Below are 288,358 nucleotides of genomic sequence, written 5' to 3'. Positions count from 1 at the left end.
GGAAACAGTTTGGAAGTTCTCAAAATTTAAATATAGAGTTATCAGGACTTAGCAATTCCACTCTTAGGTGTATAACCAAGAGAATAAAAAATATATCTACACACAAAATTTGTATACAAATGTTTAGTAATGATATGTGTTACAACATGAACGAACCTTGAAAATATTATGGTAAGTGAAAGAAGCAAGACACAAGAGGCCACATATTGTACTATTCAATTAATATGAAATGTCCAGGATAGGCAAATCCATAGAGACAGAAAGGAGGTCAGTGCTTGCCAGATGCTAGGGGGACAGGGGAGTGGGCATGACATTATGTGCTAATGGATGTGAGATTTCTTCTTAAGGTGATGAAAATATCCTGGAACCACGTAGTGATAATGACTTCAGAAGTCTGCTAATATACTAAAAACCACTGAATTGTATACTGTAAAAGGGTGAATTTTATGGTACGCAAATTACCTTTTAATAAAGCAGTTAAAACGAGAAATAGCAGCATATACATCTTATTCAGAAATATGGAGGTAAATGCCAGAATAAAACAAGATGTTTGTGGTACTTGCCTATGGTAGTAGCCTCTGGGGAGTGGAAATGTGGAATGGCAAGGAGAACTGCAGTTTTTAACAACAACAACAACAACAACAAAAACTCGTACTATAGGATTTTAAAAATGTGTGTGTATATTCATTTGATAAAAATGAATATGAGATAAAAGTAAAAGACACATGCACACTGCCCCCCCACACACATTGTGGATCAAAAGAGATTCTGATGCATTGCGTCTTGAGGATGCTGCATTTTCAACATGATAGGTGATTTTCATGCAGGAGGTCTGCTAGTAAGTAGCAAACTTTGAAAAACACTCCTATATCCAATGTTAAAATCATTTAGCAATGAATTTTGATATAATCCATCTCCTGCTGTATTCCTTTTGAAGTGACAAGTTTCTGTTGCTAAAGAATAAAATTATAGTTTCAAGGCTATGTATTCAATCCGGGCAGAACTGGGCCAAGGACTGAGGCCTTCTGACTCAATAATTAACATAGTTACTTTTTAAGCTTCTATTATGTTCTATGGAGTAACAAAATGAGTAAGATAAACTCTTTGCATTAAAGGGTGAGTCTAGTGGGGTAATTATAATGCCTGACAAATATATTAGTTAAGATTTTATGAAGCATTTTCCCCCACATTTCATGTCAGTATTAATGTAATTGTAAAGAGAGAAGAGGGATATTCTCCACAATTCAGAAAGGAATCTATTGGGGATTCAATCCACCAGGGACTTCAGGTGAATCTAAAAGGCTTTGTTACCTTGAAGACTCTAGCCCACCAGCAACAATGGGGGCCTTAGAGGGTACAGGACCCTGGAGAGGGATCACAATACCCAACAGATGTGAAATTACCCAGGGGAAAGTGGCACCTCCCTCTCAGCTTCCTGTATCTATTTGTAGGCACAGGTGAGACCTCCCTCAGCAACACTCCCCACCCTCAACAACTGTCTGACCTGGTACTGCTAGTGCAGGGGAGCAGGCAGGAGCCAGCCTAACATAGGCCACAGACTCATGTCACATCTGATCTACTCCACAGCCCTGGGAGGTAAGTTTTAGCCCCATTTCACACAAGGCTGTCTCTTACAGCAATGAATCTATAGTAACTACCAGGTTGATTCGTCCAACTTCAAGTCCCAGGGGTAATGTGAGTTTTATCTATCATTTTGTGTTCTAACAGAAAGAATTGTTAAGTGTCTCCACTACCTTCATATGCTGAATGAATAGTTCTTTTGTTTGCCTAGTATTTATTGTTTTCCTATCTTGTTTACCTTCTATTACTTCCTTTATAACAAAAATAACCTGTGTTTTTAGATTTAAAAAAGTGCAGATGAGAAAAAGAATAATTTCCAGTCCCACCACACAAAGAAAATCATTATTTCTCTTTGGTCTACTCAATTGCATAGTGTCCCCCATGTATGGATGTATTATGTAAACATATATATTTTTTCAGAAATGGACTGATACTGTATACGTGGTTCTGAAAACTCTTTTTTATTGTTATTTTACAATGTACCATGAACATTTATTCCATGCACATGGGTGAAAATCCTCTACTAAAAGACAGAGCACTGTAGGTAGGTCAAAAGTCTGCTGGTAACAAGAGTGACACCTAAAGGAAAGTATCAGCTTAAGGTTAAAGCACATAGCCCGGCAAATGCCTGCCAGGGAAAGCAGGTCTGGCAATATTCCCATCAGAGAAATCAGAGTTAAAGGCCAAAGACATTAAACATATGGGACATCTTCGAAGTCTTTCTGGCCCCTACCTCCACCCCTCATTCCCCTGACACCCCGTTGGCCCCTTGGGGCGAATGGATCCTGTACATCTCTTTGCATCCAATGAAAACCACCCATTTTCTGTTTCTTCCTTAGCTCCTCCTGAGCCCTTGACACATCTCCACATTCTCTCATCATCTCCTCACTGCTCAGATGCCTTCCCTGAAAGTCCTCCTGAGAGTCCTTGGGGGAATCGTCCGTCCCCCTGTCCGTTTTTCTTTTTGCTTTCCGGGGCACATAATCTTCAGCCGGGCGCTTTTCGGCGGCCCGCGGCTGGCTCTCTGGCTTTGCCTGGGAGGCTGGTTTGCCCTCGCCTTGTGGCTTGCCCTCACCTTCGGACTTGCCCTGCTTTTCCTGGCTTCCCTCATCTTCCAGTTGTCCCTCATCACCTGGCTCTCCCTCATCCTCTCGCTTTCCCTCACATTCTGTCTTCCCCTCCACGTCCGGCTTTTCTTCCTCGTCTGACTTTCCTTCCTCTTCTGTACTTTCCTCATCTTCAGGCTTTCCCTCACTTTCTAGATTTCTTTCATTTTCTGGCTTTCCTTCATGTTCTTTGCAGAGCTTTTCCATGTTGAGATGTTCCCTTCTTTGCCTTTCCTAGGAGATAAAAAGAAGAACAGGATACTGAGGGCTTTGGAGGTTAAACACAAGTCCTGATAGTCCTTGCCGTTCTTGACTTAGGGTTTTCCTAACCCTATCCCATCTTCCAGGTGCACTCCCACCTTTACATTCCTTCCTTTCCTTTACACTTACACATGTTCCCTTACAGAAACCTACACAGATGCTTCTCCCTACATTTAAGGAGAGTGTGCTGAGAAATGTGTAGGAGCATATTGGTCCCTAAACTTTGCTCTGGCCTTGGCTGTGCCTGCTCATACCAATTTTAACTGTGTAGTTCCAATTTACACTGACCTGTGGGAATCCTAGGCAGTTTTCTTCTTTTTCTCCTTGCCTGCAATTGTAAGACTTATAAAACCGCAGACAGAACAGAACCATAGCCAGTTCTCAGATTTCAGGGCTACTTTTCTATCATCCAGGGGCATCACAGATGCTACACATCCATCCTCTTACTTTCTTATTCTCCCCTCTATTCTCACCAGCCATACATCACCATATTCCCTTAGGGTCTTGACAGCAGTCATGTATTCTGAAACTGCAAGAGGGAGGATTGGAGGAGGGGCGGTGGGCAGTGGACTCCCCAACTTCTGCTCTGGCTTAAGTCACTCCTACTCCCAAGCGTCCTCTCCCACTGACCTGCACTGATACTGCAGGTCTTTCCTTTTCTTGTCTGGGTTAGCGTCCACAACCACGGACCTGAAGACCTGCAGAGACAAAAAACGGGTGGTTGAATGAGAAACTGAGAAAGTGAATGACTGGTAAGTTGGACACTGGTTCTTTGGGACCCTATTTGTCAAAACTTTCCCAGCTTATCACTTCCTTGCCCTTTCCCTTGCTTTCTCTTATTCCCTCTCTGCAGCTCCTTCTTAAGAGCCTCCATTGTTCCACTTCTGGGACATAGGCAAGAAAGATTATTTCCAAAGCGTTTCTAGGTTTCTGAATCTTCCTCCCAAATTTTTATCTCACTTTTCTGGCACAAAAATGAGTGGGGTTTCAGATAAGGATGTTCCGAAGACAGAGTGTTCTGGTGCACTCACATCTCTACATTCCAAATCCCTCACCTAAGGGTATTCAAATCAGAGCCCACCACTTCTCTGAAAATGGTGATGACAGAGACAGGGGGCAGGGCAGAAATGTCCAAAACACTCCTGCCACCTCCTCCCTCCCCACATACACAGAAAGCCCACATTTTTCTGCAATGCAAAAGACAAATTATTTCAAAACTCAGTAACATTTTTGGTCTTGCTGCTACCTCATCTCAATCCTCCCTGGTTCAGAAGCCACTCCTCCTGGATAGGGAGCTGATCCCCAGATCAAACCTCTGTCTCCCTTTTTCTACAGCATCTTCTTCGCCTGACCCCCTTAGCCCACCATTTCCGGCTCCAAAATGGAGGGAGGATGGAGAAAAGACACCAGGAACTCAGGCTTGGACCCGTTGCAGGGTCCGCCCTCCGCAGCCCGGGGTCACTGACTGCGCCCGCCTCCCGCTGCCCTGCAGGGATCAGGCCGCTCTCTTGCCGTTTTGTCGCTGTCCTCTTCCCCGGTCCTCCTCCTCCTCCATCAGACGTCGCCAGGTCGCCCGCTTCCTAGGAGTTCCCAACTGGTACCCAATTCTCAACCCTTGACCTCTCTCGAGTTCCGCTCCCACCTCCCCGCCGCGCACCAAGCCCTCCATTTCTTGCACCAAATGGGTGAGCATCGGGAAAGGAGTAAGGAGGATCCAGTCCTGGACCCGCTCCGGTCTTTGCCCTCTGACATCCCGACCACAGGGATCCACACGCGGCAATGGGTTCGTAGCCATCTCTGGGAAATGACTCTTTCTCACATTTCCTTCTGACAGAAGCCTGCACTTCTCCAGGGAAATAAGAGCCGGTACCCATACCTCTTGCCCAACACAAAAAATTTTCTGCGCCAAAATGAATAGGGGTGGAATGGGGCGGTATCTAGAAAGCAGATCGATCCTCTGTAGCCTGTGACAATTACCATCCCTATCTCAGGGGTTCCCAGCTTGTACCGACCTGCAGGGTTGTAGGGCAGTTGCCTTCTCTGTCTCTCAGTCTGAAGTCTGTCTGCCTTCCTCCACGGAAACAGGGATCTGGTACCTGGAGGAGAGGGACTTCTGCACACGTCGGCTTCTGACCACGTGAGAGAAACGTCACCAGTGGGCTCGGGTCCCTAGTTCCCCTCCCACCCGCAGAAAGTGCGTCAAGAGCCAGCCCACTTCTTCCCTTCACTAGTCTCTCCGTCTGAGCTCCCCGCGCTCCCCCGCCCCCCACAACCCTCTTTCTCGCCCCACGGCATGGGGCCCTTTGGTCTTTGCTAATCCCAGAGGTCAAATGTGGACCTTTCTCTCTGTGGTGTGTATTTTTTCTTCTGTGGTTATCAGGGAGGGGCTGCACTTTCTTCTACAGCTATTGGCCACTGATACATCTAGGAGGATTTTTTTTTTCTTTCTCTCCTTTTATCCGAAGGTACCTATTTGATCTAATTCTACACGCAGCCACTGATGTTCATTCTGCCTGTGGACCAGATCTTCTCATAATGGGTATAAGGTGGATTGTCAAGTAGGGATACAAGTAGTTAAAACAGGGATTTTAGTTTTTTAAATATTTTTTTGGTCTTATTTAATTCACTCCCTTCAGCATGGGTTATTCTTACAAGCACAAAATTAAATAACGCTATTTCATTTAGGAGAAAGTGTTTAAGAGAGGAAAACGTTAAATATTTCAAAATTTTCTACTCAGAAGAGAGACCAAATTAAGTTCATAATATTAACTTTTGCCACATACACAAGGAATTCAATTGGCAGCAAGTAAAATGTACATTCAAAAAATTTTTATAAATAGCTGGTTCTCTCATGTTCTATTTAAAACACACACACACACACACACACACACACACACTTAATGTTCCCAAACAATTACCGAGGGATAAATAGACTTGCTGGAATCTGATGGTTGACAGAAAATTCAAAAACTTCACTTTAAAAAATTTGGCCCATGGCTATTTTCATTCAAAGGTTTAGCTCTAGGCAAAGGGAAGAGCTGTGAGACCAAGGCAGCAGATGTGACGGATGCAGAAATGGTCCTATCCTCCCTGCCCTGCCAATATCAGGGGAGGGTGTTGTCCTCCACCCCCTCTCATATTCCAGAATTTCTCATCCGCTGCATTCAGGCACATGACTCTGTTGCTCACTCCAAGAATATACCTGGACAGGTGACCAAGGTGGTGATATAAGTAAATGACTTTGGCTCCTTCCCTCCTCCCTCCCCCTAATTCCCACAGGGATAACCAAGCCCCAGCAGAGTGAAGCTCTGTTCATGCCACTAGAAAACCAGAACAAATCTATTCTAGACTCTTGCAGCTAAGAGTGTTCATGAGGCTTGAAGAAGTGATTGCTGGGGGAGAGTCCCCTGCACCCTGCCTGCTCTCTGCCCTTATTCACAGTGCCTATCACCCACACACTCTGTGTCTTCCAGGAACCCAGAGGCAGTCTGGCCTTGATGCAGGGTTGCTGCCTGCCAGTCCATACTAACCTATGACTGTCTCAGCAAATTTAGGCCAGTGTCTGCCATGCTGTCCATATTGACCTAGACCAAGTATTCCCAACTGATGAAGTCTGTGGGCCACCTGAAATGGTATGCAGAATTGCATATGTTTAGGAAGTAGTGGAGTATGTACACTCTTGTGAGAAGAAGCTCTGTACCCTAGGAACCTGAATAATATTTTGTTCTATGTGCACACCCCATTCTGTTTATCCATCATATGTTGATGGATATTTGAGTCGTTTTCACCTTTTAGTTGTTGTAAATAATGCTGCCATAAACAATCACTTACAAGTTTTTGTGTGGATGTATGTTTTTATTTTATATAAGCAAGTTGACATCATGAAAAAGAGGAAATCATAAGGTAAGGACAGAAAGAAGAAACTACTTGAGAAAGAGATGGGAAGGGAAAGAGACAAATAGCAGCTGAACCATGTTAAAGAGAGTTCATCTATTCCTTGGGTTCAGGCATTATTAACCTATGAATCCCCTAAAATTATGTTCAGAATTGTGTGTGTGTGTGTGTAGAGGTGGTGGTGGTTTCACTCTGTTGTCCGGGCTGGAGTTCAGTGGTGCAATTGTAGTTCACTGTACCCTTGAACTCCTGGGCTCAAGGGATCTTCTAACTTCAGCCTTTGGAGTAAATGAGACTACAGGTGCACGCCACCACTCCCAGCTAATTTCTTTAAATTTTTGTACAGACAGGATCTCCCTACATTGCCCAGGATGGTCTCTAACTCTTGACCTCAAATAAGCCCCCCGCCTCGCCTCCTGAAGCACTGGGATTACAGGCATGAGCCATCGCACCCAGACTGGATATATACATTTTTATTGTATGTGCACATTTGCTGAGAAAAGGGTCCATTGTTCTCATTAGATGTTCAAAGGGGTATGTAATATTAAAAAGATGAAGGCCATTGACCTAAAGAATATACTTCTGTATACATTTTTTCAAATCTTGCTATCTTTATTCTCTTTTTTAAAGAGAAATTCACAGAACATAGAATTAACCATTTTAAACAGTACAGTTCAGTGACATGTATAGTACACTCAAAATATTGTATAACCATCACCTCTATTTAGTTCCAAAACAGTTTCATAAATCTGAAAAGAGACCCCATATCCATTAAGCAGTCATTCTTAATTCCCCTTTTCCCCTAGTCCCTAGCAATGACTAATCTGCTTTCTGTCTTTATGAATTTACCTATTCTAGATATTTCCTATAAATGGAATTGTACAATATGTGATTTGTTGTGTCTGGCTTCTTTCACTTAGCATAATATTTTCAAGGTTCATCTACGTCGTAGCCTGTGCAATACTTCATTCTTTTTTGTGGATTAATATTATATGCATACCACATTGTTTATTCATTTATGTGTTGATGGATATTTGGATTGTTTTTGCCTTTTGGCTGTGGTGAATAATGCTGCCATAAACAATTATGTATAAGCTTTTGTGTGGGTGTATGTCTTTATTTCTCTTGCATATATAGCTAGGAGTGTAATCGTTGGTTCATATGGTAATTCTATGTTTACATTTTTGAGGAACCGCCAAACTGTTCCACAGTAGCTGTAATATTTTGCATTCCTACAAGCAAGGTTCCAGTTTTACCATATCTTTGCAAACAATTGTTAATTTCTGTTTATTTATATTTATCACCCTAGTGGGAGAGAAGTGGTTTTAATTTGCATTTTCTTAATGACCCATTATACTGAGTATCCTTTCTTGGGTTTGTTGAATATTCGTATATCTCCTTTGGAGAAATATCTATTCAAGTGCTTTGCCAATTTTTATTTTTTAACTTTTATGTTAGGTTTGGGGGCACATGTGCAGGTTTGTTTCATAGGTAAATTGCATGTCACAGGGGCTTGGTATACAGATTATTTCATCAGCCAAATAATAATCATAGTACCTAACATGTAGTTTTTTAATCCTCATCCTCCTCTCACCCTCCACCCTCAATAGGTCTCAGTGTCTGTTGTTCCCTTTTTTGTGTTCATGAGTTCTCATCATTTAGTTCCCACTTGTGAGAACATGTGGTATTTGGTTTTCTGTTCCTGCATTTGTTTGCTGAGGATGATAGCCCGCAGCTCCATCCATATTCCTGCAAAAGACATGATCTCATTCTTTTTTATGGTTGCATAGTATTCCAGGGGTATATGTACCACATTTTCTTTATCCAATATGTCACTGAAGGGCATCTAGGTTGATTCCATGTCTTTGCTGTTGTGAATAGTGCTCCAGCAAATATTAGTGTGCATGTGCCTTTGTGGTAGAATGATTTATATTCCTCTGGGTACATACCCAGTAATGGAATTGCTGGGTCAAATGGTAGTTCTGTTTTTAGTTCTTTGATGAATAGACACACTGCTTTCCACAATAGTTGAACTAACTTATACTCCCACCTACAGTGTCTAAATGTTTCCTTTTCTCCGTAACCTTGCCAGCATCTATTATTTTTGACTTTTTATTAATAGCCATTCTGACTAGTGTGAGATGGTATCTTATTGTGGTTTTGATTTGCATTTCTCTAATCAGTGATATTGAGCTTTTTTTTTCATATACTTATAGGCCATATGTATGTCTTCTTTTGAAAAATGTCTGTTCATGTCCTTTGCCTACTTTTTAATGGAGTTGTTTTTCTCCGGTAAATTTGTTTAAGTCCCTTATAGATGCTCAATATTGGATCTTTGTCAGATGCATAGTTTGCAAATATTTTCTCCCATTCTATAGGTTGTCACTTTACTCTGTTGATAGTTTCTTTTGCCATACACAAGCTCTCATGTTTAATCAAATTTCGTTTGTCAATTTTTGCTTTTGATGCAATTGCTTTTGGCATCTTTGTCATGAAACCTTTGCGCATTCCTATGTCCATGATGGTGTTGTCTAGGTTGTCTTCCAGGGTTTTTTAAGTTTTGGGTTTTACATTTAAGTCTTTAATCCATCTTGAGTTGATTTTTGTATATGGTGTAAGGAAGTGGAGATCCGGTCTCAACCTTCTACATATCCTTGCCCATTTTTAAATTAGGGTGTTTGGTTTTTTTGTCATTGAGTTGTAAGAGTTCTTTATATATTCTGGATATTAGTTCCTTATCAGATATATGGTTTGTAAATATTTCCTCCCATTCCATAGGTTCTCTTTCACTTTCTTAATAGTGTCCTTTTATGCACAAAAGTTTTTCATTTTGAAGAAGTCCAATGTATCTGTTTTTCTCCAGTTGTTCATAGTTTTGGTGTCATATCTAAAAATCCATTGCCAAATCCAAGGTCATGAAGATTTACCTGTTTGCTTTCTTCTAAGGGTTTCATAGTTTTTGCTCTTGCATTTAGGTCTTTGATTCATTTTGAGTTAATCATTGTATATGGTGTAATTTAGTGTTGTTTTATAAGATTTTAAGATTATTTTGATGGCAAGACACAACATACAGCCACTTGGAAAAATGGAGGCAGAACTTTTATTACTTACAGCTCCAAACTAGAGAAGGCTACCAGGCAAGGCCACATGGAGGTTGCATCTGGGTAACAGCAAATTGGAGCTGTAAGGAGTAGCTTACTTATGGCAAGTGGGTGGAATTAGTTAGGTTTTACTGCCTCCTTGGCTAATTTTAGTAATTTCTCAGGCTCCAGGGTATAAGGGCTGCCCCTAGCTGTCTATACCTGGCCCCTAAGTGGTTAGGGCTGGTTTGAAGTGGCCCAGAGCATGAACACCTGATAAAGGAAGTGGTTAGCGTATGGAGTTAATCAACAGCCCAAGAAGAGGAACTGATAGGCCTCTAACCAGGGCCTCAACAATGGGCCACGACAGCATTAATACAAAAAATACATTACAATTTATTCCTTGATGTCTTGCCATTCATTTTGAGTTCAATTATTTGGGACATTTGAGTGGCCTGAAGTGTAGATGAGATGTTCAGAGATTAGCACAAAAGTTGCCCTAAACAGCTTGTAAAACATTTTATTATGAGAGTAAAAAGGAGGAAAATATGTGGAAGTATACAAAGTTTTTGTCAGCCAGTTATAACCAAGTTCCCTATTTATATGGCATTAGGCAAGAAAATAGATCTGAAATTTTCAGGATCCCTAACAACATCTTCAGTGGTATTGTAAAGTGTGCTTTAAGCATAAATTACATATATTTTATTATAACAATATTTTGGTACATTAATTAGGTCAAGGTGACAGGGCCAGTAATATTTTTGCAGGTTATGAACTAATAGTTTAGAAAAATATATGTAAAGGTTAGTGGTATTTGTTTGTAACCAAATAAAAGGCATAAATGGTCATGGTTGAAGATGTAGAGCAGAAGGTAGTGATAGAAAGTTGGATGGTGGAGGCCCAGTGAGGCGACTCCTGTCATAATCTCAGCACTTTGGGGGGCTAAGGCAGGAGGATCACTTGAGGCCAGGAGTTCAAGACCAGCCTGGGCAACATAGCAAGACAACATCTCTACAAAATTTTTTAAAACTGTACTGAATTCATTTGTCAGTTCCAGAAGCCTTTTGGCAGAGTCTTTTGGGTTTTCTATGTATAGAATCACATCTATGGCAAAAAGAGATAGTATGACTTCTTGTTTTCCTATTTGGATACTGTTTATTTCTTTCTCCTGCCTGATTGCTCTGGCTAGGACTTCCAGTATTATGCTAAATAGGAGTGGTGAAAGTGAGCATACTTGTCTTGGTCCAGTTCTCAAAGGGAATAGTTCCAGCTTTTGCCCATTCAGTATGATTTTCTTTGCTTACTTTTAAATTAGATTGCTTGCTTTTTTTGTTGTTGTTTAGTTGTAGGAGTTCTTCATATATTCTGGATATTAACCCTTTATCAGATATAAGATTTGTAAATATCTTCTTATTTTGTGCATTGCCTTTATGCCATGTTGATAGTCTCCTTTAATGCACAAATGTTTTTAATTTTAGAGAAGTCAAATTTATCTATTTTTTGTTGTTACCTGCACTTTGGGTGGCATATCCAAGAAATCATTGCCAAATTTAATGCCATGAAGTTTTTCCCATGTATTTCCTTTTAAGAGTTCTACAGTTTTAGCTCTTACATTTAGGTCTTTGATTCATTTTGAGTTATTTTTATATATGGTATAAGGCAATGGTCCAACTTCATGTTTTCCCATGTGGATATTTAGAGGTTTTTTTTTTTTTTTTAAACCACATTTGTTGACGAGACTGACCTTTCCTCATTGAACGGTCTTAGCACCTTTGCCAAAAATCATTTGACCATATATGTGAGGGTGAATTTCGTGCTCTCAATTCTATTCCGTTGGTCTTTATGTTTGTCTTTCTTCCAGTACCACCCACACTGTTTTGATTACTGTGAGTCTTATGGACTGAATGTTTATGTTCACCCAAAATTCATATATTGATGCTCTAACCCCTAGTGTGGCTGTATTTGGAGTAAGAAAGAAGATAATTAATGATAAATTTGGTCATAAGGGTGGGGCCTTGATCCTATAGAATTAGTGCCCTTATAAGAAGAAACATGAAAGCATTCTCACATGACCTCTCTCCTCCCTCCACCCCACCCAGCACGCACATGAAGAAGAGGTCCTGTAAGTACACAGCAAGAAGGCAGCCATCTGCAACACAAAGCAAGAACCCTCACCAAACACCAAGCTTGTTTGCACCTTGATGTTGGACTTCCAGTCTTCAGAACTGTAAGAAAATAAATTTCTATTGTTTAGGCCACCCAGTCCATGGTATTTTGTTATAGTAGCCCAAGCAGACAAATACAGTAGCTTTGTAGTAAGTTTTGAAATCAGGAAGTGTAAGACTTCCAACTTTGTTCTTTTTCAAGATTATTTTGATTATTCAGATCCTTTTAGATTGATTCTATATTAATTTTAGGAAAGATGATTCTATTTCTTAAAAAAGTGTTTGATTTTTGGTGGGGATTGCACTGAATCTGTATATCATTTTGAGTAGTATTTACATCCTAACAGTATTAAAATATTAAGCCTTCCAATCCATTAGCATGAGACATCTCTCCATTTATTTATGTCTTTAATTTTAAAGCAATATTTTGTATTTTTCATTGTACAAGTCACCTCTTTGGTTAAGTTTATTCCTACATACTTTAATCTTTCTGATGCTATTGTAAGTGCAATTGTTTTTTTAAATTTCTTTTTAGACTTCTTTTTGTCATTATATAGAAATGTAACTGAATTTGGGGGATGTTGATTTTATAATCTGGAAATTTCCTGAATTTATTTATTAGTTATAACAGTTTTACATGAAATCTTTAGGGTTTTCTACATGTAAGATCATGTCATCTGTGAACAGAGAGAATTCTAGTTCCTTCTTTCCAATTTGGATGACTTTTACTTTTTTGTCTTGCCTAATTACTCAGGCTAGAACTTTCGTTATTATATTGAATAGAACTCACAAAATCAGTCATCCTTCTCTTTTTCCCCATCTTAGAAGAAAAGTTTTCAGTCTTTCATTATTGAGTATGATATTTACTGTGGGATTTTAATATATGGTCTTTATTTTGTTGAGGTAGTTTCCTTCTGTTCCTAGTGTCTTAGTCGTTTTGTGTTGCTGTAAAGGAATGCCTGATGCTGAGTAACTTATAAAGAAAAGAAGTTTATTTGACTCATAGTTCTGTAGTTTCCACAAGAAGAATGGTGCCAGCATTTGCTTCTGGTGAAAGGCCTCTGGCTGTTTCCACTCATGGTAGAAGGGGAAGGGAAGTCAATTATGTGCAGAGGTCACATGGTAAGAGAGAGAAAGTAGTAGAAAAGGGAGGATAGTGGTGCCAGACTTTTAAACAACTGGTTCTCATGGGAACTAATAGAGCAAGAACTCATTCATTACTGAGGACAGCACCAAGCCATTCATGAGGGATCTACCCCTGACTCAAACACTTCCTATTAGGTTCCACCTCCAACAACACTTGGAATCAAGTGAGATTTAATGGGGTCAAGCAAACCAAACTATATCACCTAGTATGTTAAATTTTTTAAAAAAATCATGAATGTGTGTTGGATTTTGTCAAATGCTTTTCCTGTATGTGTTTAGATGATTATGTGTTTTTTCCTCCATTCTATTAATATGATTTATTACATCAATTTGTTTTCATATGTTGAACAATCCTTGAACCACTGAATAAAGCCCATGTTGTTATAGTGTGTAATCCTTTTAATATGCTACTTAATTTGATTTGCTAGTATTTTGTTGAGTATTATTGCATCAATATTCATATGGGATATTGGTATGTATTTTTCTTTTCTTGTTTTGTCTTCACCTGGCTTTGATATCAGGGTAATGCTGGCCTGATAGAATGAGTTAGGAAATGTTCCTTCTTTAATTTTTTGGAAGAATTTGAGAAGGATTGGTGTTAATTATTCTTCAAATGTTTGGTAAAATTTACCAGTGACGCCTCTGGTCCTAATCTTCCTTGTTGGCAGATTTTTGATTATTGATTCAACGTCTCTACTAGTTATAGATCTATTCACATTTTCTATTTCTCATCATTCATTCTTGGTAGGCTTTGCATTTCTAGGAATTTTTTAATTTCATCTAGGTTATCAAATTTTTTGGTATACTAATTATTCATAGTACACTTATTATTCTTGTCATTTCTATAAATTCAACAGTAATGTTCTATGTTCATGTCTGATTTTATTAATTTGAGTCTTTTTTTTCTTAGTCAACCTATCTACATGTTGTCAATTTTCTTGATCCTTTCTAAGAAGTAACTCTTGGTTTGATTTATTTTCTCTCTTGTTTTTCTAATCTATTTTATTTATATCTGCTCTAATCTTTATGCTAACTTTGACTTTAGATTGTTCTTTTTTTTCTAGTTCCTTAAGTTGTAAGGTTAGTTTGCTAACTTGACATCTTGCAGATATTTTGTAAGTCAGGGGGCTTTGTGGATTCACAAGTAGCAGAAGTGATGTCAATATGCACAATACTGTTGTAATTGGACCAAAGTGCTAGAATTTGACTGACACAAATAAAGCCCTAATTGAGGATGGCTAAATCTCAAATCTCCCAACAGTCCAAGGTTTTGTCCAGATGGTTGAGGAGAGGGTTTCTGCTGTAAAAGGACTTTAAATCATATGGCTTGATTTGGGAGCATGTTGTTAGCATGGTGTCAGGTTGTTTGCCAATTAAAATATCTTTGGTCAAGGTTAGAATTTCAGTATTAGTCTGTGGTCAGTCCCTACCATTTAACCAATGACTGTGGAATCTTTGCCTCAGTTGTCAGCTCAGTTGGCGAAGGAAAAGCCAGTCAGGTGTTTGGGCTGTAGGGCTTGTATTAGCCAATCTTGACAGCATGTGGGTCTCAGCATTTGCCAGGTTTAGTTGAAACAATGAATTAATTATTTTAGGGTTTTGGCCTCTGGATTGCAAACCATCAGAAGCATCCAGACCAGTAGGGATAAGATCAATATCCAATAAAATGGTGTGTAGCTGTATATGACAGACTTTTGTTTCTTGATGTTGATTCTCTTCCCCTCATAAGTATTATTATCAAGGAGGGGTTGTCTGGATTTGACATTATGAGATATGGTGTTGGTTCCATTACCCTCTCCAAATGTGATTTTTATTTGCTAAGAGGAGTTTTCTATCTCCCTTTTTGATAGTTCACGCTGTCTGTGGCAATAGCTCTTGAGCACTAATTTTAATTTTCTGGAGGGGATCAGAGGTAGATCTCAGATTAATTATCCACTCCTTGTAACCCAAATGTTGAAAATGGTTTTTTGGGTGGTAGAAGTTTATTTTCAAAAGGGTCACGTATAAGATGGGCAGGTGCCTGACCCACAGGACAATCTATGGTTAACAGATGTTAGGAGAGCATGCACCCTTGACCTGGCCTCCAGCACTTATGGGATAGTGCAGGATTAAAAATTCACATAGATAGGAGGAGACAATATTAAGGGACTGCATATATATAATGAGTCTTCACAAGAATGGAGATGACATATATCCCTCTTTTAATATACAAAAAGGTGATGAAAAGGTTTTCTTTTTTTTAATGGTGTGAGGTGTGAGATGGTCAAAGGCCTTGAATTAAGAGAGATTAAGGCCTGGAGCAACAGCAAAACACACTTAGTGGTCCGTCTGCCAGACTGGAGTTTTAAAATGGGTTGTTTGAGGAAACCATTAGATCTCTTTTGATAAAACTGGCTAACTGGGACCCTTCAGGGAGTCAAAAGTCCTATTAAATGCCTTTTCCAGGAGCCCAGAATTATGTATTTTGAGATACAAAATATGTACTTTGGTTATTCTCAGTAATGTCTGAAACTCCAAAGAAGAAAAGGAGTGCCCTGGTGAGACCTCATATTGTGGCCTTAGTAAATGCAGAGACGTGGGATTTTGATTTGTATTTTTGGTGTCTGTGAGGCTAGAGATTTCCAAATTTCTTTACTCTTAAGGGAAAACCTCTTGGGCAATAGCCCAAGAGTTTGTAAAAATGTGCAGATCATTTGCTAACCAGGGCATCCAGTTCTAAGATGACTGCCTGTAGTTTGGCCAATTGTGCTGATCCTTGTTCACATTCTTTATCAGGAAATTCCTGGTTAAGGGATGAAAAGCAGACACATTCTACTGAGTTCCATAACTTGTGATAGTGGCAGCGCCTTCCCTACAGTCTATGAACTCTCTTTGTTTTTCATTCAGTTAATCCTAAGGGGATCGCCAGGTAGTTAAGCGTTTTGGAGAGGGGTGACCTCCATGAACATAGCATCTGGCAAGGGCCTGAGGACAGAGGATGCTATCCCCTTTTGCAGGTGGAATATGTCAGAGGAACCAGGTTTGGCTCCATCCTGTGTCAAGGAGGCCTCCCTCACTATGCCAAGCTTGTGATATGCTGTTTCCATTATCCAGGGCATATTGAGCAACTGGGTACAAAAGATCACAGGCTCCAGGTCTATGAGAGCCTCTGTTTTCAGGGAAGCCTTGTATATGCCCATCAATGTTTACTCTCATGGTGTCTAGCACAGTTTTGGAGGCTGAGAAAGGCAGTTTTCATATCAGAAGGCTATGGGAAATTTATGGCCATTATAGGTAGTTCAGAGATAACAGGAGGCATGAGAAGAAGTGGAAGTTGGTGAAGTCTCTCCAGTGAAAGAATCTCTGAGGGCTCTAATGGCAGTATCTCTTGATTTTAATCTGGACAGATTTTAGAGCCTTTTGTTAGAGAATACCTCATCTAGATTGGGCTGATTTGTAAGTGGCAGCATCAGTGAGATTAAGTAAAATTTGCAAATGAAGAATATGTTGTTTTCAGAACCCCAAAATAACTTAAGGATGTTGGACTTGTATGTCCTTAATGAGTATGTCAAATGAATCTCCTGGGAAGAAGATGTTATCAATGTAAGGACATAGCTGTATTCCTGGAGAAAGCTGGGTGCAGTTAAGATCTTGTTGGTAAAGATCCTGCACGATGACAAACCTATCGAGGTATCTCATGAGAAGCCTAATAAAGGTGTATCGTATCTCTTTGAAAGGGAAGGCAAACTGCAGGTGAGAGGCTGGTGAAACAGTCACTGAATACAATATACTAGTCAAGGCTATAATAGCAAAATATTTACCACCTGCTGATTAGATGGAGTTAGTAGTTTTAATAATATCGACTATGGGATATGGGGGCCTTAATGGATAGGATGACAGCGTTAGAGTTATAGTAATCACCATGAGGAACCATCTATTTTTCTTCAGGTTTAAGAACAGGCAAGATCAGGCTACAAATGGAGAAGTAGTGGAGATAATTACTCATTAATTAATTATGTCTTATACAATAAGTTTTAATCCTTGAAGGCCCTGTTTTAATTTGTATTAGACCATCTTAGCTATTTTGACTGAGGATGAAGTTGATTTGTAAAACCAAAGGATTTAATTTAAATCTCTTAATTATTCATTGTTTCAGAATTAGGACAATGGATTTTATTACTATGGGATTTTTTTTGAGGCAGAGTCTCAATCTGTCACCCAAGCTAAGTGCAGTGGCACAATCAAGGCTCACTGCAGCCTCAACCTCCTGGCCTCAAGCTCCTACCCAAGTCTTCTGAGTAGCTAGAAATACAAGCATGTGCCACTATGCCCAGCCAATTTCTTATTTTTTGTGAAGATGGAGTCTCATTATGTTGCCCAGGCTGGTCTTGAACTCCCAGACTCAGGTAATCCTCCCATTTCAGTTTCTCAAAGTGCTGGGATTACAGGTGTGAGCGACAGCACCTAATGCTGGCCTACTATGGAAAATTTTGACAAGGCTATGGTTAAAATGAGGCATATCTATTTTTCACTATCTTACATTTAGTTACTTTCATAAGATTTTAGGGAATATCATGTTTAAATTTAGTGGGATCCCCAGGAATAACTGTCTTTTGAACACCAGTACTAAGTCCATGAAGTTCTGTCAACTGATGCATTTTATCAAATGTTAAAGTTAATTCAGAATCTATGTTGTAAGTGCACACACACACACACACACAAATACTTGTGATTCCATATGAATTCTAGTACTGGCTCTTCCACTCTAGTTTTTATTTATTTTCTATTTCCATTTTTCTACCGTATATTTGGATTTTCTTTCTTTTCTGTTTCTGCAAAAAAGGGGGTGGGCATTGGGATTTTGATAGGAATTACATTGAATTTGTTGATTGATTTGGAGAGCATTACCATTTTAATGGTATTAGATCTACTAATCTGTAAATATGGAATGTCTTTCTATTTACTTAGGATCTTTTAAATATCTTTCAAGAATCTTTTACAGTTTACAGCATATAAGTCTTACACCTCCCTGGCTAAATTTATTGTTGAGTATTTTATTGTTTTTGATATTTTAATAAATGAAGGTGTTTTAAATTTCCTTTTTGGATTGTTCATTGCCGGTTTATAGAAACACAACTCACTTTTTGTATTTACATTTTATCCTGTAATTTTGCTGAATTTGTAATTACTGATTCAATCTCTAATTATTGCAGGTCTGTTCGGGTCTTCTATTTTTCTAATTATTGTTTTATACATTTATATTTTAAGTCATATAGAAAAAAGGAGCAATTCCATACCAAAATTACAGTAACACTGATTTTTGTATTTGTCCATGTCCTTTCATTTCAACCCAAAAGAACCCCTTTAGCATTTTCTGGTAGTGTTGATCTAGTGTTAATGAACTCCCTCAGATTTTGTTTCTTTGGAATGTCTTGATTTCTTTCTCATTTTTAAAGAATAATTTTGACCAATATAAAATTCTTGGTTCACAGGCTTGTTTTTCTTCTTTCCGCACTTCAAATATATTATCCTACTGCCTTCTGACGTCTAAGGTTTCTGCTATGGAATTGGCTGCTAATCTTGTTAAGGATCCTTGTACACGGTAAGTTGCTTCTCTCTTACAGCTTTCAAGATACTCTTTTTGTATCTTGACAGTTTAATTATAATATTCAAGAGTGTGTCTCTTTGTGTTTATCCTACTTGGAGTTTATTAAGTTTCTTGGATATGTAAATTTGTGTATTTTATCAAATTTGGGAAGTTCTCTGCCATCATTCTCAAATATTCTTTCTGTCTCTTTATTTCTCTTTTCTACTTCAAAAAGTCACATTATGAATATGTTGGTATGCTTGACAGTATCCCAGAGGTCACTGTGGCCCTTTTCATTCTTTTTTTCTTTCTGATGCCCAGATCGGATAATGTCAACTGACCTGTCTTCATGTCCACAGATTCTTCCCTAGGCCTGATCAAATTTGTGTTTGAAAACCTTGAGTGAAATTTTTATTGCAGTTATTGTACTTTTTGGATCCAAATTTCTATGTGATTTATTTTTGATAATTTATATATCTTTATTGATATTCTCTATTTGGTGAGATTTTTGTTGTCTTAGTCTCCTTTAGTTCTCTGTATGTGGTATTTTAGCTCTTTGAGCATCTTTAAGACAGTTGATTTAAAGTTTTTGACCAGTAAGTGCAATTTCTGGGCTTCCTCAAGAAGAGTTTATGTTAATTTCTATTTTATGCAGAATGAGCTATGCTTTTTTGTTTCTTTGCATGCTTTATAACTATGGAAATTTTAAAATGTAATTATAGATATTCAATTAATCCACTTCCTTAGAGTTTCTTGTCACTACTTACTGTGAGTTATGGTTTGTTGTTTGTTTAGTGATTGTTTGGAACTTTTCTCAAAGATGGTATTCTGTGGTCTCTGAAGTTTCTGTCAGAAAGAAAAAAAAAAGGAAGGAAGGAAAGAGGAAGGAAGGGAGGAAGGGAGGAAGGAAGGAAGGGAAGGAGGAAGGAAGGGGAAGGAAGGAAGAAAGGAAGGGAGGGAGGAAGGAAGGGGAAGGAAGGAAGGGAGGAAGGAAGGAAGGGAGGAAGGAATGGAGAGAGGGAGGGAGGAAGGAGTAAAGAAGGAAAGAAGGGAAGAAGGAAGGAAAGAAAAAATTATCTCCAATTTATGTAAATTCAACACTCATACAATACTCAACTGGTTTGTTTACAACTCTGCGTTAGCTGTCACTTCCTGCTTGCATTGGGAGTAAAGAAAAGTCAAAGATGAAAGTTTAGGATTATCTCAAGTCTTTTGTGAACACATATCCTTCCCTGGACACACATGTGATGTCTAGATTACTTATTATATACAGAGTATCTTCACAGCTCTTATTCACCAAAATAACTCTCTCTCCAGCTTTTCAAAAGGAAGGCAAGCACCTTATTTCAGTACTTCAGGTAACGCCCAAACAGGTCAAAACATTCAAACACAAATCCTTGGGAACAAAGTCTGCTCTGTTACCTCTAAATCCAGGTACCCACATTAGAAATGTAGGCTCCTATATTCAAGACCACCACTGCACCAGCAAGTGGGCTGAGGCAAGGCTAAGTTAAAATGCCACAAAGTTCTTCCATCATGGCTAAGTTGCAATATTCTTGATTCAACATTTGCTTGCTTGTGATAAACCTTTGACTGTTTTCCAGAAACCTGGTAAAGTTTATTCTTACTGCTTTTGTTCCAGTGTTTCTATGAAGGGACGGGCCCTTGGAGTTTTCTACTCTGACATTTTCACTGACATAATTCAGTTTATTTTCTTTTGACATTGAAGGTGGTACACAGTTATTGTGAAATATATCCATCAGTGCACAAATGTACTCTTTCATTATCTTAGAAAAATATGTGCTAGCCATCTTAAAAGTGTCAGTGTATACAACACAAGGGGAAATCCAGACAAATACAAACTTTATTAATAAAACATGCCAGGTTTTGTCTCAGAGTCCCTGTGGTTCCCTCTCCTTGGTGAGCTGAGTGAAACAGATACAAAGGAATAGCATCCAGTGTTCAACACGCTCTCATAAAAACTTAATGTTTTTATTGCTTAGTTATAGCAGTCTTCATGCTAACATAAGAAATGTTTATGGCTCACTAGAACTACAAGTTACAAAACCCTTCCTCTGTACTCTTTTCTATAAATAAATATTTTCATTGAATCCTGAAAAGTATCCTATAATGTATGGTCAATAACTCTTTTTGTGACAGATTAGAAAAATGAGGCACAAGTAGTTTGAAATATTTGCCTGGGATCATAGGGCTAGTAAAGTACAGAGAAGGAGTTTGGACCTAGCTACATCTGACAGATTGAACTCTTGCTCTTAGAACCTTAGCTATATTGTTTCCCTAAATGTCAGAATTCTCAGGCTCCATCTTCACTGACTGATCTCATCCACTTCCATAGTTTTTACTATCATTCTAGCAATGAGGACTTCCAACTCCTTATCTCCAGCCCAAACTTCTTTCTCCAGGCCCCTAGTTATCCAGTTCTCTATTGGACCTCTTGTGGCTGTCACAAGGGTACTTGAACATCAAGAGGTCCAAAATTGTTTTCGTCATATCCCTTAAAAAAAGCTCTTCTTTCCTAGCCTCCAGCATGTTCCCTCATCATACATTTGCTCTACCAGTGAATGGCACAATCATCTATTCTGCTGTCAAAATCCAGAAAACTGGGCATGTTCCCTTGCTCTATTTTACTCCCAACATCCAATCAATTGCAAAAGCAGCTCCTTCTTAATATCTCTTCAATACACTTTTCTCCATCCTCACTATGTCTCCTCAGGTTTAGGTCACCATCATATACCTATAAGAGCCTGCTTGCTGGTCATCCTGCCTAAAGCTTTGATTTTTTTTTTTTCACAGAGAGTGATCATTTCCTCATTACAAAACATAATTATGTAACCACTCTGCATTTTCTCATTTACTCCTCAAAATAGCCCCTATGTATTACGTACAGCTTGAAGAAAGTTTTTATTTTTCAGAAACCAACAACATTTCCAAAATAAAATGATCTTTGTCCTTAATGTGTAGTTGTAGGAAAATAGAGAAAATCAAATCATCAGGATAATATAGAGAGAACAGTGAAATGATGGGAAGGACTTGAGTTAGCCCACAGAATGGAGGGGTAATCTGAAGAACTAGACCCAGTAAGGCCAAGAATCCAAGTAGCAGGAACTAACAGAGAACATCTTCCAGCTATCACTCTTGATCTGCATCAGAACCAATTCTTGTGGTGTTCTTCACCAAGATTTTTAGTTCCCTTAATATTCAGGGAGTAGGATTGTTCTATCCTGGGTTCAGTTTGGGATGATGAAAAATTTCTGGAAATATATAGTGGTGATAATTGTGATGCAAGGCAGGCTAGCCCCAAACCGGGGATTAGAGCCAGAGGGTTCTTGGTTTTACCCAGGAAAAAATTCAAAGGTAAGGAGGTGGTATTAGCAACTTTCATTGAAGCAGCAATGTACAGTAGCAGAAGAGGTACTGCTTCTTGTGGAACAGCACTATCTGATAAGGCGGTGTGCCCAGAGTAGCTCAAAGGCAGTTCTATAGTCATATTTATAACCACTTTTAAATATATACAAATTACGGAGTGGATATGCAAAAGTTTCTAGAAAAAGGGTGGTAATATTCGGGCCATCAGGTTATTGGCATAAAAAGGTACAGCAACTTCTGATTGTTGCCATGGCAATGCTAAACTGGCATGGCACACTGGTGGGTATGTCTTATGGAAAACTGCTTCTACTGTCCCTGTTTTAACTACTCCTCAATTTGGTCTGGTATTTGAGCCCTACCTTTGGAGTTGAGTCTCGCCTTCTACCTCATTCTTCCCTCAGATATTAGATATTCCTTCTTAAATCTTAAGGGGGCTGCAGAAGGATAGAGGCCTATCTTCTGTAACTATTTCCTGCTGAGTTTATGGGCATATGCCCTGCCTAACACTGAAGGATTAAAAAATCTCTAGATATCTTATCCAAGGAGCATAGAGGCAGGACACTTTTATTCTCTAGGTCAGTAGATGGAATGAATTGGAAGCCTTGTGCCAGCATTGTTTTTACCTGGAACTGTTGTAATCTAGAAGACACAAACTTTACATACAGGTTAAACAAGAAAGAGCCAAAAATTGATAACAACATGATAGTATCAAAGGTCTTTGGAGAGGTAAAAACCACGTGAGACTTGGGAAGGCATTTTTGATAGTCTACCAAATATAGTCGGGGTCAGTGCCCTGGTTATATCTATATAACCAGGTAGTTTGCTCACATATCTTTTGAATGTTAATGTCAACTTGTCCAGAGTTGTTAATATATGTGCAGCAGGTTGTTAATAACTGCACAGACATCATCTTGTTCAACTAGTAAATAATCCAATGTTAGTCTCTTATTGAGAATTACATTTGCCAAAGGGTCTAGGGACTCCTGAATTCTGTTTAGTGCCTGATATCTGTTGGTGGCTGAGGATTCTAGGGCTTCAGTCAAGTTCTTTAGAGTTGACTTGTGGTAAGCAAAACTGCCCCACAGTGCTGCTAGTCCTACTGCTGCCCCAATTTCCACCAGAATTAATCCAATGGCTCATTTACTTCAGGTGTTCTTGAGTCTTATGGGGTTACAGACTGTGACCCCTGAAGGGACAAGGGTGGCCAAAGTATTTTTACCCCTGTTTTAAGTTGTTTATATATAAGGGAAAGCTATTCCTAAAAGAACAGATGACTCTCTGGAGAGTCAGGAGTAGTGATGAGGTGTGACTTTTCTCCATTTATGACTACAAACAATGAGTCCAGTTGGGACACAAACAGAGGCTCTATGGGGTGTGATGTTTATTCCTTGCTGCCAAGTTAGGTCTATGGAGATTTTTTTCCCCTGTTCTAATGTGGATGGTCGAACAATTTTTGATTTACAAAAGGGGGCAGTACTCCTACCTTCCCAGATTATGCAGTTCTGTATTTTCCCCATTTGTTCTGATTGGGAGAAGGCACCATATATGGTTCCCTTTCTCACAAGTGGAATCTCATTACCTTGATGCAGCCTTGAGAACATGGCAACCAAAGTTGGATCTGACCATTGTAGGGAGACTTCTGCTTTTTTGTCATTAACACAACAGTGAATGCAAAAGATAGAATCATTAGTGCACTGGAGATACAGATACTCAACTTCCCAGGCCCAGGTAATACTGGTGGGGGTAATTCAGGTGGAATCCATTAAGTTGGGGCAGAGTTCTATTTAACAAGTAGAGATTTGCGTACTTTGGGATCACTATGTTAGGAGGTCTGGGGACATGGCTGTGAGATTTTCTGGATAGGCCAGAAGATGGAATTCTTCATCCTGGGGATGTTGATGACAAATCTAGCAACTATGAAGATGATTCTCTGATGCTATACTTTTTGAAATATTTACTATAGATTTTTTTCCCACCCACACTGGATCAGGGTAACTGGAAAAGCAAACAGGATTAACAGTAGCAGCATGGTATCCGGTTGGACCCTAGAGTGGCTTCTAAACTCAACAAGGATAAAAGAGATGGTTCCCAGGAGAAGGCAACTGGCTAAAGTCATAGAAAAGAAGTATTATAGTCAAGGAGAGAAAAATTAATGCTCCTGTTCCCACCCACAGCATCATGTTACCACTTCTGGCTCACTGTTGATTCTTTTAAATTATTGGTGGAGGCCTTCCAAAGGCCTACAGATGCCATATATACCCCTATACATGTCCTATTAGTTCTGTCCCTCTAGAGATCCCTGACTAATACAGACAGAAACTTTTACTGAAGCAGCGGTGGAACTGCTCCTTGTGGGACAGGGCTACCCCATAGGCAGTGTGCCCAGAGTAGCAGCCCAAAAGCAGTTCTGCAGTCATATTTATATCCACTTTTACATATATACAAATTAAGGAGTGGATTGTATAGAAATTTCTAGAGAAATGGTGGTAACTTCTGGGTCATTGGGTCACTGCCATAGAAAGGGGTGGTAACTTCTAGGTGTTGCCATGGCAATGGCAAACTGACATGGCACACTGGTGAGTATGTCTTATTGAAAACTGCTTCCACCCTGTCTTTGTTTTAACTACTCTTCAATTTCATCCAGTGTCTGAGCCATGCTTCCAGAGTTGAGTCTCACCTCCTACCTCAGTTGCACAACAATATGAATATACTTAATGCCACTGAACTATATACTTAAAAATTGTTAAAATGGTAAAAATTGTGTTATGCATATTTTACTAAAATAAAAGCAAAACAAAACTAAAAATACCCAACAAAATACGTTGCAAAGGATCTGAATATTCAGCTCTAAAAAGAAGACATACCAATGACCAATAAGTCCATGAAAAATGGTCTTATTTTATGATTCCATGCATATGTAATGTCCAGAATTGACAAATTCATAAAGAAAGAAAGTAGATTAGTGGTCAGTTAGGACTTCAGGGTTGGAAGAGGTAAGGGTCATACCTAGAAAGCATGGGGTTTATATTCGATGTGATGAAAATGTTTTAAAACTGATTGTAATGTTGTTTGTAAGTATCTGTGAATAAACAATAAGTATTAAATTATACACCTTATATGGGTAAATATTATAATTTATGCACTGTATCTTAATAATGCTATTATTAAACAAAAAGTAATAATGTAGAGATAGCCACTGTACCATTTATCCAATTTCCCTCACATGTAACATTTGCATAGCTATAGTACAATATCACAATCAGAAAATTGACATAGCTACAATCCATTGACCTTATTCAGATTTCACCACTTTTACATGTACTCATTTGCATGTGTACATGTATATTTAATTTTAATTTTGTCATGTATTGATTTGTATGACCACCACCACAGGCAAGATACATCATAGACATTCCTGCTCATACCCTTTTATAACCAAAGCCACCTTTCATTCCTTCTCTCCTGCTAACTTCTGCCAACCACAAAACTGCTCCCCATCTCTATAATGGTGTCATTTCAAGAATGTCATATAAATGAAATCATACTGTGCCATTTGGGATTTTTCTTGACAGCATAAACATATCCAAAAATGTTTTCTGTTAAATAACCTTTTTCTCTGTACTTGGCTAGTGGAAACAGGTTTTTCTTGAAGCTTTTTGTGTTCATGACTGTTGGACGCTCCTGATAGGAGACTTTCTCAAAGTCCCGTTCATTATATATAGGAGATAATAAGGAAATCAAGGGAACTCACTGCTGTGTTAGGGAGGAGTCTTGGGATTCCTACCAATTGGTCTCTATCCTTCTGTGAGAATCAACAGTGTCTTTCAAAGAGAAAAAAATGTTAAGATTTGATAAAATCTAACATATTGATCTGATCTGTCGTTAGAGCCTGTGTTTTTGAGTTCTAATTTAAAATTTCTATCAATTAAAGGTCACTGAGAGTTTCTCCTTTGTTTTCTTCTAGAAGCTTTATGTTTTACTTCTTATATTTAGGTCTATTATACAGTTTGACTCAACTTTTCCATATGATGTGAGATAAAGTTCTTCTAAGTATCGCTATTATTGATAATGGCTATCCAATTGTTCCAACACCAATTGTTGAAAAGAGTGTCTGTTCCTCATGGAATTACCTTGGAATCTTTGTCAAAAATCGATTGGAGAGTCGGGCAAAGTAGCGCACGCTTGTAATTCCAGCACTTTGGGAGGCTGATCCAGAAGGATCACTTCAGGCTGGGAGTTTGAGATCAACCTGGACAACCCCATCTCTACAAAAATTTTAAAAATCAGTAGGCTGTGATGGCATGCACATATAATCCTAGCTACTTTGGAGGATGAAGCTGGAGGATAATTTGAGCTCAGAAGTTCGAGGTTACAGTGAGCTATGATTGCACCACTGTACTCCAGCCTGGGCAAGACAGTAAGATTCTGTGTCTATTTTTTTTAAAACAATTGGCATATATGTGTGAGTCTATTTCATCACTCTCTATCCTGTTCTACTGATCAAGTTGTCTATATTTATGCTGATAAATATTGTAGGATTGCAATGTTCTATGCAAAGTGTTTTGATTACTGTACCTTCATAATACATCTTGCAGTAAAATAGTGAAAGTCCTCCAAAATATTCTTTTCAAAGTTGTTTTGACTATTCTTAGTCTTTTAGACTTTTTAATATACATTTTAGAATCATCATCAATTTTTATAAAAAACTACTAGGATTTAATTAATTTCATCAATGTTTGGTAATTTTCAGTGTACAGGTCTTGTATATCTTTTGTCAATTTTATCCCAAAGTATTTTAAATTTTTAGTGCTATTGTAAATTATGTTTTTTTGAATTTTAGTCTAGTTATTCACTGTTTGTAATGGGTGGAATGTTCCCCCCCCCAAATCCATGTCCACCCAGAGCCTCAGAATGTGACCTTATTTGGAAATAGAGTCTTTGCAGATACAATTAATTAAGGATTGAAATGAGATCCTACTGGATTATGGTGGGTCCTAAATCCATTGGGTAGATCCTTATAAGAGACAGAAAGAATACACAGGGAGACACAGAGAGGAGAAGCAGAAATGAGAGTCTTCCTGCCACAAAGAAATGTCTGGGGCCACTAGAAGCTGGATGAGGTAAGGAAGAATTCTTTCCAAGAGCCATCAGAGAGAACATGGCCCTGCTGACACCTTGACTTTGGAGTTCTGGCCTATGAAACTGAGAGAATAAATTTCTAGGTTTCTCTGAAACCACCAAGTTTGTGGTAATTTGTTGAGGAAATCTCAGGAAACTTAATACATTGCTAGTATATAGAGGTACAACTAATTTGTATATTGTGTATTATATCCTGCAACCTCTCTAAATGCACATTACTAGCTCTAGTAGCTTTTTGTATACTATTTAGGAGTTTTTCCACAGGACATTATGCTTTCTATGAATAAAGATTGTTTTACTTCATCCTTTGCAATCGGTAATACTTTTATTTTTTCTTCTTGTCTTACTGCCCTGGCTAGAACTTCTAATGCAATGTTGAGTCAATTTTGTGAAAGTGTCCATTTTTCCCTTGTTTTCCATCTTGGGGGGGAAAGCATTTAGTCTTTATGTACACATCATTATGTATGTTTTTTGTAGATGCATTTTATTGGGTTGAGGTATTTTATCTATACCTGGCTACTGAGTATTTTAATCTGTAATGAATATTGCAATTCTGGCAACTGTTTTTTTCATTATCCATTGAGATGATCACATTACATTACATTTTTCTTTTTTCCTATGCTAATTTGGTAAATTATCATTTTTTTCTAATATTAACCCTACCTTGATTCCCTAGCATAAAACCTACTTTTGGTCATGGTGTATTGTGCTTTTTATATATCACTGGATTCAATTTTACTGATACTTTCTTGAGAATTTTTGTACATATGTTCATGAGGGATATTGGTTTATAGTTATATTTCCTTGTAATATAATTATCTGGCTTTGTTGTCTGGCCAATTCTAACCTTGTGGGGTAACTTGTAAAGTGTTTCCCCCTCTTCAATTTTCTGGAAGATTTTGCATAGAATTGGTGTTATGTCATCCTTAGATGTTTGATAGAATTACCAGAAAAGCCATCTCAACCTAGAGGTTTTTTTGGAAGGAGGATTTTAAATAAAACTTCCATTATTTAATGATTGTAGGGCTTTCTTTTATCCTAATATATGTGTTTAGTGCTATAAATTTCTCCCTATGTAATTCTTTTGCCACATCCCACAAATTATCATATGTTGGGTTTTTTCATTCCATTCAAAGTATCTTCTAATTTCCCTTTTGATTTCTTCTTTGGGCCTTGGGTTACATAGACATGTGTTATTTGGTGTTAATTTAAATATTTGAGGATTTTCCAGAGATCTTTCTGTTATGGGTTTCTCATTTAATTCCATTATACTTAGAGAACATAGGTTTTATTATTTGAATCCTGCTAACATTATTGAGATTCATTTTATGACTCTGAATATGGATTACCTTTATAAATGTTCCACATGTATGTGAAACAAATGTATATATTACTGTTATTGGTGGCAAGTTCTATGCAGTTGTTCAAGTCTTATATGTGGGAATTCACTGAAGGTGGTGGTGAAAAATATTCAGGGAAAAATAGTAGAGAAAGTTATAGAATATACCCTTTTAGAAGGCCCAAAAAGTTTTTCATAATTTCAGTAGAAGTTTCAGGTGAAGGCAGCCTAAATCCCCCTTACATTTACTTAATAAGTAAATAAAATAGCTAAAGTATGTGGAAAAGTTTACTAACTAACTCGTTTACTTATGTAGTCTTAAAACTAACCTTTGAGCTAGATGGTCCTCTCAGAAAGAGGTTGACCAAAGATATTATCCTCTAATAGTGTTTGCTTTAAGCATCAGAACTTGTGTTTTAATCTTCACTGTAGTGGTGTTGTCTCAAGTCTTTGTCAGTTAAACTTTACTAAATAAATGCAAGTCTCTCTGGCTTGTGGAGGCCGGCAGTTGCAACTGTTTACAGCACTCTCCAAAGTGCCTGTAAGCAGCCACAGACCCTCAGATGAACTAGCAAAACATAATATCTGTGTGTTAGTGTACTTTATTCATCTGTTGCCAAGTTAAAGTCTGCAAGACAGACACCCCGAAAGTAGGGACCCCAACACTTATAGATACTTGCTGATTTTCCATTTTATCAAATTTTTAGAGAAGGTTTGAAATCCCTGTAATTATGGATTTGTCTATTTCTTCTTGCAGTTCTATATTTTTGCTTCATGTATTTTGAAGTGCTGTAATGCAAGAATGCTTAGGATTGTCATGTCCTCTTGATAAATATACCACTTAAAATTATATAATGACCTCCTTTATTCCTTGTATTATTCTTCGCTCTAAAATGTATTGTATCTGATATCAATATAGTCACTCAAGCATTGTTTTGATTCATGATAAAATTATTCATCTTTTCCATCTTTTTACTTGTAAACAATTTGTATCTTTAAATTGAAAATAAGGTTCCTATAGGCAGCACATTTTTGTGAGTTTCTTTTCTATTCAAGCTGACCATCTCTGCTTTATGACTGAGGCATTTAAACCATTTACATTAGTGTGATTATTGACGTTTGAGTTTAAGTCAACCATCTTATTATTTGTTTTCATTTGTTCTGCCTGTTCTTCATTCTCCTTTTTTTATCTTTTGCGGATTATTTTGAGGATTCCATTTTACCTTATATATTAGCTTATTAGCTGTAACTTTTTTACTGGTTGATTTAAGATTTATAGTACACATCTGTAATGTATCAGAATCTACCTTTAAGTGATATTAATATATAGAGTAAGAACATTTAAATTGTGTACTTTCATTTCCCTTCTTCTGGCCTTTGTGCTATTATTTTCCCCTCTTCTGGCTTTTGTGCTAAAGTATATATTTTAATCCTAATATGCAGTAAGTCAGAGACAGTCATAAAGCTCATGTTATTTATTTAACCTCTCTCAGATAGCTTTGCCCTCCACTCTCTGATGGATGTTCAGTGACTGAAAAGTGTTATTTCATATATTCTTCCAGGTTTTAGCTGTTTCAGTTAGGGAGGTAAATCCAGTCCCTGTTACTCCATTTTCATTGAAAGCATAAATGTGGATTAGTGTTTTAAATGGTGGTTAATCATGAAGGCTTTGTTTTACTTCTAACCAAAGTGTATTTCCCATGCTATCTGGAATTCCTGGAAGAGTCTAGTGTCTGTGTCCCTTCTTGCTCTACCCTTGACTAGAATGTTCAAACTGCAGCACTTTCCTTGGTCATACAATAGACTTTGAGTTTATTTTCTACATTTCCTTCAATGGATTTGACTATTTTTTTTGAAAAATTTTCTAGGCAATTTTGTATTTATTTTATTTTTTAAATTTTATTTGTTATGCTTTCAGTTTTGGGGTAAAAGTGCAGGCGTGCAGGTTTATTACATAGATATACACATGCCATGGTGGTTTGCTGCATCCATCACCCTGTCATCTACATTAGGTATTTCTCCTAATGCTATCCTCCCACCCCCTGCTATCCCTCCCCTACCCCCCGACTCCCTGACAGGCCCTGGTGTGATGTGCCCCTCCCTGTGTCCATGTGTTCTCATTTTTCAACTCCCACTTATGAGTGAGAACACGCAGTGTTTGGTTTTCTGTTCTTGAATTAGTTTGCTGAGAATGATGGTTTCCAGCTTCATCCATGTCCCTGCAAAGGACATGAGCTCATCCTTTTTATGGCTGCATAGTATTCCATGGTGTATATGTGCCACATTTTCTTTTTTTTATTCCCCCACCCACCCCCGCCACATTTTCTTTATTGAGTCTATCATTGACGGGCATTTGGGTTGGTTCCAAGTCTTCAGTATTGTGAACAGTGCCACAATAAAAATATGTGTGCATGTGTCTTTACAATAGAATGATTTATAATCCTTTGAATATATACCCAGTAATGGGATTGCTGGGTCAAATGATATTTTTGTTTCTAGATCCTTAAGGCATGGACTTGAATTATTTACTAAAAAAATAACGGTAACTGTTTTATTAGGAAGTTATGAGATATTATCTACATTGTCTCAATTTTGTTAGAAATACATAAGGATCCAAAATGTATTACTCATTACTATTTGTTAAATAGCACTAAATCTATATTTCTCTTGTTCAGTTTTTCATTCATTCATTCAACAAGTATTTACTGGATGTACATGATATGCTAAACCCATATCTACATCTCAAACATTCTTTTTGAACATCCTTTTTCTTTGACAACCAAGGCACACTATCTAATATCCCTGTCTGCTCTTTGCCAGAATTTGTAGGCTTTTATGGGAAGAATTTATGTACACATTTTGTGAAGAAGGGCCACAGTAAAGGAAAAAATGATGCTCACCATATTACATATAGAAATGATATGTAGGCAAATGCATTGAGAACCTTAGATATAGCTGCTTCTCTTGAGGGAATGTTATGCTCTGCTCTCTACTGCCTTTTGCTCACTTTCTGCTGGTTGTTGGTAGTTGCTTGAGCATTTTATATGGAGCATGACTACTCACATGCTACTGTCTCAGCTGCCCCTTCAGACACAAACACTCTGTTAAGAGCCAAGAGAAACTGGTTAGCAGAAGACTCTCTCCATAGAGTAGAATCTTAAACCCAAATTTCTCTGAGAAACTGACAGGGAAACTTCAATCTGCCTGGACGTGGAAGAGATGTGCATTTTTCTGGGCATATGTGTGCCTCACCTTCTATCATGGATATGCCGTCAGTTTACACATGAACTTAATTTTTCCTCATGAACACTTCTTTTTTTTCCACTGAAGCTGGTGCTAACACTGACAATCAAGAATAAAAATCTGGTAGGACATAAGCCTCTTTGTTCATCAATTTTCCTGCCCTTTCAACTCTAGCCTCTCTATAATCTTCTGTTTTGTGCCTTAAGTGTCTGCAGGAGGAGAAAAAGCTTTGAAATTACTTAGGCATCTGATTCATGATGTCTGGGGTTTGTGATGTTATGTGACATTTTCACCTGCCTATCCACATTTCCCCTTTGGTTCCATAAGCTCTATTTCAGTGTTATATTCTAGAACAGGAGTGGCAAAGTTTTTCTGTTAGGACCAGATAAAAAATATGTAGTCACTGAAAGCAAGCTATACTATCTTTCACAACTACTCAACTCTGCCACTGTAGTACAAAAACAGCCATAGATAACATGTAAATTAATAAGCATGCCATTGTTCCAATAAAAATTTATGGACACCAAAACTTGAATTTCATGGTTTTAGTGTCATATTTTCATGTTTTTCAACCTTTGAAAAATGTAAAAATCATTCTTAGTTATAGGCCAAATAATAGGCAGTGGGCCAGATGGCCCATGCGTTGTTTGCCAATCCGTTCTAGAATCCTAACTTTAAGTTTGTAAGACTGTCTTCATACATAAAATGTGTATATTTCATCTGATTAGTACAAACTGCAGGGGATTTTATTTCCCTAGTTCTGCTGGGACACTTAACCCCAATTGTCTTCCCATAGACTTCTCATAAAGATCTCATTTGTGTATACGTTGATTCACTAACATGATATCCTGATGTCCAACTCCATATAGATAACAAAATTCTGTACATTTATGGATTTCAGATGAATGTGAGCTGCTATGAGGTGGGACTGTCTCAGATTAAAAGTGGGCTGTGTTTCCTCACACATCTTACATCGTCTGCTACACCAAGGAAGAGATTGCCTGGGAGAGAACTACCTGTAAGGAAAGAGCTAGATAGACAATGTTTTTCCATGAAACAGAACAGGGAGGGGGGATTTGTCCACACTTTTGTAAAGTAGAGCAAGGATTCAATCCACTGGAAATTCCAGAGAAATTGGTGGGACTTTCTCACTTTGAGGATTCCTGAACATCTGCAGTGGTAGGAGCCAGGGTAGGAGCAAAACCTAGCAGACAGAATAATACCCAGGGGAGATGAGAATAGAGCACAGCAGCAGAGGAATGAACGTACCTACTCCTTAGCCCACTGGACTTGTAAGCATAGGGAAGACCTCACCTTGGAAATTTCCTCTAATAACGGAAGGAAATATTTAAAGGGTTGGGTCATGCATGTCACTAAGAGCAAGAACTTGGGAGAAAGTTCACAACCTTATTCTCTCATCTGGTCCACACAGCAACCCTGGGAGGTTGCTTGTCTTCATCTTACTGATAAATAGTATGATCTTCAGAGAGATGTGTCTCTTACATTTCTAAAAAGAGATCCCAGAGGTAAGCTGAAAGTGAGATTCTGTCACAAATGTTTAATAAGTGTTCACATTGCTTTTATAAGGTGGTCATATATAAGTAATATGAGTTCCATTTTGAAAAATAAGAAATGATGGATAAGCAAGAATAAAACTCCCTCTTAATTCTACCACAAAGATAAACATTATTTACAAGTAAAAAAGAATGCAGAGAGTGCTTTTTAAAACTGCTTTATTAACTTCACAATATATAATGAGTATCTTTCCATGCAATAGGTAAAACTCCCCTGCTGACAGAAACTTACAAACTGGGTCAGAAACAACATTCAGTTAGAAGCTGGTATCAGGAGACCCACAAGAAATAAGTAACATCAAAAGGTTTGCAACAAAGGTACACCACAAATATGTAAGTTTAGGAAGCAGGGGTCTTCCTATTAATTTCAGGGAAATCATCAGAATTCAGGGCATAAGGCAAAACTCATCGTGATGGTCATGGTGAGGGGGGTCAGTGCTGACAGCCCGCAGACTATGACTCAACTGCTTTTCCCTCAACTTTTCCATCAGCTGTCTCACCTCCTCCCCAAGCCTTTCCATATTCTCCTCTCTCATCCTTGCCTGTGATTCTCCAAGCCTATGCATCATGTCCCATCTATACTGCAGGATGGGCTGCCTAACGCGGAACCGCCTACGATTTCCTCTAGGCACATAGTATTCACCAGCATCCAAAGGGAGGGCCAAGGGCTCCCCTTTATTAGTAACGTGCTTCTTTTCATCTTGTTCTTCATTTTCCTGGTTGACATTTTCCACGTTGAGATTGTTTAACGCTCGTTCCTCTTTGGACTCCATTACTCCTAGGAGACAAGAGAGAAAAAAGAGACTCAATTCTTGGTGAACTGATCAGCACCGAGGACAGAGACCCTACTACACACCTTTCAAAATTCAGAGCCCTGGACTTCAAAGGCCTTTTTTAAATTTCATTTTTTTTTCCACCAGAGAGGCCGAGTGTGCCCTCGCGAGGGGGCAGTCCAAGCCCCTCCCTCTTGCAAAGCCCACCATCTTCCCTGCAGATCCATCTCCAGGCCTCTGCAGGCACCAAAATGGAGGACGAGGATGGGGTGGGGGAGGGGGAGGATTGCGAACTGTGAGGTGAAGGCAAGGATTGGGGTCTCAGACTGGGCTTTCCTCACGTTCCGACCTCCGCCCCACCACCGTTCCTCGCACCGACCTGGGCCTATCCTTGCGATCTCCTCCTCCTCCCGATTCTTGACGCGAGGTGCACCACCGGACACTTAGTCCCGCAGATCTGCAGAAGGGCAGGGGGCGGGGAGTGGGGGCTGCTGCAGCGGAACGCTAGCGATGACAAGCTGTCACCCAGCCCCTTCCCCGTCCCAGGCCCGGGCCCTCCTCGCCGCCCTCGCCCCCCTGCCTCAGCCGCCCCGCCCTCCAAGCTGACCACCATTTTCTGCACCAAGAAGGGCGGGGCAGGGGTGTCGGAAAAGCTTGCGCAGGTGGCGGAGGCAGGTGTTTCCGAAGGGTCGTAGCCTCAGGACCGCCGGCCCCCGCGGGGCCGGGCACCTCTCGGCTCACGGAAGGCGGTGGGGCCCGGGGTCTGCTTCACGCTGGACCGGCTGCGTCGCCGCGCGGCTCCCCGGGAGTGGGTCATCCTCAGGCCGGGGCCGCTCCCCAACACCAACCCCATGGATCCCCTCCAGGTCCCTCACCTGCTTCCTCTCCGCTTCCTACTTTCGGGGCCGCCCCTGGCCCGCACGTCCTCAGGGCCACCTGGAGCAGGTACAGCTGCCAAGAAGAGAGCGAGCGACGGCGGCTCTGACGCCAGAGCGAGACCAGACTCACTTGGCAGGTCACGTGGGGCTGTTGTCGTCGCCAGCGGCTCCGCCCCCGTCCCACGCCCCCTCCTGCAGCTCCGAGTCAGGCGGCGCTTTCGGGCCAGCCCCCATCCACACCGGGAGTCCCTTTTAACATCCCCAGCCTGGGCTTTGCCACTCTCCTTTCTTTGTGTGTTCTTCGGACTTCCTCTGCCTGCCCAGGAAGGAACATATCATCTCAGGGAGCTGTTAGCCGTTCCCACTCTGGGGACTTGCCTTTCTCTGCCCTTGGCTCCCAGGATTCACCTCCTTCTGTCCTCTCTCCTACCAATACTCTGTTTTCCCTCCACTAAAACTAGTTGAAGGGGTATATCAGAAAAGGAGCCCAAGAGAGTAGACTTTTCTCATTCTTAATACCTTTCTGTATTTTTTCATATGAAACAAAAAATATATACGTCTTAAAAGAGGAAAAAATGTTATTTTTACTTGAAAAACGGGATTTAAGTTGGGAAAAACATCCTAACCACCTGTCCTGTTAAATCATTATATAAATATAGATTCTACAGGCAGCTGCTTTTTTAGAACTTGGAAAAGGACAGGGCAGCTGATGACTCTCCTTTTGAGGGGCCCCTGGACATATGAGGCCCTTCTATGAGATGAACTAGTGAGTTGTAGTGCTACAGAGCTTTGTTGGGTTTTCAGAACTAAAAGAAAAAAAAGACCTTTTTCACAAATTTCTGGTTCAAATGATAAGAAGTATGTCTTTATTTGCAGATCAAATAATCATGAATTCAGGAAATCCAAAGGGATCTACGGTTAATCTACTATAGGAGTAAGAATTGATTTTAAGAAGGTTGCAGATACAAGATAAATATTACAAACTTACTCATAAATTTTTTATTTGGAAATGCAAAGGACCTAAAATAGACAAATACTTTTTTAAAAATATCCTAGGCCAGGCGCGGTGGCTCACGCCTGTAATCCCAGCACTTTGGGAGGCCAAGACAGGCGGATCACGAGGTCAAGAGATCGAGACCATCCTGGCCAACATGGTGAAACCCCAGTCTCTATTAAAAATACAAAAATTAGCTGGGCCTAGTGGCCCGCGCCTGTAGTCCCAGCTACTCGGCAGGCTGAGGCAGGAGAATCGCTTCAACCCAGGAGGCGGAGGTTGTAGTGAGCTGCTGCACCCCAGCATGATGATAGAGGGAGACTCAGACTCAAAAAAAAAAAAAAAAGGAAAAGAAAAACAAAAATCCTACAAATCTTTAGATTTACATTATATTATTTCAAGACTTAAATTGTAATGATACAGTTAATGTAGTAGTAAACACAGACCTGTGGATCAATAGAACCAAATAGGGAGTCCAGAAATAAACTGATACATATGTTGTTAATTCATTTTTGACAATGATGTCGAGATAATTCAATATGGAAAGTATAGTGTTTTAACAAATGGTGCTGAAATAACAGAATTCTTTTTTTTAATTTATTATACTTTAAGTTTTGGGATACATGTGCAGTTCGTGCAGGTTTACTACATAGGTATATGTGTGCCATGGTAGTGGTTTGCTCCATCCATCACCCCATCATCTACATTAGGTGTTTCTCCTAATGCTATCCCTCCCTAATCCCCCCGCCCCCTGCTATTCCTCCCCTAGCCCCCCACCCCCCAGGCCCCAGTGTGTGATGTTCCCCTCCCTATGTCCGTGTGCTCTCATTGTTCAACTCCCACTTATGAGTGAGAGCATGTGGTGTTTTGTTTTCTGTTCTTGCATCAGTTTGCTAAAAATGGTTTCCAGTTTCATCCATGTCCCTGCAAAGGACATGAACTCATCCTTTTTTACAGCTGCATAGCATTCCATGGTGTATATGTGCCACATTTTCTTTATCCAGTCTTTCATTGATGGGCATTTGGATTGGTTCCAAGTTTTTGCTCTCGTGAACAGTGCCGCAATAAAATACATGTGCATGTGTCTTTATAATAGAATGATTTATAATCCTTTGGGTATATGCCCAGTAACGGGATTGCTGGGTCAAATGGAATTTCTATTTCTAGGTCCTTGAGGAATCACCACACTGTCTTCCACAATGGTTGAACTAATTTACACTCCCACCAACAGTGTAAAACTGTTCCTATTTCTCCATATCCTCTCCAGCATTTGTTGTTTGATTTTTTAATGATTGCCATTCTAACTGGTGTGATATGGTACCTCATTGTGCTTCTGATTTGCATTACTCTAATGACCAGTGATGATGAGCTTTTTTTCATATGTTTGTTGGCTGCATACATGTCTTCTTTTGAAAAGTGTCTGTTCATATCCTTTGTCCACTTTTTGATGGGGTTGTTTTTTCTTGTAAATTTGTTTAAGTTCTCTATAGATTTTGAATACAGCCCTTGGTCAGATGGGTAGATTGAAAAAAAAAATTTTTTTATTATACTTTAAGTTCTGGGATACATGTGCAGATCTCACAGGATTGTTGCATAGGTGCACACATGCCATAGTGGTTTGCTGTCTCCATCCTCACAGCTGTCACCTACATCAGGCATTTCTCCCACTGTTATCCCTCCCCAATCTCCCCACTCCCTGCTGTCCCTCCCCTTGACCCCCACCCCCAACACACCCCAGTGTGTGATGTTCTCCTCCCTGTGCCCATGTGTTCTCATTGTTCAACACCTGCCTATGAGAGAACATGCGGTGTCTGGTTTTCTGTTCTTGTGTCAGTTTGAATTGCAAAATTTTTTTCCCATTCTGTTGGTTGCTGGTTCACTCTATTGATAGTTTCTTTTGCTGTACAGAAGCTCTTAAGTTTAATTAGATCCCATTTGTCTATTTTGGCTTCTGTTGCCCTTGCTTTTAGTGTTTTAGTCATAAAGTCCTTGCCTGTGCCTATGTCCTGAATGGTATTGCCTGGGTTTTCTTCTAGAGCCTTTATGGCATTAGGCCTCATGTTTAAATCTGTAATCCATCTAGAGCTAATTTTTGTATAAGGTGTAAGGAAGGGATCCAGTTTCAGCTTTCTGCATATGGCTAGTCAGTTTTCCTAACACCGTTTATTAAATAGGGAATCCTTTCCCTATTGCTTGTTTTTGTCAGGTTTGTCAAAGATAAGATGGTTGTCATTGTGTGGCATTCTTTCTGAGGCCTCTCTTCTGTTCCGTTGGTCTATATCTCTGTTTTGGTACCAGTACCATGCTGTTTTGATTACTGTAGCCTTGTAATATAGTTTGAAGTCAGGTAGCGTGATGCCTTCAGCTTTGTTTTTTTTGTTGTTGTTGTTTTTTTTTTTTACTTAGGATTGTCTTGGCTATGCAAGCTCTTTTTTAGTTTCATATGAAGTTTAAGTGGTGCTTTTTCCAGTTCTGTGAAGAAAGTCATTAGTAGCTTGATGGGGATAACATTGACTCTACAAATTACTTTCAGCAGTATGGCCGTTTTCACAATATTGATTCTTCCTAACCATGAGCATGGAATGTTTTTCCATCTGTTTGTGTCCTCTCCTATTTCCTTGAGCAGTGATTTGTAGTTCTCCTTGAAGAGGTCCTTCACATCCCTTGTTAGTTGTATTTCTAGATATTTTATTCTCTTTGCAGCAATTGTGAATGGGAGTTCACTCATGATTTGGCTCTTTTTGTCTATCATTGGTGTATAGGAATGCTTGTGATTTTTGCACATTGATTTTGTGTCCTGGGACTTTGCTGAAGTTGTTTATCAACTTAAGGGGTTGAGACGATGGGGTTTTCTAAATATACAATCATGTCATCCACAAAAAGGGACAATTTGACATCCTCTCTTCCTATTGGAGTACACTTTCTTTCTCTTGCCTAATGGCCCTAGCCAGAAATTCCAATACTATGTGGAATAGGAGTGGTGAGAGAGGGCATCCTTGTCTTCTGCCAGTTTTCAAAGGGAATGCTTCCAGTTTTTGCCCATTCAGTATGACATTGGCTGTGGGTTTGTTATAAATAGCTCTTATTATTTTGAGGTATGATCCATCAATACCTAGTTTATTGAGAGTTTTAGCATAAAGCGCTGTTGAATTTTGTCTAAGGCCTTCACTGCATCTATTGAGATAATCATGTGGTTTTTGTCTTTGGTTCTGATTATGTGATGGATTACGTTTATAGATTTGCAGATGTTGAACCAGCCTTGCATCCCTGGGATGAAGCTGACTTAATCGTGGTGGATAAGCTTTTTGATGTGCTGTTGGATTTGGTTTGCCAGTATTTTATTGAAGATTTTTGCATCAATGTTCATCACGGATATTGGCCTGAAATTTTCTTTTTTTGGTTGCGTGTCTGCCAGGTTTTGGTACCAGGATGATGTTGGTCTCATTAAATGAGTTAGAGAGGATTCCCTCTTTTTGTATTGTTTGGAATAGTTTCAGAAGGAATGGTATCAGCTCCTCTTTGTACCTCTGGTAGCATTCAGCTGTGAACCCATCTGGTCCTGGACTTTTTTTGGTTGGTAGGCTATTAATTGCTGCCTCAACTTCAGACCTTGTTAGTGGTCTATTCAGGAATTCAACTTCTTCCTGGTTTAGTCTTGGGAGGGTGTAAGTGTTCACGAATTTGTCCATTTCTTCTAGATTTACAGGTTTATTTGCATAGAGGTGTTTTTAGTAATCTCTGATGGTAGTTTGTATTTCTGTGGGATTGATGGTGATATCCCCTTTCTCATTTTTTTATTGAGTCTATTTGAATCTTCTCTCTTTTCTTTTTTATTACTCTGACTAGCAGTCTATCTATTTTGTTGATTTTTTCAAAAAACCAGCTCCTGGATTTATTGATTTTTTGAAGGGTTTTTTGTGTCTCTATCTCCTTCAGTTCTGCTTTGATCTTAGTTATTTCTTGCCTTCTGCTAGCTTTTGAATTTGTTTGATATTGCTCCTCTAGTTCTTTTTTCTTTTTTTTTGAGATGGAGTTTCGCTCTTGTTACCCAGGCTGGAGTGCAATGGCGCGATCTCGGCTCACCGCAACCTCCGCCTCCTGGGTTCAGGCAATTCTCCTGCCTCAGCCTCCTGAGTAGCTGGGATTACAGGCACGCGCCACCGTGCCCAGCTAAATTTTTGTATTTTTAGTAGAGACGGGGTTTCACCATGTTGACCAGGATGGTCTCGATCTCATGACCTCGTGATCCACCCTCCTGGGCCTCCCAAAGTGCTGGTCCTCTAGTTCTTTTAATCGTGACGTTAGGGTGTTGATTTTATATCTTTCTTTGCTTCTGTAGTGGGCATTTAGTGCTATAAATTTCCCTCTGGACACTGCTTTAAATGTGTCCCAGAGATTCTGGTACATTGTGTCTTCATTCTCATTGGTTTTGAAGAACATCTTTATTTCTGCCTTCATTTCATTACTTATCCAGTAGTCATTCAGGAGCAGGTTGTTTAGTTTCCATGTAGTTGTGCAGTTTTAAGTGAGTTTCTTAATCCTGAGTTCTAATTTGATTGCACTATGATCTGAGAGGCTGTTTGTTATGATTTCCGTTCTTTTGCATTGAATGGAAATCATAACAAACAGTAAAACACTGAGAAGTGTTTTACTTCTAAATACGTGGTCAATTTTAGAATAAGTGCAGTGTGGTGCTGAGAAGAATGTATATTTTGTGGTTTTGGGGTGAAGAGTTTTATAGATGTCTATTACGTCCGCTTGGTCCAGATCTGAGTTCAAGTCCTGAATATCCTTGTTAATTTTCTGTCTCGTTGATCTGTCTACTACTGACAGTGGAGTGTTAAAGTCTCCCACTATTATTGTGTGGGAGTCCAAGTCTCTTTGGAGGTCATTAAGAACCTGCTTTATGTATCTGGGTGCTCCTGTATTGGGTGCATATATATTTAGGATAGTTAGCTCTTCTTGTTGCATGAATCCCTTTACCATTATGTAATGCCCTTCTTTGTCTCTTTGGATCTTTGTTGGTTTAAAGTCTGAATAACAGTATTCTTAAAGGAAAAATAGGAGCTTTGCCTTTTACCTATACACAAGTTAATTAAAAATGGATCATATGCCTAAATGTAAAAGCTCAAGTTAGAAAACTTCTAGAATAAAACATAGAGAAAAGCTTTGCAGTCTTTGAGAAAACAATTCCTTAGGAAACAAAAAGAACAGATCACAAAATTTAAAAATGAGAAATTGGACTTATCAAAATTTTAAACTTCTACCACTTAAAACACATGGTTACTAAAATGAAGTGAGAAGCTGGGAGTAAATATTCACGATATGTGTATCTGACAATGGGTTTGAATTCAGAGCATGTATAAAGAACTTCAAAAACTCAAAATAAGAAGGCAAATAATGCAATTAAAATGATCAAAAGATTTGAATAAACATTTCACAAAACTACATACACAAATCACCAATGAGCTCATGAAAAGATGTTCAACCTCATTAACTATCAGGGAAATGTAAAATAAATCCAGAATGAAAAACCTCTGCACACCCATTATAAATGCTAAACTTAAAAAGTCTGACAGTCCCAAGCACTTTTGAAAATACTAAACAACAGAAACCCTCATTGATTGTTGGTAAGAGGTTCAACTACTCTGAGACTTTGTGGCAGTTTTTTGAAAAGTTAAACTTAGACTTACAATATGTTCTAGAAATTCCACTCTTAGGAATTTTCCCAACAGAATTTAAAACATATTTTCTCAAAAATATTTGCATAGGAATGTTCATAGAAATTTCATTTATGATATTCCCAGAGTTGATAAAAATCTAAATGTCCAATAAGTGAATTGATGAATTGTAATGTAGTCATACATTTTAGTGCTGCTAAGCAATAATAAAGGGTCAAGTTATTGATATGAGCAATACCGTATATGAATCTCAAAAAAAATGAAAAAGTAAATCCTATCTGTAAAGATACCAGCCACAATTGAGTGTTTTCTGCATGATTGCATTTATATAAGTTCTAAAACAGGCAAAACTAATCTATATTGATACAAGTTGGATCAAATCAGTTTTTGCCTGGCTTGAAAGTTGGGATTTTTTTTATTGCAAAGAGGCATAATGGAACTCTCTCAGCTGAGGAAAACATTCTGTATCTGAGTAGGGTAGTGACTCCATTGACAAATACATTTGTTGAAGGCATTGAACTATACAGTTAAAAGGTGTGTATTTTATTGTACATAAATTATAGCCCAATAAGATTGGCTAAAAATAAAATATATAAGAATAAATCTAATTAAATACTTCCAAGACCTGTACACTGAAAATTATGAAATAGTTTCAAGAACATTAAAGAATAACTAAATAAGTGTAGGGATTACCATGATCATGGATTGAAATACTCAATATTTTAAGGATGTCAATTATACCCAAAGTCATCTATAAATTCAGGGCAATCCATATGAAAATTTCAACATATCACTTTTTGTTGATGATCAAATTCCAAATATGAGTACAAAAATACAAAGAGCCAAATATAGCCAAGGCAGTCTTTTAGATGAAGAAAGCTCCAAAATATCCACTACTAGATATCAAAATTGAATACAATTATATGAGTACAATATTATCTCAAAGATTAAAATGTGTCTGTGTCTGTATGTGTTTGTCTGTATTATATGGACCTGTGAAACATAAGCATTTACACATATATCTGTAATAGCACTTAAAAAATTGCCAACAATTATCAAATACCCAAATATTTTTTAGCAGGAAAATGTATAAATAAATTATATATTTACACAGTGGAATCTTATTCAACAATGAAAATGTACAAATTGCAACCACAAGCAATATGATTGGGCCTCATAAGCATAATGTTAATATCAAGAAGTCTGAGGGGAAAAAAAAGCATTTAATGTATAACTTCATTTATATGAGTTTAAACATAGGCAAAACTAATCTGTGATGTTCGAATTCTTGGTAGTAGCACTCTTTAGTAATCACTGGAATGAGGATTTTACAGTGTTGGTAATGTTCAGTTGCTCTTTGTTGTTTTGTTTTAAATGCTGGTTCAAAGGTTTTACTTTGTGAAACTTCATTGAGCTATAAACTTCTTATATTTTATTTTATTTGTTTATTTTGAGACAGAGCGTCATACCGTCCATTGTCCAGGCTAGACTGCAGTGGTGGGATCTCGGCTCACTGCAGCCTCTGCCTCACAGTTCAAGCGATTCTCCTCCCTCAGCCTCCCAAGTAGCTGGTACTACAGGTGTGTGCCACCACACTCGGCTAATTTTTTGTACTTTTTTTGTAGAGATGGGGTTTCACCATGTTGGCTAGGCTGGTCTCAAACGCCTGACCTCAGGTGGTCTGCCCACCTCAGTTTCCCAAAGTGCTGGGATTACAGGCGCGAACCACTGTGCCCAGCCGTTATAAACTTATAATTTGGGCACATTTACGTATGTATTTATACTTTATTCACTAAATGCAAAGAAAACAGATATCCTTCTTGTCATAGTAAATTGTTAAATCTAAAACAATTTTCACACTAGAGGTGGGAATGTAATTTGGTACATTTTTTATAGAGGGCAATTTAACAGTAATAATTAGAATTTTTGAAATAGTTGTACTATTTGATATAGTTATTTCACTATTTACATTCTGTTCCACAAAAATTATCTAAATGTGTGAAAAGGTTTATGCATGAAGATATTCATGGTAATAAACAAATACAACAGTAAAACAATGGGAAAAAACCAAAATAAGCCAATATCGATTATTTGGCTTAAAGAAGTTATTTCATATTCATATCATTGAGTTCCATAAAACAAATGGGTATTTAATGATAAAACTATTCATTATTTATACTTTAAATAATAGCAAATTAGATTAAAAACAGCATGCTCAATGGGATTCTAATATATATGCATATATATGTATAAACATGGAATGTAATAGATAAAATGTAATTATTCCTTATTTCTGAATATACTTATGTAAAAGGATATTAAAACAATTTCTACACATGAAACCACCAGAAACAAAAATATAAATAAATACAAACTAGGAAAAATGTGCAGAACACATATCATGAATTCATTTTAACCTCCTTTTTCCATCAGAAAAAAGTGATGATCAATTTCTATCACTTCTTTCACTAGTGTACTTACAATACAGGATAAGCTACTATAATATAGAGGCCCCAAACATACAATGGTTCACCATGAGATAATTTCTTCTCTCAGACAAAAATGTAGTTTTTTCACACAAAATAGACCAGAGATAGAAAGAGAGTTTGGGGCAAGTGGATTTGTCTACTATATGAGGTCAGGTGCCTTCTATTTTGTTGCTCTACCATTTCCTAGAGTGTTGATCTTGTATTTCTTCTGAGTTTTAATACAGGAGAGAGGAAGGAGGAAGTAGAAAACAAACAATTCTCTTTTGAAGAAATGATACAGAAGTTATACAATCCACATCTACTCACACTCTATTGCAAAGAATTTGGACAAGTAGACATGCTTGGTTTTGAAGGATGCTGGGGAATGTTAGTTTCTTGTTGAGTGATCAAGAGTTTTTCTAGGCAAGGTGGCTCAAGCCTATAATCCCAGCACTTTGGGAAGCTGAGGCCAGGAATTTGAGACTAGCCTAGGCAACGTAGCAGGACATTGTCTTTCAAAAAATTAGCCAAGTATGATGACACACACCTGTAGACCCAGCTATTAGGGCGACTGAGGTGGGAGGATCGCCTGAGCCTATGAGGTCGAGGCTGCAGTGAGCCATGAGCATATCACTGCACTCCAGCCTAGGTGACAGAGGGATATCCTCTCTCAAACAGAAACAAATGAAAGCAAGAGGTCTTCTAAAATTTTGGGGAGCAAAGTTCTATTACCTAAAGGAGGATGGAATAAATTGTCACTGGGGGCAATTAGTGCTCTTGGCTAAAATGAGTGATGCAATAAAGTTACAGTCAGCAACCAAACTTTGGCAAAGTTGATCATCTGGAATACATCCACACAAAACTCAACATGGTGTAAAACATAAGGTTTTCTCTATTTTTATCTAAGAATATTAGTATAGTATAAAGCAACTCTGATCAACCATATTCACTATAACTTTGTTGTACTTAAATTTTATAAGTATCATTGATTATGGATATCTAGGAATGGATTTGTGAGCTTAAGCTACATGTATATTTTTAATGCATGGGTCTAAGTTCTATACAGAAAGATTGAAGAATTCAGATTTCATGACTTGAAAATAAGTGAGAAAGGCCTTACGAGAGTGCAGAACACAGATTTTCTGACACATACCACAAACTGCTTGCAGTGAACCACTTTCAGACAATATACATCATCCATAGACATTTCTAAAGAAGGAGAAAGTAGACTTCTATCTACAAGCAGCATGAAATAGGACAAGGCAAGTAATGGGAGGGATGCTGGGCCCGGGTCCCTTCAGACAGGTCTCCTTCCTTCTTCCCATCCTAATTCTACATCCTGCCCATCCTCTGAGACTCAGATCAAATACTTTTCCTCCTTGAGGCTTTTTCTATTTGGGACCAATCTGGCATTGCCTTCCCCTAGAACCTGTTGGCCTGACAGTCAACCCCTCCCTTTAGCTCTTTCTCCATGTGAAGGGTATTCAGCCCACCCAGAGAGTAGAATTCTCAACAGTGTAGATCCTTCCTCTGAGATCCAGCACTTTACATCCAAAGTACACAGGGAAGTTCTAGGCATCTGGGGAGCCTCCACAATTATTATTGACTCATCAGTGAACAAAGGGAAGGAGGTTGAATGAAGATGGGAGAAAACATAGGGATGTATTGAGACAGTCCTCATTCTAAAACTGCATTAACTCCCAGGCTCAGCACTAATGAGTTATGTAACCTTGGACATCTTACTTAAACCTTTCTGAAGGAGAGGGGGCGAGAATGGAGGAACACCAGAGAATGGGCCACTCTAACAGTTCATATATAAGATGATAAGGGCCTAAAGGACTGATTCAGCTGTCACAGTGAAGAAGGACAGGGACTTGTTGCTTAGGGAAGGGGTAAAAATCAAACAAGACTCTGAGATTTCAAGACAGAGTGACCAGAAAAATTAATATGACAGGTAGGGTTAATTTATATTAAGAGTCCAGTACCTCAGTCAAAGATGACTGTGAATTAGCAACAAAGGACTGAAAAGTAAAGTTAGCACCGATAGACCTGTACTTACCAAATTGTGTCATCTGGACAAAGGTAAACTCTTTGTTGTGTCAATATTTAAAGCCCTGTCCCTTGATATCTCTCTGAGTGTGTGTGTCTTAGTTAAAAATCTATGTATGTACCTATGTATCCATGTGTGTATGTATAAATATGTATATGTATATACATATATAGTTTTAAAATTAAATCTTTGGTATTTGTAGAAACTGAATTGCAGGAAGTGTGAAAGGAGAACTCATTAGCTGGTTGCTGGAGGTCACCACACCACATTTTCTTAAGCACATTACAATTACAGGTTTTCCTTTGATCACATTAAACATCAATGGCTGATAGGAACCAAAAGGAGCATTTCTTCCTTCGTGAAAGAAAACTATACAGCTTGTTAATCCAAAGTGACCATATCCAAGTCTAATAAAACCCCTGAATATGGTTGCCAATTTTTACAAAATAGAGAAAAGAAGATCAGGTTGGACTACACCATTAGTAGAGTGCAAAATCCAGTCTTGTGGGAAACTGTACAAGTCAAATAGCCCAGGTTATTTCACACATAATTTATAAGGAAAGCAAGAGATGGACATAAAATCTGTAGATTAATACTTTAAATAACCATACAAAATTTAAAATGAGCAAGACTAAACTCTAAACTATAGTGTCCAGCGATGCAACGCACACTTTGGAGATAAAACCACTAAGAAGCCAAAGAAAGTGATTATTATAAACGTCAAAATAGCAGTTACTTTTGAGGAAAAGGGAAGGAGTACATGGAAGGGCTTCTGAGGTGGCTGGAAAAATTTCATCTTTTTATCTGGACGATTATAACAAGAGTGTTTCCCTTATACTATTTCACTAACTTACACATTTTTTTTTAACACAATTACTTCTTTGTTTTTTATTTTTCAATTTTGTGGGTACATAGTAGGCGTATATATTTATGAGTTACATGAGCTAATTTGATGAAGGCATGCAAAATGAAATAATCACATCAGGGAAAAATAGGGTGATAGGAAAATCACATCACCTCAATCATTTATCCTTTCTGTTTCAAACAACACAATTATATCTTTTAATTATTTTTAAATGAACAATCAAATAATTTTTTACTATAGTTTTAGTCTTTCTATTTTTCTGTACCCTTTATCCCCCTTTCTCACCCCTCACCCCTGAATACCCTTTCCAGCCTCTAGTAATCATCCTTCTACTCTCTTTCTCCATGAGTTCAATTGTTTTAATTTTTAGCTCCAACAAAAGAGTGAGAACATGCACTATTTAACTTTCTGTATTGGCTTATTTCACTTAACGTAATGACCTCCAGTTCCATCCATGTTGTTGCAAATGAAAGGATCTTATTCTTTTTGTGGCCGAATAGTACTCCATTGTATATAAGTACATTTTCTTTATCCACTCATCTGTTGATTAACACTTAGGTTATTTCCAAATCTTGACTATTGTGATCAGTGCTGCAATAAGCATGGGAGTGCAGATATCTCTTCAATATATTGATTTCCTTTCTTTTGGGTATATACCCAGCAGTGGAACTGTTGCATTATACAGGCGCTCAATTTTTAGTTTTTGAGGAACCTCCAAATTGTTCTCCATAGTGGTTGTGCTAATTTACATTCCTTTTAATGGTGGATGAGGGTTCCCCTTTCTCCACATTCTTGCTAGCATTTGGTATTGCCTGTCTTTTGGATGAAAACATTTTAACTGGGGTGAGACTATATCTCATTGTAGTTTTGATTTGCATTTCTCTAATGATCAATGATGTTGAGCACCTTTCAATATACCCGTTTGCCATTTGTATATCTTCTTCTGGGAAATGTCTATTTAAATCTTTTGCCCATTTTTAAATCAGATTATTAGATTTTTTTCCTATAGAGTTCTTTGAGCTCCTTATATAATCTGGTTAATAATACTTTGTCAGATGAGTAGTTTGCACATATTTTCTCCCATTCAGTGGGTTGTCTCTTCACTTTGTTGATTGTTTCCTTTGCTGTGCAGAAGCTTTTTAATTTGATGTGATCCTATCTGTCCATTTTTCTTTTGGTTGTCTGTGCTTGTGGGTTACTACTCAAGAAATCTTTGCAGAGACCAATGTCCCGGAGGGTTTTTCAGAGCTTTTCACATTGAAGTTTCATAGTTTGAGGTCTTAGATTAAAGTTTCTAATCCATTTTGATTTGATTTTTGTATATAGTGAGAGATAGGAGTCTCGTTTCATTCTTCTACAGATGGATATCCAGTTTTCCAGTACCATTTACTGAACAGACCATCTTTGCCCCAGTGTAAGCTCTTGGCACCTTTGTCAAAAATGAGTTCACTGTGGGTATGTGGATTTGTTTCTGGGTTCTCTCTTCTAGTCCATTGATCTATGTGTCTGTTTTTATGCCAGTACCATGCTGTTTTGGCTTGTATAGCTCTGTAGTAAAGTTTGAAGTCAGGTAATGTGATTCCTCATGTTTTGTTCTTTTTGCTTATGATAGGCTTGGCTATTCGGGGTCTTTTGTGGTTCCATATAAATTTTAGGATTGTTTTTTCTATTTATGTGAAGAATGTCATTGGTATTTTGGTAAGGATTGCATTGAATCTGTAGATTTCTTTGGGTAGTGTGGACATTTTAACAATATTGATTTTTTCCAATCCATGAACATAGAGTATTTTTAAATTTTTGGTGTCCTTTTCAATTCCTTTCATCGATGTTTTATAGTTTTCATTATAGAGATGTTTTACTCCTTTGGTTAAGTTTATTCCTAGGCATTTTATTTTATGTGTAGCTCTTGTAAATGGGATTACTTTTTTTGTATTTTTTTCAAATTGTTCTCTGTTGGAATACAGAAATGCTACTAATTTTTGTGTGTTGATTTTTAATCCTGCAACTTTACTGAGTTTATCAGCTCTAATAGTTTTCTTGTGGAGTCTTCAGGTTTTTCCAAATATAAGATTATATCATCTGCAAACAAGGATAATTTGACTTCTTCCTTTGCAATTTGGATGTCCTTTATTTGTTTCTCTTGTCTGATTGCTCTATCTAGGACTTCCAGTACTATGTTGAATAACAGTGGTGAAAATGGACCTGGCATCCTTGTCTTGTTCCAGTTCTTACAAGAAAGGCTTTCAGTTTTTCACCATTCAGTATGATACTAGCTATAGGGCTTTTATTATGTTGAGGTATGTTCCTTCTATATCCAGTTTACTGTAGTACTTTTAACATGAAGGGATGTTGAATTTTATCACATGCTTTTTCAGCATCAATTGAAATGATCACAAGGTTTTTGTGCTTCATTCTGTTAATACGACTTATCATAATGATCGATTTGTGTATGTTGAACCATCTTGCATCCCTGGAATAAATCCCACTTGGACATGATGAATGATCTTTTTAATGTATTCAATTTGGTTTGCTAGTATTTTGTTAAGGTTTTTTTGTATCAATATTCATCAGAGATATTGACTTGTAGTTTTCTTTTTTTGATTTGTCGTTTGTCTGGTTTTGGTATCAAGGTAATACTGGCTTTGTAGAATGAGTTTGGAAGTAGTTCCCCTTCTAGTTTTGGAATAGTTTCCATAGAATTTGCATGATGAAGTTTCACCATATTGGCCAGGCTGGTCTCGAACTCCTGATCTCAAGTGATCTGCTCGCCTCAGCCTCTCAAAGTGCTGGGATTACAGGCGTGAGCAGCCATGCCTGGCCCTCCTGCTCGGATTTCCATTGTGATTGCATTGACTCTGAAGATCACTTGGGAAACAAGAACTGACATCTTAACAATATTGAGTCTCCTCAAAAATATCCATAAATAATGATATATTTCTACATTTAGTTATTTGTTTTATTCTATTTACTTTGGGTTCAATATCCTTGTATTCTCTAGCTTTTGTGTATAAAAATTTAATCGATTTTAGACCTCTCTTCTTTTCTACTATAAGCATTTAAAACTACAGATTTATTCCTAAACACCGTTTTAACAGCATCTCCAAAATTTGATATGTTATCGTTGAGTTAGAAATATTTCTATTTTGTCTGTAATGTATTTATTTATTTATTTGACCTATGGGTTATTTACAACATTTGTGGCTTTTTCTAGATATTTAATGTTTCTGGTTTTTAATTAAGTACATTTTTGGTGTTCAGAGCACACACTCTGTAAGTCCTATTCAAGTGAATCCAGACAATATGAAAGTGCACTCTGGTTAGAGAGGAAAAAAGTTTTCATGATTAATTTGAATTTAAAGTTAAGCTAACAAAATAAGTTATCTTTTCCCATTTGTTCCTTTACAGTGGTAAGCCCTACTATTGGTTGAAATATTATTCTGGATGTTTCTGTGAGGGTGTTTTCTGGATGAGATTAACATTTACATTGGTGGACTTTGAGTAAAGCAGATTGTTGTCTATAATGTGAGTGAACCTCATCCAATCAGTTCAGAGCCTTAATAGAAATAAAGACTGATCTCCCCTGAGCAGAGGAGATTCTGCTGTTGAACAGCCTTCAGACTGGCACTGCAACATCAGCTCTCCTTGGGTCTGCAGCCTACATGCCTACCCTGCAGATTTTGGGCTTGCCAGTCTCCATAATTGCATGAATTTACTCCATGAACCTACATGCGTGCAAACACGTGTGCACACACACGTGCACACACACACTCTCTCTCACCCTATTGATTCTATTTCTCTGGAGAACCTTGACTAATTTAGACATCTAGCTGTGAAAACCATAGACAAGAGAGCCCCTTTGTCCCCTTCCCCTAATTCTCCAAATGACTTCAGTGGCCACCTTTAAAATATTTGTTTTTAATATTCATATTTTAATAATTTTAAACATTGTATTTCAAATTGTGCCAGTATCCTGTACACTTTGAGTTACCTGTGAGTACTGACTCACTCAGCATCTATATTCTTACATAGTTGATAACCACCAGGAGCTGCTAAGAAGCCGAGGTACAAATCCCACAGAAACTGGCTAATAACTGAGCCAAATGGACATGGAGGAGACAACACAGGCAGATGATCTGTTGTGTAACTATAGACAAGCATCAGATTTCTCACGTGTTAAATGTAGAAAAGAATCTTTGCCTTATAGGCTGATGAGGGGTTACACGGGATAGTGCACTGGCTTATGCACCTAGCCTATGCTTGGCGCATAGCAGAAAACCACCAAAGCTGAGGTTCTCAGAGGTCTCTAGAGGGCAAATATATGTCCTTATGGGTATCCTTCCCATCTACCCATCCACTCAAAATTGACACAGATCAGTGGATCTGTATATCAATTATTGTGACTGCCTTTCATTGAGTTCCACAGGTGTAAGGACCTATCATTTGTCTAATTCCATTACCAAACATGTTTAGGGATAAACATGTTTGACAGTGTGGTATATATTTTTATGTATTTGGTATTATTTTCATATTCTTTTATATTCTTTTTATCATGAACAATGTATCTTGGCAATATTTTACATTAGACATGTTAGATATACGTGATCTTTTTAAATGGCTACATAATCTATTATATGGATAACTTCATTTTATTGGCTACAGACGAACATTTTGATTGTTTTTAGTTTTTCTTTTTCCTTTTCTAAAATAAGCTTGCTTTTCACCAACAAAGCTCGTGCAAAGATCAGGTACTGAATATATCTTTGCCACCTTATACCATTGTTTTTTAGGATCTTCCCTATTAGTTCCTTAGGTAAATCCTTAGATGTGCTAGATTTGCCTTCAGAATTATAACACCATTTTCTACCCCCAATAACAGTATAGAGAACTTCCTATTCATCCACACCCACATAAAACTTGTATTTTCATATTCATATATTCTAATTTTTCAATATATTTTCTTACCTTATCAGTAAGTTAACCTTTCTTTTATTATTTATTTTTAGCTTGTTATTGTTTCTTTTTTTATGTCTAAATGTTTAATTCATTTGGATCCCTTTTTAGGATCAGAAAAATTTATGTTATTTTAATGCATTAACTAGTTATCTTGACATCATGTCTTTCTTTTACTGTTAAATTGTGAACTATAATACATCTATTAAAAAGTGCATTAATCATAAACAAATAATTATAAAATAAACATCCAGATAACATACAACCAAACTCAGGTCAAGAAATAGAACTTTGCAAGCACCTGTAACCCCCCAGGTGATTTTTTCACTAATTACAAAATACTACCTTCTTCCCAGAGGTAACCATTACAGTAATTATTTCCTTGTTGTTCTTTAGAGTTTTGCCACCTATGAATGCCCTTCCAACCATTTACTTTTGCTTGCAGTTTAACTTTATGTAAATTTAACCATACTGCCTTTATTTATTTGGTCTTTATACTACTCAAATTATGTCAGTTAAGCCCATCCATGTTTTTATGTATAGATCTATTTCATTCTCATTGCCATTCACTGTATCACTGCATGAATGTAACATATTTACTCATTCTCATCTTTATGGATATTATTTTCCAATTTTTGGTTATCTACAAATATTTCCATTAACATTCATATACATCTCTGATGGGTATTTATTAGAAGGTGGATTACTGGATTATAAGTATCCATATCTTCACCTTTAATAGATAATGCCAAAATGCTTTCAAAATGATTGCATCATTTACACTCCCATCAGAACATTTTTTTTTTGGATACTAGTTCTTTGTGAGTGATACCTGAAATATATTCAAAAGTAGTTTAGAAAAATAAAACAAAACCTGAGTGTATCCACCTTTATGCTATAACAATTTTCAATTTATGGTCAATCTGTTTTTATTCCCACCCACTCCTTTCCTACCATATTATTTCAAAGCAAATTCCAGACAGCATATATTTTCTAATTTTATTTATTTATTTTTTTTTTTTTTTTTTATTTTTATTTTATTGCATTTTAGGTTTTGGGGTACATGTGAAAAACATGCAAGGTTGTTGCATAGGTGCATACGTGGCAGTGTGATTTGCTGCCTTCCTCCCCTTCACCCATATCTGGCATTTCTCCCCATGCTCTCCCTCCCCAATTCCCCACCCCCCCGCTGTCCCCCCCACTCCCCCACAACAGACCCCCATGTATAGTGCTCCCCTCCCTGTGTCCATATGTCCTCCTTGTTCAACACCCGCCTATGAGTGAGAACATGTGGTGTTTGATTTTGTGTTCTTGTGTCAGTTTGCTGAGAATGATGGTTTCCAGGTTCATCCATGTCCCTACAAAGGACGCGAACTCCTCGTTTTTAATGGCTGCATAATATTCCATGGTGTATATGTGCCACATTTTTCCTGTCCATTCTATCATCGATGGGCATTTGGGTTGGTTCCAGGTCTTTGCTATTGTAAACTGTGCTGCTATGAACATTCGTGTGCATGTGTCCTTATAGTAGAATGATTTATAATCCTTTGGATATATGCCCAGTAATGGGATTGCTGGGTCAAATGGAATTTCTATTTCTAGGTCCTTTAGGAATCGCCACACTGTTTTCCACAATGGTTGAACTAATTTACACTCCCACCAACAGTGTAAAAGTGTTCCTATTTCTCCACATCCTCTCCAGCATCTGTTGTCTCCAGATTTTTTAATGATTGCCATTCTAACTGGTGTGAGATGGTATCTCAATGTAGTTTTGATTTGCATTTCTCTAATGGCCAGTGATGATGAGCATTTTTTCATATGCTTGTTGGCCTCATGTATGTCTTCTTTTGTAAAGTATCTGTTCATATCCTTCGCCCACTTTTGAATGGGCTTGTTTGTTTTTTTCTTGTAAATCTGTTTTAGTTCGTTGTAAATTTTGGATATCAGCCCTTTGTCAGATGGGTAGGCTGCAAAAATTTTTTCCCATTCTGTTGGTTGCCGATTCACTCTATTGACTGTTTCTTTTGCCGTGCAGAAGCTGTGGAGTTTGATTAGGTCCCATTTGTCTATTTTGGCTTTTGTTGCCAATGCTTTTGGTGTTTTGGTCATGAAGTCCTTGCCTACGCCTATGTCCTGAATGGTTTTGCCTAGGTTTCCTTCTAGTGATTTTATGGTGTTAGGTCTTATGTTTAAGTCTTTAATCCATCTGGAGTCAATTTTAGTGTAAGGTGTCAGGAAGGGGTCCAGTTTCTGCTTTCTGCATATGGCTAGCCAGTTTTCCCAACACCACTTATTGAACAGGGAATCCTTTCCCCATTGCTTGTTTTTATCAGGTTTGTCAAAGATCGGGTGGTTGTAGATATGTTGTGTTGCCTCCGACGCCTCTGTTCTGTTCCATTGGTCTATATCTCTGTTTTGGTACCAGTACCATGCTGTTTTGATTACTGTAGCCTTGTAGTAGAGTTTGATGTCTGGTAGTGTAATGCCTCCTGCTTTGTTCTTTTTGCTTAGAATTGACTTGGCTATGCGGGCTTTCTTTTGGTTCCATATGAAGTTTAAGGTGGTTTTTTCCAGTTCTGTGAAGAAGGTCATTGGTAGCTTGATGGGGATAGCATTGAATCTGTATATTACTTTGGGCAGTATGGCCATTTTCACGATATTAATTCTTCCTAACCATGAACATGGAATGTTTCTCCATCTGTTTGTGTCCTCTCTTATTTCGTTGAGCAGTGATTTGTAGTTCTCCTTGAAGAGGTCCTTTACATTCCTTGTTAGTTGTATTCCTAGGTATTTTATTCTCTTTGTAGCAATTGTGAATGGCAGTTCGTTCTTGATTTGGCTCTCTTTAAGTCTGTTATTGGTGTATAGGAATGCTTGTGATTTTTGCACATTGATTTTGTATCCTGAGACTTTGCTGAAGTTGCTTATCAGTTTCAGGAGCTTTTGGGCTGAGATGAGGGGGTCTTCTAGATATACAATCATGTCGTCTGCAAATAGAGACAATTTGACTTCCTCCTTTCCTAATTGAATACCCTTTATTTCTTTTTCTTGCCTGATTGCTCTGGCTAGAACTTCCAGTACTATATTGAATAGGAGTGGTGAGAGAGGGCATCCTTGTCTAGTGCCAGATTTCAAAGGGAATGCTTCCAGTTTTTGCCCATTCAGTATGATATTGGCTGTTGGTTTGTCGTAAATAGCTTTTATTATTTTGAGATACGTTCCATCGATACCTAGTTTATTGAGGGTTTTTAGCATAAAGGGCTGTTGAATTTTGTCGAAGGCCTTCTCTGCATCGATTGAGATAATCATGTGGTTTTTGTCTTTGGTTCTGTTTATGTGGTGAATTACATTTATAGACTTGCGTATATTGAACCAGCCTTGCATCCCCGGGATGAATCCTACTTGATCATGGTGGATAAGCTTTTTGATGTGCTGTTGTAATCGGCTTGCCAGTATTTTATTGAAGATTTTTGCATCTATGTTCATCATGGATATTGGCCTGTAGTTTTCTTTTCTTGTTGAGTCTCTGCCAGGTTTTGGTATTAGGATGATGTTGGTCTCATAAAATGATTTGGGAAGGATTCCCTCTTTTTGGATTATTTGGAATAGTTTCAGTATGAATGGTATCAGTTCCTCTTTGTATGTCTGGTAGAATTCGGCTGTGAACCCATCTGGACCTGGGCTTTTTTTGGGTGGTAGGCTCTTAATTGCTGCCTCGACTTCAGACCTTGTTATTGGTCTATTCAGGGTTTCGGCTTCTTCCTGGTTTAGGCTTGGGAGGAGGCAGCTGTCCAGGAATTTATCCATTTCCTCCAGGTTTTCTAATTTATGTGCATAGAGTTGTTTGTAATAATCTCTGATGATGGTTTGAATTTCTGTGGCATCTGTGGTGATATCCCCTTTATCATTTTTTATTGCATCTATTTGGTTATTCTCTCTTTTCTTTTTTATTAGTCTGGCTAGTGGTCTGTCTATTTTGTTGATCTTTTCAAAAAACCAGCTCCTGGATTTATTGATTTTTTGAAGGGTTTTTCGTGTCTCTATTTTCATCTGTTGATATATCAGTATGTATATCTAAAATATGAGATCTTTTTAAATTTAGCCACAATATCGTTATTACACCTAAAAATAACTCCTTAATATCAAATATCTATTCAGTGTTCAAATTTTCATTTGTCCCATATATTATCATGGTTTTTTTTGTTGCATTTGTTTCAGTGAGGATTCAACACACTTTACCTTGCTTGATATGTCTCTTAATTCTCTTTTAATCCAAAGGTTTCCCATTCATTTTTATAAAATATGCTTTTATTATGGTAAAACATGCATAACTTAAAATTTGCCATTTTAACCATTTTTAAGTGTATAGTTCAATGGACTAAGTGCATTCACATTGTTGTGCAACCATCACTACTATCCATCTCCGGAACTTTTTCATCTTCCCAAGCTGAAACTCTGTACCCATTAAATGATAACCCCCCACTTTCTGCTTCCCCCAGCTTCTGGCAACCACTGTTCTACTTTCTGTCTCTATGAATTTGACTACTCTAGGTACCTCATATAAGTGGAAACATAAAATATCAATCCTTTTCTGTCTGACTTATCTCGCTGAACATAATGCCTTCAAGATTTGTCCATGTTGTAGTATGTATCAGAATTTATTTTCTTTTTAAGTCTTCTAATATCATTCTAATAATAAATGAAGTGTATGTATATACCACACTTCATTTATTCATTCATCTGTCCATGGACATTTCTTGCTCTGAAATCTACTGTGCTCATATTAATCTAACCATTCCATCTTTCTTATGATTCATGTTTCCATACTATTTCATTTTTCATTCTTTTACTGTTAACCAATATATGTCTTTAAGTGTGTTTCTCCAGAAAACCAAATACCACACATTCTTGCTTATAAGTAGGAGTTAAACATTGAATACATATGAACACAAAGAAAGGAACAACAGACACTAGGGCCTACTTGAGGGTGGAGAATGGGAAGGGGGTGAGGATTGAAAAACTACCTATCAGGTACTATGCTTATTAACCTGGGTAACAAAACAATCTATACACCAAACTCCTGTGACATGCAATTTACCTATATAAAAAACCTACATGTGTACTGATGGGCCTAAAATAAAAGTTAAAAAAAAAAGAAAACATGTTTCTTATAAAAAGCAAAGAAGTGGTTTGGCATTTTTACTCAATCTGTCAATCTCTCTGTTTTAGTCAGTGTTCCTCAGAAAGACAGAACTGATAGAATATATAAAGAAATATATGAAAAGGGATGTATTAGGGGAATTGGCTCACTTGATTGTGGAGGCAGAGAAGTCCTACAATAAACTGTCTGCAAGCTGGAGAATGAGTAAAGCTGATAGTGTGGCTCAATCCAATTCTGAAGACCTCAGAACCAAGGAATCCAATGGTGTAATTATCAGTTTGAGGCCAAAGGCCTGAGAGCCCCAGGTGAGGTGTATGGTAAGGGTGGCAGGGGGTGGCTGCTGGTGTGGTTTCTGGAGTCGAAAGGCCACAGAACCTGGAGTTATGGTGTCCAAGGGCAGGAGAAGAAGATTGTCCTGGCTCCAGTAGAGAAATGGTGAAAATTCACCTTTCCTCTACCTTTTTGTTCCATTTGCTCCTTTAGCCAATTAGATGGTGCCAACCCACCTTGAAGGCAGATCTTCCCCCACTCAATGCACCAACTCGCATGTAAATCTCCTCTGGAAATACCCTCACAGACACACCTGAGGAGGCCCAATCATTTTAATAAAAAGCAAAATCACCTAGGTTTCCCTTTGAGCAGGAGAGAGACTGGCTCAGTGCCCACTGAAGCATTGAGAATAAATAATGCTTTATCAGCTATCTGAGTAACCCTTAATCTAGTCAAGCTGACACCCAAAATCAACCACTACACTCTCTTTTTTTAGGTGGCACGCTTTAGGAAATTAATATTTGATATAATGAGTAATACAGTTGGATTTAAAACTAGTATTTTGCTATTTGCTTGCAGATGTTCCGTCTTTTTATTGTTCCTTTTTACCCTTTTCTCCTGCCTTTTTAATAATTAATTGAGATGTGAGGAGCTAGATGTCAGCAAAATGGCAGAATAGGACTATCCTGCACTCAACCTCCCACAGAAACATCAATTTGAACAACTATCTGGGCACAAAAATACTTTCACAAGAGCTAAGGAAAACAGTTGACAGATTATAGCACCTGGGTATAGAATAGAAATAAGAAAAAATACATTGAAAAGGATAGGATGGATAGTTTTACATTACCCACATCACCCCTTCCCGAACCCCAGGCTGCACAGCTTGGAGCTACCATTCACTTGGGGAAGGAGAGGGAGGTGAACACCAGACTTTTTCTTGGATCCCAACACTAGGCCTATCCCAGTAATACCCAGCACTGGACAGGCCTTCATGGTCCCAGACTCTAGGTCAGTACATGCAGACTGAGCCTCCAGGTCTGTTTTAGCACTAGTCTGGATCCCACAACCCCAGGTTCCAGGCCTGCTCTAAAAACTCAATGACTAGGCCTGCCCCACTGTCAAATTGACCCCCTGGGCTGCAGGGCTTCAGCCTCACCCCCTTATCCCTGGTGCCAGACCTGCCCCCACATATTTAGGCTTTAAGCCTGCCCTTGGTACTTGTCAGTCATATATTAAATGTTTTACACATATTAACTATGTAATTTAGTCCTGAAAACTCTGTGAGATACTTGAAACTATTAGGCACATTTTATAGACAAAGTGCAGAGAAGTTTCAGTATCCAAGTTTTACATCCAAGTTTATACAAAAAGTAAGTACTATTAATTCAAACTAGGATCTGTCCAATGCCATTCTTATTACTAATATGCAAAGTCTTCAACACCTGGATCCTTCTACCAATTTTGTAACTCTGAGTCTAACCATCTGCATGAAAAGCTTTTCTCAGAGGATTCAGGAATTTTTCTCCCCACCAACGAATTTTTTTGCCTCTATCACAACTAATCATTACTTAATAACTGTGACAATAACACTGTACTCTTTTTACGACTTTTTTTCTGTCCACTTAACTTTTTTCTGGAGCCATTTATATCAAACTGATTAGTGGTAACTTTACATTCATAATGAGCTGCAATCTCCCTAAAAACAACTTATAAGAAGTTTACACATCCCCCTTTCTATTGCATATATTTCAAGTTAACAAATTAAGAGCAAATCTACTTAGACAAGTACCCAAATCCTTAGCAACAAAAAGTTTAGTGTGTTGGGTGACTAAATGTGGCTAATTTTTGTTAGTACTACCAGTAACTTTCAATACATCAGTATGGCTAAATAAGGTCATGGAAAACATAAATAGGATGAAGATGTCTGAGAAAAATGAAAAACTATTCTATTCTGAATGAAAGTGTTGAAAAAGTTGGGATATTTGAGGTACAGTATTGAAGAAAAAGGGTAATGGGCATGGTATAAACTGGGAGAAAGAGGGCATGATACTGAGCACAAATTCGTTAAAATTTGTGAGTTACTGTTGAGATCTGAAAATCTAAGGGCAAGATGCTGTGGATTTATGGTTTCAGTAACTCACCTAATGGAAGGACCTCACATGCCCAGGAGCCCCTCAAAAGGGTAGGTTCCAACTTCCCTGTACATTTTAAACTTCAAAAAATGTTTCTGCCTAGAGGGTCTATATTTATATTATGACTTCAGCAGCAGAAACAGGTGGCTGGCCTTTTTATCCTCCTATCTTGAATCTTTTTCCAAAGGTACATATCTTTATCATATTTCTGATTATTAAAAATATGTAAGTGTATGGAAAAATTGGAGAAGAATAAGAAATTATCAAAACAAAAGTAAGAGACACAATCCAAATCATTACCTCCTTTCCTAATTCACGCCATTCCCTCCAATCTGTTTTCAAGGATTGGACTGCAAGGGAAATGATGGTTATTAGTGGCTGAGGGGAGATTGGGTGGAGGAAAGACTGCCACTTTTCTTTTCTTATATCTTAGAAAAGGATAAGCAATCCTTTCAGCACAACCACAAAAAAACAACAATGGTTAATATAACTTTGGGAAAATGCAGTCTCTCCCTGGTAATCTGAGAAAAGCAAATTCTGACCACAGGGAGAAGGGGCCACTTTTGACCTCTGGAATTAGCAAAGACAAAAATGAGTGACAGGGCCTGGTGTGGTGGGGGGTGGGAGTTGGTAAGCCGGTCCACTTCTGCAGCGCTGCTGGTGGGAGGGGAAAGTGGGGACCAGAGATGGGGGATGACATAATCCTCACGTGATCACGAGCTGACGTGAACCGAAGTCCTTATATTCCCGGGCTTCTTTCTCCTCTGGGTACCAGCTCTTTACTGCCCTGCAAACGAGCGTGCGTGCTTGTTGCCAAGGGAAGGAAGAGGTAAATTCCTTAAATCCCAGCAGGTTGGACTGAAGGAACCCTGGGTCAGTAGTGGGTGGATATAATGACTGAAACAGGCCCAGGCTTGCTTTCGCCAAACCCCTGAAAAATCGTCGGAGATTGTATCTTTTGCAGGGGGGAACCGGGGGGGGGTAGGTCGAAATCTTTTGAGAGACACCCAGAGATTTAGTGATAGCTCCGAAGTAATCGGCTTCTCTCACCTTGGCATGCTTTCTTTTTATCCTTCTCCCGGTCTTTCTCCAATTTTGTTAGAGAAAATTTTAGTCCTGGGGTGTGGATTGGTGGGTGGAGAAAGGCTGAAATCCCGGGATGGAGACAAAAGAAATTTAGAGATCATTTGAAAATAGTTCGCCTCCCTCAATGCCAATGTCAGCCTGTGGTGGTGGGGTAGGTCTCGGGATGGGGAGAAGGAGGGAGACGCGGGCCTTGCAAGGCCCAGGCCTCAGGGTCAGGAGTGGGGAGTGGGAACAGAAATCCTGAAGGAAAGGACAGAGACAGGAAGGAGGGACCAGGAGGTAGAAATCTTGGGGCGATGACGGTGATGATGAGAATCCCAGGTTCAAAATAATAACATCTGTCTTGTCTCTGGGGCTGGTTGATCCACAGATAGCGCCTTCCTCCCCGCCCCTTCCTTTTTGTTTGCAGGTCCCAGAGTCTGCGTTCACAGACGTCAGGGGGAAAGAAAAAGAGCAGGAAACGATCCCGCACAGGTCAGTGTGAAAGAGGCACTTAGACTGAGATCTCTGAGGGCGGGAGTCCGGAAGGGCAAAAGCTAGGTGAAATTTGCGGCTTCACGGTCCATCTTAGTTTCTGCTTCCCCTCTCCCACCCATTGGAGAGGCCATTCGCCTTGTCTTCTGGGGAAATGGTGGGTTCCTGAGGTGGGAGGGGAGAAAAGAGGGAGATGAGAGGGTGGAGAGAGCTGCGGCAAACTTCTGAGGTCTGGACCTGTGGGGCAGGGATGGGAAATTAGGCAAGAATCTTGCCTCAGAAACTGACAACCCTGATTCAAAAGTAACGAAGCAATTCGTCTCTCCATTTTTCCCTGGAGTTAAGCAGGAAACAACAACATCATGCAAAAGCCCTGCAAAGAAAATGAAGGAAAGCCAAAGTGCAGCGTGCCAAAGAGGGAGGAAGAACGCCCCTATGGAGAATTTGAACGCCAGCAAACGGAAGGGAATTTTAGACAGAGGCTGCTTCAATCTCTTGAAGAATTTAAAGAGGACATAGACTATAGGCATTTTAAGGATGAAGAAATGACAAGGGAGGGAGATGAGATGGAAAGGTGTTTGGAAGAGATAAGGGGTCTGAGAAAGAAATTTAGGGCTCTGCATTCTAACCATAGGCATTCTCGGGACCGCCCTTATCCCATGTAATTCATTTCCCTGACAAGTCATTATTTTCTGTTATTAGTGTTGCCACTGCTTTCTGTTTGTCTTTATTTTCTTGTTAAATATTTGCTATCATTTTACTCCAATCCTTCGATGTTGCTGAGATTTACATATGACTCCTGTCAACACCTCATCTTTTGACCCAATCTTATTCATTTAAGAGGTCTCATTCATTTGCATGGGAAGATGTTTATTGTATATTGCAAAGTAAAAATAACGAGTCGCAAAACAGTGTATACATACAGTGTGTGTATATATATATATATACACTTTATTTGTACATTTCTATGTGACACAATACAAAGGAAAGTGTCTGATTTTATTATACACCAAAGGTTAACAGTGAATCTCTTTGTGATCTTTTTTCTTTTTTTTCTTTTTGCCTATCTGCATCTTCTCACTTCCCAAAAAAAGAATATATGTTTATGTGTGTATATTACTTGTGTCACAAAAAACCCTAAAGTAGACACAGTAAAATAACTTATCAATCACCTTTGGAAGGCAATGAAACACTTAATAAACTCTCAATAACAGAAGCATAAAAATGAAATGTAAACCTCCAATTACCTCTGGATCTCTTAGCCAGAGGAATAAACTGGCAATTGTTACAGATACACATGTTTAAGACTCAGTCTTTTCATGGGGAAAATATTTGCCTCACAGGGCTGCTGTGGGGAGGAAATGAGGCAGTAACAGCTGTGCTCAGTGGGAGCTCATTCCCCCTGTGTGTACAGAACCCCAACCCACTATAGAAGCACCAATCACTTGAGGGCAGACCTGGCATAATTCAACTTGTACTCAGGAACAAGTCCAGTAGCAGAAGTGGGGGCTTCCCTATCAGTCCTCTGCTGTTGAGCCCTGTCTCCTCCCCTGGGTCCTGCCACGCCTGCCCAACACTGCTGCCTCTTCCGCTGGACCCTGTGCTCCCTGCTGGCCCCACTCCTGCTGATGCACTGCAGTCCTTGAGGGCCAAAACCCCACTGAGTCCCCTGGAGTCCTCAGTGGGTTGAATTCTCACTCTTCTAAAGCTTCTCTCTGCTTTATAGTGACACTTAACACAAGTGGGACTTCTCTAGGGTTGCTTGGGCCACAATGTCTTTCAGAGCCCATAGCAAAACAGCCGCTTCTGTTTTCAATCACAAGACCCTCTCCATAGGAGTCAGATGTGATGAGTCCATTTGGGACTTGGACTGGGGTATAAATTTGAGTCAAAGGCATCATGCTGTAGTCAGAGTTGCTGCTCTAAGTCTAAGGAATGAGGTTTTTCCTCTTGTGAGATGATCTCTTCCCGAAGGCTCCTGGCAGGACTGACTTATTGTGTTCAGAATAGTCTTGGAAGACGTGTAAATTGCACAATGTGATACAGGAAACAAATCTAAAAACAAATCCCTGCTCTTCATTTTTCCTCCCCTGGAAACAAGCAAAAATGCTTCATGAGACTAAGATGTGTATGTGTGTGTGTGTGTGTGTGTGTAGACACACATAAGTGTATATGTGCATATACATATATAAATATATATGCTTTGTAAGACATATATACTAATACATATATAAAACTCAATATATATGCTTTGTAAGACTAATATATAAGCATATATAAATACAGTCTTTATATATATTAGTATATATAATATATAAAAGTCTGTATTATCTATTTTATATAAGTATATAGAAGTATATATAAATATATAGTCTTAATATAAATTAGTATATATACTACTCTTACAAAGCATATATATGTAAATATATAGAAATTCAAGCACTATTTCTAAACAGGATGTTTTACATTTTGCATCTCAAAGTAAAGACTACATCATATTTTTTCATCATATTTCTATTGATTAGTCATCATTAACATACAGTGGGCATTTAATAAATGTTTACTTAATTAGAATTATAGTGCCCAGTTTTACTTCTGATTACATTAAATTTGCAATAACTCCTCTAGAAACCGTAACTTATATATTTTTTGTATTAGTGCAGATCCTACACAATATTGCTTATATTTTTTAAAGGAGCCCAGTAAGAAAGGGATTATTCACCAAATTCAGTCTATAAAATTATTCTAATTCTAAACAGCTGGTCACTCTCAAAAAGTCATCTTCTTACATTATAATCATCTAGAGTGCTTCTAAAATGCAAAATTCTACCCAAGCTGGTGCATACCTGTAGTTCCAGCTACTGAGGAGGCTGAGGCAGAAGGATCACTTGAACCCAGGAGTTTGAGGCTGTAATGTGCAATGATCACTCCTGTGAATAGCCACTGCATTTCAGCCTGGGCAACATAGCGACACCACATCTCTTATAAAAATAAATGCGAAATTCTGACACACATCTCTCCATATACACACATCCTCCTGCAAACACACTGCGACAGAATCTCTGTGCATTTTGCCCTGGAATCTCCATTTTGGGGTTCCCATGAAATCATGGTCTCCACTACTTCCTGATGAACATCATAGACCTTGTTTCATCTGGACTGTACGGAGGGCGTCTTTTTATAACCAAAGACCATAGTGGCTAATAATTCATAATTAAGGGCTCCTAAAAAGTAAAATGGTGGTATTATACCCTAAAAATTCTGGAAAGGACATAAATAGGGTACCCATATAAATAGAGTACCCAAATAAATCTATTTGGAGAATAAACATTATTTAGCTTTACTAGGAGGCAATTTTAAAAAGAAACAATAAAAATGACAAGATATTGCTATAAAATAGGCAAACAAATATTTGCTTATGATAATGATAATTTTATCACAGATATAGAGAGTAAATAATGGCATCCACTTTTGTGCTTCTATTCACAATAAGTTCCAAATGCTGTCTATTTTTCATATTCCACCACCTAACTTCTTTCTATTGCTTTGAATTTGTCCTAAGAAAGTAATCATAGTTATGAGCAAATGTTTAGCTATATGCATATTTACTTAAGGCTTCTGCGTATTTGACAAAAAAAGTTAACCTAAGAATCAAGCATTATGGACTGTTCAATCAGAAGAAAAATGAACATACATTCCTACACCCCCACATACACTAAATGTATCCAAAGTGGATTAAATATAAAAATATGAAAAACAAAAACGAAATATCACAATAAAAATTAAGAAAAAAAATTTTACAATCTAGTGAGAGTGATTATCTTCCTAAGCAAGAAAGAAAACCAGAGTTTATAAAGGAAAAAATATAAAAGGTGCAAGGACAAGAAATTGCCTGAGAAAAAATATTTGTAATACCATGACAGATAATGGGAAAATATCCCTAATATCCCAATGGCTTTTAGAAATGGAAAAGAAAAAGATAAGCCAGTAAAAATATGTGCAGACTATACAACCCAGCACTTCCATTACACTGAATTACTGTACAGATATATTTACAGATGTGCACAGGAAAGATGATGTTTACTGAGGCATTGTTTTTAAGAGCTAAAATATTGAAAACAGACTAAGATATCAATAGGAAAATGCTAAAACAAACTGTGGTTCATCTATACAAAGAAAAACTACACAATAGTAAAAGAGAATGCCATTCTTGGCGATCATTAAAAAATCTGGAGACAACAGATGCTGGAGAGGATGTGGAGAAATAGGAACACTCCTACACAGTTGGTAGGAGTGTAAATTAGTTTAACCATTGTGGAAGACAGTGTGGCGATTTCTCAAGGATCTAGAAATAGAAATTCCACTTGACCCAGCAATCCCATACTGGGTATACACCCAAAGAACTATAAACCGTTCTACTATAAAGACACATGCACACGTTTGTTCATTGCAGTCCCGTGTACAATAGCAAAGACCTGGAACCAACCCAAATGCCCATCAGTGATAGACTGGACAAAGAAAATGTGGCACATATACACCATGGAATACTACGCAGCCATAAAAAACGATGAGTTTGTATCCTTTGTAGGGACTTGGATGAATCTGGAAGCCATCGTTCTCAGCAAACTGACACAAGAACAGAAAGTCAAATACCACATGTTCTCACTCATAGGTGGGTGTTGAACAATGAGAACATGTGGACTCAGGGAGAGGAGCATCACACACTGGGGGCAGTTGGGGGGATAGGGGAGGGACAACAGGGGTGGGGAGGGTGTGGAGGGTGGGGAAGGATAACATGGGGAGAAATGCTGGATATAGTATACACCTAATGTAAAATTTAAAGAAAAAGAAATAAAATGCAATTAAAAAAAGAGAATGCCATTCTTATATTAAAGCATCTCCAGGAATATTGTTGAATAAAGGCAATAAGACAGTTGATTCACTATAATAACCTTAAGTTAAAATGCTTAGAATGGAATAGACTATGCTTAGTTAATTTTTTTTAAATGCAAAATCCATATTTTAAAACCACTTGATTATTCTTTCATGTCATAATTTCAATGAGAGTTATTGGCTCTCTTGCATGGCTTTGCTCCATTGATTTTTTTGGGAATCTAGACTGCATTTGTCCTGTAGTCTGGTATTCCAGATGGCATACATGGTTTCCAAGGTTACCAAAAGGATAGCAGAAGGATCACCTGGGGTTGTTTATAAGCCTTAGAAGTGTCTTACATTCTATAGCTGCAACATATGTGCAAGGGAGTCTAGGAAATGTAAAAAAAAAAACACATTCTTTTTGACCAAGCAATCTTATTTTCAGGCATCTAATCTATAAAAATAAAAGCATGTATACAAGCATGTTCATTGCTGGCAGCATTGCTTTTAGTGGCAAAACATAGAAATAATTTCATGTTAATTAATGGGGAATTGGTTTAATAACTTAATGTACATTTATACTATAGAAGTATAGTATAGAAGTATAGTATAGAAGTAGATTCATTTGCATCTGTATTTACTGACCTCTGTCAAGTCTTACAAGACTTCCAAGCTGAAATAAAGGGAATGCAAGATATGTAAGTCAAAGTCATATGAGAAAATAAAGAACAACAGTATGGATAGCTACACAGGAAAATATAAAAGCAAGTAATATCGCATATATGGCTTGTAACTCCTCTTTTTTTCCCATACAACTTAAAAGACAAATGCATTAAAAAATTATAAAACTATGTTAATATGCACACTAGGTAAAAATATATTTATTTGTAACAATAACAACATAAGGGGGGATGGAGCTATAAAAAATAGAGTTCTTGTATTGAAAATAAATTGGTATTGTTATATAAAAGAAAAATGTGTTACAAAGTTAAGATGTTAATTGTGTTCCCCAGGGAAAGCACTAAAGAAAAAAACTTAAAAATATACAAAAAGGAAATAACAGAATCAAATGAGTACACAAGAAAAAAATTCGATTAACCACAGAAAAGTGCAGTAATGGGGAACTGAGGAACAAAAAAGGTACAGATACATAGAAAACAAATAGCAAAAAGGCAGAATTAAATCCTTCCCTATCAATAATTACTTTAAGTGTAAATGAATTGGTGTTCTTTTTCTTTTCTTTTCTTTTTTAATTAGTGTTTTAAAAGTACCCAGGATTTGTTTTTATCAAGTATGATAAGATATACCGACACAAAAATGACTGTCATGAAGAAATAAGTTTTTATAATCACAGATACCTAGAAACAGAAAGTACAGCATGACACACAGGGCCACATGAGGAAACACCAGGGTCAGTCATGGGCAGAGCAAGTGAAGAAAAAATGAGGGCAAGAGGCTTTATTGTGGTTTTTGTGAGAAGAAACAAGTGTAGTAGGATAAGTAGGTTTGGAATTGGCTAATTTGAACTATTTCAATGGCTCAGGGATAAAAGTCTGTTTCTAGATGTCTGCTACCTGGCCCTAGTGTGATTAGAGCTGGTGAATAGTGGTCCAGAATATGAAAGCCTGATAAAGGAAATATTTGGTGGTATGGGCTCTGGATTGGTTGGTCTGCAAATGAAAGGGGTACTCACAGCTGAGTTGTTTGCTATGTCTAGGAATTAGCTGACCTTGGGAGGAGCAGTCTCTTTAGGGTCAACAAGTCCCAGATGTCACAGTTATCAAATACAGAAACTAGAAAACATAGTTACTAGAACTAAACTCTCCAATTAGAAGGCAGATAGGCAGAATAGAGTTTGAAAAAGCACGATCCAACACTGTCTAAGGCTGACTCTTTTTAGATTCAAAGACCAAATTGTCTGAGAGTGAAAGAGTGAGAAAAGATATTCCATGTAAATAACAACCAAAAGAGAGCTGGAGTGGCTATGCTAATACCAGGCAAAATGGACTTTAAATAAAAATTGTTATAGAAATAAAGAACATTATACATTGATAAAGTGTCAATCCAACAAGAGGATATTATAATTTTAAGCATATATGCACCTAATAACAGAGACCCAAATTACATGAAGCAAAAACTGACAAACTGAAAGGACAAATAGATGGTTATACAATAACAGTTGAAAATTTCAGTATCTTATTCTCTTTTCTATATTTTTTCTTGCTTCAAATAGCGTTAGATTAGTACTCTATTCTCAAAAACAGAACAACTAGATAGATATTCAATAAGGAAAGAGAGGACGTGAACAACACTAAAAACCAACTAGTCCTAACATGCATATATAAAACATCCCACCTAATAACAGAAAAATACGCATTCTTTTTAGGAGCAGATGAAACTGCGTGTATTTTGTTTTGCGGCCTCAATATAGTCTTATCTAGCATATAGACTATCTTGAGGCCGCAAAACAAAATTCAATAAATTTAAACACAATAAAATCATACAAGGCATTTTCTCCAACCAAAATGGAATGAAATATGAAGTCAATAACATACAGAAAACTGGAAATTCCACATATGTGGAAATTAAACAACACACTTTTTAAAATCCAATGGCTCAAAGAAAAAATTTTAAGAGTAGAAAATACTCTGAGATGGCTTAAAATTGAAACACAACTTATCAAAACATATAGGATGCAGAAAAGGCAATGCTCAGAAGGAAAATTACAGCTTTAAACACTTATATTTAAAAAGCATAAAGATTCCAAGTCAGCAATCTGACATTATACCTGAATTAACTAGAAAAAAGGGGAAACTACATATCCAGCTATCAGAAGGAAAGAAATAGTAGAAATTAGAACAAAGATAAATAAAATAAAGGGAGTGACGTCAGCTAGATGGCATTATAGAAAGCTCTCCTTCCTTGCTAATAAATACGCTGTTTCAGCAACAATTAACAAATTTCCTTTGTGATAGATCAGAAGCTACTTGAAATGCCCCTGCACTCTGAGAGAATGCAAAACCAGACTCAAATAAGTTGATAGGGAGATTTGGGACACCCTCTCTTAGATACCCTGCCCCCAGCTCAGTGCCATATAGTCAGAAAGAAACACTCTAACTTCCAGCTTCATCCAGGGAACAGAAAGGATTGGTTCAAATGGCCAGCACCCCTACTTCTCCAAGGGGTTCCACAGAGGACTGGCTCCTGTCTTGCCAGTCTTGGAGCTCTGATTGCTTCAGCATAGTCTAGCCACCCAAAGAAGAGCAGAGGTGGTGGTTGGGGCTGGTGATTCCATTATTCTCACCCCTGCTAAGCACAAAACTAGCAGATGAAAAATTCCAGCTTTCAGCTTTCCCCTAGGGAGGGAAAGAGGTGATCAGCACCCCAATTTCTCTGAAGCTGACCAAAGAAATAGCATTGTATTGCTAGGCCTGGAGCTCCAGATGCCCAAAGGACAATGAAAATGGCAGCTTGGACTGAGAGACACCATTGATCCTCTCCCAATCCCACAGCTCAGCACAAAGTGAGAGTATTAAAAACTACAGTTGTCTGTTTCCCCATGGGGAGGGAAAGAGTTGTTAGAAGTCTCCAAAATCTCTGGCTGGGGAGATTGGTGGAGGTCTTCTCCTGAGTGAAATCAGTCTGTGAAGACTAGAGAGGTGCCTGCTTTGTCTAATGCTCAGACACCAATACAGTGAGTTGAAACAATTAAATTTTCCAGCGAAAATATATTAAGAAATCTTCATGACCTTGTATTTGGTAATGAATTCTTAGAAATGATACCAAAAGCATGATAAACAAAATGAAAAATAGATAAATTGAACTTTATCAGAATTTAAAACTTTAGTGCATCACAGGAAACCATCAAGAAAGTGAAAAGCCAACCTACAGGATGGAAGAAAACATTTACAAATCACGTATCTGATAAGGTAGGTATATTTACGTATTTATTTTATTTATAAATTTATATATTCAAGTGTCTGGTATACATAAAGAACTTCTACAACTCAACAGCAACATACAATTCAAATACAAATAATATAATTTAAAAATTGGTAAAGAATTTTTTTTCTATTTTTATTTTATTTTTTTAGAGGTGGGGTTTCACCATGTTGCCCAGGCTAGTCTTGAACTCCTGAGCTCAGGTGATCCTCCCACCTTGGCCTCTCAAAGTGCTGGGATTACAGGCATGAGTTATCACACCTGGACCTAAAAATTGGCAAAGGATTTTCATAGACAAGTGCGTGTGTGCACACACACAGACACACACAGGTAACTTTGATGCAATCTCAAGTGGTTCACAAACATCTCAGTTGAGAACACCTGATCTAGGTTAATCAATGTGATCAGCAGGTGAGAGCTTCTTAAACACTGACCTAAGCCTGGTTGAGGGGCCACCAGGGAGATAGACTGGCAGGCAGGAACACTGTAGCAAGGAAAGGCACCTCCTAGGGCTCTAGAGATGTGGAATTCAGGGGTGAAAGGCTCAGTAGACTGTGTTCCCCAAGTTAGGTGGGATAAAGTAGACAGGGTCCAGGACAGCTTCCACTTGAGCACTGTAAATAAGGGCAGAGAACAAGATTGCCTAGGGTTTGTGTGTTGGCTGTGGGGAGGTGGGGCAGAGAGTGCAGGAGACCTTCCCTGGTAATTAAAGAAGAGGCAAACACCAATCAGAGTGGAGATACCATTTGTGGCCCCCTGGATTGAAGGATGTTTAAAAGGCCCAGTGAACTACAGTAGGTTATATGTGAGTGGGATAGTATGATACATGTTCCAGGACAGGTGCATTCATTTTATTTTAAAAACCTGAAAACTTTTATTATGTATGTAGCCAATCAAACACATTTTGTACTTAGTGCAAATTTGGACAATGAAGGTAGCATCATCTCTCTACTGAAACAAATGATTTTCTTTAGAAAACATGCATTTTTTTCTTACCTTGAATGCTTTCTTTCACTAAATTAAAAAGAAAGCTTTGTTAATTTTTTTGTCAGAATAAGAGAAGCTGGCAAGAAAATACTCAAAAGAAAAATCTTACTTCAATTACACTCATCCCATCCACGCTGCTCTGTATTAATTTCATGCATTCTCAAAGCACAGATGAAATGAATATCAGTGACTATTTTAAAAAAGTGGACTTAGGAGGTAGATGCTTTGGGAGCATAAACAACAAAAAGAAAATTTGTCAGAGAAGATGTGCAAATGGCTACTAGCCCAAAGAAAACCTGTAGTATCTCTTTGGTAACCAAAGAAAGGGAAATGAATGCCCTGGGGTGAAGGTGCCACTTCTGACCTCTGAAACTGCCAAAGACAAAAATGTGTAATATGATGGGGAAGAATGAAATGAGAAGGTAGAGATGGTGCAAGTGGAAACTTGTGTCTAGAGACCACATACCCTGATATGATTTGGCTTTGTCCCCACCCAAATCCCATCTTGAATTCCCACATGTTGTGGGAGGAACCAATTTGCCAGTCTGTGTCTTTTGATTGGGGCATTTAGTCCATTTGCATTTAAGGTTAATATTGTTATGTGTGAGTTTGATCCTGCCGTTTTGATGCTAGCTGGATGTTTTGCCCGTTAGTTGACACATTTTCTTCATTGTGTCAGTGGTCTTTACCATTTGGTACATTTTTGGAGTGACTGGTACTGGTTGTTCCTTTCCTTGTTTAGTGCTTCTTTCAGGAGCTCTTGTAAGGCAGGTCTGGTGGTGATGAAACCTCTCAGCAATTGCTTGTCTATAAAGGATTTTCTTTCTCCTTCGCTTATGAAGCTTAGGTTGGCTGGATATGAAATTCTAGGTTGAAAGTTCTTTTCTTTAAGGATGTTGAATATCGGCCCCCACTCTATTCTGGCTTGTAGGGTTTCTGCTGAGAGATCTGCTGTGAGTCTTATGGTTTTCCCTTTGTGGGTAACCCAACCTTTCTCTCTTGGTACTCTTAGCATTTATTCCTTCATTTCAACCCTGGTGAATCTGAAGATTATGTGCCTTGGGGTTGCTCTTCTTGAGGAATATCTTTGTGGTGTTCTCTGTATTTCCTGGACTTGAATATTGGCCTGCCTTGCTAGGTTGGGGAAGTTCTCCTGGATAATATCCTGAAGAGTGTTTTCCAGCTTGGATTCATTCTCTCTGTCACATTCAGGTACACCTATCAAACATAGATTAGGTCTTTTCACATAATCCCATATTTCTTGGAGGCTTTGTTCATTTCTTTTCACTTTTTTCCTCTATTCTTGCCTTCTTGTTTTATTTCATTGAGTTGATCTTCAACCTCTGATACCCTTTCTTCTGATTGGTGGATTTGGCTATTGAAACTTGTGTATGCTTTGCCAAGTTCTCGTGCTGTTTTTCAACTACACCAAGTAGTTTATATTCTTCTCTATGCTGTTTATTCTAGTTAGCATCTCATCTAACCTTTTTTCTAGGTTCTTAGTTTCTTTGCATTGGGTTAGCACATGTTCTTTTAGCTCTGAGAAGTTTGTTATTACCCATCTTCCAAAGCCTGTTTCTGTCAATTCATCAGATTCATTCTCCATCCATCTTTGATCCCTAGCTGGTGAGGAGTTGTGATCCCTTGGAGGAGGAGAGGTGTTCTGGTTTTTGGTGTTTTCTTCCTTTTTGCACTGGTTTCTTCCCATCTTTGTGGCTTTATCCACCTGTGCTCTTTGTAGTTGGTGACTTTCAGATGGGGTCTCTGAGTGGGCATCCTTTTTGTTGATGTTGAAGCTATTTCTTTCTGCTTCTTAGTTTTCCTTCTAACAGTCAGGCCCCTCTGCTACAGGACTGCTGGATGTCCACTCCAGACCCTGCTCACCTGGAGATCACCCATGGGGGCTGCAGAACAGCAAGGGTTACTGCTGGTTTCTTCCTCTGCTATCCTCGTCCCAGAAGGGTACCCGCCAGATGTCAGCCTGAGCTCTCCTTTATGAGGTGTCTCTTTGGGTATACGGGGGTCAGGGAGTTGCTTGAGGAGAAAGTCTGTCCCTTATAGGAGCTCAAGTGCTGTCCTGGGAGCTCCGTTGTTCCATGTAGAGCTGCTGGGCAGGTACCTTTAAGTCTGCTGCAGCTGAACTCAGAACCACCTCTTTTCCCAGGTGCTCTGTCCTAGGAAGGTCAGCTTTATTTATAAGTTCCTGTTGTGCTGCTGCATTTTTTCATAGATGCCCTGCCCCACACGGAGTAGTCTAGTCACAGTCTGCCAGCAGAGGTGTTGCTGAGCTGCCGCAGGCTCTGCCCAGCTGCTGTGTGAACTGCCTTGGTAGTGGCGGACCACCTCAGTAGTGGGGGACACCCTTCCCTCCACTGAGCTGGACCATCCTGGGTCCAGCTGTGCTTGCTGCAAAACTCTCAATCTAGAGCATTTCAGATTGCTTGTTTTATGGGGGTGGTACCCGCCGAGCCAAATACCTGGCTCCCTGTCTCAGCCCTCTCCCTTTCAGTTGAATGGGCGACTCTGTCTCCCAGGCGTTCCAGGCACCAGCCGAAATGGCCACCCAGACTTGTGTGAATTTCTGTGCGCCAACCAGGCACTGGCTGAAACCACCACACTGAAAACTCATGGCGCTTTCGGCCGGGAATCTCCTGGTCTTGTGGGCAGTGAAAACTTGTTTGGAAATGCGGTGAGCACTCACCCTCTGTGCTGTTCTTGCTGAGAACTGCACTCCAGAGCTGTTCCTATTTGGCCATCTTGGATCCTCCATCTTTAGTTTTATTTTTTAAAGATGAGGTCTCACTATTTTTCCCAAACTAGAGTGCCATGGCTATTCACAGGTGCAATCATAGTGTGCTACAGCCTTGAGCTCCTGAGTTCAAGTGATCCTCCTGCCTCATCCTCCTGAGTGGCTGTGATTACAGGCACAAGCCACTGTGCCTGGCTATGACACCATTTCGAATGGAATTTTTTTCTTATTTTTATATTTGGTTCACTAATTGATACTGTATACAAATACAGTTTATTTTTGTTTCCTCATATAAAATCAAAACACAACCTTACTCTGTTTTTATTTTAAGTAAGCCACTGCTTACTCTAATTTTTGCAAATAAATAAACAAAGGAATACAACTAACAGTGAGATAACTGCCAAAAAGTAATACAAACAAGGCTTCAAATCACCAGGTTCAATACTGAAAGAAGTGACACAGAAATAACAGATTTTTAAATCTGTTGACCCCATATTTAAGCCATTTTAAAGTGTAGGAATCAATGGCATTAATTATGTTAACAATGTACCGTAACCATCATTACTATCTATTCCCAAACTTTTTCATCAACACAAACAGAAACTCTGTATCTATAAGCAATAAGTCTCCATAGCTTCCTTTTCCCAGTCCCTGATAACCTCCAATTTATGATCCGTCTCCATTAATTTGCATATTCTAGATATTTCATATAAGTGAAATCATACAATACTGTTCTTTTATGTTTCCCTTCATAATGTTTTGAAGGTCCATCCATGTTGTACCAGGTTTCAGAACCTCATTTATTTTAATGGATGAATAATATTCCATTTGGATTGTTTTCACCTTCTGACTATTGTAAATAATGTTTCAATGAATATTAATTTACAAGTATCTGCTTGAATTCTTGTTTTCAGTTTTTTTGGCATATATACATAGGAATGAAATTGCTGGGCCACATGGTAATTCTCCTCAAATTTTTCAGTAATAACTAAACTTTTCCACAGCAACTTTACCATTTTACCTTCCCACCAGCACAAGTTTCAATTTTCACATCCTCACTAACACTTGTTATTTTCCTTTATCATTATTTGTTGAGACAGATTTCTGCTATGTTGCCCAGGCTGATCTCAAACTCCTGGGCTCAAGTAAGTCTGACCACCTTGGCTTCCCAAGTAGCTGGGACAATAGGTTTCACCAGTGTACACAGCTATTTTTTATTTTTTGAGTATAGCTATCTTAGTGGGTGTAAAATGTTATCCCATTGTGCTTTTGATTTGTAATTTTCTAGTGACTAATGATGTTGAATACCTTTTGATGTGCCTATTGGCTATAAGTATGTCTTCTTTGGAGATTCAATTCCTTTTAGCATTTTAATTATGAAAGATATGTTTGTCCTCTTGTTAAGTTGTAGGAGTTCTTTATATATTCTGGATATTAAAGCATTTCATTATCATTAGAGAAGATACTTTATAAAATTTAGTCTTCTTGAATTTATTGAGACTTGCTCTCTGGCCTAAATTACGGTCTATCCTAGAGAATTTTCCACATGCACTTGAGAAGAATGTGTATTCTATTGTTATTATGTGGTGAGTTCTATATATGTCTTCTAGGTCTAGTTGATTTGTAGTGTTGTTTAAGTCCTCTATTATTATTAGACTTCTGGCTAGAAGGTCTATCCGTTATTACAGGTGGGGCATTGAAGTCCCCATCTATTATTTTTCCTTCAATTCTAGTATGTTTTTTTCACATATTCTGAGGCTCTGTTGTTTACTGCCTACATGTTTACAATTATGATATCTTATTGATAAATTGAACTTTTTATCAATATATAATATCCTTCCTTGTCTCTTGTAACACTTTTTAACTTAAAGTCTATTTTGTTTGAGAATTGTATAGACACTAGAGCTCTCTTTTGATTATTATTTGCATGGAGTATCTTTTATCATCTTTTCACTTTCAATATGTTTTTATCTTTACATCTAAAGTGAGTTTCTTGTTAACAGCTTATAGTTGGATCATAGCTTTTATACATTCTGCCAATCTCTTTTTGGATGGGAAGTTTCCCATCTATATTTCAAGTAATTACTTATAAGGAAAGGCTTACCATTTCATTGCTGTATGTCTTAGAAATTTTTTGGCTGTCATGTCCTCCACTACTTCCTTCCTGTTTACTTAATATTTTTGTAGTGAACTGTTTTGATTTTTTATTCATTTTCTTTTGTACATATTTTTAAGATATTTTCTTCATGATTATTCTGGATATTACATTTAGCATTCTAAATTTATAACTAGTTGAATTGACACCAACTTAGTTTCAATAGCAAACAAAATCTCTGCTTCTATACAGCTCTTTCCATCTTATTTATGTTGTTGTTGATACAAATTACATCTTTATACATGTGCATCTGATAACATAGATTTACAATTATTTTTATGCATTTGTTTTCTACATTAAGCAGGCAATAAAAAGTGAACTTACAAGCCAAGAATACAATAATATTTGCTTTTATATGTGCTCATGTAGTTATCTCTACCAGAGATATTCATTTCTTCACTTAGCCTTGAGTTACTGTCTCCCTTCACTTTATTTCAACCTGATGGACACCCTTTAGGATTTCTTACAGGTAAGATGTCTTAGTAACAAACTTGCTCAGTTTTTGTTTATCGTGGAATGGCTAAATTTCTTCCTCATTTTTGGAGGATAGTTTTATTGGATATAAAATTTGTGATTGACAGCTATTTTTCTTTCTTTCAATACTTTAAATGTGTCACTGCACTGTCCTCTTGTCTCCATAGTTTCTGATGAGAAATTGGCTGATAATATTATTGAAGATGACTTGCACATGACAAGACACTTTTCTTGTTGTCTTTGAGATTCTCTTTTTGTCTTTGTCTTTCAACAGTTTGAACACGGTATATCATGGTATAGATCTCTTTTAGTTTCTTCTACTCTGAGTTTATTGAACTTCCAGAAAGATTCATATCTTTCTGTTGTAGTAAATTTTTTATTTATTGTACTTTTCATCTGTAGAATTTTTGCTTGGTTTATTTTTATAATTTATCTTTCTATTTTGTTCACAGATTGTTTTCCTGATTTTCTTTAATTTTTGATCAGATTTAGTTTTTGAGCATATTTAAAACAATTGCTTTGAAGTATTTTTGTGGTAAGGCTGATGTCTGGGACATTTCTATCAATTTATTTTCTTTTTTCGAGTGAGGTATAGTTTTCTATTTTTTATATGCATTGTATTTTTTGCTGAAAAGTGAACATTTGAATAATATAATGTTTTAATATTGGAAATTATCTTTCTTCCTCCAAGGTTTTGTGTGTGTGTGTGTGTATGTGTTTGTTGAAGGCTGTAGTTATTTATTTAGTGACTTTTCTAAACTACTTTTGCAAATACTGTATTCCTTATTGTTTACCATGACTGAAGTCTCTGTTCCTTTAGCTTGTCTTCAGCCAGTGTTTTGACATATATTTCCTTGAATGCCAGGAACTTAAAAAACAAAACCAAAATTGAACCAACTAACAAAAAATTAGAACACCTCTCCTCGTCTTTGGACATTGGCTCTGTACTCTCCAAAACTTATTTACAGGCAAACTTAGATCAGTGGTATTTTTCAGCCTTTCTTCTTTTCTAATATATGCATTTGAGGGCATAGAATTTTTTACTAAGCACAGATATATCTGTATTCCCACAAATTTTCATGTGTTGTATTCTCATTTTCATTCATTTAAAGAGAATGACACATTTGATTGTCATTTCTTCTTTTATTCACAAATCATTAAGAAGTGTATTGTTTAATTTCCAGACATGTTGAAATTTGTTTGTTATCTATTGTTATTAATTCTTCGCTTTATTTGTCTGTCATCAGAGAACATATTCTGAATTGTTTCAATACTTTGAAATGTGTTGAGACTTGGTTAATGGCCTAGTATAAGGTCAATTTTAGTAAATACTACATTTGCTCATGAAAAATATTTATGTTCTACATTTGTAGGTTATGTTCTATATAACATAAATGAGGTCAAATTTGTTAGTTTTATTGCTTAAATCTTCAATACTTCAACCAACATTTTTTCTGATTCTGTCAGTTGTTTAAGGAGGTATGTTTACATGTCCCACAATGGTTTTACATTTCTCTATTTCTCTGTTTATTTTTAATACCTTTTGTTTTGTATTTTTGAAGTAATGTTAGTAGAAACATACTGGTTCAGAATATTCATATCTTTCTATTAGATTATATATTTTATTACTATCAAATACATCTCTTTTTCTCTAGAAATGTTTCTTGTCTTAAGTCTACGTTGTTGATTTTTTTCATAGCTACACCAGCTTTCCTTTGGTTACTCTATGCATCCATGTATTTATTTTGACTTTGGGCCATTCTCTGTTCTTACATCTAAAGTGTGCCTCTTGTAAACAGCATGTAATTTATAATTTTACCCAATTCTATTTGGAGTGTTCAATTCATTTACATTAATTCTAATTATTGGTATATTTATGTTTGTCTCTCATCTTACTATTTGTTTTCTATTTGACCCTCCTGTTTTACATTTTCTATTGATTAAGTTAGGCCATAAAATCTTAACAGAGTAAACCTATAGACTTCCTAAACTTGCATTCAAAATTGTGTGCTCATCAGATGTGGTGGATCATACCCGTAATCCCAGCACTTTGGGAGGCTGAGGCAGGAGGATCGCTTGAGCCCAGGAGTCCAAGACCAACCTGGGCAACATGGAGAGACCCAATATCTCCAAAAACAGAATAAAAATTAGCCGGGCATGGTGGTCCACACCTGTAGTCCCTGTAGTCCCAGCTACTTGGAAGGCTGAGGTGGGAGGATCACTTGAGCCTGGGAGGTAGAGGCTGCAGTGAGCCATTATTGTGCCAATGCACTCCAGTCTGGATGACAGAGTGAGACCCTGTCTCAAAAAAGATTGTGTGCCCATATATGTACGTGGGTGAGTATACCCATTTGTTCAAGGATGGATATATACATTTGTTCAAGGTGTATGCATGTGCTGAGGAGAATTCATGGCTCTCATCTAGTTTCTAATAGGGAGTTTATAACGTTTTTTAACTGCTGGAAAAGAACAGAGTTTGGATTTGGTTTTAATGCCTGGACTCTTAGCAACTGAGCCATATTCCCGCCCTAAATGTTGAAAGCCCGATTTCTCATCAGTCTCCATGTTCTCTTTGGCTGATCGCATCCATTTCTGTAGTCGTCACTACAGTCCTAGGGATGATGACATTCAATTTTACATTCTAGCCAATACCCCTTTCTAGCTTTACAGACTTTTATCCATTTCTCCAGTGGAACTCTCTTCCTGGATATTCCAAGAGTACGTCAGTCTCAATGGATCCAAAATTAGTTGCACTATTAATCAAGATTAACACTATTTCTCTGCCCTAGACTTCCTGCTTGGTGATGCACAAACTGCAGTGCTGTTTCTGGTCACAAGGTGGCCCTTTACTTTTTAAGTTTCTCCAGTAGACATCTCAGCTTTGTTAAAAGAGAAAAATAAATTCATTATTATATTGTAAACAAGTTAGGAGATATTCTTTACTGTACAATACCTATTTATTTTTTAAAATGTTTATGGGTCAAAAATATTGAAGGAATCTATTGCCACATTTCTCCCTCATGAATTATGCATTCATGCAGTGTCTATAGTAAATAAGTTTTATATCTATGTATCTATTTAGCTCTCTATATTATATCTATATAGTATTATATGATATATAATATAAGATGACTAATATATATAGTATACTATATATAATATGCAATATATTTATCTATACACACACACACACACGCACATATAATCTCCATCCCACTCACAAGCAGAGCAGTGAAAACTGACCTCCGCTCCTCTTTCTCTTCTTCCTTATTCTGGAATATATATATATATATATATATATATATATATATATATTTCAATTTTAAAATTGTATCTATATATATGTGTGTGTGTTTGTGTTTTATATATAGTATTTACATAAAATTAAATGCTCGTATATACAGTGAGGAGTGAATGAAGTCTGGGTTATCTTAAAACTATGTATTTCATTGTTCTATGTATGTAATTCAAGTAAACTGTGGAAAAATTGGAAAATACACATGAAAGTTTTTAGAAATCTATATTCCCATAAAATTAAATGGGAGTTTAATTTTAAGTTTAAATATTTTGATTTTTCCCCACTAACATTATAACTTACATTAATATGCTATGCAGTAGGTAAGTTTGACTAGGTAGGATTTTACCTTTTATGCTGACTTTAGAATCCATCCTTGACTTAAGATGCAACTCCACTGCACTAACATATTCAGTAATAATTGAGAGGAAATCTCCAGAAAAGACATAAGGGTTTAGATTGACAGTACCTAGTAATCGCCTAATTAATATTTGTGGAATCAATAAGTGGATGAAATGTATATTTGACAGCCATCAAATAAATAAAATTGAGTGTACATTCTTGGGGGTTTTTGTTCCTTCTATATGTATTTTTAAGTATACCTAACATAGTTTTATATACATCATTTTATAACCTGCTTTTAAATAATATTTTCTTTACTAGCAAAAAAAAAAACATTTTTACTGGAAGAAAGTAAGGGAACTACATATACATGCTGCATGTCAAGCAGAACCTGATCAACAATACTTTCTGTTTCTATTCAAACATATCTTTTAAAGAATTTAATTGGCAACTAAGAATACTATTTTACAATCTGTTTAAAATATTACATTGTTGCATAAGTATTACTTTTTCTAGCAAAAATATTTTCCTAGAAAATATTTTCATCAGGTCAAATTTAAGAGAGAGATGCCTCCTTCCCCGTGTTAATAATCTAGTACTACACCTTGACCATCTCAAACTTGGTTGGAGGGAAGGATAGTCAGAGGAAGGGGAAGACAGCCCCATTTCTAATGCATACTAGTTATGAACATGTAGTCCTTCCAGGAGGTCAGCAGAGCAAAGGAAGCAAATGTGAGGGATTCAACTATGGCAAGGATCTCAAGCCTCAAACAGGTAGTGGAGGCCCTTAATTCAGACCCTGTTCAGCCACAGAGAAGTATGTATATGAAATATGTGCCATAAAATAAGACCATACTATTGGCAGACATTTTCTTACTGTAGAAGTTACACATGCCCCCTGAGAAAATGTAGAAGAGTCTACAATGAAGTAAAAGAAGAATATATAAATCATCCATAAGCCCACCAACCACCCAATCATACCTAATTCTAGTATTTTGATGTATGTTATTCCGTATTTTCTGTGCATGTATACCTATATGTACCTACATGTAAAAATATTGTCTTAAAAAGTGGAATCCTCTGCAGGTTACTGTTTGCAACCTGCTTTTTCTTTATATACCAATATATTATAAAAACTTTCATTTCAATAGATACATGGCTGTCTAATATTTGTCAGATATTTTATTATTTATTTTTCAGTTTTGTCTCAATCATTTTTCTAAATATTAGTAATTAATATATTACTAACTTATTAGTAATTTAAATTACATTTTAAATATAGAAGTGCAATACTTAGAAAATAAAATTTCTTTTTATATAAAATACACATTCTCAAGTATATCCTATAATATTTCAAAATATATTCATCTGCACTTCTAATGACATAAAAATACAGTAAGACCCTGCAACAACTTGAGTTTGGATATAATATGATTGGTGATAGCGGGTGGGGAGACAGTAAAATGGACGGATGATATTTAAGTCCAAGTGCTCAGTGAACAATTGTTTGTGGCAACAAATCACAGCTGAGTCCTTGATGAATTTTGGCTGTGCAGCCAGCAAACCAAATAGGCTCACATCAGTTATTCCATCCATCTTTCAGTAATATAACCTGGAATTTTATAGGAATGAATTTGTGGACTTCACTTATCATGTTATGGTGGAATTTAATTATATACTTATATTTTAAATACAAAAAATAAATCTGTACGTTGCTACAAAAAGGTAAGACCACATATATTAACTTTTGATTTGCCTTTTTTTGTTTAACAATATACATACATTGGACATATTTTTCATGTGGGTAAATGTTAACTCCATATCATTTTTTCATCACTGTATAATGTGGCTCTGTATGAATGATCAAATTTTTCTTAAACCGGTTTCCTTTTAGAAACATTTAAGTTTTTGACCCTTTAAAAAACACTATTACCACAACCACTACAATGACCATATTTGGCACAGGAGTATTAATGTATGATAAATGTCTACAAGAAGAACTGATGTGTCTAAAAGCGCATATCTTTTAAAGTTTGATATTGCAAAAATGACTTCTAAAAATGTTGTACTATTTAATATTCTCACAGTATATGTGAATATTTGTTTTTCCATATCCTCACCAACTCCAAATATAATCAATATTTGTCTTCTCTAATTGTATAGATTAAAAACTCATTTTTATTCTAAATAGATCTCAATTCTGTGAGTATATGCTATTATTCCCTTCTTTCAGATGAGGAAGCTCGGGCTCACAATTGTGTACCTGACAATTGATTAACTGATGCTTCTTCAGGCAGCACAGCTTCCTGGTAACACCACCATGAAGACTCTAGAACAAAACATTAGTCCTTTTTAAGAAAAAATCGAATCATTTTCCTCAAAAAAACTTCTAACAACAGCTTTCACTTTAAAAGCAGTTGCTATATGCTGGGCGGTATTCTGAGCACTGTACATGTATTAACTCATGTAATTAAAGTAATTTTGTCTTTGTCTTTTCTGACTATAAAAAGATAAAAGTTGCCCAGCACAGTGGCTCAGGCTTGTAATCCCAGCACTTTGGGAGGTAGAAGCGGAAGGCTCACTTAAGCCCAGGAGTCCGAGACCAGTCTGGGCAACAGAGAGATCCTATCTCTACAAAAATATTAAAAAACTAGCTGGGCATGGTGGCACACACCTGTAGTCCCAACTACTTGGGAGTCTGAGGTGAGAGGATCACTTGTGTCCAGGAGTTTGAGGCTGCAGTGAGCTGTGATCGCGCCACTGTACCACTGCACTCCAGCCTGGGCAACAGAGTGAGATCCTGTCTCAAAAAAAAAAAAAAAAAAAAGAGAGAGAGAGTAAAGTTACCTTAAAAAAAAAAAATTGCACTCAAAAATCTCACTCTTGTTCCAAGGTCTTTTTTTTGTTTCACAACTGCTGCCAAGCGCACTCTGCCCCTCAACAGCTAAGGACCAGATTGCAGATGAAATGGAGGCTAGGGGAGGGACGACTGATGGAGGAGTTATCCTGGGAGTGGAAGACTGGAAGAGACAATTCTCGAAAGAAAAAGTAGAAAAGTTCAGTAGCTCTAGAAAAAGAGGTAGCTCCTCCCTAGTAATCAGAGTCAAGCAAGTAACATTTTTCCCTTTGGGATAGGAAACAACAGAAAAGACTGACAGGGCCAAATGTATAAGTAGGGGGCGGGGAGGGAGAAGAGAGTGGGCCCACTTCTGCCGCGCTTTTGGTGGGAGTGGAAATTAGGGACCCGAGCTCACTGGTGACGTAGATCTCATGTGACCAGGAGTCGACGTGTGCAGAAGTCCTGCTAGTCTGGTCCTTGTTCCCGTCTGGATACCAGCCTCCTTCAGCAGTGCAGGCGGTGGTACCTGAGGCCAGTGGAAGGAGTCAAACTTGCGGGAATTTTGCAGGTTAGTGTGAATATACTTGTTGACGGGAGATGTCTAGTGTGGGGCGGTTTAGGGCAGAGACTTGTGGGAGTGCCAGTCAGGTCCGTCTCTCCACTCTCCACCTCCAGGTCTACAGGAAATGATGACCCTTGGGAAGGGGACTAGGAATCCTAGGAGAAGAACAAGGAGACTTGTGATAGTTTAAAAATAATCATCCTCTGCTATCTAAGACTGCTTTCCGGACCCGCACCCTCCTCCCGAACCCTGCCTCAGTCTTAAAGATAGTTTGGAAATAATGTGCTTTCTCACTCTTTGTCTAATGGGAAAAACGAACTAACTTGCACTGTGGAGAGAGGGTGAACTGGGAGAAACAAAAGGTGGGAAACTTTCCATAACCGAAACCCTAAAGGAGGAAAGCTATGTGTGTCAGTTTCGGGTGCCAGTCAGCCCACCAAGCGCTCTCCCCACCTCCACCGTCCCCTCCCATTTCCCGTTTGTCTGCAGGTCTGTATTTCTAGCAAGACCCAAAGGTAGAAAAGGAGGAGGAAGAAACTGACCCGGTCGGTGCCAGGTAGGTGAGAGGAACATTATAAAGTCTCCTGGGGTAGAGACAAAGGTTGTAAGCTCCACTGTTCCTGCCGGCTCCCTTCCACCCCACCTCGTTCCCCTCTTTTTTTCTCTCCCGTTTCTCCTTTCCCCTCTTCCTCTACCTGCCAGCCACCTTTCTCTTTTCAGGGCTGGTCCGTGTATTAGGCCCCAAGGGGGAAAAAGGATTGGGGAGGGCTGGGAGGCAGAAAGGAGGGCGGTGCAAAAGGTTAGAGGGAAGGACATGAGAGAAGTGCGGAGGTGGAAAGTGGAGGTAAGAGGAGTAGGGATAGGGAAGTTGTGATTGCTGACTGCGCTTCTTAGGTGGAAGATACTTTATAATAGCTCTGAATAAAAAAAAAATGCTAAGACCTCGGTCCATGGCACGTGTCCACTCACCAAGTGTTTAATCTTTAACTTACTGTCTTCTTTTTGCTTTCTAGAAGTCATTGTATTCAAAGAGGAATAAGGGGAAAAAAGGAAGAAAAGAAGAAGGAAGGAAGGAAGAGAGGTAGATAGATACAAGATGAAATCCTGTCAAAAAATTGAAGGAAAACCAGAAAATGAGAGTGAACCAAAGCATGAGGAAGAGCCAAAACCTGAGGAAAAGCCGGAGGAGGAGGAGGAGCTAGAGGAGGAGGCCAAAGCAAAAGGAGCTTTTAGAGAGAAGCTGATTCAATCTCTCCAGGAATTTAAAGAAGATATACACAACAGGCATTTAAGCAATGAAGATATGTGTAGGGAAGTGGATGAAATGGATGAGATAAGGAGAGTCAGAAACAAACTTGTAGTGATGCGTTGGAAGGTTAATCGAAACCATCCTTACCCTTATTTAATGTAGTTTACCTTAATTTGTATCTGATATTAACAATACCATATAGCTTGCTTTTTATTAGCATTTTCCTCATATACCTTTGTTCATATTTCTACTTCTAACCTGTTGCTGTTAATGATTTTAGATGTATCTCTTATTATCTGCATCTCATTGCTTATTGTATTTTGAACGAATCTACAAGTCTCTGTCTTTTGGTAAGAGAACTTTACTTATTTGTAAAAGAGAGGTTCTTGGTAGGATATAAAATGGAAAAAGGCTACTAAGTAATATGTGAATATCTTATTTTTGAAAGGTAAGAAGTACATTTGTATATTACATATATGGACATAACTTCTGAAGGATGAAAGAAAGTACAGCCTCTCAGTGGTGGAATTATGAATGATTTTTCTCCTTTTGCTTCTTTGTATTTTCTATATTCCTAAAATTAACATGCATTATTATTGCTAGAATAATAAAAGTTTATAACAAAAAGAAGCAACAAGCAGCACTTACTAGTTTATTTCTAGAAGTATTGGGGCATTTAATATTTGTTGACAGAATTTTAGAAGAAATGTGAACTTCAAAGTAACAACAGACCACTTAGCCAGAATAATAAATTTTACATATTTTCTCATCTTTAAAATAATCTCACAAGAATTTTGTGAGGGTCAAATAAGGTAATGACTGTGAGGTATGTTTGACAGAGTATTGTTCCCATCCCAGCTCTGTAAGAGATTAATTTTAGCGATTTGGAAGAGTGAAGAAAGTAGTTATTATCTGTGACTAAGAACAAACCCAAACAACCATGAGGTGGGTGCCACCTTTATGTTTATTTCCTGATATGCCTGCCCAGCCTCTCATGCCCCTGCCCTTGATACTGCCATATATACTGGGTTTTCTGCCCCTTCTGCTGGGTCCTGCACCTTCAGATCCCTATCACTATGGATGTGCTAGAATTCTCAAGTCTATTACAACATATTTCTTTGGCACCCCCAGAAAGCTGAGTTCCCAGACTGACCTTTAGAGAAGTGAGGAAATTGCCCATCACTTCAATTTAGATAGACACTTATGCAGTACCACGTGAGTCATGATGTCTTTTAGGTATCTTGGCAACTTTGGGATTTTAGCTTTCTCCCCATAAGGCTCAGACATGATAGGTCCAGCTGGGAGTTGGACCAGAAAATAAGTCTGAGTAACAGACATTACGCTTTAGTAAGAATTGCTGCCCTGGATCTGAAGATTACCATTTTATCTTCCTGACACCTATTTCCTTAGGATGAACAGTCTCTCCCAGAAGACTAGCGTCAGGGCTTCCTCATCAGTTCAACAGATATCAGATCTTATTAGACTTGTATAAATTTTACAAGAAAATTCAAGTGAGATTTGGGAATAATCCCATCCTTGGCTGGAAATATATGAAAGTGCAGTGTAGGCTTTATTATGTATCTGTATCTACATATCTCTATCTATCTATCTATATCTATTATCTATTTATCTATCTTTTTTATTTTTTTTTGAGATGGAGTCTCACTCTGTCACCCAGGCTAGAGTGCAGTGGCATGATCTCGGCTCACTGCAACCTCCACCTCTCAGGTTCAAGCAATTCTTGTGTCTCGCCTCCCAAGTAGCTGAGATTACAGGCATACACACCAGCACGCCTGGCTAATTTTGTGTGTGTGTATATTTTTAGTAGAGATAGGGTTTTGCCATGTTGGCCAGGCTGGTCAACTCCTGACCTCAGGTGATCTACCCACCTCGGCCTCCCAAAATGCTGGGATTACAGGCATGAGTCACAGCGCCCGGCCCTTTCTTTCTTTACAAAAGGCCCACTATTGTGCACATCATGTGTCATTTTCCTCTGTGATGCCATTATGGGAGCTCTTCATGCCTCCAAAACATTCCTCAAGGTGATGGCAGCCTAATGGTTGCTGGTAGGGCTGGAATCCATGTTGGAATGAGATAAGGTTCCAGGCTCACTGCCAGTTTTACAAAACAGGATAAATCCATCCCCTTGGCCCTCACAGGGGTGGCACTCAGGAAGGACATGGAAAGGCTCACTTAAGCCACACTCCTGTCTAGGATAGGTCTGACTTTAGCTTCTCTGCTAGGCATAAGGTCCTCCTTGGCTGATAGCTTGCCTGTCCTGGACAGACATACCTGGAGAAAAACAACTCTACTTTTTGCAGATCAGAGCATTAGACTTCCTTTATCCCTTTTGTTTTTCCTCCACAAGGAGGTTTGATGAAGACATTTTTATAAGGAATAATATAAGATCTCAAAATTCACTAGCTAGAAACTTTGTCCCAGACATGACTGCTCTGGATGTAATCAGATAACTTGTGGTTACAGTAAAAGAGTCTGGTGATAGGAGAAAATGATTTTAGATAGTACACAAGTCTTTTAAATTGTGGTGTCCATGTACTTATTTGAACATGTAATAATGAATACTTTCTGTTTAAAGCAAATTATCATAATTTAGATTTAGGGTGGCATTATAAAGTTTGGTTTTCAAAAAAAAAGTATCCAAATTAAATAAATGAGTCAATTTGAAGAACATTAAGTTAGAACACAGTATTAATAGTGTAGGTGGCACATATTTAGGGCAAAAAAATCTTTCTGGTGAGAAACATTGCCCTAGCATGAGCATAATAACTTTAGGGATAATAACTGGAAACACCTATCAAGAACTGTGCAGGATTTGAGATTTTACCCTACGTAAAACCTAACAAACAAGCCTATGCCCATTTAATGGATGCTGGCAGAGGACTCTAGACTCCTGGGTGGAAATCAAATAACATTGTCACAGAAGCAGTAGCCAGAGCTTCACATTGATTTGTATTAGTTCCCTATTATTCCCAAGTTTCATGAGGTGACCTAAGACCTGTGATTGATACCTGAACATGCAGTGCATTGCCTTACATGAAAGAAACCTTGAGTTTGGGGTATTCAATTCTTTCACAGTAGAAACAAGCCTGCTGTTTGTTCAGGGAAAGACATTATCTTATTGCTCAAGGTTGCTTGTTGCAAACACAACTATGAAAAATGGTCTGCCTGGGTAAAGAGCGGCCAGGGCCTTACATTCTTGGCATACCCAATAAGAATATGCAGGGATGCTCAGGCCTCATGGCAGATTGCCTCTCTCAATAACAGTTTTCTCTGTACAATAAATCTGAATGTGAATGATAAGCCTTTCCTAGCACCAAAAACTCTGATTTATGATTCCAAATTAAATACAAGACAACAATGTATATTGTAGAATGTAAACATGGTATTTGTAGCTATTTCTAGTTTTTACTTAAGTACAGGGGATTTTAAATAAATTCTCAGATTAATTGAATGAAAAGAGCATCAACTAAGAAACTAAAGATAAACAGCCTTTGAGGAACTTCAAAATTACAGTAAGACACAGCTATCAAGATATCACAAAATGAAAGATGTAGGAATGCAAAACCAATGGATACTTCAGGATGCTAATGACAAGAGTAATCTCATAGAAAACTTTTTACTAGGAAACTGACAGAAGAGTGTGTGTTTGAAAATCAGCCCCAGATCCCATCCACACATAATTACCTCAGCCTCTGTAAAAAGCAAAGGCTAACAGAAAAGCTTGTTTATTCTCTCTGCAAGGAAAGTTCCAGGTAGGGTAAGAGGGACAAGGCCAACACACAAAATAGTAGCCAAAAGCAGTTATTTGATATTCTTACCCTAGCCTCTTGCAAGACCATTAGCAAAAACAGCTGCATCAGTTGATGAATAATTTTGTTGGGTATGGAGCATCTTTTTATATGCTTATTGGTGATTTGTATTTCATACTTTGAGATATGTCTATTCAAATCTTTTGTGCACAGTGTAATGTAGGTAAAGGAGCTATTTAAAGGGATGAAGGAGATCCATATGTACTACATGTTCACCATGCATTGTTAAAAGAAAAATGAAGAACAGAAGGCAGAGTATAATATATACATACATACACATACATACCCATATCCACAAATATTCACAAATATCAAAATGAAGCACTTTAGTTTGCTAAAGAGAAAGACCATTTCTTTTTAAGTGGCATTTTGGTATCTCTCATCCAGCCTCCTTCCATCTAGTTAAGAAATAACTATTTAAAAATTTTTTTCCCAATTGGTAATTCTATTATCCTTGCATTGTAATTGCCAAAATGATTATTGGACTTACACAGAGTCTTTCTTCCCTTCCATGAACTGTGAGTCCTTTTCCAGATGTTATATCATTAACCTATTATTTTATAGAAAAAGAAAGTGAGGCCTGGCAGAGGTTACTAAGCTATTAAATAGAATACTTGCCTAAGGTCAATGTTCTTGTTCCTAATCACTGCTCTGGAATGACTGATATTTAATAAATAGTAATAATAACATTGTGCTGAGTGAATTCCTATCAGTTCCTCAAAGCTCCATGCCCTTTCAAGTCCGGGTCCTGGTTCTCACATTTATTCCTGCCTGAAACACTGCCTCAATTACCCCTGACACACTTAGCCTAGATAACTCCTACTCATCTATCTCAGAATAGATATGACTTCTTTTTAGTAACAGTTTTATTGAGATATAATTTGCATACCAAACAATTCATGGACCTAAAGTACACAATTCAATGGTTTTTTAGTATATTGACATATATGTGCAATCATTACCACAATCAATTTTAGTATCTTTTTGTCAGGTCAAAAAGAAACACCACACCCTTAGTTATGATCCTCCTATGACCTTATCTCCCTATCCCTAAACAAACACTAAACTAGCTTCTGTCTCTATAGCTTTCCCTGTCCTGGACATGTAAAAGATAGTCTCTTGTGACTGGTTTCTTTCACTTAGCATGATATTTTTAAGGTTCATCCGTGTTCTAATATATATCAGTATTTCATTCCTTTTTATTGCCAAATATTATTCTGTTGGATGGCTAATATACATTTTAGAGATGGACACTGGCAAGGATATGGAGCAACAGGATCCCTCATTCATTACTGGTGAGAATGAAAAATGATATAGCCACTTTGAAAGGCATTTTGACAGTTTCTTACAAAACTAAACATACTCTTGCTATACAATCAAGCAACCATGCTTTTGTGGTATTTACCCAAATGAATTGAAAACTTAATGTCTACACAAAAACCTGCACACATATTTATTTATTTATTTATTTTGGGACAGAGTCTCTCTCTGTTGCCCAGGCTGGAATGCAGTGGCACGATCTTGGCTCACTACAACCTCTGCCTCCTGGGTTCAGGCAATTTTCCTGCCTCAGCCTCCCGAGTAGCTGGGACTACAGGCATGCACCACCACACTTGGCTAGTTTTTGTATTTTTAGTAGAGATGAGGTTTCACCATGTTGGCCACGCTGGTCCTGAACTCCTGATCTCAGGTGACCCACCCGTCTTGGCTTCCCAAAGTGATGGGATTATGGGCAGGACTCAGCAGGACTCACCATACCTGGCCTGCACACATATTTTTATAGCAGTTTTATTCATAATTGCCAAAACTTGGAAGCAACAAAGATGTCTTTCAGTGGGCAAATGGATAAACTTAGGTACATCAAAACAATGGAATATTGTTTAGCACTAAAAAGAAATGAGCTATCAACCCATGAAAAGACAAAGAGGAATCTTAGATGCATGCTACTAAGTGAAAAGAGCCAATATGAAAAGGCTACACATTTTTTGCTTCCATTTATATGACATTCTGGAAAAGGCAAACTATGGGGATGGTAAAAAGATCAATGGTTGCCAAGGGTTAGAGAGAGAGTGGGATGAAAAGGTGGAGCATAGAGGATTGTTAGAATCCTCCATGTGTGAAACTATATAATATGATACTATTATGGTGGGTACATGTCATTATACACTTTTCAAAACCCATAGAATGTACAACACCAAGAGTGAACCCTATTATAAACTATGGACTTTGGATGATGATGTGTCGGTGTAGGCCCGTCATTTGTAACAAATGTACTACACTAGTTCAGGATTTTGATAGTGGGGGAGCCTGTGTGTGTGTGTAGTATCAAGGGTATATAGGAACTCTGTAATTTCTACTCAATTTTATTGTAAATTTAAAACTGCTCTAAAATTAAGGTCTATTTTCTTAAATCCCTCTCTATCTTCAGTAACACTTTTTTTGTTGTTTTGAAGTCTATTCAGTCTAAATATTAGTATGCCCACTCAAGTTTTCCTGTGGTTGCTTTTTGCATGATATATTTTTCCCATCTCTTACTTTCAATCTACAGCATCAGAATCTTTGAAACTAAAGTATGTATACTATAGACAGTGTACAATTCAATGTTGTTTTTTATCTAGTGAGACAATCTCTGCCCTTTGATTAGATTGTTAATCTAGTCACAATTAATGTTATTATGAATAAAATTGTGTTTAAGTCTTCGATTTTTCATTTTGTTTCCTATGTGTCTCATGTCTTCTTTTGTTCTATTTCTCCTTTCCGACTTTCTTTTTTATTACTGTATGATTTCTCGTGACATATTTATACTTCTTTATTGCTTTTTTCACTATGTTTGAGTTTTGCTGTGGTTGTGCTAAAGCTTATTATATATACACTTATCAGAATCAATTTCAGATTTTTGCTAACTTAATTCTAGTCACATATAGAAATGTTACTTCTATTCCTTCCCCTACATTTTTGTAGCATTATTGTTACACGTGTTACATCTATTAATGTAACAGATCCAGTAATGCATTGTTATATTTATTACTTTACCCTCTGTAGTCATTTCCTTAGACCAATACTGCTTTATTCCCACCCACCTTTTTTGTTCTGTTATTGGCAAAAAAAAAATTACAATTATAATTCATTTCTGTGTTTTACAGCCCTAACAATACATTAGGTACACATTATTTTATACAATTGCTTTTTGAGCTAGTTGAGAAGGGAGAAAACTTTATTTTATACTTATGCATAAAATATACTCTCTTTTATAATTACATATTATCTATACTATTGCTTTTTGTTTTCTGGTATAATTTTAATTACCATCTGGAGTCTTTTTTTTTTTTCAGCCGAAAGATCTCACTTTAGTATTTCTTGGAAGGAAGGTCAGTTAGGTACAACTTTGCTCAGGTCATGTCTATCTGGGAATGTCTACATTTCACCTTCAATTTTGAAAGATAGATTTGTTTGATATAAGATTCCTGATTGACTGTTTTACTTTTCTTTTCTATTTCCTGTAACAGCTGGTCAGTAAGAGATGGTTTTCTTTCTTTTGAGCACTTTGATTGTGTTGTCCCACAGTCTTCTTACCTTCATCATTTTTTTTTTTTTTTTTGCTGAGGAGTCAGCTGTTAATCTTATTGAAGTTCCCTTAAATATGAAGAGTCATTTTCCTCTTGCTGCTTTCAAAATTTTCTCCTTGTTTTTGACTTTCAGCATTTTCACTATGAGGAATCTACTTGTGAATATCTTTGTATTTATCTAGTTATGAGTTTTTTTTTTATCTTCCTCAATGTGTGCATTGGAGTTTTTCAGTAAATTTGGAAAGTCTTTGGCCATTATTTATTTAAGCATTTTTTTATTTGCCTTTCTCTCCTCTCATTTTGCTGCTCCTTTTACATATGTGTTGGTGCACTTCATGGTGTCCCACATTTCTCTGAGACTGACTCATCATTTTTCTTAATCTTTTTTTCTGTCTATCCCTCAAATTGCATACACTCAATCTATCTTCAAGTTCACTAATTCTTTTTTTCTGTAAATTCAAACCTACTTTTGAGTTCCTCTAGTGAAATTTTTATTTAGGTTGTTGGACTTTCGAACTCCACAATTTCCACGTAGTTCTTTTTTAAAAAATAATTAATATGTCTTTATTGACATTTCTATTTGATGTAACATTGTGATCATATTTGCCTTTACTTATTCAGTCATGGTTTTCTTTAATTATTGGAATATATGTATAATGGGTACTTTGAATAGCCTACATCTGTGATATCCTGCATCTGGCCACTGTCACATTTTCTGTTGCCTGATTTCCCCCAACCAGTGTAGGTATGGATCATTCCTTCCTGTTTATTGCATGTCTTGTAATTTTTTGGTGGAAACTAAGCATTTTAGATAATATGTTGTTGTCACTCTGGTTATTGTGTCCTCCACTTCCAGAGCTTGTTATTATTTGCCTGTTGGTTTAGTGATTGGCTGGCTTATTTTAGTGAAGTTTATTTCTCTTCCTCCAGCATTATTCTTCTAATCTTGCCCCTCAGAGATGCTCATCTTTTGATATGCTCACAGACACCCTAAGATGACAATGGTTTTGATAGAGCTTTCCTAGTGTCTTTCTATGACTATAGTCAGCTGTTAGGCTCCTCTAATTGCTAGCTGATTGGTCTATTATTTCCAACAATACTCTTGGTCATTAATTGATCTGTAGACTAATTTGATCAAATTTGGGTTCTAGTGAAAGAATGGTTCTCATCATCAGCGATTGATATTTGTTCTGACCCCAAGAGGGCTCCTCCCAGCTAACTTCCTCTCTGGTGCTCTCCAATAATTCAACCAGACAATAGTTAACTGCTAACTTTACCAAACCCAGGAATTACTTTCCAAATGCCCTCACCACAACTTCCACTATATTTGGAGCAACAGTGGCTTGAACTTCGCCATGCTCTGATGTAAATGAAGTAAGTTCAACTGGTAAAATATTACAAGATATATGTCTTATGTATTGCTTCTCTTCTCAGGCAAAAATATTGGAACCAGGGCTCTGGATCTGTGGGTGGAAACAACAGCATTCTTCTCTCTGAGTGACACTTCTGCTGTAGGAGCTGACATTAAGGTATAGGAGGGAAAAACAGCCTGAAGGTCGTCTCAGCTTACTTCTCATGTTGTGAAACCATTCCCCACAAGCCAGGGCAAGGATGATTAGGGTCTCAGCATTCTCAGCGGTGCCCCACCCAGGGGATAGCTTCCATTCCATTAGTGGGGACTGGATGGAAGACGGGAGTCTTAACCTCTTGATTGCACTTATCCAAGACTTAGCCTCAGCAACAGGTAGCTGGGGGCAGGATGAGAAATGCTGACATCCTACACTTCCTAGAAAGAAAGTTCCTGACTGGGAGCTGGAGGGAGGGGATGTCTTCTGTTCTTGGCCACAAGTTAGGCATGCAGTTTATGTCTGTCTGAGCTAGAAGTAGGAAGGGAGGAGGCATCTAAGTTCAAATGCCACAGACTCTAATCTTTCTTATGGAGTTTTTAATAGATTTTCTTGAATAGATGTTTCTCCATTGATTTAACAGTATCCTGTGTCACATTTTATCTGATCCTTAGGACAATTTCCAGAGGCTTTACATGGTTGTTTGTTTTGTTTTATAATTTTTTACCAGTTTCACTGGAGAGCAGGTCTGCAGAGCTCTTCCTGTTGTCCTACCAGAAATCGATCTCCTAGACATCACTTCTTTTTGGAAGACGTCACTGGAAACTGTGTTAGATCCTCTTCCTCTGTGCTCCAAGCGCCCTTTCAGGATTTACAGCACTAAATTTATGGTTTCCTCCCATTAATTCATGAGCCCCATGAGAATATGAAGACTATATTTGCTTTGTTCTCTTTTATATCTCCAGGGCTTTGCCTAGTGCATGGTAGACAATAAATATTTATTGAACTCAATTTTTATTTTTATATTTTTATCAAATGGAAAGAGCTATGTCTTGGGAATCAGAACTCCTAAATATGGACCTGAGATTGAGAGGTGGATATGGTCAGGCAGTGCCTAGCACAGAAAAATGTTCAAACAATATCAAATAAGAAATTTTGAATGAAGAAAAGAATGAATGAGATTCAGACTGGGGACTTACTAATAAATAAAACTGAGTAGTGGTTAAGAACATAGACTTAGGAACTAGACTATATAAATTTGAATTCTTACTCTGTCACTTGCTGTCTGTTCCTTAAATTCACTGTCCTGCAATTCTTTTATTTGTAAACTAGAGAATGCTACTACCACCTACCTCAGAGGATCTTTGAAATGATAAATGAAACAATGAATATACATATACAACAATGCCTTGCATATATCAGCATTAATGTAAATGTTATTTTATTTTCATCACTATGTATGTATAAGCAAACTAGGATAATTCTGTATGTGTTATTTTATAACTCAAATTTTCAAAATACTTAATGCTTTTTTTTTCTTCTTCTTGCCAAAAGGATACCTTTTCCTTGGAGACAATTTAGAAGATAGAAGTAATGATGACCAATATCAGAAATGCATCTTTAATCTCAAATATGAAAACAACCAAATGGAAGGGGTTGAGAGAAGGCAGGGGTACTACTACCTGGGTCTCTGAGAGTCATTACAGGAAATATAGCCTCTTACTCAGGGGCTAGGGTAGGAGTATAGTGAGGGAGGAGGAAGAGAGGTAGGAAAAAAAAGGTGTGTGTGTGTGAGACAGAGAGAAAGAGAAAATAAATGAACATTTATCTTTGACACTTTAATTAAAGATAGATAAAAATCATCTGTACTACCAATACCTAAAATACCAGTTTTAGTAGTATTCTAAAATAATGTGTTGCTTATTCTCATATCCACCTAATTTACTGTAGAATATTTGAAAATTGTGGAAAGTCATAAATTGGAAAATTTATGATGTGCGCTTATCACTCATCACCAAAAGAGCCAAAACTTTGGGTGCTGGAATAGCTGAGACTGAGATCACTAAAGGACAGGCTTATCTGGGTCTGTCAACCAGAGGGTTCACATGTAGCATATCCAACATGGCCATCTCAGGGCTTCAAAAGCAAATGTTTCCTGTAAATAAGGGTGACTCTGTATGGTCTTTTATGATTTGGCTTTGGAATTCACATAGCATCAGTTCTATTCTATTCTACCCTATTGATTGAAACTGTCATAAGCCCTCCTCTAAGATTGAAGAGGAGGGACAGAAGACTAAGATTGAAAGATGGCAATCATAGATAAAATGTTCAAATATTTCTTTAGATGTTTATGCACAATATGTGCAAACCTAGAAGGTAAATAAACAAGTAAAATTGGCCAAGTTCTATGGACCGAATGTTTGTGTCCCCCCAAACTTCATTTGTTGAAGCTTAACACCCAGTGTGATGGTATTTGGAGATGGAGTCTGTGGAAAGCAAATAGGTCATGAGAGTGGGGCCCTCATGAATGGGATTAGTGCTCCTATAAGGAGAGACGTCAGAGAGTTTGCTTCCCCTCTTTCTGCTCTCCACTATGTGATAATACAGAGAAAATCGCCATCTACAAACCAGAAAATGGGTCCTTACCAGAAATCAGATTTATTGGCATCTTGATCTTACACCAGAACTGTGAGAAGTAAATGTTTGTTGTTTAAAGCCACTCAGCTGCTATTTTGTTATAGCCACCCAAACTGACTAAGACACTAAGAAAACAGACAAGTGAAAAAGAAAAAGATTTCTTTCCTGGGAATTAGTAGACTTCACAAAGCTCTCTCTACATCTAGTTCTACTACTACCCTCTTTGGTGACCTGGGCAAGTCCCTTAATTTTTCTGGGTCTCAGTTTCTCACTTTGAATAATAGGATGCCTGTACTAAAATATTTCTAAGGTTGTTTTGGTTTTCATAGTACACAATCTGTGAAGGCTTAGTATTTCAGATCATAAACCCTACCCTATAAATCTAAAATTAGGCAAAGGCATAGAAAACGCATCTGTAAAATCCACTATTCTATAAGCCCACTAATCCATTCTTTTGGCCTCACAGTTTATTTTATTATCCTATTTCAATGGGCTTGAAGAACATACAATGGCCTAGGATATAGTCTGTTGGGCATACAAAGAAGACAATGGTTTGTGACGAAAGTCTGTCTAGGCATATTGACAGACTTCAATCTTTCTTCCTGAGATATGAGTGCAGTTAATGAAAGCTCAGGAACTAGAGGTAATTGTTTTCTTCTTTAATGAGTTTAGACTTTAGGTAAATGAGGGAACTTCAGAAAACAACTTCATCCTGTGCTTTGGGAGAGACAGAGGATTGAGAGTCAGGAAGTGCGTGGGAAAGGTCAGACGGATGTTGAGGCTTCCTCTTCAGTTCAGCATGTCAAAGCACCATATCTTGGGGTATCAGTTTCTGAGTCCCAACATTACCCAATATAGTGGAAGGTCTTTGACAACAGGGCCCTTGTCTGTGCTGTTTCCTGCTGCATCCTTAGTGCCTAAAACAGCAATTTGCACATGATAAATGCTCAACTATTATTTGTTAAAATAATAAATGTTTTTTATTGGCCGTGTTTATTTCTTTTGTAAACTACTTATTCAAATCCATTGCACATTTTCTTATTGGTATGCTCATTTTTTTCTTATTAATTTGTAAGAGCTCTTTAAATATAATGGATGTTAACTTTCTTTTTCTTTCATGTATTGTTGGTTTCCTAGGATGGCTGTAACAAAGTATCACAAACTGGGTGGCTTAAAACAACAAGAATGTGTCCTCTCGTGGCTCTGGAAGCTAGAATTCCAAAATCAAAGAGTCAGCAAAGCCATGCTTCTTCAGAGACTCTGAGTAGAGTCTTTTCTTGCCTCTTCCTAGCTTTTGGTCATAGTTGTCAATCCTTGGCATTCTTGATTTGAAGCTGCATTACTACAATGTCTCCCTCTGTCTTTGGATTGGTTTCCTCTTCTTATAAGGACACCAGTCATATTGTATTAGGGCTCAGCTTAATGATATCACTTTAATTTGAATATATTTTCAAAGGCCCTGTTTCTAAACAAGTCCACAGAGAGTTTATGAGGTTTAGGACTTCAATACATATTTTGGGGGATACAATTCAACCCATAGCACATAATAAATATGTTTCTCTAGTTTCTTCTCTGTCTTTTAAATTTGTGTGAAAAATCAGATTTCCTTTGTTGCAGTGTGTATTAGCAATGGAACTTACATGGGAGTAATAATAGTGAGATAAGATAAAGTCACTTCATGAACGTTTATGCATGAGTTTTGTTACTCCTCAAAGTTCATCCCTATAGGGAAAAGTAAGAATAGTACTCACCTCGACCTGAAGCTAGAAGGGGCAAAGAAGTTCTCTTGGCCTATTCATAGTCCAGCTAATGTCATCTGTTTAGGAGACTGTACAGGGCAGAGCTCCTTTTCCACCAGAGTCCTAAACAGCAGGAAAGAGTGGCCATGGGTCTCTGGTGTGTCAAGATATTATCTGCAACCCATGAAATAAAGAAAAGAATAGTCCTCAGTTCTCCAGTAGATAATGAGGTGCTGAATATTTGCTGCTTTCACGTTCAGACATCTTAGTCTCATGGCCCTTTTATTTTTTCAGGCTAGATCTCTTGAATTAAATATAGCATCTCCCAAATCATCCAAACTCTTAGAGTGACATCCTTAAAATTTCATCAGATTCATTCCACATTTTGGAAATCTTAGCATCAAAGTTATAATAGTCATAGCTTAGAGGAAAGCTGGAGTAGGCATAATTTCCTATATTCTTAATACCTACTTTCAGTTTGTAATAGGTGCTTAAATTTAGAGAGAAAGAGAGAATCACAATGAAAGAGCATCAATAAAGCATCAGGGAGGCACATAGAGAACCTATTCTAGGCAGAAACAGAGATACCCATACCCACAGAGCCCACTAGGGCTCAGACTACCTTCTCCCAAGCCTAGCATTTATACAGGAGAGATAATGAGAGGAAAATAGGACAATAATCACAGTCTAACCAGGTGAATTTCAGTTAAGTACATGTGAGCCATGTCATGACAATACACATAAAGATTTCAGCAAAAACGAGCTTCCTCTGATGGGAAACTAATGCAATAGAGGGATCTTCACTAGTTAAGGTGAAATCATGAAACAGTTTTATTTTCCCAATAGCTATATCAACAGTGTTATTCTATCACCCCTCTCCCCCACTTCACACGGGGTAATGGGCTTCTTTGACTACATTTCTCTCCTGTTCTCCGACTTTTCAGTCACTACTGCTTATTAAAATAGTTTCAGTCAGACTAAAGATTTGGTTCTATTCATTTTCAAATGCCAATCTCACTTTTCATTCTGAGTCCTCCTGGTTCCTCCAGGGCAGATTAGAATTAAGGCTCCTGGGTTTGAAACATGTGTGGAATGTGTGTATGGATAAGAACCATCTAATCAGTTCGCCTTCTCTCTCTGTCCTTTGAAAAAAATGAATTTCAAACACAGAATCCAGTGTCCTGTTAACTTGGCCTTCAAAAAATTGGTGTTTTATTCTCAACAGTGTGCTATCTATCTCCAACTCCGAAGAAAATTCCAAAGTCAAGAAAACATCTCAATCAACTCCCACTCACAACATTTAAGTAAAGATAACAGCACTTCTAGGACAATTTTCACCTATCTTTAAAACATTACTTTATTACAACCAGTCTCCTATATAGGATAATATCCAATCTGGATGTTACAAACAAATGTCTGTTTCATCCAAAGAAATTTGGTGGGTTCGAACAAAAGATTTATCCAAGATGGGTCAAAAGGAAAACAGCAAAGCATTTAGCCACCAAAAGAAATAAAAATCTACTTGCTAAATTTCATATCCAATAGTCGTATCACAGTGGCTTTTCAACTTTCAGGAGATTTTTCCTAGGTAATTCCTAATTTTCATAAAAGCTTTTCTGTATTGCTCTAAATACAGTCCCCAGAATGAAAAACAATCAACTCACCTCAGTACTAGATACATTCATTCAACAAACATTCAGTGATCACCTACTTGGTGCAAGGAACACTATTAGTCACTGAGTATGCCAAATAGAACACAGCAAGCATGTTTTGGGCCCTCATGGATTTTAAGAACAAGTGGGTCTAGCTAAGGAAAGAATCATACTCTGCTACTCTTCAAATCGTGTTAGAAACAACCTAATAACAATAAAAATAATGTCAACAAAAATTGATGATTTACTAGGTATGTAGTAAATTCCTGTTATGTGTAATTCTAACAATCCTTGTTTCACAGAGGAAGCACATAGACCTTGATTAGTAATTGATCCGAAGTCGCACATCAAGTAAACAGCTGACTGAATTTGAAGCCAGACTTGTCTGATACTATAGTTCAAGCTTTGAAACTGCATCATTCCAGCTGGTATCATTAATACAGCAATCTGTATAAAAAGTTTTTAACTGTGAGACAGAACCCATATATATATCTATATACCTCTCGAATAATATGTATGTAATTTTATATAGAACATATATCTCCAAAACCTCAAACTACCTATGCACTGGGCATATATTCTTCCTTTATTCACCGTGTCATCTGGTTTAGCAGGGTAGGAAGTTACATAGGAGTTTGGGGCCAAAACCAGAGATAGTAAGCATTTGTCTGACCTTTCTTGTCTCAGTGCTGCATTTAATGCTTTTGGTTCCTTATTATAAACAACAGATACCAAATATTTTTTATGACAATGCCACTTTCCTAAAGACATCTCATTTTCTAGCTGTGATAATTTTTTTTAAATGATTTCAAGTTGGAGAAAGGAACATTTGCACTCAGGGTGAGGTTCAGTCTCAACTTGTTGTTTCACACACTCCCTGCTTATTTCTAATATATTTTGAAACATTCGCAGAAAAGGGTAGATGGCTTTGAGACTAATTTCTGAATAATATGTACTTAACTTCTGATTTCATTCTAAGAGGATATTTGTAGGGATGGTTTGAAAGGTTTAGAAAGGAAAGCAGGGAATAAAAGACTCCCTTTCTCTGATGACTGTGGTATCAAAAACATCAAAGTTACATAAAATGGTGAAGATCTGAGGACTGGACATCTCCCTGAAAAGTTACTTTACATATCATTTTGAAAACACCAACTGTGTTCAGAAAGAGTGCCTACTTTTTATGAAGCTAAAATTTTAAATGAGCTAGTATGTATCAAAAGTAATGGTTTGATGTGTGTGGAGCTCAGAGAAAATATTTTGTGTGGTACAGGTCAACATAAACAGTGAAAGATTTCATTCTGTAGGATAAAGCATTTCCTTCTTTTTCTTTTCTTTTTTATTTTTTGACACGGTCTCACTCTGTTGTCACCCAAGCTGGAGTGCAGTGGTGCAATCCCAGCTCACTGCAACCTCTGCCTCCAGGGTTCAAGTGATTCTCCTGCCTCAGCCTCCTGAGCAGCTGGGATTACAGGCTAATTTTTGTATTTTTAGTAGAGACGGGGGTCTCACCATGTTGGTCAGGCTGGTCTCGAACTCCTGGCCTCAACTGATCCGCCCGCCTCGGCCTCCCAAAGTGCTGGGATTGCAGGTGCGCCATGGCAACCGGCCAGCATTTCTTTCAAAATTGAAAAGTTAGAATTTATAATTTTCTGAAGCATGCAGATTTTTAAAGAAAAGGAAATGAAATATATACAGCCCACTCCACTTCCTTGCCCCTCTTTCTGACAAGTGCCCTCCTGCCTCCCCACCTTAGCCCTCACTCTAAATTTTTTAGAAGGGTATGACTTTAGGGGCTACATGGGCATTGGTGACTGCGCACATGTAAGGGGTAGGGGTGGGAATGCAGCGTAAAGCATGTTGCCAGGTAGAAGAGAAGAGAAAGCAGAAAAGGCCAAAGCCAAGGTCTGGAGTGAGAGGAGGCAGTGGTGGAGGATAATGCAGACCCTCCCTGGTAACCAGAGGAGAGCAAGCTCCAACCGCAGAGCAGTGATGCCACTTGTGGGCCCTCAGATTGGAGAGGACCGAGCAGAGTGACAGGGCCGTGCGCTCTGAGGCACCTCACGCAGACGGGAGTAGGGAGGCTGCTTTTTGCGCGTGCATGTGGCGGTGGGGGTGGGGGAAGGGGGGAAATCCTGCTGCACTGGCCGCCCAAGTTTAGGGGCGAGCTCAGCGGTGACGCGCGGCCCTCACGTGACCCAGAGCTGCAGAGCTACGCAGCCTTCGGTGCAGTCGTCACTCGCGTCTGGCTACCAGCTCCCCGCTGCCCTGCGCTCGGCGGGCTGGCATCTGGCCCGGGGAAAAGCGGAGCAGGTAAGATCCCCGGGGCCCGTGCGCCCTGGCCTGGCCGGCAGCGGCTCACGAACCCCCGCGACGGGCGCAGAACAGCACAGGGGGTCCCCGCCAGTTTTCTCCACACCCCAACATTCTTGGGAACATAGAGGCCCCCTGGGTTGGGCAAGCAGGGGCGGCTGGGGTCCCAGGGGCAGCAGAGCAACCAAGAGCGATGGAAAACCACCCCGGAGTCCCCGCAGGAAAACGTTGAACACCGCGGGGAGCGGGGAGCGGCTGAGGGTGGGGGCGCGGAGTGCGAGACGCGGGGCGCTGGCAGCGAGGAGAACCCGGGCCCGGGGCGGGGAAGGAACTGGGTGGTGGATGATCCTCGCTAGCGTTCCGCTGCAGGAGCCCCCACTCCCCCCACCCCTGCCCATCTGCAGATCTGCGAGGCTAAGTGTCCCGGCGGCGCACCTCGCGGCGAGAATCCGGAGGAGGAGGAGACCACAAGGATAGGCCCAGGTCGGTGCGAGGGACGGTGGTGGTGCGGGGGTCCGAATGTGAGGAAAGCCCAGTCTGAGACCCCAACCCTCTCCACCCCATCCCCCACTCCTACACCCGTCCTCCATTTTGCTGCCTGCGAAGCTCTGAGAAAGAATCTTGGGAAAGGAAAAATGGTGGGTTTGGGGGAAGGGAGGTAAGGGGAGAGAGCTGGAGGGAGGGGCTCTAATTGGAGGCCCCCTAGAGGACGCACGGAACTTCTACGGTGGGAAAAAATGAAATTAAATCCTTTGATATCAGGGCTCTGAATCCTGCTGGTCAGTGCACCAAGCATTCAGTCTCTCTCCTTGCCTTTGTCTTACTTGTGTTCAAAGAAAAACAACCAGAAAAAAAAAATCTCATCATGGCAAATATTCACCAGGAAAACGAAGAGATGGAGCAGCCCATGCAGAATGGAGAGGAAGACCGCCCTTTGGGAGGAGGTGAAGGCCACCAGCCTGCAGGAAATCGACGGGCACAGGCTCGCCGACTTGCCCCTAATTTTCGATGGGCCATACCCAATAGGCAGGTCAATGATGGGATGGGTGGGGATGGAGATGATATGGAAATATTCATGGAGGAGATGAGAGAAATCAGGAGAAAACTTAGGGAGCTGCAGTTGAGGAATTGTCTGCGTATCCTTATGGGGGAGCTCTCTAATCACCATGACCATCATGATGAATTTTGCCTTATGCCTTGATTCCTGCCATTTATCATGAGATTAATACTGTGATTCTCGCTGTTTTCCTTTTCCTTGCATTTTCCTAATATGCCTTTACTGATCCGTTTGCTGTGAACCCTATGTTATTTCCATGTGTCAAGTGGGTCTTGTGTTGCCAGCTTCTAATTGGAGATTGCCTTTGACTCAGTCTGTTTCTGTCAGCAGTAGAGTTTCACCCATGTGCATGGAAAAATGTAAAGTTAATAAAGCAATTTAAACAGCAATCTATACATTTAGTATTGTCTCATTAAAAATGTATCCTTACATATAACAGATGAACTAAGAAAAAAATCCGAGATTAAATATACCAGAATGTTAACTGGGGCACATTTCTCTATGGTAACTGTAATCCCAGCAATTTGGGAGGCCAAGGCAGGCGGATCACTGGGTCAGCAGATCAAGACAATCCTGGTTAACACAGTGAAACCCCATCTCTACTAAAAAAATATATAAAAAATTAGTTGCGCGTGGTGGCACACGCTTTTAGTCCCAGCTACTTCAGAGGCTGAGGCAGGAGAAATGCTTGAACTCAGGAGGCGGAGGTTGCAGTGAGTCTGAGCTGAGACTGTGCCACTGCACTCCAGCCTGGGCGACAGCAAGACTCTGTCTCAAAAAAAAAAAGGTGACACTTTTTAAATTTTATTATCTGGAGTTTGAGAAGCAATGAAAACTTTTTAAATGAGATTATGAATGGATTATGAACGTAGTCCAGATACATAACAATACTGCCTCAACAAATTTGAAGAATAAACTTTAATTATCCTTCAGTCTTAACTGGAATAATAAACCTTCCCTTATTACAGATACATTCCTTTAAAGAGCCTGTTTTCTGCTTTGTGAAATGGGGAGCAACACTTGTCTTACAGGGCTGCTGAGTGGAACTGATGAAATGTGGAACTGTGTTGGGCTGGCTTCTGTCCCCAACCTCCCGACATTTAATAGGACCGGGAGCCCCACCAGGTACTTAGAGAGGACTGGAGGAATTATCACTCATGCTTACAAGTCCAGACAGTGAAAATACATGGGATTCCCCAAGTCACTCTTGTGATTTGCAATCCTCCTGCTCCCCTGATTAGTGTCTTCTCAGTTGGCCACACTTTCCCTTCTGCTGGATCCTGTTTCTGTTCTTGTTGATGAGGTGCTAGAGTCTTCGAGGTAACAAAACCCCACTGATTTATCTGGAGTCCCTGGTGAGCCAAATCCCCCCCTTTGACCTCTATAGAATTGTGGAGAATGTCTTTATAACTTGAGAGTTATATTTATCTCGGTGAGTATAACCAGGATAAATCTTGTGGTTCTTGGGATCACATTGGTTCTTAGCAAAATAATCCTTTCTGGTTTTCTTTCATGACTCCTTCAAATAACTCAGATACGAGTGCACTGGGGCCTCGCTCAGGAAATATATCTAAGTGTGCCCAGATTTGTGTTACTGCAAACCTCCACAATACACAGACTGAAGGCTTTATTTGTGCCTCTGTTTCTATGCTTGATATGGATTTTCTCAAAGGAGACTCTTGGCAGGCCTACCCACCCAGTTTAACAGACTTACCCAGACATGTAAATTACATCGGGGGAACACATTTTCTTTAAAGCGGAAACACACTTCCTTCTTGTCCATACCTGAACCATGAAACTACTTTATAAATTCTTAAAAACTATATGAAGCATTTGGCATTGTTATTTCTTTGTGAGTGTGTGCCCTTTTCTCCAGACAATCATTTTGTCTTAATCATTCTGGAACTCAGTTTCTGGTATAGTCCGTGACATAGTAGATTTTAAATTATTAATTATTTTGGTTGATTAATTAACTATGATAGCGTTAGAAATTCAGCTCAAAACTGTCCCTGACTCACTGTTCTTAACTAAGTGTCCAAAGGCAAGTAACTAGTTATGTGGAAAGTATTACATTTTTTCCAAAGGAACATAGCAAGGAACGTTTCTAACTCAAATTCTATAAACTTTTTTAAAACCTTATATATGTTAGTGTTTAGGGAAACATAGACCCCTTACTTGCATCATAATCACTTAGGGAAAGTGTTAAAAATGCTGAAAGTTGGCTGCTCTTCCCACCCTCAACCATTCACTGTCACCACCTGAATCACCAGAATCAGGAATTACTGTTTTGACAGTTTCCCAAGTGATTCTCACACATCTGAGTTTTGACAACATAGGCATAGAGAAACACTGACAGTAATTACACCATTTTACAAATATCGTGATACAAATTACCTTACTTACTTGATTCCACAATGACTATGTTTTCAAAATACAGCATTCCAAAATTAGACTACATTGGACCATCAATATATGTTTATATTTAAACCACCACTGTTTTATCTTCTTTTCAGATATTCTATTAAACTAATGCCTTATCATGAATTTATTAATAATAAGTGTATAATAATTATGAAATTATTAAATAAATTATGCATTATCATTTCTATGCCAACCTGTGCCCTTTCACAACAGTGATTTTGTCTTAATCTCCCTGGAGCTAAGTTTCTAGCATAGTGCCTAATATAGTAGATGTTTCATAACATAATAATTCATTTAATTACTTCATTTACTAATTAATTATTAAATTATTTCAGAATTGTAGTTTATCTAAACCAACATATAACAACATTTTTGAGTCTGTGGAGTTTTAATACTTTCATATTTTAAAAGTTTCTATAAAGAACATTTTTAAATGTAGTACTCTTTTTTTTTGAGATAGAATCTTGCTGTCACCAGGCTGGAGTGCAGTGGTATGATCTCGGCATACCACCACATTCACCTAATTTTTGTATTTTTACTAGAGACAGGGTTTCACCATGTTGGCCAGGATGGTCTCGATATCTTGACCTCGTGATCTTCCCACCTCGGCCTCCCAAAGTCCTGGGACTACAGGCGTGAACCACCGTGCCCAGCCTAAACATAATACTTTTTATAATTATTTATATAATGTCATCATACATATTTGGATCATGAATGTAGGGAGAATATAAATAAAACCTTAATCCAGTCATCCAAAGATACCACTTGTGAGTTTTTTTATCTTCATCTTATATTTTATCATGAAGAAGCCAGGCTTAGAGCCTCTTATGAGAAACACTGACTCTTTCAAAGCCCCTGCAAAATATATATGTTTAGCTTGCCATGTTTGTTACTATTTTTCTAATCTCTCCTCTCCACTCATCAAAGCTGATTGACTCACATTTGATCAGATTTCAATCAGCTCCTGATTTTCAAAACTCAAGCCATCACCTTTCAGAAGTCCATTCTCAGTGGTCTAATGTAGTCTAATTTTGAAATGCATTTTGGCAAATTTAGAAATATAAAGTAAACACATTTATTTAATAGAATAGGACAGAACTACTTATTTATAAAACCTAAAAATTGTCTTAGAATTAGAAAAAGTTTTGAATTTCATAAATGAAATGGGCAAAATTCCACCTCTACTCTGTCTCCTTTCCTGACATCACATGTATTATGTAGTAAACATACTGATTTTGCTTAGAAAGGTTCAGTTTTTAAATTTTAAAAAATATAGCATGTTATATAGTCAATATTTCATTTGTAACCAGCTGGAATGATTTTTAAGTGATATAACTATACATAACCCAATAAAGAAGTCATTCCTATAAACTTGAAAATCTAATTTTTAAAATATTATTGCCAAACATTTGAAAAGTCACAATTAGCATGTTTAGAAATTTACTCTGATGGAAAATATTTTCTATTTAATAAAAACAAATTTTTCTGACTTTGATATGAAGACAGAAATCTTCAGATGTATGCGCATTAAAAAAATCATTTTCAAACAAATAAACTTTGTGTTTCTGACTGTAATGTAACACATTCTAAAGGGGTTTTTGTTGTTATTTTGAGCAGAAGAAAAACCGTATTAAGAAAGCTTTAAAATCTTATCTTCAACACCTTATTTTATTTCCTAAGATCACATGAGTATTAATTTTGTTTTGTCTTTTTTCCTAAATTAATAAATGTTACTTAGTTTGTAATTAAACTTTGATTTTTTAAAAGAGGAAGCAAACTAATGTGTCAGCCATTAAAAGAGTGGAAACTTTGTTGAAAAAGAATAATGAATTTCAAACAAGTTACGGATCCTTTAGCTGATTAATTTAGTAGTTATTACCATGGTAATGCCATAGTGTTTACTATACTCAGTAAAATGGAGATGATCATTTCCAGGGCTGCTGTGGGACCCAAAGGAGGTAAAGAGCATGTGAATGAATGGTGTTGGATGACTTCATTTTCACCCGCACATTCAGAATCCAAGTACCTCAGATCCCCTTCAGCTGGGAGTAGTAGCCAAACTGTGTTACAGTCCCACTCCATCCCTCTGCTATGATGACCCACCCCCTTCTCCCAGTTCTGCACTGTCCACTGGCCATGATCACTACAGATTTCTCTAGACACCTCAATGTGCTAACGTCCCAGTTGATCTCCTACAGAGATGTGCATAAAGACCTACTTGAATTACAGTTGTACTAGATTAGGTGAGTACTGTCTTAGTGATGCTTGGCCCATGGTATGTTTTATATTTTTAGCAGAAGAGGCTTTTTCTCAGCTTGTATTTGTGTTTATAGGATATTGGGGCTGAATTTTGCTTTTTTTATCCAATCTGACAATCTTTGTCATGTAATTAGAGGGCTAAGAAAATTTCCACTTCAAGTGACTATCAATATGGTTTCCACACAACCACAATTAATGTTCTTTTAATTTTTCAGTCTGTTCTCTCTGTATTTCATTTCAAATGGTTTATTTTGCTACGTCTTCAGGTATACTACTCTTTTCTTCTGCAATGTGTAATCTGCCATTAACCTCATCTAGTGTATTTTTTTGTTCCAGACATTGTAGTTTTTATCTCTAGATGTTTAAATTGAGGCTTTTTGATTTTTTTAAATATTCCATGTCTCTATTAAACTTGTTCACTCTTTCCTCCAGCTTCTTCACCATATGCAATGAAGTTCTAATTATCTGCTTTTATGTCTTTATGTAATTCTACCATCATTGTCATTTCTGTGTCAGTTTGGATTGATTGCTTTCTCTCTCATGATGGGTTTTATTTTCCTGTTTCTTTGTAGGCTTTTGATTGGATGTCAGACACTGTAAGTTTCACCTATTGAGTGGTGGATATCCCTGGAATTATATTGATTTTTATTCTGGAAAACAGTTATTTGTAAAGTTTTGTCTTTTAGATTCTTGCTTTAAAACTTTGTAAGAAAGGATCAGTGTTGTGTTTAGTTTAGAGTTAATCATTCCCTACTAATGAGGAAAATTCTTTCTAAGTACTCTATCTAATGTCCTGTGAATTATGAGGTTTCCAAGTCTGGTTGGTGGTAACATGCACTGTTCCGAAACGTGTGAACTTAAGGAACTGTTTCCTTTAACCCTTTTTGATAGATCATTTCCTGATCTGGGGTAGTTTCCATACAGGCATGTAATGGTCAGAATGATCAATACTAGTTAAAATAATTGGGAGGCCATTAAGCTGAGGTGACTCTAGCAAGCTAGAGTTTCTATGTCAGCAAACTGAAACCCAACGCATAGCGAATGGTCATAGCCTAGGAAAATAAAACTTAAGCATAACCAATTAAGAACTGCCAGCTAACTTCTAACTAGAGACTTTACCAATCAAAAGCTGCCTATTAACCACTAACTAGAAACTTTTCACTTTTACAAATCAAATGTTTTCTTTGTCTTGCTTTAGAAAACATTTTATAAAAGTTTTTCCCTCACATGCCCCTTGGTGGAACACTGAACCACCTGCAGTGTTCCTCTGTTCATGAATAGCTGTCTGCTCAAATAAACTCTTCACAATTTTAATGTGCCGAAGTTTATCATTTAACAGTACTCAGGTGAATATTCACGAATCAGTCTCCATGGATCTCTGGAATGCCTTCTCTGTGCAGCTCTTTCCTTTTTGGGACACAGCCCTGTGAACTCCAGCTTCCTTGCCCTTTTTGGACTACCAACTTCTTATTCTAAACTCTGGGATACTACTGAGCTTTGCCTGGATTCCTGCTTCTTGCACTGTGGCCTGAAAACTTTCTCCAGGAAGTAAGCTAGGGCAATCATAAGAATAACCTCATTGGTTCCCAGTCTCTCAGGGATCACTAAACATTGTTGCCTGTTGTCTAAGGTCTTCAGAACAGCTGGTTCTTGCATTTCATCCAACTTTTTAGTTGTTTTGCATGGGAGAACAATTCCATCTGTCTAGGAGCAGAAATTCTGGTATGCCTTAGGTAAATGTTCTGTTTTTGTTTGTTTTTGAGATGGGGTCTTGCTCTGTTGCCCAGCCTGGAGTGCAGTGGCATGATCATAGCTAACTACATCTTCAGTCTCCCCAGCTCAAGCAATCCTGCACCTCAGCCTTGCAAGTAGCTGGAACCATAGATGTGCACCACCACACCCAGCTAATTTTTTTTTTGTATTTTTAGCAGAGATAAGGTATCACTATTTACACAGGCTGTCTTGAACTCCTGAGCTCAAGCAATCCTAACACCTTGGCCTCCCAAAGTTCTGGGGTCACAGGCATGAACCCCCATGCCAGCCTTGAATAAATGTTTAATGTGGCCATTATGACTCTGTGGGGATCCCTCAAGTCCTTAGCCTAGTTCTACCCTTCACTAAAGAACAGCAGGCACATCACTTCATTTCTCTAGAGGCAAAGACTTGCATTTCCCAAAGCAAACTTAATTTGACACAGCAAATTAGAAATGAAAATAAATTAGCATTGTATTATAAAAGAAGCATTGCATTTGATTCTTGTTTTAAAAAACAACAGAGAAGACTTTATTCAAGACTCTTGCAAGAGGGGAGAGAGATTGAACTCAGTTCCAAATACTACTGAGACAGCTGGGATTTTATGGCCACTGGGAAGGGTGAGGGAAAGGGTAGAAAACTAAGAAGTTCGGTTAGTTATCAGAGAAAGGGAAGGAACTTGATTAGACATCAAAAGTGGCGGAAGAAGAGCTTGATTGGATGGCAAAGGTGGGAGGATTCTTGATACACTGACTGAGCAGGATTATTTGGGAAAACTGGGCTCAGTTGACCAAAGAGAAGGCCTAGCTGAAAAAAAAAAAAAGGCTCAGAGAAACCTGACTAAAGTTTTGGTCTAGGAGGAAGGAGTCCATGGCAGTATGTATTGGTGATTTTTTAAGTATTTCATACAGACTGCCTGCTTCACAATCTCCTGTCTTTCTTATTAACAATGTAGAATTTGTTTCCCTTCCCAAATATTACATGATTCAAATATACTTCTAACTGTGTCCCAAACATACATTATTATCATGCTCCGCTGAGAGATTCTAATGCGCACTAATGCTGGAGAACCACTGGTAGTACAATAATGGAAGCACAATTACATTGAGTACAAATATGCCTAGAGAAAGACTGTAATAAAATGTGTCAAAATGCTAGAGAACCTAGCAATGCATATATCATGGGATCTAAATTATCCTGTTCTATGTTAGCATTTATTTTTGAAAATTTTGTAACATTTCTCACCTTGGGATACATCATATAATGGATGTGATGGTTTTATCTTTCTCAGAAAAGTGTTTTAGTTCACCATCTCCATGACATTATTATTATTATTATTATTATTATTATTGAAATAAAGTCTCTCTCTGTGGCCCAGGCTGGAGTGCAATGGCATGATCTCGGCTCACCGCAATCTCTGCCTCCCGAGTTCAAGTGATTCTCCTGCCTCAGCTTCCCGAGCAGCTGGGATTACAGGCTTGAGCCACGGCCTTCCCCAGCATTAGTTATTTTCTGTGTTTTGAATAATAGCTATTATAACTAGGGTATGATGATATCTCACTGTGGTTTTCATTTGCATTTGGTGGTTACCAGAGGCTGGGAAGGGTAATGGGGATGGGGATAAAAACAGGTTGGTTAAGAAGTACAAGTACAAAAATACTATTAGAAGGAATACGATCTAGTGTTCTATAGCACAATAGGATGACTATAGTTACCAATAATTTCCTGTATATTTCAAAATAACTATAAGAGTAGACTTGGAATGTTCCCAACACAAACAAATGATAAATGTTTGAAGTGACGGATATCCCAATTTCTGATTTGATCATTACACATTATATGCTTGTATCAAAATATCACATGTACCCCATAAATATGTACAACTATTATGTATCCATAAAAATAAAAAATGCAAAAAAGCTGTAAGTGATAAGAACAATTTAATAGATGTTCAAAACTGGGGAAAAAGTTTCTGAATCCATGGTGTATGTTATGGAAACTGTAATATAATAATTAAGAAAGTTAAAAAAAAGACACATGCATGTGTATGTTCATGACAGCACTATTCACAATAGCAAGGACATGGAATCAACTTAAATGCCCATCAACGGTAGACTGGATAAAGAAAATGTGGTACCTATACACTATGAAATACTATGCATCCATAAAAATGAATGAGATCATGTCCTTTGCAGGAACATGGATGGAGCTGGAGGTCATTATCCTTAGCAAACTAATTCAGGAACAGAAAACCAAATACTTCATATTCTCACTTATAAGTGGGAGCTAAATGATGAGAACACATGGACACACAGAAAGGAACAATACACACTGGGGCCATTCAGAGGGTGGAGTGGAGGAGGAGGAGGGAGTTCAGGAAAAAATAACTAACGGGTACTAGGCTTAATCACCTCGGTGATGAAATAATCTGTACAACAAATCCCCATGACACAAGTGTACCTATGTAACAAACCTGCACATATACCCCTGAACTTAAAAGTTATATAAAATAAAATAAGAATTATACACCATGAACAAGAAGAGTTTATTCCAAAGATGGAAGGCCATTTCAACATTCAAACATCAATCAATGTTATCCACCAAGTAGAAAAATAATACTGCATCAATTGATGCAGAAAAAGCATTTTACAAAATGTAACAGTTATTCAAAATAAAAACGATAAAAAAATCTCAGTAAGATAGGAATAGAAGGAAACTTACTCAACTTGATACAGAGCATCTACAAATATGATCTACAGCTAACACTGTACTTAATGGAGAAAAAACTGAATGATTTCCCCCTAAGACAGGGAGCAAGACAAGAATGTCTGCTCTAGTCACTCTTATTCAATGTTCTGCTGGAAATTCTAACTATTTTGATAAGGCAAGAAAATAAAATGAAAGGCACATAGATTGGTAAATAAGAAATAAAACTATTCCTATTTTCAGATGAGATGACTACCTACGTACAAAATCCCAAGGAATGTACATTTGTCTTTTAAATTATCTCCACGTGAGCTTATGAGGCAATGTGTTTCAAAGAAGAATCTCTTAAAAATAAACCGAACATGATTTACTGACATGTAAAGAATCCTTCTACTCTATACAAGCGTGTCACTGGGCTACTTACTAAATGTTAAGAAGCTTGATTGTCTTTACTCTGGCCCCAGACTACAGCCTCAAAGAAGTTTGATGTCAAGCTAAGGGAAAATTGAGGTAACGAGGAGAAATCAATCCATCTTACCAAGTTGTGCATTCAGGTGATAGAAGACAGTCATTCTTTGCCCACCAGGGAACATCCTAGGGCTTAAGAGACTATCTGGGAGTCTTATAGTCTGGGTTTGAGCCCCAGCCTTGCCACTTATAATAAGCTGATGCCACAGACACACCCCTTATGCCTCCATTTCCTCTTTGGTAAAATGAGCATAATCATGGTACCCACCTTATAGGCTTCTAGCAAGGCTTAAATAACACAAGTAGAGCACCTAACCACATTATAAAGGGTATTTAATGTATGGGGTTTTTACAAAATCTGTATGAAATGGGAACCTTTTAGGTCGTTACAAAAAAATATGCAGAGGCAGAGACCAGGAAATTTGCTGTATCTTTATGTCTTCTGCTTTTATCCCATATGACGTGGAGATCCATGGTTCTGTGAATGAAACCAGAGTCAGCTATTACATTCCAAAAGACAATGGTAATGAAGTACATGTCCTTTGCCCTTTCCATGAATTCTTTGTTCTCTTCTTCTGAAAGTTGCGGATGTCCACTAAGCTTGAAAATCTTTTGTCTCCTGAAGTTAAGTTGTTCAATGTTGTTTCCAAATTTGGAAGACCATACATAACACTAATGTGATGAGAAGCAGAAAACATAAGATCAGCTGCAACATGAAACAGTAATAGAGAATCATGTCTAACCAACCAATCATTGTGATGGATAGATTTTTCCACGCAAAGAAGGCCCTCTCTTCACTCTGCCAACTGCAGGAGCTTCATCAATTGTAAGCATTGTAAGAGGAGGCTTCCCACAGCTGCAATTTCTCCTTGTTGTCATCTCCTCTTTCACTCAAAGTTCACAGTGATGGTTGATTTGAGCCTGAGCTTGAAACGGAATCTGAACAGAGAACCTAAATGTCTGTTGACCTGGCAACAGGGTGACTTCATTATTACCCACATCTCGTGTTCTCTTTGAACTCTGCATTATTACCTTAGCATTTGGAACTGCCTTTCAGACTCTTGGCTTCCAGTTCAGCCTTGGGTGGAGGGGCTACAACTAGTTTTCCTAGGCTCCTTATTCACTGGCTGATTTATTTGGTATTCCCTATTTCATACTGAAAAATTACTCGTGATTAGTTTTTGCCAGCACATCAGGAAAGAAGACAAATGCTGCAGCATTCATCAAAAGTGTCTAACCACTGCTTTGCTGCATGAAATGATCGCCCAGGCTTCGTCACAACCATGAACCATTCCAATTGTTTTGGGTGGTTTATGCTGGACATGGTGTTCCTCTTCCCTTGCAGCCCTCAGGAACAGACCTCATACAAGGTCCCTGCTTTCGTACTCTTCCCCCAGTCACTCCTGAGGAGCTGCAGTGATTTCTCAGAAGCCCTTTGCCTGGCCTTCAACAGAAACAGCTTTTCTTAGTTTGCCAGGGGGGATACATTAATTTTTTTTTTCTGAGATGGAGTCTTGCTCTGTTGCCCAGGCTGGAGTGCAATGGCATGATCTCAGATCACTGCAACCTTTGCCTCTCAGGTTCAGTGATTCTCCTACCTCAGCCTCCCGAGTGGCCGGGATTACAGGCGTGCACCACCACACCCAGCTAATTATTGTATTTTTAGTAGAGACGGGGTTTCCCCATGTTGGCCAGGCTGGTCTTGAACTCCTGACCTCCGATAATCCACCTGCCTCAGCCTCCCAAAGTTCTGGTATTAGAGGTGCGAGCCACCACGCCTGGTCCATTAATTCTTGTAAAAGAATCTACTCCATGGACCACCTTATTCTATAACTTAATATCTCCCTGTCTATCACTGCTGGATCAGAGCAGAACCTGCGAGTTCCAGCTCCTGCCCAGACACAGCCCTCTCCCAAAGGAGGATCTGGCTACCTTCCTGCTTCCTTGAACGAATCCACTGGACTCAGAAAGTTGGTCAGCAGGAGCCATTCAGTTATCTGGGAATGCAAGGATCATACAGTCATTGTCTCACATGGGGTCTGGAGTCTCAATGGGCCTGAGAAGACACAGGAGGAGCAGTACATTTGAAGGGGGAAAAAAGAGAATCACACTTTTTGAGGATGAGCCTGCTGATAGTCAGGAGTCTGCTGGAGCTAGTAGTGGAGGAGGCAGGAAAGGGTGAACTACAAATGTGAATACATTTGAGGGGGCAGCATGATTTAGAGAGCATATGGAGAGAAGAAAAAAAACACTCCCACGTTTCTAATTGCATTGTGAGTCAGTGACATTTCTATGTGGTGGAATGAGTGCCCTGATGGGGCTGGGGGAAGGGAAGAAGGTGGTTCCACCATCTCCATCCAACTGAGTCATGGACCCCATGAGTAGACATTGGGGTAAGGGAATGAAGTCACCACCCACTCCATTTCTTCCTGTTTCTTGGGTTTTCCTATCCCCTTATTTTGCCCTCCTGTTTGCATGAGAGAAGTGTGTTTCCTTTGCACTTCTGAGGGGCCTGATGAAAGCCTCATACTATGTCTGCTGGACAGGACACTGGAGAAAGAGAGACAGGATGCCTCCCTTTATCCTAGTGTCAGACCCAAACCAGTAATTTGGAACATTCCTGTTTCAAGGATAAGTCACTTACCTTGCTAGCCTCTCTGGAAACTAGGGAGGCTGCTGAACACCCCTAAATGCCTAGGACATACCCCACAGGAAAGAGCTCTCCAGCCCAAAATATCAATAGTGCTGAGGTTGAGAAAATCTGCTCTAGAACATGGCAAATGTTACTACCCATGGCTACCTGCAAAGGTTCATGGTAGAACCCAACTTTGGTCTCTGACCACCCTGGATTAGAATAACCGTGCTGCCTCTTACTGGGCATGTGTACTTGTAAAATATATTTAACCTCCATGAGCCTTAGGAGAGCCTGCCTCTGGGGAGGAATGAGTTTAAGCAGGGAATACTGATACCTAACTTACAGAGCAGTTGTAAAGACTAAGAGAAACAGTATATAAAGTGCCTAGCCCAGTGTGGCCTGTTGTAGGCCCTTGAAGTGTTAGTTTCCTTTCCACGGCCCTTTCTAGCTTCTGGTTCTGAGATGACTTTAACCTAAACTATATAGTACTAAGTAGCATAACTGTGTCCTAAAGAGCTTCTGAAGACATGTCAACAGAAAGAAAAATAAACTCACACAGACCCACATCATGTCTAAGAGTTGGTGCCTCATCTGTGTTGTGGCATCATGCAGTGTAGGTGGGATGGGGAAATGTTGTCACCCCATTTCTGTATAATTGGTGTAGCTTTCCTGACCTCTTTGGGCCCCTCTTGGAGAGTGAGCATCAGGAGTGACCATTAACTGGGTATCTGGGTTGTTCCTATGGCCTTATAAAGACAAATGCCCAGGGAAGATCTAAGCATGAGGAGAGGTCTTCTGGAGAGAGCAATAGAGTGAAAGGCAGAAGATGTTGCTTCCAGAGCCTGACAAACTGCTATCTGTGTGATGTGGGTAAAACGTGTTCCTTTTTCCTGGCTACAGACTCAGTGTTAGGGCATGTGAATTGGGAGGATCTTCTAGCAGGCCAATTTTGGGTATAAATCATTTTGCTTGCCTCTTCCCAAGTATTCCTGTGATCATTTAAATTATCATATTCTAGTGCTGCTGGAGGATACAATGAATTAAACTACCTCATTGGAAATCTGGGTCATCGCTGAGACAGAGGAACAAAGTGTACTGGTGGAACTCCTAGATGGCTCTTATCACTTCTGCTTGGGAGGGGCAGGCTCCATTTCCCTTCATAGCTCATTGGCCACATCTAGTCATATGTGCAAGCCTGATGTCAGTGGAGCGGAGTCAGTGGGCCGAGGAGGGGCCACAGGCACCAGCCAATCCATGTGACCTAACATAAGCTTCATAGCTCAAAGGGCAGGATTTCATCTCCACCATCCTCTTCTTTGATGTGAAGGGCTGTAGAGTTGAGGCCCATGGAGCACAATATGGGGAAAGTGTAAAGCCAGCATCTTCCAAATAGAAAGCTGCTGGTGATATTATGGGGAAGGCAAGAGATAGAATCACATTCCAATTCTGCCCCTTCTCTGGAGAGGGCTTAGTCCCTGTGAGAAGGAGCTTGGTCATCTGTGAAATAAGTCTCACCACATACCTTTTTTAGAAAACCTGTCAAGTACCTATGGGACATAGTAGGACTTCAACACTCCCGGCTATTTACCTCCTCCCTCCCAGAGAGGACACGACATTGACCTAAACCAAAGGGCATTATTACTGCCATAGAGAAGTTGTGGAAAGGTAGCAGCAAGAGCTGAAATATGTCCCCATAACCTATGAGCTTTGGGCCAGTTCTGAGTTGTGGGATGAGTTTCATGTGGGAATGGGGAAAGGAAAAAAATCACCACATCATTTCCTATGACTGCATCTGCTTTCCTGTCCCCTTTCTTTGCCATCTAGTTTGACACTGAAGGAGCAGTTTCCCATTGATTCTGAAGTAGAATGGACACTACAGAACAAGATATATGGATGCTGAACAGAAGACTAGAGTCAGGAGACCAGACATGTCCTTGACTACAGAAACTTGGATGAGTTATTTCCCCTGTGCTGGCCTTAGCCTCCTGCAATAATGCCCTGTTACAGCGGCCCAGGATTTGGGTCTGAAAAATCAGTTAAAACTGAACACCATTAGCCAAACTTTGCATGCTTTTTTTGGGTACGAATCTCCTTGTGGCAGGCAGAATTTTAAGATGAGCTTCAATGACCCTCTCAACCTTGTATAATCTTCTTTTCTTTGAGTGTGGGTGGAACCAGTGAATATAATGTGCTATCACTTATATGATTATGTTTTGTTATATGGTAGAAGGGTGAAAATTTGGCAGGGGGTTGACCTAATCAAATGAGCTTTTTAAAAGCAGAGAATTTTTTCTGGCTGTTCAGAGGAGGGGAAGTCAGAGAATCAGAACCCAGGGAGCATTCAACACACCATTGCTGGCTGGAAGAAGGAGGTCATGTATCAGGGAACTGGAGTAGCCCCTAGGAGCTGAGAAGACTCTAAGATGACACCCATCAAGGAAATTGGGAAATGGGGTGCAGTGCAATAGCCTTGAGAAAAATGACTTCTGCCAGCAACAAGTATGATCTTGGAAGCAAATTTTTACCGAGAGCCTCCAGACAAAAGATCACAGTCAATCCTACATAGACACCTTGATTTCAGCTTTGTGAGACCCTAAACTGAGAACAAGGTCATACAATGCCAGACTTCTGACCTACAGACCTACAACCTTATATGTGGATGTAGCTTTCAGCCACTAACTTTGTAGTTATACACCTAAAGAAAATTGATACATTCCAGTTAAATCAAATCCATATTCAATGCATATACAGTATGTGTGTTCACATGTACACATGTGTGTAGATGACAATTGGAGGAAACACACCACCATGATTACAGTTTTTACTAGTCCATGATGGGGTTAAATGTTATGAATATGTTCATATTGGTATATGATTGTATTTTCCGTATTTTCTAAGTGAACAATGCATTACTTGTTAATCAGAGATAAGGCCCATTAGAGATTTATTCATGTCAAATATGTTATATTTCAGACATTTAAAAACTTATAATAAATATCATAATACACAAACATGTATACAACCAAGTCAAATATTACAGAGTAAATGCCTCTATGTATCTTCTCTGATTGTCTTACCCCTGGGGGAACCATTATCCAATTTTTTTTTACCATTCTAATGTTTTGTTCCATATTTATTATTCATGGACATAGTTATGCATTGCACAACAGGGATATGTTCTGACAAATGTGTCATTGTGCAAACATCATAAAGTGTACTTACACAAACCTAGATGGTATAACCTACTACACATCTAGGCTAGATGGTATAATCTATTGCTCCTAGGATACAAACCTGTAGCATGTTACTGTACTGTATATTGTAGGCAATTGTAACACAATGGTAAATAATCTAAACATAAAAAAGTTACAGTAAAAATATAATATTATAATCTAATGGGACCACCATCATTATATGTGGCTCATCATTGACTGAAACGTCTTTATAGGGCATATGACTATACACTCCTGAACAGAACACATAATGTTTTTGCATATTTTAAGCTCTAACTATAGAGTAATATATTTAGATGCCACTTATGGAAATTTTTATGCTGAAAATAGTGTTTCTGAAGTTTCTTTAATCAGGCAACTTTGGAACTATTTTGATATTTTAGCCACGCTGCTGTGACCAGGTTTGCACACATGCATAACTCTCTGAAGCGCAGACCTGAGAGGGCTGCAGCTGACAGGTCTTCGCTTGCTTCGCTTGCAGATGCTGTACAGTGTCTCTGCAAAGAGCTTGTACCAATTTCTCCTCTCCTGCCAGTGTGTGGAGTTCTCCTGACTCCACAATTTTGATTTAAACAGGGCACAGCAAAAATACAAACTTACTGAACTGGTTTTCTTGCCAAACTCTACAATTACTCCAGGACATATCTTGGGGCATAAAGTGGGAACATCATGTTTGCATTTAAAAACACACATGTGATGGCCGGGCGCGGTGGCTTACGCCTGTAATCCCAGCACTTTGGGAGGCCGAGGCGGGTGGATCACGAGGTCAGGAGTTTGAGACCAGCCTGGCCAAGATGTTGAAACACCGTCTCTACTAAAAATACAAAAATTAGCTGGGCACGGTGGCACGCGCCTGTAATCCCAGCTACTCAGGAGGCTGAGGCAAGAGAATCGCTTGAACCTGGGAGGCGGAGGTTGCAGTGAGCCGAGATCTCGCCATTGCACTCCAGCCTGGTTGACAGAGTGAGACTCTGTCTCCAAAAAAAAAAAAAAAATGCACTTGTGAAATATGTCATTTATATGAAAATGGATGGAGAAAAATGAAACATATTCTAACATTACAGCATATAATATTTCATCAGCGAATGTTAATAAAGTTGGGAAACCCATTATTGCACGAATCTAAAATAAAATGAGTGCTCTCATCTTGTAGTTGGTTGAGATATTTATTAGTAAGGAGATTTTAACTTTCAACTAGACAGCAAATATTTAATATGTTAAATGGTCATGCTCTTTGACAAAGCGTGATCATTGGTAGGAGTGTATCCTTTAGATAAAAACCTGGGAGAATCCTGCCGTCATCAATCATGTTTCCCTACTGCTCAGGGTGGAGCTGAACATTTCCCTTGGTGCCTACAGGACCCCTGACCCTGCTTCATCCGTCCTGCCACCCAAACAAGAAAATCTGTTTCAAGGCTGGATGCACAGCCTCAATGAATCATCCATGAGTCCACCCCAAGTGTTGATATGCAGCAGTGCTCATGTCCTTACTCCTGGAGGGACTTGTAGACCTCTGACCTCAGTCTTGTCTATTCCCTTTCTGGGTCCTCAAATGAAGCAGGAGTGGCGGGGAACAAACCTCTCAAACACTGAACCGAGGAAGGAAGTGGCTTTTTTTTTCCCCCCTGCAAGCAGCTGCGGGGGGGCTACAGCCTCATTCACCAAGTTCCTCAAGCTGCAGCTTCTCTCCCCTTTCATAGGCTTACAACACTAAAGGGGAAACTGAGGCGGAACTATGTTATTGTCCATTTGCTGGGCATCCAACCTTACTATTTTTTGGCTTCATTGATTTGCTAATTCATATGCAGCTTGAGTGGGGACCAGCAGGAGAGGGGGCTTACAGAGACAAGACAAAAGCAACAAGCTGTTTGTTGGCAGAGGTGTTTCCCGGAGGGAGCGTGGCCCGTGGAGACATGAGGGCGTGAACCAGTGCCGGGCTCCAGCAGTCAGGGATAACATTTATTTGCTGCTCTTTCAAGGTTAACAGATAGCAGAGACGCTGGGAACTAAAAAGGGAGTCATTTTCCCAGCTCTTTGGTATTTTATTTCATTTTGTTTCCTTCTTCACCCTCTTTACCATTTGGAAGAGGGGTGGGGGGAAGAGGTGAAATTGAAGGACGCGAGGGGTTCTCCTTTCTGTGCCCTCAAAAGCCCTTTCCTTCCTACTAGGTGCAAGTAGGCCAATCTTTTCTTTAAGCTTCAGTTTTCACAGAGGATGGAAGAAATAATGGCTTCAGACAGCTTCTGCTTCCAGCCCTGCCATAAACCTCCCCTCAGGCAAGGGGAAGGGGCACAAAGCCTGGTTCCCTTATGTAGGGAGGGTAAACATGGGAAATCAGAAATTAACCTCACAGCAGTACATGTCCTGATACATTTACAGAAGGTCTTTCACCAGCAACTCAAGGTACCCAGGCTGGCAGGGTCTTTCCCTGGCTCTGGCAGTGGGTGTGGTGAGAAACCTCTTTGCCATCCGGCTCTATGGTTAGGAGACCTTGCTTTGTAGTCACTTACATCCATGAAGAAAGGCTAGTGATACCTCACTAGCAGGGCTGTTGAGATTAAACCCAACTACTAAGGTGAAGAACCTGGAGCTGAGTACCTCTAAACAATCTGCTCCATAAATAATAGCTATCTTTCCTCCCTAGAGCAGAAATAGTAGCTGTCTTTCCTCCTTAGAGCCAAGACCCCTTAACCGGCATGCACATCAGAGTCACTTTAATGAACCTTTTCTAAACCCTCAGCTGAAACTCCCTTGTTGGTGGAAATAGGGCTTCTGTACAAAGTCCATTCAAGTTATTAAGATGTAATAATACTGGTCTCAGAAAATGGATACATCAGTGTGGCACCAATAGTGTATATGAGTCTGTTTCTTCTTTATTTCACCAACACTAGTTACTAATAGCTTTTATCTTTTTTTTTTTTTCCAATCTGAACTGCTCGTTTTCTCCAGACCTGCACCATTGGAAGTGTCATTTCAAACTGTCAGTAAACTTACATATCCAGAGGTTCCTCTCTTAGAGTTGCCAGATTTAGCAAATAAAAATACAGAATTCACAGTTGCATTCAGATAAACGAAATAATATTGCATGCCACATCCAGAGAAACAGAACCAGCAGGGGGTGTGTGTGTGTGTGTGTGTGTGTGTGTGTGTGTGTGTGTGTGTGAGATAGATTCCTTTCAAGGAACTGGTTCATATGATTATTGGAGACTGAAAGTCCAATCTCTGTAGGGTGGGCTTGGAGACTGGAGAATAAAGCAATTCAAGTCTGAAGGCTGTCTGTTAGTAGTATTCCCTTTTGCTCAGGGATGTCAGATTTTCACTCTATTCAGGTCTCCAGGTGACTGGATGAAGACCACCCACATTATAGAGGGCAGTCTGCTTTATTCAAAGTCCACTGATTTAAATGTTAAACTCATCCAAAAACATCCTTACAGAAACACTCAGAAAAATGTTGATGAGATATATGGGTACTGTGGCCCAGTCAAGTTGAGGCATAAAATTAACCATCATACTTATACTAAAAAATTATTCATTTTTATCTGGAATTTAGATTTAACTGAATGTCCTCTATTTTATCTGGCTACCCTACACATGGAGACTGTGTTGAACCAAGGTGCTCCAGAAAGCAGCCCCAGCTGGGCTGTAGGTGGCATCAGCACCAATTGTCCTCCATATGAATAAACTCTCTCGGATGTCCCAGTGGAATCTAGCTTTCATACGACTACAGCCCTGTGAAACAGACACCACACGAAACAGAAAACATTGCTGAGCTCTGTCAGCACTCAGATTTCTGAGAGATAATAAATGGTTTTGGGATATTTGTTAAGTAGAAATGGTTATCTAAAACATGGCTTTGGTGAATTTTTCCCCTTTTTCTGTAGTTTGTTATCATTGGATAACAAAGGGATTCTCTTATCCTTGAAGGCTTGATGGGACATTGTTATATTAACAATTTTGAGTATAGTCTCCGTGTGTATGTGTGTATGAATTTCTGAACATTTAATCAATTCCTTCTTGAAGGGATTTTCAAGGGAAGCTATAACAATATATGATTTTCAACCTACTCTTTGAATTTCGAACCTAATTCCATGAGATGAGCCTATATTACAGTCACGTGAATTAAGGTACTGAGAGAGTGTTGTCACAAATGACTCCACGAGGAAAGCCTCAGAGATTGACTTTGGCTTAGTGAGTATTCATTCTGAACAAGGGTTATTTACATACTTTGAGAAGTGTTTCTGAAAGAAGAGATCTTGAAACTCTTTCTCCTGCTACAGGGATAGCCTTGCAAGGAAGCTACTTTCCATGAGCACACATAGACAGGACTCCTGTACCAGACAGCAGCTTGATATGCATTGCAGTCCTTGGCCTTTATGATTTTCCTGGCATGGCACTACTTGGTCAATGAATCTTTTTCAATTTTGTGGATCCTTTATAGGAAGCCCACATGCCAGCAAATCTGTCATCTTCTCCAATATCTTCTTTATAAGGAATAAAGTCCGTATATTTTTCTTCTTTCATCTATTTATTAGTTGATTTCAAGCTTAGACTTGAAGCAGGGAGGTAAATTGCTTAAAAATCCAAGCAATTTGAAGAAAGACAATAGAAATAGTTGAGTCAGTGAGGCACAGAAAGAGGAGTAGCACTGTGGGCCTATTATAAGATCCACCTGAGGGCAGGGACGAACAAGTGCCCCTGAAGAGCAGCTGACTACCAAGAATTTTGAAGGGAGGCAGCATGGGCAGTGCAACCCCCATTTCTTCTTCCCAACTCACCAATGAGATAAATTCCTCCTGTGACAGAGAAGGAGTGAGTGTATAGTGAGTCTAGAAATGTTCTGGTCATGAATGTCCTTCCACATGCAGGAATGAAGGATAAGAATTTTCTCAAGATAAATCATTGTATGGTTGAATTGATTAGGTTTCTGTCTACTAAATGACTATATTATTCTAGGCCTGCATTGCTTAAATAACTCTGAGATATCTTAAATGACTATTTTGGTGCTTCTAGATCTTTTAGTCACATGATTATAGACAGTCTTAGTTTTCTGCCACAGATGGATAACTGCTTAGTATGGTGTATGAGCTGTACATACTCCTCCTCAGAGAGCTAGCTGATCTCCAAGAGCCCCAGGTCTCTGTGTATTGGTGATACTCCTCTGCTGTCACTTTTAATCAAAACTACTGACAACCGGTACACTGTTCCATCGAACCTGGCGGAATTCTATCATTTGGCTCCGTTCCAGCCTAATTCCTCTAATTACCGTGCCTACTCAGGAAGCAGCCTGAAGAGCGAAGGCGTTTTCTCTTAGTGAAAGGCAAGGGGTCGAAAGGCCACGCTCTGGCATTTCCGGCGTGCTGTACCAGCCTACGTATCACGGTTGCCATGGGAACCTGACGTCATTGCGGCGACCGTGAAGACTTAGAATAGAGACAAACATGGCCGGGCAAAAAGAGCACGGTCCCTCCTGCAGGTGTTTGGGACTCAAATGAGGGTGTGGGTGCCCCGCGGTGGGGGCTGAACCTTCCTGGGGTGTGGAGAGACGAAAGAAGCCCAGATTCAAGTCGTCTCGTTCCCGCTTTGGCACAAGTTGCCCTGGCTGTCTCATGAGAGAGAGAACTGGGACCCTCCTGGCCCCAATGAATGTAGTGTATTGCTCCGGGTGTCCTGGGGCTACTTTCTATGTAAAGGCGGGACGTGGGAGGATGAGACAGGTAAGGACTCTCTTACCCCAGCGTCCCCTTATGTAAAATGAGAATAAGAATGCTCACTCACAGGATTGCTGCCACCTGCAGTGATAACACAGGTGCAAGATGATAGATAGCCCTGTGGTTGTTATGGAACAATGGGTGTTTTATGGATTCAGCTTACTTCTTATTCTTTTAGTTTTTGAAAACAACACAAATTTATTATTTTACAGTTTTGGAGTTCAAAAGTCCAAAGTAGGTCTCACTGGGTTAAAATCAAGGTGTCAACAGGGCTATGTTCCTTCTGGAATTTCTAGTGTAGAATTCGTTTTTGCTTTTTTCCAGCTTCTAGAGGCTGCTTGCATTCCTTGGCTCATGCCCTCACATTACTCTGACCTCCATATTGTGGTCACATCTACTTCTCTGATTTTATTGCCTCCCTGTTTTCCTTATAAAGACCCTTGTAATTGTATCAGGCTTACCCAGATGATCCAGAATAACTTCACCATTTTAAGATCGTTAACTTAATCACATCTGTAAAGTCCATTTTACCATGTAAAGTAACATATTCACTTGTTCCAGAGATTAGGACATGGATTTCTTTGGGGCAGAGTATTATTATTCAGCCTACAGCATAGTTGTATGTTAGATACTGTGCTGGATAGCCTCAATTTGTCTCTTCAGATCTACACTCCACTCCTCACCACCCTACTCTGCTCCAGAGGTCTGATCCTTATAGACAACATCAACTCAGATCCCTTCTTCTCAGGCTTCTAGTTGAGTTTGGCCAATAGGAGATACTAGCAAGTGAGTGAGGGAAAGATAGAGTATGTGTCCCCATTGCCAGATTCCTTGTTGTTGGCCTACAGGTTGGTAGTAGTTGTCTTCCTCTACCAAGGGCCCAGGACATTTCCTCATTCTTTTTTAAATTTGTTATTAGGTGATAGATGGAAAGGAGAAGAAAAGGCCCTGGTGAGAAACTCACTGTACCTTCTGGTTGTTATGATCACTACCCAATTGTATCAGTGTCATTGGTCACTAACTCAGTGCCAGCATGGTTGCAGTCACAGAGTCACTTCAATAAAGCATAGTAATTGCTAGAGTCTGACTCTTCCCCAGGAAGCACTTCATGGGGACAACTAAACTTATATCAGGTTTCTGAATGAGGTGGGTTCTGATGATCTGGGTCATGATGGCTGCTGAAGCTTCTACTTCAGACTTGAAGGACAGCAGTCCTCAGGAGATCTCCAGCATATCCTTGGTGGGATATGATGCCTAGCTCAAGTGAGTTCATAGATCTGAACAGAACTGCATTATAGAATAGTACCTGTGTAGTTCACAAAGTAGTCTAAAAGTAGAGCAGCCACTTTGATCTCATCATTGGAAAAGAGGCTCAACAGGTGGACTGCATTGCCTACATCAGCAGCTACATACTTTGTAGTATCCCTTCAGGCCCATTTGGCGATACCGTTCTTAAAGCAATGAATTGTTCAGTTGAGGAAGGAACTTGGTAGTTAACATGCATTTGCAATAAATTTACACATAGTTTTCTGATTGTATAAATAATAATTCATGATTCCCATGTATCTCAGATGGAAGTTGAAATATATAATTGGTTAGAAGATCTTCATAGTAATTTGAGATTGTAATACGCATGCTTTCATGGTTGGCATGTTTTCATCCATTCTGCAATGTAATTTTTTAAGATGCCAAGAGCTTATTAAGTGTTAGTTAAGTGTCAGGTACAAGAATTTAGTATTTTTTAAAAAACAATCACTTTGTAGTTTGCCCAATTATAACAATACCCAGTCACACCTCCTAAAATAACCAGATAAGCCTAAGTATTATTATTATTATTTCCCAGGAAATAGCATTTTCAGTTCTATAGTACCTGGGCTCTCTACCTTTTCTACCACCCTGTCTCCAGGTAAACACATTTCTATCACTATATATTTGGTTTTATGTCCTAGAAATGTATTTAAGTAGAATCAGAGAGAGGTTTTAAAAAGAGGAATCTGACTTTTTTCATTCACCCTATTTAATTTTAGATTTATCCATTTTGTTGCATATATCAATAGTTTATTCTTTGTTACTGCTATTATTCCAGTATATGGCTATATCACTATTTGTTTTATCCATTCACCTGTTGATGGATATTTGGGTTGTTTCTAATTTGGGATACTGATAAATAAAGCTGATATGAAAATTTGCGAATAAGTCTTTTCATAGACATATGCATCCTTTCTTTGGGGTAAATATTTAGGAGTGCAATAACTGGATATATGGTAGATATAAGATTAACTCTGTAAGAAACTGCTAAGCTGTTTCCAAAATGTTTGTACCACTGCTGTCACCAGCAGTGTATGAGGGTTTTATCCTCCCCAACCTTGCCAGTGCTTGATATGGTCAGTCTCTTTAATTTTGGCCATTCTTATGAGAATATATTAGTGTTTCATTGCACTTTTCATTTACATTTTCCTAATGATTAATATTGTTGAGTATCTTTTCATGTGCTTATTTGACATTTGTATATATATATATCATCTTTAGTGGAATGTCTATTCAAATATTTTGCCCACTTATTTACTGAAGTGTCTGTTTTCCTCTGACTTTTGTGATATTTTCTATATTCTAGATTTAAGTCCTCCATCAGATACAAGATTTTAAACACTTTCTCCTAGTCAGGGACTTGTATTTTCATTTTCTCGTCCATAGATTTGGAAAAGCAGAAGTTTTTTACTTTGCGGAAGTCCAATTTATTGATTTGTTCACTTACAGATTGTGGTTTTCACGTTATATATTAATGTAATAGCATGACTACAGAGAGAATACTTGGACATGTAATGGCAAGCAGGGATAAGCCTACATTTCCACTAGATGACAACTTCACTGTCACTCTGTATGTGGGAGAGGGTTGTGGGATGGAGCTGAGGAAGAGGAAAAACATCATTGCACAGCTTCAAAGTAACTGAGTAGGGGGATAGGACAGACATCATCACCCCATCCTCTGTTTTTCATGTGCTTTTTCATCCTCTTACTTTCCTCCTCATTCCATGTGCTTTCTTGTCTTTTTCTCTCCCATCTAGTGTAACGTCAGACAAGGGTGTTAACTCTGCACAAAACCAGTAGTTTGTAGAGACGAACCAGGTGTGGTGTTGTATCTGCTAGAGAGGCTACTGAGGCAAAACTCAAGAGATCCAGATCCCATCATGGGGACACTCTAGGTAAGTCGCTACCCTTCCTTCCGATTATTCTATACAACAGGATAAAAATACCCAATCCTCCTGACCACCAGGAATACTCTGGAGTTTAACTGTGATCTCATGTGGGAAAGCAGTCTTCCTTCCTCCTTAAAAAAGTAGTGTACATTTGAGTAATTACATTAATAGATATATTCCAGATGTCCTGGAACTCTGCATGGTAGGCATTAAATTAATCGTACTCAAGTGTGAACTGTTTTTTTTGTTTGTTTGTTTGTTTGTTTGTTTCTTTTTGTTTTTAAGATGGAGTCTCACTCTGTCACCCAGGCTGGAGTACAGTGGCATGATCTCAGCTCACTGCAACCTCTGCCTCCTGGTTCAAGCAATTCTCCTGCCTCAGTATCCTGAGTAGCTGGGATTATAGGCACCCAACACCATGCCCAGCTACTTTTTGAATTTTTAGTAGTAGAGATAGGGTTTCACCATGTTGGCCAAGCTGGTCTTGAACTCCTGACCTCAAGTGTTCTGCCTTCCTTGGCCTACCAAAGTGCTAGGATTACAGGCATGAGCCACCGTGACTGGCCAAATGTGAACTGTTGAGGTCAGGATTTTTCCAAGTATGGTCTATGGATACTTCATCAAATTCATCAGAAGGTGCTTGTTACAATAGCAGATACTTGGACCTACCCTAGATCTGCTGAATCAAAACCAGGGAAGTGGGATGGGGGATGGGAGGTGTCTTCATTTAAAGTAATAGCTTCAGTTGGTCCGGTACTCATCTGTCTTAGTGCATTCTGAGCTACTGTAACAAAATATCTTAACTTGGCAGCTGATAAACAACAGAAATTTATTTCTCACAGTTCTGGAGGCCAAGAAATCCAAAATTAAGGCACTGGCACCTTCAGTGTTTGGTGAGGGCCCACTTCCTTCATAGATGGATGTTTTCTCACTATAATCTCCCTTGGTGTTGCTTATACCCATTACTGGAAAGAAATTTAAATTAAAAAAAAAATAATCTCCCTTGGTGGAAGGGGCTAGCTAGCTCTCTGGAGTCTCTTTGATAAGAGCACAAATCTCAGTTATGAGGACAGAGCCCTAATGACCTAAAAACCCTCTGATAGCCTCACCTTCTAATACCATCACCTTGGCATTAGGTTTTAACATGAATTTGAGAGGGAGGGGTCACAGATATTCATACCATAACATCATCCATGTTTGAAAAGCACTGCTATGGATGTACAAGAAGATCTTATAGTTTTGAGTCATTTAATATCTAATTTCATTGTTAGTTGCTCCTGCTACTCAGCTTAAATATCTGTTTTCTTTGGTCTGTCAAATAGACAACAATTGCTTCAATTAAGTAATATTTCAGTGATTATATATGAAGTACTAAAATAGACACTGAGGAAATAGCACAGAGACTAAGACAGGTAGGGTCCTTGGAGCTATCATTCTAGATTGGGAAAAGTGGCAGTAAGCAGATAAACAAATCAATAAGCTATGTGATTTCATATGAGAATATGTGTTTTGAAGAAAATAAACAGGTAGAGTAGAAAGTGACTGAGACAGGGATTATTATAGATGGGGTTGTCAGTGAAGCTCTTTCTCAGGAAGTGACACTTGAGCTGAGTCCTGAATGATAAGAAGAAGCCAGACATGGAGAGACCATTTTGTCAGTGTCCTTGTGCTGTATGTGGGAACTATTGATCCAGGAGCAAAGGACAAGCGGGAGTGGCTGGAGCCTGGCACATAAGTGCAGACAGGTGGGAGATGATATCGAAAGGGTAGACAAGAGCCACATGGTTTGGGTCCTGTAAGCAGTTTGGGTTTTATTCTGAGCATGGAGGGTTAGAGTATGGGAAAGATGTGACCTGATTCTTGATGTCAGAAGCTGACTCTGGCTGCTGTGTGGAGAATAGGCTGGAAAGGGATGAGGTAGGGAGTGGGGATAACCATTAGGAAAATATTACAGAAGTCCTGGAGAGGGACACATGTGGATGAGGCCAGGGCTGCAGCTATGTGCAGAGGGAGGGGCGGACCTGGACAGAGCATGTTTGCAGGTCGGGCAGGTAGGACCTGCAGTGGCTGTGTGCCTGGGGTGTATGAAGATAAAGGAGAGAAATGGTGGTGCTGTTTTCTGAGATCAGTCCTTCCAAGTGCTTTGAGATATTCTCAAGTTACTTAGTTAGTTTTATTATAACTAACATTAGTTATAATAAAAATTAGTGATATTAAAAACGTGTTGGTAGATGAATATGATTCAGTTGTAAGACTATTAAGCTTTTTTCCTCAGCATCTCTGTAGTAGAATTTTTTAAATGATGTGATTGCTCACCATTTATCTTTTTAAAAATGAAAACACAAGTTAATATATTTTTAAAACGTTTTGTCTTCTACATTATGTTCTGTATAATGCCAGTTTTACAGATGTAACAAATGAGTGACTATAAGGTAAAGTTAAAGTATTCAAAGTCACTCAGTCTTTATGTGGCAGAACTAGGGTTTGTCTCTGTTCTGTCTGCAGAGCCGACACTCCTGACCAATACACCTAGGAAGAAGAAAAAGCATTTGTGAGGTATGGTGATTACCTAAGGTCACCATCTAGAGTTAATGGTTTAGATCTGGCACTGTGGCCCAAGTATATGTCCTGTCTTGCACCCAGCTCCCTGTTCATTAGACTTGGCATTAGCTTTGTTACTATGTGTAGTGAATCACTTTTCAAGGGCTTAGGATGGATGTTTTCCTGAGGTTAACCTGCAGGTAACGTAAGAGTACACTAAGTACCTTCAAATAAAAAGAACTGGCATGTTGATTTTCTTTTTCTTTTTCTTTTTTTTTTTTTTATACGGGGTTTCACCATGTTGGCCAGGATGGTCTCGATCTCTTGACCTCATGATCCACCTGCCTCGGCCTCCCAAAGTGCTGGGATTACAGGCGTGAGCCACCGCGCCCGGCATGTTGATTTTCTTATCCAGCCCAAACTGTACTGAAAGAATAGAGGAAAAGTTCCTGAATCAAACAAAATGTGCTTTTTTCTGTCTGGCTCCTTCAGCATCTTAACATGAATTTTATGTTTATTGTTGTCTGTTGTAGACGATTCATTTTCATTAATGTGTAGTATTATGTTGTGTGGATGTTTTTATATCTATATATGTACTTTTTTTATAGAGATGGGGTTTCACTGTGTTGGTCAGGCTGGTCCTAAACTACTGACCGCAGGTGATCCGCCCGCCTCCACGTCCCAAAGTGCTGGGATTACAGGCGTGAGCCACTGCGCCCAGCCTTTTTCTTTTCTTTTCTTTTCTTTTTTTTTTTTGTTTCTTTTTTTGTTGTGTGGATATTTTGCAATAAACATATCTATTATAGGGATTTGAGTATTTTTCAGTGTTTGACTTATTATGAATAATAGTATTATGAATGTTTACATATCTTTTTTTTAATTGTTATTTTAGGTTCAGGGGCACATGTGCAGGTTTGTTATATAAGTAAACTCGTGTCACATGGGATTGTTGTACAGATTATTTCATGACCCAGGTAATAAGCTTAGTACCCATTAGTTATTTTTTCTGATTCTCTCCCTCCTCCCACCCTCCATCCTCAGATAGGCCTCAATGTCTGTTGTACCCCTCTTTGTGTCCATGTGTTCTCATCATTTAGCTCCCACTTATAAGTAAGACTATGCAGTATTCCGTTTTCTGTTCCTGCACTAGTTTGCAAAGTATAATAGCCTCCAGCTCCATCGATCTTGCTGCAAAGGACATGATTTCATTCTTTTTTCTGGCTGCATAGTATTCTATGGTGTATATATACCACATTTTCCTTATCCAGTCTACCATTAATGGGCATTTCTGTTGTTTCCATGCCTTGGCTATTGTGAACACTACTGCAATTAGCATGTGTCTTTATGGCAGAACACTTTATATTCCTTTGAATGTATAACCATTAATAGAATTGGGGTTGAATGGTAGTTCTGTTTTCAGCTCTTTGAGGAGTCACCACACTGCTTTCCACAATGGTTTTTGCCCTCCCACCAATGGTGTATAAGCATTCCCTTTTCTCTGCAACTTTGTCAGCATCTGTTATTTTTTGATGATTAATAATAGCCATCTGACTGTGTGAGATGCTATCTCATTGTGGTTTAGATTTGCATTTCTCTAATGATCAGTAATATTGACCTTTTATTCATATGCTTGTTGACCATATGTATGTCTTCTTTTGAAAACTGTTCATGTCCTTTGTCAACTTTTTAATGGGGTGGTTTGTTTTTTTCTTGTAAATTTAAGTTCCTTATAGATGCTGGATATTAGACCTATGTCAGATACATAATTTGCAGATATTTTCTCCCATTCTATAGGTTGCCTGTTTACTCTGTTGATAGTATCTTTTGCTGTGCAGAAGCTCTTTAGTTTAATTAGATTCCATCTGTCAACTTTTGCTTCTGTTGCAGTTGCTTTTGATGTTTTCATCATGAAATGTTTGCCCATTCCTATGTCCAGAATGGTATTGCTTTGGTTGTCTTCTAGGATTTTTTTAGTGTTGGGTTTTATACTTAAGTCTTTAATCCATCTTGAGTTGATTTTTGTACATAGCATAAGGAAGGGGTCCAGTTTCAATCTTCTGCATGAGGGTATCCCCAGCACTACTTATTGAACAGGGAGTCCTTTTGCTTGTTTTTGTCAACTTTATCAAAGATCACATGGTTATAGGTGTGCAACCTTGTTTCTGAGCTCTCTATTCTGTTCCATTAGTCTATATGTCTGCTTTTGTACCACGACTATACTGTAGCCCTGTAGTATAGTTTGACATTGGGGAGAATGATGCCTCCTGCTTTATTCTTTTACCTTAAGATTGCCTTTGCTATTTGGGCTCTTTGGGGTTCCATATGAATTTTAAAGTAATTTTTTTCTAGTTCTGTAAAGAATGTCATTGGTAGTTTGATAGGAGTAGCATTGAACTTGTCAGTTGCTTTGGGCAGTATGACCATTTTAATGATATTAATTTTTCCTGTCCATGAGTATGGAATGTTTTACCATTTGTTTGTGTCATCTCAGATTTCTTTGAGCAGTTATGTCATTCCCATTGTAGAGATTTTTTACCTCCTTGGTTAGCCATATTCCTAGGTATTTCATTCTTTTTGTGGCGGTTGTGAATGGGATTCTCTCCTCATTTGACTCTTGGCTTGGTTGTTGTTGGTGTATAGGAATGCTAGCGATTTTTCTTTTTGAGACAGTCTTGCTCTGTCACTTAGCCTGGAGTGCAGTGGCACACTCTCGGCTCGCTGCAGACTCCACCTCCCTGGTTCAAGTGATTCTCCTGCCTCAGCCTCCTGAGTAGCTGGGATCACAGGCATGCACCACCATGCCTGGCTAATTTTTGTGTTTTTAGTAGAGATGGGGTTTCACCATGTTGGCCAGGGTGGTGTCAGACTCCTGACCTCAAGTCATCTGCTCGCCTCAGCCTCTCAAAGTGCTGGGATTACAGGCATGAGCCACTGTGCCCAACCTGCAAATTTTATATGTTGATTTTGGATCTTGAGACTTTGCTGATGTTGTTTATCAACTTAAGGAGCTTTTGGGCTAAGACTGTGGGGTTTTCTAGATATAGAATCCTGTCATCTGCAAACACTTTATAGCATGGTAGCAGTGGAATCCATCCTTGTTCACACATGCCAGTAGCAGCTGCAGCGGTAGTGTGGTAGGGTGCACACTGCTTGGCTGCAACAGGGTGCTAGTGGATGCCAGGGTGTTGGCCTTCATGCATGCATTTGCGTAGCAGCTGACATTGACAGCACAGCTCATGGGGATAGGGCCCCAGTCAGTGACTGTGCACACTTCATGCTGGTGGTGGTGTTTGCACTCTCTGTATAAGTTCCTGTGGGCGACAGTGGCCACTCAGGGCAGGTGTGGGTCAGCTTTTCTTTATGCCTAGTTTTATGCTAACAGCAATTTTGGTGCTGGCAGGGAGGAGGCTGGGAGGCTCAGTGCCTGCCAGAGCTCCAACAACAATGGCAGTGTAGCAGGAGAGAGGTGGGGGAGGGGCAGGGCGTACTCAGCCAGCAGCCGTGGCATTGCAGAGTGCACAAGCACACATGTGCTGGTGAGGGAGGGAAGGCTGCATCTGCTGGTGCACACATAGAGCAGCAAAGTGATGTAGGGGGTGACCGTGGGCAAGTGTGTGCAGGCAAAGCAGCATCGGGGAGGCTGCAGTCGGGGGAGGGTGCAGGTGGGCTGGAGCAAGTCCACTAGGGTTGCTCTGCTGGAGCACTCTGCCAGATTCAGGAGCAGTCTGCTAGCCCAGGGGCAATGATGTGGGCCTCCAGAAGATACCTGGGGGCTGCACTGCAAGCAGGAATGACCAGGCTGGGGCCCCAGGAGAGGCTAACAGACTGAAGGGTGTTGAGGTCAGACCAGCCCTGTCTCATGGGCACGATTGCCCTGCAGCGTTCAGGTTCAACAGTTCCCCTAGGGCTAAAGTCTTCTATAGGAGTGAGTTAAGCCTAGGGAGATGGGCAGCCATGGCTATGCTCCATTACAGGTGCTCCTGTACCAAACTCTCTGGGCTTCACTCCAGCTGGAGTTTTGCCCCTGCCAGTTCTCTGAGTAGCTCTCCCTGCCAATTCAAGTGTCCATGGTGGTCAAGGGGTCACCTTCTGCAGGGATTCTAGAGGCCCGTGGTGAGAGTGGGTTGCTCCTTGCCTGTTCAACCCACCGCCTTTTCCAGGAGTCACTGGGGACCAGGAGTGAACTGGTGCATGGTAGCCCTGAGCAGTGTTCCCAGCTTCTTCCTGCTTCCACCCAGTATCTGTGTCTCCCCTCTGTCTGCTTTCAATGCCTTCCCTCAAGATCTGCTAGGAGTGTGCTAGTCTTCCTGATGCCCTGTCCCTTTGTGGGAGACATTCCTCCTAGCTGTATCTAGTTGGCCATCTTGCGCTGTTCCTTATTTCTCTACATATCTTTGAATGGACATTTATTTTCATTTTTCATGTGCATGTACCTATCCTTGGCCTAAGAGTAGAATTTCTGAGTCATAGGGTGTGTGTATATTCAGCTCAGCATATACAGCTAAGCAGTTTTCAAAGTGGTTATTCTAATTTATATTTGTATCAGCAGTGTCATAGTTTCACTGCTCTACATCCTCTCTGACACCTGGTATACCTTGGTGGCTTTTGTTGTTCTGATGAATGTGTGATAGTATATAGTATCTCATTTTTCTGTTTTAATTTCTGTTTGATTTAATTTTCTCTCAAGTTTTAAGTTTCTTTTAATATTGTCAAGATCCTTTCTCTCTTTTTTTTAACTTTCCAATTTATTTACTTAAGGTGCTAGAGTTTACATTTTCAGTTTTACTGGTTGTATCCCTATTGTGTTGTTCATGTTACTCAGTCTCCTCTTCTTTCCTTTAAATTGGTAATTAAAGGCTTGATCCTATTCAGATTTTTTGACAAGAGTGTCTTACATGTGGCATGTACAATCATGTGTCACTTAAACACGGAGATACATTCTGAGAAGTGCATCATTAGGAGATTTCGTCATTGTGTGAATATCATAGAGTACACTTACACAAACCTAGATAGTGTACCCTACTACATACCTAGGCTATATGGTACAGCCTATTGCTCCTAGGCTAAAAATTCACACAGCATGTTACTGTACTGAATACTGTAGGGAACTGTAGCATAAAGGTCAGTATTTGTGTGTCTAAACATAGAGAAAGTACAGTAAAAATATGATATAAAAGATTAAAAGTGTATGTATCTATATATGTGTATTAGTCACTTGCAGGACTTGAAGTTGCTCTCGGTGAGTCTGAGTGAGTGGTGAGTGAATGTGAAAGCTTAGGACATTACTGTGTATTACTGTAGATTTTATAAACACTGTAAATTAGGCTATATTACATTTATAAAATAATATTTTTTCTTCAATAATAACCTCAGCTTACCGTAACTTTTTAACTTCATAAACTTTTACTGTTTTTAAACTTTTTGACTTTTGTAAGAACACTTAGCTAAAAACACACATTGTACAGCTATGCAAAAATATTTTCTTGCTTTATATCCTTATTCTGTCACCTTTCTTTTACTTATTTATTTATATTTACTTTTTAAACTTTTATGTTAAAAACTAAGACACTTCAAGATGAAATTTGGAGGAAAAAAAAAGAAACTAAGACACAAGCACACACATTAGTCTAGGCCTATACGGGGTCAGGATTATCACTCTCAGTGTCTTCCACCTCCATATCTTGCCCCACTGGAATGTCTTAAGGGACAATAACACACATAAAGCTGTCATCTCCTATTATAGCAATACCTTCTTCTGGAATACCTTTTGAAGGACCTGCGTGAGGCTGTTTTATAGTTAACTTTTTTTAATAGGCAGAAGGAGTACATTCTAAAATAACAATAAAAAGTGTAGTAAATACATAAACCAGTAACAGTCATTTATTATCATTAATAAGTATCATGTACTGTACATTATTGTATTGCTTTACTTTTATACAACCGACAGTGCAGTAGGTTTGCTTACACCAGCATCAGTATATTCTTCGCAAACATGTGAGGAATATATTGTGATATGACAGGTAGGACAGCTACGTGAGTAGGTGATAGGAATTTTTTGGCTCCATTATATCTTAGGGAACTACTGTTACATATGTGTTCTGTTGTTGATCAAAATATTGTTATGCAGCACATGACTGTCCTCTGTATAGCCTTACATGTATCTTAGTCACCTCAGGCTGCTGTAACAAGTAACATATATGGTAGATTATACAATGTATTAGTCCGTACTCACATTGCTATAAAAAACTACCTAAGACTAGGTAATTTATAAAGAAAAGAGGTGTAATTTACTCACAGTCCTGCAGGCTATACAGGAAGCATGACTGGGAAACTCAGGAAACTTACAATCATGGCAGAAGGCGAAGGGGAAGCAGGCACATCTTACATGGTCAAAGAAGGAGGAAGAGAGTGAAGGGGGAAGTGCTGCATACTTTTATTCAACCAGATCTTGTGAGAACTCACTCCCTATCATGAGAACAACAAGGGGGATGTCTGCCCCCATGATCCAGTCACCCCCCCATCAGGCCCCTCTTCCAACATTGGGGATTACAATTCAATATAAGATTTGATATGGTTTATATCAAACAACAAGTATGTATTTCTCATGGGTCCGGAGGCTGCAAGTCTGAGATCAGGGTGCCAGCATGGTTGGATTCTGGATAAGGGTCCTCTGCCTAGTCCTCACAGGGCCTTTCCTTGGTATGTCCATGTGGAAAGGAAACAAGCTCTCATGTCTTTTATTACAAGGGCACTAATCTCATCATGAGAGCTGTGTCCTCATGACCTAATTCCTTTAAAAGGTCCCATCTCCAAATACCATCACATTGGAGATTAGGCTTTTCACATATGAATTTGGGGCGGGGGACACAAACATTTAGGTAATAGCACAGCAGGAGCCTCCTCATGTCTGTTTATCTCATCTCGTCTACTGTGAAGTTCAGGTTGATCACTAGGCTCAAATTTTGTCAGCCTAATCCATCCATTATAACACTTTCCATGTGTTTTTCTCCTCAGGTTTTTTCCCACTTTCTGAAAATTGTCATCTAGATCTACATTTCATTAGAAGTTATAAAATGGTGATGTTGTAATTTTATAATTTCTTTTGCATTTATTAGCTGGGTGTTTCCTATAACATAACTTGTCCCTATGCCATCACCTATTAGGATTCACTGAGGTATGGTACACATAGGAAGTGAAGGATGAATGTTTAATTCTTTTGCAGTATTTTCACTTTTCAGAACAAGTAGTTGTTTCCATAGGAGCTTCCAAAGATGAGTAGTGAGTTGGTATTGTTTGTGTTTTGTTTTTCTTTTATTAAAGTGTCCTTGTGACTCAGAGATGTTCCTGTATTTAATATGTTTTAAACCATTGCAGTCACTAATCTTGTTGATGTTCAAATTGTTTCATTTTTATCCAGTGAGAGCCTCTTCAGCTTGGCCTCTGAATCTTTTTGACATGCTTTCTGGTATGATGATTTGGTCCAGGATTATCTGGTACAATCCTGACCCCAGACCTGGAATCAGCTGTCTCTCTAAGGGAGACTTTTTTTTTCCGTGGGAAATATTTTTAGAGGACTCAATCTGGGTACTAATCAACTGGTCATAGTTTGCTGCCTTTTTTTTAGTGCACATAGCCAGTAATTATGCATTACATTTTGAAGATAACACACATCTTGCCTTCCATCCTGAATTGCTCCTCTATGCCCTTATAGATAATCATTTTTATCAGTTTTTGTTTTAATCTTCCAGTTTTTAGAAACATAAGCAAATGTAATATGTGTATTTATTTCCTCCTTGACACAAGTAGAAGGTGGCATAGTCTACACCACCACTATCTAGTGGAAATATCTATACTGATGAAAATTTTCTGTATCTACACTGTCCAACATAGTAGCCACTAGTTTACCTGAGGCTGTTGAGCACTTGAAACATGTGAGCGTGAGGTATTGAGTTTATAATTTTATTTGAATTTTTTAATTAAAAGTAAATGGCTACATGTAGCTAGTGACCACTATATTGAACAACAACAGCTCCCTCCATTTTTTTTGCCCTGCATTTTTCATTTATAATGTGTCCTGGAGGTCAATCCATAGCAGTATAGAGAGGGAATCTTCATTGCCTTTTATACATGCATGATACTCAAGGAGGTAGATGTACCTCAGATTACTCAACCAGGCTTCTATTGGTGGACATCTGTCTTATTTCTAATCTTCTGCTGTTATGAATTATTCTGCAAGGAATGGCCTTGTATTTATGCCTTTTTGTCTATTTGCATTAACATCTTCCAAATAGATACTTAGGAAAGAGATTGCTGGTTCCAAGAATTAATGCCTATGTCATTTTATGAAATAGCAATCAAATTCCTTCCACAGGGTATATACTATTTGAAATTACTTCTATCAATGCATGACAATGCCTGTTTCCTCATAGCCTCTTTAAGAGGAACTCTGCAGGGAGGTAAACAACATGTGAGAAATCTGTGAGAACCATTTCACTAAATCAGGAGAGTTTGATGTTCAGACTGGGGTCCTAGCCCTGTGCTTGTCTTTGAGAACTTAGTCTTTACTCCTGTCTATCTCCTGTGGCTCTGGGTCCAGTCCCTCAGTGAAGGAGAGGAGTTCTTACATGAAGAAACTCCATGTCACCGCAGATGGACACCTCAAATGACTAAATGGAAAAAAATCACTCCTTTAGGGATCAGGCAGACTCAAAACAAGTTCAGCAACATACCACTCTGACATAGTGAAGAGAAACAGAGAAAGCAAAACTTCTACTTTCTACTTGCGAGAAGAACTAAGACTGCAAGCACACTAGTGTTGCCTTGCCCTTTCCTCTCTATGAGTGAGGTAGGTCAGGAGAAGGTAGTAGTAGCCCTTTAGCACTATGGAAGCAGGCAGAGGCATGGGTTGCAAGATGCCTCAGTTTCCCAAGTTAGCGGTCTCTTTCTACTCAACCATATCATTTTCTATTTAGATGCTGGGTGTATTAGGCCATACTTGCATTGCTATAAAGAAATACCTGAGGCTGGGTAATTTATAAAGAAAACACAGTTCTGCAGGCTGTACAAGCATGGCACCAACATCTGCTTGGCTTCTGGTGAGGGCCTCAGGAAGCTTACAGTCATAGTGAAAGGCAGAGCGGGACCAGGCATGTCACACAGCAGAAGTGGGAGCAAGAAAGAGATGAAGGAGGTACCATACACTTCTAAACAAACAGATCTCATGAGAACTTGCTCACTGTTGCAAGGACAGCACCAAGACATTCATGAGGAATTTGCCCTCATAAGTGAGGTAGGTCAGGAGCAGGCAGTGGCATGGGTTACAAGGAGCCTTAGTTTCCCAAGGTAGCAGTCTCTTTCCACTCAACCATATCACTTTCTGTTTAGGTGCTTGGTGTATTTGGCAGCTCCACCCCTGTAGCTTTGCAGGTTGTAGCCCCTTGGCAGATCTCATGGGTTGGACTTGACTGGCTGTGACTTCTCCAGGCTCAGGATGCGAGCTGTCCATGGCTCTACCATTCTGAGATCTGCAGGGCAGTGGCCCCCTTTTCACAGCTCCACTAGGTAGTGCCCCACTGGAGACTGTGTCTAGCCTCCAACCTCATATTTCTCCTCCACACTGCCCTAATAGAGTTTCTATATTGGAGGCTCTGCCCCTGTGGCAGGCTGTGGCCTGGGCACTCAGGCTTTCTGATACATTTTCTGAAATCTAGAGGGAAGCTTCCAAGCCTCCTTAACTCTTGCATTCCATGTGCCCACATGTGCCCACAGACTTAACACCATGTGGAAGCTGCCAAGGCTTATGGTGGCTTGCACTCTCCAAAATGGCAGCTGGAGCTGTACCTGGAGCCCCTTGAGCAAAGGCTGAAACCAGAGCAGTGGGGATGCAAGAAGTAGCCTCCTGGGATGCTGCAGGGCAGCAGGGCCCTGGGCCTGGCTCATGAAACCACTCTCTCCTACTAGACTTCTGAGCCTGTGATGGGAGGGGCTGCCTCAAGATCTGTGAAATGCCTTTGAGTCCTTTTTCTACTTGTCTTGGATATTAACGGTTGGCTCTTTTAGTCGTGCTAACCTCTCCAGCGAGTGGTTGCTCCACAGCCTGCTTGGATTCTTCCCCTGAAAACAGACTTTTCTTTTCTACTAACCAGATAGGCTGCAAATTTTCCAAACTTCTGTGCTCTGCTTCCCTTTTAATTATAACTTTCAACTTTAAGTAAAACTTCTGTGCTCTGCTTCCCTTTTAATTATAACTTTCAACTTTAAGTAATTTCTTTGTTCCTGCGTTGGAATGTCAGCTGTTAGAAGTGGCCAGGCCAAATCTTAAACACTTTGCTGCTTAGAAATTTCTTCCATCAGATACTCTAAGTCGTCACTCTGAAGATCAAACTTCCACAGATCACAGAGTATGAACACAGTGTAGCCGACTTCTTTGCGAAGGCATAATAAGGGTGACCTTTGCTTCGGTTCCCAATAAGTTCCTCATTTACATCTGAAACCTGGTAAGCCTGGATTTTACTGCCCATACCAGTAGCAACATTTTGGTCACAACTATTTAACCAATGTATAAGAAGGTCCAAACTTTGCCTCATCTTCGTCTTCTTCTGAGCCCTCCAAAGTCTTCCAACCTCTGCCTGTCACCCAGCTCCAAAGCCACTTCCACATTTTCAGATATCTTTATAACAATACCTCACTCCTTGGTACCAATTTTCTGTATTAGGCTATTTTTCCATTGCTATAAGGAAATACCTGAGGCTTGGTAATTTATAAAGAAGAGAGGTTATTTCACATGTACCCCAAAACCTAAAATGCAATAAAAAAAAAAGAAAAAAAAAGAAGGGAGATTTGATTGGCTTACGGTTCTGCAGGCTGTACAAGTATGGCACCAACATCTGCTCAGCTTCTGGTGAGGGCCTCAGGAAGCTTACAGTCATGGAAGAAGGCAAAGTGGGAGCAGGCATGTCATATGGTGAGAACAGGAGCAACAGGAGGATAGAGGTGCCACATACTTTTGAACAACCAGCTTTTGTGAGAACTCACTCACTAGCAAGTGAGAAATCATTCACTAGAGGACAGCACCAAGACATTCATGAGGGATCTGCCCCTATGGCCCAAATACCTCCCACCAGACCCCACCTCTAACACTGGGGGTCCCATTTCAATATGAGATTTGGAGAGGACAAAAATCCAAACTATATTACTAGGTGTCCTGGACTCAGAGGGAAGATTCAACTAAACTCTTGGCATAGAGTGTCTTTGAATCATTCGTCATGGGTAGTAGGCATTTACATTCATGTTGCTTCCCGTGGGCATTTTTACTTATAAGTAGGACTGAAGATTAAAAGAGGGATGGTATGGGATGAAGATACGGGATTGGACTGACAATGTTTGGCACGTAGTAAACTCCCAATACACTTTAATAAATTAATGACATGTAGAGACAGGAATAAGGAAATAACTGAACTTATGGTAATGTAATAATAATTGGTGTAAAAAACCTATAAAACAAAACAAACAGGCTTTGTGTGAGCAACATGGCTGTTTATGAACTTGGGTGCAGGTGGGCTAAGGCCGAAAAGGGCGTTAGCAAAGGGCAGTGGGATAGGAGTTGGTTATATAGGTTTGGGATGGGCAGTGGAAAGTTACAGAGTAAGATCAGTTACAGTGGCGGGGGTAAGGGCAAGGAGTATACATTACCATAAGTTCAGTTACAATGGCGGGTGGGGTAAGGTGTAAGAGTAGTTAAGATGGCAGGGTGGGGTGAGGAGTATTCACATTATCATAATAACAGATAAGATGGCAGGGTGGGGTGAGGGGAAGCTCTGCTGAGTGATCAGGGATAGTGGGGAATGCCCGTGGTGGGTGGGGGGTGATTAGCCAAGGCAGGCAGGACTTCAGACTTTCTGGGTTAGGGCTTGCACATGGAGGCCTAACATATATATAAATATAAATATATATATATATATACATATATATATATATATATAAAACATATATGTATAAACATATTTATATATATATATAACATATATATGTTTTTATATATATATATAAAACATATATAAATATATATTTATATATGGATAGATAGATGAGTTGGGATCACTCAGTATTTGTTGCTTCATTAACTGCTTTGAGGAAAACTTTTATTTCTGTTTATAAAAATTATGATTTTTCATTGGGAGAAAATAACCTGTTGAAAATAAAATCAGATGCTAAACAAAGTGAGAATTGTATGACTGAAAGCTACTTAGGGGGCTTGCCAAGGGATAGAAGGTTTTGGGGAGGAGTGATATAGTTTAGATGTCCCCTCCAAATTTCATGTTGAGATCTAATCCCCAGTGTTGGAGGTGGGGCCTAGTAGAAGGTGTCATAGGGATTGATCCCTCATGATGTGTGACACCTCCCTTGTTGAGATGTCATCCCTAGTATTGGAGCTGGGGCCTGGTACAAGGGTCATGGGGGTTGATCCCTCATGGCTTGATTCTGTCCTTGTGATAGTGATCTGGTTGTTAAAAGTGTGTGATACCTCACTTTGTTCTCTCTTGCTCCTGCTCTGGCAATGTGATGTACCTGCTCTCCCTTTGCCTTCTTCCATGAGTAAAGGTCCCTGAGGCCTCCCCAGAAGCCAGGCATATACCAGTGCCATGCTTCCTGTACAGCCTGTGGAGCTATGAGCCGATTAAAACTCTTTTCTTTATAAATTACACATTCTCATGTATTTCTTTATAGCAATGCAAGAATGACCTAATACAGGAGGGATGAAGAAGGTGAATAATACAGGAGGGATGAAGGAGGTGAACAGTTGTCATTGTATAAATCAAACCTTTCTGGAATTTTCTATAACCTGGTAGCATTCTTGTTATATTCATATCTATCCTAGGATCTTCAACTGCTACAGCTAGGAGTCCAGTTTCTACGCAAACTGAATAGAAAGCTATACAACTTAGTGTGTGAATGAATAATCAGTGTAAAAAAGGTTGAGATATAGAAACACACACAGAGAATGACTGTCAAATAAATTACTTTGACCTGTTTTTTTTTACCCACAAAACAATATACTATGAACAGTTTCTGAAGCAATGACTACATGAGCACCAAATTTGTAATCAGTTCATAATTCTTTTCTTTTTTTTTGAGACTGAGTCCTGCTCTGTCACTTAGACTGGAGTGCAATGGCACGGTCTCAGCTCACTGCAACCTCCGACTCCTGGGTTTAAGTGATTCTCTTGCCTCAGCTTCCCAACTAGCTGGGATTACAGGCTACTGCCACCACACTCGGCTAATTTTTGTTTTTAGTAGAGACGGGGTTTCACCATGTTGGCCAGGCTGGTCTCAAACTCCTGACCTCAAGTCATCCGCCCGCCTTGGCCTCCCAGAGTGCTGGGATTACAGGCTTGAGCCACCATACCCAGCCTCACAATTATTTTCTTTTCAACATTTTATTCAATAGTTTCTATATGCAAAACACTATAGAAATGCAAATTTATACAAATTAAAGGATCCTCTATCTCCTACCAATGTGCACACATTGAATTATTACTAAATACATCTTTTTAATGTGCTATTTCGATACGGTAAAGAACGTGATTCTAAGTCAATAAATATATTTCTACACTCTCATTTTGTGAATCTCTTCATAGATTTTTTTCTGTTTTATATACTTTATAACTATAGCAGATTACCAATAAGTCCTTTTTACTGCTAAACAACTATCAAACAATATAAAAATTTGTATGTAGAAGCTGAAAATATTGTTTTTTCCTTCTGCCCCAGAAAGACAGTTGGTCTCCCACTCCATAATGCAAAGATAATTTCTGTTAATTTGTTATTGCCTATTCTCCAGATTTTATCTCTGTGTGTAATATACTAACATATTTAATCACACAAACATAGCTATATGCTCATTGTGATGATTAATTTTATGTGTCAACTTGACTAGGCCACAGGGTGCCCAGATGTTTGGTCAAACATTATTCTGGACCTTTCTTTGAGAGTGTTTCTGGACACCCTCCTTAATGTAGGTAGAGTTCATCCAATCAGTTGAAGGCCTTATAAGAACAAAAAGACTACCTCTTTCATGAGTATGAAGAAACTCCTTCTGCTTGACTGCCTTTGCGCAGGGATTTTTTTTTTCTGCCTTGTTCCAGGGATGCAAGGATGGCTCCACAGATGCAAATCTATCATTGCTGTATATCATATCAACAGAATGAAGGAGAAAAGCCAGAAGCCATATGATCATTTCAATTGCTGCTGAAAAAGCATTTGATAAAATTCAACATCCCTTCTTGATAAAAATCCTCAGAAAACTGGGTATAACAGGAACATACCTCAATAATCCTACTTGGTCATGATGAATGATCTTTTTAAATATATTGTTGAATTCAGTTTGCTAGTATTTTGTTGAGGATTTTTGTATCAATGTTCATCAGGGATATTGGGCTGTAGTCTTTTTTTTTTTTGATATGTCCTTCTCTGGTTTTGGTATCAGGGTAATACTGGCCTCATAGAATGAGTTTGGAAGTATTCCATCCTCTTCTGTTTTAGGAATAGTTTCTGTATGACTGTTATTAATTCTTCTTTAAATGTTTGGTAAAATTCAGCAGTAAAGCTTTAAGGTCCCAGGGTTTTCTTTGCTGAGAGACTTTTTACTGTGGCTTTTAGCTTGTTACTTGTTACTGGTCTTTTCAGGTTTTAGATTTCTTCATGGTTCAATCTTGGTAGGTTGTATGTGTCTAGGTATTTATCTATTCTTCTAGGTTTTCTAATTTATTAGCATATAGTTGCTCATAGTAGCCTCTAATAATGCTTTGAATTTTTGCACTATCATTTGTAATGTCTCATTTTTCATTTCTGATTTTATTTGGGTCTTCTCTCTTTTTTCTTAATCTGGCTCAAGGTCTATCAATTTTGTTTATCTTTAAAAAAACAACCTTTTGTTCATTGACACTTTGTATTGTTTTCTTCATTTCAATTTCATTTGTTTCTGATGTGATCTTCATTATATCTCTGTTTTTTTTTTTTTTTTTTTTTTTTACCTGAGACAGGGTCTCTGTCACCCAGGCTGGAGTGCAGTGGCATGATCTCAGCTCACTGCAACCTCTGCCTCCCAGGCTCAAGTGATCCTCCTACCTCAGTCTCCTGATTATCTGGGACTGCAGGCCTGTGCCACCATGCCCAGCTAAGTTTTGTATTTTTTTGTAGGGACAGGGTTTCGCCATGTTGCCCAGGTTGGTCTCAAACTTCTGAGCTCAGGCAATCCTCCCAACTCGGCCTCCCACAGTTTTGAGATTACAGTCGCGAGCCACCAGACCTGGCCTAGTATTTCCTTTTTTCTACTAATTTTAAGTTTGTTTTGCTCTTGACTTTTTTGTTCTTTAAAGTACATCATTAGGTTGTTTATTTGACGTTTTTCTACTTTTTTGATGTAGGCACTTATAACTATAAGCTTTCCTCTTAGTACTGCTTTTGTTGTATTCCATATGTTTTGGTATGCTGTGTTTTCATTATCATCTGTTTTTCAGTTTCCTTTATTTTTTTATTTTTTTTTTTTTGAGACAGAGTTTCACTCTTGTTACCCAGGCTGGAGTGCAATGGCGTAATCTCGGCTCACCGCAACCTCCGCCTTCAGGCAATTCTCCTGCCTCAGCCTCCTGAGTAGCTGGGATTACAGGCACGCGCCATGGTGCCCAGCTAATTTTTTGTATTTTCAGTAGAGACGGGGTTCCACCATGTTGACCAGGATGGTCTTGATCTCTTGACCTCGTGATCCACCCGCCTCGGCCTCCCAAAGTGCTGGGATTACAGGCATGAGCCACCGCGCTCGGCCTCAGTTTCCTTCTTAATTTCTTCATTGACACACTGATCATTTGGGAATATATCGTTTAATTTTCACGTATTTGTAGTTTCCAAATTTTCTCTTGCTATTGATTTCTAGTTTTATTCCATTGTGATCAGAGAAGATACTTGATATTATTTGAATTATTTTTAATGTTTTAAGACTTGTTTTGTGGCCTAATGTATGGTCTTTGCTTGAGAATGATTCATGTGCTAAGGAGAAGAATGCATTTTAAGAATGTACATTTTAAGAATGTTCATTGGATGAAGTGTTCTGTAAATATCAATTAGGTCAATTTAGTCTGTAGTGCAGATTAAGTCCAGTGTTTCTTTGTTGATTTTCTGTCTAGGTGATCTGTTCAACGCTGAAAGAGGAGATTTGAAGTCTCCAGCTATTGTTGTATTGAGGTGTATTTATTCCTTTAGCTCTAGTAATGTTTCCTTTATATATCTGAGTACTCCAGTGTTGGGTGCATATATATTTACAGTTGTTGTATCCTCTTGCTAAATTGAATTAAATATCATTGTATAATGACCATCTTTGTCTCTTTTTATAGTTTTCATATTGAAATCTATTTTGTCGGATATAAGTATTGCTACTCTTGCTCTTGTTTGGTTTCTATTGGCATAGAATATCTTTTTCCATCCCTTTATTTTCATCCTGTATGTGTCTTTATAGGTGAAGTGTGTTTCTTGCTGACAGCGATCCTTGAGTCTTGTTTTTAAATCTATTCAGCCATTCTATGTATTTGATTGAAGAGTTTAATGCATTGACATTCAATGTTATTATTGATAAGTAAGAACTTACTTCTGCAATTTTGTTATTTGTTTTCTGGTTATTTTGTGGTCTTTTCTTCCTTCTTTCCTTCCTTCCTGTCTTCCTTTTAGTGAAGATGATCTTTCTTGGTGTTATGTTTTAATTTCTTGCCTTTTATTTTTTGTTTATCCATTGTATGACTTTTGATTTGCAATTACCATGAAGCTTTCAAAGAAAATCTTGAAACCTGTTATTTTATGCTTGTGTTTGCAGTAGGTGCTTGTTTGTGCCCATCTTTCTTGAGAAGGCTTTCCAGGTATTTGAAGAGCCTTGAATGTTGTGATCTAAGTTTTTGGTCACTGCAGTCATATCTGCATTGGGAGTCACCTGAAGCCAAGTAATGCTGTAGTTCTTGCAGACTCTTAGAAGTACTGCTTTGGGGTTCTTGAATAAGATCCAGAATATTTCTCTAGATTACCAGGCAGAGACTATTGTTTTCTTCCTTTACTTTCTCCTAAACAAATAGAGTCTCTGTCTGTGCTGAGTCCATGGAGCTGGTAGAGAAATAACACAAGCATTCTGGTGGTCTCCACCACTGGGTCTGTGCTGGGTCAAATCTGAAGCCAGCATAGCACTGGGTCTCACCCAAACCACTACCTGGCTATTGCCTGTGTTCGCTCAATTTCCTAAGGCTCTACAATCAGCAGACAGTGAAACCAGCTAGGTGTATGTCCTTCCCTTCATAGCAGGGAGTTCCCCTGGTCCTGGGCAGGTCCAGAGATGCCATCCAGGAGCCAGAGCTTGGAGTCAGAAACCTTAGAAATCTATGTGGTGTTCCATTCTATGATGGCTGAACTGGCACCCAAGCAACAAGACAAAATTCATTCCACTCTTCACTTCACTTTCCACAGGCAGAGGAGTCTCTCCCCATGGCCACCACCACCACAGACCCACAGGTGCTATTGCCAGGCTACCACCAATGTTCAGTTAAGGCCCAAGGGCTCATCTGTCAGCTTGTGCTGCATGCTGCCAGGCTTGGAACTTAGCCTTCAGGTCAGTGAGCTCCTGTTTGGCCCAGGGCAGGTCCAGAAATGCCATCCAAGCCAAGGCCAGGAAATCTGAGACCTCAAGAGCCTATGTGGTACTCTGCCCCACTGTGGAAGAGCTGGTACCTAAGCTGCAAGGCAAAGTCCCCTTTACTTTTCCTTCTGCTTTTCTCAAAGAGGAGTCTCTCCTCGTAGCCACTACAGCAGGGAATGTGCTGGGTCACACCTGATGTCAGCACATCTCAAGAGTCTCACCCAAGGCCCCCAGTGTGTACTACCTGGCTACTGTTGCTGATTATTCAGGGCCCAAGGGCTCTTTAGTCAGCAGGTGATGAATCTTTCCTGGACTGAGTCCTTTTCTTCAAGGCAGAAAGCTCCCTTCTGGCCCAGGGTGTGTCCAGAAATGTTCAGGAACTAGGGACCTAGGGACTGGAATGGGTGCCACAGTACTCTGCCCAGTGTCCTTTCTTGTAGCTGAGCTGGTATCCAAGTTTCAAGACAAAGTCCCCTGTACTCTTTTCTCTCCTTTCCTCAAGCAGAAAGGATTTTCTTTCAGAGCTGAGAGCTGCATGGCCTGGGGTTGGAGGGGTGGCACAAGCACTCCCTTGGGTACCCTGGCTAGTGTCTCACTGGGTCACAAGTCCCCCAAGTCTGTTGGCTCTGAGCCCAGGTCTAGATTGCCTTTTATGTTTCTTTAGGACCCCCAAGCACTTCAGCCCACAGTGGCAAGGCTTGCCGAAATTCACGATCTGACTGATGAGGTGGGAGATTCCCTTCTGGCTAGGGCTGGTCTAAATGTTGCCTCCATGAGCATTGACTGAATTCTGCCCAATGCTGCTTTCTGCTCTGACAGGGTAGCACTGGGTTCCAATGCAAAGTCCCACAATCACTGTGCTTTCCCTCCCCCAGGAATACCAATTCTCCAGGCTTCACAGCTGCTGCCAGGGGATGGGGGAGGGGGTGGCATCAGCAATGAAGACTGTCTTTCTTACCGTCTTCAGTACCTCTTTCAGTGATATGTTAAAACCAGGTAATGTGATCAATCACCTGATTTTTGGTTCTTATGAAGGTGCTTTCTTGTGTAGATAGTTGTCAAATTTGGTGTTCCCAGAGGGAGGACAATTGGTGGAGGCTTCTATTTAGCCATCTTGCTCTGCCTCCTACCCAATATCATATTTTAAACACCTTCATTAGACTATAGCTTACAAATCTCACACATTTTAAGGGTATTTAGATTATTTTTACCAAATGTAAAGAGTTGTACAACCATCACCATAATCGGGTTTTTATAAGTTTTTATCATCCCCAAGAATCCCATTATGCTTGAATGTAGTTAATCCCTGCACACACACCCAACCCTATGCAGTCACAGATATATTTTCTGTCTATGCATTTGCCTATTTGGGACATTTTATGTAAATGGAATCAATTAATATTTGGTATTTTGTGTCTAGCATCTTTTACTTATAATAATGTGTTCAAGGTTCCTTCATAATGTAACATGGGTCAGAATTCCATTCCAACTAATAGTTTAAAAATATCTTATTGCATAGACTGACCACATTTTGTTTATTTATTCACCTATTGATGAACACTCTGGTTATTTCTACCTTTTGCTATTATGAATAATGATTCTACATATATTTGTTTACACATTTTTATGTAGAGATTTATCTCGGGTAGGGAAGTAATTACTGTGCCATATGGTAACTCCCTATTTTTCCATTTGAAGAACTGCTAAACTATTTTCATGATTCTGACAGTGATGAGTATAGGCTTAGTCAGGTTTTTTATTTTATTTTATTTTTTTAGACTGAGGTAATGGGTTCTGAGAAAAAATACCAGAATCGAAGTGCCCTTCTTGTCACTTCATATCTGGTAGTATGTGATGCCCATCTGACTCACTGGTGATATTAATCTTAATCACTTGGTTAAGGCATTGCCAAGTTTCTCCAATGTACAGCAACTGTTTTCGTTTGCCTATTTTATTCTTTAGAAGTAAGTTACTGAGTCTCTCCTGCCATCAGGTGATGGGAGGTGGAATTAAGCTTCACCTCATAGAGGGAGGGTATCTACATGTACTATTTGGAATTATTTGATAAAGACAGTTTGCCCCCTCACACCTATTTCTTTATTAATTTACACATTTACTTCTATAAGTATAGATATATATATATTTATTAATAGGTTGAGTTATTTACTGGATGGGTTTATTCCAAAAGAAAATCCAGCATTATGATTTCTGTGATGCAGTATAAGTATTTTGACTTAAGAGTCAGGAACCCACAAAAGAGTTCCCTATTACCATCATAATGTTTCAGTACTATCATATCACCTAACTGTAGTATATTAGACAGGGTTTGTAGATAATACATTTAACCAGACAAATATGAGACATTATTGTTTCAGATTATTGAATTGCATACTTGGAAATCCCTTCAGAAAGAAATAAAAACAGATAAGATAGAGGTTATTTGAAGTGATCATGAAAAATTATTGTTATCATTCAGTAAACCTATTCACATAATCCCTTTCAGTGAAGCCAAAGTATGGAATGCAGGGGAAAATGTGTGCTTCATTTGAAAGTACAATGTCTATTAGCACAACCTTCATGTTATCAGACTCTGACACTATGAAAGCTATCTTACAACTTTAACTTTTAGACAATGACAGCATTGGAATATAATCCTTGGCTGTACACAAGCAGATGAATTCTGCCTTGGAAAACAAAAACACTGTCTCCATTTGAATGTTCATTTCAATACCCTTGATCTATAAGGCATCAAAAACGTGGTTGTTGACTTTGGCAAGGTTCATTTCAGTAGGGGGTGGGGGAACAAAGAAAGTACCATTAGAGTGGAGTGACAACTGAGTTGGGGGGAGATTTAGAGGAATATGAGTTGAGAATGAATAATTTTTGTAGAACTTTGGTTACAAGGAAGAGAATATATACAAAGAGGACAGCAACTAGAGATACAGAGAGAGGTCCAGGGCATTAAATTATGTGTTACAATCATCAATTGTAAGAGACTTTATCAGGTTGAAATATTAATAGGAATGAACTATCTTTTGTTAGATCTGACATCTGAATTTGCTGCACCACCCTTTCCACACTTTAATTGCTTGATCCATTCTGGAGAAGCCTAAAACTTAACCAAAGAGATGGTGTAGTTTGACCTTAATGCCTGTTATGTGTAAGAATGTATGTATATATGGATGGAAGGATGAAAGCATGATATGTCAAATATGTGCTGGTAATTCATGGATTTTTATCTTGGGTCAGTAGGAAAGCAAGATTTACTTGGTTATGGTGTAATGTGCAGCTGAGGGTCACACAGTCTGCAAAAGGACATATAGGATACCACTGTCTAATTTTCCACTTAGTAGCAGGATGACCCTTAGCCAGGTTACTTAACCTCCCCATACATTGTTTCTTCAGCTACAAAACAGTGTAGCAGTTGTGTCCTCTACCCCCAGAAAATACATAAGATGAAAAAGTACCAGCATTCAGGAAATGTGAGTCCCATGGCTCTCTGATCTGAGGTCAGGAGTTCTGCCCTTCTATGGGACTTGTAACTATTCATGTGGCTCTGCAATTTGTCCCTTTTCATCAAAAATAGCTTTTGTATAAGTTTTAATTTGCATTTCATTAGTGACTGTATTTTCAAATATTTCTTGGGCATATGTATTGCTTTTTACATGTATTCTCTGTGTATATCTGTATTATTTATCTATTCTTACATAACAAATTTCCCCACAATTTCACTGCTTGTAACAACAAAGATACATTAATTCACACCATTTATTTGGGTCAGGAATCATGGCATGGAAAAGATTCTAGCTCAGGGTCTCTCACAAGGCTGCAATCAAGGTCTAGGTAGGGGCTGATGGCATCTCAAGGCTCAACTGAGGGAGATTCAATTCCAAGCTCATTTATATGGCTGTTGGCAGGCCTCAGGGCTTGACTGCTTCTTAGCCAGGGTCATAGATTACTTGCCATGTGGGTAGCTCATGACATGGCAGCTGGCTCTCCTTAGTGCAAGAATAAGAATGTACCCAACAAGCAAGACACAGCCTCTTAGTCATTTAATGTCAAAAATGACATCCATCTCCTCTTCTCATGTATTCTATCTACTAGTAGCAAGTCATTAACTCCAGCCCAAAGATGGAACAGATTGCACAAGGAAGTGACTATCTGGAGGTGACAATCACTGGGGAAGTCTTAGAGGCTGCCTACCAATGTCATCATTAGACCTTCTCTCCGTACTGGTTACTGAGAATGCTTCATATATTATGAGCATCAGCCCCATATGCTTTGCAAGTGTTTGCTATAGCCTACACAGACAACTTTAATGATTTCTCTTATCATATACAATGTTATAAATTTTTCAATATAATTTAAAATATAGCTCGTTATATAAATAAATTAAGGAGTACGCTGGGCAGCTTTACATGTGAGTGCTCAGGGAGATTAGAGAACTCAGATTCCTGGTAGCTTCAGGGCACAACAGGAAAAGCTTTAGTGAAATTCCAGAATCTTGGTCTGCAGTCCAATGCTCTACCCCCAAGCTATTCCCCCTCCTGAAATTCCAGAATCTATTATTGAGCAGACATTAATAAAGCAGTTTCTCTTTTATTGAACCTCTCCTAGTCTCCTATAGCCTGATCTAAAGTATATTTAATAATAGATTACTTAACTAAATGATAAGATTAAAGGAGATACAGCTTATAGTACTTCTTTCTTGTATTAGTTTTGTCAACACTGACTTCCTACCTTCATGTTATCTGTCCCAGAGGAAACATCTCTCTTCCTGACTGAGTCCCTGTGTGCTTCCCATTTTAAAAGCCAGTCAATTCACATGGTCCCCATTCCCAGGATTCTTGGCCCCAAGCTGCATATTTCATTTCAACCCTCATCACTAAGAGGGTTTGTTGCGTGAGTGCCCATGGGAGACTGTAAAATGACCAGTCCCTAAGCCCTCATAGCCCATCATCTACATAAGAGGTCACAGGGTATATGCAGTGTTTCTCAACTTTCTTTCACCATCTTCTTGATGGAGGCCATTTTAGACATGTTTTCTCTTATATACCCTTTCTGCCCAGAACATGAAATTTTAATACCACAGATGAAATGTTAACTGTTTATATATTATGGTCCTTTGTAATACCATAAACCATTGTAATGTCTACTATCTCTGTACCCTCAAGAACCAATTTTCAACCCATTAGTAGTAATATCACCTGTCTTAGGAATGTGTAAAAATACCATCATAGAGACAAAAGTTTGAACCCCATTCCTGCCCCTCACTTCATGTATGATAGTGGAATCTTTTTTCAGCCTTTGTCAGTCTGCCATTGGTCATCTGTAAAAGGGGACTCACAGTGTCTGCCTTAGGAAACTTTTCTGTCGGGTAAGTTAGAAATTTGTATAGAGTAGATGGCACCTAGTAGGACTTCAGCAGATGGTCATCCTTGCCCAGCTTTCTCCTCTCTCCCAAAGCAGTGATGACAGTTACCTAAACCAAACAATATGACTGACATAGACCACCTGGAAATGGAGCAGGAAGTAGAACATACTCACACTTACATTATGAATAAAGCTTTGGAGACTTTCTCTGTTGCAGGACTTTGCTGAGGGATATGGGGAGAGGGAAGAATATTGTCAAACCATTTCTTCAATTTTGCATTATTTTCTGTTCCCTTATTTGATCTTCCAGATTGATATTGGAAAAGCCATTTCCTGTTGAGTCCAAAATGAAGAGAGTGAAAATAAAGAGAAGGCAGGAATCACAAGCCCTTGACCTTTATACCAAACACATTACCACCTACAGGACCCTGCACCCAGATTTCATCTGCACAATCAGCTTCTTCAAAGAGAGAGAGGCTGTTGAATTAGTACCCATGAGGGCACAATACTAGAAATGTGTAAAACTATATGTTTTTAAGTCCTTGAAAGTCATCATCTATAAAGGAGACTTTGGGGTATGCTTTGGGGATGTTAAGAGGTAGAATCTCATTTCCGCTTCTTACTAGAAGAGTCTGAAAAAATTGATTTTTCATCAGTGAGTTTGATTTTGTCATCTTCAAAATGAGAAAAGTGATGCCTTCCTCATAGAGTCATTGTGAGAAAATTATGCAAAAATGTAATTGTGCATGTTTATCTATAAATATATGATATGTCATAAAAAAAAGGTGCCCTTTTGCACTTTTTTCTCTTAAAATAGTGTTTCTGAGATATCTGTAAATAAGACAACTTTGAGGCTGTTTTGATATTTTTAGCCATGCTGCTGTGACCATTCTTAACACAAGACTCTGCAATTCAGAGCTAAGAGCACAGTAGCTGATGGGGACTTCACTTGATTTTCTCAAAAATGTTGCCAAGTATCTCCACAAAGAAGCTGCGCACAATTTTTCCTCTTCTAGAAGGGTAATGGAGTTTTCATGACCCCACATTGTCCATATAAAGAGGGTTCTGCATAAACAAAAAATCACCAATTGAGCTTTATTTTTAAAATTTAGTTTTATTTCAGAATATTTCATGAGTTATAAAGTGGGATCATTATATTTGTATTTAGAAATGTACATGTGAAATATGCTGCCATGGTTAGAATGTTTGTCCCCTCCAAAATTTGATTGCCATTGTTAGAAAATTTGATTGCCATTGTGACTTTTTTAGGAGATGGTGTTACTGATGTGAGGTTCTTGGTTCTCAGTGTAACAGGAATTAACAGGAGGCCAGGCAAACTTTTCCCAGGCAAGGTTTATTAAGACTTATGCCCAGAAACATTGGGCATAAGGGAGATAGCACAGGAAAAAGAGTCCTCCAGCTGGCTTCCTAAGGGGAGTTTCTCCGGGTTTTTTATTGGGTAGGGTAAAGAGATTGACATCAGGAACCTCCACCTCCTGGGGTGATTTATTCCTTCCTGTTATGGTGTCTGCATGCTTGGTCCTGGTTGAAGTCTTGGTACATGTTCAGTGGGTTCAAGATAGTGATGTTGCTCACTACTGCTGGCCCAAGAAGGGCATATAGTGGCTATTCTGGGGTCCCCATGGCCCAGAAAGGGCATATAGTGGCTATTCTGTGCATGTGGATATTAGGATCAACTGCCTTGGGGAAGATTTATGGTTGGAGTGTCTTCTTTAAGGTCCTGTTATCAGCAGGTATGGTGCCTTGAGTACAATTTATAGTGTAAGGTCTGGATGGCCTAGGGCCCTTCTGGCCACAGGGCACCCCATCAGCTTGCAGTAGAGGTCCTTGGTGGAACACAGGGGACCTCAGGCTGTGGACGTGCTGATGTAGGTGCCCTTGGCTAGGCTGAAGATGGGCAGGTGTGGGCTGAAGCTGCTACCTATCGCCAGTGCCCTTGCTGTACCCATCAGTGCCTGGTCAACCAGCAGCAGTAACACAAGGTCCTGAGGGCCACTCATGCACAGTGCATTGCCAGTGCAGAGCTGTGTACAACACTGTCATCTTCTTGGCTCCAGGCTGCATCCCCATGCTCTAGGGACAGCATGTGCAGTGAGCTCAGGACAATGCATGTAGTGGGAACCCAGCAAGTCTGGAAAACAAAAATGCATTTGTGAGGGTGAGGACTATAAACCAAAAATAAAATTTAAATGCCCCCCATGCAACCATCTTAATGGATTTCCTGCTCTGCCAGGGAGGGCACTCTAAAATTTAATCTGAAGGACTAGTTCAGGCCATAACAGGAAGTGGTGGTTGGACATGCCTCATCGTACCCCTCCAGCATTAATATCAACAGAAACCTTAGGTCTGATATGAAACATTTACAGTCTATTCTCTCTAAAACCTGCTACTTGGAGGCTTCATCTGTATGATAAAAGCTAGGTCTCCGTAACTCCTTATCATAACCCAGACATTCTTTTCTATAGATAATAACTCTTTCAACCTATTGCCAATCAGAATATGTTTAAATCTACCTATAACATGGAAGCCACCATCCCCACCCCCTCAACCCCTACTTTGAGTTGCCCCACCCTTCAGATTGAACCATTGCAAATCTAACATGTATTGATTAATGTATTATGTCTCCCTAAAATGTATAAAAGAAAGCTGTACCCCAACCACTTTGGGCACATGTCATCAGGACCTCCTGGGACTGTGTCACAGGCACATCCTTAACCTTTGTGGGAATTCACTGAGGGTGGTGGCAAAAATATTAAGGGAAAAATAGTAGAGAAAGTTATAGAATATAGTCTCAAACCCTTTTGGAAGGCCTAAGGGTTTCTATATAGTTTCAGTAGAAGTTTCAGCTGAAGGCAGCCTAAATCCCCCTTACATTTAGTTAATAAGTAAAGCAAATAGCTGGGGTATGTGGGGGAGTTTACCTAACTAACTTGTTTACTCATGTGGTCTTAAAACTAACCTTTGATCTGGGTGGCCCTCTCAGGGGGAGGCTGACCAGATGTTAGATATTATCTACTAATGGTGTTTGCTTTTGGCATTGGAAACTGTCATTTCATCTTTCACACTAGTGGTGTTGACTCAAACCTTTGTCAATTAAACTTTACTAAATAAATGCGAGTCTCACTGGCTAGGGAGGGCCAGCGGTTACAACTGTTTACAGCACGCTCCAGGGAGTCTGTCAACAGCCACAGACCCTCAGCCGAACTGGCAAAGCATAATATCTGTGTGTACTTTATTCATCCCTTGCTGAGTCAGGGTCTGCAGGACAGACATCTGCAGGTGGTGACCCCAACAAACCTTGGCAAAATAAACTTTCTAATTTGATTGAGACTTGTATCAGATACTTTTTGGTTTAAAGAGGCAAGTCCCATCCCTACTACTCTGTCTCAGTGGGACTGTCAATGAAAAAAAGTCAAACTTGGTACAATATTTGAAGAGATTTATTCTGAGCCAAGTATGAGTGACCAATGGCCTATGATACAGCCACACAATATTCTGGGAAAATGTACCCAAATGGTCAGGCTACGGCTTGGGTTTTTGTTTTTGTTTTTGTTTTTTGAGACAGAGTCTTCTTGCTCTGTTGCCCAGGCTGGAGGGTAGCAACATGATCTCAGCTCACTGCACCCTCCATCTCCTGGGTTCAAGTGATTCTCCTGTCTCAACCTCCTGAGTAGCTGGGACTACAGGTGCATGCTACTACACCTGGCTAATTTTTGTATTTTTAGTAGAGACTAAGTTTTGCCATGTTGCTGGGCTGGTCTCGAACTCATGACCTCAGGTGATCCACCTGCCTCAGCCTCCCATACAGCTTGATTTTATACATTTTAGGGAGACATAAGTTATCAATCAATACTTATAAAATGTACATTGGTTTGGTCAGGAAAGGCAGGAAACTGAAAGCCGGGGAGGGGGCTTCCACATCAGAAGTGGTTTTAAAGATTTTCTGATTGGCAATTGGTTGAAAGAGTTATCTAAAGACCTGGAATCAATATGAATGTCTGGGTTAGGACAAGGAGTTGTGGAGACCAAGGTTTTATCATGCAGATGCAGCCTCCAAGGAGAGGCTTCAGAGCTCTTGTCAGACCTAAAAAGGTGCCAGACTCTTAGTTAATTCTCTCCTGGATCAGAGGAAAGACCTGGAAAGGAAAGAGAATTCTTTACAGAATGTAGATTTTCCCCAGAAGAGACAGCTTTGCAGGGGCATTTCAAAATATGTCAAGGAAATATGTTTTGGGATAAAATGCTTTGATTTCTTTCAGGGCCTGCTATCTTGTGATGCTATACTAGGGTCAGTCTGGAATTTGGTGTCTTATTGCTACAAAAAGTCTTGTTTGTCAGTCTTAAGATCTCTTTTAATGTTAATGCTGGTTAGTTGAGCCTGAATTCCAAAGACAGAAGAATATAATAAGGCATGTCTGACCACCCATTCCCACCATGGCCTGAACTAGATTTTCAGATTTACTTTGGAATGCCTTTGGCCAAGAGGGGAAGCCTATCAGTCCATTGGGGGTCTTAGAATTTTACTTGTGGTTTTTAGGACTTTGAGAAGTGTTTGGTCTGTGAAGGCTCTACCGTCATGAATGGACTGTCATTGTTACAGAAGGTGGTTCATTATTGCAGGAGTGAATCTGTTATAAAAGGGTGCATTCACCTCCCTTTTGCCTCTTGCCTTCTGCCCTGTGATGACACACCAAGAAGGCCCTCACCAGATGCTGGTCCCTCAATCTTTGATTTCTCATCCTTCAGAACTGTGAGCCAATAAAATTCTGTTAATTATAAATTACCCAGTCTCAGGTATTGTCTCATAGCAGCAAAACGAGAGTAAGACAGAAAATTGGTGTCGAGAAACCTGGCTGTCACTATAAAAAATATCTGAAAATGTAAATGCAGCTTTGGAAGTGGATAATAGGCGGAGGCTGGAAAATTTTGGAGGATCAGGCTAAAATAGCCTAGATTTCCATAAATGGAGCAATGCAGGTGAGGGCTCAAAGAAGAGAACTGTAGGGAAAGTCTGAAACTTCTTAGAGATAACGTAAGTGGTAATTGCTGGGTGAGGTGTCAGAGCCCCAGCATCAGAAAGTGGTCTACTAGCAGGTTGGTAAGAATTACCGACAACAGTATAGGTTTGAAAAAGGAAAGTTTTATTAGAAAGAAAGAAAGTTGCAGAAGAATGCAGTGTTTACGGACCTTAAAGTGGGAGCTTAAATTTTATTTGGACCATATTAGCCATGTAGGTCATGATAAGCGATTACATTTGTAGACATTTTGGTGCCTTAATGTCAGCAAGTGTTGCACAATGAGTTTTGGCATGCATGCATTCCAGAGATGTATAGAAATTCTAGTTACTTAGAATAGTTTTGAAAGAGACCTGGAACCTTTAGGCACCAGGGAAGCTTAATTACTTCTAAATTCCTCAGATAAGGAACTTTGCCTCAGGAGGGCCTGTTTGATGGTCACCAGGTGTTCTTGGCTTACTTTATTACACGTCTAAATTCCTCAGATAAGGAGTTCTTGTCTCCAGGGCCTACTCGATGGCCACCTGGTGATTTTGCTCTCCTAATTTTCCCCCTGACAAATATTTTGGTAAGATCTTTGACTCTTTAGTAACGATCAGAATGTTGGTAGAAATATGGATAGTAAAGGCCATTCTGATGAGGTCACACATAGAAATGAGGAACAAAGTATTATAAACTGGAGGAAAGGCCAGCTGTCTTCATTATAAAGTGGCAAAGAACTTGGCTGAATCGTTTCTGTGCCCACACAAGGGCTTTGTGGAAGGCATAGTTGAAGAGCAATGAGCTAAGAAATCCAGCGAAAGAAACATCTAAATAAAAAAGCATTCAATATGTTGTGTGTCTTCCTTCAACTGCATATGGTAAAATGCTACAGAAAAAATGATTTAAAGATGGAATTTGTAATTAAAAGGGAGCCAGGCACAGTAGCTCGTGCCTATAATACCAACACTTTGGGAGGTCAAGGCAGGTGGGTCACTGGAGACTTGTTGCAGAGGTGGAGTAAAAGCAGAGAGCCCTCACTAGGGCAATTCCCAGAGGAAACCCAGCTTCGATGCAGAAGTTCTGTTGGGCATTGCCTTAGTCAGGGCTCTCTCCAGTCAGAACTGTTGGGTCAGAGCCACTGCAGAGAGTCCCCACTCAAACAATGCCTAGTAGAATTTTGGGAGTGGACTGCCCAAGAGACCCTAGAACTGTAGGGCTACTAGTGTGCAACACCAGCCTAAGAGAGCTGCAGGCATGAGACGCCAACCTATGAGAACTGCTTTATGGGCTAAGCCCAAAAAAGCCATAGGAGCAGGACTGCCTAAGGCCTTGGGGGCCCAATTTCACCTGAGTGTGTCCAGGAGGTAAGACATGATGTCAAGGAAGCTTATTCTGGAGCATTAAAATTTAATGTTGTTCACCCTGTTGAATTTTGGACTTACTTAGGATGGGACCCTCTTCTCTTGTCTATTTCTCCTTTTTGGAAAGGGAGCGTCTATCCATTGCCTGTCCCACCATTATATTTTAAAACACATAACTTGTTTGGATTTCATAGTCTCACAGCTGGAGAGGAATTTGCTTCAGAATGAATCATGCCTTCAGTTATTTGAGTCAGATAAGACTCTGGACTTAGGCCTTTTGAGTTGGTGTTGGAACAAGTGAAGATTTATGAGGCTATTGGGATGGAATGAATGTATTTTGTATGTGAAAAGGACATGAGTATTGAGGGGCCATTGATGAGATGCTATGGTTTAAATGTTTGTCCCCACCAAAACTCGTGTTGAAATTTGATCGCCATTATTACGGTATAAGTTGAGTATAACTTATTCAAAATGCTTGGGATTAGAAGTGTTTTAGCTTTCAGATTTTTAAATATTTGCATTATACTTACCAGTTGAGCATCCCAAATCAAGAAATTCAAAATCTGAAATGCTCCAGTGAGTATTTCTGCAGGTTATATTTGCATTCAAATGCTTCTGATATTGGAACATTTCAGATGTCAGATTTTTGGATTTGAGATGCTCAACCTATATTAAGACGTGGGGTCATTAAGAAGTGATTAATTAGCTAGGCATGGTGCTGTGTGCCTGTAGTCCCTTCTGCTTGGGAGGCTAAGAGAGAATCACTTGAGATTTGAGAATACAGCGAACTATCCTCCAATTTGAGGATACAGTGAACTATGATTGCAGCCTGGGTGAGAGAGTGAGGCCCTGTCTCTTAAAATTAAAAAAAAAAAAAAAAAAAGGAGAGTCGCCGCTGCCAGCTCGCGTACAGTGATCTCTCGCCGCTCCGCCGCCCTACTCCTCCGCCGGTCGCAATGGAAGAAGAAATTGCTGCGCTCGTCATCGACAATGGTTCCGGCATGTGCAAAGCTGACTTTGCTGGGGACGATGCCCCCCGAGCCGTGTTTCCCTCTATTGTCGGGTGCCCTCGGCACCAGGGCGTGATGGTCGACATGGGTCAGAAGGACTCCTACGTGGGCGACGAGGCCGAGAGCAAGCACGACATCCTGACCCTGAAGTACCCCATCGAGCACGGCATCGTCACCAATTGGGATGACATGGAGAAAATCTGGCACCACACTTTCTACAACGAGCTGCGTGTGGCCCCGGAGGAGCACCCCGTGCTGCTGACCGAGGCCCCCCTGAACCCCAAGGCCAACAGAGAGAAGATGACTCAGATCATGTTTGAGACCTTCAACACCCTGGCCACGTACGTGGCTATCGAGGCCGTGCTGTCCCTCTACGCCTCTGGGCGCACCACTGGCATCATCATGGACTCTGGAGACGGGCTCACCCACACGGTGCCCATTTACGAGGGCTATGCCCTTCCCCACACTATCCTGCGTCTGGACCTGGCTGGCCAGGACCTGACCGATTACCTCTTGAAGATCCTCACCGAGCGCAGCTACAGCTTCACCACCACGGCTGAGCGGGAGATCGTGTGCGACATCAAGGAGAAGCTGTGCTATGTTGCCCTGGACTTCGAGCAGGAGATGGCCACCGCCGCATCCTCCTCTTCTCTGGAGAAGAGCTATGAGCTGCCCGACAGCCAGGTCATCACCATTGGTAATGAGCGGTTCCGGTGTCCGGAGGCGCTGTTCCAGCCTTCCTTTCTCGGCATGGAATCTTGTGGCATCCACGAGACCACCTTCAACTCCATCATGAAGTGTGACGTGGACATCCGTAAAGACCTGTACGCCAACACTGTGCTCTCTGGCAGCACCACCATGTACCCAGGCATCGCCAACAGGGTGCAGAAGGAGATCACTGCCCTGGCACCCAGCACCATGAAGATCAAGATCATCGCACCCCCCAGAGCGTAAGTACTCCGTGTGGATTGGCGGCTCCATCCTGGCCTCACTGTCCACCTTCCAGCAGATGTGGATCAGCAAGCAGGAGTATGACGAGTCAGGCCCCTCCATCATCCACTGCAAATGCTTCTAAACGGACTGCGAGCAGATGCGTAGCATTTGCTGCATGGGTTAATTCGGAAGTATAAATTTGCCCCTGGCAAATGCATACACCTCATGCTAGTCTCATGAAACTGGAATAAGCCTTCGAAAAGAAATTGTCCTTGAAGCTTGTATCTGATATCAGCACTGGATTGTAGAATTTGTTGCTGATTTTGACCTTGTATTCAAGTTAACTGTTCCCCTTGTTATTTGTTTGATACCCTGTACATATCTTTGATTTCAACCTTTAGTACATGTGGCTTGGTCACTTCGTGGCTGAGGTTAAAACGTGCTTGTGGGCAGACAAGTCTGGCTTGGTGAGTCTGCGTGGCCAGCAGTCTCCTATCTGTGCAGGGTATTCATGTGTCAGGGCTGAGGTTTCTGGGATTGCTCTAGAGGCTGGCAAGGGCTGCCAGTTTGTTAGGGTTGGAAAGTCCAAGCCATAGGACCCGGTTTCCTTTCTTAGCTGATGTTTTCCTGCCAGAGCACCATGGGCTGTTACTTGCCTTGAGTTGGAAGCAGTTTGCATTTACACCTGTAAATGTATTCATCCTTTTAATTTATGTAAGGTTTTTTTTGTACGCAACTCTCAATTCTTTAAAGAGATGACAACAAATTTTGGTTTTCTACTGTTATGTGAGAACATTAGGCCCCAACAACATGTCATTGTGTAAGGAAAAATAAAAGTGCTGCCGTTAAAAAAAAAAAAAAAGAGAGGTGATTTTTAAAGAGTTAGGCCCTGACTCATTTAAAAAAAAGGTGGCGGGGGGGCTCTGCCTTCATGTAGATTAATGCCATTATCACGGGGGTATGTTTGTTATTATACAAAGGCAGGTTTGGCCCCCTTTCACTCTCTCGCCCTCTTGCCTTCCACCATGTGATGACACAGCAAGAAAGCTCTCACAAGATGCTGGCATCTTGATCTTGAACTCCCTGGCCCCCAAAACTGTGACCCAGTGCATTTCTGTTTATTATAAATTACCTAGTCTCAGGTATTTTGTTACAGCAGTGCAAACGAACTAAGGCATATGCCATTCATAAAGAAACAAGATAGGGAAAAGTGAAAAGTAATCTAAAATTCCAACAGAAGTATATCACATTAGCAAATATTAAGAATGTTGTGAAATACATTATTTGCACAGATCTAGTAAAACATGCACTTTCATCTTGTATTTTGTTGGAACACATTTGTATAACAGATTTTAAAGTTTAATCAAGTTAGCTTTTAATGTTCATGCTCTTTGACAAAGCAATGTTTCTATGGCAACTTATCATCCAGATACAGCCTGAAGAGGCCATAGCCATCATCACTTATGTGTCCCAGCTGTTTCAGACTGAGCATTTTCCTAGCTGGCTTGTTGCCATCAGCCCCCCTGACCCTGCTTCATCCATTCTTCCATCCAAACAGGGAAATCTGTCTCATAGCTGGATCCACCTCAAGCATTGATGTGGAGCCATGCTCATGTTCTTCTGTCTCTTGGTTCAAACTAGAAAATCTACTGTGGCAAGATGCTACAAAACATGTACTCCTCACCACAATAGACCATCCATGGACATACTTCAAGCACTGATACGGAAAAGTGCTCAGGTCTCTACTCCTGGAGGGACCTGTAGACATCTAATCTCATCCCTGCCTGGAAGAAGTCTCCCGCCTGTCTCCTGTCTTTGTCTTCAAAGGCACAGGCAGGTGAGGGGCTTTGGCTTCTGCTTTTTGCCCTGCCATAAACCACCATTCAGACAAATGGAAGGGGCACAAAGGCTGGCTTCCTCCTGCAGAAAGGGTAAACACAGGGAGAACAGAGATCAACCTCACAGTACCAAGTATCCTGATAAATTTGCTAAAGGGTTAAGATGTTTTTATTGATGTCATATCTAAGAAAGGTTTACTTATTTAGTCACAAGGATTTACTCCTGTCTTTTCTTGTAGAAGTTTATGCATTTGGATTTTATAGTTAGGTCTCAGATTCAGTTTGTGTTGATTTTTTATATGTTGTGTTATATGGATTACAGTTTATTTGTATGTATATGGATATCTACTTATTACAGAACCATTTGTTTAAAAGACTATTTTTTTTCTCCACTGAATAGTCTTTAAATCTGTCAAAAATCAGTTGTCCATTTGTGCATGGGTTTATTTCTGGATTCCTCATTCTGTCCTTTTGATCTACTTTTCCCCTCAATGCCAATAGCACACTGTCTTGATTACTGTAGGTTTATAACAAGTTTTGAAATTAGGTAGTGTTTGTCCTATACTTTTGCTCCTTTTTACAGTTGTTTTTCACAGTTTAGGTGCTTTGTATTTGTATATGATTTTAATACCCACTTGCCAGTTTCTTTGAAAAATGTGTAGATTATTTATTGGGATTGCACTGAATCTGTATATTAGTTTGTGGGGAATAAACATCTTAACAATACTGAGTCTTCTGACTCATGAACACAGTATGCCCCCTACTTCTTTGGGTCTTCCTTAATTCTCTCAGCAATGTTTTGTAGTATTCAATTTACAAATGTTCCACATCTATGAACAGGTAATTCATAAATATTTCATACTTATTGATGCTGCTGTCAATGGCATTATTCCTTAAATAGAATTCTTAATTATTATATTTTCACTGAACCATCAGCAACCAGATTTTTAATAATAGCTATTGAAGAATCTTGGCAAGAAGCACAGGCTACTTTAGGATGGAAAAGGTATTTGATGCTTAATGTCCATGTACATGTATTTCTATATCAGCTTTTAGAAATCATTGGCAATACACTGAAACTAGGGATAAAAATGTACCACTGACAGTTCTACAGGTAATCTCCAGAAAAGTCAATTACTAAAATAATATGCGTTAGTAGCGTTCAACTTTATGTTTATGCTATATTTGAATATGTTACAACGTGAGGTTGTACTTTTTTGTCCCCAGTAAACCCACCTTAAAAAATTCCTGGGATCTTGGATGGTGACAGAGCGTTGGGGAGAGGGCATGCACGTATATGAGTGTTTGTGAATGTATCAATTTGTGTGTTGCTGAAGCTGCCAGAAATGTGTATTATGAGGTGTTGAGACTAATTATCATGTATTATGTCAGCCATATTCATTTCCTAGCACATGTTAGTAACAAGATATAGGGGGTTGTTTGTTTTTTCCCAGTGTTCCTCGGCTAGCCTGGTTACCATGGTGACTCAGTGACTCATGGGGATTTAGTATAGAGCATCCATTTACAATTTTTGCCTGCGTCACTTATTTCTATGATAGTTGTGAAGTGTTATTTTTACATTTCTGATATTCCTTTCAAAATTATGAGTTGGCATTTAGAACAGGGCAGAGTTTTCTCTTCTTATTTATTTATTTATCTGTGTATGTAGGTATGTATCAGTGTGACTCAGAGATTCTCATTTTTCCCAAAGGATTACCCTGTGCTATTATTATTATATATTTTGAGGCTCAAATTGTCCCAGAATTGGCCAGTGGAAAGACCTTAAAGTTGGCTTCAGTGTCCAATTGACACCTCCCTAAAATTCCTTGAGTGTGTACTTTGCTCTCTATATATCCTCATCTGTAGAAAGGAAGTAATGATGCCCACCTCAGAGCATAGCTTTGAGCATTTGAAGATAAAAATTCTGAAGATTACAACCCACATTGTATTGAATCTAGTAGGCCTTCAACAAATGTAAGTTCCCCACTCCAACTTAGCCTCCTTCATTCTGTCAGTGTGATGTCTCTGACATTAAAATTAACATCATGAATACCAAAGAGAATACTTGGAAATGTGACAGAAAGCAGGGATAATTCCACATTTCTATTATGTGCAATCTTGAGTATCACTGCTGTGTCAGGGTGGGGACAGTGAGATGAAGCTGGGGAAGAGGAAAAACTTCATTGCACAGCTTCCAGTTAACTGAATGGGGGATAGGCAAAACATCATCACATGTAGAACCTCCTCAGCCATCCTCTCTTTCCTATTTCATGTGCTTTCTTATTTTCCTTCTAGTGTAACATCAGAGAAAGGGTAGACTCTGTACCCTAGAACCTGGAGCTAACAGAGAAAAAATGTGATGTGGACTCTGCTAGACAGGCTACTGTAGTAAGGGTGAAGTGATGAAGGTCTCATCATTGGGACATATTAAGTAAGTAATTTCCCTTCCATCAGCCTCATCTATACATCAGGATAATAATTCCCAATCTTCCTGACCACGCAAGAATACTCTGGAGATTAACTGTGATCTCATATGGGAAAGCAATCTGTGATCTTAGGTGGGAAGGAAGGACCGGTCACTTTTGAGTAATTACCTTAACAGAGACAATCCAGATGTCCCAGAGTTTTCCATGGTGGGCATTAAATTAATGGCACAGTAATGTGAGCTGTTTTCATCAGAATTTTACCAAGTGTGGTCCATGGACTACTTCATCAAAATCATCACAGATTCCCTGTTAAAATAGTAGATATTTGGGCCTACCAAAAATTAGCTGAATGAAAAACAGGGAGGTATCTTAGGAGGTATCTATATTTTGAAAAATGGTTCCAATTGGTTGTGGTATTCATCCATGTTTGAAAAGCACTGCTGTGGATTTGCAACAAGGTCCATGAAAAGTTTGATTTCTTTCATGTCTAATTTCATCATTGGTTGCTCCTTCTACTCGGCTTTTATATCTGTGTCATTTCTGTTGTGTGAAATCGTTAACAATTCCTTCAATTCAGTAATTTTCATTCAGTGATTTATGTGTGAAGCATTAATCTAAGCACTGGGGAAACGGCACAGAGAACAAGACAAACATGGTCCCCGGACATATCATTCTAGTTTGAGAATACTGGTAATAAGCAGGTAAACAAATCAATGAGCAGGGTAATGTCATTTGGGGGTTTGTGTTTTAAACACATGTAGAGTAGAAAATGACCAAGATAAAAATAATTATAGATGAGGTTGTAAGTGAAGCTCCTTTTCAGGAAGTGACATTTGAGCTGAGTCCTGGATGACAGAAAGAAGCTAGGTACAGACTGACTTTCTGCCAGTGTGTCTACAATGTGGATGGGCACCATGTGTTCCAAGAGCAGAGAAAAGCTCAAGTGCCTAGAGCCTGGCAGACAATGCACAGACTGGTTAGATGAGGTTGAAAGGGCAGATAGGAGCCATATTGTTTAATCCATTGTAAGGCGTTTGGATTGTATTGTGAGTGTGTGGGGTTAGAGAATGAGAACAATATCATCTGACTCATATTTTCAGAAAGTGATTCTGTCACTGTGCAAAGAATGGACTGGAGAGGGAGAAGATAGTGTGTGGCAATAACCTTTAGAAAATATTGCAGAAGTCTAGGGAGGAGCAAGCTGATGGTATCAGTGCTTCAGCCATGTGCAGAGAGAGAAATGGACCTTGACAGGATGTGTTTTGAGGTAGGGAAGGTAAGACCTGCAGTATCTGTGTGTGTGAAGTATGTGCAGATATGGCAGAATAAAGTATGACCCTTCTGCTTTTTGTACAGCCACATGGAAAAATTATAGTGCTATTTTGTGAGATCAGTCCACGTGCTTTTGAGACATTCTTAACTTAATTAAAACAAGGTTGGTTGTAGTGAAAATTAGAGATTTTTTAAAATGCAGGTTGTATAAGAACTTGCCAAGCCTAGCAAGGCAGTCCAACATTCAAATCCAAGAAATACAGATAACTCCACAAAGATATTCCTCAAGAAGAGCAACCCCAAGGCACATAGTGATCAGATTCACCAGGGTCGAAATGAAGGAAAAAATGCTAAGGGCAGACAGAGAGAAAGGTCAGGTCACCCACAGAGGGAAGCCAATCAGACTCACAGCAGATCTCTCGGCAGAAACCCTACAAGCCAGAAGAGACTGAGGGCCAATATTCAACATCCTTAAAGTAAAGAACTTTCAATCCAGAATCTCATATCCAGCCAAACTAAGCTTCATAAGTGAAGGGGAAATAAAATCCTTTATGGACAAGCAATTACTGAGAGATTTCGTCACCACCAGACCTGCCATATAAGAGCTCCTGAAAGAAACACTAAGCAGGGAAAGGAACAAGTACCAGCCACTGCAAAAGCACACCAAATGGCAAAGACCAAAAATGCAATGAAGAAAACGAGTCAACTAATGGGCAAGAAAACCAGCCAGTAACAAAATGGCCGGATCAAATTCACACATAACAATATTAACATTGAATGTAAATGGCCTGAATGCCCCAATCAAAAGACACAGACTGGCAAACTGGATAAAAAGTCAGAACCCATCAGTGTGCTGTATTCAGGAAACCTATCTCACATACAAAGACACACATAGACTCAAAATAAAGGAATGGAAGAAGATTTACCAGGCAAATGGAGAACAAAAAAAAGCAGGGGTTGCAATCCTAGTCTCTGATAAAATGGACTTCAAACCAACAAAGATCAAAAGAGACAAAGAAGGGCATTCCATAATGGTAAAAGGATTAATCCAACAAGAAGAGCTAACTATCCTAAGTATATGCACACCCAGCACAGGAGCACCCAGATACATAAAGCAAGTTCTTAATAACCTAAAACAAGATTTAGACTCCCACAAGATAATAGTGGGAGACTTCAACACTCCACTGTCAAAATTAGACAGATCAACGAGACAGAAAATTAACAAGGACATCCAGGACTTGAATGCAGAGCTGGACCAAGTGGACCTAATAGACATATACAGAACTCTCCACCCCAAATCCACAGAATATACATTTTTCTCAGCACCATATCACATTTACTCTAAAATTGACCACATAATTGGAAGCAAATTACTCCTCAGCAAATGCAAAAGAATGTAAATCATAACAGTCGATCAGACCACAGCACAATCAGATTAGAACTCAGGATTAAGAAACACACTAAAGTCTACACAACCACTTGAAAATTGAACAACTTGCTTCTGAGTGTCGACTAGATAAACAATGAAATGAAAGCAGAAATAAAGATGTTCTTCAAAACCAATTAGAATGAAGACACAACTTACCAGAATATCTGGGACACCTTTAAAGCAGTGTCGAGAGGGAAATTTATAGCAATAAGTGTCCACATGAGAAACAAAGAAAGATCTAAAATTCAAACCCTATCATTAAAATTGAAAGAGCTAGAGGAGGAAGATCAAAAAAACTCAAAAGCTAGCAGAAGACAAGAAATAACTAAGATCAGAGCTGAACTGAAGGAGATAGAGATACAAAAAACCCTTCAAAAAATCAATAAATCCAGGAGCTGGTTTTTTGAATAGATCAAGAAAATAGAACACTAGCCAGACTAAGAAGAAAGAAAAGAGAGAAGAATCAAATAGATGCAATAAAAAAGATAAAGGAGATATCACCACTAATCCCACAGAAATAAAAACTACCATCAGAGATTACTACAAACAGCTCTATGCACATAAACCAGTAAACCAGTAAGAAATGGATAAATTCCTGGACACTTGTACTCTATCAAGACTAAACCAGGAAGAAGTTGAAAACCTGAATAGACCAATAACAAGGGCTTGAGGCAGCAATCAATAGCCTACCAACCAAAACAAGTGTAGGTCCGAACGGGTTCACAGCAGAATTCTACCAGACGTACAAAGAGGAGCCGGTTCCATTTCTTCTGAAACTATATCAAACAATACAAAAGGAGGGAATCCTCCCTAACTCATTTTATGAGACCAACATCATCCTGATACCAAAACAAGGCAGAGACTCAACTAAAAAAGAAAACTTCAGGCCAATATCCGTGATAACATCGACGCAAAAATCTTCAATAAAATACTGGCAAACTGATTGTAACAGCACATCAAAAAGCTTATCCATCACGATCAAGTAGGCTTAATCCCGGGGATGCAAGGCTGGTTCGACATACGCAAGTCCATAAACGTAATCCATCACATAAACAGAACCAAAGGCAAAAACCTCATGATTATCTCAGTAGATGCAGAGAAGGCCTTCGACAAAATTCAACAGCCCTTCGTGCTAAAAATTCTCAATAAACTAGGTATCAACGGAACGTATCATAAAATAATAAAAGCTATTTATGACAAACCTACAGCCAATATGATACTGAATGGGCAAAAGCTGGAAGAATTCCCTTTGAAATCAGGCACTAGACAAGGATGCCCTCTCTTACCACGCCTATTAAATATAATATTGGAAGTTCTAGGCAGACCAATCAGGCAAGAAAAAGAAATAAAGGGTATTTAATTAGGAAAGAAGAAAGTCAAACTCTCTATATTTGCAGACGACATGATTGTATATTTAGAAGACCCCATCATCTCAGGCCAAAATCTCCTGAAACTGATGAGCAACTTCAGCAAAGTCTCAGGATACAAAATCCATGTGCAGAAATCACAAGCATTCCTATACATCAATAATAGGCAAACAGCCAAATCAAGAGTGAACTCCCATTCGAAATCAATACAAAGAGAATAAAATACCTAGGAATACAACTAACAAAGGATGTAAAGACCTCTTCAAGGAGAACTACAAACCACTGCTCAACTAAATAAGGGAGGACACAAACAGCTGGAAAAACATTCCATGCTCATGGTTAGGAAGAATCAATATCATGAAAATGGCCATACTGCCCAAAGTAATTTACAGATTCAATACTATCCCCATCAAGCTACCAATGACCTTCTTCACAGAACTGGAAAAAAACACTTTAAACTTCATATGGAATCACAAGAAAGCCCGCATAGACAAGACAATCCTAAGCAAAAAGAACAAAGCTGGAGGCATCACACTGCCAGACTTCAAACTATACTACAAGGCTACAGTAATCAAAACAGCATGGTACTGGTACCAAAACAGAGACAGAGACCAATGGAACAGAACAGAGGCCTCAGAAGCAATGCCACACATTTACAACCATCTGATCTTTGACAAACCTGACAAAAAGAAGCAATAGGGAAAGGACTCAATATTTAATAAATGGTGTTGGGAAAACTGGTTAGCAATGTGCAGAAAGCAGAAACTGGACCCCTTCCTGTCATGTTACACTAAAATTAACTCCAGGTGGATTAAATATTTACACATAAAACCTAACACCATAAAAACCCTAGAAGAAAATGTAGGCAAAACCATCCAGGACATAGACATAGGCAAGGACTTCATGACTAAAACACCAAAAGCATTGGCAACAAAAGCCAAGATAGACAAATGGGATCTAATTAAAATTTAGAGCTTCTGTATAGCAAAATAAACCATCATTAGAGCAAATCAGCAACCAACAAAATGGGAAAAAAATTTTGCAGTCTACCCATCTGACAAAGGGCTAATATCCAGAATCTACAAATAACTAAAACAGATTTACAAGAAAAAAACAACCCCATCCAAAAGTGGGTGAAGGATATGAACAGACACTTTTCAAAAGAAGACATATATGAGGCCAACAAACATATGAAAACATGCTCATCATCACTGGTCATTAGAGAAATGCAAATCTAAACCACATTGAGATACGATCTCACACCAGTTAGAATGGCAATCATTAAAAAATCTGGAGACAACAGATGCTGGAGAGGATGTGGAGAAATAGGAACACTCTTACACAGTTGGTAGGAGTGTAAATCAGTTCAACCATTGTGAAAGACGGTGTGGTGCTTCCTCAAGGATCTAGAAATAGAAATTCCATTTGACCCAGAAATCCCATTACTGAGTGTATACCCAAAGAACTATAAATTGTTCTACTATAAATACACATGCACACGTATGTTCATTGCAGCCCTGTGTACAATAGCAAAGACCTGGAACCAACCCAAACGCCCATCAATGATAGACTGGACAAAGAAAATGTGGCACATATACACCATGGAATACTACGCAGCCATAAAAACGATGAGTTTGTGTCCTTTGTAGGGACATGGATGAACCTGGAAACCATCATTCTCAGCAAACTGACACAAGAACAGAAAACCAAACACTGCATGTTCTCACTCATAGGTGGATGTTGAACAACGAGAACACATGGACTCAGGGAGAGGAGCATCACACACTGGGGGCAGTTGGTGGGGGGTAGAGGAGGGTCAGCAGGGGGTGGGGAGGGTGGGGAGGGATAAAATGGGGAGAAATGCCAGATATAGTCAAAGGGGCAAGAGAGGCAGCAAACCACCTGGTTATATATGCACCTATGCAACAACCCTGCATGACCTGCACATGTACCCCAGAACCTAAAGTAAAATTAAAAAAAAATAATAATTTATCTGTTTCTAGCATAAAGAAAACACAAATAGTTAAGGTGATGGATATCTCAGTTATACTGATATGTTTTTTTTTTTTTTGAGATGGAGTCTCGCACTGTTGTCCAGGCTGGAGTGCAATGGTGCGATATCGGCTTACTGCAACCTCGACCTCCCAGGTTCACACAACTCTCCTGCCTCAGCCTCTTGAGAAGCTGGAATTACATGTTGGCCAGACTGGTCTTAAACTCCTGACCTCATGATCCGCCCACCTCTGCCTCCCAAAGTGCTGGGATTACAGGCATGCTGCATGAGCCACCATGCCTGATCACTGATATGATCTTTACAAATATATGAATGTGTTAAATTTTCACATGTACCCCCCAAAATATGAACCTCTATTATGTATCAATTAAAAAAATAAATAAAGGTAATAGTAATGTTTAGAGAAAGAGATACGCTTGCTAATTCCCATTTTATAGATGAGAAACTGAGTGGCATAGAGAATAAGGACGTTGCCTAAGACTACACAGTTAGGGAGTGGGACAGCTTGGATTTGTGTCTGGGACGTCATGCTTCAGAGCCTGGAAATTCACAGATTTGTGGTTAGGTGAAAGAAACAGTCTGCACAAGCATGTGTGTTTTAGGAATGCATTTAAAGTAATACTTAGTATGTTAATAGATGTATACAAAAACTGGCCCTAGTAATGAAAAGGTGAATTGTGACCTTGGTAAGATCACATTCATTACAATCCTGGCAACAGAAGTCATAGTGCAGTGGGATGGGGGGTTACTGGGGAGTAAAGAATGTTAACAAGGAATGCAGAAAACTATTTTTAGAGCTTTAACTTTGAAAAGGAAAGTGGAGAGAGAGAGAAGAAGGAGGAGGAGAGGGGAAGGAGCGGAGGGGAGGAAGAGGGGAAGGGGGAGGAGGGGAGGTAGGGATATATTAAGTGGAAAAGATAGGTTGCCAAAGAAGGTGAGAACTGTGATTGCACTTTTGGAGAAGACTATGATGTGTGTTGGGGGGTGAACATGTTCGTGTGCACCTCACCGACAGGAATGCATCTGAAGAGTATGCATTATCCTAAGGGACAACAGACCCCTTGGGGTCAGGGGATAGGAGGAGGGTCAGAGAGATGCAGGATAATTTAAATGTATTGAAGTGCTTTTGTATAGTGTTTGAAATTTTGTATTCAGGAGGAAAAAGTATTTTAATAAAAATTGAAAACAGAGAGTACCTGTTGACAAAAGTAATCTGCACATATATTCCATATTTTTTTTTTTACTTTGGAAAATCATCAATTGTAGTCAATTTTATGGGGAAACAAAGCAGATTTTAAAAATGAATAGACTAGCTGGACGCAATGGCTTATGCCTGTAATCCCAGCGCTTTGGAAGGCCAAGGTGGGCAGATCACGAGGTCGGCAGTTTGAGACCAGTCTGGCCAACATGGTGAAACCCTGTCTTTACTAAAATAATAATAATAATAATACAGAAGGATTGGCCAGGCATGGTGGTATGCGCCTGTGGTCCCAGCTACTTGGGAGGCTGAGGCAGGAGAATCACTTGAACCTGGGAGACAGAGGTTACAGTGAGCCGAGATCACACCACCGCACTCCTGTCTGGGAGACAGAGTGAGACTCCATCCCAAAAAAAAAAAAAAAAAATGAATAGACTGTGTGTGTGTCTGTATATGTTTCTAAATAGTCTAGCTTTACTACCTCAAATACAGCTCACAGTTGCAGTATTTTCAGTTCAGACCATGACTGGCTTCTGATCTCAGATTTAGATATCCCACAAAAAGTGCTTCTGTTAATATTCCAGAAAAAAATGATGAATACAGAGGGATAGCTGGAGGTAAGTGAAAAGTTCCAGAAAACCATGTCTGATCCCATTAATCAAGCTTCCAACTTTCATCCCTCCCTCCTTTCTGCTGAGTCCCCTGGTCTACACTCAGAGTTGCAATCCTGACTCTGGCCACCAAGAGCCATTACAGCTATCTCCACGTTCCTCACTCTTTTTAAATGAAAAGGGGTAAATTTTACAGAGTAAGTAATGTTATGAACCTTCTCTTTACTGTGATATCAGTTGTTTGGAATACCCATTTGTATATTAAAGCAGGCCAATTTGCTGTTGATTCTAAATCTTCAGCACATTCAGTGATTTATCTTTTCCTTCATTAGTGTTAGTTGAGGTGTCTGCACCGGGCGGGGGTGGGGGGTCCCTCCTGGAGAGCAGGGTGTTCATCACCCATCTCTCTAACCCTGTACAGGCTTCTCAGACCTTCTCCCACTCCCTCCTACTGATCCCCGTCTCCAGGACATTAGGGACACAGCTGCCCAGACCCCACTCCAGTGCCCCATCCTCTCAGTCACTTCCTACTGTCCTGTGCTCCCCTAATCCTGCCTCCCAGCAACAGCCAAGGCACGTTAGATCTACCTGGTGTTTTATCCTATGGATGCCCCACAGTATATTTGTACACTCTTGTTTTACACTTGTCAGGGTTGTTTTTTATCCAGACAGAATTAGAATCATTCTGCAGTTCGTTTCATAAACTGGGTTTTAGGGGAGGATAGCGTATTTTTCTGCTCCTTGCTTATACTTTGTAGAGAAGTGTGATAATGGTGGTACAGTGATGCCCCCTTGTGACAGAAGCCTGAACTGCAGCAGCTTGAACCTCACTGAGCAGGAAGGTGGTAGGGAGGTGCTGTGGCCCATGCACACCGTACAGAATTTTCCAGAAGTGTGGGTAGAAAAGGGGTCATTCCCACTATACAGGGATATTGACGGTCACCAGACAGAAAGTGTAACCTCTTCCTGTGCTATGTGAAAGCACAAAATGATTATTTCTATGTTTATGCTTTCAAACCTCTGGATAAATAGCTACAGACCCATATAAGCAAAAATGCATCTTGGCCACTAAATGATCTTTGTGGCCCACATTTGCCTTCATTATGATCATCTTTGCATACAAATGCATTTCTATAATAATGTTTTAAATTTCTTTGGCCCCAAAATATTAGTCTCTTTCTTTTTTTATCAACCAGGTGGTTCATCATGTGGGTGCCCCAAAATTCATTTAATTAGTATTCTAGTCATGAAAATGTAGTTACTTTAACATTTTTTCCTGTTACAAACAATAGTATACTTAATATCTTCCTCATATATAGCAAATATCTTTGTAAGCATTTCTGTGAAAAAAAAAAAAAAGTCCCTGGAAGTGTTTTTTCAAAACCCTGGAAACTGTAAAATCTTATATTAACATAATGAATTCCAAATATTATTGCTAACTTATATTCCTTACCTCACAGTATGTAAGGACCTTGTGTCTTCACACATTAGAAATAATGTGAATCATTGCTAATCTTATGGGCAGTAAATCACCTCTCATCATTGTCTTCATTAAAACTTGCTTTGCTGAATTCTAGAGTTCCATCCTATGGCTATGACATCAGTTTTCTCAAGCCTGTGTTATTCAGAGTGTTCTGACATTCCCTGTTATTTACACTGTGTGGAAGACATCTTTTCAGAGTCTGTGCGTGGCTGAAGGGCACAGTTCTTGTACCTGTTTACACTGGTGAGCCAAATGTGTCCTCTGACGGCCCTACCAACTGTCTTGGAAGAATTCTAGTATTGTAATAACAGAACCTGGTTGCTGTACGTGTGTGTATGTGTCACTTCTTGTGTGTGTGTGCACAGAATTTCCCTCTGCTTCCTTCTGCCCCTTCACAATTTTGTGTCCCATTTGGTCTTTCTTTCTAAATTCAGGCCCAGAAATAAAGGAAGAGAATTTTCAGAATGATAGTCCTTATAACTAGATGCTTATCAGCATCCTTCACAATGTCCTGAAGTTAAACTTCTAGAAGGTAAATTGTTGGTGCAAAGTGTGTGCACCTATGTAGCCCTTTGATAAGTATTGCCATACTGACACCCCGAGAGGTAATGCCATTTAGATTCCTCAGGTAGAGTCACAGGAGAAAGTCCAAAGAGGAGTAAAAAAAAAAGCAAACAATGCTGATGTCATATTAGAGTGAAGGCCCTGGGCACTGTCGTGGACTCACTCTCAAGTTTCTGCCACAGTTGGAAGATGTGGAAGTGATCAAGTGTAAACTGAATTTTTCACACAAGTGAAGCCTGAGTCGGCATGGTGGGTAGTGGCAATGGGGCAGGGAGAAACTGTCATTGCTTGGAGTTACTTAGGACACAGTCAGCAGGGCTAGGATACAGCTACAGTTTTATATACATTCATGGGTATAGAAAACATGGCATCAAGGCCTTTGTATGAAAAAGTTTGGTCATTACTGAGGTATAACAGAAGCCCAGGCTTTTTTGCAATATAATTATAGACAATAAAATTTACACATTTAAGGATACAACTTGATGATTTTCAGTAAACAAAAGTTATGTAACCATCACCATAGCTGAGTTTTAGATGTTTCCATCACTCTAAAATGTCCCATCATACTGGAACGCAATTAATCCCCGCTTTCACCCCCAGTCCCAGGAACCACAGATATGCTTTGTGTTTCTGTTGATTTACCTATTCTTGACGTCTCATAAAAATAGAATCATGTATCTGGCTTCTTTCACTTCACATAATGTTTTTAAGGTTTATCTATTTTGTAGCATGTATCAATACTTTAATCCTTTGTATTGATATACCACATTTTGTTTATCCACTCATCAACTGGTAAACACTTGAGCTGTTTCAGTTTTTGGCCATTATGAATTATGGCACCACATATATTTGTGTGCAACTTTTTATGTAGACATCGGTCTCCATTTCTCTTGAGTATGTACCTAGGAGTAAAGTTGCTGGGTTATATGGTAGTTCTCTGCTTGACAATATGAGGAACTCTCAGAATATTTTATTGACCCTGACAGTCTTGAGGAGTACAGCCTTAATCTGTTTTGTTTTTCTCATGATTAGGCCAGCAGTATGGAATTTGAGAAAGAACCCCACAGAGTTGATGTGCCCTTCTTATCACATCATATTTGGGTTTACATGATGGCAACATGACCTTACTGGTGATGTTAACCTTGATCACATAGTTAAAGTGTTTGCCAAGTTTTCCAGTGTATGATAACTTTTTCAATTCACGTACTCTGTTCCTGAGAAGTGAGTCACTAAGTGTGACCTGCATTCAGGGGTTGGAGCAGAATTAAGCTTCACCTCTTGGAGGGTTAGTAGCTACAAATACTATTTGGAATCATTCTATAAAGACAGTTAGTCTTCTCACACGCTTTTCTTTATTAATTTGCCAAACATTTACTTGTATCAGTATGGATTTGTGCATACTTATTTGAAACTTGAAATATTTTACTTAATGGGCATATCCCACAATAATTCCAGCATCATTATTTCAGTGGTATAGTAAAAGAATTTTGACTTAACTATCAGGAAACTGCAAAAGCGCTCCCTATCACCCCAATTATATTTCACTACCACTATATTTTCTAATGGTGATATATTTGACAGTGATTTTAGACAATATATTTAACCGTGGCAAAGTTTGAAATAGCATTGTAATTTCACATTATTCCATTGCCTACTTGGTGCCCCTTGAGAAAGAAATAACAAAAAGATAAGGCAATATTATTGAAGTAGCCATAAAAATTATTGCTGACATAAAATAAATCTATTTATGAACTCCCTGTCAATGAAGCAAAAGTATAAGATATGTCAGGTAAAATGTATGCTTCATTTGAAAGCATATTGTCTACAGCTCAGCCTTCTGGTTATCTGACTCTGAAAGCTGTTCTACAGCTCTACCTTTTAGGAAGCTGACAGCATTGCATACAATCTTGTCTATAGACACAAGAAATGAATTCTGTCTTGGAGGAGGGAAACCTTTTCCTCCTGGGGAAATACCTATTTATCTCCATTTGAACATTTATTTCAACACTATTGATCTATAAATGTGACAAAGAGGTGGCTGTAGACTTGGCAGAGTTCATTTCAGTGGATGAGTGAGGGAACTAAGCCCCATTAGATGAGAAATGAAGACTCAGGTGTAGGGAGGTGCAGAGGAATGCAAGTTGAGTATTGAGAATACTTCATAGAATATTGATTGCAAATGGGAGAATTTATGTAAAGAGGACATTAAAGATGTAGAAATGGGTCCATGGCACTGAATTATGTTTTACAGTCATCAGTGATAAGAGTCTCTATAATTAATCTGTTAGTGGGAAGGAGCCATCTCTTAGATCTGCCATCTGAATTTACCACACCCTCCTTTCCACACTTCACTTTCTTATTTCTATTCTGGGGAAGCTTAAAACTTAATGAAAGGCATTGTGTAGAGTTTGGCCTTAATGCCTATTAACTGTTAACTAAGGAATGACTGAATGAGTGAATACACAATGTGCCAAACATGTGCTGATAATTCACAAATTTTTATCTCCCAGCACAGTGCTTTTATGCAGATGACTGAACCTGTGGAGTTAGGTGGCTGAGAGGATGCAGCCTCCCAGATCTCTACAACTGATGGCAGCAAGATGGGAGCACCCAGCTTCAGTGTTCAGAAGTAGATTTATGCAGACGTCCACATATTCCATGCATGAGGGATCCTCCCTGACCTGAGCAGGTAAGGTCACAGACAGGCTGGTTTTCCAACATGGGGACAGGATTACAGCCTGCTCAGAAGTAAGTTGTGGTCCAGCTCTTGTGTCATTCAAAAAGACTCCAGAACATGTAGATCCAGCTCCTCTCTAAACTTGAACTCAACCAGTATCCCAGAGAGACATTCTTAATCTTCTAGGCAAATGCACTGTCATTAGCAACCACCAGAGACCACACAAACACATACAAATACACACACATACACACACATACACACACACACACGCATGCACACACGCGCACTAGAGCCTTAATGCCAGCAGTAGCCCTAGGAAAACCTGCAGGCTCTACTTGTTGCTTATTGTGTGTGTCAGGCTGCATTTGTAACCTGGACCCTTTTTGCATTAAAAAAAAATGGTGATAATGATGATTAACAGAGTATTTGTTTAATAGGGAATTATTTAAAAATTACCTTAGTATCCAGTTAAATGTGACGACAATGAGACAATTTCCACCTGTCATGTTATCAAAGTATTTAAAAAAACCACTGAGGATTTCAGTGAGGTGTGCATGTGGGAACATCTACTCTGCCTCATATTGGCAGAGAGGATTTCACTTAGTACAACCTCTTTCCAGACTGATTTGGCAGTATCTTTTAAATAGTCTATGCATCCCCAATCTGTATGTATTTGGAGCCTGTCCCTTCAAGTATTCATCCTTGGTGTGACACCAGCCCCTCTATTAGAGAGTGCATATTCCTCATGATGTAGGTTGTCTTGGGAACGCTTCCTTTTTCTTTTTCTTTTTCTTTTTTTTAAGACGGAGTTTCACTCTTGTTGCCCAGGCTGGAGTGCAATGGCACAATCTTGGCTCACTGCAACCTCCGCCTCCTGGGTTCAAGCGATTCTCCTGCCTCATCCTCCCAAGTATCTGGGATTACAGGTATGCACTACCACACCCAGCTAATTTTGTATTTTTAGTAGAGATGGGGTTTCTCCATGTTGATCAGGCTGGTCTTGAACTCCTGACCTCAGGTGATCTGCCTGCCTCTGCCTCCCAAAGCGCTAAGATTACAGGTGTGAGCCACCATACCTGGCCCGGGAACTCTTACTTTCTAAAGCACTGACCTAGAAACATTCCTTTGTCTTTACAGAGCAGGAAATTGATGTACAACAAGATTCTCTGATCAGAAAGAGAGGCAGAACTAGCAGCCTGGCTTCAGAGGTGAAGATACAGATTTCGGTAGTGACTCAGATCAGCAGGAAAGCAAGATTTACTTGGTTATGGTGTGATATGCAGCTCAGCGTCATACAGTCTGCATGGGGACTTATAGGGTGCTGGTCTTTACTTTTCTACTTATTGTAGAATGCTCCCCAGCCAGACTACTTAACCTACAAACATCATTGCTTCTCCAGCTATTAAATCACATAGAGGTCATTACCTCTACCTCCTGGTAATGCTGTGGAAATAGATGAAATAAAAATGCACCAGCATTCATGAAAGGTGAGTCCCAATGACTCTCTTAGGTCAGGCATCCTGCCCTTCTATGGGATTTTTAAGCTCCCATCACCCATATGGCTCTGCAGCTTGCCTTTTTTCAGCAAAACAATATCTATCCAAGATTTTGTTTTCATTAGCGAATGTGTTTTCAAACGTTTCTTGGGCATGTATATTGCTCTATACATGAATTCTCTGTTTATATCTGTATTAGCTATCTTGCATAACAAATTACCTCCAAATTTTGCTGCTTAAAGCAACAAACGTATTAATACACATCATTTCTGTGGATCAGGAATTATGGCACAGTTTAGGTTCTGACTCTGAGTCTCTCACAAGGCTGCAATCAAGGTTTTGGTAGGGACTACAGCCATCTCAAGGCTCAACGAAGGGAAGATCCAATTCCAAACTCATTTATATGGCTGTTGGCAGGCCTCAGGGCCTCAGTGGTTCTTGGGTAGGGACATCAGTTGTCACATGGATAGTTCACAGCATGGCAGCTGGCTCTCCTTAGAGCATCGATAAGAATGTACCTAGCAAGCACAACACAGCTTTTTTGTCACTTGATCTCAGAAGTAACATCCCATCCCTTCTCACATACTTTAATTTTTAATAGCAAGTCACTAACTCTAGCCCACACAATGGGACAGATTACACAGGGAGTGAATACACAAAAAAAATAAGGATCATTGGGGACAATCTTAGAGGGTGCCTACCACAACATCATCAGACCCTCTCTCCATATTGGCTACTGGGAATGCTTCATATAGCATGAGAATTAGCTCCATATAATTTGTACATATTTACTCTAGCCTACTCAGATAAGCTTTAATGATTTATTTTATCATACACAGTGTTTTAAAATTTTCAATATTATAATTTAATATACAGATCATTATATAAATAAATAAAGCAAAAACCAGAGCAGCATTGATTGTTATTTTCTAGGGAGGTTAGAACATTGAGATTCCTGGAGGCTTCAGAACACTTGAAAAGCTTTAGTAAAATTCCAGACTCCACTCCTGAGGAGACAATAATTAAAGCAGTTTCTCTGGTTTACACAACCTTTCTTAATTTCCTATAACCTGATCTAAACTATGTATTTAATAATAGGTTACTTGAATAGATGTTAAGATTAAAGGAGATACAACTTAGAGTACATTGCCTTTATAATTCGTTTTTTTTTTTTTTTTTTTTTTAAAGATCAGATTTATTTGAAGGAAACAAAAAACCCACAACCCAAAGGATGGGATTTTACATCTCAAGACATCTCCCAGGTAATAAGTCTACAGATTACAAATCATTTTTCATAGAAGATATTTTTGTACAAATTTTACATGTATTCAGGAGAGGAACATTAACCAATCCCCGCTTATATTTTAATGGGGCAAGGTCGGGGAGAGGGAAAAAGCGTTTTGGATACAACTATTTGGAAGGAGAGTAGACACGAAGAGGGCAAACCCTAGCTTTTCATTATCTACAATCAATGGTTTTTCTTTAAAAAAAAAAAAAAAAACCTTTCAATCTTCAGTATCTCTTTAAAAGCCCACTTCTTAGCTACTGGCCAATCCACACCAATTATTTGAATTCATTTGGTACACACCTTTGTCCACTGGGTAAATTATATTCATTATGCCCACTGCTGCAGCACGCATAAACCAACACCCTTGCATGGCTGAACAGGACCTAATCTAGGGCTGATGGGAGAAGGGCTTGCAAACCAAGATCAAGGTGTCATTTCTCCGCTAATACTGTCTACCAAGCTGATTCCTACAAAACTGCACATAAAAGCAGGCAAGTTTAGCTACTGTGTTGCGAGAGAAACCAGGACCTTGTTAAAGAGTTCTCTCCATTACCATTTATTCTCTCAAGGGAAGCTTTAAAAAAAAGAAAAAGAAAACACACATTGGTCTGGCCACCTCATAAATCCAACAAGCACTGGTGTGGCATTTCAGTGGAGAAGGAAACTTGGGGCGGGGAAAAAACTCAAGGTTGTAAGAAACGCTCCCAATTTAACTGTCCCTTTTCCTATTTATCCACCTTTATTTACCACCCAAGATCATCCATTATTCTAGAGCACTCTGATCTATAAAAGGAGTCAAAGCATCAGGAGCAGACAAGGAGTGAGAACCAAAAGACATCAAGATTTGCTTGCGAAAAGCAGTGATTCTTCCTTTCACAGCTCTCCATGGCTGAGAGAAAATGCCCAAGAGGTCATCTATGTGACTTAGAGACAGCTTTTTGGGAGGCTGAGAGGAGCACGAAGAACTTTGTGACAAGAGTCTAAATTTTTTCAAGGTTTCAACAGAATGTAGATATATTCAAACTTTCAAAAAGGATGGTGCTTAGAAAGGGTAAAACCAGGACACAAAAACACTGGGAATTATGACCCCTAAGTGCTTCCGGCTCCAGGAAATAACCATTCATGTTTGTTGGAGGTCACACAATTTTCCCCTATTACCTGGTGCAAAATGACTCATCACCTCTCAAAAGCTTCTTTTCAAACCACGATTTTTCCCATCTGTTTTGGTCCAATGCAGTCCTATTCTTTATGAGCTATAGATTCACTCCCAACTACCCCCTTGGGGGGTTGAAAAAAAAAAAAAAGGAATTTCCCCTAGGCTGGCCCCCAAAACTCAGAATTAAATATGAGGAGGGGCTGGCAGCCTCGTGGAAACTAAAACAACTTGAGGCTAAATCTACGTTTCCTAGAGTGGAAAATTTATTCAGATAATGTTTGAGAATTCATATATGCCACAACAGGATAAAACCCAAAAGGTAGAAATTTCACACTTTTCCTTGTACCTCCCTCCCCTACTGCCCAATCAGATTCCAGACGTTTTATCACTGTCATTACCATTTCTGCTCAATGGAGGCCCCTAGGCACTAATCACACTGGCAAGTGCATGGTGACATAATGCACCACAACTTTTCCACAAAAAGCTGTAGTCTCTCTCTGGCTATATTGGCGATTCTCCAGTTACTTCAATATTTTAAAGGCTGCAGCAGCATGCAAAAGAATTCCATTAAAAAAAAAGGTAAGAAAGGTCTCCAGGAGATGGTGTTTTATTTTGTCTTGTCCGGATAGAGGTTTGATTTGCTCTCGAATGTTCCAGGGTGGAGAGAAATTAGGAGAAAGCACAGGATGTTGAGGTCTATTCGGCATAATCTTCTCCCTCGTTTTCATCTTCACCATCAACGGACAGAGCAGCATACTTGCTCGCAGAACTGAACATGGAAGCTGGATTTTCCTCAGGTTTCTTTGGCTCAGGTGCAGATCTGGAGTCTTGATCCTTTTTGCCATCTTTCCGATCTGACTCCTTCCAGTGGTCTTTGTTCACTCCGTCTCCTGGACCACGGCTAGAGTTCCCAGTTTGGCCTTTTGGGACGTTCATCCCATCTATTTTATTTTCATCTTTCCTGGCTGGTCCTTCCTCAGATAGTTGAGCTGGAGCCACTTTGCCCCCACCACTTGTAGGGGACTGCTGCTCTGTGTCTGAGCTCTGAGATCGAGCAGGAGGGTTAGAACTTCGCTTCGCCCAAGCATTCTCCTTTGGTGGAGGGGCTGGCATTACCTTTAGGGGCTGATCAGGTTTGGGAGGTTTAGAAGTTGGAGAGTGACAATCTTCCTCCTTACTGGGTGTTTCATTTTCTAGAGACTTCTCACTCTCTCTCCTTCGTGTATTTCTGCCAGATATGGCGGAGGTCCCAGTCTGCGACGACTCACTTCCTGTCCTCGACCATTCTCGTTCCTGAGTTTCTTCACTCCGCCAGCTTGGGTGTCTCTCCCGAGGCCGTCTTTCTAGTTTTGGCTCATCCAGCTGACGCTGCAACTTCTCTTGTTCCTTCTGTAGCCGTTCTTCTACTTCTCTTTCTCTAGCAGCTGTGTCAACGGGTTTTGCCCCTCCAAAGATAGAAGCAGCTCGACTGGACTGGGAGGTACTAGCAGAGGAATCGTCTTCCTTAGGAGTACTCCGAGGCTTTAGATTCAGTTTGGGTCTTTGGGGCGGACCTCTATCATCACGCCTATAATCATCCCGAGAGTAATCATCTCTGGAGCTCCATGACCGATCATCCCGTCTGTCATATCGGTCTTCATAGCGGTCCCCGCCTCCTCTGTAGTCATCATCCCTGCGGTATCCACTGCCAAATGCTCTTCTGCCACTGCCTATCCGGGAGTCATAGCCTCTATCATAGTCTCTGCTGCCTCGGTCATCATAGCGATCCCGGCCGCCATATCGATCCATATCCCGGCGAGGGCCATCCCGGTACCCATCCCGATACCCATCGCGATACCGGTCTGAATCATAACGATCTCGATACTTGTCTCCAAAGCTATCATCACCTCTTCTAGGTGGGTAGTCATCAAAGCTGTCTGTGGCAGGACGAGCCCTCCAGTCTGTATCTGTTTTGTCAGAATCCCGATTTCTATCACGGCCAAAAGAACGATCGTCCCTGTCTTTATCCTGTGCTTGATCAGCAACGTCCACTCGAATTCTCCTGTTACCTAGAGACTCTTCATTGAGACTCAGGGCACTAAGCAGGGAATCCAGGTCCTCAAATTCAGCATAACCAAAACCTTTCAACCTCTCTGGATTGCTGGGTTCACGTGGTAAACGCACTGCACTGATATTTAATCCTCTGAAGAATTCCTTAATTGACTCTTCTGTCACATCATAGGGTAGGTTCCCTAGAAAAGCAGTGTAGGGTGGCGATTTGGGAAGACGGCTCCGGTCGATATTGGGTTCCCGAGCAGCCCGTGGAGCAGTGGGAAGGATGGAACGGTCAATTGGAGGCGCCCTATACACATCGTCATCATTACTGTGCCAAGTTGTTGAAACATCTCCTTCCAGGTCATCCGTTTCATCAGCCCAGCTGACTGGTTTGGAAACATAGGTGCTTCCTCCACCAGTCCCCCCATCCTCAGCCAGAAAGTCTGTAAGGGAGATAGTCTTCCCCTTCTTATTCTTCTTTTTTGCTGAGGCCGCCATGTTGGGAGAGGGAAAGAGCTATAATTCGTTTTGTTAACATTAGTTTCCTACTCTCCAGATCATTGTTCCAGAGGAAACACCTGTTATTCTGAATAAGGCTGTCTGTCTGCCACCTTAAAAGCCAGTCAGTTCACATGATCCACATACCAAGGTCTCTTGGCCCCAGGCAGAGGATTTCAATTTCACCATCATCATCCTCATCATCATCACCAAGAGGGGTTGTTGAGTGAACAGGCATGGGGATTATACAATGACCAGTCCCTAACCTTTGGTGGGGCATCACATACAGAAGAGGTTGCTGGGTGCTATGCTTTGAATGTCCCCTCCAATTGAAATGTAACAGCCTTTGTAACAGTATTAAGAGGAGGTGCCTTTAAGCAGTAATTAGCTCATGAGGGCTCCACCCTTATGAGTGGATTAATGCTGTTATTGTGGGAGTGGGTGAGTTATCATGAGAGTGGGCTCCTGATGAAAATAATGAGTTCGGCCCTAATTCCTCTTTCTGTCTCATGTGCTTACTTGCTCTTCTACCAAGTTATGGTGCAGCATGAAGGCCCTTGCCAGATGCTGAAGCCATGCTTTTGGACCCAGAACTGTGAGAAATAAATTTTATTTTTTTATAAATTACCCAGTCTGTTAGAGCAAAAATGGACTAACACAGAAAATTGGTTCAGAGACATGGACTGTAGCTATAATAAATACCTGAAAATGTGGAATCGGCTTTGGAACTGAGTAATGATGGGTAGAGGCTAGAAGAATTTGAGTCAGCAGGCTAGAAAAAGCCTAGACTGCCATAAATGGAGCTATAATGGCAATTCCAGTGAGGTATCAGAAGAGGAGAGCTGTAGGAAAAGTCTGAATCTTCTTAGATACTAAAGCCTTAAAGTAGTTCAAGGGGTTGTGACCAGAATGTTGGTAGAAATATGGACAGTAAAGGCCATTCTGATAAAATCTCAGACAGAAATAAGGAACAGGCTGGGAATGGTGGCTCACGCTTATAATCCCAACACTTTGGGAGGCCAAGGCAGGTGGGTCACCTGAGGTCAGGAGTTTGAGACCAGCCTGGCCAACATGGTGAAATCCTGTCTTTACTAAAAATACAAAAAAAAAAAAAAAATTAGCCGGGCGTGGTGGCGGGTGCTTGTAATCCCAGCTACTTGGGAGGCTGAGGCAGGAGAATCGCTTGAACACCAGAGGTGGAGGTTGCAGTCAGCTGAGATCATGCCGTTGCTCTCCATCCTGGGCAACAAGAGTGAAACTCCATTTAAAAAAAAAAAAAGAAATGAGAAACAATGTAGGAAACTGGTGTAAAGGCCATCCTTGTTATAAAGTAGCAAAGACCTTGGCTGAATTTCCTCCATGTTCTAGGGCTTTATGAAATCCAGCACTTAAGAGTGATGAAGTAGGGTATCTGATGGAAGAACTCTCTAAGTAGCAAAGCATTCAGGCTGCTGCATAGCTGCTTTTTTTTTTTCTTGGCTATTGTGAATACCGCTGCAATACATATGGGCGTGCAGATATCTCTGTGACATACTGATTTCCTTTCTTTTAAATATATACCCAGAAGTGGGATTGCTGGATTATATGGTATTTCTATTTTTAGTTTTTTGAGGAACTCCCATGCTGTTTTCCATGATGGCTATGCTAATTTTTTTTTTTAGAAGAAGGAAAGAGAGAAAGAAAAAAGGAAAAAAAAGAATGAAGGAGAGGAAGAAAAAGGAAGAGAAAGAGGGAGAGAGAACGAGAGTATTGCTTTATTGCCCAGGGTAGAATGCAGTCTAAAAATGGGAATTGAAAACCTCTTTTATGCCAATAATTGTGCTTAACAATGGAGACAGGAAGGAATAAGGGAAGAAAATAACAAACAAGCAGCCAACCAATATTTCACTTAAACCTATGAAATACTATGCAATTACTGATGAGTGATTTACTTCCAATTATATAGTCACTTTTAGAATAGGTGCGATATACTGATAAGAATGTATGTTTTATGTATTTGAAGTGGAGAGTTCTATAAATATTTATTAAGTTTACTTGTTATGGGTCTGAGTTCAAGTCCTAGATATCCTTGTTAATTTTCTGTCTCGTTGATCTGTCTAGTATTGACAATGTGATGTTACAGTCTCCCACTATTATTGTGTGGGAGTCTAAGTCTCTTTATAAGTCATTAAGAACTTGTCTTATGTATCTGGGTGCTCCTGTATTTGGTGCGTGTATATTTAGGATCGTTAGCTCTTCTTGTTGCATTGATTCTTTTACCATTATGTAATGTCCCTCTTTGCCTCTTTTGATCTTTGTTGCTTTAAAGTCTATTTTATCAGAGGTGAGAATTGCAACTCCTGCTTTTTATTTATTTATTTATTTTTGCTCTCCGTTTGGTTGGTAAATCTTCCTCCGTCCCTTTGTTTTGAGTTTTTGTGTATCGTTGTATGTGAGATGGGTCTGGATGCAGCATACTGATGGGTTTTGGCTTTTTCCCGTCTGTATCTTTTGATTGGGGGATGTAGTCGATTTAAATTTAAGATTAATAATAATATATGTGAGTTTAATACTGCCATTTGATCCTGGCTGACTGTTTTGCCCATTAGTTGATGTAAATTCTTCATTATGTTAATGCTCTTTACTTTTTCATATATTTTTGGAAAGGCTGATACTGGTTGTTCCTTTCTATGTGTAGTGCTTCTTTCAGAAGCTTTTGTAAAGCAGGCCTGATGGTGGTGAAATCTCTAAGTACTTGCTTGTTCGCGAAACATTTTATTTTTCCTTCACTTGTGAAGCTTAATTTGGCTGGATATGAAATTCTGGGTTGAAAGTTCTTTTCTTTAAGGATGTTGAATATTGGCCCCCACTCTTTTCTGGCTTGTAGGGTTTCTGCTGAGAGATCTGCTGTAAATCTGATAGGCTTCCCTTTGTGGGTAACCTGACCTTTCTCTCTGGCTGCCCTTAGTATTTTCTCCTTCATTTCAACCCTAATGAATCTGACGATTATGTGCCTTGGGGTTGGTCTTCTTGAGGAATATCTTTGTGGTGTTCTCTGTATTACCTGGAGTTGAATATTGTCCTGCCTTACTAGGTTGGGAAAGTTTTCCTGAATAATATCCTGAAGAGTATTTTCCAACTTGGATTCATTCTCTTCATCACATTCAGGTCATTAAGTTGGTAAAGCTTTCTTCGACCTCTGATATCCTTTCTTCTGCTTGATCAATTCGACTGTTAAAACTTGTGCTTACTTCGCGAAGTTCTCGTGTTGTGTTTTTCAGCTCCATTATTTCAGTTATATTCCTCTCTAAATTGTCCATTCTCGTTAACATTTCGTCAAACCTTTTTTCAAGGTTCTTAGTTTCTTTGCATTGGGTTCGAACAAGTTCTTTTAATTTACAGAAGTTTCTTATCATCCACCTTCTGAAGCCTACTTCTGTTAATAGAACACACTCGTTCTCCATCAGGCCTTGTTCCGTTGCTAATGAGGAGCTGTGATCCCCTGTAGAGGGAGAGGCATTCTGATTTTGGGTATTCTCAGCCTTTTTATGCTGGTTTCTTCCCTTCATTATAAATTATCCATCTGTCGTCTTTATAATTACTGACTTTCTAATTAGGTCTCTGAGTGGACGTCCAACTTGTTGATTCCCAGCACTGAAATCTGAGCAATCCACTGTGCCGGCCAAAACAGCAGTGTTAAGATTGATGGTGCTCTTCTGCCCGGGAGTCTCCGTTCTGGCTCCCGGGGATCTCCGCCGCGCCGAGGCGCTGGCAAAACCGCCGTGCTGGCCGCAAGAGTCACGCTGGCGACCCGTGGGGCTCCTCCATTGGGAATCTCCTGGTCCGTGAGCAACAAAAATTCATCTGAAAGTGTGGCGTCCTCTTGTTTTCTGTGCTTTCACTGGGAGCTACAATCCCGAGCTGCTAGTGATCAGCCATCTTGTATCTCTATCTGCATAGCTACTTTTAACCACACATAGTGAGATGTGAGAAGAAATAAATGACTTAAACTGTGAATTTGTAATTAAAAGAGAAGCAGAACAACAAAAAAAAGGTTGGAAAAATTTACAGCCTGACCATGTAGAATACAAAGTGTGTTCAGGAGAGAATACTAGGTTGTGGCCAAGCAACTATTTGCTAAAGAGGTTACCATAGATGGAAGGGAGCCAGATGCTATTTATCAAGATAATGAGAAAAAGGCCCCAAAAGTATTTCAGAGATCTTTGAGGGTGCCCCTCCCATCACAGACCCAAAGCTATAGGGGGACAAGCCCAGGATGCCCTCCATGGGCTTGCTGCAAAGAGAGACTTGGGTCTCTGCTTCCCACATTTCAGAACAGTGCTCCTCAGCCACCCCAGTTGCTGTGGCTCAAGTGGCCCCAGGTGTAGCTCAATCTACAGCTTCAGAAGATGCAAGCTGTAAACCCTAGTTGTATCCATATGGTGCCTGAAGGTACACAGAGTTCAAGAGCTGTAAGGGCATGGCTTCCTCCTCCTAGCTTTGAAAAGATGTCTCAGAATCTGGAGATCCAGGCAGAGACTTGCACAGGGATGGAGCTACCACAAAGAGCCCCTACTAGGGCAATGCCTAGTGAGCTGTTGGAGCATGGCCATCTCAGAGACCCCAGATCTGTAGTTACGAGCATGCAACTACAACCTCAGAAAGCTGCAGGCATGAGACTCCAATTTGTGAGAGCTGCTTAGTAGACTGAGTTTAGCAAATCCATAGAGGTAGGAGTGCCTGAGGCTTTGAGGGCCCAGTTCCAATCCCAGTGAGCCCTGTATTCAGGACATGGAGTCAAAAGAGAATGATTCTCTAGCTTTAAGACTTAATGGCCCTTCCACAGTGGCTCACGTTTGTAATCCCAGCACTTTGGGAGGCCAAGGCGTGTGGACTACTTGAGCTCAGGAGTTCAAGACCAGCCTGGGCAATATGGTGAAACCCTGTCTCTACAAAATATACAAAAATTAGCTAGGCATGGTGATGCATGTCTGTAGTCTCAGCTACTCGGGAGGCTGAGGCAGGAGGATCACTTGAGCCCTAGAGGCAGAGGTTATAGTGAGCCAAGATCATGCTATTGCATTCTAGCCTAGGTGACAGAGGGAACTCTGTCTCAAAAAAAAAAAAAGACTTAATGTAATGTTGTTGGCCCTGTTGGGTTTTGGACTTGCTTGAGGCCTGTTACTCCTTTCTTTTTGCCTATGTCTCCCTTTTGGAATGGAAATGTTTACGGTACGCCTGTGTCACCATTGTATTTTGGGAGTAGACAGCTTGTTTTGATTCACAAGCTCACAGCAGGAAGGAATTTGCCCTAGGATGAATTGAGTTTTGAGTCTCACCCATCACTGATTTAGATGAGACTCTGGACTTCGGACTTTTGAGTTGATGCTAGAATGAATTAAAACCTTTGGGGCTACTGAGCTGGAATGAATGTGCTTTGTATATCAGGAGGAAATAGCCATCAGTAGCTAGAACCTACCATATTGGGCAGCAGTAGCTGAACATATTTTTTTCACTTAACAGTATATATTTTGGAGATCACTGCATAATAGAGTGGGAGTTCTCATTGCTTGTTATATCTGCATTGTACTCTAGGAGGTAGATGTATCTTAGGTTATTCAGTCAGTCCCTTATTGGTGGACATCTGTCACTTTTTGGGTCTTCTACTGTTACAGTTTGTTCTGCCAAGAATGAACCTTGTGCTTCTGCCTTTTTGTTTTTTTGAATTGAATCTTTGGGATACATTCTTAGAACATAGTTTGTTGGTTCCAAGAGAAAATACCTGTACCCTATGAAATAGAGGATTTTTAAACAGAGAGCATCTGGAAATGTAGCAGCAAGAAGTGAATGTTGGTCCTATCTCATCATTTATTTTATTTCACATACTTTCTGCTCTCATATTTTCTTTCTAGTGTGACATGGGTAAAGTAATTTCTTATTGAGCCCCAGGAACAAAAAATACTACATAAGAGCAAATAATAAAATCACTCAGATAGACAGAAGATTGGAATTGTCAAGCCTGTATCCCTGTTGCCAGACTTATCAACTGATCATAGGACATTCAGTGAGTCCTTTCCCTTTGTTGGTCTTGGTCCTAACACAGAAAGACACTCAATATAGAAACAGTGGATAAGGAACCCTTTGATCACCTGAAACTTCATGTTTACTGACTTTAAACTAGTTGCCCTCCAGAGCAAAGGATTATAGCTTGTGATGCTGTGTTTTTCCCATACATGGCACACTCCTACTGACACACCCAGTGTTGTCCACAATTCTCAGCTATATAGCTATAAATAACTCCACCCCTTTCTCTCCCACTCAGAAAATTATTTCATAATTCAAGAGAGTGAGAGAGTTTTTATAGGTACAACACTGATTCAGCTATAACATAAACAATCCTAAAGCTTCAGTAAAGTATTTTAAGTAACTTTTAAGTAAAAAGTTACTTACAATACACACAATGTTGTGACACATTAGCTTGTCATGGCACCGTGAATAAGAGTCTCTCATGTAGAACAGCACCCATTGCAAGAATGTCTTGACAACAGCTCTCATTGGAAGCCAGAAATACTGTACATCCAACCATCTTGAGGTATTGTTACTATTAGAGATAGAAATAATAGATGGCATTAATTAAATGACTACTCTGTGCCAGGCCTTGTGTTACATGTTTTATCTTAATTATTACTTTCTCTGTATGTGTCCACTATTTTAATCTTTTTAGTAGAAAGGAAACTGAGTCTTAGAGCATTTAAGTAATTGCTTAAGATGTAGTAATTGACAAAACCAAACACAGATACAGGGCTGTCTAATGTCAAAGGACGTTCTCTTAACTAATGCTTCCCTTTACCACAGGAAATTTCTCCAAATATTTGAGAATTATTTACCTATAAAGTCTTCTACATGCAAAGTAACCTCCATCTCTTTCCAGGCTTCCGAACTGCCCTTCCTAGTGGCACTGCTATTTTGTGTATCTGTCTAGAAAAAGACTTTTCATGTAAAACCTGTATGTGTATAACTGTGTTTATGTACTTATAAAATACTAATAATAATATTTTAAAAAGAAACAGTGGACTAGGGTGTGGGCTTTGGGTTTACAAAAACCTGGATTTGACTCTGGGAACCATTAACTGCTGTTTGTGTGATTTAGACCAGTAATTTATCTATGATATGTCCTATCATTGTTATCATCCTATATTATTGTTTATTATTATTACTATTTGTACCACCCATCCAAAGGCTGGATGATAGGAGTGGAGATTACACTGCCTGGTATTACAATGTTCCTTAAACCTATAATTTTATAACTGTTGGATAGAATGCAAATTAAAGGAAGTATATAGAAAGCTCTTGAGTAGACCCAGGCATATAACATAATTTAATATGCTGCAGGTATGGCATTTCCATTCTAATGTATTGTTCAAGAATTGGGGCTGGGTCAACTGAAAAGAGTAAAATGTTAGATCTTATACCTTTTATTTAATAAGAACACTTCACTAATGTGTTAGTATTTAAGATAAAAACAAAAAATTAGAAATAAACACAAGACAGTAAACTACACATATGGTTGTAGTAGTTACATGAATTGTATATATAATGTACAGTACATGTGTATATATGCGTGAAAAAATAACCACTGGAATGACATAGCACAATATTAATTTCAATCATGGTAGAGTTACTGGGTATTGATATTTTTAACCTCTCTACTTGGCTCAATAGTAAACATTTGCTAAGATGAGTATGGATTATATTTATGACTAAAAACTACAATCCCTTAAACTTCTGCTACTTATGAAATATTTTAGATGAAATGTATAGAGATCTATAAAATTAGTCCAAATTAGGAAAAAAGTTTACTCCTCCCTGATTGTGTCCCTTTCTTTCTTCCCTAGAGATACTCACTATCTACAGTGAGATAATTATAATTCCTCCATACTACTTTATTGTTTTACTCCATAGGAGAATTCCCTAAAAAAAAATAGTATTGTTTTGCATGTTTTCACTGCCTGCATACACAAACACACAGACACACACACACACACACACACACACACACCCCTGATCCTTACATTCAAGGGAGCATTGTGAGGCGTTTATGGGGAGAGCTTCCTCAAGATCCAAGCACAGTTTGGTGCATCATCTACAATGCCAGTATTTGCTTTTGCCCATCCCAACACTTTGATCTGTAACAAGGATGTTATTTCTTAGCCCGTTCATTTCTACTTTTACCCTTAACTATTTTTTCCCATCTGCATTCTTTTATTTACTTTGTGGGTTTTTAAATTAAGATTTTAAAATTTAATATTTAGTTTTCTTTTTTATTCATGTAGATATTTAATGCTTTATAATATCTTCTGACAGCTTCTCCACCTAGATTTTGGTATGTTGCTTTCATCATTATTCTCATCAAATTCTGCAATTTTAATCTATTCTCATTGGGCCCAAGATTTGGTTAACAGCTTCAGATAGAGTCAACTTTCATGAATGTTCCATGCTCATTTGAAAAGTATGTGTATTGCCTAATATCAGGCTTCACAGTTCACTGTGTCGATCTATAAGATCTACTCTTGGGACTTGGTTGTTTAGGTCTTCTCTATAATTACTATTTTTTTCTCCACTTGAACATTTTTGAATTCGTGGAATTATTGTGTGCTTTGGTATATAAGTATTAATATCTCCCATTTTCCTTGTGCATTGTAGCCTTTAGCATTATCAACTGTGCCTTTTTATCTCTTTAAATCCATTTTGGTTTCAATTCTACTCTCTCAAATATCAAGATTATAACTCCTGTTTTCTTGTTATGGGCAATTGCTTGGTATATACTTACTTATTTTTAAATTGTTAACCTACCTGAATTCATTTGTTTAAGGTATAGCTTCTGAAAAAGCTTAATTTTGGATTTTGCTTCAATAGGAAATTTGCAAATACTTTGCTTTTAATAGGTGAGTTAAGTCCATTTACTGTTGTTGTTGTTATTCCTGGAATCAGGCCAGGTCCTGCATTTCTCGAGGCCCAATAACAAGAAGCAGACAAACTAGGAAAGAAGGGAATTTACTACTATAACTGGATACAGGGAGAAGGCTGGAGATAATTCCTCCAGACCAATTCAAAGTGTTACAATTTTCTTAGTGCTTATAAGAGTTGGGGTTATGTGCCTATGTGCAGTACAGCATTCGCCTAAGTCTATTAGTAACAATTTTGTTTCAATTAGAAGGACAGAGGCAAAAAAAATGCTTGCTAAGTCCAATTAAAAGGGCCCCTTCAAGGACTGTCTACTGTGGTAATGGAGTGATTGTTTCTATCTTATCTCCTTTACAGCTTGGTTTGGAGAGCTGCCTTAGACTCTCCAATGAATCTATTCAAACAGCTGCCTCTGTTACCTTGACTTGTCTCAGATTTTGCCGACCCAAGATGGGTCCTATTGTAAAACTGTTTCTATTATTTTGTCTTGCTCCAGCAAGGGAGAAGCCCATGCAAGGCTCCTGCTGACCTTATGTTTCATTTCTAGCTTTGATGTCCCTAGGTTAAACTATTTGTTCAATGTTAAGGCAGCACCGTGGAAATTTGTCTGTGTAACTGGGGTGCTATGCAGGCCTGTCTGTGTGACTGTCATGCAGACCTGCCTGTGTGATTGTCAGGGAGAACTGGCCTGCCACAATATGATCAAAGTTTTGGTCATTTAAGTTCAGTTCTGTAGTATTGTTTATAAATACAAGGAAATTATATGCTCTTTCACTAGGTCATGTGTTTTATTTCCTCCTCCTATTTATTTAGTATTTAGCATGGTTATTGTTTTGTTCCAGTGGTTACTTTTGTATTAAATCCTTAACTACACTACATCCTTGATATGGAATGAAGTATTACTAATGAATAGAGAAATGGTTAAATGATATAAACAGATAATTCACATTAAAAAAATTATGTATACCCATTAAACTTTTAAAAAATGCCAAATTACAATAACGAAAGGACTGAAAACTAATATTCTAGGCTACCATGCTGAGTGATAAAGGAAAATTGTTGAAAAATACATATAATCTGAAAACTTTGGGAAAGAATAGATATAAACAAATATTTTGTGTAATACCCCATTCCTGTCTCTTGATAAATGAATATGACCCTCTAGCAGTGAGTTACCCTTATTGACCCTGACCTTGCTAACCTATAAAATGGGCATAATGACATTTACTGCAGAGAGCCATGAGGAGAAATGAGCAAACCTAAATAAAGCACATGGTACCTAATACTTCAACAAATATATGCATAATCTCCCTTATGTTCTTCCTCCCACAAGAGGTGACTTAAACATCAACATTTCAAAGAGATCAGTGGATTCAAACCATCAGAAAAAGAAATGCATAAATATTTATATGATATATAAGCTTTGGTGCTATTTCTTTCTAGGATGAGATAACTGAGGATGGTGAAATAAGGAAGCAAATTATAGCCTCATTACTTTTTATTTGTTGGGTTCTTCTCTTCTTTTTAAACTTCTATTTGGATGCTGAAATAGCAGCTTCCCTTTGAGGCCCAGAAAGGAGACAGCACAGAATGACAGAACATGAAGATGGGTCTGCTGTACAATGAACTGAAATCAGCAGACCTTAGCGCCCAATACGAGATCTGTCCTTGTATACAGGACCATGGGGAGTCACTTCCTCTGTGTTGGTCTCTGTCCTTACACAGAAAAATATTGTATACCTAATGGTTAAAGACGTGGGCTTTGGTATCAGTATAGTGAGGAGAAAACTGGGGCACATTTAATTACTGGTTTCATGATGTTCAGGAAATGTTGAGTCTCCAGTTAAATGAAACTCATACATGAAGTATGACTGCATAGAGAATAAAAGGGGAGGAACTGCACAAAAAATGATACATTCTTCAAAATTACCGAGTAGTGGGGTTGGTACTTAATTCTTTATCTCTTGACTTAACTATGTTTCCCACAATTTCTAAATTAGTATGGTTCTTTTTAAAACTCAGAAGTAAGGTTCATTGAAGCAGTTGTTATGAAATAGTTCAGAAATGCAAAAATTATGGAATGTAAGAGACTTACCTGTACTCATGTTGACATATGTAATATTATATATGCAGCTGAAACTCACTTTGAAGACTTCTCTGATTGCGAGCCTCCTTCTTTCTAAGAAGTAACCACTATGCAGAATTTGGATTTCGAATTTTAACGACATTGCCCTATACTTTTATTACATATGCATATATCTGTAAGTGAGAATGATATTGTTCTGTAGCGTGGTTTATTCTATAGATGCCTGGCTACCCCACGGAAAAAAGGAAGAAACGTGAGTAGAACAAACACACAATTACATCTCAACACTGGGACCTGCCATATATGCCTCCTTGTCATGTGTACTCTTGAATACTTACTAAAACAGACACACCCATTTTCTCAGTTTATATGCTTATAGGGAGCACAAACAACCTGCAGATACTATTTTCAAATGCTTTTTCCCAGCGTGTTCAAAGTCTTAGAGTTTCTCTGGAGCTAACTGGCCTAAAACAATGTCTCAGTGTATTCTGATATTAAACAACTTCCCATTTGTCTAGGCCGAATTATCTGTCTTTCATTCTCACTGTAACCCTTCAAGGCCTAATCCAGAACCTAATCTGGGCTACGCTGGTAAAAGAAGATAGCCCAGTCTACCACCCAAATCCCTTATTGGCTTAAGGGTGAGTCCCATTTAGAACTTGATCTGATTTCGTGTTACAATGGTTGGGCCTGTGTATATTTTCCCTCCTTTTCTTCTAATATTTTTAACTGGACAGGGAAGGTACTTCAAAAGTGTTTTAATTCACATTTGCTGATTGCTCTTACAGCTCTTTGCTGAGAGAGACTGAGACTCAACTTTTACCCCAAACCCAGCTGTCAGGATCCTTCCTCTCTGGAAGCTGTGGTGCCGAACCCTGGGTGGTTTCATGCAGTCCCTTCCTCTTTCCTACCCCTGTGTGACAGTCACTGCTTGGCTAACTAGGTGGGTAAACAGAGGAGCCTACTATCAATTCAAGGGGCTTTCTTTGGGAGAGTGCAGAGAGAAGCATGCTGTGAAACCACTTTCATCTTGTGACCTTCGCTGAAATCCTGGGCAGTGCAGATGTTATCTGACTGCTAAATATAAGCTTCATTTGAGAGACATATTCACCCTTCTCCTAGGCATCTGTAATTTCCCTGAAGCTGCCCAACTGGGGCTATCATGTGGATAGATTCATAGATTAGTTCTGGGACCACCTACTACTTAATTCTCTTGGCTTAGAGGTATTCCCTGTTCCAATGCTGAGCCATCTTGTGGGGTAGGGCTAGTGATATTTATTTTTTTCTGATTATTATTTTCACTTCCAAAACCAAAACACTTTTGTTGTAGATAAAAATGGAAAATTGAGGAAAGCAAAAAAAAAAAAAGTTAAAAACTGTTAAAAGTCTACTATTTATGGAGAAGCACTGTTAACAGTTGAATATATATACAGTCATGTGTCACTTAATGATGGGGATACATTTTGAGAAATGTGTTGTTAAATTGTTTCCATGTGCTAATATCATACAGTACAGTTACACAATCCTAGATGGCATAGCCTACAATATACCTAGGCTAGATGGTACAGCCTGTTGCTCCTAGGCTACAAACCTGTACAGCATGTTACTGTACTGAATACTGTAGACAATTATAACAAAATGGTCAGTATTCGTGTATCTAAACATATCTAAGCAATAAAAATGAACAGTAAAATTAAGATATAAAAGATACAAAATGGGGCTGGGTGCAGTGGCTCATACCTGTAATCCCAGCACTTTTGGAGGCCAAGGTGGGCAGATCACATGAGGCCAGGAGTTCGAGACCAGCCTGGCAAACACGGTGAAACGCTGTCTTTACTAAAAATACAAAAACTAGCTGGGCATGGTGGCGGGTGCCTGTAATCCCAGCTACTTGGGAGTCTGAGGCACGAGAATCACTTGAGGCTGGGAGGCAGAGGTTGCAGTGAGCCGAGATCTTGCCATTGCACTCCAGCGTGGGCAACAGAGTGAGACCCTGTCTCAAAAGAAAAGAAAAGAAAAGAAGCCGGACGCGGTGGCTCACGCCTGTAATCCTAGCACTTTGGGAGGCCGAGGTGGGTGGATCACCTGAGGTCAGGAGTTCAAGACTAGCCTGGACATCATGGAGAAACCCCATCTTTAAAAAAAAAAAACAAAAGAAAAAGAAAAGAAAAGAAAAAAAAGAAAGAAAAGGAAAGATACAACATGACATACCTACATAGGGAACTTACCTTGAATGGAGCTTGCTTTAGGTGAGTGAGTGAGTAGTGAATGAAAGGGAAAGTCTAGGACATTACCGTATGCTCTATAGACTCTATAAACACTGTACACTTAGGCTACAATAAATTCAATGATAAATTAGTTTACTGTAACCCTTTTACTTTATAATTTTTTATTTTTATTTTTTTAGTTTTTTGACTCTGATAATAACACTTTGCTTAAAATACAAACACATTTTAGAGCTATAAAAAATATTTTCTTTCTTCTTTTTTTGAGACAGTGTCTTGCTCTGTCACCCAGGCTGGAGTGCAGTGGCCTGATCTTGGCTCACAGCAGCCTCCACCCCCCAGGCTCAAGCGATCCTCCTGCCTCAGCCTCACGAGTATCTGGGACTACAGGCGTGCACCACCATGCTCAACTAGGTTTTTTTTTTTTAGACTAGGTCTCATTATATTGCCCGGGCTGGTCTCAAATTCCTGGGCTCAATGGATCCTCCCACCTCAGCCTCCCAAATTTCTGGGATTACAGGCATGAGCCACCATGCCTGGCTGTTTTCTTTCTTTATGTCTTTATTCTATATGCTTTTTGCTGTTAATTTTTTTTTTATTTTTTAAACTTTTTTTTTAGAAACTAAGACACAAACACACACATGAGCCTAGGCCTACACAGGGTCAGGATCATCAATATCACCATCTCCCGCCCCCACATCTTGTCTCACTGGAAGGTCTTTGAGGGCAAAGTAACACATATGGGGCTGTCATCTCCTATGATAGCAATGCCTTCTTCTGGAATACCTCCTGAAAGACCTGCCTGAGGCTGTTTTACAGTTAACCTTTTTTTTTCATATGTAGAAGAGTATGTTCTAAAGTAGTGATAAAATGTATAGTATAATAAACACATAAACCAGCAACATAGTCATTTATTATCATCAATTATTATGTACTGTACAGAGTCGTATGTGCTATACTTTTATACAACTGGTAGCACAGTAGTTTTGTTTACATAGGTATCACCACAAACACATGAGGAATGCGCTGAGCTACGACAGTTACAACAGCCATGTCACTAGGCAACAAGCTTTTTTCAGCTCCATTATAATCTTGTTGGACTGCTGTTGAATATGTGATCCTTCATCAACTGAAATGTTGTTTTGTGGTGCGTGACTATATATTGTTTTCATCAATTCTATTATGCAAACATAACCATGCATGTTTAGGAATGCTGTGAAGTGATATCCTACTTAGAGCTGTGCAAATTGCTTTCTTTTTAACAGACATTGTAATATGAATGGCAATCTATGCCAATCAATAAAAATTCACATAATAATAAAAATGGCAATATATTAACACTGATTTTTTAAAGGTTAATATTTATTTCTGGCATCCTCAGTTCCTGACACTGTTCTAAGAGCTAAATCTATACTTATTTAATCCTCAGCATCATCTATAAAAAGGAGCTATTGTTGTCTGTCTTTAAACATAAGGGAACTGAGGCACATTGAAGGCAGGGCTAGCAAGTATCAAGACTTAGATCTGAACATAGGCTGTGTGGCTCTCAAGCCCCTACATCTAATCAATATGAGCAGCTGCCTTTCATCCAATAAGACTAGAGCGCAGCAGCACAATAAAACAAATTAATGTTTCCCATTTTTTCTGTTAAGTAGGCAGACTTTTTATTTTATTTATTTATTTATTTATTTGAGATGGAGTTTTGCTCTTGTTGCCCAGGCTGGAGTGCAATGGTGCAATCTCGGCTCACTGCAACCTCCACCTACTGGATTCAAGCGATTCTCCTTCCTCAGCCTCCTGAGTAGCTGGGATTACAGGTGCCTGCCACCATACCCAGATAATTTTTTGTATTTTTATTAGAGACCGGGTTTCACCATGTCGATCAGGCTGGTCTCGAACTCCTGACCTCAGGTAATCCACCTGCCTTGGCCTCCGAAAGTGCTTGGATTCCAGGCGTGACCTGAGGTCAGGACTTCAAGATCAGCCTGGCCAACATGATGAAACCTGTCTCTACTAAAAACACAAAAAATTAGCTAGGTATGATGGCGCATACCTCTAATCTCAGTTACTCGGGAGGCTGAGGCAGGAGAATCACTTGAACCCAGGAGGGGGAGGTTGCTATGAGCCAATATCATGCCATTGCACTCCAGCCTGGGCAACAAGAGTGAAACTTCATCTCAAAAAAAAAAAAAAATCGTACTCCAAATCCTAGCACCCAAAGATAAGCCCTTGTAATGATTTCACCTACATTATATTCTTCCAGAAGTTTTCTTTTGGAGGTACATATACATGTAAGTATGCATGCATTTATGTATTTACATACAAAAGATAATTCATCTTACATTTAGTTTTGTAACTTGCCTGTCTCACTGTAATGAGTTGAATTGTGCCTCCTCAAAAATATAACACCCACAATACCTTGTTTGGAAATAGGATCTGTGCAAATATAATCAAGCTAAAGATCTAAAGATGTGATCATCCAGTTCCCAGTATCATCATAAAAGAAAGGAGAGGAAAATTTGACACAGACAGGGAGAAAGGTCACGTGAAGATGGAGGAAGAGATTAGAATTACAAAGCAGGATCTCACCAGAAGATGAAAGAGGAAAGGAAGGAATTTCTCTTGAGTCTTCAGAGAGAGTTGGCCCCGTCTAGACCTTGGTTTTGTACTTTTGGCCTTGGCGGCTTTGTGCTTTTGAACTCTGAAATAATAAATTTATGTAATTTGTTATGGCAGCCCTAGGAAATTTATACACTCACTAACAACATACCACAAATGACATTCCTTGTGAATAAACTTTAGACTACATGCTATTTTTTTATGACTACAGTTACACTAATGCCAATAAAACATATAAAGAGAAATGACTAAAATTTCATATATACGATATGCATTTATGTATTGGGTCATTAAATTTTCACAGCACCCTTACAAGGTAGAAACTGTGGCTAATGAAAAACTGATGACGGAGAGAACAAGGACTGTGCCTGAGACTGTACAGTTAGGGAGTGAGACAGCTTATATTTGTGTCCAGAGCCTGCGAAACTGTGAAAGTTCTGTTGGGTGGAAGAAGCAGTCTGTGCAAGCATGCATGTTTTAGGAGATAACTTTTAAAAAGTAATACTCATTATGATAATATATTTACACACACACACACACACACACACACAGACAGACACACACAAACTGGACCTAGTGACCAAAAGGTGGATTTTAACCTTGGTGAGATCATGTTTGTTGCAATCCTGGAAATAGACATCACTGTGCAGTGGTATAAGGAGTCCATGGGAAGTGAAGAATGTTAACAAGGAATGCAGAAAATCATCCTTTTGGTACTTTAAATTTCAAAGGAAAGAGAGAGACCTAGAAATACAGATATATTTATAGAGAGAAGGATTCTGTGGCTGAATAGGAATGAAGGGTTCAATGAGAGATTTTTTTAAATCTTCAATTCCATGAAACTCGAGCAAGTTTTCAAATTAATGTGAAGAAGCTGTCTTATCTTAGGTTTAACCCTTGAAGTTGCCTATGTATTTATTTCCCTTCTTACATTCCTATTTCCACTTTGGAGAACATGTGACCCTTCCAATGAACTGATAGGGATTTTGAGCTTAATATATATTTACTTGTTAGTAAATGAAAGAGTGGACATTGAATGAAAAAAATGCTAGTCCTCTTGGATTTTTTTCCTTCAGGGAGGCAGCAGGTGGCTGAAATCCTGGTGTGATGTGGCTGGATTATGCATGATCTGAGGACTACTGCACAGGTGACTGCAGGATTAGTTCAGAATTTTTCTATAAATATATTAAAATACAAAGTAATCCAGGGGCAGCCACTAGGCAAACACCAAACCTTGCATTCCTGACCAGATCTATCACAGAGCTCATCAGGTAAGTTCAAAGACACACTTGTCTTCCCATCATTGGGAACTGGATTGGGGTCTGCTCAGAGGCATGATGCTGACCAGGTTTTATGAGATTAGGAAACACCCAAGAATGTAGAGACCATTCTGTCTCTAAAACTTTTAATTCAAAACATATCATAGAGAGATTTGCTTTCCTTAGGATGTCTGTGTTCTCATTAGGAGAGAAACAGTGAAAAATTACTTTTCACAATGCCTGCCTTAGCTCTGAGGCTCGGTCAGCCCCCACTTCTGTGTCTCAGCATTTAAAGGGCAATTGAGGTCTTACTGCATGCTGTGTATTCTCCACAGGTTTTCTCATTTACCCCTCAGGACAGCTTCATAAGGATGGTATGGCCAGTCCCATTTCACAGATGACTAAGCTCAGGCTCGTAGAGCCTGAGTCACTTCTTCAGGTAAGTGGCAGATTTGGAATGAGGTTCCACCCCTTACTCTCCCTAGAGGACCCTGAGCAGCTTCCCTTTTAGAAGATGGGCTTCCAAGCCTTAAGAAATGGTCAGATCCCACTCCCCTGCTATTGTAGCCCCAGAGGTCCTCACTCCACAAGCCCCCTGGGTGATGAGGAAGACAGAAGAGATAAAATCCTGAGCTTTGTGTCAAGAGACCTGGGTGTAGGGCCACATGAGTTGGCTAATCCCTGAAGCGGTGAGTGGGCTCGGGCAGAAGCTCAGGTGTTGACCTTGGGACAGGTGAGCTGGAGAGAAGCAAAGTAACATGCACTGAACTACTGTAAGCCAATGCAATTTACATCTCATCTCCTTTAATCCTAATAACCATTCAAGATACCCATCATTCGGACCATTATTCAGATCAGTGTGCTGTCTTTAGGGGAGTTTACATAAGTCAGGGAAACAACCTGGTTGTCCTGTGATCATCAGCTAACTCTGGAATACTCCAAAGTTATATCATTTTCTCTTGATGTCTTCAGGGTTCTGAATGTTCGAATCTCCCTGCAGGCTGATAGCACCTGCTACTCAAGGTGTTGTTCAACATTTTTTCTTTTTAAATTCTGACCTGTATATTTTTGTCACATTATTGAAATTTAAAACACTTTCTCAATAAAAATAAGGCTAAACATTTTTTAACACAAGGGAGAAAACATTTACAAACTACATCTCAGATACTGGGTTAGTATCCATGATTTGTGAACCACATTCTGTAACAACATGACTGGCAACTAATTTCAACAGAACACTCTCATTAAAATATATACGATCAATAAACATGTTAAAATATGGCAAAACTGAACATACTAATAAGATGCAAATATAAATCTTCAAAAGAATATTATGTGGAAGAAACAAGTTGCAAAGAAAAATTAGTACTGTGATTATACTTTTGGAACAGATTGTGTGTGGGTGAACATGTTTGTGTGCACCTCACCTACAGGGACACATCTGGAGAGTATGCACCATTCTGTTGACAACAGACCCTTTTGGGTCAGAGGGTAGGCTTTGGGCCGGTGAGATATGAAGATTCATTTCAATTTAGAAATATACTTTTATATTTTGTTTGAAATTTTGTATTTAGAGAAAAAAGCATTTCAATAAATACTTTTGAGTAGATTGGCAAAAGTAATTGTAATGTATTTCATTAACTTGAAACTACATTCGTTGTATTCAAGTTTATATAGAGACAAAGTAGATAAAAATGGAACTGATAATGTCTGTGTGTGTGTGTCTGTGTGTGTGTATGTGTGTATCTTCTCTTGCTCTATCACCTAAATAAACATAGATGTAGCTTTACCTTCAGTTGAGACAGGGGGTGGAACCAATATCAGTTTTAGATATCCCAGAAAATGGTGGATACAGAGAGATAGCTACCATCAGCGGAATAATTCTGAAAAATTCCAGCTGATACCTTCTTGGAGCCAAGTCCCCAAACTTCATCCCTCTTTCCCCTCTTACCCAGGCCCCTGGCTGACAGAGATTCAATACTGGCTCTGGCCACCAGATGGCATCCATCTCTCTCTGTCTCTCTCTCCCTCTCTCTCTCTCTCTCTCTCTCTTTTTTTTTTTTAATAAAAAGGAGTACATTTTGTGAAGGGTAACGAAGGACTTAAAATGGTTTGTTTACCATGATCACAATTCTTTGTGCAAAAATTCATATATATGTATATATAGGCAGTTGTATTATGGTGACCCAAAAATCTACATCGCATTCACTGATTTTTCCCTCCTCAGGGTAGGTAGAGGTGTCCACACTGTAGAGGGGTCCCTCCCTCCCAGAGAGCAGGGAGTTCGCCCTCCATTACCCCACTCCTGTACAGGCTTCCCAGACCCTCTCCTACATACTCTCAGTCATCCCCTCTCTGGGACACTGTGGACACAGCTGCCCAGACTCATTTCCACCTGTCTTATCATCTCTCAGTCACCTTACGCCTGCCCCTGTGCTGTCCTGTGCCAGCCGGTGACTAGCAATGTATGCTAGAGCTACTTGGTGTTTCATCGTATAGATGCCCCAGAGTATATGTATTTAGTCTTCTTTTGCATCTGTCAGTTTTTTTCAGACAGAATAATTCTGTACATAGGTTCGCAAGCTGTGTTTAAGGGAGGTATCCTATTTCTTTTTGCTCGATGTATATATGGCTTTGCAGTCTGATAATGATGATACGTTGGTGCCCCCTCGCGTCAGAAGCCTAAACTGCAGCTTGAACATCCAGGAGCAGGAAAGTGGGAGGAAGGGGCTGTGGCCCAAGCCCACCCTACGAGCTTTCTATGAGTCTGGGTGGAAACAGAGGTATATCCAGTGTTCAGGGATACTGATGGCCAAACACAAAGTCTAGCCTTTTACTATGCTAAAGAGAAAGCTGTATTTGAGAGGAATAAAAAAAAAAAATTTTATGCTTTCAGACCTATAGATATGTAGCAATAGACCTATACAGGCAAAAATAGATACAGAACTATTATGACTTTTGTGGGGTTTTTCTCTTGTCGCCCAGGCTGGAGTGTGTGGGGCAATCACAGCTCACTGCAACCTCTGCCTCCTGACCTCCAGCGATCCTCCAGCCACAGCCTCCCAAGTAGCTGGGAATACAGGTGTGAGCCACCATCCCTGACTAATTTTTGTATTTTTTGTAGAGACGGGATTTCACCATGTTACCCAAGCTGGTCTCAAACTCCTGAGCTCAAGGGATCCGCCTGCCTCGGTCTTCCAAAGTCTGGGATTACATACGTAAGCCACTACTTATGACTTTTGTAACCATGTTTGCCCTTACTATGACCATCTTTCAAATTCAATTTCAACTTTTTGTATGGAGTTGGTGTTTCATCATATTATGCCCTAAACTTTATTTTCACAGTACTCTAGTGGTGAAAATTTAATTTCTTTTAATATAGTTTCTATTACAGACAACAGTATACTTAACACTCAGCTTTTATATATGCAAATATCTTATAAAGCATTTCTTTATAAGTTCCTGAAGAGTCCTTTCAAAACCCTGGAAATTAGAACAGTTTATATTAACATGATGGTTCAAAATACTACTACTAATTTCTATTCCTAATGTAACCATAGAACTAGTTCAATATGCTTCGACTTTGTAACAAAATGATGAGATGTTTTTTAGTTGCAACGGATCCATAGGTTGCAAGTCATGTAACCTGAGCATGCCCAAATGAACCAGTATGCCTGACTGGTGAACCTGGAGCTGGCCAGAACAGAAAATGTCAACCACATGTGGAACCTAAGTAGTCAGATAGAGGAATGAGGACCAAAATAAGAAGTGAGAGGTGCCCTGTCTTTTTTCCAGTACAAACTTAAAAGCCAAGGACTCAGCACCACTTCTTTGCATGACTCAATCAGATCATGCCTCATTGCATTTCCCTATCTCCCTCATAGTTACTCTCTGCCTCCAGACCCCAGCTCGAGGAAACAGATTTGAGTGTTGCTGGTCCTATCTCCTTGCTAGTTGACCTTGCAATAAAGGTTTTTCTTTCCTCAAAAGCTAGTGCCATAGTACTGGCTTCCGTGTGCATTAGTGAGCAAGCCCATTGTTCAGTAACAGTAACATCACAGTATCATAGTGCCTGTTTCTACACACATTGGAAAAATGGGCATGGTAGCTAATCTGATAGGCAAAAAATTATCTCTCATCATTGTCTTCATTATAACTCATTTTATTGCCTACCTAGAATTTCATCCTGTGGATTTAACATCATTTTCAGAACTCCACGTTATTCAGATTGTTCTGATATTCCCTATTGTCAACATTGTGTTGATGGCATCTTTTCAAAGTCTATGCTCTGCTGAAGGGCACAGCTCCTTTGGCTGTTTGCACTGGTGAGCTGAATATGTCCTCTTGGAACCCACCAAACTGTCATAGAAGAATACTAGTATCGTGATAAAAAAAAGAACCTGGTCTATGTACAAATGTGTGTGCGTGTGATTGTGTGTGTGATTGTGTGTGTGCTGAAAACCACATTTTCCTCTGCTTCCTTCTTTTCCTTCATGGCTTTGCGTCTCATTTGGTCTCCCTTCCTAAATTCAGGCTGAGAACAAAAGTTCTCTGAAAAGGAGTTTAGAGGAAAGAGACTATTCCAGGGAATAGTTTGCAAATCAGGGAGATGTAGCCTTCAGTATAAAATGAAGGTGTGTTCCAGAGGACAAAGTGAAGGTTTGTCTTTTATGAATAAAGTTCCCACCCAGGTTCCCACTCAGGTCAACTTATGCAAATGAAGGATTCCAACTTGCTTAGTTCCGAATGGTTGACATAGGTGAAAGCTTATTGTTTGGTTCAAGCAGCATAAACAGGAATAGGCAGCTATGAAAATCCCAAAGTTAAGCAGACTTGCAGGTTTTCTGGGTACTCCAAGTCATGTGTGACCTCTAGTCAGCAAATAGCCACTTGGCTCTAATTTGAATTTAGGCCCAGTTAAACACCCAGGATTCATCCTGAGGGACTGGTTCTTTCAGGGCTCACAAGGCCCAGAAGTAAAGGAAGGGAATTATCAGAATGGCAGTTCTTATTACCATATCGTTATCGACATCCTTCTCTACATTCTGAAGATAAACTTGTGCAAGGGAAATTGTTGGTGCAAATGGTGTGTACATATGTAACTTTTTGATAAATGTTGCCACACCGACACCCATAAAGGTAGGCTATTTAGACTCCGTAAGTGAAGTCATGCAAGAAAACACACAGGGGAGCAAAGAAAGTACTTAATGCCCTAAACTTTGTCGTGGACCCACTCTCCAGCCGCTGCCACAGTTGGAACATGTGGAAATGATCAGATGAAAATCAAATTTTACACACAAGTAAAACTCAAAGTAACATGTGGGCTGGTGTTAGGAGGGGAAAATGCTTGGAGGAACACATGACAAAGAGTCAGCAGGGCTGTGATACAGCTAGCTACCATTTTACATATATTCATGTTTATATAAAACATGTACATCACGGCCTTTGTATGATAAAGTTTGGTCGCCACTATGGTACAACAGAAGAACAGGGCAATATCATATTTTTTAACAGCTTTTTTGTAGTATAATTTATGGGAAATAAAATGCACGCATTTGAAGATAGAATTTTTTGATTTTTAGTAAATGTATAGAGTTGGGCAATGATCTTCATAATTGAGGGTTTTAATTTTTTTATTTTTAATTTTCGTGGGTACATAATAGGCATATGTATTTTGGGGGATACATGAGATATTTTGGTACAGGGAGGCAATGTGTAATAATCACTGTTGGGAGCATTGAGAGCAGGCCCTAAGCTCTGGCATAAACAGGCCTTAAAGAAACTGGCCATAAACAGAATATCTATAGCACTGTGACATCCTCCTGACCTAACCCACAAGGGCGGAAGAACCATAAACAATAGCATGAGTGACACTTGCCTTAACAACATGTTCCAGCTGCAGTAGATAAGCCTGCCAGAGCCTGTTTCTTGCCACTAGTAAAGAATGTTTTGTTCCCTGCAAAGAATGCTTTTGGTTAAATGATGATTATCACTTGCTTGCTGTCAATAAATGTGTGGGTCAGTCTATTTGAGGCTCTCAGCTGGGAATGCTGAGGCCCCCTGTCTGTCCCATACCTTTTTGCTCTCTGTCTGTTTCTTAATTCCTTCAGCACTTCCTGGTTTGGGGTCTGCACAACCAAGCTGGTCTTGGCAAATCACATCATTAAAAATTAGGTATCCATCCCATTAAGCATTTATACTTTGTGTTACAAACAATTCAATTATACTCTTAGTTATTTTGAAATGCACACTTAGATTTTTATTGACTATTGTCCCCCTGTTGTGCTACAAATTACTAGGTCTTATTCATTCTTTCTAATTGTTTTGTACTCATTAACTATCCCCACCTTCCCTCCAGCCCGCCACAACCCTTCCCAGCTTCTAGCAACCATCCTTCTGTTCTCCATCTCCATGAGTTCAATTGTTGTGATTTTTAGATCCCACAAATAAGTGAGAACATGCAATGTTTGTCTTTATGTGCCTGGCTTATTTTACTTAACATAATGCCTTCCAGTACCATCCATGTTTTTGCAAATGACTGAATCACATTCTTCTTGATGGCAATAGAAATCTTTGTCCAGACCAGTCTCCTGGAGAGTTTTCTCAAAGTCTTGTAGTTTTATAGTTTGAGATCTTAGATTTAAGCCTTTAACCAATATTGATTTAATTTTTGTAATATGGCAAGAAATAGGGGGTCTATTTTCATTCTTCTGCATATGGATTTCCAGTTTTTCCAGCATCACTTATTGAAGAGACTGTCTTTTCCCCAATGGAGGTTCTTGGCACCTTTGTTGAAAATGAGTTCACTGTAGGTGTGTGGATTTGTTTTTGGGTTCTCTATTCTGTTCCATTGGTCTATGTGTCTATTTTTATGCCAGTACCATGCTGTTTTGGTGATATAGCTCTGTAGTATAATTTGAAGTCAGGTATTGTGATTTTTCCAGTTTTGTTCTTTTTGATTAGGATAGCTTTGGCTATTCTGGGTCTTTTGTGATTCTACATGAATTTTAGGATTGTCTTTTCTGTTTCTGTGATGAATGTCATTGGTATTTTGATAGGGATAGCATCAAATCTGTAATTGCTTTGAGTAGAATGGACATTTTAACAATATTGATTCTTCCAATCAATGAACATGAAATACTTTTCCATTTTCTGGTGTCATCTTCAATTTCTGTCATCAGTGTTTTATAGTTTTCATTATAGAGGTATTTCCCTTCTTTGGTTAATTCCTGTGTATTTAATTTTATTTTTGGCTATTGTAAATGGGATTCGGTTTTAATTTATTTTTTAGATTGTTCATTTTGGCTGCCATATAGAAATGATACTGATTTTTGTAGGTTGATTTTGTATCCTGCAACTTTACTGAATTTGTTTATGAGTTCTAATCATTTTTTGATGGAGTCTAGGTTTTTCCAAATATAAGATCATGTCAGCTGCAAACAAGGATAATTTGACTTCTTGTTTTCCAATTCGGATGCCCTTTATTTCATTCTCTTGTCTGATTGCTGTAAGTAGAACTTCATAACTGAGTTTTAGACGTTTTCATCACCCTAAGATTACCCATCTTGCTTGAATGCAGTTAATCCCTGTGCCCACCCCCAGCCCTAGGCAATCACAGATATGCTTTGTTTCTCTGTGGAGTTGCCTGTTTTTGACATTGTATATAAATGAAATCAAACAATATTTGGTGTTTTGCATATGGCTTCTTTCACTTTACATAACGTTTTCAAAATCTGTGTTGCAGCATATACCAGTACTTTATTCATATTTATTGCTGAATATACCACATTTTATGCATGTATCAATTGATGGGCAATTGGGTGGTTTCCACTCTTTGGCTATTTTGAATGATGATCCTGTGTACATTCAGGTACAAGTTTTTATGTGGCATATTTCTTTTGGCTATGTACCTTGGGATGGAATTGCTGTGTCATATGGTAACTCCCTGTTAACCATTTGAGAAATGGCCAGACTATTTTCATAAGCCTGATGTCATGAGGAGTACAGGCTTAACTTGGTGTTTTTTTCTTTATTAGAATGGGGTTATGGGTTTTCAGAAGGAATACCACAGAGATGAATTGCCCTTTTTATCATATGTATCATAGGTTTACATGATACCCATATGATATCAATGGTGATGTTAACTTTCATCACTTGGTTAAGGTACTGTTTCCCAAATTTCTCCAGTGTGTGGCAACTATTTTATATTCCTATGTTCTTTTCTTTAGCAGTAAGTCACTAAGTCAGCCCTGTTCTTAGGAGGTAGAGGACAGAATTAAACTTCACCTCATGAACTGCGGGTAGCCACATACATTGTTTAGAATTATTTGATTGTGACAATTTGTCTTCTCTGACCCATTTCTTTTTCAGTTTAAACACTTATTTATATCAGTATGGAGTCATGTACACTTATCATATAGTTGAGATAGTTTACTGAATGGAAACATTCCAAAAGGAATTCCAGCATTATGATTTGTATGGTACAGTAAAATAATTTTGACCTGATCAGGAGACTGTAAGAGTTTGCTCTCTCTCTCCTATTTCACCACCATTATATTACCTAATCATGGCATATTAGAGAATAAGACAATGCTTTTAGGCAATATATTTAACCATGACAAATTTTGAAACAACATTTTAGTTTCAGGTGATTACATTGCATACTTAGTAATTCCTTCAGAAAGAAATAAAACAATAAACAATTTCTTGAAATGATCATAAAAATATCGCCAACATGCAGTGAATCTATTTGCAAAATTCCTTTTATTTGAAGCAATAGTATGGGATATGTTGGGGAAATTTTGTACTTCAGTTGATGGCACGGTTCCTGTAGCACAGCCTTCACATTATCTGACTGACTCTATGGAAGCTATTTTACAGCTCTAGCTTTTAGGTAAATATAGCATTGCAATGTAATCTTTGCTATATAAAAACAATTGAATTTTGTCGTTGAGGGGAATCTTTGTCTCCGTTTAGATGTTCATTTTAACACTCGATGTATAAATGGGTCAAAGAGGTGGCTTTTGGTTTTGATGGTTTTCATTTCAGTGGAGGGGTGTGGGAACAAAGCAGCATTAGATGAGGATTGAGGACTGAGGTGAAGGGAGGTGCAGAGGGATGTGAGTTGCATATTGAGAATTCTTCACAGAATTTTGGTTGCAATAGGAGAATATATGTAAAGAGAACAGTAACTAGGGATGTAGAGAGGGGTCCAGTGTTTTAAATTATGTTTTAAAATTATTAATGATAAGAGGCTCTCTTAGAATAGAAATATTAAGGAGAAGGAGTGATCTCTTCTCTAGTCTATAAACAGAGTTCACCACAACCCCCTTACTTTCTTGTTCCTAATTCTGAGGAAGCTTAAAACTTAACCAGAGGGATGGTGTAGAGTTTGGCCTTAATGCCTGTTAACTATGGGAATGGATGGATGGATGGATGGATGGATGGATGGATGGATAGATGGACAGATGTATTTTATCTTCTAGCACAGAGCTCCTCACACAGGTGACTGAACCCGTGGTTTTGGTGTCTGAGAAGATGCAGCTTCTCCAGTCTCTGCAACTGATGTCAGCAAGATGGGAGCGCTCAGCTTCAGTGTTCAGAAGCAGATTTAGGCCAACAACCACACCTTATGTCCTGGAGGGATCCACCCTGACTTGAGCAGGTAAGGTCACAGAAAGACTTGCTTTCATCACGGGGACAGGATTATAGCCTGCTCAGAAGCATGTTGTGGTCCAGCTCTTGCGTCATTTAAAAGATTCCCGCTCCTCTCTAATATTGAATTCAACTAGTATTGCAGAGAGATGTTCCTAATCTTCTAGGCAAACACACTGCCATCAGGATCTCCCAGAAGCCACACACACACACCTTGGAACCATAATGCCAGCAGTAGCTCTAGGAGAACCTGCAGGCTCATGTGTTTGTTGCTCATTGTTTTTATGCTATATATGAAAATGGACCATTCTGCAATAAAAATATAATGCAATGATGATTATCAGAGCATTTTGTATACTAGGGAATTTTTTAAGTTATCTGAACATCAAATTAAATATAATGACAATGAAAGAATTTCCACCTGTCGTATCATCAAAGTATAAAAAGAAACCATTCAGGATTCCAGTGAGATGGGCATGCGGGGAAGTCTACCCTGTTTCGTATTGGTGGTGGGGATGCCATTTAGTACAACCTCTTTCCAGGTGATTTGGTAATTTCTATTAAAGACTCTATGCATCCCTGATCTGCATGTGTTTGGGGCCTGCTCCTTCAAGTATTAATCCTCAGCATGACCCCTGTCCTTCTGAGAGTGCATATTCTTCCTGATACAAGAATTGTCTGGGGACTCCAGTTTCTAAAGCACTGGCCTAGACGCTCCCTTGTCTACAGAGGTGGAAATTTAGGTCTGACAAGACTGTCTTTCAGAAGAGAGACAGAACTGGCAGCCTGGCTTCAGAGCTGAAGATACAGATTTCAGTAGTGACCCCAGTCAGCAGGAAAGCAACATTTTCTTGGTTATGGTGTGATGTGCAGCTCAGCGTCAGTCTGTGTGGGGGCACGTAGGGTGCTGGTCTTTGCCTTTCCACTTGGTGGCAGGACGCTCCCCAGCCAGGTTACTTAACCTCCAAACATCACTGCTTCTTCAGCTACAGGATGGTGTAGAGATTATATCCTCTACCTCCCAGGAATGTTGTGGGAAATTCACGAGATAGAAAAGTACCAGCATTCAGGAAGAGTGAGTCCCCATGGCTCCCTGAGGCCAGAGATCCTGCCCTTCTGTGGGACGTTATGTTACAACCACCCTATGACAATGCAAAAATAAATGGTCACTCAATTACAAAAGAGTGCAAGGACTTATATTTACTCAGTTCATCCAATATCGATTATTATAATAATCCACAGTGTAAATTGAAAAGTAATTACATGGAAATCACTTTCCCTTCCTTCCCATCTAGGGTCTCAGAAGTGCTTTCCCAGATGGGATCTCATTAACCTCTACATTGATCTGTGAGGTGTTAACCAAAACTGGCCAGCACATTTAGAAATGACTCACCTAAAGCCTTATAACGGGCCTCCCTGCCCGTGTTCTATCACATGGTTTTTCTGCAAAGCCTCATCTTGCAGGGTTACATTATACATATTTTTCTTTTTCTTTTTGTTTTACCAAAAAAGAAAAATATATGCCTTTTTACTGTTAAGAAACATTTTCTTAAATAACATTTCATTAACATTTCTTAACATTTCATTCCTTACTGAAATGGCTTTTTTCTTACTGATCCACTGAAACCACGTTGCCTACATTCAACGTAACTAGAGATATCTTTGGTGTTTTCTTTCCTTAGCTTCGTATCTTGTAGAACGTCTTGTACCAAAAAAATAGATTTATAGAAAAACATACATATAAATCACTTATTAATCCCTAAATGTAGTAAAATAACATAGCAAAAACTTTATCAAATCTATTTCATGCATAAACTGGACAAATCTGTTATATATAATCTCTATGTGCATCTGCAGTGTTTTATAAATTTGTGCTTTGACATTAAAAAGCAGGTTTACAAAAAGGCCCCTCTTGTAATATTGATGACTCTGAATTATCTCACTATCAATCATTGCTTCTCAAATTCCCTTGAATTTATACTCATCATTGCCATATCACCATTCTTACAAAAGCAGTTATTTTAAGGAAAAGTTGCAGTGTGATTATAAGTAAAATTCAAAATTTCATGTTATCAAGAGTTGAGCAGAGTACTAATTTTCCCTTTATAAACACACGTCTAAAACAAGAGCTTCATGCACATCCACATAGAAATTCAAACTGCGTAAGGTGCTGTTATTGACAGAAGGCATCACACACATTGCCAAGCAGCATGGTTCCCATGAGAAACTGAAAACATATTTCTCAAATCTAGAATGTGTCTTCCCATCTTCCAGATGTAACCATTCAGTTTTTCCTGGAGAGATTCCAGCTTGTTTCTTTTTGGTGCCTTCCTTAAGAAATTTTGCAGCTGTTTCTGGTGCAGTTTTTGGGTGGGCTCTGGGGTGGGCAGACCATCTCCACTTTGCAGAGGCTGCTCCTATTGTGAGTGGAGGTGGCCGTGAGGGAGTAGGAGAGGCCACGCATCATCCTGGCATTCAGGCCCTTGGCCATGGAGAAGGACTTGAGGTGGCTTCTTAAGGCAATGGGGAGCGGGAGCTTGTCCACCAGGTGCACGGGTGTGCAGGACACGATGGCGCGGCAGCAGAGGTCTTGCAAGCTCAGTACCTTGCTCGGCCTCCCGAGCCAGTTCAACCTGTGCCGCAGCAGCACGATCCTGGCCAGCTCCGTGAAAGACTCTATGATGTTGAAATTGCACAGGGGGCTGACCTCAAAGAAGGTCACGCCCAGGCGCTCGGCGTAGGCCTGGGCCTGCTCCCTGGGCACCTGCCTCTTGAATGCCAGATGTAGGCGATTCCCCACCAGGATTTTAGGAACACCAGGGGCATGCTCATCGATCTTCTTAATCCATCGATCCATACCCTCGAAAGACCAGCGGTTTGCAATGTCGTACACCAGGATCACTCCTTGGGCACCACGAGAATAGGAGCGGAATATGGTACAAAATCTTCCCTGCCCCGACGTATCCCAGAGCTTCAGCTTCACCCGCTGGCCGTCCAGCAGGATGGTGGTCGTCTTGTAGTCGATCCCCCCCAGGTAGCTGTACGGGGACTCGGCCGCACCGTCCTGCAGGCTCTCCAGGATCTCGCCCTTGCCCACGTCGCTGTCACCCACCAGCAGGAACTTGAGCAGGAAGTCATAGGCCTGGTCGGGGCTGCCTGGGGCGCTCATCGTGCTGGCCCCGGCCCCCTCCTGAGCCAGGCCCGCGGGGTTGCGCGCAGAGGCGGTGCCGGGCCTGTTTTCTTGAGGAATTAACATAGAACATAAAAAATGAGATGGAGAAGTCTACAAAATAAAGTGAAATGAGATGGTGGCTTTGATGGTTTTCTTTTACAAACCCTAGGAAACTGGTTCAGCAATTGTTTTACTTTTTCTTACCCAGCACAGAGTAGTGAAACAGCAGTTAATTCATCAATGAAACCTAAACATTCCCTGAAAATTTCCATATGATCATTATCATGGAACCATGCCTTTTGGATTATGTCAAAGGAATTTCCTTTAAAGGACAGACGAGTATGGAACAGTAAGGGGACTAAGATGTGTTGAGTACCTCATGTACCCCACGCTGTGTATGACGCTTAAAATATTTTGTTCTTTTGCTTCTCAGAACAATTGACTTTGGTAGCTATGATTGTTTCCATTTTACGAATGAGAAAAGGCAAACTCAGAAGTGTTACGTAATTTTTAAAAATCTTGCTGTTAGTATAGAGATCACAGAAATCACAGTCCTGAGCCAGTGCTCTCCTCACATAATGCACCACACATCCTTTTTACTCTGTGGCCATGCAGGGTTTAGGAATAAGTGTAACTGTCTGTGCATGTGATCCTTGACAAGCCACACATGTTTGGGTGAGCACTGATACTTTTCTTGCTGAGGTGGACATTTCCCACAAATGTAAGAGCTGAGATCTCAGAAGAGACATTTAGGACATGGATTTTGCTAGAGTGTCTCATAAATAATATTCACCCAACAAAGATGTGTTGAAATAACATGCATTGATCAGTGAAGGGTTTTAGGTTTAACACATGCACAGCTCCTATAACAAAACTGACAAAATATGTATATTGTTCACAGATGAAGAAACGCAAATGGCCAATAATCACAAGAAAATACATTCTAGCTCACTAACACATTAAGGAATGCAAATGAAACCATCTAAATATCCTCTTATCACCTATCATCTGACAAAATTTAAATGTAGAAAACACTGAATAAGAATTTTTTTTAATTTGCAAAAGAAAAAGGTGAAAACTGGCTCTGTGCATGTGTGTATGTATGAGGGTGGGAGGAGGGACCAAATACATCAAGGAAATGGAAACACACTTATCATTATAAATACATTTAAATATTGTAACTAAAACAGGTATAAAGATGGTTAAAGAAATGAGAATGCTCAGACACATGTAAGGGAGTTTAAATTATTGAAATCAAGCCCCAAGGGATAGATGTTTATGCATATAACGGAGGGAAAAATGTTCACCCGTACAAAATAGCCAGGTAAGAGGTTATTTGAAATAGCATTGCTGAGATCTTTTTAAAAAGGAAAAAATGAGCAACATTCTAAATACTCATCAATACAGAACAAACATGTGAATAAAGGATAAGAAAAACATTTCTAATTCTCTGTGGGCTTCAAGGCAAATGGAGAAAAAAAAAAACACCTTTAGATTAATTCCAGAGTTAGCTGCCGATAAGGAGGTAACAAAGTTGTCTCCCTGATTTACACAAACTCCCCTTAAGACAGCACCCTGATCGGAATAATGATCATAATCATTGGTGCCTTGAATATCACTAGGATAAAGGAGATGAAATATAGAGTGCGTTTGCTTAACGTAGTTCAGTGCAGGTTACTTTCCTTCTCTCCAGCTCACCTGTCCCAAGGCTTCTAAGCTTCTGCCTGAGCCCACTCACTGCTGAAGGGATCAGCCAACTCATGTAGCCCTACACCCAGTCTCTTGCCATAAAGTGCAGGATTTCACCTCCTTTGTCTTCCTCATCACCCAGAGGGGTTGTGGAGTAAGGACCTGTGGGGCCACAATAGCAAGAGAGTGGAATCTGACCGTTTCTCAAGCCATGGAAGCCCATCTTCTAAAAACGGGTAACTCAAGGTCCTATAGGGAGGGTGAGGGATGAAACCTCATTCCAATCCTGTCACTTACCTGGAGAGGTGACTTAGGCTCTGAAAGCCTGAGCTTGATTATCTGTGAAATAGAACTGACTGTATCGTCCTTACAGCGCTGTCCCAAGGAGCAAATGAGAAAACCTGTTGAGAGTATATGGCATGAATTGGGATTTCAATGGCCCTTTAAATGCTGAGACACAGAAGTGGGGGCTGGCTGAGCCTCTGGGCTAAGGGAGGCATTGTGAAAAGTCATTTTTCATTGTTTCTCTCCTAATGAGAACACAGACATCCATATAAAGAAAGCAAATCTCTCTCTGATATGCCTTGAGTTCAAAGTTTTAGAGACAGAATGTTCTCTACATTCTTGGATGTTTCATAATCTAATAAAAGCTGTTCAACATCATGCCTCTGAGCAGACCCAAATCCACTTCCCTTGCTAGAAAGAAAAAAATTGATAGGTGTAAAACAAGACTGTAAAAACATATGCTCCAGGGCATGAAACACCAGGTAGCATTGACAGGGCTGTAGAAAGGTGACAGAGGATAGGGGTCACAAGAGCAGTGTCTGGGCAGCTGTGTCCATAGTATCCTAAAGAACAGATGACTGAAAGGAAGGAGGTCTAGGAAGCCTGTACAGGGGCCATGGAGGCTAAATGCCCTGCTCTCTGTGAGGGACCTCTCTACAGCATGCATGGGACAACCTATACTGAGGAGGGAAGAGAGAAATCAGTGAATGTGATGTAGATTTGGAGTCCACAGGCAATGGACCAGCTTTAATACAAATATTTTTTTCAAACAGAACTAGTATCATAGTTTGTAACTCTTTGTGAAATGTCCTCCTTTTTTTAAGAAAAAAGAAAGAAAGAAAGAATAACGACAAAAATGGAGATAGCTGTGATGCCTCCTGATGGCCACAACCCGGCTCACAGCTTTGAGAGTCTCAGACAAGGGGCTCAGGGAAAGGGATAGGGATGTTGGAGGTAAGCTACAAATATATCAGCCAGAGTTTCCTGGAATTATTCACCTAATGGTAGCAGTCTCCCTGTACCAATCGTGTTCTGGCATATATGAAACTAAGATTGGTTCCAGCCCCTGTCTGAATTAAAGATAAAGTGGCATCTGTGAGTGTGTATTTGCAGTGATACAGCTACACACACACACACACACACACACACACACGCACACAAATACCCTGTCAATTAATTCTTTTATTTACTGTTTTCACTATAAAATAGAATACAATGAATGCTTTTTTAGACGGCGTTTCACTCTTGTTGCCCAGGCTGGAATGCAATGGCACGGTTCGGCTCACTGCAACCTCTGCTTCCTGGGTTCAAGCGATTCTCCTGCCTCAGCCTCCTGAGTAGCTGGGATTACAGGCATGCTCCACCACGCCTGGCTAATTTTATATATATTTTTTTTTAGTAGAGACGGAGTTTCTCCATGTTAGTTGAACTCCTGACCTCAGGTGATCCAACTGCCTTGGCCTCCCAAAGTGCTGGGATTACAGGTGTGAGCCACCTCCCCTGGCTGAATGCTTTTTCAAATTAATAAACACGTGCACATTACATTTGACAAACTGTTCAAAGGTATTTTGTCACAGCCATAAAAAAGAACAATATCATGTGCCTTGCAGCAACATAGATGCAGCTAGAGGCCATTATCATAAGTGAATTAACACAGGAACAGAAAACCAAATACCACATGTTCTCACTTATAAGTGGAAGCTAAACACTGGGGACTCATGGACATAAAGATAGCAACAACAAACCCTGGGAACTACTGGAGGAGGGGAAGAGGTGGGAGAAGGGTTGAAAAACTGTTGTGTACTATGCTCACTACCTGGGTGATGGGATCATTCATATCCCAAACCTCAACATTCCACAACATACCCATGTAACAAACCTGCACATGTACCCCCGGATCTAAAATAAAAGTTGACATTTAAAAGAAAAGAACATTCTGCCTCATATAATGAAGAAACATCTCAGCTAACTTATTTTTTGGAAGATAACATTTGTTTAAAGGGTACATTGTTTTTTAAAGTTCACTATGCCTCTTTCAGGTCCATTTCGTTGACTACAGAAAGGCATTAGAATTTTTTTTTTTTTTTTTTTGAGACAGAGTCTCACTCTGACACCCAGGCTGGAGTGCAGTGGTGCAATCTCAGCTCACTGCATCCTCCACCTCCCAGGTTCAAGCGATTCTCGTGCCTCAGCGTACTGAGTACCTGGGATTACAGGCGTGCACCATCACACCTGGCTAATTGCAATATTTTTAGTAGAGATGGGTTTTCACCATGTTGGCCAGGCTGGTCTTGAACTCCTGGCCTCATGTCATCCACCTGCCTCAGCCTCCCAAAGTGCTGGGATTTCAGGCATGAGCCACTGCACCAAGCAGGCATTAGAATTTAACTTTATTGCCTTGAAAAATTTAATTAAAGCTGTTTTTGTTTTGTTTGAGACGGAGTCTAGCTCTGTCACTAGGCTGGCGTGCAGTGGCACGATCTCAGCTCACTGCAACCTCCACCTCCTGGGTTCAAGTGATTTTCCTGCCTCATCCTCCCAAGTAGCTGGGACTACAGCTGCATACCACCACGCCCAGCTAGTATTTTTTTGTAGTTTTAGTAGAAACAGTGTTTCACCATGTGGGCCAGGATGGTTTCAATTTCTTGACCTCTTGATCCGCCCACCTGGGCCTCCCGAAGTGCTGGGATTATAGGTGTGAGCCACCGCACCCAGCCCAAAGTTTTATATTTAATCTTAAAGAAGAAGAAATTTTATATCATTGAAGAGACACTTCTACTTATAAGAACTCCTTTTAATAATAAAAGCAGAATTTATTAGTAAAAAAGGGAAAGAAATAGAACATATCTTCACTTCAGGAGCTTCCTTTATGCCCTTACAAGTCATTATTCTCCCAAAAGTGAACTCTCCATTAACTTCTAACACTAGAGATTTGCCTGTTTATGAACTTTTCATATTTTATATGCCTGAAATTATATTTTTTTGTTTCTGCTTTCTTCTGCTTAATATTATCCTTGTGAGATATATTCATGATTTTGCATATGGCAACATTAAAATGAGCACTTTAATTATGGTAGAGTATTTCATTTTATGAATACTACAAGTTATCTGTTGGATATTTGGGTTATGCCCACTGTTTGACTAATATTATAGCACTACTACATACAGATTTGTGCCTGTCTTTAGTGGGTATATGTACACGATTCTGTTGAGTATATCAAAGACTGGAATTGCTGGCTTATAGGTATGCCTATATTTAACTTTAGTAGATATTGCCAAATGATTTCCCGAAGTGTTTTCAGCAACTTAATTTCCCTAGCAGTATATAATAGTTCTACTTGCCCCTTATTCTTGTTTTTCAGTCCGTGGGGTTTTGTATCTCATGACACTTTTAATTTGCATTGTCCTAAAAACTAAAAATGTTAAGCACCTTTTTACACATGCAGTTGTCATATGGAATTCTTTTTTTGTTTTGAGACAGAGTCTCACTCTGTTGCCAGGCGCCAGGCTGGAGTGCAGTGGCATGATCTCGGCTCACTGCAACCTCTGCCTCCTGGGTTCAAGCAATTCTCGTGCCTCAGCCTCCCAAGTAGCTGGAACTACAGGTGCACACCACCACACCCAGCTAATTTTTGTATGTTTAGTAGAGACGGGGTTTCACCATGTTGGCCAGGATGGTCTCCATCTCTTGACCTCGTGATCCACCTGCCTCGGCCTCCCAAAGTGCTGGGATTACAGGCATGAGCCACCGCAACTGGCCTGTCGTATGGAATTCTTATCTTGTAAAGTGCCTGTTTACTTCTTTTGCTCATTTGCTACTTTTCTCCTTGTTTTCAAAAAATTGAATCACTGTATATATAAAATCTTTCACTCTGTATTTCTGTGTTTTCTTTCTTAAGAGTGTATTTTGAAAGACAGATTCTTTATTTATAATGCAGCTCAATTTATTATTTTTTTTCTTTTGAATTAAAAGTTTTGTCTAGGGATTAAGAAATATTTGGCTGGGCGCAGCAGCTCACGCCTGTAATCCTAGCACTTTGGGAGGCTGAGGCAGGTGGAACACTTGAGGTTGAGAGTTCAAGACCAGCCTGATCAACATGGAGAAACCCCATCTCTACTAAAAATACAAAATTAGCCGGGTGTGGGGGTGCATGCCTGTAATCCCAGCTACTTGGGAGGCTGAGACAGGAGAATCGCTTGAACCTGGGAGGCGGAGGTTGTGGTGAGCTGAGATGGCGCCATTGCACTCCAGCCTGGGCAACAAAAGTGAAACTCTGTCTGGAAAAAAAAAAAAAGAGAAAAAGAAATATTTGCCACCCTAACTACATAAAAATATTTTCCTGGATTATTATAGGTTATCATTTTACGTTTGCATTTAGATTGACAATCTACCTGATATCAATTTTTGTACATATCTAATTCAGCTAGCATACTTAAAATATCATCCTCCTCCCTTCACTGCTCTGTCACCCGTGTCATAAGTGAAAATGACCACATATGGATTAGGTCTATTTCTTGACTCTATTAAGTTCATTGGCCTGCTTTTTCTGTCCTTATACCAATTCTACATTCTCCTAATTACAATAGCTTGTTTTTTTAGATCTCAATTTTAAAAAAAATTTCTTTGAATAGCTTCAGGAGTACAAGTGGTTTTGGTTATATGGATCAACTCTATGGTAGTAAAGTCTGGACTTTGAGTGTACCCTTCACCCAAATAGTTTACATTGTACCCAGTAGGTGATTTTTAATCCCTTACTTCCCCTCCACCTCCCCCTTCCGAGTTCCCAGTGTTCATTATTAATTACAATAGCTTTATATTTTAATCTTAGTTTGTAATAAAATGTTTGAACTTTGTCATTTTCCACAAAGGTTTTAAAAAACTGACATGCTTTTTTTTAAAAAAGTAAATATGTTTTAAGTCCTTGGGGAATAAAATTTAAATCTAAATAGATCTATTTAAAACATAATGCAACATATTTTAGGATGAATGAATAGATCATTGCCAATTCTTTATTTGCCAGTTAAATTTTTAAAAACCCTGAACTCCTTATTTATTTTGTGTTCAGATAGTCACTAAAATACTTCCATTTTCAAATATGAAACTTCAAAAACCATACAAGAATATATTCACAAATTAAATTTAGACTGTACCTCTCACTGGCCCAACTCCCACCCCTTGACCTCAAGGGGTCTGTTGTCCCTAGGGTAGTGCACACTCTTCAGATGTGTCCCTGTAGTTGAGGTGCACATCAACACATTCACATTCACACACAGTCTTCTCCAAAAGTGCAGTCACAGTCTTGTCATTATAAAATCTCAGGATTTAAAAATATTTGCATCTCATTCGTTCTTGTGGTTTTCGTAGTTTTTAAATTTTATTTCTTCTTACAAACAAAACAAAACAGGATACATGTGCAGAACATGCAGGTTTGTTACATAGGTATATGTGCGCCAGGGAGGTTTGCTGCACCTATTGACCCGTCCTCTAAATTCCCTTCCCTCACCCCTCACCCCGCACCCCCCACCACCTCCCGATGAGTATTGTTCCCCTCTTTGCATCAATGTGTTCTCATTGTTCATCTCCCACTTATGAGTGAGAACATGTGGTGTTTGGTTTTCTGTTCCTGTGTTAGTTTGCTGAGGATGATGGCTTCCAGCTTTATCCATGTCCCTGCAAAGGACATAATTTGATCCTTTTTTATGGCTGCAGCTTTTTATATTTTTAATGTTTATTGTTCATGTATGTACTTATTTGAATTTTCTGTTGAAATCATTGCCAATTGTTTTGTTACCAAGTACGTTTCACAAATCATGGGTACTAACCCAATATCTGAGATGTAGTTTACAAATGTTTTCTCCTTTGTTTTAATACAGTCTTTAATGTTTCTTTTTCCCTTTGGAAAGTGTTTTGAATTTCACTAAAAACTATACAGGTCATAATTTATAAAGACAAAAACATTAAAAAACACCTGCAGAGCAGATACTGCCAGCGTTGAAGGAGATTACATCACTCAGAGTTCTGGAGGCATCGAGACAGAATGAAAATAACAACCAAAAAAAACCTTAAGTAATTCCAAAGTTAGTTGCTGATCAGGAGATTAAAAAGTTGTCTTTCTGAATTACATAAACTCTCCTTAAACTTAGTTTCCTGATTTGAATAATTATCAGAATGACGGGTATCTTTTTTTTTTTTTTAAGACAGAGTTTTGCTCTTCTTGCCCAGGCTGGTGTGCAATGGCACAATCTCGGCTCACCGCAACCTCTGCCTCCCAGATTCAAGGGATTCCCCAGGTTTAAGGGATTCTCCTGCCTCAGCCTCCTGAGTAGCTAGGATCAGACACGTGTGCCACCATGCCCAGCTAATTTTGTATTTTTAGTAGAGACAGGGTTTCACCATGTTGCCTAGGCTGGTCTCAAACTCCTGACCTCAGGTTATCCACCTGTCTTGGCCTCCCAAAGTGCTGGGATTACAGGTGTGAGCCACCATGCTCGGCCATGATGACGGGTATCTTAAATGGTTGTTAGGGTAAAAGCAGATGAAATATAGAGTGTATTTGCTTACAGTCGTTCAGTACATGTTACTTTCCTTCTCTCCAGCTCACCTGTCCCAAGGCCAACACCTGAGCTTCTGTCTGAGCCCACTCACCACAAATGAAATTTAAACTGCACCTCTCACTGGCTCAGCTCCTACTCCTTGACCCCCAGGGGTCTGTTGTCCCTAGGATAGTGCACACTCAGACCTACAGGTTTTTGTAATTTTTAATGTTTATTGTTGATGTATATACTTATTTGAATTTTCTGTTGAAATCATTGCCAATTGTTTTGTTACCAAGTATGTTTCACAAGTCATGGATGCTAATCCAATTATCTGTGATGTAATTTACAACTGTTTTCTCCCTTGATTTAATACAGTCCTTAGTGGGGTTTTTACACACTAGGTCTACACCCAGGTCTCTTGGCACAAAGCACAGGATTTCACCTCCTCTGTCTTCCTCATCACCCAGAGGGGTTGTAGAGTAAGGACCTGTGGGACCACAATAGCAGGGGAGTGGACTCTGACCATTTCTCAAGCCCTGAAAGCCCATCTTCTAAAAGGGAGTTGCTCAGGGTCCTCTAGGGAGGGTGAAGGATAGAACCTCATTCCAATCCTGCCACTTACCTGGGAAGGTGACTTAGGCTCTGAAAGCCTGAGCTTGGTCATCTGTGAAATGGGACTGACCATGCCACACTTACAGAGCTGTGTGAGGGGTTAATGAGAAAACCTTCCCAGAGAATATGACATGAGATGGGACTTTAATGGCCCCTTAAATGTTGGAGCACAGCAGCAGTGGCTGGCTGAGCCTCAGGGCTTAGGTAGTCATTATGAAAAATCATTTTTCATTGTTTCTCCAGATGGGAACACAGACATCCAGACCAAAAAAAAAGCAAATCTCTCTGATATACCTTCAGTTCAAAGTTTGAGAAACAGAATGTTATCTACATTCTTTAGTGTTTCATAATCTCATAAATACTCTTCAACATCATGCCTATGAGCAGACCCAAATCCACTTCCCCATAGTGGTAAGACTGGCGTGTTTGTGAACTCACCTGGTGAGCTCCATGACAGATTGCATCAGGGACACAAGGGGCAGTGATTGTCTAATGAGTGTTCCAGCACTGCTTAGTATGTGTGTGTGCATATATATATACACACATATAGATATGAATATTCTGGACATACCCTGCAGTCACCTGTGCAGGGTCCTCAGATCATACATAATTCAGCCACATCACATCAAAATTTCAACGACCTGCTGCCTCCCTGAGAGACAAAAATCCAGGAATTACTAGCATTTCTGTAACACACAATTGTTCATTCTGTTATTAGGTAATAACTAAATATGTATTGAGCTCAGAAAGCATACTAGTTCATTGGAGGTGTTTCATTAACTCTAAAGTGGAAACAGGAGAGCAAGAAGGGACGTGAATATATGGGCAACTTCACAGGGTAAGTCTGAGATGAGATGGCTTCTTCACATTAACTTTTAAACTTGCTCAAATTTCAAGGAACTGAAGTTTTTAAAAAACCTCTTTGGATCCCTCATCACCAAAGTGGTGAGAGGAAGAGTCGGTCTCTCTCTCTCTCTCTGCCCCCTCCTCTTTTTCTGTCTCTTCTTTCCCCTCCCTGTCCATCCCCCTTTCCCCTCCCTCCCTCCTTCCCTTCCTCTCTCTCTCTCTCTTTTTTCCTTCAAAGTCAAGAACCAAAAAGAGTTTTCTGCATTTCCTGTTGACATTCTTCACTTCCCATTGACTCCTTATCCCACTGCACTATGGTTTCTGTCCCCAGAATTATGATGAAGATGCTCTCCAAGGTCTCACTCCACCTGTTTTTCATTATGACCAGTTTTGTGTATAAATGTATTAACATATGAAATATTCCTGTCACTCAGGCTGGAGTGCAGTGGCGCGATCTCAGCTCACTGCAGTCTCTATCTCCCGGGTTCAAGAGATTCTCCTGCCTCAGCCTCCTGAGTATCTGAGATTACAGGCGCTTGCCACCATATCTGGTTAATTTTTGTATTTTTAATAGAGACAGGGTTTCACCATGTTGGTCAGGCTGGTCTTGAACTCCTGATCTCGTGATCCTTCCACCTTGGCCTCCCAAAGTGCTGGGATTACAAGCTTGAGCCACTGCGCCAGCTGAAATATTCCTTTTAATGAGCTCCTAAAATATCCATGTTTGCACAGTTGCATCTTTCTCCTAACAACAGAGATTTCACAATTTCTTAGACTCCGCAGCAAGATGTACTGGACATAAATCCAAGTTGTCCCACTCCCTAACTGTGTGGTCTCAGGCAAAGTACTGGACATAAATCCAAGTTGTCCCACTCCCTAACTGTGTGGTCTCAGGCAAAGTACGGGACATAAATCCAAGTTGTCCCACTCCCTAACTGTGTGGTCTCAGGCAAAGTACTTATTATTTCTGTCCCTCAGTTTTTCTTCTATGAAATGGAGATTAGCCACAGTATCTAACTTGTGAGGGAACTATGAGCACCAAATGACTCAATACCTAAAAATCACAACCTATTTTAGCCATTTTTATTTCTTTTTCTCCATCTTTATTGGCCATTAGTATCTCTACTATCCCTACAGTGCAGCTTGATATTTACTCACACCAATGACTTTTGATGTATGTTGTTTATGAGACAAGCAGGTTACAAAAGAGTAAATAAGATGCAATTAAGTAAGTAGGATGAAACTTTGTTTTTCACAAATAAATATATAAATGCATGCAGCTCTGCTTAAATTTATAAATACCTGAATAAGGAAACTTCTAAAAGAATTTATACAGATAAACACAATTAGTAGGGCTTGTCTTTGAGTGCTCTGTTTGGGAGTAATGCTATTTATTTCCTCTTCTATGCTGTCTATTTTTAACTATAATAAACAGCTATTGATTTTGCAATTATACAAATATAATAAAATGGCAGTGAAACTTAAGCATTGTCAGCCCAAAGCACAGGAAAGACACTGGTATTTAGAATGAAGAACGTTCCTGAGACTCAGAAAGGGAGAAAAGATATTGTGGGAACCTCATCTACATTATAACAAGGTGTATTTTCCCCAAATTCCAACTCATGCTGATAACTATCAATACTTTACTTTTTACCTAGTTAATTGGGAAAAATCAAGGCACTATCATGTAGTTGTATTTCATTCCCCTAAAAGATACATTGAAGTACTAACCCCAGATACCTGTGAACGTGACCTTATTTTAAAAATAGAGTCTTTGCAGATGTGATCAAGTTAAGATGAGATTATTACAGAGGACTCTAATCAAATATGACTTGTGGTCCTATAAGATAATGAAAATGCCATTAAAGACAGAGACACACAGGGAGAGCAACACATGGTGACAGAGGAAGAGATTGGAGTGATTTCTCTGCAAGGAAGCAACATCGAGGATCTATGGCCATCACCAGAGACTATATGGAACAGGAAAGGAAAGATTCTTGCCCTAAACCAAAAAGGAGCAAAGCCCCGCTGACACCTGGATTTCAGACTGATATTCCTTGAGTTTGATGTTTTGTAGACAGAAGATTATTGACATTCTTGGGTGTTTCAAACGTGTTGTATCCAGAACTGTGAGAGACTAAATTTCTGTTGTGTTAAGCCACAAGTTTGTGGTACTTTATACAGTAGCCATAGGAAACTAATACAGAGCCTTAGTTTTGGTTAGCTTTTGTTTTGTTTTTTTTTGTTGTTGTTGTTTTTTTTTTTTTTTGGCTGCACCCTGCTCAACAGTAAGGCTGGAGGTCTAACGAGCAGGAGTAGCACATGCTGGTTAAATTTGCTCAGGAGCCACACAGCCTGCGTTCAGATCTCAGCCTCACAACCTGCTTGCTAGTCCTGCCCTTGTTGTACCCCATTTCTCTTGTGTTTAAAGTTGGCAACAACCACTCCTCTTTATAGATGGCGGTGAGGATTAAATGAAGTATACATTTAGAATTACAGCACTGTCAGGAATTGAGAAAAATCATAATAAATATTAACCATTTCTATTATTATTTTATATACAAATTGACCAGCACTGTTTCTATTGCCATTTTTATGATAATGTGGATTTTAATTTATTAGCATGCGTTGAACTTCTATATATATTTGTCATAAAAAAGCAGTTTACAAACCTAAAAGTAGGATATTATTTTATTTCTATTCTTAAATAAATAGTTATCTTTGCATAATACAATTTCTGAAAAAAATTTAAATGTTGACAGTGCTTATCCATGCATAATAAAATTTTAAGGATTTTTTTTTATTGTACTTGAGGTTCTGCAGTACATGTGCAGATAATGCAGGATTGTTGCATAATTTTAAGAAAATTTTTAAAGGATTTTATTCCCTTCAGGCCTTTTCCATTTTTATCTACAAGAAAAGTGTCTTGGTTTTGGAAGTGAAAAATAAAATAAAAACAAAATACCCCTGCCCTTTTCATAGGAAAGTTACTCAGTGTTAGGAATGATAACATGTATTAGCCAAGACAGTTAGGTACTAGGGTGGTCCTAGAATTAAAGTATGAATCTATCAACATGACAGCCCCAGTTGGGCAGCTTTAGGGAAATTACAGACCCCCAGGGGAAGGGCAAGCACGTCTCTCAGATGAATCTTACATTCAACAGTCAGATGACATTTCTACTTTTCAAGATTTTAGTGAAGGTCATGAGATGAAAGTGGTTTCACAACATGCTTCTTTCTGTACTCGCACAAATAAAGTCCCTTGAATTGATAGCAGGCTCCTCTGTTTACCCACCTAGTTGGCCAAACAGTGACTGCCACAGGGGAGGGAAAGGGGAGGGACTGCATGAAACCATTAGGGCTCAGCCCCACAGCTTTCAGAGGAGAGAATCCTAATACAGCGGGATTCAGGGTAAAACTAGAGTCACAGTCTCACTATGCTCAGGGCCCCAGGAGTAATCAACACACATATGAAGTACCTTGCTTATACCTTGCTTATACAATTAAAAATATTAAACGGAAAGGAAAATATACACATACCTATCACCTGTAATACCCAATCAGATCAAGTTCTAAATGGGATGCATACCTAAACTAACCCAGGGATTTGAACAGTAGATTGGACACCTAAAAACCAACTCCTGACAATCACTGACAATCACTGACTTTTTTCATCAAGATTACCCAGATTAGTTCCAGATTTATAGGCATAGATGAATAATAGTGTGAATAAAAGTTGGGAAATTTTGCCTGGACAATGGGAATATATTTCATGTTCAAGATACACTGCAAATCCCAGCTAATTGGGAGGCTGAAGTGAGAGGATCACTTGAGCCCAGGAGTTCTAGGCTGTAGTGTAATGTGATTGTGCCCGTTAACAGCCACTGCACTCCAGCCTGAGCAACATAAAGAGACTAAGGAGACCCTGTCTCTTAAAAAACAAAACAAAACAACCCACAGAGATACGCTGTAACATTGTTTTGGGGTGACTGGCACCTGGGAAACTCTTAAGACTTTGAACACATCACATTTTTTAAAGAATTACTGAAAATGATATGCACCAATTCTGTTAGTGTTCGCTATAGCATGTAAACTGGAAAAGTGGGTATGTCTGGTTTAGTAGCTCTGAAAGACAGTACACATGTAGAGAGGCATATATGGCAGGTCACAATGGTGAGATATGAATTAGTATTTGTTCTTCTCATCTTTCTTCCTTTCTCCTGTTATATAGCCAGACAATTACAGATAAAACACCCGACAAAATAACACCGTATTTCATGCAGAAATATATACATATGTAACAAAGGATAAATAATGAAAAGTCTAAGTGCTTGTTAACGATTACTCCTTTGTAAGAAGGAGGCTAATGCAAGCAGATGAAACTTTGAATTTCTTTCTTTTTTTTAGACAGGGTCTTACTCTGTCACGCAGGGTGGAGTGCAGTGGTACAATCATGGCTCAGTGCAGACTTGACCTCCCTGGCTCAGGTCATCCTCCCACCTCAGCCTCCCAAGTAGCTGGGACTACAGTTCTCTGCCACCATTCTCAACTAATTTTTGTATTTTTTTGTAGAGATGGAGTTTCACGATGTTGCCCAGGCTGGTCTCAAACTCCTGGTCTCAAGCGATCAGCCCGTCTCGACCTCTCAGAGTGCAAGGATTACAGGTGTGAGTCACTGAGCCCCACCCAGACTTTGAGTGAATTTCAATTGTACATGTAATGTTTTATTTCTCAATATGAGTATATACAAGTATATTCTTTTTGTAAGCTTTTTTATGTCTAAAATATTTCAGAAAAGGAAAACTTTCTTTAGTTCTGATTATACAAATGATCTGTATGAATTTAGAAGTTGTGGAAAATATAGTTATGTCCAGAAATAAATATATAATTAATCAGTAATTCTACTACTCATTAACTTAAAAAAGAGTATTATGTTTGTATATTACCCCCACTTATACTGTGTATGCATGCATCATAATGTACATTCATTGCATGTGAGTCTAATATATTGACACATTCAAGATTTGCAACCAAACTCTGACTCTCAAGTCACCATCCCTAACCATTGGGGTATACAATCTTTTTCTAAATGAGGGCTGTGTTCAGCTCAGGGGAAGTATCTTCTAGACAAGGACAGATCTGGCATTCAGTCCTCAAGTCTCCTGATTTCAGTCTGTTGTACAGAATAGTAATCTTTATGCTCTTTTATTCTGTACTGTCTCCTTTCTGGGGTTTGAACAAAGGTTCCTATTCCAGTGTCAAAATGGAAGGTATAAAGGAAGAGAAGAACACATCAAATAAAAAGTAACAAAGTGATTATTTGATTCCAAACTTCCACCATTCTCAGGTGTCTCACCCACAAAGAAATGTCACCAAAGGTTCTATATCATGTAAGTATGCATGTTTCCTTTCCCAATGTTTCAAATTTAGATGATCTCTGTGAGATGTTCATGTTTAAGTCTTTTGTGGAAAGGAAAACAGAGGGAAGACAAAATGTTTATTTATTGAAATATTATGTATCAGATGGTTTCTATACTTTTACTCATTTCTCCTTATAACAGTTTTGTGAGGTAAATATCAATATGCTAATTTTATTGATGAGCAAGGTGAGGTTCACTAAGGGTAACTCACTACCACAGCATCATACAATAGAAAAGAGTGAGTACTCTTCCCTCATCCCAACTTCATCACATTGCATAGCACAGAGATGACACTAAGTTTCCTATGTAATATAGATGAGTGTGTGTGGTTCCCTTCTTACATTCCCAAATACTCACTAAAATATAGTGATGCTATCCAGATTATGAAAAAACATCCCTGTCAAAGATCATAAGAGTTGAGATGGGAAGGAAGCAAACACTGGCACTGTGAATGACACACCAAATACCATGCTGGCATCTTGACAAAGATCTCCCCTTGAACAGGTCATAATACTCTCTTGAGTGTAAGGATCAGGTGTATGTGTGTTTGTGGTGAAACATGCAAAACAATACTATGTTTTATTTAGGGAAGCTCTCATGTTGAGTAAAAGGATAAAGCAACAAATGGTAACGATGATCATTGTTTTCTGGATGCTGATTATCTATATCAGAGAAGGAAGGGGATGCAATTAGGGAAAAGTAAAGTTTTTTCCTAAGCTGGACTAATTTCATAGCTTTCTCTATTTTTTATCTGTAACATTTCACAAGTAGCAGAGGTTTTAGGGGATATAGTTTTTTAAATCATAAATACAGACATTCCCCAACTTTTGATTTTTTGACTTACAATTTTTCAATTTTATGATAGTGTGAAAGTGGTACACATTCAATAGAAATTATACTTCGAGTTTTAAATTTTGGTCTTTTCTCCAGCTAGCAGTATGCAGTATTATACTCTCTTGTGATTCTGTTAGGGAGCAGCAATGAGCCACAGCTCCCAGTCAGCCATGCAATCACGAGGATAAACAACTGATACTCTACAGTGTACAGTGTTGCCAGCATTTTTTGGATATTGTTTTGTGTTTTCACATCCCATCTTGTCTACAAATGCCCATTTTTGACCTGCAATTATTTTCAACTTACAATGAGCTTATTAGGATATAACTCTCATAGTAAGTCAAGTATGGAGTATGGAGTCTGGAGTATGTATAATCCATATTCTCACCTTAGCAAATGTTTAATATTGAGCCAAATGCAGAGGTTAAAAATATCAATAGCCAGCAATCCCCATCATAATTAAAATTAACATGGTACTAGATCTTTCCAATGATGTCTTATACATGGATATATGTACATGTACTGTATATGCATTACAAATGCAATTCATAAAGCTCTTATAATCCTATGTACAGTATAGTATCCTGAGTCTTTTGTTGTTATTTTCAGTTTTCTTTTAAGTATTAACATATGGATGAAACATTCTGAGTACATGACAAGGTATAAGATATAACCTAACTTTGCTTTTTAATGAAACCTTTATAGCTAGCCAGACCTAATTCCCCAACAATATGTTTGATTGGAAATGCCATACTTGTAGCATCTTAAATGATGTTATATGGCTGGGTCTACTCAAAAGCTTTCTTTAGACTTCTTTAATCTGTATGTCAACCACTCTGTCCAAAATTTATGAAATTATACGCTCAGAGAACATTGTAATACCTGGCAAAGTAATCCCCACTTTTTTCATTCAGTCTTTGTATGCATGGTAGGAATAATAATAAAAGACATAAATAGTTACAGGGCACACAGTAGATAAATTGGTTGATATAGATCATGCAAGCAGCAAGTAATGATTACCAGGGTCAAATCCAAGTCCTTCTCACCCAAAAGCCCCCTCCTCTAACCACTGTTTCTATATTGAGTGTCCTTTTGTGTTAGACCAGAGGCCAACAGAGGGAAGGAACTCACCCCAAAAACCAGTCAGTTGATGGGTCGAGTAACTGGGGTATAAATCTGATGACTCCCATCTTCTGTCCAGCTGATACATTATTATTCTTTGTTCTTCTGTACTATTTCTTCTTCCCAAGGCTCAATCAGAAACTCCTTCACCCATATCACACTAGAAAGAAAATAAGAGAGCAGTACATGGAATCAAAGGAACAATAAGATAAGACCAACATTCATTTATTGTTACTGTATTTCTAGATGTTCTCTGTTTCAAATCTTCTACTTCATAAGGCACAAGTATTTTTCTCTTGGAACCAATAATCTTTCTTTAAAGAATGTTTCCCAAAGATACAATTCAAAAAGACAAAAAGGCAGAAGCACGGGGTCATTTGTGGTAGAACAAAGTATAACAGCAGAATACCCAAAATGTGACAGATGTCCACCAATAAAGGATTGATTGAATAATCTAACGTACATCTAAATCCTAGATTTCAATGCCAGTATAACAAGCAAGGAAGACTCCTTCTCTCTACTGCTATGTAGTGATCTCCAGGATATTCTGTTAAGTGAATAAATCAAAGTGCAGAAAAATGCACAGAGCTGCTGTTGTCCCATATCATAGCCACTGGCCACTCATGGCTATTTAACTAAATTTAAATGCAATTTTAAATTCACTTCCTCAGTCACACCACATATTAGGTGTTCAAAGTCACAGGTAGCTAGTGGCTACTATGCAGGACAGTTTAGACATAGAATATTTTCACCTTTGTAGAAATTCTATGTATCTCCACCAATGTGGAATATGTCACCTTATATGTATGGAAAACTAATAGAAACATTCTATTTGCTTTTATTTTAAAATTGGAAAGTTTTAATGAAAATTGATTTTTAAAAATCGTTACCTATAATGAGAAGGAGAAACAACTCAGGATGGAAGTCAATGATGTCTTTTCTCTTAAAAATATAATACATATATACTGGCTCCATGCACTGGAAAGGTGAAGAAACATGGTAGACCCAGTAGCAATGAGCAACTCTAGTGCCCATACTGAATCCACTTAAAACATATCACACTGAAAGGAACTAGGTTACCTTGGAGAAATGGCTGAGTCTAGGTCTGTGTAACCATTCTACTAGATGAATGTGGACCAAACTATCATACCAGAGAGTACATCAAAAGACAGAAGCCAAGCTTAAGGGGCTCTTGCTGGACACAGATGGAGCAATTTGAACACTAAATAAAATAATGACTACTGTGGATTGAAACACATTAAATATAAAAACTTCTAGAACTCGTGATAACATTCTAAAAGAAAAATAAAACAAACAAAATCAACTCATTGCTTACCTTTAGAGAACCCTAGGGAAAGTCACTATTTTGAAAAGTGGAAATATTGCAAAAGAATTAGGCATTCATTCAGCCCTTCCTATACATACTACCCCTCAGTGTAATCTAATACTTTATGAAAGGAAGTTTCTTTAATAGAGTAATTCCAGCTAATAAAGCAGAGATAATTATAGAATTATAATATCATCCTTTTATGACCTTTAATGAATACAGATCTAAGCAACAATCCTTAGATGCTGCAGAAAAATCGAGGTGAAAAAGGGATGGGAAATTTTATAATGGATAAATCAGCTCAACAATATTTGAGCATAGTAATTAATCTTAACATCACAAGAGGAGAGACAATTAGACACAATGAGCCTCCTGTGTAACACTATAGGAATAAACACCACCACATATGAATTACTTCTGACCGAAAAAAAAAATCTTAATTGAATCAAGCCTCTGAATCTAACACCAATTTCGAAAGAAAAGGAAGAACCACAAGAACATAATAAACAACAATATAAGAATATAACCAACAAAATCCACAATGCAAAATGCACAGGACAAAATATCCATTCTCTTAAGCAAATAAATCGGAAAGTGTGATGGTTAATTTCATATATCAACTTGACTGGGCCACAGAGTACCCAGACATTTGGTAAACACTGTTCTGGGTGTGTGTGTGAGGGTGTTTCTAGATAAGATGAACACTGAATGAGTAGACTGAATAGAGCTGACTGCCCTCTCTAATGCAATTGGGCCTCATCTAATCAACTGAAGTTTTGAATAGAACAAAAAGGCTAAGTAAGCATGACTTGCTACACCTGACTTCCTGAGCTAGAATATCAGTCTTTTCCTGCTCTTTGGGACTCAAACTAAAAATTCAGCTCTCTTGGGGTCTAGAGACGGCCAGCTTTTGGAATAGAACTTAGATCATCAGCTCTCCTGGTACTCAAGTCTTCAGATTTGGACTTGTACCACCCATCAGATCTCCTGGGTTTCTGGCTTGCCAACTGCAGATCTTCAGATTTTTCGGACTCCATAGTCACATGACCCAACTCCTTATAACAAATCAATCTCAATCTCTCCCTCTCAATCTGTGAGATATATATATATATATATATATATATATATGTATAATGCTTTATGAATATATATGTATAACATATATTTATATATTACATTTATCCTGTTTTATATATAAATAGGATATATATGTATGTATGTATGTGTGTGTGTGTGTGTGTATATATATATATATTTTTTTTTTTCTATTGGTTCTGTTTTTCCAGAGAACCCTGACTAATACAGAAGGAAAATCTTTAAATTAAAAGAAACTTAACACTTCCAAGAACTTATAATTAAACTACAATGAGATGCTACCACAAGACCACTAGAACAACAAAATGAAAAACATGGAAAATACAAGTATTCATGAGGATATAGAGCAAGTAAAACTCTCACAAGCTGCTGATGGGACTATAGAATGGAACAGCCACTTTGATCAACTGCTTGTTGGTATCCATTGAGCTGAACATACACATACCTTATAACTCAGAAGTGCCATGGCACGTTGGTACATGCTCAAGAGAAATGAAAATATACGTCCATCCAAAAGAATGAACATGAACATTCATAATACCGTTATTCATAAGAAGTCAAAAACTGGAAAATACACAAATCTCCATAACAGATAAATGTAGTGCGAAATATCCAAATAATACAATACTTTACACCAATGAGAATAAGCAATCTACTATATAGACCATAATAAATATTAATTTCACATACATTATGTTGATTGAAAGAAGCGAGATACAAAAGAGCACATGCAGTATGATTCTAAGAATTTTATTCTAACCTCCCAATAGAGTTTGGGGCAGGAGAGGAATATCAACAACTCATTTTCTTTTATTTGAAGGTACTTAGTGTCTTTTTATGTTATCTGTAGCTTAACCTCAGATGAGTGAAGCAAATTTTTTCTGAGCCCTTGTAAAGTGATTACACGTAAGATGAAAAGCTAATACTATATCTGATGGACAAGCAATGGGTTGTGAAAGATTTGGGCAAGAATCCTAAATGGATGTTCATTCTGCACTAAATCCCACAGCAGTCACTGAGTCACCATGGTAACCATTCTGGCCAAGGAAAGCTGAGAAAAAGCGAACACCACTACCCCGAGCTTGTTCCTAATATGTACTAGGAACTAAATACGATTGACATGATGCACAGTAATTGATCTCAAATAGTCCTGACAATAAATATTCCTGACAGCTTCAGTGACATACAAATGTATACATACTCACATACATACATGCTTGCTCACCCTCTCACCACCCCAAATCCCAGGAATTTATTGAGGTAGATTTACTGGTGGGTAAAGAAGTAAAACTAGCCAGGCATGGTGACTCATGCCTATAATACCAGCTACTCAGAAGGCTGAGGTAGGATTGCTTGTGGTCAGGAGTGTGAGACCAGTCTGAAAAACATAGCAAAACTCTGTCTCTGAAAAATGTTTTTAAGTTGTTTAGCTGAGCATGTGGCACACACCTGTAGTCTGTTATTCAAGAGGCTGAGGTGGGAAGATTACTTGAACTCAGGAGTTCAAGGCTGCAGTGAGCTATGATTGCCCCGTTGCACTCCAGCCTGAGCCACACATCACAACAAAATCATTTCTGATCACGCATATAAAGTTGAAAGCTACTAAACTATGTTCTTTTGGTGTGATTTCTAAAGATGACCTGTAGAAGTGTCTCTGTAACATTTTCCTCCATAGATTTAACATATGGCCAATGACTTGTAAAAGCAGATATGGAAATACAGGTAAGCACAGGTTAAGGATCAAATACCTTTTCCATCATAGAGTAGGCTGTGCTTTCAACCAAAAATATCCCTCACTGATATTGTTAAACATTTGGTTGCTGATAGTACCACGAAAATATAATAATTAGCAATTGTGTTTAACAAATAAAGCCATATATAGCATCATCAAAAGTATAAAATATTTATGAATATTCTGTCCACGGATGTGCAATACCTTACATTGAACACCACACAACATTGCTAAGAGAATTAAAGAAGACCTAAATAAGCCAAGGACATACCATGCTCATGGCTCACAGACAATACTGAGACGATTCAGTATTGTTAAGATGTCAAGTCTTCCAAAACTGATTTATAGATTTAGAACAATTCAAATAGAAATCTTCAAAAATTTTTAAAGAAACTAACAGGCTGATTCTAACATTCATATGGAAATGTAAAAGACCTAGAGTATTGTATTAGTCTGTTCTCAGATTGCTACAAACAAAAACCTGAAACTGGCTAATTTATTTATTTATTTTTTTAAGAAAGGGGGTTTCTTGGCTCACAGTTTTGCAGGCTGTGCAGGAACCATAGTGGCATCTGCTTCTGGAGAGGTCTCAGGGAGCTTTTACTCATGGCGAAAGGCAAAGCAGGAGCAGGGGTCTTACGTGACAGTAGCAGGCAGGGGAGGTGCTACACATTTTTAAACAACCAGATCTTATGAGAACTCTATCATGAGAACAGCACCAAAGGGGAAAATCCACCCCCAAGATCCAATCACCTCCCACCAGGCCTTGTCTCCAACATTAAGGATTACAATTTGACATGAGATTTGGGTGGGGACAGAGTTCCAAACCATATCAACTATGAAACGCAACTTTGACAAAGAATAAAGTTAGAAGACAAACACTAACTGATTTCAAGACTCCTTACAAACATACAGTAATCCAGACAGTATGCTACTGGCATCACGATGGATTAGTAGATCAAAGGAACAGAATAAAGAGTCCAGATATAGACCCACAAGTATATGGACAACTGAGTTTTGACAAAGATGCAATGGTAATTCAGTGGAGAAAGAATTGTCATTTCAACAAATGGTGCTGGGACAAGTGAATATTGACATGCACAAATGTAAACTGTGACTCAGATATCACACTATATACAAAAGTCTATTCAAAATGGATCTGAGATCTAAATATAAAACTTGAAGCTATAAAACTTCTAGCAGAAAAAAACAGGAGAAAATCTTTGTGACAATGGGTCAGGTGAAGATTTCATTCATGAGACACCAAAACCACAATCTATAAGCAAAGAAATTGAAAAATTGGACTTCCTCAAAGTTAAAAACTTTAGTTTTCCAACTACATGGTTGAAAAAATGACAAGTAAGCCACAGACCGGGATAAAATGTTTGAAAATTATATCTGATAAAGGACTTGTATCCAGAATATTTAAAAAATCTTAATCAGTAAGAAGCAAAGAGACACACCAGTAAAGAAACAGGTAAAAGATGTGAATAGACATTCCACTAAAGAAGGCATACAAATATAAAAGCACATGAAATGATGCTCAACATTATTGTTGTCAGGGAAATGTAAATGAAAACTACAATGAGATACTACTAAACTCTTGTGAGAATGGCAAAAATTAAAAAGACTGATTACACTAAGCTCTGTCAAGATTGTGGAGAATGAAACTCTGATACATTACTGGTGGTAATGAAAAATGGTACAAACACTTGGAAATAGCAGTTTCTTACAATGTTAATCTTACATCTACCATATGATCCAGCCATTGCACTCCTAAGTATTTATTAGATAAAGAAAGCCTATTTCCATGGAAAGACTTATTCACAAATATTCATAGCAGCTTTGTTTACAAGAGCTCCAAATTGGAAACAATTCAAATACCCAACAACAGGTAAATGAAAAAAAATTATGATACAGCCATATACTGGAATACTATTCAACAATAAAAAGAATGAACTATTAATATGTGCAACAAAATGGATACATCTAAAAATAAATTGGGTGAATGAGAGAAGCCAAACCAAAAATCAAAAATGAACACACAAAAACATTTCTATTATTCCATTTAAATAAATGTCTAGGATATAAAACTTGATCTATAGTGACAAAGTACTGTGTTTGTCTGGGGATAGGGCAATAGGAGGGATAGAGAGTCCTAGTAGTACAGAACTGAAAATGTTATGTAGTGGGAAACAATGACAATAATATTTCAGGCCTAGTTGGTTATTTTATGGGACATGGCTGGTTGTCATTATAATAGAGCAAATTATATGGAAATTATTTTTCAAAATATTGAACTTTTATATCTGACATTTTGACAGTTTTAACTAATACTTTGTATATTTCTGCCTTAAAAAATCATTATAGAATGGATAAATACATGATTACCATTGAAAAATGCATATTACAATCTCCAGTTGCTTGGAAGACCTTCTGACCAACTGTGTATTTCAATGCCCATCTGAGAGATACATGGGAATCACTGATTATACAGGCAGAAAACATGTAAATTTATTGAAAATACATGTTAAACATCAAGTTGCTTCCCCAAATGAACTATTCATTGCTTTGTGACAACGAAAGGCATTTTTAACATGGGCCTCAAGGGCCACTACAAAACACATAGCTGCCTATGGAAGGAAATTCCACCTGCTAAACCTCTTCTCCAAAGATGGGATCAAAGGAGTTTCTCTACTGTTACACTATTTTATAAACCTCAAAGAGCTATTCCACAACATGCTTTTGTTAGGATCTATTAACTCACTTGTGCCAGGCATCATATCCCACCAGGGATGGAAGTCTTGGGAGTCTCCTTAGGACTGCTGCCCTTCAAATCTGATGTAGAAGCTTCAGCAGCCATCAAGACCCAGATTCTCAAAGCCCATCTTCTTCAGACACCTGATATGAGCTCAATCACCTGATGAGGAGCTTCACAGGGACAGAGAGAATCCAGCAATCACTGTGATTTCTTAGAGTAACTGTGCCAGGAATCATGCTAGACACTGTGTCAGTGACCGTGACACTGATACAATTGGGTAGTGATCATTACAACCAGAAGATACAATGGGTTTCTCATCAGGGCCTTTTTCTTCTCCTTTCCTCATCTATCTCCTAACAACAAATCTGTAAAGGACTAAGAAGAGGCTTGAATTCACACAGGCATTCCTGATCATGCAGTAAACACAGGGCTATGGGCTTGCACCTGTGTTATTACTGCAGGTTGCAGCAATCCTGTAGGTGAGCATAATTATCCCTATTTTACAGAGGGTAACACTGGGCTTAGAGATTCCTTACCTGTCTCATCTTCCCATGTCCTACCTTTACATAGAAAGTAGCTCCAGGACACCCAGAGCAGGACACCACACTCACTGGAGCCAGGAGGGTCCCAGCTCTCTCCCTCATAAAACAGTGAGAGCAACTTATTTCAAAGTAGCAGTGAGAAGACTTAGATCTGGGATCTCTTCATCTCCCCACAGCCCAGGACAGTTCAGCCCCCACTGTGGGGCACCCACTCCCTCAACTGAGTCCCAAACACCTGAAGGCAGGACCCTGCTATTCTCACTAGCCCACATGGGTCTCTATTAAAAAGTCATCAAGGTCACAGTAATGACTTCTGGTTTCTATGGCAACCGTGATGCTCAGGCGTGTCCTCCACATCAGAAATGCTTCTGCACAGCCCTCTGTCCCCTTACCTTCCTCCAAATTTAAAAAAAAAAAAACAAAAACAAAAACAAAAAAAACATCTTTACTCTTCAGGCCACCTACTGAGAAAGCTTACTAATTAGAGGAACTAGCCTCAGACAAGGGCAATTTGTGGAACTCTGCCCAGCTTGGTGAAACAAAGCATCATCCCATTGGCAGGAATACTGCCTGCTTTAAAAGTGACAGTAGTTGAGTACCATCACGACACAGAGATGCAAGGAGGTATCCTAGGGCTCCTGGTGATGAGCTAAGCCTCTGAGGATGATGTGTAAAACTTGCACAACACACTAAGCAGTTAGCTATCTGTGGCAGAAAACTTAAGAGATTGTCTATGTTTCTAAATGATGTAGGAACACCAAGAGATGTCATTTAAGATATCTCAGTTATTTCAGGGAGGCAGGCCTATAATAATGCAATCATTTAGTGGGCAGAAATCTAGTCAATTGAAACATACATTGGCTCATTTTGGGGAATTCTTATCTATCATTCTTAATATTTTCTTCTATGTGGAGAGACATCGATACCCAAAACACTCCTGACCTCTGGATACACTCACTCCTTCTCTATCACAGGAATGCCTCATCTAGTTGGTGAGTTTGGATGGAGAAACAGGTTGCACAGCCCAGGTTCTCTCCCTTCAAAACTCTTGGTTATAATCTTCACTTAACCAAGCATATGTTCTTCTCTGCCCTCAGGGGTGGGGCTTACAATAGATCCACAGCTCTACTCTCCTGTGTCTCCTTGCTCCCCAACTATTCCTATAGTCTTAACAATGCTTAGATATTTAAGGGGCCCCCAAAATGCCCTCCAGCTCCAAATCTGAGATGTATACTAACTGAGAAATATGACAAAAGACTAAGAACAATAAATTGACTTTATAAAAGTGATACTGGAGAATGTGACATAGATTTGCTGATGCATGGGTTTCCTATGAACAAACCCCAGAACTGGACAGACTTATCCAGTGCTACATTGGGACCATCACAAAAAACCAAGGCCTGCATTGTGTATCTATCTGCTGTCTGCTGAAGGAGCCCTGTCTATGTATGCCCAAGGAAAGTGACTTCCTTGTCAAGGGCTATCCCTGTAGCAGGAGAAAGTCTTTCAGGACACCTTCTTAGAGAAACACTTCTCAATGTGAATAAACACACCTGTACTCCTTGCATACTCACCAAGCAACCTGCAGAAGATACAGGTTTCCATATGGCTCAGGAAGCAGTTTATATCAACATTCTCTCAATTTCTTAACGTAAGTGATTGCATTGGAGGCTTATCCTATAGAGAGAGATTGGAATTATGTTCTAAATTCCAAGAGTGGATTGAAAAGCATATTTTATGAAAACCTCCCTTGAAAATTCCATCAAGAAGGAATTAATAGGATATTCTGAAACATATACCCACACGTAAACTAACGCATAGACTAGAGTCAAAATTATAACAAAGCCTCCCCAAGCCTTCATGATCTGTGATCTGAGAACAGAGCACAAAAAAATGAAGAAAAGGTCACCGAAACCATAAAGTTTTAGATAACCACTTGTACTTTACAAAATATTCCCAAACAATAGCTATTTATTATCTCTCAGGATTCCATGAATTGACTGGGGTTTGGTGGGTGCTTTCTGTTCTATGTGGTGTCTGTCACCTGGGGCTGCAGTCATCAGGATGCTACACTTGCCTGGGACATCTAAGAGAGCTCACTCACATGGATGACGAATGGTGCTAGCATCTGCTGGGAGCTCAGTGGGGCTGTTGCATGAAGCATCTTGGTTCAACACAGAGTCCTCTGTGAATAGGGCTGTCAGATAAAATAGAAAACACTCAGACAAATTTGATTTTCATATAAACGAATAATTTTTTAGTGTAAATGTGATGGTGACTTTGTTTCAACTTGGCTGGGCCACATTGTTCAAGTATCTCAACATCGTTCTGCATGTTCCTGAAAGGGTGTTTTCGGATGAGATCAACATTTAAATTGGTAGACTTTGAGAAAAGCAGATTGCCCTCTATAATGTGGATAGGCCTCATCCAATCAGATGAAGGCCTGAATAGAGTAACAATCTTATCTCTTTTAAGCAAAAAAATTCCACTAGCAGACAGCCTTCATACCTGAACTGCAACATTGGATATTCTCTAGTCTCCTGTCTGCCAGCTTGCTCTGCAGATTTTGGACTTTCAGCCTCCCTAGTCATGTGAGCCAATTCTTGAAAATTAATCTCTCTATCTTTCTCTCACCATATACACGTGCGTGCATATGTGTACACACATCATATTGGTTCTGTTTCTCTGGATGTGACATGCAATTTTTTATTTTAATTCAGCTGCGCATTTTGTATTTTTATTTGGTGAATCTGGAAACCTTAGGAGAAGAGCCTCTGAATATGTAAGTTTAATGACCATCTGAGATGACATTCCCAATAAGTCAGGGTGGGTCTGGGGACAATGAGCAGATCATATTGAAAAAAAAAAAAAGGCAAGAGCTGGTAATACCTAGCGTTGCTTAAATAAAGGATAAACAGACTTTCATATACACTTGGTGCCACATCGAAGTATCCATTTTCTGAGGCCCATATTATTACAGCTGAATGACTTGAATGGCCTTTGTACAGAAGTCCTATTTCAACCAACAAGAGGGTTTCACTTGAGGGTTTAGAAAAGGCTCATCAAGGTGACTCTGATGTGCATCCTGGTTAAGGGGCCCTGGTCGCTGGGGCAGGTCAAATTGACATATGAATTCCCTGCTCCAGGGAGGAAAGATAGCTTCTACTTATGGAGCAGAGTGTTTAGAGGAGCCCAGCTCCAGGTTGTTTATGTTACTGTCTGGATTTTATCTCATGACAGCCCTGCTAGTGAAGTACCAGTATCCTCTCTTCTTCATAGGTGTCTGTGACTACAAAGCACATGTTCCTAACCACAGAGCTGGATGGCAAAGAGGTTTCTCAGCAGGCTACTGCCAGAACTTGCCAGCCTAGGCACCTTGAGTTGCTGGGGGCAGATCTTTAGCATTAGGACATATATTGTTAAGGAGGTTAGTATCTGTTCTCCTTGTGTTTACCCGCTGTATTAGCCCATTTTCACACTGCTGTGAAGAACTTCCCTGAGACTGGGTAATTTATAGAGGAAAGAGGTTTAATTAACTCACAGTTACACATGGGTGAGTGGGTGCAGGGGATGGGGGAGTACTCAGGAAACTTACAATCATGGAGACAGGTGAAGGAGAAGCAAGTACCTTCTTCACAAGGCAGCAGGAAAAGAGAGAGCAGGAAGGGGAAACTGCTAAACACTTATAAGAGCATCAGATTTCAAGAGAACTCACTCACTGTCATGAGAACAGCATGGGGGAAACCACCCCCATGATCCAATCCCCTCCCACCACATTTCTCCCTCAACACCTGGGGATTACAGTTCAAGATGAGATTTGGGTGGGGACACCAAGCCAAACCGTATCAGCCTCCCTGAATTTCCAGCAAAAAACCAGGTTTGGGCCTCTTTCCCCCATCTCAGGGAAAGTGTGTAGCAGGGTTGGAAGCAGAAGCTGTCTGAAGCCAGTGTTTGCTTCATCCTGTATGCAAACTTAAACTTAAGGAAAGGATTGGACTGCTTGTACTTGGCAGGGAGGAGAAGGGTTCTGAGGACACAGGGAGGGGAGAAAAGGAGCAGTTTCTCCCAGACAGGAATGAGGTCAGAGGTCTACAGTTCCCTCTGGGAGTAGGAACCTGACCATTGCTCCATGTCAGTGTTTGGAGAAGCTCTGTATACGGTTCATCAAAGTTGGACATTCAGCCATGAGACAGATTCTCCTGTTTGATTGGAAGGATGGATAAGCCAGGGTTGGGAACAGGGGTGGGGCTGAAGGTAGCAAATCAGCTAGGGAAATGGTCAGCTCAGCCCTCAGCAGTGGGGACACATGAGTGATAATGACAGGAACCTCCCAGGCTGTATGTGGAGGATACGTTTTCAGAAGTGATTATTCTTTGTCAAAGAGCATGACTATTGTTTATACTGTCTAGTTGAAAGTTAAAATCTGTTTACTAATGAATATCCCAACCAACTACAAGATGAGAGCACCTGTTTCTCTAGATTTGTGCAATAATGGGCTTCCCAACTTTATTAATATTTGCTACTTTTTTATACTGTCACTATAATGTCAAAATACTTTTGATTTTTCTCCATCGATAGCCACATAAATGGTATATTTCACATGTGCATTTCTAAACACAAACATAACAGTCCCACTTTATGCCTCAGAATATGTCCTTAAATAGTCCTAGAGTGTGATGAGAAAATCTGATAAGTGAGTTTGTGTTTATGCTGTGTTCTATTGAAATTGTGGAGTCATAAAGATCCCATACACTGCTTCAGGAGGACAAAATGGTACACGGTATCTGCAGAGACACTGGGAAACGTATATGAGGGAAGCAAGCATGGCCCCATCAGCTGCTGCTCTCTCAAATCTGCACTGCAGAGAGTTTCTGGCACATGTGCAAGAATGGTCATGGCAGCGTGGGTAAAATATCAAATAGCCCCAAAGTCACCTTATTAAAGACATCTCAGAAACAACATTTTTAGGAGAAAAAATTTCAATAAGTGTTTGCTACGATTTGGATGTTTGACTCCTCCAAACCTCATGCTGAAATCTGATCCCCAGTGTTGGAGGTGGGACCTAACAGGAGGTGTTTGGGTCATGAGGGTGGATCCTCCATGAACCTCTTGGTGCCATCCTTGCTGTGATGAGTGAGTCCTTGCTCTATTAGTTCCCATAAGAGCTGGTTGTTGAAAAGAGCCTAGCACCTGCCATATCTTCCCCCTCTCCCACCATGTGGTCTCTGCACAAGCCAGCTCCCCTTGGCCTTCCATCATGAGTGGAAGATTCCTGAGGCCCTCATCAGCAGCAGATGCCCAATCTTGAACTTTCCAACCATCAAAATTGTTAGCCACATAAACTTGCTTTCTTTATAAGTTACGCAGCCTCAGATATTCCTTTATAATGGTATTAAATGAACTAAGATAGTAGTATCAAAATATATGGTTTATTCCATTTACTCATCAGGACAGCAGTGTAAAGAAATTACGGTGAGTCCCATCACACAGATTACCAATATTTGGCTCACAGAGACTAAGATCCTCTCCAGATAAGTGGTAGAATGGCAATCAGGTTCTATCTCTTGCCCCCCACCCCTAACAATGGAACCAGCAGCTTCCCATTTGGAAGATAATTTTACACTTCCCCAGCATTGTGCCCTAAGGGTACTCACTCAACAGCCCTTCACATTGAGGAAGAGGACAGTGGAGATGAAATCCTGCCCTTTGGGCCATGAGGCATAGCTGTGGGGTCATATGGATTACCAGGTTTCTAAGGTTAACTGTGGGGTAAAATAAAGAAACGTGGAAAAAGAAAGAAAAGGGAAAGAACAGAAAACAGCAGGTCCTCCAAGGATCACCTCTACCTCTCTCTGTCTTTGCTCCCTTCCCCACCCCATTTGTCCCCTGCTCTTTGTGACAGTGTGGGACATAACAGGAATCCAGGGTACCCTGAGAGAGGGCAGAAAGATGGGAAGACCCAGACCATGAGAAGGGTGGATCAGGCAGCACAAGTCCTGGAGCCCGTGCCCTGGGTGTTGTCACACCCACCGGGTGCTCCATCTCTACCTGCTTCTGTGTGCCTCACCATCACTCTACCACACAGCAATGAAGCTCCCACATAAGAGAAATATGCACTCTCCAAGGGAGGCTAGCAGGAGAAGTGATTTACCCTGAGTCAAGAACATTCCAGATTTATTGATTCGGGTTTGGCACCAGGATGCAGAGAGAGCTCCAGACTCTCTTGCTCCAGTATCCTGCCCAGCAGACGTATTATGAGGTTTTCATCAAGCCCCTCAGGAGTGCAAAGGAAACACACTTCTCTCATATACAACAAGGTGGGGGAAATAAGGGGTAGGAAAAACTATGAAACAGGAAGAAATGGGGTGAGTGATGACTTCATCCCTGTACCCCAAACTTCATTCATGGGGTCCATGACTCAGTTGGATGGAGATGGTGGAACCACCTTCTTCCCTTCCCCCAGGCCCATCAGGGTGCTCATTCCACCATATAGAAATGGCACTGACTCACAGTGAAATTAGAAATGTGTGTTTTCCTTCTTCTCTTTATTTGCTCTCTAGGTACATGGAAAATAGTTACTGTACACTGGAGAAACTTGACAAACACCATCCTTAACCAAATGATGAAGGTTAACATCACCAGTGACTTCATGCAGGCATCATATACTCCCAGATATGATGTGACAAGAAGGGTACCTGAACTAGTGGTATTCTTTCTCAAAATCTGTAACCGCAGTCAAATCACAAGAGAAACAACAGACTGAGCTTGTACTCCTCAAGACTGTCAGGGTTATGAAAGTCAGTTGGCACTTCCTCAGATGAATAAACAGACAGTTACCATATGACCCAGAAATCTCACTCCTAGGTACATACCCAAGAAAAATTAAAACCTATGTCTACATAAAAACTCATACATAAATGTATATAACATCATCATTCATAAAAGGCAAAAAGCAGAAATCATCTAAATGACCATCAATAGAGAGATGGATAAGCAAAATGTGGTATATCTTTAGAATATTATTCAGCCTTAACAAATGAATGGATTCTGCTACATGCTACAATATGCATGAAACCTAAAAACATCATGCTAAATGAAAGAAGCCAGATGCAAAAGACCAAATACTGCATGATTCCATTTATATGAAATGTCCAGGATGGACAAATCCACAGAGACACAAAGCATAACTGTGGTTCCAAGAGCTGAGGACAGGTGCAGGTTTAACTGCATGGAAGCACAATGGGAGTTTTGGGGACATTTGAAATTTCTAAAACTCAATTATGGTGATGGTTGTACAACTCTATACATTTAATAAAAATCACCAGTCTTAAAATGAATGGATTTTATTGTCTATAAATAATATTGTAAGAAATTTGTTTTAAAAATGTTGGCCAAGTCTGGCCAGGCGCGGTGGCTCACGCCTGTAATCTCAGCACTTCGGGAGTCCAAAGTGGGTGGATCACGAAGTCAGGAGTTCAAGACCAGCCTGGCCAACATGGTGAAACCCCTTCTCTACTAAAAATACAAAAAATTAGTTGGGCATTGTGGCGCATTCCTGGAGTCCCAGCCACTCAGGAGGCTGAGACAGGAGAATTGCTTGAACCTGGAACCCGGGAGGCTGAGGTTTCAGTGAGCCAAGATCACACCACTGCACTCCAGCCTGGGCGACAGAGCGAGACTCCATCTCAAAAAAAAAAAAAAAAAAAAAAATGTTGGCCAAGTCTTCTACTGTACCACAGGAATGACCAGAAGTTTTCATACAAAGGCTTTGGTGTACATGTTTTATATAAACACGAATGCACGTAAAGCTGAAGCTGTATCCCAGCCCTGACTCTATGTCCTGTGTTCCTCCCATGACCTTTCTCCCACCCCAATGCTACCTGAAGTCTAATTCACATCTGATCATTTTCATGTCTTCCAAATGTTGTGATGGCTTGAGAGTGGGACCACAACAGGGTCCTGGGCCTTCCCTCTATGACAGGATGCCAGCATTATTACTTTCCTTACCCCTCTCCAAACTTGTTCACGTGGTTCCACTTTAGGGAGCCTAAAAGGCACTGACTCTCTTGATGTCAGCATCTAAGCACCAGCAATTTCCTTTTTAGATGTTTAACTTCAGGATGTAGTGAAGGATGTTGATAAGGGTCTGGTTATAAGGACTGCCATCCTAACAATACCCTCTCTTTATTGCTAGGCCTGAATTTAGAAAGGGAGAGCTAAACAGGATGCAAAGCCATGAAGAGGCAGAAGGAAGCAGAGGAAAGTGTGGCTGTCAGCACGCACACTTGCACACATTCACACACACTCACTCATGCACTAATCAGGTTCTATTATCACAGTACTAGAATTTTTCTAAGACAGTTTGCTGGGTTCCAAGACGACACACTTAGCTCACCAGTACAAACAGCCATAGGAACTGTGCCCTGTAGCAGAGCACAGACTTTGAAAAGATGCCACTGTAGATAAAAGGGAATATCAGAACACTCCGAATAACACAGGGTTGAGTAAATTGATTATGTCACATCCATAGGATGGAATTCTAGGAAGCAGTAAAAATAAGTTATAATGAAAACAACGATGAGGGATGATTTCTTGCCTAACCAATTAGCAATAATCAACATTATTTCCAGTGAGTGAGCAGACACGTACATACCGTATTGGTAAGAATATATATGAGTAATAATGTCATCAATGTATTGTGTTAATATAAAATTTTATTGATTTCATAATGAAAGAGTATTTTGAGAATCTTATAAAGAAACTCTTACAAATATATTTGCATATATGTGAGCAAGGATGTTATGTTTGCTACTGTTTATAATAAAACATGGTAAAGTAGCTACATTTTTATCTCAAAGTGAAATAAATGTGGTACCATCCATATGATGAAACATCCAGTTGATGGAAAAAATAAAAAGTAAAATTATGTTGTAAAGTAATTTAAAGTGTTGTGATAGAAGTGTATTTTCATGGAAAAATGGTCATAATAAAGTCAAAGGCAGGTTACAAAGATCATCAGTAGCCAGGATCCATTTTTGCTCATATCCATCTACAGCTGTTTTTCCAGAGGACTCAAAGCATACAAACAAAAATCTTTTTCTTGCTCCCACATAAAGCCTTCTCCTCAGCATAGTGAGAGGCTGCACTCTGTTTGGAGGCCATCAATATTCCTTTAGCCTGGAATTGCTCGGTTTTCCATCCAGACTTCCAGAAAACTCCATAGAGTGAGCTTGGGCCAAACTGCTCCTTCCAACCTTCCTGCTTTGATTTAAAAGCTGCAGTTCAGGCTTCTGTCAGGAGGGGGCATCAACCTACCTTCATCGTTAAACCTCTACAAAGACGTTTACGCCATGAGCAAAAAAATAAAAATACAACACCCTCCACTAAAACCCAGTCTATGAACCTATGGACAGAATGATTCTAATTCTTCCAGAAAAAAGTTGATAGGTGTAAAAGAACACTACAAAAGCATATACTCCACGGCATCTATACGATGAAACACCATTTATCACGAGCGTGCCTTGACAGTCCTTAGCAGGCTGGTGTAGTGCAAACCGGGGCAGCAGAAGGTGACTGGGAGAGGATGGGGCACGGGAATGGGGTCTGGGCGGCTGTGTCCATGGTGTCCCGGAGAGGGGACGCCTGAGAGGAGGTCTAGGAAGCCTGTACAGGGGTGGGGTAATGGAGAATGAACACCCTGCACTCTGGAAGGGACCCCTTTACAGTATGGACACCTCAATCTGCACTAACAAAGGAAGAAATAAAGCAATGAATGAGATGTGGACTTAGAGTCAACAGCAAATGGACCTGCTTTAATATACATGCAAATTTTCCAAAGAAAAGTTATAGTAAACGAACCATTCCAAGACATTTGCTACTCTTTGAAAAAATGTACTATTTTTCATTAGAAAAGGAAAGAATAATGGAGTTAGACATCACTTCAGGCCAGAGTCAGGATTGCAGCTCTCAGTTTCAGACTAGGAGGATCATCAACTGGGAGGGACATATGGAGGTTGGGAGCTTGGCTGAAAACTTCATTATCAGCCAAAGTTTTCTGGAATTATTCACCTAATGGTAGCAATCGCTCTTATCTTTCATTTTTCCTGTATATCTAAAAGCAAGATTAGTTCTAGACTACCAACTTCTAAATTGAAGGTAAAACTGTACCTGTGTGTGTGTATTTGGAGTAATTTAGCTAGAGGAGACACAGACACAGACACACACACAGGTAGAAACACAGTCAATTCAATTTTTATCTACTTTGTTTTACCATAAAATTGAATACATTGAATGTTTTCACAAATTAGTGAATATATGTATACAATTCTTTTGTCGATCTCTTCATAAGGATTTTTTGTGTTCAAGTTTTTTTCAAAATACTCTTCTCCTTAATATAAAGTTTTAAAAAATATGCAAAAGTATACTCAAAAATAGGAATTTTAACCCTCATCTCTCACAGACCTGACTCCTGCCCCCTGACCCCAAAGGGTCTGCTGTCCCTAGGATGGCACATACTCTCCAGATGTGTCCCTGTGAGATGCACATAAACACGTCCCCCCCCACCACCACACACACATTGCCTTCTCCAAAAGTGCAATCACAGTCCTCATCTTGACATTTCCACTTATTATAATTTCTCAGGATTTAAAATATTTGCATCTTATTAGTTCTTGCGGGTTTTGCATATTTAATATGTTTATTATCATGTATAAACTTATTTGAATTTTCTGTTGAAATCATTGCCAATTGTTTTGTTAATGAGTATGTTTCACAAATCACAGACACCAACCCAACATCTGAGATGCAGTTTGAAAATGTTTTCTCCCTTGTTGTTACTGGGCTATTTTTCTCTTGGAAAATGTTTTAAATTGCCATAATAGACTTAATAATTATACATGTCACAATTTAAAAAGAAAAAACATTGCAAAACACCTGGGGAGCACGTACTGTCAGCCTGGAGGGAGATTAGAGCATTCAGAAACCTGGAGGCATCAAGAGAAAATGACAAAACTTTAGAGTATTCCAGAGCTAGCTGCTGGTCACAAGATAAAGTTCTCCTCTGTTCACAAAAACCCCCCTAAAGGCAGCACCCTGATCTGAATAATGATCATAATAATGGGTACCTTGGATAGAAGTTAAGATTAAAGGAGGCCAGGTGATGTGGTTCATGCCTGTAATACCACTGCTTTGGCATACCGTGGAGGGGGAGGATCTCTTGAGGCCAGGAATTCAAGACAAGCCTGGGCAACATAGCAGGACCTTGTCTCTACCAAAAAAAAAAAAGAAAAAAAAATTAAAAGAGATAAAATATAAAGTGCATTGGCTTACAGTAGTTCAGTGCATGTTACTTTCCTTCCCTCTAGCTCTCCTGTCTCAAGGGCAACACCTGAGCTTCTGCCTGAGCCCACTCACCACCTCAGCCAACTCTGGGTGTATGACCCTACACCCAGGTCTCTTAGTACAAAGGACAAGATTTCACCTCCTCTGTCTTCTTCATCACCCAGAAGCGTTGTGGAATGGGGGACCCGTGGGGCCACAATAGCAGGGGAGTGAAATCTGGCCATTTTTCAAACCCTGGAAGCCCATCTTCTAGAAGGGAAGCTGCCCAGGATCCTCTAGGGAGGGTGAAGGATGGAACCTCATTCCAATCCTGCCACTTACCTGGGGAGGTGACTTAGACTCTGTGAGCCTGAGTTAGTCATCTGTAAAATGGGACTGACCATACCATCCTTACAGAGCTGTCCTGAGGGGTTAATGAGAAAACCTGTGGAGAATATATAGCATGGAGTGAGACTTCAAGGGCCCTTTAAATGCGGAGACACAGAAGTGGGGGATGGCTGAGCCTTTGGGCTAAGGCGGGCATTGTGAAAAGTCATTTTTCATTGTTTCTCTCCTAATGAGAACACAGACATCCATATAAGGAAAGCAAATCTCTCTTCTGATATGCCTTGAGTTCAAAGTTTTAGAGACAGAATGTTCTCTACATTCTTGGATGTTTTCTAATCTCATAAAAGCTGTTCAACATCATGCCTCTCCCCAGACCCAAATCCACTTCCCCATACTGGGAAGAAAAAAAAATGATAGGGGTGAAAAACAAAACTGTGAATACATATGCTCCAGGATATCCATGCCATGAAATGGTAACTCTAGTGCATATTGGCAGTCATTAGTCATCAGTGGTCAGTGCAGGGCAGGCAGGAGGTGGCTGAGAGTGGATGGGTCACTGACGTAGGACCTGGGAAGCTGTGTTCATAGTGTCCAGGACAGGGGATGACTTAAAGGCGGGGGAGAAGGTCTGGGAAGCCTGTACAGGTGTGCAGTAATGGAGAGTGAATGCCCTGCTCTCCGGGAGGGACCTATCCACCTTATGGACACCTCAACCTACACTGACAAGGGAAGAGATAAATCAATGAATATGATGTAGATTTGGGGTCAACAGCAAATGGACCTGCTTTAATATACATGTGAATTTTCCAAATAGAACTGGTGTCATAGTAAACAAATCACTTCATAACATTTGTTACTCTTAGCAAAATGTACTCCTTTTCATTAATAAAACAACAAAAGACATGGAGATAGCTGTGATGCCTCCTGGTAGCCAAAGACAGGATCGCAGGTTTGAGAGTCAGACCAGAGGCTCAGCACGGGAGGGAGCGGGACTGAGGTTGGAGGTTAGCTTCACTATATCAGCCAGAGGTGTTTTTTTTGAATTATTGACCTAATGATAGCAGTCTCCTTGTATTCATCATGTTCTAGAATATATAAAACTCAGATTGTTTATAGCTTCTGTCTGAATTAAAGATAATGCTATATCTGTGAGTGTGTATTTGGGATGACAGAGCTAGAGGACACACACACCACACACACACAAAATTAGAATTTTTATCTACTTTCACCATATAATACAATGAATTTTTTTTCAAATTAATGAAAATATGTGCATATTATCTTTGACAATCAGTTCAAAAGTATCTTGTGTGTTCAAATTTTCATCAAAATATTTTATTCCCAAATACTGAATTTCAAACAGTATATGAATGCATTCATAAATTGAAATTAATCTGCATGCTCACTGGTCCAACTCCCACCCCTTGACTCCAAGTGGTCAGCTGTCCCTAGGATGGTGCATACTCTCCAGTGTCCCTGTGAGGTGACACATTCACCCCCAACACACTGTCTGTTCCAAATGTGCAATCACAGTCTTCATCTTTTGCATCTTGTTGTTTCCACTTATTGTAAATTCTGAGGATTTTAAAATATTTGCATCTCATTAGTTCTTGTTGTTTCAATGTTTTTTAATATTTATTGTTCACATATATACTTACTTGAATTATCTGTTGAAATTTTTGCCAGTTATTTTGTTACCGACTATGTTTCATATATCACAGATACCAACCCACTATCTGAGATGAAGTTTGGAAATGTTTTCTCCCTTGTTTTAATACAATTGTTACTGGGTTTTTATTTTTCATTTGGATAGCATTTTAAATTTCCATAATAAGACTTAAAAATTATACACGTCATAATTTAAAAAGAAAAAACTTTGGAAAATACCTGGGAAGCATGTACTGTCATCCTGGAGGAAGATTAGAGCATTCAGACACCTGCAGGCATCAAGAGAAAATGATAAAACTTTAGAGTATTCCAGAGTTACTTGCTGGTCAGGAGATCGTTTTCTCCTTGATTCACAAAAACTCCCCTAAAGGCAGTACCCTCATCTGAATAATGGGTACCTTGGATAGCAATTAAGATTAAAGGCCAGGTGAGGTGGTACATGCCTGTAATCCTAGCACTTTGGAAGGCTGATGTGGGAGGATCACTTGAGGTCAGGAATTCAAGACAAGACTGAGCAACATAGTGAGACACTGTCTCTACCCAAACAGACAAAAACAAAAAGATTAAAGGAGATGAAATATAGAGTGCATTTGCTTTCAGTAGTTCAGTACATGTTACTTTTCCTCTCTCCAGCTCACCTGTCCCAAGGCCAACACCTGAGCTTCTGCTTGAGCCCACTCACCACTTCAGGGATCATCCAACTCATGTGGCCCAATGATCAGGTGTCTCAGCACAAGGGGCAGGATACCATCTCTGTCTTCTTCATCACCCAGAGGGGCTGTGGAGTGAGGGTGCATGGGTCCATAATAGCAGGGCAATGGAATCTGACCATTTCGCAAGCCCTGGAAGCACACCTTCTAAAAGGGAGGCTGCTCAGAGTCCTCTAGGGAGGGTGAGAGATGGAACCTCATTCCAATCCTGCCACTTACCTGGGGAGGTGACTTAGACTCTGTGAGTCTGAGCCTGATTACCTGTGAAATGGAACTGACCATACCATCCTTACAGAGCTGTCCTGAGGGGTTAATGAGAGTATATAGCATGGAGTGAGACTTCAATGGCCCTTTAAATGCTGAGACACAGAAGTGGGGGCTGGCTGAACCTCAAGGCTAAGGCAGGCATTGTGAAAAGTTATTTTTCATTGTTTCTCTCCTAATGAGAACACAAGACATCCATATAAGGAACGCAAATCTCTCTCTGATATGCCTTGAGTTCAAAGTTTTAGAGACAGAATGTTCTCTACATTCTTGGGTGCTTCATAATCTCATAAAAGCTGGTCAACATCAGGCCTTTCAGCAGACCCAGTTCCCAATGCTGGGAACGTGGGCATGTTTTTGAACTCACCTGGTAAGTTCAGATATAAATCACACCAGAGAAGCAAGGTGTGGTATTTGCCTAAGGGCTGCTCCTGACTGCTCAGCATATTAATATATTTGTAGAAAAAAATGTGACTCCATCCACAGTCAGTATAGGGGTCCTCAGATCATGCATTATCCCACCAGAGCACACCAGAATTTCAGCCACCTGCTGCCTCCCTGACAGGCAAAAGTCCAAGAATTATGAGCATTTCTTTCACACAATTTTCCCACTTTTAATCGCTAATAACTAAATCTGTGTTGCACTCAAAACCCATAATATTCCAATGGTGGTGTCTCATTAACTAACTCCATAGTAGAAATGAGATGGTAGTAGGGAAATGAATATATGGGCAACTTCAAGGTTACATCTGAGATTAGAGAGCTCCTTTACATTAACTTTCGAAGATACTTAAGTTTAAAGGAATTGAAGTCTTTAAAATATCCCTGCTTAACCCCTTGTTACCCATTCAGCAATAAGATATTTAATTCATTCTCTCTCTGTGTGTGTCTCTCCCTAACCCCCTTCAAATTTAAAGTACTAAAACAGTTCTCTACAGTCTCTGTTAACATTGTTTACTGTATTAACTCCTTATCCCCCTACCATGGTGGCTTCGGTCCCTTGATTGCAATGAACATGCTCTCAAAGATCACAAACCACCTTTTGTCACTAGGTCCAGTGTTCGTATATGTAACTATATTAAAATACTTAGTATTACTTTTAATGACCTTCTAAAATATGCTCACTTGTGCAGACTGCTTTCACTTAACAAATTTGCGACAGCTTCCAGGCTCTGGAGCAACATGTACTGGACACAAATCCAAGCTGACCCACTCCCTAACTATGCAGTCTTGAACAAAGTCATTTTCTCTGTCCCTCAGTTTTTCATCTGTAAAAGAGAGATTGCTACAATATCTATCTCATAAGAGAGCTATGAGCACCGGATGACTCAATACATAAAAAAATCACTTAGTTAATAAGAAATTTTAGTCAATTTAAAAATTTCTTTAATGTGTCACTGATATTACTGTCCTTACAGCCATAACAATATAAGGCATAGATTGATGTTTATTTATAATTAATTACATTTTCGATATGTTGTTAGTGAGTATGCTAGTTTCCTAGGGTTGCCACAACAAATTACCACAAAATCTGTGGCTTTAAACAGCAGAAATTTATTCTCTTACAGTTCTGGAGACCAGAAGCCTGATATCAAGGTTTTGACAGGGTCACACTCCCTATGAAGGCTTGGGAGGAGAATTTTTTTCTTGCCTCTTCCAGCTTTTGGTGACTCATAGCTTTCCCTGGCTTATGGCAGATTAACTCCAATCTCTGTCTCCTTCTTCACATGACCTGCTTTCCTGTGTATGTCAAATCTCCCTGTCCTCTCTGTTACAAGGACACCAGTCATCAGATTTAGAGCCTACACTAAATCTGGCATCATCTCATCTTGAGATCCTAAATCATATGTGCAATGACTCTATTTACAAATAATAGCACATTCACAGGTACTAAGGGCTAAGGCTTGGATATATATTGTTGGAGAATATTATCCAACCCACTATATTGACATAGGCAGATTAAAAAACTAAAATGAGATCTTATCTTTTCCATATAAATACATCCATACATGCATAAGTATATAAATTCCTGCATGAGAAAACTTCTAAGAAAATAATGCGGATGAAAACATTAGCAGGTCTTATCTTTAGGTGTTACATTTGAGGAACGGTTATCTTATTTTATGTCCTATATTTTTACATTTTACCTGTAATAAACACCTAGTGGTCTTGTAAATATACAAAAGAATAAAATCACTGGGAAACATAACCATTCTCTGCTCCACCTATAGCAAAGCCCCTCATTTCAGAATAGGAATGTCTTTGAGAAACAGGAAAGGACACAAGATGCTGGTCAGCCCCTTCCACAGTATTCCAGACACATTTTCCCAAATGCCAAATCACATTCATTTTTTCAATATATTAAATCTGTACTTAGTCAAATTGGGGAAAACATAGTATCTTAATTTCATTTATTTGGCTTTATTCTGATAAATAATAAGATTGATCTTCTCACATGACAGGTAGTGGCATATACTGATTAGATGTAGGGGCTTGGGAGCCACACAGCCTGTGTTCAAATTGAAGCCTCAGCACTTGCTGGCCCTGCCCTCACTATGCCTCAGTTCCCTTATATTTGTTTTTGTTTTTGTTTTGTCTTGTTTTTTGAGACGAAGTTTCACTCTTGTTGCCAAGGTTGGAGTGCAGTGGCGCAATCTCGGCTCACTGCAACCTCCTCCTGGGTTTCAGCAATTCTCATGCCTCAGCCTCCCAAGTAACTGGGATTACAGGTGCCTGCCACCACGCCCAGCTAATTTTAATAATTTTGGTAGAAACGGGGTTTCACCATGTTGGTCAGGCTGGTCTCGAACTCCTGACCTCAGGTGATCCACCCCCCTCAGCCCTCCCAAAGTACTGGGATTACAGGCGTGAGCCACTGCGCCCGGCTAGTTCCTTTAGGTTTAAAGTCAAACAACAGTGCCTCATCATATAATGTGGTGAGGATTAAATGATTAAGTATATGTTTAGTACTTGCAACAGTGTCAGGGACTGAGGAAATCACAATAAATATTAGCTATTATTACTATTATTATACCTGAATAGACCATTACTGTTTCTATGGCCATTTTTGTTATTATGTGGATTTATATTGATTAATACAGATTGATCTTCAAAATATGTTTTTCATAAAAAGGCAGTTTATAAAGCTGTAAGTAGGATATTATCTGATTTTTAAGTATAGTTACATTTGCATAGTATAACTTAAAAATGTTTATTTCTCTTAGTTCATTTTCTGATGCTATAACAGAATACCAGAGACTGGATAATTTATAAAGAAAAGAAATTTATTTCTCACTGTTCTGAAGCCTGGCAAGTCCAACAGCATAGTGCTGTCATCTGGCAAGGGTCATCCCATGATGGAAGTGTAGAAAGCAGAAGTGAGTGCAGAAGACAGAGAAAATCAGGCTGAAGTCATTCTTTTATTAGAAGCTTACTATTACAATAATGGCATTAATTCATTCATGAGGGCAGACTTCTCATAACTTAATCACCTCTTAAAGGCCCCACCTCTCAACACTGTTATAATGTCAAGTAAATTTTAATATGAGTTTTAGAAAAGACATTCAAACCATAGCAGTATTCAAGAGTTAACAGTGCTTATCCATGAGTAATAGAATTTTTAGGATTTCTAATGATAGTTTTCCTTTTGTGCATTTTCCAACAAAAGCTTGTTGGTTTTGGAAGTGAGAAAAATAATACAAAAAAAATCTCCAGTCCTTCCCATAGAAAAATGGCTTAGCATCAGAATGGGGAACATCCCTAAGCCAAAGGAACTAGGTAATATGGTTGTCACAAAAGTAATGTATTACGCTATCCACATGATAACTTCAGGAAAAGCTGAGCAGCATCAGGGAAATTACAGCCCCAACTAAGTGGCTTCAGCAAAATTACAGATGCCTAGGGGAAGGATAAACATGTTTCTCAAATGAACCTTACATTCTGCTGTCAGACAATGTCTCTTCTTCCCAGGATTTTAGTGATGATCATGAAATCAAAGTAGCTTAATAGCATGCTTGACATAGTTTGACTATTTGTCTCCTGCAAATCTCAAGTTTAAATGTGATCTCCAATACTGAAGGTGAGGCTTGGGGATAGGTGTTTAGGTCTGGGGGCAGATCCCCCATGAATGGCTTGGTGCTATCCTTGTGATAATGAGTGAGTTTTGGCTCTATTAGTTACCATGGGATCTGATTGTTAAAAAGAGCCTGGCACCTCCTATTTTCTCTATTATTTCCTCTCTTGCCATGTGACATGCCACCTCCTCTTGCCTTCTACCATTTGTAAATCTTCCAGAAACAGATGCTAGCACCATGCTTCTTGTACAGTTTGCAGAACTGGGAGCCAAATAAATCTCTTTTCTTTATAAATTACTTCACCTTAGGTATTATTCCTTTATAGCAACTCAAAATGTACTAACACATCGCCTCTCTGTATTCTCCCAAATACATCCCCTTGAATTGAAAACAGCCTCCTCCGTTTAGTCAAGCAGTGACTTCCACAGGGGATGGAAAGGGGGAGAGAGTACATGAAACCACCCAGGGCTCAGCACCACAGCCTCTGGTGGGGGAAAATTCTGACACAGTGGGTTTGGGGTACAAGTTGAGTCAGTCTCACTCAGCCCACGGCCCAGGAGCAATCAATACATGCAAATTAAAACACTCTTAAAGTGCCTTCCTTGTGCAATTAAAAATAATAAAAAGAATGAAAAAGATACATATACCCAGCACTTACAACACAAAATCAGGTCAAGTTCTAAATGGGATGCATCCTTAAACCAACCGAGAGATTTGTGTAGTGTGGACACATGAAAACTAAATTCCAGAAATCACTGCCTTTTTGCACCAAGAATTTCCAGATTAGGTTCCAGATGTACAAGTATAACAACGTAATGAGTAATAGTGTAAATGAAAGATGGAAAACTAGGCATGGACAAATGGAAAGATGCTTTATGTTCATTACTTGGGGCTAGATGGCACCTGGGAAACTCTAAGACTTTGGCCACTTTAGATTTAAAAAGTGACAGCAAATGTTATCTGCAGATTCTATTAGTGCTCCCTACAGCATATAAACTGAGAAAATGGGTATATGGAGGCTAAAGTTACTCTATCTTGGATGCTAATCTGCCGTATTTACTTCTGATTAACCTCAGTTCCAGGAAAGCCTCTAAAATTTTCTAGTTTTATCCATTGTTCCTTGTGTAAGAGTACATACTTACCATAATTATTGCCCTTATGTCCAAACAATCTTGATGTTATTGTACTTCAATTTTCCTACACATTTCCTTTTTATCATATATACCCTTTTCTTATTGTATGTAAGCCCTGGATTTGAAGGGTAATGATGCGAGAATCTACCATCTTCTCTCAAAACTGCCTGAGGCGCAGACATAGCTTCTGTTTCTTAGTCCCTATTAAATGTTTCTTTCTAAGAAACTGGATTCATCAGCCTGTTTCTTTGCCTCTCAGCTTCCTTGGACTTTGGGGGTAGGCTTGCATACACCTGTCCACTGCAGAACACAATGTTTCTATTTGAGAAAGTCTGAAAGAAGATACACACAACAAGGAGGCATATATGGCAGGTCCCACTGATGAAATGTGAACATGTATTTGTTCTCATAATTATTTTTTTCCTTTTCCATAAAGTAGGTATCTATAGATAAAATCATGTAACAAAAGAATATCATATTTTACTCTAGGAGGAACTATAAAAGTCTCAAGAATTAAAAAAAAAAGAAAGAAAACTGAACAAGATGGTGGAGTAGGAGATATCAGCCTTCATCCCCCAACAAAAACAAAAACAAACATCTATTCACAAACCAAAACAGACCAGAAAGGGATCAAGGGTCAAATAAAAAATCTTCAGCAGAAAAATGGAGGAAAAAAATGGAGATTACCCACGGAGAAAGGATTTCTTGTGAGAACAGCATACCTGAAACATCAGGAGATGGCTATGAGCAAAAAAGAAAGGTACCATGTCAGCCATGCACAGGGAACTGTCATGTTCCCCAGAAGAGTGCTCCACAGAGGACACCAGCATCCCTTGTCACTGAGGTAACCACCAGCCATTCCCACCAGGGAAATCCAGAGAGGGAGACACAGCTGCATACTCCTCCTTCTCCACAAGAAGTGGTCAGTGTTGAGCTGCTTCAGGAAAGGAGCCACCACTTCTTCCAACACTGAGCATTCCCTAATGTAGAGCCATAACCTCTTTGCAAGTGATCACATTCCAGACCCAGGCTTTGTGTCTACACTGTGCCCACTCATGATTCAGATACCAGGGCCATTGCTATGTGATAAGCTAGTCCACACTCCAGACCCAAGAACGAAGTCCTCACTATGCATAACCCAACTCAAGGTGCCAACTCAGATGCCACAGAGAGCTAGGCCTTCCCCTAATGACAGAGTCTCTCTAACTTTGTGTACATCTGTGCACCCATTCTTGGCTCTTTAGCTACTTCATGAGCATCTTCACCTTACCTATTGCCACAACACAGCAGCAGGGGTGCTGGCACCCCAGATATCAGGTATATTACTCTACTGGATACCAGAGCCATAGTCCTTTCATGCATACCTGTGCTTTATGCCTCAGCAGAATATACATTCTTCTCAAGCATATATGGAATATTCTGGAGGATAGATCATATTTTAGGCAACAAAAGAAGCCCTAACAAATTCAACATTAAAATAATATCAAGTGCATTTTATGACTGCAATAGTATAAAACTAGAAATCAATAACAGAGGGAATTTTAAAAATTTTATAAAGATAAGGAAATTAAACAACATTGTCCTAAACAACCAATGAGTCAAGTAAAGAAATTATAAGGGAAATTTTAAAATACTTTGAGACAAATAGAAATTGAAACACACCAAAATGGAAACATACCAAAACTTATGAGATGTGGCAATATCAGTTCTAAGACAGAAGTTTATAGCGATTAATGTCTACATCAAAAGAGAAGAAGATTCCAAATAAACCACCTAATGTTATACATCAAGGAACTAGAAAAATAAAAACAAAGCCCCAAATTAGTATAGGGAATGAAATAATAAAGACCATATCAGAAATAACTGAAATTGAGATGAGAAAAACAATAGAAAAGATCAACACTAAGAGTGGATTTTACAAAAAGATTAAAACAATTCAACAAAACTTTAGCAAGACTAACAAAGTAAAAAAGACAGATGGCTCAGATAAATAAAATCAGAAATGGGCCCAGCGTGGTAGCTCAGGCCTGTAATCCCAGCACGTAAGGAGGCTGAGGCAGGCATATAGCTTGAGGCCAGGAGTTCAAGACCAGCCTGGTCAACATAGTGAAATCCCGTCTCTACAAAAAATACAAAAACTAGCTGGGAATGTTGGTGCATGCCTGTAATCCCAGCTACTTGGGAGGCTGAGGCATGAGAATCAATTGAATGCAGGAGGTGGAGGTTGCAGTGAGCCAAGATCACGCCACTGCCCTCCAGCCTGACAGAACAAGACTCTGTCTTAAAATATATATATATCAGAAATGAAAGAGGAGATATTGCAACTGACACCACAGAAATACATAGGCTTGTAAGAGACTACTGTGAACAGCTATATGGCAACAAATTGAGTAACCTAAAAGAATGGATAAATTCCTAGATGCATACAACCTACCAAGACTAAATCATGAAAAAGTAGAAAATATGAAAATATAAACTGAATGAACAAGGTGATTGAATCAGTAATAAAAAGTATTGCATCAAAGAACAGCCTAGCACCTGAATGGTTCACTGCTAATTTTTACCAAAGTTTTAAAGAACTAATACCAATTCTTCTCAAACTCTTCCCAAAAATTGAAGAGAAGGGAATATTTTAAAATTCGTTTCACAAGGCCAGTATTACCCTGGTAACAAAGCCAGACAAGGACACTACAAGAAAAGAAAATTACAGGTCAATATTCTTAATGAACATAGATGCAAACATCCTCAACAAAATACTGGCAAACCAAATTAAATAGCACATTGAAAGGATCATTCAACATGATCACATGGGATTCATACCTGGGATGCAAGGGTGGCTCAATATATGCAAACCTATACATGACCTTAATGGAATGAACAACAAAAACCATATGATCATCTCAATAGATGAATAAAAGGCATTCAGCAAAATTCAACATCCTTTCAGGATAAAAACTCTCAATAAATTAGGTATATAAGAAATGAGTGTCAACATACACACACAAAACCCATATATGACAAGACCACAGCTAACATTATATTCAATGGTGAAAAGCTGAAAAGCTGAAAGATTCCTCTAAGATCAGTAACAAGGTAAGGATACCCACTCTCACCACTTCTATTCAACTTTAATACTGGGTGTCCTAGCCAGAGCAATTAGGCAAGAGAAAGAAATGAAAAGAGGCCAGGCAACGTGGCTCAAGCCTGTAATCCCAGCACTTTGGGAGGCCGAGGCAGGTGGATCACAAGGTCAAGAGATCGAGACCATCCTGGCCAACATGGTGAAACCCCATCTCTACTAAAAATACAAAAATTAGCTGGGCGTGGTGGTCAAACGCCTGTAGTCCCAGCTACTCGGGAGGCTGAGGCAGGAGAATTGCTTGAACCTGGGAGGCAGAGGTTGCAGTGAGCCGAGATTGTGCCACTGCACTCCATCCTGGAGCCTGGCGACAGAGTGAGACTCTTGTATCAAAAAAAAAAAAAAGAAATGAAAAGCATCTAAATCAGAAAGGAAGAAGTTAAATTATCTGTTCGCACATGACATAATCTTCTACATATAAAACCCTAAAGGTTCCACCAAAAACTGTTGGAATTGATAAACGAATTCAGTAAAGTTGTGGATACAAAATGAACATACAAAAATCTGTTGTGTTTCTCTACACTAACAACAAACTATGTGAAAAAGAAATCAATCTCATTTACAATAGAATCAGAAAGAATAAAATACTTAGAAATAAATTTCACCAAGGAGGTGAAAGATCTATTTCACCTTGGATTAATTTAACCAAGGAGGTGATGCAATTCCTATCAAAACTCCAATGACATTTTTCATAGAAAAACAAAATACAGTCCTAAAATTCATAAGAAACCACAAGAGATGCTGAATAGCCAAAGCAACCTTGAGAAAAAAGAGCAAAGCAGGAAGCATCACATTCCCTGATTGCAAACTATATTACAAAGGTATAGTAATCAAAACAGCATGGTACTGGCATAATAAAAACAGTTACACAGACCAATAGAACAGAATAAAACCAGGAAATAAGTTCAAACTACAGGGTCAACTAATCTTTGACAAGGGCACCAAGAATATACAATGACAAAAGGAATGTGTCTTCAATAAATAAGTGTTGGAAAAACTGAACACCCACATGTTAAAAAAAATGAAATTGGGTCATTGTTTTATACCACATACAAAAATTAATTCAAATGTATTAAAGACTGAAATATAAAATCTGAATCTATAAACCTCCCAGAAGATAACATAGGGAAAAAGCTCCTTGACATGGGTCTTGGCAATTATTTTTTGGATATGACTCCAAAAGCAAAGGCAACTAAGGCAAAAATAAACAACTGGAATTACATCAAACTAAAAGATTTCTCCATAGCAAAGGAAACAACAAAATGAAAAGGCAACCTACAGGATTAGAGAGAATATGTGCAAACCATATAACTGAAAAAGAGTTAATATCCAAAACATGTAAGGAACTCACACCATACAATATTTAAAAAAAAAAAAAAAAAACCAAACAACTCAATAAAAAATAGCAAAGGACCTGAATAGATATTTTCCAAAGAAGACATTAAAATGGCCAACAGGTGTAGTATATGAAAAGGTGCTCAATATCACTAATCTAATCTTAAGGAAATGCAAATCAAAACCACAATGAGCTATCACCTCACAGCTGTTAGGACAGCTATTATCAAAAAGACAAGAGGTAACAAGTGTTACCAAGTATGTACAGAAAAGGGAACTTTCGTACACTCTTGCTGGGAAGGTAACTTGGTACAGCCATTATGGAAAACAGTATGGAGGTTTCTCAAAAAAAAATAAAAATTGAACTACCATACAATACAGCAATCCCATTTCAAGGTATATATCCAAAGGAAATGAAATCAGTATCTTGAAGAAATATCTGCTTTCCTATGTTCATTACGGCATTACTCACAATACCCAAATATGGAATAAACTTAACTGTTAATCAATGAATGAATGAATATAAAAAATGTGGTGGTTGTGTGTGAATGTGTGTTTCTGTCTGTGTGTGCCTATATATTATATGTAACGTATATTATGTGTGTGTGCGCATATATATATATATATATATAATTCAGAAACAAGAAGGGAATACTGTCATTTGCAACAACATCGATGAACCTAGAAGACATTAGCAGTGAAATAAGCCAGACACAGAAAGAAAATATTGCATGATCTCACTTATATGTGAAATCTTAAAAGGTCAAGCTCATAGAAGCAGAATAGAGCAGTGGTTGCCAGAAGCTAGGGAGTCAGGGAAATAGGAAGGTGTTGATCAAAGGGCATAAATTTTCAGTTTTAAGCTGAACAAGTTCTAGGAATCTAGAATAAAGCACAGGTGGTGATAGATGTGTTATAATTTGTGATAATCATTATATAATGTATAGGTATATCACATCATCACATTGTACAACTTAAGTATATAGAACATTTGTTAATGAAATATTTTTTAAAAAAATAAAGTTCAATAATATTATCACTGCTTGGTGTTACATTTCCAAATATTCTCTCTGGTAATCATGCTATTATGTTTTTGTTTTTGAGACAGAGTCTCACTCTATCAACTAGGCTGGAGTGCAGTGGTGTGATCTTGGCTTACGGTAACCTCTGCCTCCCAGGTTCAAGCAATCTTCCCACCTCAGCCTTCCAAGTAGCTTGGATTACAGGAGTGCACCACCACGCCTGGCTAATTGTTTTTTTCTTTCTTTCTTTCTTTCTTTGTATTTTTAGTAGAGATGAGGTTTCACCATGTTGGCCAGGGTGGTCTTGAACTCCTGACCTCAAGTGATCTGCCCACCTCAGCCTCCCAAAGTGCTGGGATTACAGGCACAAGTCATTGTGCTACTGTGTTAATGTCAGCAGCATTACAATGACAGAATGAAGGAGAGTGGGAATGGACAACTAAAATTTGTTTAAGGCCTACTAGATGCTACACATGCGGTAGGTTGTTATGTTCAGACTTGCACTCTTCAAATCATCAGAGCAATGCTCTGAAGCTGGCATCATTACATCCTTTTTACCTATGGGAATAAGGCTCAGAGAGCAAAATACATGCTCCAGGAGTTCTAGGAAGGCATCAAATAGACTGAGGTCAACTTGAGGGGCTTCTACTGGTCAATTCTGGAATAATTTGAGCATTAAAATAAATATTTACAATTACAAAAATTATATCTTTGAGCAAAACAGGAATCTATCAATCAAAGTAATATAAATAAATAGCTGGGCATGGTGGTTGACGGCTGTAATCCCAGCACTTTGGGAGGCTGATGCCTGTAATCCCAGCACTTTGGGAGGCTGAGACGGGCAGATCACCTGAGGTGAGAAGCTCAAGACCAGCCTGGCCAACATGGGGAAACCCTGTCTCTACTAAACATACAAAAATTAGCCGGGCATGGTGGCAGGCGCCTGTAATCTCAGCTACTCAGGAGGCTGAGACAAGAGAATCATTTGAATCCAGGAGGCAGAGGTTGCAGTGAGCCAAGATCACGCCACTGCACTCCATCCTGGGTGACAAGAGCAAAACTCCATCTCAAAAAAAAAAAAAAAAAATACACACACACACACAGACACACACACACACACATCCAACAGTCAAATCTCAACTAATAAATCTAAACAAAGTGACAGAATTATATTATAAAACAACCCTGACAACGATCACGGTAGTAAATGATTCAAACAAGAATCATAAATAGATTTTCAGTCTGCACCAAATCCCATAGCAGTCACTGAGTCACCATGGTAACCATGCTGGCCAAGGAAAGCTGGGAGGGAAACAAAACAAAACAAAACAAAAAAACCTGCTTTATCTTATTCCTAACATGTGCTAAGAACTGAATAGGACTGACATGACGCACAGTAACTAACCTCAATTTTTTCTCACAATAAACATTCCTGGCAGCTTCTGCAATATACACCGTCATATATACCTAAATACACACATACATACATGCTCTCTCCCTCTTTTTCTCATCACTCAAGAATCCATAAATTCATCAAGGTGGATTTGTTTGGGAGTATGAAAAGAAAACTCCACAGTTAAAATCTATCCACACACAGAAAGTCAAGAGCTACAAAACTATTTCATTTTAGTAATTCATTTTTCTGGAGATGACCTGTAGAAAATGTCTCGGTGACATTTTTCTCCCTGGTTTCAGTGTATTACCAATTACTTATAAAAGCTGATAGTGGAAATACAGGCAAATGTGTGTTGTGATGACTAATTTTATGAGTCAACTTCGATGGGTCACAGTGCCCGGATATTTGGTCAAATGTTATTTTGGATGTTTCCGTGGGGGTGTTTTTGGATGAAATTTACATTTAAATTGGCAGACTAAGTAAAGCAGATTGCCCTTCCAGTGTGGGTGGGCGTCATCCAATCAGCTGGAGTCCTCAATAGAATAAAAAGTTGATATCCTCCAAAGAAAAGGGAATTCTGCCAGCTCACTCTTCAGATTTCATCTGCAATATTGGCTCTTCCTGTTTTATCCGTACACTGCCTTTGGACTTTAACTTCAACTCTTTCCTGAGTCTGAAGCCTGCTGGCCTTCCCCATCAAATTTTGAACTCACCAAGTGTCCAGAATCATATACACCAGTTCCTTAAAATAAGTATCTTATTGGTTCTGTTTCTCTGGAGAACCTTGACTAATACAGACGTTAAGTATTAAGCATCTTTTCTATCCTAGAGTAGATTGTGCTTTCAACAAAAAGGTTCCCCAGCAGCTAGTGTTAAACACTCAGCTTCTGATGATTCAGTAAAAATATAATAACATTAAAGTTGCAATTAAAAATACTGCCATTGGGCCAGGCATTGTGGCTTATGCCTGTAATCCCAGCACTTTGGGAGGCCAAGGTGGGAGGATCTCTTGAGACCAGGAGTTTGAGACCAGCCTGGACAACAAAGCAGGACCCTATCTCTATTAAAATTTTTTTTTAATTAGCCAGGCATGTGTGGCATGCATTTGTGGTCCCACCTACTCAGTAGGCTGAGACGGGTGGATCACTTGAGCCCAGAAGACCGAAGCTACAGTGAGCTATGATCGTACCACTGCACTCTAGCCGAAAAAAAGAAATGCTGCCATTTATAATAGCATCAAAAAGTATGAAATACATGAGAATAATCTGTCCACATGTGTTTAAGACCTGTACATTAAACACCACAAAACACTGCAGAGAGAAGTTAAAGAAGACCTAAATAAATGCAGAGAAACAGCATCATCATAAGTCAGAACGCAGTATTGTTAAGATACTTATTCTCCTCAAACTGATGTATAGATTCTGTGCAACTGCAATAGAAATCATAGCATACATTTTTAAGAAGAAATCAATAAACTTATTCCAGAAATCATGTGGAAATGCAAATGACCTAAACTACGAAAAACAACTTTGTAAAAGAACAAAGTTGGAGGACAAACACTACCTGATTTAAACTTCATTATAAACTTACATTAAGCAAAACAGTAAAATATTCCCTTCAAGGTAGAAATGTATATGAAAAATCAAAGTAAAGAGTCCAGAAATAGACCCACAAATATATGGACAACTGATTTTTGACAATGATGCAAAGACAGTTCAGGGCAGAAAAGATTATCTTTTCAACAACTTGTGTTGGAACAGGTTTATTTAATAAAAATAAACTTTGGGGCTGCGCGAGGAGCGGGCTCCGGAGGGAAGTCCCGAGACAAAGGGAAGCGCCGCCGCCGCCGCACCGCTCAGTCCTCCGCCTGTCCGCGATGCTCGCCGGGGCCGCGGCCGCCCGAGGGACTCTGAACATGTCGGGGATCGCCCTCAGCAGACTCGCTCAGGAGAGGAAAGCGTGGAGAAAAGACCACCCGTTTGGTTTCGTGGCTGTCCCAACAAAAAATCCCGATGGCACGATGAACCTCATGAACTGGGAGTGCACCATTCCAGGAAAGAAAGGGACTCCGTGGGAAGGAGGCTTGTTTAAACTACGGATGCTTTTCAAAGATGACTATCCATCTTCACCACCGAAATGTAAATTTGAACCACCGTTATTTCACCCAAATGGCACCCTTCAGGGACAGTGTGCCTGTCCATCTTAGAAGAGGACAAGGACTGGAGGCCAGCCATCACAATCAAACAGATCCTATTAGGAATATAGGAACTTTTAAATGAACCAAATATCCAAGACCCAGTTCAAGCAGAGGCCTACTCGATTTACTGCCAAAACAGAGTGGAGTATGAGAAGAGGGTCCGAGCACAAGTGAAGAAGTTCGCGTCCTCATAAGCAGCGGCCTGCGGCCTCGCAGAAAGGAAGGGATTGGTTTGGCAAGAACTTGTTTACAACACTTTTGCAACTCTAAAGTTGCTCCGTACAATGACTAGTCACCTGGTGGGGGGGAGTTGGGCGGGCGCCATCTTCCATTGCCGCCGCGGGTACACAGTCTCGATTTGCTCAATTGCCCATTTTTCATACAGGGTCTCTTCCTTCAGTCTTTTGTATTTTGATTGTTATGTAAAACTTGCTTTTATTTTAATATTGATGTCAGTATTTCAACTGCTGTAAAATGATAAACTTTTATACTTGGGTAAGTCCCCCAGGAGCAAGCCCTCGCTCTCGGACGCAAGCATGCTTCTCACCGTGCAGAGCTCCACCTCTCCCCAGCTGGCTGTCTGGAAATGCGTCCTCCCTCCGCCGCTCCTCTAGGGCCTGGGCTGTGTTGCTTTCGAGCCTCAGATCCCAGGTCAGCCGCCTCTCCGTTCTGCCTCACTTCCTTTGTGTTTATATGGCGTTTTGTCTGTGTTGTTGTTTAGAGTAAATAAACTGTTTATATAAAAAAATAAATAAACTTTAACCTATTATCACACGATTAAAAAAAAACTAAAAGTGGATCTTAAAAGGAGATTGAAATTAAAAAGCTAGAACTATAAATTATCAAGAAGAAAACACAAGAGAAAAATTGTTGCAGTCTTGGCTTAAGTGAAGATTTCTTAGCTATGACACCAACAGCAACATCCAAAGCATAAATGAACAAATTTGGAACTATTCATATATACAACAATATGGATCAATCTAAAAATAATTATATCAAATATGTAAAATAACATGAAATCTCAGGATCCCCAAATTCATCACACCAAGGGAAAAGTTAAGCCTGGGAAATGAATTGTGCAATACTGCCAACCTTTGTCCCCAGATAGCTGTAATTTCACGACCCTGTGTCATAGCATAATACATAAGCCAGATTCCCACAAAAGGCATTATACCTCCTCAGATAGCCTCCCTCACATATTGCTCACAAGGAAATTCCTTGCTAGCCCCTAAATCTTTCAGGATACATATCCCCCTATAAAACCAGCACATGCTAATTGTAACCTTAGGGCTGCAACCTAAGTTTAACTCCTAAAACTGAGTTCTGTTAAATCTTATACTGGCAGTGTCAGTTACAGGCTTATCTTCCCAGAACCAAGACAAGACAAAATCAATCACTCTTCCTTGTACCCTGAAATGAATTAGAGCCTCACAAGAATGTAATCATTTGCCTCACTGCCTACCCTTCCTCGCTTTTTCACTCCTGCTTGCTCTCTGCCCCTAAACACTGAGCTCCCAAAACCTTTTTTGGAAAGTGCAATTCACAGATGCTCCTGTGACTTGCAACTTTCCGAGGCATGTCCTCAAAGTTTGGCTCAATAAACCTCTAGGGATTGAGACACTTGCCTCAGTCACTTTTTTTGTTGTTATTGTTAACGAATGAATTAAGTCAGATAAAAGAGAATAAGCATCCTATGATTCCACTTACATAAAAGAGCACAAAACAAAAACTAATCTATGGTAACAGGAGATCAGTGGTTGTCCAGGAATGAAACAGGGTGGCATGGAGAGGGAAGCTAGAGACAGGTAGATGGAGAGGATTACAAAGGGGCATAAGGAAGCTTTTCGAGGTGATTAATATGTTCATTATCTTGACTATAATATTAGATTTACCAGAGCGTACACATGTTAAAACTTATTAAACTATATATTTTAAACATGTACATTGTACTGTATGTCAAAATGGCTCAAAGAAAGTATTTGAAATACATTTGTACAATCCTAAGTTTTTGATGCAATTAAATGAATGAGCCAAAGGATTCCCACTACTACACTCTTGTTATATTAACAGATCCTTACTATGTCTGATCGAATTGTTCTGCACTACATACAACCATAATAATAACTTGCAATATTTAAATATTTTTGGAAAAGTGGATGTTCATTTCCTTTTGAAGAATAAAAATTAAAATATTACATTCTAAGTAAATAATGATGATGACACTTAAGAGTAACTGTTAATTTTAGGGAACATGGCTTAGTATCATTATAATAGAGTGAATTATAGGGCAATTCTTATTTCTGAAGCTATTAAGGTATAGTAACTGACATTTTTAAGTAACACTTGCAAAATTTCTGTCTTAAAAAAATTATTATAGGATGGAAAAATACCATGGTCACCAGGAAATAATTTATACAATTTATATTACAATCACAAATTGCTAGGAAGACCTAACAGCTGCATATTTCCATATCCATTTGAGAGCTACATAGGACTCACTGATGATTATTTATATAGGCAGAAAATATATGTAAATTTATTGCAAATAAATGTTAGACATAAAGTTGCTTCCCCAAATGAACTATTCATTGCTTTGTGACATTGAAAGGCATCTTTAACACGGGCCTCAAAAGCTACTACAAAGCACATAGCTGTCTATGGAAGGAAATTCCACCTGCTAAACCTCTTCTCCAATTATGAGATCAAGGGAGTTTCTCTGCTTGTAGGCTATTTTATAAACCTCACAGAGCTATTCCACAACATGCTTCTGTCCAGATCTATGAACTCACTTGAGCCAGGTGTCATATCCCACCAGGGATGGAAATGCTGGGGTCTCCTTAGGACTGCTGCTCTTCAAATCTGGAGTAGAAGTTTCAGCAGCCATCATGACCCAGATCCTCAAAACCTACCTTCTTCAGGCACCTGATATGAGCTCAATCACCTGATGAAGAGCTGCACAGGGACAGACAGAATCCAGCAATCACTGTACATTCTTGGAGTAACTATGTGCCAGGCATTAAGCTAGGCACTGAATAAGTGAGCAATGACACTGATACAATTGAGTAGTGATCAAAACAACCAAAGGTACAATAAGTTTCTCACTGGGGCCTTTTTCTTCTCCTTTTCCCATCTATCTCCTAACAACAAATTTGAATAATAATGTAAGATTTTTTCTTGCCAAGTTTAAAACAAGGAAACTGAGGCCAGCACAAGAAGATCCAATGCGAAGGATTTATTCAGGCTCCCTGACGAGGTTCTGCAGTCCCACAGGAGGGGCCGGAGAAGTCGCGCGGACTCCTCTCAGATGTGGGGTTTTATAGGGAGTGGAGACGTTTGATTGGTTGTGCCCAAGGTGAGTGGGGCCCGGATGGGACAAAATGGTAGGCAGGGAGTGGGGCCTGGATGGGACAAAATGGTAGGCGGGGAGTGGGGCCCGGATGGGACAAAATGGTAGCAGGTAGGTCCTGGCGGGGCTTTTTTCCGGGCTTCTGGTGAGGGGTGGGTGTGTCCGAGCTCCTGGCAAGGGAAGGGGGTGTGTCCGAGCTCCTGGCAAGGGAAGGGGGTGTGTCCGAGCTCCCGGCGAGGGTGGGGGGGTGTGCGTCCATGCTCCCGGCGAGGCAAACCAGCCTTGCAAATAAGAGGTCTGAATTCATACATTCACCATCCCACAGTAACCACAGGGCTACCTACTGGCTTGAAACTGTATCACTGAAGGTTCCAGCAATCCTGTGGGTGAGCATTTTTATCCCCATTTCACAGAGGAAGACACTAGGCTCAGAGAGGGTGTTTACCTGTCTCATTTTTTGGCACCTTGCCTTTACTTGGAAAGTAGCTCCAGGACACCCCTGGAGCAGGACACCACACTCATTGGGGCCAAGAGAGTCCTACTTCTCCCTGCCTCATCAGACAGCAAGGGCAACTTGCCTCAAAGCAGGAACAAGGCAACTTGAATGTGGGATCCCTTCCTCTCTCTACACTGCAGAGTACCCACAGCAACAGTTGAGTCTAAACACCTGAAGATGGAACCCAGCTTTTCTCACCAGGCCAACTTGGTCCATCAAAAAGTCGTCATGGTTGTCATGGTCACCAAAATGACGTCAGGTTACTATGGTAACCACGATGCGCAGACTTGACCACCACATCGAAAATGCTTCCACGCGACCCTCCCCTCCAAACCTTTGCCATTCCCTGAAAGCAAAACACCTTCACTCTTCAGACCACCACCTGAGAAAATGTAAAATAATAATTAGAGGAACTAGGCTGGGACCCAGGCAATGGAGGAATTTTGCAGGTTGTGGAAACAAAGCATATCTCTGTTGTCAGGAATTTTATTTGCTTAAAAGTGACAGTAGGGGAGCATCATCAGTACACAGAGATCCAGGGAGGTATCCTAAGGCTCTTGGTGATGAGCTAGCCCTCTGAGGGGGAACAGGTACAACTCACAGATCATTCTAAGCAGTTAGCCTTCTGTGGTAGAAAACTAAGAGACTGCCTACAATCATGTGACTGAATGACCTACAGACACCAAAATATGTCATTTAGGGAATCTCAGAGTTATTTCAAGGAAGCAGGACAAGAATATTATACTTATTTAGTAAGCAGAAACTTATTCAATTGAATCATATACAGATGCTCCTCAACTTAGGATGGGACTATGTCTTGACAATCTTATCTTTAGGTTGAAAATACAATTAAAAATGCATTTAATATATCACTAAACCTATTATAAAGTGTAAAAATCGTAAGTTTAACCATCATAAGTCAGGGACCATCTGTATTGAATTATCCTGGAGGATTTTTATCCTCCATTTCTGATATTTTCATCCATGTCATGGGACATCCATGACAAAAAACAATTCCATCCTCTCTGCACACTCACTCCTTCTCACAGGAATCAGTTACCTGATTAGTGAGTTGAGAAGGAGAACCATGGGTTGCACAGTCAAAGCCCTTTCCCTTTAAAACTCTTGGTATAAAAGGAATAAGTTATAATGTTCTATAGCAGAGATGGGTGACTATAGTTAACAACAATGTATTATACATTTCAAAATAGCTAGAATAAAGGACTTGAAATGTTCCCAACATATAAAAATGATACATACTCGAGGTGATGGATACCCTAAATACCCTGACTTGATTATGACATATTCTATGCATGTAACAAAATATTACATGTACCCCATAAATATGTACAATATTATGTATCAACTTTTTGAAAATCTGTTCTGCTCTGCCCTCAGGAGTGGGTCTTCCAATAGGCTTGAACTCTTCTTCCTTTTTCTGGGTCTCACTGGCTTCCCAACTGTTTCTATGATCTTGCTCCAAACTGCTTGGTTCTTTAAGTGGCCTCCAAAATAACTCCTACTCCAAGTCTGAGCTCTAAACCAACTAAGAGTTATGGCAAAAGCATAAGGAGAATAGTACATCAACTTTATTCCCTATAAAGATGAGATTGGAGAACGTGTCTTAGATGTGCTGGCATGTGGGCTTCCTATTAATGAACTATGGAATTGGACAGACTTACCCACCCAGCAGTGCTACACTGGGACAGCCACAAACATCAAGAACTAAAATGCATATTCCATCTGCTATCTGCTGAAAGAGTTTGTGTGCCCAAGGAAAGTGACTTCCTTGTTAAAGGCTATCCCTATAGCAGGGAAAAATATTCCAGAACACCTTCTTTGAGGAACACTTCTCAAAGTGAATAAACACCTCTCTGTTCTGATTGTATGCTCACCAAGCACACTTCTGACGACATAGTTCGCCACGTGGCCCATGGAGCCATTTATAGCAACACTTTCTTACTCCCTTCACAAGCATGATTACAGTGGAGGTTCATCTTATGATAAAGGATCGGAATTAGTTTCTAAATTCCAAAAGTAGAATGAAAATCATACATCAGAAAAATTTTCTTGGAAATTCCTTCAAGAAGGAATTGATGGAATGTTCAGAAATTTATATTCACATATTAACCCACAGACAGACTGTATCTAAAACTATAACAAAGTCCTACCAAGGCTTTTAGAATAAGGGAATATCTACATTATCCAATGATAGAAAGAGTATACTCAAATAACATGTTTTGAATATCCATTTCTGCTTAACAAAACACCCCAAAACAATAGCTGTTTATTATGTCTCAGGATTCTGTGTGTTGACTGAGCTCTGCTGGTTGTTTTTGGCTCCATGTGGTATCTGTCACCTGGGCTGTGGTCATCTGGAGACTGCACTTTGAGATACCTGAGAGTCCTGACTCACATGAATGACAACTGGTGGGGGTGTCTTCTGGGAGCTCAGTGGGGGCTGTTGACTGGAGTCCTTTGGTTCTACTTCACAAAGTCCTCCACGTGTATGGTTGCCAGATTGAATTTATTACAAGCCAGTTAAATTTGAATTTCAGATAAACAGCAAATAATTTTTAGTCTGATGCAATATTGTTTTGTTTATCTGAAATTCAAATACAATTGGGTGTCCTGGATGTATGCTTATTTGTTAAATCTGGCAGCCCTAGGGGAGGAGACTGTGAATCTATGAGCTTAGTGACCCTCTGGAATGACTCATGCAATGCGGCAGGTCTAGAAAAAAACGAACAAATTACATTGACAATAAAGAAAATACCTGGTGCTGATGGTATGAGTAAGATAGCATTAAGCTGCTATCTTAATCCCCATGTGCTCAACTAAAAAGCCTGGGTTTGGAACCAGGCACTCATCCTCCTATTTAGATGAACAATGTAGACCAATGAGACCTTCCATACACAATTGGTTGGACTGTGACCGGCCATACATATAGACTTTGCAGAAAATTTTGGTCATATCTAGCAGACGGTGCCTATTTGATAACACCTCAAATGGACCCACAGATATATATAAACACCTGGCAGAGGTATACAAGGAGATTTGTACAAAATAATCTCTGCACCACTCTTTTTTTAAAAAAAAATTTTATTATGGAAAATTTCAAATATATACAAAAGTAGAGAAAATAATCTATTAAACACCCATTTCTCATCACCTAATTCCAAGATTTATCAATTTGTAGTCACATACTCCACATTTTCCCACCTCCACCATTTTGAAGCAAATAATATATTTTCACCCATAAGTATTTCAGTGTGAATCTCTAAAAGATGAGAGCTCTTTTTTAACATAACCACAATACCATTGTCACACCTAGTAAAAATTTGATAGTAACTCATTAATATCAATATCAATTGTTGCACAAATGCTTTTCATATGCTGGTTTGTTCCAATTATGGTCCAAACAAGGTCCCCACATTGTACTTGGTTGACAGAGTTCTTTTTTTTTTCTTTTTTTGAGACGAAGTGTCGCTCTTGTTGCCCAGGCTGGAGCACAATGGCGAAATCTCAGCTCACCACAACCACTACCTCCCAGGTTCAAGTGATTCTCCTGTCTAAGGCTCCAGAGTAGCTGGGACTATAGGCATGCGCCACCACACCTGGCTAACTTTGTATTTTTAGTAGAGACAGGGTTTCTCCATGTTGGTCAGGCTGGACTTGAACTCCTGACCTCAGGTGATCCGCCCACCTCAGCCTTCCAAAGTGCTGGGATTACAGGTGTGAGTCACCACGCCTGGCCAGTTGATAGGTTTCTTAAGTCTCACAGACATTATGCTGAGCAAAAGAAAGTTAAACTCACGGAAATAGAGAGTAGAAGGATGGTTTTCAGAAGCTGGAGAAGATAGTAGAAGGGTGAAGGGGAAGGAGGGATGGTTAATAGGTACAAAAAGTAGAAAGAATGAATAAAACCTACTATTTGGTAGCACAACAGGGAGATTATAGTCAATAATAATTTTATCATACATTTTAAAGTAATTTAATTTAGTAATTTAGTATAGTTGGATTGTTTGTAACGCAAAGGATAAATGCTTGAGAGAATGAATACTTCATGTTCTGTGATGTGATTATTTCACATTGCATAACTGTATCAAAACATCACCTCATAAATACCCACTAGGCACCCACAGAAATTAAAATTTAAAAATTAAAAAAATACAAAAGAAGTCAAGCACAAAAAAGGGAATACTGTATAATTCCACTGGTATGTTTTAAAACAGGTAAAATTAATCTTTTTAATAGCATAAATCTGAAAACAATTGAAATGTCCATCAACAGATTATTTTGGATAAATCAAACAAATCATTCAATGGAATATGATATAACAGTAAAAATGAATGGACTAAAGCTACAGCAATTAGAATGTAGATAAATTTCAGAAACAATATTTGGTGAAAATTGCAAGTTACACAATGACACCTAGTTAAACCTCTGTACATATACTGGTAAAATATTTCCTATGAAGTTTTATTAAATTATAGATGTTTGGGATCTACTCAAGACTTACTGAATCTCAACTTGATATTCTCTTGGTATATATTACTACTGAATTCTTAATATACTCATGATATATTATGTATATTGTGTGTTCGTGAATTATAAAATTCAAATATTTTTCTTTTATAAAAATTATGTTAATCTGTTTTTCTGTAAATCAGATGTAATATTCACTGTCTTCACTGAAAATCTGTATAATTTAGACTATATGCATTGTATTTAAAACTTTGTGGATTAGCTTTACTACCTTTGTGTTACAGAAGTAACCAAATTTTCTGTCGATTCCATTATTCTTGTTATAGACACATGAGTTCTTTCACTTTAGAAAATTACCATCAATAAATTAACCACAGCCCCATGTTAAGCCTCTGTCATCCACAAATACTTTTTGTTTTATTCTGATGCTTACCGGAAGACCCTGCAATCAGTCACAGGCCAGAGTTTGTCTCTTCAAGAAAGGAGGACTATCTCAGAGCCCCGTGGAAATGGATGTCAACACTAGGCAGGGTGATAGATTTGGTCAGTAAAGAAACAATTAGCCCTTATGAGATTCAAAGAGTTAATTACTTACGTATATATTTTTTTAATTAGTAACAAATTGTTGCTTGCATTGGGCAAAACAAAAGGTGCCAAATGACTGCAACATGCGTGAGAGGACATCCTGTTTCTAAGAAGTCAATGCTGTACTACAGTCACAGTTTCTTAAATTTAATTTTTATTTATAATTGATGCATGATAATTGTATAGATTTATGGGCTACAATGTGATGTTTCAATGCATGTCTACATAATATAATTATCAAATTGGGGTAGTCAGTTACAGTTAGGCAGGAAGAATAAGTTTGGTGTTCTATTAGACAGTAGGGTGATTTACAGCAAATAACAATGTATTGTATAGTTCAAGATAACTGACAGAGTAGGTTGTGAATATTGCCACCACAAAAAAAAGATAAATGCAGCTAAAAAGTTTTACAGCTTGCAGCTGTAACCCAAAGGAGTAGGGCAGAAAGACTCACACCTCATCAGAATCCAAGAGGCAATGAGAAACTCTCATAATAGTCTCCTGCTAGATAGGGAGGCAAGTGAGAAATGGTGTGGTTAACAGCTGCTCAGAAGCTTGCCTTGCTCTCGTGCTCAAGCAAGACCAAAAAGGTATTATTCCAAGACTTAGATGAGCAGGGGTTCGAGCTTTGCCTACATGGCCCATGTCAATACATGCAAAAATGTTAGGGTGCTGGAAAGGAACTGTATACCTCCCTGCGAAACTATGCTATGTATTTTAGTCTTTTGACACATGAAAGGTACTTGCTTCTTTTTTTTTTTTTGAGATGAGGGTCTCACTCTGTCACCCAGGCTGGAGTGCAGTGTTGTAATCATAGCTCATTGCAGCATCTAATTTCTGGGCTCAAGCAATTCTCCTGCCTCAGGCTCCTGCGTAGCTAGAACTGCAGGTGTGCACCACCATGCCAGGCTGAGGTGTTTTTGTTGTTAGTGGTGGTGGTTTGTTTGTTTTTTGCAGAGATGAGGGTCTATTTTTGGCCAGGCTGGTCTCTAACTCCTGGCCTCAAGCAATCCGCTCACCTGAGCCTCCCTAACTGCTGGAATTACAGGCATGAGCCACTGTACCTGGCTAGCTTCTGAAGTCACTGCTTTAACAACTTTAAAACCATACGAATAGACTGAGGATTTCAAGAATTTCTTTTCAGTTGAGAAGCAGATGGATTCATGAAACTGCTAACCCCAAGTCCATCCGAACAAGAGTTAATCATTTATGATTGAATTATCTGATGAGGGATTATTGTAGTTTTTGTTTAATATTATTGATGTTGTTCTATGTTCTGGATATATAACACAGCCTTGTCTTTCTTACATATCTTTAACCCATAACAATTTAGTAGATGTGGCATTTGTAAACTGAAACAAAACATTTACAAATTATCTTTTTCTCTGACACCCCCACCCTCTGTAGAATTCACAAATTCGAATTAGATATTCTACTTTTCATGGTAATATAGTGATCTGTACATGTTCAATAAGAACTTGTCCTCCTTTTAACCAGGATATATTAATAATTGGCAAATTTGGTTATACAAATAAGACTGTGTTGGGAATATAAGAATGATGCTCTCTTAATCACGTATAACCAGCTACAGTTAGAGAATTAAGGTTTAAAGTAGAGAGCCCCCTGAGGAAAACCTACTTAGTACTCGGCTTTCAGGGTCCCAGCCTTATTGGTGAGAAACAAAGACCACGACCTCCGAGATTGTTTGATAACCTCAAGAAGAAAGAATTGGCCCAAATTATATATGGTGCAGGTGAAATCCAGAGAGAAAAGTTTCTTGAGTTTCCTTTGTAGCCTCAGGATAGGCAAATAATAAGAGGCTTTTAAAAATCTAATGTGAAAATCCCACAGCTAACATCAAATTCAATGGTGAAACCCTGAAAGCTTTTCTTTTAAGGTCAGGAACAAGACACCTGCATTGAAAATAATATTGGAAGTTCTAGACAAAACAATTACACGAAGAAAAAGAAGCATTCAAATTATAAAGAAAGTAAAATTATTTCTGTGCACAGATGACATTACCTAGTATGTAGAAAAATTTAAGGATTCCACAAAATAACTGTTCAAACTAATAAATTCAGCAATGTTGTAGGATGCAAAACCAACACATAAAATTCAGTTGCGTTTTTTTTTTAGATAGAGTCTCACTCTATCGCCCAGGCTGGAGTGCAGTGGTGCGATCTCGGCTTACTGCAACCTCCACTTCCCAGCTTCAAGTGATTCTTCTGCCTCAGCCTCCTGAATAGCTGGGATTACAAGCACGCACCACCACGCCCGGCTAATTTTTGTATTTTTAGTTGAGATGGGGTTTCATCATGTTGGTCAGGTTGGTCTCAAACTCCTGACCTCATAATCTGCCTGCCTCAGCCTCCCAAAGTGCTGGGATTACAGGCATGAGCCACCACACCTGGTGAGTTACATTTTTATAAGCTAACAATGAGCAACCCAAAAAGGAAATTAAGAAAACAATTCCATTTGCAATAGCATCAAAAAGAATAAAATAATTAGAAATAAACTTAATTAAGGAGGCAAAGGACATCTGCACTGAGAGTTATAAAACATTAATGAAAGAAAATTTAAAAGACAGAAATAAATGGAAATGCATTCTGTGTTCATGGATTGAAAGACTTAATATTGTTAAGATGTCAATACTAATCAAAGTGATCTGTATATTCAATCCCTATCAAAATTCCAATGATGTTTTTTACAGGAATAGAAAAATGCATCCTAAAATTCATATGGAGTCTCAAGGAATACTGAATAAGTAAAACAATCTTGAGAAAGAACAAAGTTGGAGGTCTCACACTACCAGATTTTAAAACTTACCAAAAATCTGCATTAATCAACATAGTATGGTATTGGCATTAAAGACAGACAAATAAACTAATGGGGTAGAATAGAGAACCCAGGAATAAACTATCACATATATTGTAATTGATTTTTGACAAGGGTGCCAAGACCATTCCATGAGGGAAAGGACAGTCTTTTTAATGAATATGTGAGGAAAACCGAATATCCACATGCCAAAGAATGAAGTTAGATCCTTCCCTTACACCATATACAAAAATAAACTCAAAATAGATTTAAGACCTAAATGTAAATAGAAAACTATCAAACTCTTAGAAGAAAACATAGGGGGAAACCTTCAGGACATTAGATTTGGCAATGATTTCTTGGATAACAAAAGCACAGGCAACAAAAATAAATAAATTGGATTTTATCAAAATAAAAACTTCTGTGCATCAAAGGACACTATCAATACAGTGAAATGCAATCCATGCAATGGGAGAAAATATTGGCAAATCACATATCTCATAAGGAACTAATATTTAGAATGTATAAAGAACTCCTACAACTCAACAGTAAAAAAGCAAATAATCCAATTAAAAAGTCAGCAAAGGACCTGAATGACTATCACTCCAAAGAAGATATACAGATTGCCAATATATGAAAAGATGCTCAACATCATTAATTAGTAAGGAAATGCAAATCAAACTACAGAGTGAGATACCACTTCACAACCATCAGGATGGCTACTATATGAGAAAAAAAAAACAGAAAATAACAAGTATTGGCAAGGATGCAAAGAAATTGGAACCCTTGTGCATTGTTGATGGAAACATAAAATGGTACAGCCACTGTGGAAAATAGCATGGTAACTCCCAAAAACTTAAATATACAATTAATATATGACCTATCAATTCTACTTTGAGTACACACACAAAATAATTGAAAGCAGGAGCTTGAATAGATATTGTATGCCACTGGTCAATGACAGCGGTATTCACAATAGCCAAAAGGTGGAAACAACCCAAGTGTCCATCAAGGGATGAATAAATAAATAAAATGCGGATATAAACATACAATGGAATATTATTCAGCTTTAGAAAGGAATAAAATTCTGACACATGCTATAACATCGATGAACCTTGATGACATTATGCTAAGTGATGTAAGCCAGACACAAAAAACAAATATTGTATGATTCCATTTATATGGGGCACCTAGAGTAGTCAAATTCACAGAGACAGAAAGTAGAATGGTGGTTACCAGGAACTGGGACTGTGGGGGAAATGGGAAGTTGTTGTTTAATGAGTATAGCTTCAGTTTGGGAAGATGAAAAAGTCTGGAGACAGATGATAATGGTTGCACAACAATGTGAATATATTTCGTGTCACTAAACTGTACACCAAAAATTGTTTATATGGTCAATTTTATGTTATATATAATTTTAATACAGTAAAAATGCCCAATGTGGTCATCATTATGAAAACTCTCAGAAATGAATACTAAAGAAGGACTATATAGCAAATAGGATTTCTGCTGCACCTATGTAAATAAACAAGCCAAATCTAATGAGTTCAGTCTTATTTTGTGATCAAGAATAACTATACTTTGAAATTAATGTTTATCAAAAATAGGAAAACTATAGGAAAAATGTTCTTCAAAAGAAAATTAGGTGTTATCTACAGTACACCCTTCTGGGTTGTTTGATTCTGATTCTATGAGAGCAATTTTATAGAACTAAAAGATGTGTGCCTTTAGTTACTTAAAGCGATGGAAATAATTCCAGTCTATAAATATGCAAATGAATTTTGTATGGTGAGTATGTGGGAAAGGATGGCCTTCCCCTCTTGTGGCAAAACCACTGAGAAAGAGGCTATTTTCAGTTTAAAAATAATGAAGCTTTAAAATTTCATGTGGTCATATTGTCAATATTTATTGTATTAAATAGTAAAATAGAAATTTTTAATATATTTATATTAATTCCTTTTAAACTTACGATAAAATATCCATTACATCCTGTAAACCTAAATTGTGAATTTATATGAAAAATATGTTTCCTAAAACAAGTTATTAGGAGATGGATTTTTTTATTTGAAAATCTCTTTAATGTTTATTCCAAGAGAAGTCTGTTGAATTCGTATATATGTTCCTGCAATTAATCTGTTGCCATATATATCTCTGGAAAATTTCAGCATATATTTATGAGGGAATAAGAGTGAAAAATGTAGATAACATCTTACAGGTACCATGAATGGCTGACCTAGAAAAATAACTAAAAGAACTAAGTTGTTAGTAAAGTGGTATAATGCAACATTATTGAGTATAATGGTTCTTACCTTTGATTTTGAATGCAGTGTGCTTGCGGATATTGCCAGACGCATCAGGTTCGGGTGCTCTGGATCTCTCTGGAGGTGATAGTGGAGTGCTTAGTGTAGCAACCAGGCAGCCAGCCTTGGTGGTGATGTGCTCAAAGATGTTGATAAGAAAATCATTCATGATGCCCAAGGAATTTAATGTAGTGCTGATATCAGGATGAGATTGCTTCTGAACCTTGTAAACACATATGTAAATATAGATAGTTACTCAACCGTCTCCATAGCATCTCTTTTCGCATCTTTCTCTTCTGTGTTTTGGAAATGACTTTCTTAAAGCCCTTTTTGGTAAACTCAGATTTAGAAGAATGATCAGCCATGACGGACATTGTTTTTCAGTACCTTAGAATGAAAGAGATAGTAGTTGGTGACAGGGTGGTGCCCAAGTATGGGCTCTGTATTCAAATGAAGTACTGGGTACACACACAGCATCTAATTAGATGAAATGTAATTTGAGGAAACCCTGCCAATAAACCACACAATGGCAAATGTGATTGGATAGCTCTGCATGGCACAGTTCAATAAGAAGGCATGAAATGGTCAGGCTGACTGAAAGCTTCTTGTAGGCTCCACCAAGAGCACTTTGAAGATACTATCTACAGCAGCTAAATTGCAGCAATTTCAGCTTCAACTTTTTGAGAGATTCTGATCTCCATAAACCAGGTCCATGATTCCAGAGGAATGATGCTGGCCACATTAGGGCCATTTGTCCACTAACCCAGAATCTAATGTTACCCTGGGATAAGCCACTGTGGCTTGAGCAGGAATTCTCCCACATGGGAGAGGAGCTTGTGGAAAACAAGAGACCTGGCTAACAAACCACTGCCTCCCATTCTGATCAAAAACCTCAGTGACTCAGAAAAAGGAAAAATGACAAAACTATAGTCTTCAAACAAAGAACATAGACACACACAAAAAAAAGGAATATTTATGAAAATGTAAAATATTCATAACCATTAAACAATTTTAAAATCATTTTCTTGACAATACTTAGGTCCTAGAAACATACTTTAAATTGTATAATTTGTGGATAAATATGGGAGTTCTTGGCTGTAAAAAGTTACTAAACTAAACATCTAAGTAACCTCCTTAGGGAGAAAAGGGGAATCATGCGTGAAATATTATTCAATGGAAAGGATGTCTCTTTCAAATATCTATAATAATACAACTGAATATATTGATTAAATTTATGAACTTGTGGAAAATATAAATTACAGAAATTAAACCCAGTCTTCTCCCTGCAAAAGAGATTTAATAAAGGAATAAGAAGAATGGAAGAAATCGAGGTCATCAGTGAGCTACCTTCCCAATAGGCCAGAATTCCAAAACTATTTCATGTTAGGCCATTAAGGAACAGGTATGTTTTTCTCTTAATGGAACAGTGTCAGGTTATGAAGGGAAAAAATATCACTTTGATGTAAAGAACATATAATGTGAAGAAAGCATGCTAAAAATAGTTCTGACCAGTCACATTTATAAACAAGAATATAAAGTCCTACATAAAATATTACCAATTATATCTGGTATCATAGTTAATGATGAACAAAAAGGGACAAAGCAGGATTCATCCAAAAATATAAAGATGTTTCAGTAAAATACAAATATGATTCACCTGATGATGTTAAAGGAAAAAAGGGTAATCTTCAGTTAATCTCAGTAAATGATTTAACTTCCTTTGCTAATATGATGAGTTGCACAATGTTTGTTTCATGGTAAAATACTAGCATTACCATCATTAGACTCAGGATTCAGAAAAATTGAGCCCTCTCATCAAGACTATTATTTATCATATCTGGTGTATTAGAAAAATCTTATAAAAGGACTTGAAAAAGGATTTTACTGCAGAGGAGACCTGGAAAAACTACAACAAAATCATCTGCAAGTAAACTGCCCAAAGAGTTACCACATGATTGACACACATTTGGGACAACATTTTGGGAAACCGAGGCTCTTTTCAGAGCTGTGTGTATTTAGAGAAAGAGCTGTGGACATGTTTGGAAAAAAAAATTTCATTAAGTCACTTAATTTATATCATGCTGCTTCAAAATGCCAAGGTCTGTCAGTGTGCCACACAAATGTTTTACCAAAATTCTTCTAGCATATTGGTCTCATACACATTGTATTATGCAAAAAGGCATTTTAATATATCAAATTCATGAAGACAGTCATAGTGGTTTTGCCATTTTGCTCTTGTAAATTCAGAAAGCAAATAGAAACATTAGTGAAAGAATATTAAAAATGCATTATAATCTGCCTGAGAGTGCAGGGGTGATTGAGACAGATCAATCTGGTAAGTAGAGAGAAAAACAGGGCTTGATGCTAAAAGGCTAGATGGGGCAATGAGAATATTTGATTATTAACCTGGTAGGTGCATGATGAACAAGGAGACTAAGTGAGCAAGCATGCTCTTATTCTTTTTTTTTTTTTTTAAAGACTAAGGGAAACAGTTTTAACTGCTGTAAATAACGTACTATAAGCAGGACACCTGGGGAAACAGTGTTACTGGAATAAAAAGTCACAAGCTTTTTTTGAATTCACGTTAATACATAATGAAAACAAACAAAAAGCACAGAAATATAGGTCAAAAATTTCAAGAAACGATCCCCTTACCAAGCTCTCTGGACTCTGAAGTTTTTATTCTATTTCATTGAGATTTATTCAATTACGTTCTTTTCCAGTCAAAAGTCTTTCTTTTTAAAAAACACAAATCTTAATAATCTGCAATTATGCATGATTTGGATGATGTGATCATCCAATGAGAGCAGCTCATACTCCACTCTCTGCTGGCTCAGCCAATGTAGGACCTGCAGCCCCTGAGTATTGGCCCCAAGTGTGAGGAGGTGACCCTGCTGGACCAATACGAGCCTTCCTGGGATGTTCAGCCTTGGATGTTGAAGAGGAAACTGGTGTGTCTCTTTGATTATGTTTGGTTGCTTTATTGTCTAATCTTTTGCTTCTAATCATGGAGATTTAAGGATATAAATTCAGGGCTGGTAGTAGTGGACATAATTCCTGCCTCATACATTGTTAGTCCATTTGTGCTGCTAAATACCTGAGATTGGGTAATTTATAAGGAACAGAAAGTTATTTCTCACAATTCGGGAGGCATCAGCAAGTTTGATATCTGGTTGAGGGAGCGGGTTCTGCTTCCAAGATAGCATCTTGTTGCTGCATCCTAATTTGGAGGAAAGTGGAAGGACGAAATAGGCCTAGCCAATTCCCTCCAGCCCTTTTATAAAGTCGCTAATCCTATTCATGAGGGCAGAGCCCTCATGGCCTAATTACCTCCTAGGGCCCCCACCTCTTAATACTATTACGTTGTCGATTAAGTTTCAATGTGAATTTTGGAGCAGACACAAACATTCAAACCATAGCACATGGCAACTGATTAAGAAAAATAATGTGACACACACACACACACACACACTTCCAGGCACATATGCCTGAAAACAAAACCCACCACATCAACTTGGAAGGATGAAATCCCAGCTCCCAGTACAGTCTCCAATACAATGGGATTGGTCCTGGGCCGGGTGCAGTGGCTTAGGCCTGTAATCCCAGCACTTTGGGAGGCCAAGGCAGGCAGATCATGAGGTCAACAGATGGAGACCATCCTGGCCAACTTGGTGAAACCCGTCTCCACTAAAAATATAAAAAAATTAGCCGGGTGTGGTGGCGTAGGACTGTAGTCCCAGCTACTCAGGAGGCTGAGGCAGGAGAATCACTTGAACCCGGGAGACGGAGGTTGCAGTGAGCCAATATTATACCACTGCACTCTAGCCTGAGTGACACAGCAAGACTCTGTCTCAAAAAATAAATAATTAAGTAAGTAAATAAATAAATAAAATATGTCAGCTGGGACTGCAATCATCTTATAGATGAACTGGGATGGAAATCCAAGAGAGCTCACTAACAGGGATGGCAGTTATTGCTGGCTTTTGGATTACAACATAGCTGGAGCTGTCAACCAAAGAGCATATATATGGCCTTTTCAGCATGGTGGTTTCAGGGTAGGAAGAATTATTACATGGCAGCTGCTTGTCCAAGAGTGAGCATTCCAAAGATGCCAGGAAGATAACCTTGTGGTGTTTTTTGACCTAACCTCAAAGTCACACAAAGTGATTTACGTCGTACTATATTGATCAAAATAGTCACAGATCCTCCCAAATTGAAGAGGAAAAGACAAAGTCTACATCTGTCAATGAGAAGAAGAGAAAGGTCACATATCATATGTGGAGTGGGACAGAACAACTTTGGAAATTATATCTCTTCCCCAGGTGAATAAATGGATGTGGTATGCATATAGATATTCAATAGATCAATGTTGTTAATAGTAAAAGTATTAAACTTCTAATGCTAATCAATGGGAAATTGATTAAATAAATTTTGGTAATTCTAAAGAGTGGAATATTATGCAACCATTAAAATGTATAAGGTAGTTCTATGTAGACTGACACGGGAATGTTCTCAAGATATACTTCTAAGCGAAAGAATCAAGTAGCAGAACAGTACATATGTATAATTTCATTAAATATACAAATTGTATATGAAATAAACATAGAAAAATTTAATAAAATATAACATACAACCCCACCCTCTACATTATGTATATGTTTTATTTTCTTTAGTTTTTATAATTAACAACATAGTAGACATTTAGCTCCATGTATCAATAAATCTTAAAATTCTCATAACATTTGATCCATTAATTCAAGTTCTTAGACTAAATCCAAATAAAATGATCAGGGAAATGGACTAACATATAAATAGTAAAACATGCATAATAGAGAAAAAATATGTGACTTTAATTCAATCCATTATAGAGAAAATCCATATAATAGAATACTTGGAAATAATATTATGACAGATTTTTATCACAGCTTTATTGAGATATAATTCTCATACCACATAGTTTGCCTATTTAGGGTGCATAATTCAATGGCTTTTTAGTATACTTACAGAGCTGTGCAACCATCATCACAATCAATCTTAGAACATTTTCATAACTGCAAAAAGAAATCTCACGGCCATTAGCCGTCACTACCATTTTCCCTTCAATTTCCCACCCCTAGCCCTATGCTACCACTAATTTACCTTCTGTCTCTATGGATATGCCAATTCTAAATATTGCACATTAATAGACTCATACAATATATAACAATTTGTGACTGGATTCTTTCACTTGGCACAATATTTTCAAGGTTCATTCATGTTTTAGCATGTATCAGCAGTTTGTTCTATATTTTTGCCAAATAATATTACATTATACAGATATATCATATTTTACTTATCTACTCATCAAGTGATAGGTATTTAAGATATTTCTACTTTCTAACCATAATGAATAATTCTGCCAGGAACATACGCATTCAAGTTTTGTGTAGGCATATTGTTTCATTTCCCTTGGGGATATACCTAGGAGTGGAATTGTTGAGTCATACAGTAATGCCACGTTTAACATTTTGAGGAACTGCCCAACTGTTTTCCACAGTAGTGTCCCATTTGATGTTCCCACCTGTAGTATGCGATGGTTCCAATTTCTCTACATCTTTGCAAACACCTGTCATTATATTTCTTGTTTATTATATCCATCCTAGTGGGTATAAAGTGGTATTTCATTATGGCTTTGATTTGCATTTTCCTGATGGCTAATGATGTTGGGCACATTTTGATGAATTTATTGGCCATTTGTATATTTTCTTTAGAGAAATATCTATTCGGATCCTTTGCCCATTTTAAAATTGGGCTTTTAAAATTATTTAGTTATAAGTATTCTCTATATATTATACATACAAATCCCTTATCAGATACATTACTTACAAAAATTTTCTCCTATTCTGTTAGTTGTCTTCTCACTTTCCTTATGATGTCCTTTGAATCTCAAAACTTTTGCATTTTGATGAAGTCCCATTTATCTATATTTCTTTTGTTTCTTGAGCTTTTGTTGTCATATCTGAAAAGCCATTGCCTAATCCAAGGTCATAAAGAATTACACATAAGTTTTCTTCTAAGAATTTGATAGTTTTCGCTCTTACAATTAGGACTTTAATCTATTTTGAGTTAAGTTTTGTAGATGGTGTAAGGAAGAGGCCCAGATTCATTTTTTTGCAGGTAGATATCCATTTGTCTCAGCACCATTTGTTAAAAAGACTATTCTTTCATGGTTGAATTTTCTTGGCATGACTGTAGATGTCAGGGTTTATTTCTGGACTCTCAATTATATTCCATTGATCTATACATCCTTATGTAAGTACAACATTGCCTTGATAGAAATCTGGAAGTGTGAGACCTCCAATGTCATCCTTCTTTTTAAATATTGTTTTGTATATTCTGGGTTTCCTGCATTTTCATGTGGATTTTTGGGATTTTTTACTAATTTCTGCAAAGAAACCAGATGAGAATTTGATAGA

The 288,358-nt window shown here is 39.1% G+C and overlaps 7 protein-coding genes, 2 long non-coding RNA genes and 2 pseudogenes across 15 annotated transcripts; 6 read left to right on the top strand and 5 right to left on the bottom strand.

Annotated features, from left to right (window-relative positions):
* Positions 1-2,021: 2,021 nt before the first annotated feature.
* Positions 2,022-5,078, bottom strand: TCEAL5 (transcription elongation factor A like 5). Its single transcript, XM_012436863.3, is given in 4 exon segments — positions 2,022-2,353; positions 2,355-2,921; positions 3,579-3,646; positions 4,961-5,078. Coding segments are annotated over 2 exon segments (570 nt in total). The 5' UTR covers positions 2,895-2,921; positions 3,579-3,646; positions 4,961-5,078; the 3' UTR covers positions 2,022-2,323.
* A 28,545-nt stretch (positions 5,079-33,623) lies between these two features.
* Positions 33,624-35,276, bottom strand: BEX2 (brain expressed X-linked 2). Its single transcript, XM_012436866.3, has 3 exons — positions 35,130-35,276; positions 34,634-34,711; positions 33,624-34,259 (listed from the first exon to the last, which is right to left on the bottom strand). The coding sequence occupies exon 3, from the start codon at positions 34,252-34,254 to the stop codon at positions 33,868-33,870; it is 387 nt and encodes a 128-aa protein (XP_012292289.1). The 5' UTR covers positions 34,255-34,259; positions 34,634-34,711; positions 35,130-35,276; the 3' UTR covers positions 33,624-33,867.
* A 25,145-nt stretch (positions 35,277-60,421) lies between these two features.
* Positions 60,422-62,560, top strand: TCEAL7 (transcription elongation factor A like 7). 4 transcript variants are annotated; one of them, XM_012436886.3, is made up of 3 exons: positions 60,422-60,535; positions 61,202-61,266; positions 61,615-62,560. In XM_012436886.3, exon 3 carries the CDS (start codon positions 61,629-61,631, stop codon positions 61,929-61,931), a length of 303 nt encoding a protein of 100 aa, XP_012292309.1. In that variant the 5' UTR covers positions 60,422-60,535; positions 61,202-61,266; positions 61,615-61,628; the 3' UTR covers positions 61,932-62,560. The 4 variants fall into 4 exon arrangements, with proteins under 4 accessions (XP_012292309.1, XP_012292310.1, XP_012292311.1 ...); XM_012436887.3 differs by having other exon boundaries at positions 61,612-62,560; XM_012436888.3 differs by having other exon boundaries at positions 61,607-62,560.
* A 20,771-nt stretch (positions 62,561-83,331) lies between these two features.
* Positions 83,332-85,365, top strand: TCEAL9 (transcription elongation factor A like 9). The gene is made up of 3 exons (XM_012436873.3): positions 83,332-83,492; positions 83,976-84,042; positions 84,500-85,365. Exon 3 carries the CDS (start codon positions 84,583-84,585, stop codon positions 84,895-84,897), a length of 315 nt encoding a protein of 104 aa, XP_012292296.1. The 5' UTR covers positions 83,332-83,492; positions 83,976-84,042; positions 84,500-84,582; the 3' UTR covers positions 84,898-85,365.
* A 16,346-nt stretch (positions 85,366-101,711) lies between these two features.
* Positions 101,712-103,265, top strand: BEX3 (brain expressed X-linked 3). 2 transcript variants are annotated; one of them, XM_012436867.2, is made up of 3 exons: positions 101,712-101,815; positions 102,220-102,298; positions 102,652-103,265. In XM_012436867.2, exon 3 carries the CDS (start codon positions 102,681-102,683, stop codon positions 103,014-103,016), a length of 336 nt encoding a protein of 111 aa, XP_012292290.1. In that variant the 5' UTR covers positions 101,712-101,815; positions 102,220-102,298; positions 102,652-102,680; the 3' UTR covers positions 103,017-103,265. The 2 variants fall into 2 exon arrangements, with proteins under 2 accessions (XP_012292290.1, XP_012292291.1); XM_012436868.2 differs by having other exon boundaries at positions 101,740-101,815; positions 102,699-103,265.
* A 20,508-nt stretch (positions 103,266-123,773) lies between these two features.
* LOC105706441 (uncharacterized) lies at positions 123,774-244,305 on the top strand. Of its 3 annotated transcripts, XR_001104825.3 has the most exons (9): positions 123,774-124,061; positions 127,121-127,258; positions 165,290-165,425; positions 177,869-178,047; positions 204,767-204,860; positions 211,147-211,306; positions 229,010-229,102; positions 229,681-229,827; positions 234,427-244,305. It is a non-coding gene; the product is annotated as an uncharacterized LOC105706441 (long non-coding RNA). The 3 variants fall into 3 exon arrangements; XR_010337248.1 differs by lacking the exon at positions 165,290-165,425 and having other exon boundaries at positions 229,694-229,827; XR_001104824.3 differs by lacking the exon at positions 165,290-165,425.
* LOC105706437 (actin, cytoplasmic 2-like) lies at positions 160,170-161,521 on the top strand (annotated as a pseudogene).
* LOC135268888 (eukaryotic translation initiation factor 4B-like) lies at positions 182,220-184,522 on the bottom strand. Its single transcript, XM_064362122.1, has one exon. It carries the CDS (start codon positions 184,508-184,510, stop codon positions 182,675-182,677), a length of 1,836 nt encoding a protein of 611 aa, XP_064218192.1. The 5' UTR covers positions 184,511-184,522; the 3' UTR covers positions 182,220-182,674.
* LOC105706438 (ras-related protein Rab-40A-like) lies at positions 213,546-214,465 on the bottom strand. Its single transcript, XM_012436832.3, has one exon. It carries the CDS (start codon positions 214,463-214,465, stop codon positions 213,629-213,631), a length of 837 nt encoding a protein of 278 aa, XP_012292255.3. The 3' UTR covers positions 213,546-213,628.
* Positions 244,306-245,358: 1,053 nt separating the features above from the next.
* On the bottom strand, positions 245,359-271,940 carry LOC135268895 (uncharacterized). The gene is made up of 6 exons (XR_010337249.1): positions 271,915-271,940; positions 253,947-254,137; positions 253,049-253,141; positions 250,203-250,252; positions 245,781-245,855; positions 245,359-245,570 (listed from the first exon to the last, which is right to left on the bottom strand). It is a non-coding gene; the product is annotated as an uncharacterized LOC135268895 (long non-coding RNA).
* Positions 267,539-268,165, top strand: LOC105706439 (SUMO-conjugating enzyme UBC9-like; annotated as a pseudogene).
* Positions 271,941-288,358: the final 16,418 nt, after the last annotated feature.

Source organism: Aotus nancymaae, unplaced genomic scaffold (genome assembly GCF_030222135.1).
Source record: "Aotus nancymaae isolate 86718 unplaced genomic scaffold, 86718_ANA_hifiasm-v0.15.2.pri h1tg000004l, whole genome shotgun sequence".
Classification (NCBI taxonomy): Eukaryota; Metazoa; Chordata; class Mammalia; order Primates; family Aotidae; genus Aotus; species Aotus nancymaae.
The sequence above is the reverse complement of the archived record's forward strand: the minus strand, read 5'-3'. Positions and strand labels throughout refer to the sequence as shown.

Bases quoted from the DNA above. Each gene is read 5' to 3' on its own strand.
- BEX2 (XM_012436866.3), bottom strand. From the start codon at position 34,254: ATGGAGTCCAAAGAGGAACGAGCGTTAAACAATCTCAACGTGGAAAAT.
- TCEAL7 (XM_012436886.3), top strand. From the start codon at position 61,629: ATGCAAAAGCCCTGCAAAGAAAATGAAGGAAAGCCAAAGTGCAGCGTG.
- TCEAL9 (XM_012436873.3), top strand. From the start codon at position 84,583: ATGAAATCCTGTCAAAAAATTGAAGGAAAACCAGAAAATGAGAGTGAA.
- BEX3 (XM_012436867.2), top strand. From the start codon at position 102,681: ATGGCAAATATTCACCAGGAAAACGAAGAGATGGAGCAGCCCATGCAG.
- LOC135268888 (XM_064362122.1), bottom strand. From the start codon at position 184,510: ATGGCGGCCTCAGCAAAAAAGAAGAATAAGAAGGGGAAGACTATCTCC.
- LOC105706438 (XM_012436832.3), bottom strand. From the start codon at position 214,465: ATGAGCGCCCCAGGCAGCCCCGACCAGGCCTATGACTTCCTGCTCAAG.